General features: G+C 38.2%; 2 protein-coding genes across 2 annotated transcripts; one reads left to right on the forward strand and one right to left on the reverse strand.

Moving 5' to 3' along the window:
* The first annotated feature begins 50,833 nt into the window (after positions 1 to 50,833).
* On the forward strand, positions 50,834 to 187,383 carry LOC131691623 (putative sodium-coupled neutral amino acid transporter 11). The gene is made up of 9 exons (XM_058978158.1): positions 50,834 to 51,562; positions 132,728 to 132,784; positions 150,349 to 150,531; positions 155,313 to 155,427; positions 173,380 to 173,635; positions 183,689 to 183,759; positions 183,865 to 184,026; positions 184,101 to 184,402; positions 184,479 to 187,383. Exons 1-9 carry the CDS (start codon positions 51,503 to 51,505, stop codon positions 184,761 to 184,763), a joined length of 1,491 nt encoding a protein of 496 aa, XP_058834141.1. The 5' UTR covers positions 50,834 to 51,502; the 3' UTR covers positions 184,764 to 187,383.
* Positions 187,384 to 200,519: 13,136 nt separating this feature from the next.
* Positions 200,520 to 218,732, reverse strand: LOC131689835 (rhythmically expressed gene 5 protein). Its single transcript, XM_058975156.1, has 3 exons — positions 218,233 to 218,732; positions 208,424 to 208,604; positions 200,520 to 202,708 (listed from the first exon to the last, which is right to left on the reverse strand). The coding sequence occupies exons 1-3, from the start codon at positions 218,344 to 218,346 to the stop codon at positions 202,107 to 202,109; spliced, it is 897 nt and encodes a 298-aa protein (XP_058831139.1). The 5' UTR covers positions 218,347 to 218,732; the 3' UTR covers positions 200,520 to 202,106.
* Positions 218,733 to 288,358: the final 69,626 nt, after the last annotated feature.

Raw genomic sequence — 288,358 nt, forward strand, 5'->3', positions numbered from 1 at the left:
TACCGAGGATAGAGACTTCCGGACTATCCCGATTCATGATGGCGCGAGCGCGGGAGTTTGTAGGTTGACGCTTGAGATCGTGTTGGTAAGTTTATGAGTGCTGAGATTTTCCCCAGCCAACATTTTGATTCACTTTAATAAGTTGCAATTTGATTAACTGTACTCTTCAACGATATGAATTGATTGTATAAAATGCACAGATCTCTTCTATGTGAACAAAAGTGGAGGCCATATACGTACAACAAATCGGTATAGTAGAACTATGTGATTTACGACGAATTTTGATCTCATCAGAAGCATTATACAATCATCTAGCTTATCATTTTGAGTTTATATATGATCAACTTTACAATCACACATGAAGGTTTATGCAGCTTAAGGTCGCCAATGTGGTAACAAGAAGAATTTTTTTTTTTAAAATAATATTATGAAAATAAAAAATCATGATGAAATTTCCATAATTCTGTTATAAGACACAGTTGCACCCACAGTGGTAGATATATTTTTCATGAGTGAGGTTGGAGTTACTGGAACATCAATTATTAAAATTACCTGCTACGATTTACTTCCAGTTTCGAACCTGAGATCTTCGTATTCCCAGCATACCCGCTATGTACTCATCTATTTATACACTGTCAAGCAACGATTATATTTGATCATTTTTATCGCTTTGTGATTATGATCTAAAAATACCATAATCCAACCTAAATATGGCACTCCAATGATACCTTCTATACCTGTCAAATCACAACCTATATTCTGTACTCAAGCCATTTTTTATTGCTCGAATATTGAACTAGTCTGGCAGAGAAAGTGCGAAGTGCTATAAGGAGATGACTATTTTTTCGAACGATTTTGCAGTTTAATCCAATTGCAAATTAATTTATATACAATGTTTCAAAATTGTCTTTATTATTCTGCATGTACAATTTTGTTTTAAGTTGTAGTGGACTAATAAATAACTTCAAATCAACATTGTATTTCGACCACAGATTTGCATTTTATGTGAACTTTTTACAACAAAGCATAACTTTTGCTTGCACTATTTGTAATTTTGATTTAGTCTGTCATTATTTGTAATTTATTGTAAACTTTTATATACGATTGCTGGTTTGTTGGGTCACCTTATCACCGGGGTGTAATCATGTTTGCGAGTTCGTAGGTTGCTTGGAAAATCGCGAGGGGTTCTAACGTTTGTGCGCTGACGTGATTTTGTAACGTGTGTTCTTGAATGGTCTCGCGAACCGTGAGTCTGATATTAAATTTTCAGTGCGCGGTTAGAATTCTGGCAGAGAGTGGGATCGTTTATATCGATAGGGTTCCCGGTCATGTCGCCATGAGACGTGTTGTCTAATAGGTATGGGCGTATTTTCTTAATTGGTCCAGCTGAAGGCATGGACCTAGGCTTCTAGGATCAAGGATAGACTTTCGGACGTGACCGAGTCGTAATCGCGTGCACGATGGCATTTTTGTAGGTTCCCGCTGAGACCGCGTTTGAGAATGTGTGAGTGTTAAGACGTTCACTATCACCATCTTTGTTGACCCAGCTGAAGACGGGTGTAGAATGGCAGTATAGGACTCGAAAAGAAGAAATAAAAGACAATATATGAGAGACGCAATAGATTAGATAAGTACAAGATACAGCTGAAGTTATGATCATCACATGAGACATACATTAGTACTTCAAACACTACTAATACTTGAATAGCCAATCACCACACATAGCACATCCTTTCTCAATTATCTATTTGTTACTGGTTGATTGTTGGTTATGAGCTGGTAAATAGAGGAAAGGTATAGAACAGATAAAAGGCTCATATCAGCCCTCCCGGCCTCCTCGACACACCACTATCGAGGCGTATTGTAATCAACATCTTGAAGCGGGCTTCTTATATAAATCAAATCCTCAGTAGTCATAATGTTTGGTGGATTATTAACATGAGAACTAATTAACCTCTAGGAGTAGAACTTGGTGCAAATAAAAACTAAAAAGAGCGAAGGTCTATTGTGGCTTGATGATGTTTACAATACCGTCAATCCCATCAACCTGCGAGAGGGAATTTCTGGTCACGGAAAAAAAATTGTTCCCAAAATCGTGAATAATTTGATTTTCTGTACGTGAAGTACACAACTTTAGAAACATTATTCATAAAACCAAAGCTTAACTTATGATGTTATTCATAGATTTAGGAACATTAGTTCACAAAATCAAGGCAGTCTGGATACTTTCTCGTGAACTATTTCACGAAACTCAGAATTTTGTTCATGAATCCATACAACCCTCGTGAACTAATCCATAATTGGGGCGGGCATAGCGTAGTTGGTAAATCGATTGCCTTGTACGCAGCTAACCTGGGTTCGAATCCCAACCCCGCATATAGGGTTCGAGATTTTTCTAACCAGAAGCGGTGAATACCTTAAGGTTTAAACCTCTATTATCGAAATAAAAAAAATCATGATTCTTAACCCTTGTGAAGGCAAGCTAAAATCCTAACGTTAAAGGGCAAGCCGGGCCTCTCAGGCCCGTCTAAATTCAAGTTCCTTTTTGCCGTTCTCATATAGAAAGGTTATGCAATCGGTCGAAATTTCGACTTTTTAACCGAGACCCGCAGGGCCAAATCTCTTATACCATTCGACTCAGTTCGTCGAGATCGTAAAATGTCTGTATGTGTGTGTATGTATGTATGTATGGATGTATGTATGTGGCAAACAATTTCACCGATTTTTCTCTGAGGTGGCTGGACCGATTTGTACAAATTTAGTCTCAAATGAAAGGTGCAGCCTTCCCATCGGTCGCTATTGATTTTTTTATTGATCCGTTTTTCGGTTCTGGAGTTACGTGTTGAAGAGTACAATCACACAGCAAATTTCCATAGAAGCTGATACCACCATGATGTCCAAATGATGCAATATATATATTAAAATATGTGCAACATTACTTGGCTTTGCATGTCTAGATCATTATTGTCCCACCGAAGGCACTTCGCCCACATTGGCCAGCTATGGAGGTTCTTGATGCCCCGGGGGAACTTACCAAGTTCCTAAGATAATGTCATACCTATTTCTCAGCGAATTCTTTACCGATTTTTACAAACTTGGTTTCAAATGAAAGGTACAGCATTTTCATTGGCTGCTGTTGAATTTCTAAATGATCCGACTGCCGGTTCCGGAATTACAAGATGATGAGTACGAACACGCAGCAAATCCCGATTTCAGCGTATAAGGCGATGGCTGTAAAAAGGTCAATTTTTTTTCCAAAAGGTGAGTACTCGGAAGATCACGTCGACTGTCGATTGGTTCTGAGCTCCATTTCGTTTGAACACGACCAATAAATGTTTCTGGGTTGCTATTAATTTCTTCTGATGCATAACCGGAGTACATATTCATATTTTTCTGCATCAGATTCATCGTCGGAAGCAATATCATTCACATCTTCTTCCTCGCTTTGCAAATCAGTTTCGAAATCGTCTGCTGTTGAATTTGCTCGAATTTCTTCCATTACTTCAGATTCTTTGAGACGATTGAAAACATGGGCATATCGTCTTATAGCCATTGAAATTTTTTGTTGCTTTTAGATCCTACAATTTGAATAATTACGACAACTATAACACAAAGAATAGACAACAAAAATAGACAATAACGACAGAGTTAGGTTATGTTGTATCCAAATAATTGTCAAGTAGACCACATTGGTGAAATAAAAGTATTAACCCAAAAAATATGCCACACGTCATTATCGTATGCTATTTTTACATTTCTTATAAAAGAAATGCATAGAATTCGCTCAAACTTTCAAGATTTTTTTCATATAAGAAAAGGTAAAAAGATAAAATCAATCAAAACATGAAAAAAAAATCCTGCTAATATGAAGAAAAATGTTTTTTTTTAGATAAATATTAATGTATAAAACCAGTGGTATTCCTAGTAAATATTGCATGCACACCGGGCCTGCCAGGCCCGGCTTGCCTTTTTGTGCATGTAAAAAATTCAAACATAGCTGCGCATCACTCCATAGATGAAAATTTCACAATTCTTTATTTTTGTTATAGATTTCAAAGCTACTTATCAAAATTTCCATGCCCGAGCTTATACTGCATACACATTTTTTTGTAACTAAAAAATTGTAACGTGCCGGGCCTCTGAGACCCGGTTGCCTTTTTGAGGGTTAATATATTAGTCACGATCCAATATCCCTGCTCGAGAAACCGTTCACAAAATAATCAAATATTATTCATGTATTCGTGAACTCGTTCGTGATTCCTAGTATAATAATCCCGAGTTACCAATCGTGGTCGTGAAGTAGTTCACGAAATCATGAAATATGATTCATGTATATGTGAACTGGTTCATGATCCCTAGTATACTACTCACGATATTTCACGAGACATACAATACAAGAACTGAAAGTCACGACTTACCACTCGTGCTCGTGAAATAGTGCGTGAAATCATCAATTATTATTCATGTATTCGTGAACCGATTCATGATTCCTAGGACTTGATCTAGGATATATCTTGCATGCTTGTGATATTTGGATGATATCCCTAATCATTTTCAATTTCATGCAACATGATCATGAAATTTTCAAGGGAACTATTTCACAAAATTATTATTCGTGGAACCATTTTTGTTCCATGCACTATTCCATGCAATGTCACGTACGTCCAGCTGCTAGCGACCAGCAAGAGGTACGAACAGTAGATATTAGAGATGGTCGGGTTCGGGTTGTTGGACCCGAAACCCGGACCCGACCCGAACCCGACGGGTTTCGGGTCGGGTTCGGGTCGGGTTCCGGGTTTTCAAATTTGAAATTCTCGGGTCCGGGTTTATGAAATTTTGGACTTTCGGGCTCGGGTCGGGTTCGGGTTTTTCAAATTAGAAATTATCGGGGTCGGGTCGGGTTCGGGTTTTCAACAAAACAACCCATCCATTTCATGACACTGTTTGCGTCTATACACAAAACGCAGTCTTTTTGCCTTTCTCAATAGAAAGGTATTGCAATTGCTCTGAAAACCGACTTTTTAACGGAGGCCCGGAGGGCCGAGTGACATATACCATTCGATTCAGTTCGTCGAGTTCGGCAAATGTCTGTGTGTGTATGTATGTGTGTGTGTATGTATGTGTGTGTATGTGCGTCTGTGTGTGTGTACGCGAACACAATCTCACTCACTTTTCTCAGAGATGGATGAACCGATTTTTAAAAACTTAGTCCCAAATGAAAGGTGCAACGTTCCCATAGGCTGCTATTGAATTTCTAATGGATCCGACTTCCGGTTCCGGAATTACAGGGTGATGAGCACGAACACGCAGAAAATGTCGATTTTAAGAAATTCTGCAATGAATGTATAAAGGTGAAAATTTTTCCAAAATATGACCACAACTGCTTCGATTTGTAGTACTAGGTCACTAACATCCATTCAAAGTCTATTTGGCCACATTGGCCACCATCATCGGTTCCGGAAGCCCCGGCGGAAGTATCTAAATTCAAAATAACAGTCACATCGGTTTCTCGGAGATGGCTAGACCGATTCGACTAAACTTGGTCTCAAATGAAAGGTATTGCGTCCCCGTAAATGGCTATTTAATTTCATCCCGATCCGACTTCCGGTTCCGGAGTTACAGGCTGTGGCGTGCGATCACATAGCAAATTGTGATTCAAACCGATACTCCGATGAAAGCAAAAAAGGTAAAAATTTCGCTAAAATGTCTCTCAAACAACTTAAATTTGCTGTTCTAGGTCACCAACAGCCAAACAAACTTTCGTTGACTACATTGACCACCATAGACGGTTCCGGAAGTGCCCGGGAAAAGCGGCCATCTTTCAAAATTTACGAACTCACATCAGTTTCCCGGAAATGGTTTGGCCGATTTTCACAAACTTAGTCCCAAATGATAGCTATAATATCCCCACAGATGTGTATAAAATTTCATACGGATCGCTTATATGGGAAATATAGACTAAATCGTCACGTCACATATGAAATTCCCATATAAGCCGGAACTCAATTTTTTTTTTCAAAGGGGGACCCCATGAAATTTCAGAAATCGAATTCGTATTTTTGATGACAAACGTCTTTAAAATGCATGAAACGTCGAGATTTTATGTTATTTCGAATTTTTTTTTTTTAAATCGACTTTTTGAGACTGCCGATTTCGCACCTTTTTTCAGTTCAATATTACCGTGGCTGTTTTTTCTTTTTCAAAATTTTAGATCTCGAATAATGATTTATTTTCCTGTATATAGTTGTCATGTGATGTATAATAATAAAATGTAATATATGCATTTAAAAGTTTTTAATGAATATAAACAACGCACACATTCTCGTGATTCATGATTGAGAAAGGCACAATTGCACCGCTAGGTGGATTAAAATAGGTTTTTGTAGTAGTGAATTATACTTCGTAATACGAAAGGATGACACATATAACCGTACCAAATGTTAGCACCTCTGAATCGCTAGAATTCGTTGTATTTTCTGGTGCTCAAATATTGTATTTTGCATTCTTGCATAAAATTCCGTCTCTTCAGATTCGCAAACTGCCTGAATTATTTAATTTTTTTTAAACGAACATTCATGAAAGATCATTCAACAATACGTGTTTCACATCTAAAATCTCTTTGCGTATTATTTTTTATGATAATTAGTAATAAACCAAGTCAACAGGAATTTATCGGAAAATATCGGTTCAACTTTCTATAATGGAATATAAATTTCGACAAGTACTTTAAAACCGTTACTTAGGCCACGGCGACTTTTTCTCTACGTAAACGGTTTTGTGGGGTACATTCGTACCCCAGAACTAAAATCGCTCTAGTATGTCTAATTTTTATTAAATTTATAATTAAATTGGATAGTTTTATTCTAAAATCATTCGTAAAGTAACCTGTTTAAAAATATTCGTGTTTTGGCTATTTAATTAGGTAATATTTCATTTTGTATAGAACAAGTCTTTAAAATACGTCAATTCTCTTTTTTTCTTCATATTGCTATAACTCTGGTAGTTTCAAATCGATTTTGACCATTTATACGACGTTGTAAAGCTAATTAAATTTCCTTTTGAACAATTTTTTTCAAAAACCGGTCAAAAAGTATATTTATTCCGATGCTTTTAAAAACCAAACGCCAATACAAACGTTAAAAATACAGCAATATGCAGTGACAGAGATGAAACAGGAAGGCGTCGAAGGAATAGGTAGAGCCGGTGCATTGTACGTGTATATAAAGTATGTTCCTCTTTCATCCGCAAAAGCAAAAATTACGATACCGATCCAAACGCATTTTCTAGTTGCTTTGCTATAGTGCTTTGTTATATCAAATAACAGATACTATTATTCATCAGAGTTGAAACTTATACAATTTTACACAAGTTTCTCGCTTACTATGTATCGATATTTTGCTTTTCAAAAAATATATAATTTTTTTTTTAATTATGTACACATGACAAAACACTAACGCTAACGGTTTTGTGGGGTACATTTGTACCCCAAACAAACTTTAAGCAAGCACTGTTAAATTGGTCAAATGAAACAAATAGGTTGTACCTGCCTTCACGGAAGTTTAATAATCAAAATGGTTTATGATAAAGATTTCTTGCAATTCTTGCAATAAACTGTAACGGAAAAATAAGGATTTGGACTCATAAATTTGGTGGTACTTTGGTGTCATTATGGCGGCTCAAATTTAAAAAGGACACATCATTTTTTTAAAAACAGATAGTTTAGGCAAAATTTATTTTCTAGAAACTGTCTTTGTTCCATCAGACCTAAACCTAGCTTCACTTCCGCCAGGTTTCGTTGTTCATGACACTCATAGGGTGATGGGATAATAGCACCACTATCAAATCAGTGGTACATATATGATACAAGCACTTTCTGTACTTGTTCCCGGGCTGAGCTGTTGCATGATCCGGATTCCTTCATGAAAATACATGAATTTCCACGAACTTAACGAAATGATCGCAAAAATTTTGAGTGTTCTGTTGAAGCCATTAACGGATTTTTAAGTTTGGAGTCGTTCCGAGAGCTCCATTGGAGATGTCGAAGCATCTCTATTGGCGCGCATACCGTATAATCTGAAGCATAAAATAACGTCAGAAAATGATTGATACTCTTCGATACAGGTTTGACCGTTCCAACCAGTAACGTGGGTGACGTCATGTAAACTGTCGAATACGAATTGCCATAGCTTAATTTAATACATGTAATAAATTATACGAAACTGCCTTGCAGGAATGGTTTCTGATAAAAAATCAGAAATTTTGGTTAATTACGACGGGCAAGGTTGTTGGAAACTGTGACCATTAAGCTTTCTGTTTCCCCATGAGTTGGCCGCCGATTTAACTAAATTTCCGGTTAAGATATCAATGATTTATCAAGTTTCTCAGAACGTTACAAATTTGACGTTCAATAATAGTAAATATAAATGCGGATTCTACTCGGTAGTGATTTGTTTTTCCATATGCAGATATAACTCAATGCGTATGGTGCTACTTCAGATTCGAGTGATTCTACTATTTTTAGATGAGTCAAGGGTCCATCTCGGGTGCCTAGAATTAAAAATCTTCGAGATCATTGGTTGATTCTCCGTATTAGCAAGTTGGATTCGGATCGGGCTTCTCAAATTTTAAATTTTCGGGTTCGGGTCGGATTCGGGTTTTCAAATTTTAAAATTTTCGGGTCGGGTCGGGTTCGGGTTTCACAAAATTTTCATTCTCGGGTACGGGTCGGGTTTTTAAGTTTTAAAATGTTCGGGCTCGGGTCGGGTTCGGGTTTTTCAAATTTTATAACTGCGCTGAGCACCAAAAATACATTATAGAGCCATAAATCGTGGTCATGATATAGTTCATGGAACAAGATCCCGCTTATTAGACACACATTTATGTTCCTGTTGATATTGTCGCGATACCCCGAGTACAAAAATCAATAATAACCAAAAAATAACATCTGATAACGCGAAGAGAAATTACGAATATCATAATAAAACTGCTGATGTCACGAGCATCAGTCACTCTACGTGTCAAATTCGAAAGTAAGCTCTAATTTCGTGATAACGTGACCAAGATCCTGACTTATTTTGTGTTTAGACGATAGCCGATTTGAAACAGCGATCAGAACACCCCCACCCCTTGTTTTCCCGGAAGTAATTTGATCACAATCGGTGCGATATATCGTGTACCTAGGACCGAATTACTGTAGCGAGTTTATATCGTCGCTCAGTCATGTTTTTGTCAGCACAATAATATCCTGATCCGCATCAGATGTGGCCCCAAACAGCTCGTCGATCTTCGTGCGCAGTTCTCTCACATTTTGGTAGTATATTCCTAGCTGTTGAGATGAGTCACCGTCGGACGGTCGGGCAACCGAAACAGTCATGATGTCATCAGGGTTTGAGCCGTTGATCGCTAGACGAGTGGCGGTAGCAGAATTTGTATCGTTCATCGGTTAACTCGAGCAGTATCGACTGTAGCTTCGAGGTTACATATACCCTCCTTGGCATCACCTGGAGAAGTAATCGTCGTATCATCAAGGTCTGGGATGCTGATTGCTAGAAGAGTGACGGCAGCGGAACTAGGGTTGTGTTGTCCATCGATTGGCTGGAAGCGTAAATTTCTTTGAGGGGGAGCAGTATCGAGTGTAACTTCGGGAGGACATATACCCTCTTTGGCATTACCTGAAGAAGTGGTGTCATCAGGATTTGGGTTGTTCAACGCTAGATGAGTGACGGCAGGGGAATTGGAGCTGTGTTGTCCATCGATTGACTGGAAGCGGAAGTCTTTTTGAGGGGGAGCAGTATCGAGTGTAGCTGCGGGGGGACATGTCATTACCTGGAGAAGTAATCGTGGTGTCATCAGGATTTGGGTTACTCAAGATTCTGAAATCATGAATATAAATCACATTACTCACACAAAAATCGTGACTAGTATCCTGAAATCATGAACATGAATCATCTACTCATGACTAAAATACCACGAAATAGAAATTACGATAATCACGACTAAGATCCTGCAATCATGAACATAAATCACGCTACTCCGACAGAAAAATCCGATAGTAAACTCATGAATAACATATCACAGTAACTTGACGAGAAATCACAAAAATCGCGAATAAGCTCCTGCAATCATGAACATCGTTTAGCTGGCGGCTGTGTATTTCCAAATTGTGAACAAGGATCACAACAAAAACTAAACATGCCCAGGGAAAAACCACAGTAACCCTACCAAACATTCGAATGTAACGCCATGTATATATTCGACGCGAACTAGTTTTTTGGGAATATAAATAGTTTCATGAACACGAGGATTATTATTCATAATTTCAGGAACTTGGTCAAGTTTTTCGTAAATCCTTCAGTCCACGAAATCGTGATCTTGTTTTCATGAATCTACGAACGGATTTTTTTTCCGTGTAAATGTCCTGGTTTTACACAAACCCGATTACGAACTGTTGTACCTGAATTTATAAACCATGACATAAAAGTTTCAAACTGACAAACCAGATCTGTCATTCAACAATAGAAAAGTGTTCAAGTGCTAGCAGAATGTAGTCCAAATCTAAACTGTGTAGGGTAATTAATGCAATATTGGCTCTACTATTAGAGAACAGCTAAAGTGAAGCCCTATTTCTATTAGGTTTTGTAAGTGGACAAAGTGATCAAAGAGAATTGAATTGAGCGTCAATGAGCTGGGATCACAAATCCCGACAATTTAGAAAATATACTATCATTTTCTGCTTTATTTAAAGAGCAAGCTGACACCAATTTTAAGGGAATTTGATGTGTGACAGCACTCTTCACTCGTAACTCCGAAACTAGAACTCCGCTCCAAATTTAAATTCAATATCATCCTTACCGAGCGGATTTCCATGGGCTCAGACACCATACAGCCCCTTAAAAGACCGTAAACATAGTTCGTGCCAAGTTTCACAACCATAAAGACACTATGTAATGGTCTCAATAATCCATGAATACACCAAAATATGGTTTTCATTTTATGGGATCAATCGGATCATGGAGATGGTTGTTTTCATCGGTTGATCCCATCCAAAACACTACAGCATGCAGTGGGGGATAAAATGGACCATGACCATCAGGAATCAGTAGCGTCTGGCTCAAATGGTACGTTCCCCATGTTTATCGGAGATTTTTTTTGTCATGAATCGTCTTTTCATCATTTTCCTGGTGGGAAATGATTACCACACTGGGTTTGAAACAATAGCATATCCTTGAGTTTTAGCTTTCTATACGTAATTGCATTACTACAGGGCAGACGCATATCAAATGATATGATGTTCCTTAATCGGATTCACAAAGATCACATGAATAATACTTAGCGCGCTGAATAGTAGCCATGTGATAATTGAGTTTTGCCTTGACTAGAATACTGCAATTGTGCTTGAAAAAATGCAACAAATTCTTTGACATTTTCGGACTCACATCCGACAGAAAAATGTTTGTTTGAACGCAAGTTTATAAGCTACGCCAATGGTTGGCATGTTCGGATGCAGCCCAAAAGCGGATCTTGTGCTTTAGTCAACTTATCGACAGTGGTAGAACTGGTTCTGGACCAACGAAGGCAGTCGCAGCGTCAGCTCTAGCCAATTCGTCCGCCCATTCATTTCCAGTAATACCGGATTAACCGGGTACCCAATTTGAGTTCGACATACGATTACTAATTTCGATCTCGTATATGCCAAACCAAATGCTTTCTAAGTCTGACTGTCAGAGCAAAAATAGATTCTTTTACCGCAAATTCCCTGTTGATGTGCCGATTGTACGCCGCACAGAATTGCAAAGATTTCTGCTTGGAATACGGTACATCTCATTTCACGACAATAGACACCAGGACCGGCTCGGCCCTCCAACAAAGAACCGTCAGAATATCAAAATACGTATCTTCAAGTTATCGCTCCATCCAGCTAGGCAGCCATTCCTTGCGAGGAGAAGTTCTCACATTGAAAAATTTGAAAGGAAAACTACGTGTGAGTGTAAGGTCACTGGGAGCAGGTGTATACTCATCCTAAGTAACCAGTTGAGGCCACAGTCTGGCTAGTTGCACGATCTATTGGGTTACTGTTCCAGAGCCCAGTAACCTTAATATGATATGCACAAGAAAGTGCTGCTTGTTTCAAAAACACATATAGTGGTTTTATGTTCAAGAGTACCTCTACAGCAACAGTAGGTGTTGTCGAGAACGCACCAGTCAATGCCATCAGGGGCCGTTCATAAACCACGTAGACTCATAAGGGGGACGGGGGGGTCTGGCAAAAGTCTACGTTTGTCTACGAGGGGGGAGGAGGGGTCTTTGAAAAAGTCTACGTAGACTTTTATTTTTTGTTATTCTCGTATTACTAATTATAAATGGGATTTAAAGAGAGTTGTATTCAAAATATTGGTCTATTCAGTATTTATGCAGACACTTCAAAGCTAGTACACTATTGAGGTAACTACTCGTTAAGCGACCACTCAACCCAGAACCCACGATTTTTTTGGACAACCTCACAGTGTTGTTTCTTGCATATATTTCGATATAGTTTTGATCTAGGAATAATACAAAATGACAGTTCCAAAGACGACCGCCCAAAATTCCTCTCGACGGAAGATTTTGACTGTGAAATCATCTGAGACACCACTAGTTAGCAGACATGCATGGACCATTAAATGCATAATGGTCAAAGTTAAGCATTGTAACAGCAAAACACCCGATTTTTAACAATAAGTGGATTAATTTTATTTTTTTATTTATTGATTTCGGTGGTTAAAGCAGTAGTGTAGTTAAACTTCTACAACAAAGTGTTTACTCGTGTTAATCAGTTTCTCTTGCAATCATTTACACTGATTTCAAAATCTTTAAACACCCGTTAAATTTTACGTCTATATATTGAAATTTGTTCACGAATAGTGAAATTTGTGTGCATGTTTCGTTTATTATTTTAGTCTAGATGATAGTACACATCGACAGTATTATTTAGTAAATGTTTCTTATAATTTGACAATTTTGAATGCACCAGTAAGGCTCAAAAAGTGTTTAGCAATTCTGCATTGTTCGCACACTTCGGCCAAAATTTAAGCTAGTTATAGCAATATATCTTTTTACATATATTTGAGTGACTAACCTTGAAAAGAAGTATTCCGAACGTTGAACGAAAGAAGTACACAAACGTTGGAAAGCACCTTGAATTGGTACTAATTGATTTGATCAATCATAGACAAAAAACCAATGTGAAACACCTTTCTTTAATATTTAAAAAGCTTGAAATAAATCTGAACGCTAATTTTTAATTGAACATTATAATGTGCTTCTTGCTAATTACACATTTCCCGCGAATAAAAAAAAATTAAAAGTCTACGTAGACTTTTGGTGGAGGGGGGGGGGGTTGGTAAAAGTCTACTAAGGTCTACTAAGGGGGAGGGGGGGTTAAAAATTCTCAAATTTCGGTCTACGTGGTTTATGAACGGTCCCTCAAGACCATCCTCTGAAGATGGTTTAACTTTGATTGAATTGTCACGACTTCTCCCTTCTGCCACCAAACAAGAGACCCGTAAGCCATTATTTGTCTAACAATTGTTGTGTAAATTTACTGAATGTACTTGGGTTTGAGTCCCCAAGATTTGCCGAAAGTCCGTCTACATTGGCCGAAGGCCATGCATTAAATCATGGCCAATTAAGTTTTGAGTCAAGAATTACCCCAACGTACTTAACTTAATCTGCTACAATAATTTAAGAGTCAAAGACCTGCAATAGACGAGCTCCAGTTGTAATCCTTCGTTGCGTGAAAAACACCATTTTTTCACTCTTCTCCAGTGATGACACCCCAATACATTTTGATTGGGTGGAATTGCGGACAACTTAGAGGGGGGAAACTTTCATACCTTTCTCAATGACGTCCACGTGTAAAAGTTTCAGAGCTAGCAGGGGCAACTTATATTGATTTTATGCATGAAAAAAGAGTAATCAATAGACAAGGGTATTTCCCGAAACTACTAGAATGACTTTCCATTTTGGTGAAGAATTTTAATCGAAAACCTGGACCTAACCAAATATGCTGCATCACGCCTTGGTCAGCGTCAGCATCCGTTTTGAGTAGTTCAATACGGTACGTCAGGGTCCGTGCGTCATTCATCGGTGGCATCAACTGTCAAATTTGGCGCTGATGTCAATTTAGTATTATTGAAAACTTTTCACATTTCATCAACTGAAACACAGGTCGGTTAAATGATTTTACAACCCCATGGATAATCTTCACCAATCATCCGTCCCAAGGTTGTTATTTACAGAATAATTAGCCGTACAGCAATCGCAATATTTGTCTAATGATTGAAATTACGTACAAACTGGCACGGTGGGGAGAAATGTAAGCACTGTCTGCTAGCGTCATACTGGTCCCACACTTGCTACATCCTTATCCATAAAAGTTTTTTGAACATGTACACAGAACAATTGGACAGCTGAAAAAGTGGAGAATCATCGATATCACGGACGTACGTCACAATTCCCCAAAGCAAACAACGCAACGTCCACAGACCGGCTATAGCCAGATTTGTGTACAAGTGGGAATTCAATTATTTGAGCAACCGAAGCTCACTCAGAATTCAGTCGAAAGTGTTCGAATGGGTCAAATAGCTTTACTTTTGCGCACTCTCATTAACTGGTTTCTACTTGTAAGTTTAACCTTCCTTTCCGCTGTTCGCCAGAGGCCGTATTTCAAGTTCAAGAATGAATACTCTCTGTCTCTTCCAACCGTGCAATTGAGTTATAATTGAAGTTCACTTTTGCTACTGACTGGCTTCTTCGGTACAAGAGGCAGATCATGCGAACAGATTACTTGCGCGAAGATACCAGAATGGCATTGGCGTCTGTAACTACTCATAACCGATTGCGCTGCTAGAGAACCCCCCCCCCCCCCCCCCCAGAGCTGCGCACGAAAACATTGAACTGAAGTTTGAGCCGAAACAAAAAGTGTTTGATAATTCGTTGTGGCTGGTGAACGACAGACTTGTGTGTGTTAGTTTTTTTTGTTCGAAAATCCATTTTCATGAGATGCAAATTTACCCAGTGTTTCCTGAAGCTTCAGCAGCTTCGATGCTTCAATTAATATTGACTGAGACTGAGTTGTGCGTGTCATGTGCAAATGAAGTTACCCCTTTACGCGAGCACGCTGCCCGTTTAGGCTAAGCTCTAGGCGAGTTTTGATGAGGTTGTTACAGTAGGAAAACTCAATCATACAAATTGACACTTTGTTCATAACTTTGAGTTTACCGTTGTCCACGTATTGAATTTCACTCGATTAGTTAGCGAAAGCTAAATGGCCGCAATGGAAGGATTTCCGCAAATCGAGCCTACCCCAACCTAAAGATCAAGTACCGATCTCACAAACAACAGTGGCACTAAGCCACCACCTACTGGCTAATATATTGCGATTGTAATTAGCTCAACTCAAACGCATCAAGGTGTGTGGTCAGTGCGTGTTGACCGTGCGCCAGTAGGAAGGCAGTTCGTCTATCAGGAAACAACGGGTGCCGTTAGGTAGTCCTTGCAAACCCCGGTTCGCTTTTGTGCATGATTATAGATACCGGTCGGTCATTGTGGATTAATTACATACAGGATATTCTCAACCAAGAATAATTGTCGACCAAATTGCACTGGTTTCTGCAACAGAGTTTGGCGGAGGAGTTAGAGGACATGTTCAGAGTGTTCATTGCCCTAATCCTTCATTGAGTCCAAAGTTTCTTTGGCATAATGGCTAGGTGCCAGATTAGGCGGTCACTGCCATTTTGTTTACATGGTATCTCCTAGCGGGTCGAAATCAGCGTTCAGTGTCGAAAAATATGCGTGCCTAGAGAAATGACGTCTAGCACACCGTAAAATAAAACAACCTCCAGAATGAGTTCTTTTAACTTACTTTTGAGTTGCGTTTCGCTTTCGCACTTATTAGTGTTGTCAAAAACAAAACGAGAGATTCGACTCAGTGGAAGTCTTCCGTGGAGGAAGGTACTTTTGAGTTGTTTGGGGTGTACTCAAAATTAGGTAAATTCAACTTAAATTTGAGTATAAAAAACCTATCAATGAGTTGAAATTTTTGCCGTGGTTAAATGGAAACTACCTTCAACACGGTTTACCTAATTTTACCTTCCTCCACGATACCCCGAGATTGAGTCAAAAGAACTCAATTTTAGGTAGTTTTTCGTTTGCGTGTATGGTGCCTTCCGCAGGGTTGGATTTTTGTTTTAAAACTGGAAGGGTTGTCCATAGAGCGAGTAAAGGCGCTATAACCTAGGCTTAATGAGCCAGGGCAAGGTGTAAATACCTCTGTCCCATCCCGAAGGACCAAAGGAGTGACATTAACCTTCTTAGCAAAGTCACTCCCAACGTTTTATCCTAACCCCCTCTAAACTGAAACGGTCGGTACGGTTGTCCTCGTTTCTTCCTCATTCAAGTTTCAAAACGATTCGTTTGTTGAATTGTTCATTAAATGAATAACTCAATTGCCGTATAATATTGAAACATCTTCAAACCCAACTCTGCACAGTAGGCCTGGCCGTTTTAATATTTGCGACATATTGTAATATGCTTCAAATATTAATGTTGACAAAAAACACTAAAGAGTATCTGCAGTGTTTTCCAGGATGGTTTTCAATACTGGCTGTGTAAGGGTTAGAATAGAATAGAATAGAATAAAACTGGAAGGGTTGTCCATATTTCATTCCGCATACGTTCAATTCGAAAAATTCAAAACACTTTCGCGAACTCATTAAATTTGGGATACCACAGAAAATCGGAGCATGTGGTAAGGTAAGGTAAGGTAGGGTTACCAAATGGACTGAGAGCAAAATAAGGACATCCCTGCAAAATGTTATGCCAGTTGTCACTTGAGCCAGAATTCTGAAAAAAAACAGTCGGAATTCTGACTAATTTTCCAGAGGTTGAACTGGGATGATGAATCTCAATCGAGACAAATTAGAATGATGTAATGCCAATCAGGGTTACCAAAAATACAGAATAATCTGTATTTATACAGATTTTGTTAGCCAGTTTCATAACAAGAATCTGTATGTGCAAATATACAGATTTTTGCGTGTATGTACAGATATACAGATTTTTGAGAAGTGATGTTACAAAACCTATTTTAGAAATATTTTTTTAGTTTCAGTAATACTTCCTCTGTGTCTCTCTCAGCTTAGCCCTCTATATGGCTGTGCACGCCAATGAAATCGACTTAAAAATGACTTACTGTGAGCCGTGTTTACAAACATTGCTTCACAGTTTAATAGCAGTATTGGTAAACACGGCTCACAGTAAAAGTCATTATTTATGTCGACTTCGTCTGCGTGCACAGCCTTAATTAAAAATAAATCAATATATTTTCACTTTTTCGAGTGGTCGCTCATACTGAAAGGTAAATGTTTGTAATGCACTCAGGTTAGCACCCAGCAAAGGCATGGCTGAAGTCTACTTCCAGAAACGTTAATTGTAATGCTCTGTGACTTTGCGAATTCTCAATTTTTTGTCCGAAAATTGGACAGCTACATTGGTCGACTTAGGCTGTGAACCATTTGGTGAAATTTTTAACTTTTAGTTAAAATCTGGCACTTCAAAAGTTATTTGCAAAATAACCCTACTCTGGAGCATGGTTAAAATTGACAAAGCGATAGTTAAATTTGACAGCTCGATGGTTAAAACTTTTCCCATGATGCAGAATGAAAAGGTGGAAACATTTTCTGTACCTAATTGGGGTTGTCAATATTTTTCAGTACAAAATTAAGGGATAAAGATGGAAGGGATAAAGATGGAAACGATAACGTGTTGTGTAAAGATTTGTTTGGGTTATTTCATGATGTGAATGTTTACTTTTCGAGGCTACCCGAATAGAAATGTACAGTAACAAAACCTTGATTTTCACTGTGACAGTACAGTATTTTTACAATAATTTACAGTAAGTTTTAGTGTTATGCTACAATACAAAAACAATAAACTTTAGCGTTTTTATAGTAAATTTCAATGTAAAATAGACTTTTACAGTGAAAAAGGGGGGTGGTTATGTATCTTAACATTAAAAAAACCAGTTTTTCTCCATACATTTTTTTCTCGAAAACAGTAAAATTTAATGTAAATGCACTGTATCAGTTTTTTACTCAACAGTGAAATTTATTGTTACATGAAATTTTATTGTAAATCTACTGTGAGAACTTGGCATCGAACAATTTTGAAACAGTAATAACTATAATATTTATTATTTTATGATTGTTTGTAGGGTAAATGCTATTGTAAAATTCTATCCGGGTATGACTGTCATACTTAATGTAATAAGAAAAATAGTTTTTTTTTCTTATTACATTAAGTATGACAGTCATACCCGGATATCGGATTTTAAAATATCGACAAATGTTCACACCTCTACCAACTTGTGGTCATCGCAGCTGTCAATTCTAAATAACTATCCATATGTCAGCTTTTGAAATGGTTCGCTCTCTCAACGACTCAACTGCTTCGATACAGATATCGACACAGATTTTTCAAAGAGTAAATACAGATGTAAAGATTTTTTAGGACAAAAATACAGATTTAATTTTGGCAACCCTGGTGCCAATACCAAACGAAAATACCACTTTGACCCACAGTTTATAAAGAACAGTTGCGCAAAGACTGAAGCAAATCTACCTATCGAACACTCAAAATGTCTACCTATCGAACACGAAGAATAACAATGTTCGATTGCGTGGGGAGTATCGTTATTATGTGATTATAATTATGAGAAAAAATTCAATGCTGTAATATTAACATTATTTCAAACCAAAAAAAAAATCGCTTAAAGATATAATTATTAAAAAATATATGTGCACTGATATTTAAATTTGGCTCTGGGTAGTGTTAATAATCTTCCACCGACAATGGAAATATGAAGGTATTTCTCATAGTTAAAGTGCAGCTAAAATTTTGACAAATTTGTGTATGCATTCCACTTATATATGTACTTATTCAAATTTATCTTACGCTGCAAATTCGACTGTTTTTGTCACTCCCCAATCAGACGGCAAGCGGTAAAAAATCAATACATTTCGTTTTTAGTTGCGGATCAGTTGGGAGTCGGAAAAAGCTTAAATTCTGTAAACGATGTTATTTATCGTACTGATTTTTACAAAATAAAACTAAACACTTAATTTTAAATTTTTAAGGGTACAAAAATAACTTCTAACTGAAGCGTTTTGAAATTTAACTAAAAATAAAAGGTTGCCAAAACTTAAAAAAGACCAATGATTGATCCAATGTTGCCAATCCTCTTTACGCACCTCTACCATTAAAAACTCTGCTTTGACCAAACGTCATATTGAGCTACACACAAAAAAATAATGAAATTTAAACGACATGTAAATCAATACGAATGTAAACATCCAAAATTGAATCAAAACTTTGATTGAAAATTACGTTAAAATCAATGCACTCAATTGGAGCATCAAAAAGCACACAATTTTACACTTTCATTCGTGTAATACCTGTCGTAATACATGTCGTTCATTTTACAGCAATAAACATTTAAAAAATACATTGAAGTGCATTGGTTTTCCGTTTGAAAAAACTGTAATTTTCAATCCACGTGTAGAATTATAATAAAATTCGTTGAAGAAAGCACGACAAGTCGTGTGGATTTTTAGTGGAACTTAATTTTACATTTATATTCATGCTCCAAATATGTGCATGAAAATAAACTTAAAATTACAAAATATTTTTTTCTGTGTATCCAACAAATTTTGGTTACTTCTGAGTAAAACAAATTTTGGTTGCCATGAGTCGCAGAGAGTATGCATTAGCAAAAATATCAACAAAAAATCACTGGAAGGAATTGAAATTGATTCTCTTGGAAAAAAGTTGATCTAAATAATTTAATACAGGGTGATTCGTCAAGACGATTTTCTTTCAATGTGGTAAATAAATTGAAAAATGGAGTAAATCGCGAATTGTTTATTTGTCAATCGAAAGAACATTTTTTGCCATTTATTGTTTGAAAACAATTTCTTAAATGTTGACAATGTTGGCACATCAGGTAGTCCATTCGACTGGTCCAATTTTTGATGACGGATTCGAGTATTTCAAGTGGTATCTGGCTAATTACTCGAGTAATGTTGGTTTTCAATGCTTGGGGATGTCACCGCCGCTATGTTTTCTTCGCTACGTGCTGGATGTGGTCGATTTGTACGCTAATCATCCAATAACAAGAACTACAAGGCTTACTTTTTGGTTGTATGGCGAATAGTTGAGTCAATTGGCCGATGATGTCAACCATATTATGGTTGGAGTTCACTAAACACATTTCCCACAGATCGCTGATTTTTGAAATATAGTTAAATAATTTGAAGATGGTGAGCCAGTGTAAGTCGTTCTATTATGAAATGGCAAACAATACTAAACTACAATAGCATGACAGTTTGCAGTTAGTACCCGTTAACTACTAAAAAATGCCCTGTTATAAAACTTCATGTTGAACCACCCTGTATATGCCAAGGTTAGAGACAAAAATTAAGGACATTTGAAGTAAAATAAGGACGCTTTCCAAAAAACCTCGAAAATAAGGACATGTCCTTTTAAATAAGGACGGTTGGTAACCCTAGGTAAGGTAAGCGTTAATGATGAAATCGGCTCTAAGAGATTTCCAATAGAAAGTTTTCACTAGCCCTTCTAGCCAGTTCGAAACTCTGAATTACATAATAATGGTTACCAACGTAAATGCAACAACCCGTTTCGAAACGGTTCAATCTGAATCAGTTGTTGCATTGGGATTAATTAGGTGAAATGCTTGACTATTTTTCGATGTTGTGTACTGTATGAAACATCGAGCTTGAAGTATCTATACCACGTATATGGCACCCCTATCCCGTTTGCATTGAACTGACATAAGTCAACATCTCAGCGGGCACACAAATTATGGGCCCCACTGACAGTTCAGATTGTTCTACTCATTTTGCTTGAAGCTCGTTCTGCACTAATCATACACCGTACGGTATAACTCGATCTTTAGATGTTTGTCGAAAAGTGAAAAAAATGGACCAAAAAGTGAAGAAAAATGTTGTTTTGAACATGTCAGTGAATAACAAAAACTTTTCGCCATGATACCAACAAATTAAACGAACTGGACCATCACAAAGTTGTGTCGAATTAAATCGATTATGTTTATTGTGGATCAACCTTAACGCGACGTTTTAGATCTTGGCTTTGAAATCATGGCGGCGTAGCAGATACCTGATCTATACCAAATAAGCAAGTGTCGGAAACAGAAGTATCGATTTCATACACGCTCATTCTGTATTCGCTTCGGTGTGTGCGAAGTCTGGAGATTTAATCCGAGAGCCTTTTTGCACATCTACATCATGCCGATCGGCATCTCGTTAAAATGCAGGAACTACTAAAACATGAAAAGAAGTATAATTTGAACAGAAGCAAACTCAATGAAACTACACACAGAAAAAAAATGTTGGTAAAAATAAGAGTTTTTCACTCTTAGCAAAAAACAACCAACGCATACTCTTTGTTTAAAAATAAAACTTTTGTTTTGAGTACTATTCTTCATTTGCTTAAAAGAAAAACTTTTACTTTGATTATTATTCTTGATTAATTTAAAAGTTTTACTTTCAACCTAATAGCACAAACTAACAGACATAACACTCGAAAACAATACTTCGCCCGCTTTAACGGTCAATTTAAATATATTTGTAGTTGGGACTGTGGCCACATTTGCAATTATGGCGCCACTGACATATGAGCAAGTGTATGGGGATAGTCAACTAGTGAAAAATTGCTCTTAAAACTGAGGGGTAACCCACCAGCAAGTGAGTGTTTGGGACTGTGAATAAAAGGTGGAGCTAGTGTTTTGAGAAAATTGCCGGATCGATGTTTTTTGAAGGAATTCCCTCATAGTGTTATGTCTGTTAGTCTGTGCTAATAGTTGGCGTTGGTTGTTTTTTGCTAAGAGCGGAACACTCTTACTTTTACCAATTTTTTTTTCTGTGTGTAGCCATTTAGTCTACTTAAAGTTTCGTATCAACTGTTCAATTGCTAGATATATTTTTTTTTAATTTTTGCCGACATCCGACTCCACGTACTTTTCTTGAGAATAAGTATTTTTTCACTCAAAACTTTGGAAACGTAATGGTCACTCACGAGTTGAGTTGATTCTACTCAATTTAGAACTTATTTTTTGACATAATGCTTCTAGTTTTGAAATTGAGCGCTTTGAACTCAAATTTTAAGTAGTTTTGAATGAGCGTGTACTACAATCTGAGAAGCCCCAAAAATGTTTCAAAATCATTCAACACGGATCCAACGATGGACATGTTCAATTGGCTCTGCTCAATTTTTCCGCCTAGCTATGAATATAGTACCTATAGAATGTAGTGGTTAGATTGATCAATCTGAAGCTTCTAGTATGTAGTGCGGCTACCTTTGGGAATAAATTTTGCAATTATTTCCCCAACTGGGTGTCTAGCTAGACGATGTATCTAAACTAGTACCCAAATTAGCACTAGTTAGACACAAAAAATCGAAACAATTCATACAACACATGGGAACGCCTAAAGCAACTGACTTGTCCCGGGAAGCAAATACATACAGAGACACCCAGTTGGTGCTAGTTACTGACGAGATGAATTAGAAACACAAAAATCAAACTTAATTTAAGCTAGGTCTTGTGTCCTTATTGCGCAAACTGATTTAATCCAATCTTCAGTTTTGGGAAATATCGCATAATTATTTCCCGCCACGCTAGTAGAAGGAATGTCGTTTAAGTTGAACTGTAGCGATTGAATTTTTCCCAAGTACTTACCAGTGGCAAAATATTCCTAGAAATTAGAACTGTCTGAAAAAAAAGCTTACCGGTAATGGCTCCCAGTCATCGGTAATGGCTCCGTAGAGCCTGGATAGTAGGTGTCAAAAACAGTTGACTACTTGAGAGGCTGAGAGTAAGAGTGGGTTAAAATTTTGTTCAGAGCAAAAGTGGGTTAAAATATTCTGTTAGATCAGAAATGGTATAGTCAACACACCTCAGGCAAAAGTGGATCAAATATTAATTCGCGCAAAAATGGTTCGACAAAATTTTCAGGGCAAGACTGGTATAGAATATTAACCCATTTTTGCGCTAAGAAAAGAATCAGAATTTTCTTATTCGGATTTGTGGGAAATGAAATGTTATTAAATTTTTCGATGCCTTAGAAATCGTGTAATATAGGATCCGTATAGGTCAATAGGCATCGGAAATTGACGATTGCCGCCATTTTGAAATCCAAGATGGCGACTTCCGGTTCCCACAAAGTAGTGAGAACCACCATCAATATGGGTGTCATTTGAAAGGGGATGGTGAGCAGACATCGAAAATTGACCTCCACCGCCATTTTGAAATCCAAGATGGCGACTTCCGGTTACCATAAAATAGTGAGAACCACCATCAATATGGGTGTCATTTGAAAGAGGATGATCAACAGACACCGAAAATTGACCATTTCCGCCATTTTGAAATCCAAGATGGCGACTTCCGGTTACCACAAAATAGTGAGAACCACCATCAATATGGGTGTCATTTGAAAGGGGATGGTGAGCAGACACCGAAAATTGACCACCACCGCCATTTTGAAATCCAAGATGGCGACTTCCGGTTACCACAAAATAGTGAGAACCACCATCAATATGGGTGTCATTTGAAAGAGGATGATCAGCAGACACCGAAAATTGACCATTACCGCCATTTTGAATTCCAAGATGGCGACTTCCGGTTACCACAAAATAGTGAGAACACCATCAATATGGGTGTCATTTGAAAGGAAATGGTGAGCAGACATCGAAAATTGACTTTCACCGCCATTTTGAAATCCAAGATGGCGACTTCCGGTTACCACAAAATAGTGAGAACCACCATCAATATGGGTGTCATTTGAAAGGGAATGGTGAGCAGACACCGAAAATTGACTTTCACCGCCATTTTAAAATCCAAGATGGCGACTTCCGGTTACCACAAAATAGTGAGAACCACCATCAATATGGGTGTCATTTGAAAGGGAATGGTGAGCAGACATCGAAAATTGACCTTCACCGCCATTTTGAAATCCAAGATGGCGACTTCCGGTTACCATAAAATAGTGAGAACCACCATCAATATGGGTGTCATTTGAAAGAGGATGATCAACAGACACCGAAAATTGACCATTTCCGCCATTTTGAAATCCAAGATGGCGACTTCCGGTTACCACAAAATAGTGAGAACCACCATCAATATGGGTGTCATTTGAAAGGGGATGGTGAGCAGACACCGAAAATTGACCACCACCGCCATTTTGAAATCCAAGATGGCAACTTCCGGTTACCACAAAATAGTGAGAACCACCATCAATATGGGTGTCATTTGAAAGAGGATGATCAGCAGACACCGAAAATTGATCATTACCGCCATTTTGAATTCCAAGATGGCGACTTCCGGTTACCACAAAATAGTGAGAACACCATCAATATGGGTGTCATTTGAAAGGGAATGGTGAGCAGACATCGAAAATTGACTTTCACCGCCATTTTGAAATCCAAGATGGCGACTTCCGGTTACCACAAAATAGTGAGAACCACCATCAATATGGGTGTCATTTGAAAGGGAATGGTGAGCAGACACCGAAAATTGACTTTCACCGCCATTTTGAAATCCAAGATGGCGACTTCCGGTTACCACAAAATAGTGAGAACCACCATCAATATGGGTGTCATTTGAAAGGGAATGGTGAGCAGACATCGAAAATTGACTTTCACCGCCATTTTGAAATCCAAGATAGCGACTTCCGGTTACCACAAAATAGTGAGAACCACCATCAATATGGGTGTCATTTGAAAGGGACAGACATCGAAAATTGACTTTCACCGCCATTTTGAAATCCAAGATGGCGACTTCCGGTTACCACAAAATAGTGAGAACCACCATCAATATGGGTGTCATTTGAAAGGGAATGGTGAGCAGACATCGAAAATTGACTTTCACCGCCATTTTGAAATCCAACATAGCGACTTCCGGTTACCACAAAATAGTGAGAACCACCATCAATATGGGTGTCATTTCATACACCTTACAACCAAATACAACCAAAAGCAATTTTATTGAAAATTAGCATTTTTTCGCTTTTTTCCTCATATAACCTATTTTAAAACCACTAAAATTAATATGGAATTGCATATATAATATTTTTATTGATGCGAGAAACAAATCACAAAATTTTAATTTCGCGCGGGTCGATCATTCTTATCCAGGGGGTGGCATCCGTATGTTGATGTACAGACGTTGACAGTATCCAACATATAGTGGGCCCGGTCGCTTCTAGGCTCATACCTCCCATGCTCTTGCGCTTCTAGGCTCATACCTCTTGCATTGGGTTGTTTTATCTTTATTGTCTTCATGCCTCATCCACGAAGTATGAAGTGTGTGGTGCTGCATCCATGATGACTCCACCACCTTTGACGTGAGAGTGTCTTGGAGTGCTCGAGTCGAATAAATGGTAGTTAAACTGAATCGGATAGCGTTTCCGAGTGAACGTAACGATTGAGCATTTACTCGGATGTAAAACCATTCTGTTTAGGTCATACCACGTACTAAAGCTCTCCAGTTCACTCTGAGGAAACTCGGAATCGGTTTTATCCCGTATTTGTCGAAAGATTTTCATATCATGGGCGAAAGAAAGGCGGGGTCCTTGTAATTTAATATTGATGTCATTAAAGTAGAGGAGGAAAATTAATGGACAGAAATGGCTACCTATTGAGATGCCGGATTTGGAATTGCCTTCCATCGAGGAACCAACGCAGAAGTTGTCCATGAATACCGAGTTTGTGCAGCTTCGCTATTGCGACATCATGGTTGATTTTGTCGAAGGCCGAACCGATCCATGTGAATAGCATCAGTTCGAAATCCGTCAGTAAATCCATCGAGTACACATGTTGTAAACGAGAGCAGGTTGGTCGTTGTCGATCATTTAGGCATAAAACCGTGTGGTTGCAATGTAATGTTTGCAGTGAAAGAAAATCGGATCTAAAACGGCTACTACTGAACACCCCCTTTCAAACGTTACTCATGTTTATGATGGTTCTCACTATTTTCTGGTAACCGGAAGTGACCATATTGGATTTCAAAATAGCCTAATTGTCGATTTCCGATGACTACTGACCACCGCTTTCAAATGACACCCATATTGATGGTGGTTCTCACTATTTTGTGGCAACCGGAAATCGCCATCTTGGATTTCAAAATGACGTAATAATCAATTTCCGATATTTACTGACACCCGCTTTCAAATTATACCCATATTGATGATGGTTCTCTCTACTTTGTGGTTACCGGAAGTCGCAATCTTGAATTTCAAAATGGCGTAACAATCGATTTCCGATGTCTACTGACCCTTTTTAAATGACATCCATATTAATGGTGGTTCTCACTATTTTGTGGTAACTGAAAGTCGCCATCTTGGATTTCAAAATTACGTAATAATCAATTTCCGATATCTACTGACACCCCTTTTCAAATGACACCCATATTGATGGTGGTTCTCACTATATTGTGGTAACCGGAAGTCGCCATCTTGGATTTCAAAATGGCTGTAATAATCAATATTCGGTGTCTGCTAACCACCTCCTTTCAAATGACACCCATATTGATGGTGGTTCTCACTATTTTGTGATAACCGGAAGTCGCCATCTTGGATTTTAAAATGGCGGTGATGGTGAATTTTTGGTGTTTGCTGACCATCCCCTATAAAATGACACCCATATTGATGGTGGTTCTCACTATATTGTGTTAAACGGGAGTCGCCATCTTGGATTTCAAAATGGCGATAATGATCAATTTTCGGTGTCTGCTGATCATCCTCTTTCAAATGACACCCATATTGATCGTGGTTCTCACTATTTTGTGGTAACCGGAAGTCGCTATCTTGGATTTCAAAATGGCGGTGGTGGTCAATTTTCGGTGTCTGCTCACCATCCCCTTTCAAATGACACCTATATTGATGGTGATTCTCACTATTTTGTGGTAACCGGAAGTCGCCATCTTGGAATTCAGAATGGCGGTAATGGTCAATTTTCGATGTCTGCTCACCATTCCCTTTCAAATGACACCCATATTGGTGGTGGTTCTCACTATTTTGTGGTAACCGGAAGTCGCCATCTTGGATTTCAAAATGGCGGTAATGGTCAATTTTCGGTGTCTGCTCACCATCTCCTTTCAAATGACACCAATATTGATGGTGGTTCTCACTATTTGTGGTAACCGGAAGTCGCCATCTTGGATTTCAAAATGGCGGTGGTGGTCAATTTTCGGTGTCTGCTCACCATCCCCTTTCAAATGACACTCATATTGATGGTGGTTCTCACTATTTTGTGGTAACCGGAAGTCGCCATGTTGGATTTCAAAATGGCGGTGGTGGTCAATTTTCGATGTCTGCTCACCATCCCCTTTCAAATGACACCCATATTGATGGTGGTTCTCACTATTTTGTGGTAACCGGAAGTCGCCATGTTGGATTTCAAAATGGCGGTGGTGGTCAATTTTCGATGTCTGCTCACCATCTCCTTTCAAATGACACCCATATTGATGGTGGTTCTCACTATTTTGTGGTAACCGGAAGTCGCCATCTTGGAATTCAAAATGGCGTAATTATCGATTTCCCATATCTACTAACCACCTCCTTTCAAATGATACCCATATTGATGGTGGTTCTCACTATTTTGTGGTAACCGGAAGTCGCCATCTTGGATTTCAAAATGGCGGTAATGGTCAATTTTCGATGTCTGCTCACCATCCCCTTTCAAATGACACCCATATTGATGGTGGTTCTCACTATTTTGTGGTAACCGGAAGTCGCCATCTTGGATTTCAAAATGGCGGTAATGGTCAATTTTCGATGTCTGCTCACCATCCCCTTTCAAATGACACCCATATTGATGTTGGTTCTCACTATTTTGTGGTAACCGGAAGTCGCCATCTTGGAATTCAAAATGGCGTAATTATCGATTTCCCATATCTACTAACCACCTCCTTTCAAATGATACCCATATTGATGGTGGCTCTCACTATTTTGTGGTAACCGGAAGTCGCCATCTTGGAATTCAAAATGGCGTAATTATCGATTTCCCATATCTACTAACCACCTCCTTTCAAATGATACCCATATTGATGGTGGTTCTCACTATTTTGTGGTAACCGGAAGTCGCCATCTTGGATTTCAAAATGGCGGTAATGGTCAATTTTCGATGTCTGCTCACCATCCCCTTTCAAATGACACCCATATTGATGGTGGTTCTCACTATTTTGTGGTAACCGGAAGTCGCCGTCTTGGAATTCAAAATGGCGTAATTATCGATTTCCCATATCTACTAACCACCTCCTTTCAAATGATACCCATATTGATGATGGTTTTCCCTGATTGGTGATAAATCATTTTTGAAAACATTCTTAGAATAAAAATGGAATATATATCCTCTCAGGGCAAAAGTGGTATATCTTTTTAACCCACTTTTGCGCTAAGGTTTTTTTATCCCATTTCTGCTCTGACTGGTACTTAAACCGGTTTTGCTCTAAATAAAACGTATACCGCTTTTGCTCGCAGCGAATTTTTAACCCACTCTTGCTCTCAGCCTCTCACTTCATCTTCATCACACGAGTATTTACGATTAGCGGTCGAAATTGAACTGACATAGTAGCCGCGTTCTGAAATCCACCAACAACTCATCGGTATTTTGATGACTTTTTGTTGCGGGAGAGTAAAGCGACGCGCTGTGACACCAGTGTGCAACATAAACAAAGCTTGATTATGTTGTGCGAGAGAGAGATCATCACATCAGACAGCTCAACAATCCATCGTACGGTGAGGGCCGATGATTTGGTCAACAAACGGCGTCGAGAGGAAAGAGACTTTTAAAGTACACATACCAATACACCAGTTATTTGGCATGCGCTAGTATTGAATTGCTGGTGAATAAGTTTCACTTCGGCGTGTCAGTCGAGTGAGCAGTTTAGAAAATGATTGGACTTGCGCCTGTCGTTTTTTCCTATTTTCGGCCTGGGTAACTTATGCGCATCTTATGTACATTTTAGTTAATAAATTGCTTATCCTAAACACTAGTTGCGCACTCTGAAAATAAGACAATAAACAAAGAACAAGTTCACTATCTTGCTTTTCAATTGCAATCAGAATACTCTTCCTTTATGGACTATACTTTAAATGCATTTTTTAGCTTCCTACAGCTAATTATATAGCTATTTGAGTTTTTTTCGTGTTGGGTCTACTAAAAAGGTCTATATGTACTCGTCTCAATGCTTCAGGCATTAATTGAGATGAAACCAAAACTGTTATTAGCATTTATAATTTAAGTTTGATTCGGTGGTAAGTAGTTTCTTCAAAATTGTTCGCGCTTTTGAAGATTCAAAATTTGAATATCTCATCTTCAGTTCGGTGTTTTCCGAACAGCTGAACGGTCAATTAATTTTTTCAATTGATAGTTCAGCAACGTGGCTTCAATTTACTGATTTTCAGTAATATATTTTCCGAGTTTCAGCAAAACAAACGTCACTTGTACTGAGATCTTGGTTAGCTCGGCTGCATAAAACTTGGTAAAAGGTACGGAAAAAGTGGGAGTCGGTAGAACAAAATTAATGGTGTAGCTTCCAATCTGCTTATTTCGTTGACGTTGGAAAATGCCTGTATATTTTTATGAAAATATAAGGTAATGAGCAGATTTTCTCCTTGTTTCTATTATCACCCTACCTGTTAGATCAGAAAAGCACCTAAGCCTAAACAAACAGCATATTTACTGTTGGAAAATAATTCAAACAATAATACGTTCAATGTTGCTGATGTATACCAATCACTTAAGGGACCATAGATGTTTTTCTACGTTTTCTGACCAGTCTTAAAAAATCATCGAACACGAGAATGTGAAATATATTGAGGTCTCATGCGTAGTTAAAAACACACTTTAGTGTTTAAATACAATATTTAGCGACATGCAAAAACTGCTTTACTGCCTCTCTTCGGTGCCTTGAAGTTGTATAGGCAAAACAGATAAAAAGCGCAATAGTTGCAATGCTATTTTGAAAATACTTTCGAGAGTCCACAGAGTTCCAGAACAAAGAATAAGCCAGCGGTCACTACTTGATGAATGTAAAATTCACAAATTTTACATTAAATGCGGTGTTGTTTTTGTCGAAAGGAATTTTTTAACTTTAATTGGAACTAATTGGAATTTGAATTCGAGTTTGTGTAAAATTGGTCAATTCATATTCTAGAACTTATATGGACTTTAATCCAGTCACCAGTATATATTAATATCAGTAAATCTACTAAAAATGCTTCCGAAAAAAACTCTAAGTTTTAGTACTGGATTCATGAAGTTTCAATATTATTTTAGTTGTGATTTTCTACATGCTTTAAAAATTATTATAAAGGTTTTGAATCAGTTTTAGCGATTGACCACATTATCTTTGTACAGTATTATTGAGGCCACACATGATCCACTTCGGCACCGATTCGTGTTGGCCAACCGCATCAAAGACATTATTTACCAAACTCTGAATTTCTAACAAACAATTTGGTTTCAAAAACATTTAAATATGGCTTAAAATAATTTTGAATTAATTGTTACAAAAATGTTACACCTAACGAAGGCTAACATTTTTCTCGTTGTTTCACTTCATATAGTTTCGTAGTAAGTAGGGGAAACTGGTCGGTTGCCGTCACTGGTCGGTTGTCGACAATTGATTCGTAGGTTCTGTACTACAACCAAAATATTTGTTGAACAAGTGAAAACCTGCTTAAAAGTTTTTTGATCATTTGCTGAGTGTTATAGAAAGAAGCAGATCGATCGAAAAAGTATGCCCATAGAATATTTACGAAGTGAATTAATTTTATATTGTGGTTCAAAAATTGAATGCCACTGAAACGTTCGCCACAATTGTTTTTATTTATTTTAACCCATCTTTGTGGCAAATGCTTAATTCTCTCTAATCTAATCAATATGGGTATTTTCGGAACAGGCTTTACGAGTAAATACCAGAGATCGATTTTGGATGCAATTCTGAAAACCAAGATGGCAACTTCTGGTGAACCGTTTTTGATAATTTACATGGGAAAAGCCCATGGGTCGTGTTTTCACCGCTGGGTAGCACTGTATACACCAAATTGTCACGACCAGAAAGACAAGGGGCCATTCATAAACCACGTAGACCAAAATTTGAGAATTTGATCACAGGAGCACGTCTTACCTATGACATTCAGCTGAATACAATGCGATCGTCCCGATCTGCCATGCTTTGTAGCGGTAATATTTTATGCTGGCGGCCATTTTGTTTTAGTCTTACGATTGATTATATGCAATTATGGGATGTTATTATGTTAGAACAAAAGGAAAAATATTTGTTTTGTGATTTGAATATAATGTGGTTCATTGCAACAAGGTATTTTTGCTGATATTTATGCGCGAGCTTTTTTATTCAATTGCGATGTGGCGTACTGTAAGAGGCCGTTCATTTACCACGTGGACAAAAAAACCCTTTTTTCTGACCCCCTCGTGGACAAGTGTGGACGATTCATAAACCCCTATCCCTCCCTACGGTGTCCATGTGGACTTTCAAAAAATGGGTAGTTTCATAAAAATGGGATTTAAACAAATTTCCTGGGAAATGTAAAACACTCGCGTTTGAGCGAAGCGAAAAGTCGAGCACAACGTACCCTTATTCATCCTACCATTTGAGCTAATGCGTTGAATAGAGAAAGCAGATACTGCTCAAACTAATGTGTTCAAATGGGTGAGATGAATAGAGGTGCAAAGATGAATTAGGGAGCAGTTACCCTAGATAAAAAATTCTGATTCTTTTTCGTGCGAGTTCTTATGATTTTTTCGATGATAGTCTTCATAGATGTTTTCAATTTTCACACGTGATGCACACGCATATACTATGCTGTTATAAGCACTTGGACTATTTAAAAATCTTGAAAAAATTTGAATATAACCGCTCACACCAATGACAATACAAATTTGTTTCATTTTTATATAAAAGACAAAAATATGACGACGTGGACATTACCCATACCCCCACCCCCATCCCAATGGACAAGCATGGACTTTCTCGTGACCTCTACCCTTTCCTAAATTGTCCACGTGGTATATGGATGGCCCTTAAGGCGATTTTTGCGAAATATAATATATGCATGCGGCTGCTGAGTTTTTTCTTTGCAGGGTACAAAGCAGCCATTTTTCATGACAGGCGACCAAGCAGCAATTTTGCTAGTATGAAAAGGCACGTGGTTTACACGCTTTCACAATTCTTTTTTCTTTCGAGTCGCCATATTGTTTTTTGGGAAGCCTTTCAGTTTACACGCTTTCACTCTTTCCTTACTTGATTGAACCGCGTGGGGGATTCTAACTGGATTCTTTTTACAATAACCGGCAGGATCGCCAATGTAAGAATTTGATTTTGCCAATGCTCAATCTACTATTAAATATATTCTATATCATTTTCACATCAATTTGAAAACACGCTTGTTTGGAATTATTATTTTTTTTATTTATGATCATTTATCATTATTCCCGAAAATGTGGTGGGGGAGCGGAGTTACCCTTTAGACTCCCCCTCCTTCCCTCTGGCTACGTGCCAGCGTGGACTTCAGTCTGATTTGTCCTAATCTTTAGTTAAAATATAGGTTGCCTGAAACTCACTCAATTGCAATGAAGGCGATCCGCCAGTGCAATAGTAGTACGTAATACTCGCACCAGTTTTTCACGTAGGTACATATATTGTGCATCTAATGAAGAATGATGTTCAAAATGCCTTTGATGGTAGTTGAAATGAATAAATTTCCTTTTTTAATGCAAAAGACTTAGATGTTCTTCTGAAAAAAAAATTCTAAGTCCTTTGAAATGCAAAGAACTTTGAAGAATTTTGGCAGTTTTTTTTTGCGTGGATTTCGAAATTAACTCGGTTATTTTCAAAAAAATATTCTAAGTCCTTTTGAATGCAAAAGACAAAAGATTTTCAGAAAGCTGGAAGACGCGGGTCTGGAAGATTCCTTATTGCCCGCAATTCAACAATATGGATATTTTTGGAATGGTCTTGAAGTAGGTACCAGAAATTGATTTTGACGCCATTTTTAAATCTAAGATAGCGACTTCCGGTTTAGCGAAATTCGCTATAACCCAATGAGTATGGGATGTACAAATAGCTTTAATAAAGCAGTTGAATTTTAGCAATGTGTTTAATTTGAATCAAATAAAACCCCAACTCACATTACATACATCTCTTTCTTCTCTCATTTCCATTCTCACCGCACTCTTCAGGATACACACATAAAAATATTTTACATTTCGCTGGTTTATGATTAGATTTTATATTCGAGGATGTTTTGGATGATCGCCCAGATTTTCCATTCAGGAATTTCGGTTAACCGGAAGTCGCCATCTAGAATTTCAAAATGACGTCAAACATCGACATTTGTCTCCTGCTCGTTAAAAACCATTCTGAAAATATTCATATTGGTTAAGTTGTAGAGAATCTCGCTAAGCCGGAAATCACCATCTTGGATTTCAAAATGGCTTCCAAAATCAATTTTTCATGGACAACCTTGGGCTGAAGATGCTGATTTATTTATTTATTTATTCCTGGCACCTGCTCGTTAACACCATTCCGAAAATACCTATATTGATTGGGTTACAGCGAATTTCTCTAAACCGGAAGTTGCCATCTTGGATTTCAAAATAGCGTCAAATATCAATTTCTGGCACCTACTCGTCAAGACCATTCAGAAAATACCCATATTGTTGAGGTGCGGGATATAAGGAGTCCAGACCCGTCTCTTCCATCTTTCCGAAAATCTTCTAAGTCTGTTGCATTCAAAAGGACTAGGCATATTTTGTTTGCAAAAAACGAGATAATTGCGAAATCCGCGCAAACTGCCAAAATTCTTCTAAGTTCTTTGGATTTAAAAGAACTCAGCATTTTTGTAGGAAAAAGTCTAAGTCTTTTGCATTCAAAAGGACTTATTTTTGCAAAAACCGTATTAATTGCGAAATCCGTGCAAAAAAAAACTTTTAAAAATATTCTAAGTCTTGTGTTGAGAGTTTTTTTAGGCGAACTTTCGAATTAACGCGGTTTTTTTACGAGGATTTTCGAATTAACGCGGCTTTTTACGCGGATTTTCCAATTAACGCGGTACGTATCCCCCGCGTAAAAAAAACCTGAGTGTAATACATTTTCATTATACATGACATGACAACTATATACAAGAAATCAATATTCGAGTTCTAAAATTTTGTAAAAGAAAAGACCAAATCGATAACTTGAACCAGTAATCAGCGGTTTGAGCTGGGTCGTCTTGATCAGCTGGTAGGAGAAACAGGATAATGTTCGCATAATGTATAGGAAGGATGCCCATATGATCTAAACACCAAAAATGGTTTGGTTAAAATCTCGATGTTTCATGCATTTTAAAGATATTTGTCATCCCAAATTCAAATTCTATTTCTTTGAATTTTTTAGTTCCATCTTCTATGGGAATTTCATGTGACCGGACGATTTTTTTCATAAAAGATTTTTCTAACCCGAGGAGGCGAATGACCTTAGGCTTAAAACCTCTATAATCGAAATAAAAAAAAAATACATAAAATGCAAGATCCAAATAGAGACAAAATTATTAGATCATTTAAATACAATAAATTTTTACCCTTAAATACAATTTAAAAGTGCATCACTTCTCCCGATTTCTGTTGGAAATCGTGGAATTATGAATCGTTTTTATGAATTTCACTGTATTGGAATATATGCGCTACTATATAGAAGTACTGGTATTTTGACTTTACCAAGCAACTTCATTTCTTATTACATTTTTATTCCACATTTTTCAATTAACCGAAGGGTTGCTAAAATAAGTTTTCCTATTACTGCAGTAGAACGTTTTTGAATGTATAATGTTTGCCTTAAAATGTACGAAATTTTATTAATAGAAAATGCAAAAGTTGATTTTTTCATGAGCATTACATTCTGAGGAGTCTCTTAAAGTTAAATTTCGTGTGAATAGGAATAACATTTTATTATATATGGTTACACAAATGTACGATTTTTCAACACTAATTTTAAAAATACAAAAGTTTTACCGCATTACTGCGCGGTGGATAAAGTGCGGTTGCGGTAAGCGGTGCGGTTTTATTATTTTTTTTTGCGGTTGCGGTGCGGACAATCCATTTACCGCCCACATCCGCACCGCGACGAACCCTATCCGGAACCATACAACGGATCCGTACGAATTTTTGTAGCAGGAAAACATACCTTTAATTTGAGGCATTTGTGATAATCGGCCAAACCATCACCGAGAAACTGATAATAGCAAAAATAACCCGAGAATAGTGAAAAACTGTATTTGAGCGCAATGAAAACTTGAATGCCCTATTTATCATACAACTGCGCGCATCAATTAGCAACCATCCTACCAGATGCGAGCCCAAGAGCACACTGACGCAGCGTTGCCATTATTTATATTGGGAAATCCGCAAATTTGATATCACTGGCTGACGTAAAAATCCGCAAAAATCCGCAAGCAATAAAAGCCCTATTTTTTATTATTTCTACCATTAAGGGCTTTTCAAGCTTTTTTACAATCTATTATCATTATGTATGAATAACTTATTTTTCAATTTTCAAATGTTTGACTGAAAACTTTTTTCACACTCGTCGCTGAATGTGGGAGAAAATCCACTTTCTCAATGAACTAAAGGAGCTGTGGAAATCCGATCAGACGTTTATTTAGTTCTGCGCGCCAGATATTTTCAAAAAGGAACATTTAAAAAAATCATGAATTGGAAATATAAAAATTTAATTAAATGATGGAAAAATCACAATTAAAACCTAATAAATTCCACAAATAAAATAAAAACAATTAAGATTAAAAAATAAAAGCATCGAAAAATTAAAAAAAAAACCTGAACTGAAAAAATGACCAAAAAGCACAAAAATTTAAGGATGCGTCAATCAAATTCAAAGAGGCGGGCATAGCGTAGATAATAAATCATTTGCCTCGTTCGCAGCTCACTTGGATTCAATTATCAATCTCGCACATAGAATTAGAGAGTTTTCTAAAGTGATTTTTCTATCCTGAAAAAGGAGGCAAATGACCCTAAGGCTAAAACGTCTATAAGGGATGATCCATAAATGACGTAGCATTTTTTGAGTGATTTTGAACACCCCCCTCCCCCATCGTAGCATTTCGTCACAAACTTTAATATACCCCACAGGTAATTACGTAGCTTGACCGTAACCCTCACCCCCCTCGTTGTCCCCGTGAAAAATTTAAAAAAATCAGAAACGATGTTAGTTAGAGGCAACGGGTACGATTCTCGTGACATCAGGTCAACCCCTATTCCCCTTTAAAAAGCTACGTAGCATGACATGACCCCCTACCTCCCTGTCGTCACACATCATCACAAAATACAAAACTCCCCCCTCCCCCATATAATGCTACTTCATTTATGGACGGTCCCTAATCGAAATAAAAACAATCTATCTCAGGAACTCACGAATTTAAAAATCAAAATGCTTCAAAATTTCAAGTTAAATGATTTAAAATTTTAGAAATTAAATACTTTAAAAATCTAAAAACTATGAAAAGTTATTTAAAATTTAAAAAAAAATATTAAAATCTGAGGATTTAAAAATTTAACAAGTTCAAAATATAGAAACCAAAAATTTAACAAGTTGGAGATTTAAAAACCTAATAAACAATTAAGATATTAATTTTTTTTGTAGGTTCAATTGGAAATTTAAAAATTTACAGGCCTAAACATTTAATTTGAAATTTTTGATGTTTTTATTTTAAAAATTTAAATGCATAAAAATTTAAAAATATAATTGCTAAAAAATTTTAAAATTCAAAATATATTTGAGAATTCGAGAAGTTAAACAATTTTTAAAATTTAAAATATATTTGATAATTAGAGAAGTTAAACATTTAAAAATTCATAGATTTTAAAATTTGAAGATATGTCAATTGAAAATTTTGTGATTTAAAAATTATATCAAAATTTGAGAATTAAAAAGTTTAAAACATAAGATTTAAAGGATTAAACATTCAAAACTTTAAAATTCAAATATTTTAAAGTTCCATTTCTTCTCAAAATTTAAAAATCGGAAATACTAAAATTTTAGAATCCAAGAATTTTGAAATTTAATTAATTTAAAATCAATAAGAAAAATTTTCATGAATTCAAAATAAAAAATTAAATCTTCATAAATTTGATTTTAAAGCATTATATTTTCAAAATTATAGACTTTTAAATCTGTAAAGTTTTAAAACTTTAGCGTTTTTAAATTTTAATGCTTAAAAATTTAATGTAATACTTAGCGAATAGTTGAAACAACGAGAAAAGCGGGATCGAAGAAACAATCTCAGTTTATAATATTTTTTGTCGAACTTCAACACTTGTATTGTATTGTCGTCGATTAAAAAAAAAAGTTACATCGCACACTAACTTAAACCTATTTTTAATTTGAACGATTCTTTACTAATATTAAAATCAAACAAATGATAGACACTGTTGAAGAGTTGACAGCAAACATCCAACGGATTATTCTGGCCGTGCTGCGTGCAATGTGTTGAGCGTAGGAAAAAAAATCAATTATTCGGACAGATCTTCCAGGAACGTTGAGGTTTTGCTAGAAGCGCAGGAGAGTCTACGTTGTCTGTCAGAAGGTAGAAAATGAAAAGTCGTTGCAAAAAGATCCGTCTGTTTCGCAACGTTGATGAAGGTACAGCGATCTTCATATGGAGGAAGCTGGAAACGATTTTGCCAGGGTAACCGACGAAGTGCAAACCTGATAAAGTTCTTCTGTACCCGATCGATACGATTAATGTGTATGGTGTGATACGGAGCCCAAATAGTAACGCCATATTCTAGAATACTGCGTACCAGTGTAATGCATAGTGTTGCGTTTGATGAGTCCAACTCGTGTAGAAGTGATTGTGCTGCATTTTTGAATATTCACACTCATTCCGTTTCTGTCACTTCAGTCAATGATCCTATCGACGTCCTTTTGCAATGCACAACATTCTACCATAGTTGTTATGACACAGTAAATTTTCAGATCATCAGCATACATGACGTTAGAAGACGATAATTCACTGCAGAGGTTGTTCACCTAGAGCACAAATAGAAGAGGTCCGAGATGACTCCCTTGAGGAACACCAGATGAAATGTGGAAAGGATCCGAGAGTGTAGTTCCAAGTTGCACCGAGGCGCTACGGTTCGCAAGGTACGAGAAGATCCAATTAGTCAGCTAGTCCGGCGGTCCAGTCCGCCTTAGCTTTTCCACAGCAAGCTGATGAGGAACACGGTCGAAAATAATCAACACTTAATGTATTTTTATTGAGTTCTCAATGGTTGCTGAAGCTATATCGCTGAAATTCAGCAACCAAAATTTACTTTGCCGTTTCGAAATCAATTGTTTACTCGTTCCGGAAATTTCCTAGCTGAGTTAAGTGAGTAGGGGAACATGGGAGACTTGACCAAGCGCAGAATTCTATTATTGGCTATGACGAATTCTATTAGGTTCCATAAAATTTTTTATTCTTTGTTATTTTAAAAATTTGAAATGAAAGGTAATTTTAAAAGTTTGGAATGAAAAATACCTTTCCTTATAGAAAACATTCCGTAATTAACCCTTGTGAAGGCAAGCTAAAATCCTAACATTAAAGGGCAAGCCGGGCCTCTAAGGCCCGTCTAAATTCAAGCTCCTTTTTTGCCGTTCTCATATAGAAAGGTTATGCAATCGGTCGAAATTTCGACTTTTTAACCGAGACCCGCAGGGCCAAATCTCTTATACCATTCGACTCAGTTCATCGAGATCGTAAAATGTCTGTATGTGTGTGTATGTATGTATGTATGTATGGATGTATGTATGTGGCAAACAATCTCACCGATTTTTCTCTGAGGTAGCTGGACCGATTTGTACAAATTTAGTCTCAAATGAAAGGTGCAGCCTTCCCATCGGTCGCTATTGATTTTTTTTATTGATCCGACTTTCGGTTCTGGAGTTAGGTGTTGAAGAGTACAATCACACAGCAAATTTCCATAGAAACTGATACCACCATGATGTCCAAATGATGCAATATATATTAAAATATGTGCAACATTACTTGGCTTTGCATGTCTAGATCATTAATGACCCACCGAGGGTACTTCGACCACATTGGCCAGCTATGGCGGTTCTTGATGCCCCGGGGGAACTTACCAAGTTCCTAAGATAATGTCATACCTATCTCTCAGCGAATTCTTTTCCGATTTTTACAAACTTGGTTTCAAATGAAAGGTACAGCATTCCCATTGGCTGCTGTTGAATTTCTAATTGATCCGACTTCCGGTTCCGGAATTACAGGATGATGAGTACGAACACGCAGTAAATCCCGATTTGAGCGTATAAGGCGATGAATGTAAAAAGCTCAATTTTTTTTCCAAAAGGTGAGTACTCGGAAGATCACGTCGACTGTCGATTGGTTCTAAGCTCCATTTCGTTTGAACACGACCAATAAATGTTTCTGGGTTGCTATCAATTTCTTCTGATGCATAACCGGAGTACATATTCATATTTTTCTACATCAGATTCATCATCGGAAGCAATATCATTCACATCTTCTTCCTCGCTTTGCAAATCAGTTTCGGAATCGTCTGCTGTTGAATTTGCTCGAATTTCTTCCATTACTTCAGATTCTTTGAGACGATTGAAAACATAGGCATATCGTCTTATAGCCATTTCAATTTTTTGTTGTTTTTAGATCCTACAATTTGAATTATTACGAAAACTATAACCGAAAGAATAGACAACAAATAGACAATAACGACAGAGTTAGGTTATGTTGTATCCAAATAATTGTCAAGTAGACCACAGTGAGTGAAATAAAAGTATTTACCCAAAAAAATATGACACACGTCATTATCGTATGCTATTTTTACATTTCTTATAAAAGAAATGTATAGAATTCGCTCAAACTTTCAAGATTTTTTTCTTAAAAGAAAAGGTAAAAAGATAAAATCAATCAAAACATGAAAAAATTCCTGCTAATATGACGATGAACTCATCCAAATGTTTTTTTCAGATAAATATTAATGTATAAAACCCGTGGTATTCCTAGTAGTAGTAGTAGCCTAGTATTGCATGCACACCGGGCCTGCCAGGCCCGGCTTGCCTTTTTGTGCATGTAAAAAATTCAAACATAGCTGCGCATCACTCCATAGATGAAAATTTCACAATTCTTTATTTTTGTTATAGATTTCAAAGCTACTTATCAAAATTTCCATGCCCAAGCTTATACTGCATACACATTTTTTTGTAACTAAAAAATTGTAACGTGCCGGGCCTCTTAGACCCGGTTGCCTTTTTGAGGGTTAATAAATTTAAGTTAAATTGTTTTACATTTCTTATAAAAGAAATGTATAGAATTCGCTCAAACTTTCAAGATTTTTTCCGAGGCCCGGAGGGCCGAGTCTTATATACCAATCAACTCAGCTCGACGATTTGGGACAATGTCTGTGTGTGTGTGTCTGTGTGTGTGTGTGTGTGTGTGTGTGTATGTAACGGACAAATTCTCATTCGTGTTTCTCAGCAATGGCTGAACCGATCTTATCCAAACCAATTTTAAATGAAAGAACTAAAAAACAGTATGAACGCTATTAATTTGTTTTTGATTCTGATGTTTAGTTTCCAAGATATGAATGTTTGAATGCGCAAAAATGGCGTTTTTTGCAGTTTTTTTAAATTATCTGCCGAAATTGACAATATAGATTAACAATTTATATGTTTTTAGACAGCTTTAACAAATACCTTTCGAATAAGCTATAGATCGTTAAAATCGGACTATTATCCAAAGAGATATTTAACATTAAGTGCGGACGAAAGATTTTTATCCTTTCCCATTGCCAGAAATATGACCAAAAACATGTAATCTATTATTAACGCCAAAACGGCTTATTTTAGGTCAATAGTATCTTCGGAGAATTTAATGGAGGCAATATGCCCTTTCTTTTGGTATTATGGTTTTGCTGATTAATCCCCCTATGAGTGAGATATTTTTACAAATTTTCTTGGAAGTGATTATATCGAAATGATGTCTTCAGCAAATTTGTAGCTCTTACTTTTGCGAATAACTTTACTGAAGACTTCAAATATCTATTTTGAATACTTTAAAAGTGATGGCTTGTTGTTTGTGGATTACTCTTTGTCACTTAATAATTGTTCAATATAGTAATAATCCATTGAAATAAGCCAAACATTATTTCGATAAAACGAATTTTGTATTTCATTTTACTATCTACAACCGCTAGAAATAATCAACGAACACTTCCAAGTTGTCTGGAAGGAACTTGATAACTTATCAGTAAAAAAATGTTCATTTGTGCGAACCTTCTGACTGCAATTTTTCTAACTTATAACCATCAGATCGATCTGAAACATATCGGAAAATGAAAATCGAAATAAATAACTCCAAGCAACGGCGTAGCCAAGAGAAGGTTTTGGGGTTTAACATCATACAAACGCCCCCCCCCCCCACCACACCCAAAAAAAAATGGATTGAAGTTGAAAATTTATTGATGCAGATTGATTTAATTCAATATTACAATAACAATTATCTGATCCGTAGATTGATAACCTGTTGTTGTAAACATCATGATGACTTTTGATAAATTGTCGGAATGGGGTTCTGATATGTAACTGATCTCTTGGTCTTGATTTCACAGTTGTCTAATAGCATCACTATCAAATTCCTGCCTGAAAACATTCCAATAGAAAATCCCAAAGTTCTGTAATCAATCATAGTCCTCAGATTTATTTTCAAATTGATCTCGTTTTTGTAGAGATGTACTGTAACAAGGATCTTTATTTAATAGGAAGCGAAGTTAAAATTGATTTAATGTCTATGAAACATAGAACTGCTCACCAAAAAATGCATAAATTTCAACATTTGCTAAAAATGTTTTTGCCTTTCTCATTCACTCTAATCCCTTCGTCGATCTAATCCCGACCGGGAGAGCCGAGTGTCATATGCTAATCGACTCAGTTCGTCGAGATCGGAAAATGTCTGTATGTGTATGTATGTCTGTATGTATGTATGTGTGTATGTGGAAAAAAATGTGACCTCTGTTAATCAGAGATGGCTGGATCGATTTGCACAAAGTTAAGCTCAAATGAAAGGTACAATTTTCCAATCGGCTGCTATTGAATTTTTTATTGATTGGACTTCCGGTTCCGGAGTTACGAGTTGAAGAGTGCAATCACACATCAAATTCCCATATAAACTGAAAAGAAAAACTTTCAAAATCAAATTTGTATTTTTGATGCCAAATGACATTATAATGCATGAAACATTGAGATTTGATGTAAACTCGAAAAAATAACGTTTGACAAAAATTGATTTTTTTGGACTTTGGTACTTTTTTGCTCTGTTACTATTTTCTGAAAAATTAATTCTGCACAATTTTAAAACTTCAAAAATTACTGTTTCGGAATTATGCCGTTTAGACATTAAGATCGATTTTCACCAAACCCCCACCAATTGTAAAATTGGTATAGTAAAAAAACGTAAGGGCGATACTTCAATGCTGATAGGTGGGACCGAAAAAGTAAACAATCGCCAAAGGGACTATATACTATATATACAATCATTTTGTCAATTTCAATAGCAAACACAAATTTTAATTTAATAATTTCAAATACTTCATGAAGTTTTGGGTTTCGATCACTGAATCATGCAATCTAGGATGTAAAAAACACAATAGTTCTTAAATAGGAAATAAAACCAAGTCTGGAAATATGCACTGTTGATTTTCTTTGAATGGTGGGTTTTTTCAAGAAAAAGCGTTGATTTCTTAATTCTCAGTCGCGTAGGAAATTTGAATAAAGTATAAACTTCAAATCGATTCAAAAAAAATTCGATTTTTTTTTTGACTCAGTACGATATACATAACCCCTTTAGAAAAATCAGTTTTCCCACCACAATGCATCGATTGAGGAATTTAGATATTTTATTAACAGAGCATTAGCAATAATTCGTTTGTATGTCTATTTTATGGGCCATTTTTCCGCCTTCCCATTGATTTGGTTTGAGATTTCTAGCACTGATGTTGTCCTATGCTGATTTGAGTGATTCTCTGAGTCCTGCCACTATCCCATGTAGTATGTGTTATCAAAAACATCGCGAAGCATCAAGTTCTAAATGTTCTCAAACGATATAATATCCGAAAAGAGTGATAAGAGTTATAAGAAATGTCTCATCACACTGTTAGGTGGATTAAAAGCGTTTTTTTTTTTAAACTTTGTATGGATATATCTACTTGACTAAAAATTACATTCAAAGTACTTATACCACATCTTATTTCTTATAGTGGAACGATTTTACATTAATCGGGACATTGGAATTATTATTACTAAAATTTGCACAACATTGAACCAATGTTGGGGAGACTAGACCAAGTGACAATAATCTGAAGAAAGATACCAAATTTCTGATATTTACTACTCTGTGGTATCTACTGTTAATGTTAATCACGTCACACAAAAATCCCACCTAAAATATATTTTAGTATTAGTCAAAGTTAGCAGTAATATGGATAATTTCGTAACGTGTGAACTTGCAACAGCAGTACAGATAATCCTTAAAAATACATTTAAAAATCGAAATTTTTGAAACGCAACCCTTCTATATTTTTTACTGTTACCTAAGGATTTGGACAATATGGAAAAAGGATTACAGTATGTTTTATGTCTTTATTTTTTGTCCCGATTTTTCAATTTTTTCTTGGACAAGTTTCCCCAGGCCTTGGTTAAGTTTCCCCGTAGTTGACCAGAGAAAACGTCCACAGAAAAACTTTTATATCTTTTGCAAAAATAATTTAAAAATTCTGCAAAAAAATCATGAACACGAACATTACCTTTCTACATCATATCTCAATAAGTTTTGAACGATTGAAAACTTTTTAGAGAGTTATGCAGGTTTAGCTGAAAACCTGGTCAAGTCTCCCCATGTTCCCCTATAAGTCAAAGTCGTTTACATTCTTGTAGCCAATTATTGCATAATTTAATTTATTTAAATAATATAATGCACGTATTGTGATGAAGCATACAATTTAAAATTCAAAAATTAAGGCCATTTGATTCATTCATGAAAAATCCGCAAAAAAATCCGCAAATTCAGAAAATCCGCTGAAAAATCCGCCACTCTATTTCAAATTGCGGAAAATCCGCAGGATTGCGGAAAAATCCGCAACTATGGCAACGCTGCACTGACGCCAAAACTTCGTTGACGGTGGTACACGCATTCTTGAAAGAAGCTTATACAACAGGTAAAAGAAGCGAAAGAGATAGCATGCCTGGGTGCCGACCACATGTTGTGAGAATGGGAATTTATTTCAGCCGACTGCATGCCCCCACCATCATTTCAAGATCGAATGAGAAGCGCGATTGACAGATCTGTATGCGTACCGCGCAGTGCTACCAAAAGTACAGATGTTTCTATTATTGCAGATTATTTGAATTGTATAGGTACAGATTAAAATGATGTCTAAGGAAACTACAGCATGGTACATATTTTTGGAGATAAAATGGTAAAACAATAGTTTTATTTGACATTTCTAATACCTAGTAATATTGAGAGTGTATATAGGATATATAAATTTACGGAAACTGTTTTTCTTTGGTGTGTAATACAAATATATTTTGTAATTTGACTACTCCAAACAAATGGTTTGCTGGCGAATGAACTTATTATTGAAACCTTAACAATAGAACAAATGATTTTTGCACTAAGAACTCAGTGTTTTTTATTTATTATTGACGGAAAAATAAAGTGAGATTGGAAAGTTTGATGTATAAAACACCCAAATTAACCAAATATTATTCAACTAGCAAAACGTTTACATTAACTTATTGCTGTAAATTTCGGTACAAATTTTCTGAAAAAGTAGTGCGATTTTTTTTATTCCCGCTAAAATTAATAATATAAAATGTGGCATCACTGGTAACAGCTTATTTTAGTTTCTCTTTGCCGCTCAGCAGCGAGAGGGGAATGGGTGTCGCAGCTCTCCAACGTGCAATGTTGCATCCGAAGTTTTGTATCACAACAGAGCAAAACTTTCTCTTTTGCTCACCGAAAAAAATCGCGGCGGCCATGTTTAACTCAACAATTTGTCATCGATGACCAATTGTTGAGCAATGTTGAATTTCGAAACACGCCTAGTGACATGCACATGGCAAGGCAACGATGCCACTGAAACGGTTTGAAACGATATACCAAAGCTTTCCTTTCAAGATGTATCGAAAAAGCTCGACGAATGAAAGCTCATCAAATGTATAATAACGCATAACGATAATGCTTACGTTACTACATTCGGTTTATTCATAAATAGCGGGCGCTTATTTGATTTTAAATTTTGTACTATTCAATGTGCGAAGCATATCATTATTTCATAAATTTGTAGAAAATTAGTTTACGTTTGAACAAAGTAAATATCATTTTTTATGTTTTTAGTGAGGGCAAAAACTAGCTCATTCAATTGAGTTTCAACGTCGTAAAAAGCTTAATGTGGAAGTTTACCGTGACTTAACTTTTTGTCGGTTCCGACAGCATGAAGTGACAAGTTATTTTACGCTCGTCCGGACATGCCGTAGACTCAGGTTATTCGCATTTCTAATGCGAAAAATAACACCATTTATTTTGCCATAATATTCAATCGTCCATCAATGTAGGGCAGCTGCTGCCTCATTCGTCTCATTTTACACTTTTCAACAAGCGTGCGACAATCACACTAGTTTACAGCATTTCTGAACTCAATAACCTGGTAGTCATTTTCAATGTAAAATCGTGTGCTGAATTCGAAAATGAAGTTCAAAAAAATTAGGGTAACTGCTCCGTAATTCATCTTAGCTCCTCTATTCATCTCACCCATTTGAACACATTAGTTAGAACAGTATCTGCTATCTCTATTCAACGCATTAGCTTAAATGGTAGGATGAATAAGGGTACGTTGTACTCGACTTTTCACTTCGCTCAAACACGAGCATTTCACATTTTCCAGGCAAAAATTTTAACTGTTCTGCTTCTTAGGAACGTAGCAAAGATGATGACACCTATTTAACCGCAATCCAGTCACTCTAAGTCGAGTTATCAACGAAATAGTGTGACATACTGACTAATGAGATGAATAAGGGCTCGTCTACCCTACAGTAGAACAGTTTTCGAGTTACAGCAAAAAAAAGAATTTCACCTTTAAAATAAAAAGTACGTTCAGTAAAATCCAAATATCTTCAGTTTTAGTGCATCGATATGAAATATTATTATGTTAAATTGGAGGTAACATAATAATATTTCACTTTTGGTCATTTGAACATTGTGTTTTAGTGCTACTACTGGTTATTTACGAGTTTATTGAACTTTTTTCTTAATTTTTCCTCATTTTTTAAAGAAAAGTTAGCGTTTGGTCAAGATTTTAGGCAGGATAAATAACCGATGAAAATAAGCTATTATAAGTTTAAAGCTATTCAATTTTTTGTAGAATGGGAATTTTTGAGTTTCTCTGTGTCAACTTATTCAGCCGGCTCGATTCCAATTTGTTCTACGGCTTGTTTCACAATACATAAGGGATGCTCTGTCAGAATTCTGTTAAACAAGTAAATTGAAGAATTTTGAGAAAATTTACGCGTTTATCTACAAGATACAAGACTTCTTATAACAATAATTTCAGGCTCAGTGGAGTAATATCATCAAAAATTTGGCATTAAAAATAAGCATAATATTTACATGTGTCATACAGAATCGTATATGTACAAAATATGTTGTTCACTGCACGTTCCACAACGCCTTGATACACCCATCGGAAGCTTATCACGGTGCAAAATGTTAAATTCGGGCACTATCCACCTATTTCGTCACGTTTTGTTCTACTAAAAATTTATTTTACGTTATTAAAACGTCTAGAAGTTTATTTTTTTAATATATTGGATTCACATTGGCCTCTACGATGTGCCGATTTTGATGTACTGGTTCACAAAACTTTAATATACTACAATATATTTCGAAAAATATCTAAGTGCCATTACAAAATATTCTACGTTCTTCAAATCAATCTGAAGTTCAGATTTTGAGATTTTAAACCTAAAATAAGTCTAGTTCAATGCCCTACATAATTTCAAAACACGAACTGCTAGATGTTCTAGGGAGGAAAACAAATTAAAATTTTTACAAATTATTATGTTTATAATACTTAACATATTTTTACGGATTCGTAAAATTTGTATTGACATTGTACAAAATCCAGTTGAGCAGCTAGCATTTCAAAATACAAATATTATGACGAGTAAGGGTTTAGTTTACAACGAATTTTGTATCATAAGAGTGTTATTTTATGAAATACACTTGTAAATATTATGTATACTAATCATTCGATGACTTATAACTTCATTAAGCCTGAAATTATTGTTATCAGGATTCTTGAATCATTTGGATTAACGAGTTCGAATATTACCCCACATTAAATTCATTCGAAATTCTTTTATTTACTTGATTAACAGAATTCTGACAGAGGGACCCTCATATATTATGAAACAAGCCCTAGAAAAAATTGGAATCGTGACGGTTCAATAAGTTGACCCAGATAAACATTAAAATTGCCATTTTACATAATATTTAATTACTTTTGCAATTTTCATCGGATTCAAACTAACAAGTGCTTATTTTCATTGGTTATAAGCAGGTTTTAAGTTTCCATAAAAATATGATTTTTAGGATTGCTTTATCTAGCCGAAAATCCAAACGCCCATTTTTCTTTAAAAAATAAGTAAAAAATTAAGAAAAAGTTCAATAATCTCGTAAATAATGTTAGAACCAGTAGTCGCACTAAAACAAAATGTTCTAGCGACCGCAAATACATTCTATCACCTTTGGAAGGTATTTAGATTTTACTAAAGGCACTTTTGATTTAAAGGTAAAATTGTTTTTTACTATAACTCGAAAACGGTTCTGCTGAAAATTTGTTGGACCTCATTTTTGGATTTAGCACGCAATTTTACATCGGAAAAGGTGTTCGAATATTGAAGTTCAGATTTTTATTTTTATTTTGTAAACTAGTGTTTTCAATATGGAACTCTTATGCTTTTATGGCAGTATACCTTCCATATTGCATAGTATTTTCTACTGATAGTAATATTTTCACCTACTTCTTCCTTTCGTTTCTTTATGTATTTTTAACCTTAACTTCTCTAACTATTTCCGTATGAACTTCCTGGGTTCTGAACTCGTCGATGGGATAAGCGAAAGTGACTTTACTATTCGCTGTAGTAACCCAATAATCTTTCTCTCTCTCTCTCTCTCTTTCATTTTCCCAACCCTTTCACATTCAGTGCTCTTTTCCCGCGTCTTTCATATCCGTTTCCTGTCTTCATGATATTTAGACGAACTTGTGTTTTGTGTAGATGCTGCTACAATATATATTTAATTTATTCTATAAAGCCATAAAGATTTTTTTTATTTTGATTATAGACGTTTTAACTTTAGGGTCATTCGCTTCTTTGTCGGGTTAGAGAAATCTCTTTAGAAAAATTTCTAACCATATGTGCGGGGTTGGGAATTGAACCCAGGTGAGCTGCGTACATACCATACAACTACGCTATCTCCACCCTCTAGATTAAATTTAAGTGCCTTCTGGTTTCATATTTATTTAAATACGAATGATATTTTCGATATATTGTAACATTTATTCATAGTAAACCAAATGGACGGGATTTTAGACAATATATACTACATTTAGCTAGTCAAGATTTTCTTAGTAGCTGTGATATAGAGAATAAATTAGCTCTCGCCTTCTCCACTCTTATTTCTCGTGATTGCCATATGGGGCAAAAGTACCAGAACGGAAACAAGAGACAGACTTCCAGGCCGCTGTTGACATTGGATTTTCTCACAATCTCATATTAGCGTTCTGGGAATGGCAGAAAAAAGGAAAAACAAGCTTTAGTAAATTAGTTATGGAATTTGCGTCTCGGCTTTGTCTCATCAGAATCCGACACTAACTTAGTTAATGGACTAAGTTAGCGCCGAATTGACGTCAAGCGTGATGTCCCGCAAGTTAGTGTCGGATTCTGATGAGACGAAGTCAAAAGGTTTTTACCGAAATTGTTCTTCACTAAGGAGAAATAAAGCTTTAGTAGATAACTAAATTTGAATATTTATCGTTTTTCAAAATAGCGAAGAGCACGGATAGCCAGCACAATCCAGGTCCGAAGAGGAACGTTTAGATGAGATCTGGTACCTAAATACTCATCGCAATACGACGCAAATCCATGGCCTCATTCGAAGGATGCAATCTCTCTAAGGATGGCCCATTTAGCAGGGAACTGCTTCTAAAGTTTTCACACTGTAGGAAGAACAGTTATTAAACGATTTTTCAGACGCTCAGAAATGTTGGAAGTTGTTAACATTCAGTCTGCAATGACATTTGTCCAGCATTAGGTTAAGTCACCACAGCTCTCTTCAATATTTCTACAAATGAGCATTTAGAGAGTTTCTTATGAGAACGCTCCAGTTTTTCCTTGCGCAATTGGTATATGAGATATGTTGAAATATCATAATGGTCTCCGAACAGTAGCATGTTGTGACATCCTTCGCGATTTCTTATCCTTCGCAATTTCTTCTGAATTCAGAATTCCCACTGGCTGAAACAATGGGTTCTTTAAAGACCATACTCCAGCACATCTTAACGAGAATGTTTCATTTCGATGACTACACCATAAATCTTTACTTTCCGGGCGGGTACGTAGACACGATACTTCCTCGACACAAGTAATCTTATTTGCCTGTTCAAGGTGGCTCGCATATAGCTTATGTTCAACTAGCCGCATCTTGATGATATTAGTCTTGTGGCCAAACACTTAAAATATTTACATCTCGCAAGATGCACATAAAAGGAGCGTCACAATTCATTTGAGTTTACATTCAAGCACATGTAAAAATGTGCTTCGTTCGCAATTATTCATCTTCTTCAACCGAGTTTTACATCAAAAGAGACACAATATTTTATTTTACATGTTAAAACATGTAAAATTTTATTATTAGACAGCAAAATACGTCGCAATGTTGTTTACATCCAATGTAATTTTCATTTTTTCTAAGTGTGCAAGTAAAATTTAGACAAATCACGGCTGATGGCTTCGCATATGCCGAGATCACTGTGCGGGCCACCTGTCCGATTTTTAGGCTTGAAATTTATGTCCGATATTTACAATCTAATACATTTAAAGCTGCTTTCAAGAAGCAAGTTTTGTTCTTGTAACTTTTATTATCGGTCGCTGATAAGTACCAAAAACAGTATGTATCCTTGATCCCATTTAGACCAATTGAAAGGATTCGAACACCCCTATCCAGTTTCTACCGTGCGCTCAGATGTTCGCCTTCTCGCTCACGAAAATATGTGAAGCGATGCAGATTTGAATGTCAAGATCAATCATCTCGCAATTAGAGCTTGCCTCTGCTCGCCTCCAACTCAGAAGCCGATTCCTTTCTCAGATCCTTTTCTCACTCTCTGTTTGGTCATTGTTTATGTTGACAATTTCCGCGACGCCTGCCTGTCCGAGCGCGGCGGAAGCGCAACAGTCGTTTGGCCAGCAGGTGTGAAATCACATATGTATAAATGGCAAGGAGAGACAATTCTGCTATATCTCGGTCGAGCCGAGCGAAAGTGAGAACAAGGTACAGCGAGAGGATTCACCTGGCTAGCAGCGAGCGAGGACCTTCAGTTCAGTGAATCCAAAAGCATCCTCGTCATACTGCAGTGGAACTTTATCGAGTGCGGACGCGTTTCTTCGGTTCTTTTTCCGGGCACACCACACACACAACTGTCCCACAATTCCAACAAAAACTAAAATCAGCATTGAAAAAGACCCGATTCCTTGCACGAATCTGCACATCCATTAATACATCTGCTCGCTGAACCTGTCTTCTCGATACCCAATCTACTTAAAAGTGACCAGTGCATATTAATCGTTAGACAAAATCGCAAATCAATCGGTCTCGCTATTCAGACGTGTGTGTATTTTTTGAATCTATCAACTAAAACGGGTACCGTAAGTGAACCTGTTTTTTCCCAGCCTCTGTATACCACCGAAAAATAATGAAAACATAATCGAAAAGCCAAATTCCTGTTGCTGATGGATTAAACGTTATTTCTTCATCTTGGAAGCTTGTGATAAAACATCCGAAAAAAAAGGATAATTATGTGCTGGTAGTGTAACAGAGGAACGAGAGAAGAATTATCCCACCAGAACGACGACACGACTGAACAGCGCTTACCGTTTTGGAACCATCATCGCCTGTGGTGCTTATTTATCTTGCGTTGAAACGAAGAAAGTTGTCCACCACGCGAACGGACCCGTGGGAAATTATTCTCAGCAGGACAACGAGCACCCCTCCGACGTCGACGCAGCATGGATGGTGGAAACAAGAAGAACACTGTTTCGGAGTTTAGCTACATGCTGCAGAGACAAGTAAATATCAAAGATCCTTCCTTTCTTTTTTATGTATTACACTGTATTATGGCCAGTGACCTGAAATTGCGCACCTTTGTGCGGTGCTTTTGAACAAAATCTTTTGTTTTCACAGAAATTGGATTAAAAGGGTTTAAAGTTCAGTGTGAGATTATATACATTGTTAATGGAGGAGCATGGTACAAGGTAAACCGGAGATTTTATACGCCTCCACAGTTTGTATCATGGTGGAATTTAATTGCAACTTGCTCGGATTCCACGCAGGATAGAGTTTTAATTTTCGAATTCACCCAAGCATACTTGCCTCTCCAGTGGGAGCCGTTAATGGATGAAACAATAAACAAGCTAGCATTAAATAACAAACTGATTGTAATTATCTGTGTAATGATTCTGTTCTCTGGTGGGCGAGCGGTGGGACAATGATATGATATTGTTTGCAACTACATCAGCTTCTGGCTGAGTTTGCGTGTGTGTTTGCGTTTGCATGTGCCATTGGGGGGTGAAGAGATCCCGAATTAACGAGGCGAAACAGAACATTTGAATACAAAATTAGCTCATGCAAATTTGTCAAGCGCTAAGTGGGTCATCGTGAGCAGTCTCCCGTTTCGAATGGCAACGTGAGATTTTATTTTAAAGTTATTAAATATTATTAATGCAACGTTTTCTGACAGAAGCGGAGCGATGTGAAAAATAGCAGACACACCTTCAAATTTCACGAATTCGTTGTTGTTGTTGTTTTCGAACTTTTTTTTGGAAATGGTAAGAGGAATTCATACCAATCCGACCCATATTCAAAACTTATTAAAATGCGTTCAAAATTACTTGGATTTACCAGTCTAGATCAATAAAGACTAACCAAAGTCGCTTTGACCACATTGGCCACCTACGACGGTTTTTGATTCCTTATAAGCAAGAACTGAAAAATGGAATAAAGGAAAATTTCGAAATCGAATTTAAAATGCATGAAACGTCAAGATTTTTAAATTTTTTATTCAATTCGTTTATTTGATAAGGCACGATTGCGTTAGCTTAAAGGTGCCATTTTTTCATTGTTTTACATTTTGAATTTCTTAAAACTAGGGGGTTACACATTTCAATATTATTTTGTTTTTATATAATGAAACAAAAAAAAACTTCACAGCTAACTTATACATATTAGACCTCTCCACATTTTGAAAAAGTTTTGAAATATACATGGGTCAGCTCAGATTTTTGTTTTATGTGTGAATTTAAGAACTTTCGCCAAAAATGACTTGATTTCGACATGATTTAGAGGTGTCTCCAATCAAAAATCGTGTTTTTGCTACGTTTCCATAGGAAGAACACTTACACTCTGATTTTATAGGCCCTACATGCCCACATATCATCAAAGGTTGTTCCTTATACGTATCTTTACATGTTTTAACAGGTGAACATAGCTCTAATCACAATAGACAATTTGTTTAGCTGGATTTTTATATTGAAAAGAATATCAAAACCAAGGAAAATAAGTAGTATTTTTTCTTGGTTTTGATATTCTCTTCTAATGAGCCTAGACATCACGCAAATGAAATCCTGACCCATATCCATCCTCCTGAACCAAGGTTTCGTCGATACCTTAGGGATTATCGAATGTAGCCACCTTCCCAGTTCACCATTGCTCCATGAAGTTTACCAACTTTCGAGGGTTCCATGATGAGTAATACAGAAAAATTCGCTGAAGCTAATTGGTCTTTCATATATGTCACCTTGTAAAGCGCCCGCCTTAGCTAAAGAGTCCGCTTCTTTATTACCTGGAATTAGGGTTGTGGTACCAGTAATACCGGTACCGAAAATCCCGGGAATACCGACCCATTTTTGGGTATCGTAATACCGGTACTGAACAAAAACCATACATTTTTTTATGAAAAATATGTGGACTCTCTAGGGGGACCTGTCTCAAAATATCGGTCTGCAAGATGACTTTTAATTGTATTAACTACCTTCTCTAAATTAAACATTACTGGCTTCCGTTGTACTGAACGGTATGTTTAAATTTCTGCTTTATTTTGTCGAAATTAAATTTTAACGATCTTGCGCTAAATTTCAAAATATTCACATCTAGCGTAAGAGACGTAAAAATTTGCTATGATTTTTTTATTAGCGACAATCTGATTGGTTTCCATTATTCACTGGGTGGCGCGAAATAAAACTATGGTCTTAGCCATGTCTTTGGTTTGCTCTTAAACCTTTATTTATAGAAGAACGGACAGCGATTTAGTAGCTAACAATTTTAGACTTGGTGACCTACTCCAAATGGGGCGATTTGTGATTATTGGTGATCGGAAAATTCAGCAAAACTGCATAGTTTACAGGAAAGCAAGGAGCCTTGGTATGCAGGTCGAAACCAATTTACAGAAAATCAAGAGAGGAAATGCGAGCAACCTTCTCGGATTTACTGCCATTCTCGCTTTGATTTACTGTTGTTAATAGTGTTTCTTACATTTACCATCTGTTGAAGTCGACCAAAGTCGCACTGCTTAGCAGTTATTGATTTCAAAGTGGCCTAGATTTCTAAATGAAAGAAGGTGCCGTATACGAAAAATATGTTGTGCTGAAATGAGTCGTGCCATTCCGAATCAATTAAAAACAATAAACATGTTTTTTGATCAGCACAAATCAATCATCTGAGAATGAGGTCATCAGTTTGAGCATTCAATTTCACTTTGAAGCTTTTTTCGATTTAAAAAAAAATATTCCGGTACCGGTACTTTACCGGTACTACCGGTACTGAGGGCTTCAGTACCGTAGTACCGGTTCTCGCCAAAAAGGGCCGGTACTGCGAACCCTACCTGGAATGGATAATGCCAGGGGAACCCAAACTAAGGTAATCTTGTACGATCTTACAGACAAAGCACGCAGGCGCTCCCAGATTTTCCCCAGAAAATATTTGTTTATTAGTTTATTTGTTGTACCGTCACCAACAGACCCCTTGGCCCCAATGGTGGTTACTTAAACTAATTACATTTCAGAATACGAATTATTTTAGTTTTTATCGAATTCTTTGTCAGGTTGAAGTCAAACGCCGTCGCCACACTGTTAAACACACGCTGGAGTCCGGTAACAGCGCTCTGGCGCCCGTAGTTAGTTCTCCTGAACGGGACTCGCAGAAGAGAGTTATTGCGCAGAGCTCGAGCTCGAGCTTGAAGATCGAGGCGTCCGAGGATTGTAGGGCAATCCACCCTGGCAGACAGTAAGTTCGAGACGAACAGGGCTCGAGAGCAGTCCCTCCGGATGCTTAGAGTATCGAGCTGTATTAATTGACAACGGTTTTCGTAGCTCGGCAGCTGAAATCTGTTTTGCCAAGGAAGATGTCGGAGTGCAAAGCGTATGAACCGGCGTTAGACGGCCTCGATTCTGTCGACACCATTCTGGTAGTAAGGGTTCCAAACAGCAGAACAATATTCCAGTGTTGAGCGAACCAGCGCACAATAGAGAGATTTTAAACAGTATACGTCCTTAAAGTTTTTCGCTATTCGGAAGATGAACCCAATCTGTTTTGAAGCCTTATCCACAATGGATGATGTATGTGGTTTGAACGTTAGTGCCGAATCCATGATGACTCCGAGATCCTTGACGTTAGAGTGTCTTGGAATACTCGAGTCGAAGAGATGGTAGTTAAACTGAATCGGATGGCGTTTCCGCGTGAACGTAACGATTGAGCATTTTCTCGGGTTTAAAACCATTCTGTTTAGATCACACCACGTACTAAAGCTGTCCAGTTCCCTCTGAAGAAGCTCGGCATCGGTTTTATCCCGTATTTGTTGAAAAATTTTCATGTCGACGGCAAAAGAAAGGCGGGATCCTTGTAATTTGATGTTGACGTCATTAAAGTAGAGGAGGAATATCACTGGACCGAGATGCCTTCCTTGTGGAATGCCGGATGTAGCGAAGAATGGTGTAGATAGACAGTCCTTAATGCTGATTTGGAGTTGCCTTCCATCGAGGTAGGAACGAAACCAGCGCAGTAGTTGTCCATGAATACCGAGTTTGTCCAGCTTCACTATTGCGATATCATGATTGATTTTGTCGAAGGCCGCAGATAAATCCATGTAAATAGCATCGGTTTGCAATCCGTCAGCGAATCCACCGAAAACATATGTAGTGAACGAAAGCAGGTTAGTCGTTGTCGATCGTTTAGGCATAAAGCCGTGTTGATCGTCTGCAATGTAGTGTTTGCAGTGAAAGAAAAGAGGGTCTAAGACAACCAGCTCCAATAGTTTTGATACTGCACTTAAACACGAGATTCCCCGATAATTGTCAATGTTCGATTTGTTTCCTTTTTTGTGAACTGGAAACATGTGCGCCGCTTTCCAGCAGGAAGGGAATGTTCCAGTATTGAGTGATAGCACAAAGACTCGCCGAAGTGGTTCAAGAAGCCCGCTGATGCACTTTTTGACAAAAATCGAGGGAACGCTATCTGGGCCCGGGGAATAGATGCTTTCAGCTTGGAATTTGCTGCAAGAATGGCAGCATTATCGACACAAATTCGGTTGATGGTTCGTCCTAGAGAAGGAGTTTGATTTGAAGCGGCAGCGACTTGTTGTGGGGAAAGGTTCTCGTCGGAAAAAAACGCTTGAAAATTTGTCGGAAAACAATTGGCAAATTTCCTTAGTGTCGGTGCCTAAAACTCCATTTAATGACATACAAGATGGTAACCCGGATTCTTGTCGCTGCTCGTTCACATATTTCCAAAACGACTTGGGCTTGGATTTCAGTTGACGTTCGACGTTTCGCTGGTATCTAAAAAAGGCACGTCTGCTTTGCTGTTTGTATTCGTGGTTGATTTGAAAGTAGTGGTTTCGTAATGCAAGTGTCTTATGTTTCGAGAACTTTTTAAATGCGGCTCGTTTGGCAGTTTTTAATCGTCTAAGCACTGTTGATTGCCAGGGAGGGTGTTGATTTGTGCGGACTGTTCGTTTTGGCACATGACGGTCGATTAGGTAGTTAATAATATTAGAAAACGTCATCGCTGCTTCGTTCGCGTCATCATTGTTAAGATTTTCATCCCAGTTTATATCCAACAGCGTGCTAACGATGCTGTCGTAGTCAGCGTTTTTAAAATCGTAGACGATAGAGCTTGAAACGTCTTCAAAATTCACTCCTAGGTTACCAGCGAGTACTAGGGTTCGTCGCGGTTGCGGTATTTACCGCAACCGCGCGGTATTTACCGCACCCGCACCGCAAAAACTGCGGTGCGGTAAGACACACTTTCTTGCGGATGCGGTGCGGGAAATGAGCATTTACCGCGCGGTATTACCGCAACCGCACTTAAAAAAATAATTGATAAGTCTGCAGTCTGCATTAAAAAGTGAATTAAAACTTTTACCATTTAAGAACGACGAAACTTATTACCTTACAAGAGGGAAACATAATAAACATTTGATTGCTCTAATTTCCATGGACTTGACAATGATTGGAAAATAAATCCGAATATAATCTGTATTCGACCTATCGCTACTTGATTTTTTACATTTTGTTTATTCTAATATGATAAAACAATCTGTTACTAAGAAATAAAATTTATAAGCTGTGTCCAATATAAATTGGCATCAGTATTTTTACGACATATTTTGAACACTTTTTAAAATTTACAAGCGAACCTTTTCCAATATATAAAATGCACAATACAATCATTGAAAAACAATTGAATTGCACTGTCAAATCCAATTTAAAAATGCATCATTTCTCCCGATTCCTCTTGACAATCGTGGAATTATGAATCGTTTACGATGACATTTTCTCAACTGTGAATTTTGATTAGATTGGAGAACTTTTGATTAATTTGGAGAACTTAAAAGTTTTCCTATTGATTACTGCGGAAGAACGTTTTTGTATGTATAATGATGAAGTACATGTAGGGTTCGCAGTACCGACCCTTTTTGTCGAGAACCGGTACTACGGTACTGAAGCCCTTTTTTAAATTCGAAAAGAGCTTCAAAATGAAATTGAATGCTGAAACTGATGACCTTATTCTCAGATGATTGATTTGTGCTGATCAAAAAACATGTTTATTGTTTTTAATTGATTCGGAATGGCATGACTCATTTCAGCAGAAAATATTTTTGGTATGCGGCACCTTCTTTTATTTCGAAATCTAGGCTACTATGAAATCAATAACTGCTAAGCGGTGCGACTTGGTAAAAGTAAGAAACACTATTAATAACAGTAAATCAAAGCGAGAATGGCAGTAAATCCGAGCAGGTTTCTCGCTTTTCTTCTCTTGATTTGCTGTAAATTGGTTTCGACCTGCATACCAAGGCTCTTTGCTTTCCTGTAAACTATGGAGTTTTGCTCAATTTTCCTATCACTAATAATCACAAATCGCCCCATTTGGAGTAGCTCACCAAGTTTAAAATTGTTAGCTGCTAAATCGCTGTTTTTTATTTTATAAATAAAGGTTTAAGATCAAACCAAAGACATGATTTAGACCATAGTCTTATTACGTGCCACCCAGTAAAAAATGGAAACCAATCAGAATGTCGCTAATAAAAAAAATTATAGCAAATTTTTACGTCTCTTACGCTAGATGTGAATATTTTGAAATTTAGTACAAGATCCTTAAAATTTAATAATAACAGTCTTTAAAATACTGTGGACAGATTTTTACCTTCTCTCCGAAAACCCTTATACATAAAAATCAGACAGTCGTATACACAACCAATTTAATAATAACAGTATAAAGAATTTAAACATTCCGTTCAGTACAACGGGAGCTAGTAATATTTAACTTATAGAAGGTAATTAATATAATTAAAAGTCATCTTGCAGACCGATATTTTGAAACATGTCCCCTAGAGAATCCACATATTTTTCATAAAAAAATTGTATGGTACCGGTACCGGTATTACGGTACCAAAAATGGGTCGGTATTCCCGGAATTTTCGGTACTGGTATTACCGGTACCACAACCCTAAGTACAGCTACATTTCATATGACTTCAGTGCTATGCTAAGATTTACCTTGTTTCGAAAGTATTTATCTCAAAATGTACGGAATTTTATTAATAAAGCAAAGTGTCAACTTTTTTAATTTTTTAATAAATGTTACATTCTGAGGAGTCCGTCAAAGTTAATGTACGTGTAAATACGAGTAATATTTTATTATATTTGGTTATTCAAAAAAATTGATAATTTTTCAACACACTTTTCAAAAATACAGAATTTTACCGCATTTACCGCATTACCGCGCGGTGCGGTGCGGTAAATGCAGTGCGGTTGCGGAAAGCGGTGCGGTTTTATTATTTTTTTGCGGTTGCGGTGCGGACTATCCATTTACCGCCCACATCCGCACCGCGACGAACCCTAGCGAGTACAAGATGTAGTGGGGGATGATGGCGCACATGCTGGACTAAAGGTGTCGGAGCGGCGCAGCGTAGTCCCGGCCACTTACAAAGCAGAGGTCCAATGTACGTCCGTTCTCGTTGATGATATTATTAATTTGCCGAAGAGTTGCGCTACTGTAGTTGTCCAAGATACAACTGGCATAATTGATAAGCACAGACTTTTCGATATCCAATCGTAGAAATCCATTACTTGCTGGGCACCAGGTCAAGCCAGGTAAGTTGAAGTCGCCCAGTATAATAATATCATCAGACGGGGCAGCGATCGAGGTGATGAAAGAAACGGAGGAAAGATGTACATCGATCAGGCTGTAATCACGAATTCGGTCAGGTGGAAAATACACGACACACAGGAAGAGATTGCGATCGGCAAGTTTCACTGATATCCACACTTGCTCGGAGCTCTCCCACCGCTCATCGTTGATCACCGGGCTTTTATACCATGGCGAACGGCGATGAGTACACCACCACCTGATGTCTTGTGGCTGTTTAGGGCATTCCGATCACAGCGGAAGACATCAAATGTTGAACCAAACACCTGGCGAGACATAGTACGGTTGTCGAGCCACGTCTCGGTTAAGGCAATGACGTCATAACAGCAGCCCGTGGTCGCGATCAAATAGCTGTCCGTTGATGAATTTAAGCCACCAACATTCTGGTAGTAAATCTCGATGTTATTGGATGACGGATCAGATTCTGCAGAGAGCGAATCAACTGCATCGCGCCCCAGAATGTAGCGATCATCATCGGCGAGAGAAATGGTTGACATCTGGTCACAAGATGTTAGAGCAAAAGGCAAATTACTGGAAGCGAAGAATACATCAGCGCTTGAAGTGTTCGGATCAGATATATACTTGCCATTTGTGGCGGGTTGGAAGACCCTTTCACCCATCCCACACACAGGACCGGGACGACTGATGATCGCTGGCTGCAATTGCTCGACTGTGGCGGGGGGATCGAGGGCTTCCATTGTACCAACTGCGTTGCGTCCCAGTATGCGATCAGCGTCGACACTCCTTCACAATGGCGGTGTAGCTTGGTATAGTGGCATTGCCAATCGTTGCGGAGTCCTCTGTAGGGTTGATGGGCCGGGTTGAATTAGCGGAATACATGCGGCTTCCGAGGGCGTAGGGAAATCAGTCGGTGGGCACCAAATGTTCTGGGTACGGCTATCCTCAAATTCCCTGAACAATATGCCTTGCGGCCATGTGTCAGGGTTAAGAGCTGCTTCACGGTACTTTGGGTGAACTCCAACTTTGAAAGATATGAAGTTCAGAGTACTGACGTCTATGCCTTTTTTGACAAGCGGAATAACCTTTATTTCCTCGTTGCAGTTTAGCCCTTCTTTGGACATTTTTCGACTGTCTCCTTGCTAACGCTGGGATGAAAGCGGGAAAGATACATCCAGAGCAACGGAGTGGGAGGTGGAACCGTGAGAATGTTGCTATTATCGACTAGCTTTCGACCGCCGACAAGAATACTGCTCGGATCAGGGCCATCCTCGCGACGACGTTTCTGAGGTGGTCGAGATGTACCGGAATTTGACCGGACTGGAGTGGCTGTTGAAACCTTTCTGGCGAGGTGCGAAATTTGCTGGTTATTTTTTGATAACTTTATTTTTTGATAAATCTGCCTTTAGTTCAGCACAGACGTCATCCGTTTTCCCAGCGATAGCAGCGATAACACATCCAAGCGAGGAAACGGTGTCGCGAAAGCGAGCAAACTTCATCAACTTGACACATTCGTTGCACATCCAAAATAAATTTGGGTTTTCGCAAGTTTTTTCAAGAACGGCTTGTTGAGTTGTTTACCGCACTGCATATGCACCACATTTCTGCAAAATCCCATGCATTCGATAAAGTCATCGTCCGATTTGACGGTTTTCGCGCAGTGATCGTAAGAACTTGTCATAATGCCGATTTTCTACCCGCCCTAGATCCGACTTTTCGTTTTCGTCTCACTGTGCGCCAAGTTATGGTGGGAAATACTTTCCTCTACTCGCGTGCAGGTGGCGAAGTGAGCGCGTGAATTTTTTGTGGATAATTACACACAGGTCCGGTGATGTAAACAATCTCGATTTTCACTGGATTTTTCACGACACAAAAACCAATTGTGTAGAAAACACTTTAAAACTTCACAATATCAAGGGCGCAAACAAAATTTAGAATCGACTGATACGATAAACGATGATTAAACGGCACAAATCACGTCAAATATTAAAAAAAATAACTGGAGCGATCAACACAAACAACTAATCGGTGAAAATACACTGAACCAAAAAAATGGAAAATAATATGGAATGTTCTTTCTAGGTTTCATTGAACGGAGAGCCTCGATTGAACTGAGGCTATCCGAGACAATAAAGTAATGATCGGTGGGCAAAGTATCAATGATCCCAAGGGTATACTGGGACAATCTGACAGAAAGTGCATGAATTTCAATTTCTTAAGGAATTGATCACAAAAATATTGTGTTCTTTGTTCAAGCCATTAGCGGATTTGTAGAAGTTTAAAGTAAAAAGCGTGTTTTGTAACGTATGTTATGAACACCGTCAGTGCATCTAGCGCTGGTACCACAATCCTTCAGATTTATCTCGGTGGAGATCTAACGTGTCTTTCATTTGCTCTCAGCCTACCTGGTAATCCTCGCTAAATATACGACGGCTAGAAACTTGGCGCAAAGGTTTCAATCAGAGACTCGGTACCTGGGGAGATGTTGGGTCAAATCCAAAGTTTTTTATAATTTATAACCTCGATTTATTTTATTTTAAGAGTTTTTTTTTATTAAAAGTGGAACCTAGCATGTTTTCTGTTTAAGTTTAATGGAACGAAGACAAACTCTAAAAACACATTTTGAGATAGATCTGTTTGAATTAACTGCTTCTTAAAAAATAAATAAAACGATGTACCTGTTACTCAATTTGAGCCGCCATGATGCCACCAAAGTACACAAAATTTGTGAGTTCAATATATGGGAATAATCAAATTGTCCTCGGGCTGCAACTACCTTTGTAGTCAATGGTTTAAAAGCATCTCGTGTAATCAATGGTGTAAAAGCATCGTGCTGGATTTAAATTCAATTATCATTTTAATTCATCTTTCTGTTAACATAGTTAAATATTAATGTACAACTTTAATTCAATCTGTAGTATTAAAAATACTGCTATTCGAAGGGCACTTTTGAAAACTTTTCGAATGTTTGCGACTGTCATCTATTCGTATCACGAAGTTAGGTTAATCACTACAAAAAGAGACTGGGTGTTCTGTATAGACGTAAACAGCGTCAAGAAATGTTTGGGTTTGATTTGTTCAAAATCTGACCCGAACCCAATAATTCCAAATTCGAAAACCCCTATCCCGACCCGAAAGTTTAAAATTGCAAAAACCCAGACCCGACCCGAACCCGAGAATTTCAAATTTGAAAACACGGAACCCGACCTGAACCTGAGAAGTTTAAATCTACAGAACCCGAACCCGACCATCTCTATTCTGAACTAGCTCTATTCTGCCACACTATTTCGCCTTTTCCGACACTAAGTGTGCTTTAATGATCTCTACAGACGTGTGAAGCCGTAAAAAATATGTTTTGTATGCGAATATATAACATATCTAAAACCATTAAATAATGCTTCGTGGCCTCTTGGGTATATTCCTTACCCCTAACCTTACCACTTCCCCAATCCTAAACATCAGGGAAATCATGAAAAGACGATTCACGGCAAGGCACAAATCTCCGATCAACATGGGGATCGTACAATTCCTGAGTACCCGCAAATTGAAAAACTCGTAGCTATGGCAATTTCACCTGATTTGGATACCACGGAATAAGAAGCTGCCGAAATTCACCTGTCTGGCATGCTATCTGTGGATGTGACAATATGAGTCAACCGGAGACTAATAGAAACCACATACTCATGAGTTTCCCATGACTAAAGAATTACTCACTCATACTTAACTAGAGGGCCCGGCAGTAATACCGCAGCCGACGCGGCTCTCGACGGCCCTGCTTCTGGCCTTTACGACGAAGCTTGGGAGAGGAAATGTTCCTCCTTTCTCTATTGCTTCTAGGCACAGCAGAAGATGTTCCCTCCTGGGGTTCATCACAGTCGCCTTCGTCAGTAGACAAGTTGGTATAGATGTTGGTAGAGACAGGTGGCGTAGCTGTCTTAAGTATTTCTGCAAAAGATCACTTAGAGCGTTCAGGTAACGCTTAAGATTCTCCTCGCGCTGTTTGTACGCGGGACATGTGGGTTTCCCCCACAGTAGAGACACTTTTCGACATCTCTCCCACAGGAATCATCCGCATGATTCCCACTGCATTTCCCACAACGGGCTTTATTGCTACAATGGGAGGCTGTGTGTCCCAATTGTTTGCCCGCGACACAAAGAGGCGAACAAGTAGACGAACCTTGTCAAAGAGGAGGTAGTTGGGTAGAGCAGAACCGGCGAAGGTCACCCGATAAGAGTCTGAGTTGACATATATTTTCTTGCCGTCAGCTGCGACTGATGCTGAATGCAAACGTTTGCACTCCAGGATCCTCACTGGCTTAAGCATGGGGTCTTTGAAACAGTCAGTCCCATATTTTAGCAGGTCCTCGCAATTCAGACTCGAATCGGAAACGACCCCACTGACTTCAACCCTGCTAGCTGGAATATAAACCCGGTACTCCTTCGTAAAGGGCTCGTAGCCAGCAATATCGTTTGCCTGAGTAGAACTGTTAACCACCACCCGAAGCTTATCAGGGCGAATTTTCGATATTTCTGTCACGGCCGAATACCGATCCGTCAGAACTCGAGTAATCTGCAACAGATTCAAACACTTTTTTTCTTTGGTCCGGAAGAAGATCACAAATGGCCCGGTGGCCGAGCTCGGATATACCTTGAGCCGGGGAGCCGATTTTATTTCGACGTCCATCTCACCTTGAGATGAACCGCCGTCAGGGGAAGTCATTTTTGCACGGGCCTATTGCCCAGTGCACGTTATTAAGACAACCAAGAAGGGGAAACGTAAACTAATACTTAACTTGTGTAGGTAACGGTATCCAGGCGGCTTACTAGAAGAACACTGCTTCACTTGTCACTGACCGGCTAACGGTACTCAGAAACAGAAACACAAAAGAAGGGAAAAAATACTGAAACCACGACTAGGCGTAGAGTGTGCGAAATAACCTTGAACGCGGATTAGCACTATTTGTCGCTATAGAGTGTACGGACCGACAACAAAAGACTTCTATCTCGACTGAGTGCTCGATAACGAATGAAACGTCGAGATTTGATGCAACATCGAAATTTTTTTTGACTTTGACTTTTTTGGCCTTTGGCACATTTTTGCCTTTCTCATATGGAAAGGTTATGCAATTACACTGCAACCTCCATTTTTTACGTAATATTCGGTTTACGTAACTTTTTTGCCTTTCTCAATAGAAAGGTATTGCAATTGCTCTGAAAACCGACTTTTTAACGGAGGCCCGGAGGGCCGAGTGACATATACCATTCGATTCAGTTCGTCGAGTTCGGCAAATGTCTGTGTGTGTATGTATGTGTGTGTGTATGTATGTGTGTGTGTATGTGCGTCTGTGTGTGTGTACGCGAACACAATCTCACTCACTTTTCTCAGAGATGGATGAACCGATTTTTACAAACTTAGTCCCAAATGAAAGGTGCAACGTTCCCATAGGCTGCTATTGAATTTCTAATGGATCCGACTTCCGGTTCCGGAATTACAGGGTGATGAGTACGATCACGCAGAAAACGTCGATTTTAAGAAATTCTGCAATGAATGTATAATGGTGAAAAATTTTCCAAAATGTGACCACAACTGCTTCGATTTGTAGTACTAGGTCATTAACAGCCATTCAAAGTCTCTTTGGTCACATTGGCCACCATCATCGGTTCCGGAAGCCCCGGCGGAAGTATCCAAATTCAGACTAACAGTCACATCGGTTTCTCGGAGGTGGCTAGACCGAATCAACCAAACTTAGTCTCAAATGAAAGATGTTGCGTCCCCGTAAATGGCTATTAAATTTTATCCCCAACCGACTTCCGGTTCCGGAGTTACGGGTTGTGGCGTGCGATCACATAGCAAATTGTGATTCAAACCGATACCCCGATGGAAGCAAAAAAGGTAAAAATTTCGCTAAATTGTCTCTCAAATAACTTAACTTTGCAGTTCTAAGTCACCGACGGCCAAACAAACTTTCGTTGACTACATTGACCACCATAGACGGTTCCGGAAGTGCCCGGGAAAAGCGGCCATCTTTCATAACTAGCAAACTCATATCAGTTTCTCGGAAATGGTTGGGCCGATTTTCACAAACTTAGTCCCAAATGATAGCTCTATTATCCCCACAGATGTCTGTAAAATTTCGCACGGATCGCTTGTATGGTTCCGGAAATATAGACTGAACGGTCCGGTCACACATGAAATTCCCATATAAGCCGGAACTCAAAATTTTTTTCAAAGGGGGGACCCTATGAAATTTCAAAAATCGAATTCGTATTTTTGATGCCAAACATCTTTAAAATGCATGAAACGTCGAGATTTTATGTTATCACGAAATTTTTTTTTTTTTTTTGGAGATCGACTTTTTGGGACTTTGCCGATTTTGCACCTTTTTGCCTTTCTCAATAGAAAGGTATTGCAATTGCTCTGAAAACCGTCTTTGTAACGGAGGCCCGGAGGGCCGAGTGACATATACCATTCGATTCAGTTCGTCGAGTTCGGCAAATGTCTGTGTGTGTGTATGTATGTGTGTGTGTATGTATGTGTGTGTGTATGTGCGTCTGTGTGTGTACGCGAACACAATCTCACTCACTTTTCTCAGAGATGGATGAACCGATTTCCACAAACTTAGTCCCAAATGAAAGGTGCAACGTTCCCATAGGCTGCTATTGAATTTCTAATGGATCCGACTTCCGGTTCCGGAATTACAGGGTGATGAGTACGAACACGCAGAAAATGTCGATTTTAAGAAATTCTGCAATGAATGTATAAAGGTGAAAATTTTTCCAAAATATGACCACAACTGCTTCGATTTGTAGTATTAGGTCACTAACATCCATTCAAAGTCTATTTGGCCACATTGGCCACCATCATCGGTTCCGGAAGCCCCGGCGGAAGTATCTAAATTCAGAATAACAGTCACATCGGTTTCTCGGAGATGGCTAGACCGATTCGACTAAACTTGGTCTCAAATGAAAGGTATTGCGTCCCCGTAAATGGCTATTTAATTTCATCCCGATCCGACTTCCGGTTCCGGAGTTACAGGCTGTGGCGTGCGATCACATAGCAAATTGTGATTCAAACCGATACTCCGATGAAAGCAAAAAAGGTAAAAATTTCGCTAAAATGTCTCTCAAACAACTTAAATTTGCTGTTCTAGGTCACCAACAGCCAAACAAACTTTCGTTGACTACATTAACCACCATAGACGGTTCCGGAAGTGCCCGGGAAAAGCGGCCATCTTTAAAAATTTACGAATACACATCAGTTTCCCGGAAATGGTTTGGCCGATTTTCACAAACTTAGTCCCAAATGATAGCTATAATATCCCCACAGATGTGTATAAAATTTCATACGGATCGCTTATATGGGTCCGGAAATATAGACTAAATCGTCACGTCACATATGAAATTCCCATATAAGCTGGAACTCATATTTTTTTTTCAAAGGAGGGACCCCATGAAATTTCAGAAATCGAATTCGTATTTTTGATGACAAACATCTTTAAAATGCATGAAACGTCGAGATTTTATGTTATTTCGAAAATTTTTTTTTTCTAAAAATCGACTTTTTGGGACTTTGCCGATTTCGCACCTTTTTTCAGTTCAATATTACCGTGGCTGTTTCTTCTTTTTCAAAATTTTAGATCTCGAATAATGATTTATTTTCCTGTATATAGTTGTCATGTGATGTATAATAATAAAATGTAATATATGCATTTAAAAGTTTTTAATGAATATAAACAACGCACACATTCTCGTGATTCATGATTGAGAAAGGCACAATTGCACCGCTAGGTGGATTAAAATAGGTTTTTACGAACTAAATTCAAAATAACGCAGTCTTTTTTTAAGAACCAAATTCGTAAAAATAGATTGAGTATGAAGTTGTATACAACTTTACATATACCTAGCTAACTATTACTAATAAAAGTTGGGTATTTTCGGAATGGAGTTAACGAGTGGATGGCGGGAATCGATATATTGAGCCATTTTGTAATCTAAGATGGCGACTTTTCTTAAACCTCAACAATATCATGACGAAAATGTCTGAAGCTATTTTGAAGCCCGATTTTCCGATTAAATTTCCATATTCTTAGGGTTATCGTGAATATTGCTCAACCGGAAGTCGCCATTTTTATTTCAAAAAGGTTCCAGTATCATATTGTGTATCCCATAATCTGTAAATTTCTAGCTTAAGGTGTAAGGATCCACTTTGCCGAAGACTGCAAATTGATACGATTTTTCACTAAAAATATATTCTCATATAAAATTATGTTGCCTCTCTTCCTCGCTCAGGCTTAGAATAGGCAATCTAAAAAAAATCGGTTGGTCTTCACAGTTAAATAACTTTATCGGGAAACCTCCAATCAATATGCAACCTTCAACAAAGCTATTCGTAATAAAATAAACTATGTGGCTAAAATTTTTGAGGTATGCAGAGTTACTGTGGAATTTTTTATTTAATTTTAAGTTTTTATTTCCGAATTTCCATATAAATTACTATAGAAACTTCAAACCGCTTGTGGGTGAACTAGAGCTATCGGAAAAAGCTCATATTTTGCATATGCTTTGTGCATCCAATTACCATTTGAATTAGCTGTGTTCCGAAAAATGTCAAAATTGTTGCCGGTTGCCATGGAATCGTAGTTTTGACGAATGAGAAAGGCACAATAACACCACTGGATGGATTAAAACAGGTTTTTACTTTATAACGACACTCAATTAGCTAGTGAAGGGGGCTAGAGAACACATCAAAATTATTGACGAAACAGTTTGGCATCCTTTTTAATAGAATCAACACAGGCAAATCGCCTATTATTTACTATCTCCCAGTTCACCGTCACTAACGATTTTGACGATTCCCATATCCTTCGTACGGCAGTACTCGAATGGCGCCTACGGAAATAAATAACTACTATGAGTACATCATTGCTGTGAAATAAACGAGAGCCATCGAAAGGAAGCAGTGGGGAACCCATCAGAATCCAATGAAACACACCATAAATTTCGAGTGTTGGGTTGGTTGCTGCAATGCTTGCGTGTGTTTTGTGAATGAAACTCCCACGCGGCTATGTCTGCGCGTGTGTTCGTGTTTATGTTGAAAGTACTTTTCTGATCGTGAAAAATGAAAAGTGTGTGGGCGCCAGCGATTCGTTGTACCGGCAAATAAGATTGGAAAACGTCCCGAGATAACGGCTATCAAATTTATTGCAGAATAAGTAACGATTTCAGCTGGTCGGAGGTACGGTTAAGAGTGGTGAGCCTAGTTTGGCTATGTTACTGATTGGAGGTATTAGAGCAAATTTCTGTTATTACTGTTTAACATATCGAATCGGCTCGAATGGTAAATTATGAGGCTTTATTAAAATTTTTGCTTCTCCTAAAACACAAATATTACGGATTACTCTGGGCAACCTTGCTATTGCCCTATTCATTATGCACGAAGTAAAGATGCACGTATTATTTAAAGTTGGGTTATGAACGAAATATTTCGGCATCCTGCTCCACACATGATGCTGAAACAGGTAAATCACCCGAAATATATACTTCTGGTTTAATAAATCTTTTTTGGACGGTGGCAGTGGAATGGAATCTACTGCTGCTAAGTAGTCTTGAAGCAGCGTTTATTTCTAGCCTTAGTTCCGGTATAGCTGATTTCTGTCTGTAGAATAGAAGGGAGTAATCTACCCGCGCAGAAAATAAGTAAATTCAGGTATTCCATACCAATGTGAATGAGCCCTACATAAGAGGTAAAAAACCAAAAATATTAACACAGACATGTTCTACTAATAACTATTTGATAAAGAAACGCGTTATTATAATACCTGAATAATAATAAAACATTTTTCAACCTTCCAATAACAAAATTCACTGTATGGAGATATTGTTGTCCTAAAATCGTTGTTTCACAAATGACGACACCTATTTAACCACGAATACAAAACGATGGCTATTATTATACGCATAAACTCCGTCGGTCACAAGGCAAGGTAGGTTCCTGGTAAAAAATTTCATTTTTTGGTTAAAAATTGCAAATTTCACGAAGAAAATTGTTCCTAGAATCGTAAATAAACTTATTTATAATTTCTCGTATAATAACCACAGCTGGCCATGCGTACCCGTTAAATTGTTCACAAAATCATGAAATATTATTCATGATTTCACGAAATGATTCATGCTTCCAATCACATGATTCACGATCTACCTTGAGTGTTTTTGCTATTTAGAAGACATCACATTTCACAAAATATGGGTTTTTCTTTAATAAATATCTTATAGTTATGCCAAGCTTCTAGCGACTAGTAATGGATGCAAGCAGCAGATATAAGAAAACTATTAAGACCTCGAATATCTTTGTTCATTTGACTGGGTTCAATGTGATGCCCAGACAGAAAACGAAAACTGCGCTTATTTTTGTCAGGGTGTACTAAATTGATTTTAGTTGGATACTCCGAAAGTTCATAGGTTGAACAATATTCCCTCAAAATTTGGTCAAGCTCGGGGGTGGCGCGTAGCCTTTGAAAAGCGGGGTTTTTCCCATGCTGCAGCCGAGTAACTAGATCGGATTCCTAGCCAATATGTAAAATATTTTCTTATCGAATTTTTATTTAGATGCATTTTTCACTGAATGAAATTAAAAAAACCCGTTTTAATCCACCTAGTGGTGCAATTGTGCCTTTCTCATTTATCCAAACTACGATTCCATGGCTAACCATGTCCCATGGCTGGCGAATCCAGGAGGAAGGTTTGGGGATTTGGACCCCGCCAAAAATTTTCAACTTATTAAGAAATTTTAAATTAGTTTCTCAACTCAAAATCATTTCAAACCAAATTTTGCCCTGGTTTTTCAGACCCACTAGGAAAATTTATTCCAGAGAAATTAGAAGATTTTATTCGCGTAGAGGGGTACTTGATGAGGGAAGGACGGTTTAGGGAAGAGTGGTGAGTGATGTGGGGGGGGGGGGGGCTCACCGTATCCCCTAACTTTCATTTGAGACTAAGTTTGATGACATCGGTTCAGCCATCTCCGAGTAACCGATGTGCATATTTTTGGTCACATACATACATACACACACATACGCACACACACACAGTCATTTGCCGAATTCGATGAACTGAGTCGAATGGTATATGACAGACGGCCCTCCGGGCCGGGATTAGATTGACAATGGTCATAGTGATTGCATAACCTTTCTATATGAGAAAAGCAAAAATGTGAATTTGTTGTGTGTCCATACTAACCGTAACTCCGGAACCGGAACTTGGACTGTAATGAAATTCAATAGCAGCCTATGGGAACGTTGTGCATTTCATTTGAGACTAAATTTGATGAAATGGGTTCAGCCATCTCCGAGTAACCGATGTGCATATTTTTGGTCACATACACACATACATACACACACATACATACGCACACACACAGACATTTGCCGAATTCGACGAACTGAGTCGAATGGTATATCACAGATGGCCGGGATTAAGTTGACAATGTTCAGAGTGATTGCATAACCTTTCTATAGGAGAAAGGCAAAACCCGTTTTAATCCAACTAGTGCACAGTGTTTTAAAACGTCGTTTTCGTGCTCAAAATTAATAGCGTTCAAAACGTTGACTTTAGAGGTATAGTTTGTTCGGAGAAGTTGTTGTTCTTATGATTTCGCATCCACAGGAGTACACCGTTCAGTGATTAATTCACCTATAAGTGATATACGAAATTTATTTTCCTAACTAATTTAGCTAGAGACTTTATGTCTTTGACAAAGTTGTAGAAAATGTTACTACAAAATAAATTGCTGAAGACACTATATATCTAGCTTCAATAGTTTACGAGTTATAGAACATATTATATGGAAGACCCCTTAAAATTAGTTTTTTCATGATAACTTTTTTAGACATTCTTGTATCTTCTTGGGATCTTCCACAAAGTTGTTTGCGGTATCGAAACACATATTTTTGCTTAACATAGTTACTTCCTACCTGTTGAATTCAAAAAGATATTCCAAATTTTACGACATTTTTGGGGTAACTTCCACCTTAAATAATTCGTTAAGGAGCAAAAAGGAGCAAACAACATCATAACATACTGAAAGTACTAGCTTTTTGCTTTCACATAATGGGCCGATTGTTAGTCGACGCGATTCTCCCCGAGTGTTATGTTAATTACAATATGTCATCGCAGTGGTATAAAATGAAATATTCAAGCGTACTGCGACAAACAGCTTCATGTTTTTATGGTAAATTGCATAGAACACGGTCGCCTATAACATGCAATGCATATGGTTTTCCTTTCAAAAATCAAATTTCAGTTTTGGATGTGTTTAATAATGTCGATATTTGCATTATAAATTAGATAAATTTATTTTTAATAATCGTTTTCTACGTCATCTTCAAAGTTTCTTCTTCCGCTAGAAGAGCTTTGGCGTCTTCTAAAAATCGTTTTATACTTTTTTTTAGCCATCTCCGAGCCTCAGTCAGCTCCATTATAATTGTCACGAAAAACATTAATAAACCTTCTGGTGGGATTTTCATAATTTTTCCAAGCTTACCAGTATCCACTGATTTCTTAAATTTCACGTGACACACTTCTCGAACGCACGACATGCTACGTTTCGTACTTTGATCTTGATTGGGGTCAAAGTTCTCTTTTCCTTTTTTTGGACATCGATGAATATGTTTCATACAATTTACCATGAAAAGATGAAGCTGCTTATTGCAGTGCGCTTGAATATTTCGTTTTAAACCACTGTGTTGGGATATTGTATTGAACATAACACTCGGGGAGAATCGCGTCGACTAGCGATCGGACCATTTTATGAAAATAAAAAGCTAGTACTTTCAGTATGTTATGATATTGTTTTCCTCCTTAACGAATTATTTAAGGTGGAAGTTTCCCCAAAAATATCGTAAAATTTGGAATATCGTTTTAAATTCAACAGATAGGAAGTAACTATGTTCAGCAAAAATATGTATTTCGATGCCGCAAACAGCTTTGTGGAAGATTCCAAGAAGATACAAGAATGTCTAAAAAAGTTATCATGAAAAAACTAATTTTAAGGGGTCTTCCATATAATATGTTCCATAACTCGTAAACTATTGAAGCTAGATATATAGTGTCTTCGGCAATTTCTTTTTTAATAATATTTGCTGCAACTTTGTCAAAGACACAAAGTCTCTAGCTCAATTAATTATGAAAATAAATTTCATATATCACTTATAGGTGAATTAATCACTGAACGGTATACTCCTGTAGATGCGCAATCATAAGAACAACAGCTTCTCCAAACAAACTATACCTCTAAGGTTAACGGTTTAGACGCTATTAATTTTGAGCACGAAAACGACGTTTTAAAACACTGTGTGGTGGTGCAATTGTGCCTTTCTCATTTATCCAAACTACGATTCCATGGCTGGTTATGTTTAATATAATGGTGGAAATGTCTATTACATATTCAGTGCGATTTACACATACATACAATGAATCGACAGCTACGAACTTGAGTTGGTATGTGTCGACGCTGAAACACTTGAAACCAGCGGCGGTTCTAGAAGGAGGGTTCGGGAGTTTGGACACAGCCAAAAATTTTCAACTTGTTAATTAAATTTTAAATGAGTTTCTCAACTCAAAATCATTTCAAACCAAATTTTTCACTGGTTTTTCAGACATATTAGGAAAATTCATTCTGAAGGAACTAGAAAATTTAATTCGGGTATGAAGGCGACATGATGAGGGAAGGGTGGTTTAGGAAAGGGTGGTGAGTGATGTGGGAGGGGGTGCCCCTCACCGTATCCCCCTAACTACGCTCCTGTTAAAATACAGAAAACCTATGTAAGTTAAAAAAATTAAGTTGACGATATTCAGAGTGATTGCATAACCTTTCAATAGGAGAAAGGCAAAAATGTGAATTTGCTGTGTGTCCGCAATCTTCAACCCGTAACTACGGAACCGGAACTCGGAATTTAATGAAATTCAATAGCAGCCTATGGGAACGTTGTACCATTCATTTGAGACTAAGTTTGATGAAATCGTTTCAGCCATCTCCGAGTAAGCGATGTGCATATTTTCGGTCACATACATACATACATACATACATACATACATACACACACATTCATACGCACATACACAGACATTTGCCGAATTCGACGAACTGAGTCGAATGGTATATGACAGACCGGGATTAAGTTATCGATATTCAGAGTGATTGCATAACCTTTCTATAGGAGAAAAAATAAATAAAAATGAAAAAATGGAAAAATGGAAAAAGGTTATCAAATTCATAAAATGAGTAGAAAATATTAATTAGTATCAAAATAATGTATAAATACATTAAATTAGAGTAACTCATTAAATCAAAAATAACAAAGTTTATAAAGCAAAATTCATGAAATAGATTAAATTAAGTCAAATTAACAAATTGGTTGAAACGAATAAAACAAAGGACAGTACAGAGTTAAAACATTAATTGAATAAAGAAACAGAATGAAAAGTTTGAGCTGGACAAATAATGAAAAGAAGAAAATGAATGAAAGGAATACACCAAACAAAATGCATTATATTAACTAAATCAATTAAATGAAGTAAATGCAAAAAATGAACAATACAAATTGCATCAATTTAATTCACTAAATGAATAATGAACTAATAAATTCAATTATTTAAATGAATTAAATTAATCGAATTAATCATGAGTTAAATTCATAAAATTGAGATAATACATAAAATTTATGTTAATAAAACTAATAAATTTATTAAAATAATATATTTATTAAAACTATTAAACTAAATAAAACGAATGTAATGAATTAAATGAATGAATTAAACTAAACAAATAAAACAAATAATAAACGAAATGAAAAAAATGAATAGAATAAATAAAATGAATAAAGCAAATAAATAATATGGATAAAAAAAACTTCAATAAAATAAGTGGAATGAATAAAATACAAAATGAATAGAATTGATTAAATTTATAAAAAGAAGAAAAAATTAACAGAGCAAAATGAATTAAATTATTAAAATAAAAAACCAAACAGTATTAAAAAAGTTGTAAACTTTGTAGAATAAATTATTAGCGTCAAATCAATAATTTGAAATAAATTATTAAAATGAATGAATTAAAAATGTTAGTAAAAATATTAAAATGAAGAAACTAAAAAAATGTATGGACTGGAAAATACGAATGAAATACACTGAAACCTCCATTTACGAACTCTTTTTTTTACGTAATATTCGATTTACGTAACTTTTTTGACGAACTAAATTCGAAATAACGAACTCTTTTCGGAAAGTTTGGAAAGTACATTACAGCATGAAGTTATATACTTATGTATTCTTAGCTAATTGTTACTAATATAAGTTGGGTATTTTCGGAATGGGGTTGACGAGTGCATGACGGAAATTGATGTCTTGAGCCGTTTTGGAATCCAAGATGGCGACTTCCAGTTTATGTAAATTCTCTATAACCACAACAATATGGGTATTTTCGGAATGGGGTTGACAAGTGCATGTGCATATTATCGATGTCTTGAACTATTTTGGAATCCAATTCTCTATAACCTCAACAATATGGGTATTTTCGGGATAGGGTTGACGAGTACATGATGGAAATAGAAACCATATTGTTCGTTATCAAGATTATTGCTCAATCGGCAATCGTCATATTGCAATTAAAAAAGGTTCCAATTGTCCATTTTCAGAATCTACTTGTCAAGCCCGATCCGAAAATACTCATATTGTCAGGGTTATCGAGAATATTGCTCAACCGGAAGTCGCCATCTTGGATTTCTAAAAGGTTACAATTGTTTTCAGCTTTGGTCACCGTTCGATTCTGCTTACTGGTTTCGGTTGATGTTGTTGACACTTCTGCTCGTATGTTGTCGGCTTCTGGTTTGTTTTTATAGCTGTCTCCACATCCGACACGAGACGTACGTATGGAATGTACTTTTTGTTTTGTATGTTGAAGTCTGGGCCCAAGCAAAGAGTTCGCTCTAGATAGTCCGGGATTTCGTAGGTTGTCGTATTCTCTATCCACTCGGATTGTTGGCTTACTTCCTCTATTTTTTTCCTCTTCAGGTTGCCCAGCTTTTGAATTTACATCACCGAAACTAGTAAGCAAAGGTTACAATTGTCCATTTTCAGCATCTACTTGTCAAGCCCGTTCCAAATATACCCATATTGTTAGGGTTATCAAGAATATTGCTCAACCGGAAGTCGCCATCTTGGATTTCAAAACGGTTCTAATTGTCCATTATCAGCATCTACTTGTCAAGCCCGTTCTAAAAATACCCATATTGCTAGGGTTATCAAGAATATTGTTCAACTGGAAGTCGCCATCTTGGATTTCAAAACGGTTCCAATTGTCCATTTCAGCATCTACTTGTCAAGCCCGTTCCAAAAATTCCCTTATTGTTAGGGTTATCAAGAATATTGCTCAACCAACGAATATTAATAAGAATGAGGAGCAAACTTTTTTTACGAACTAAATCCCAAATAACGAACACTTTTTTACGAACTAATTCAATTTACGAACCCCCGCTTTGGTTCGTAAATGGAGGTTTCAGTATACATAAAACGAAAACTGAATAAAATAAGCTGAATCCCTGAAATGAATAAACTGATCAGAATGAATCCAAAGAATAAAACGAATAAAATAGATCAAATGAATAAAACTAATTCAAATGAACAAAATGAATAAAAAGAATATTAAATGAAACAAATGAAGTGATCATATATTTAAAATTTGTTCAATATGCAAACCAATATAAACTGGAAAATAAGTGTATGGAATGAAATTGAAGAACAAAATGATTTAAATGAAATAAATAACGACATTCAATTAGCAAGGGACTGGAAAATGAAATATATTTTTCAACATTATTTTCTTTGCTGTGGCGTTTGCAATGGTGTGCGCAGCCGCAAGCCGCTGAACAGTGGTTGATGGAATAGGGGGCCCAAATAGCCCCGTTCGCTCATTTCGCTTCTCGAAAATATTTGTGTATTCACCCAAACAAAAATCATTCCATAAAAAAGTAGTCTCAAGCTTTCCAAAACACTCACCTTATATTTTTTTTCACTTTTATTTGTTGCTTTAATCAACGGTTATTCCATTATAATGATTTTTTGTTTTGAGAATGGCAAAAAAAATTAAACACTTTGTATCTCCTTTCTACAAAGAACAAAGAATCAAATTCAGCTTTCTAAACTAATGTTTCAGAATAGCGGTTCCACGAATAAGTACGATAGTCAGAAAGTCTTGCTATTTTCTGAGAAACCTAGGAGATCTGAATTACCCCCACTGTCTTAATAGCCCCGGGTTCCCCTATCAAAAGATGCGCTGTTGGGAAACTTCTTCGAAGTTGTTAAACTTTCAAAATAGATGATTTCGAAATTATGTAATCTCGACTGCTGAGAAAGTTTTCGAAAATTTGACCCACTTAAGAGGTTTACATTCTTTGACTTCATTGACATATTGTACAAGAAAATAATCTGTAGAGGTTTGAACACTGTTCCATATTGGTGCTCCTTGTTTGTTGACTAGAATGGCATCTGTTAGACTACTTATGTTTCTGAATTTTCAATAATTGATGAAACTCTTATTAACTTTTAACATTTTCAAAAAATCAACAATTTTCGTCAAGGTTAAGTCATTTAATTTTAGCAAAAACTACAAGGAGCAGCCCTATGGGGTTGCACGAACTGTAGACGTAGGACTATACTACTTAATGTAAAATATTTATTTTCTTAGTACTTAGTGTGTGGGAAAAAACTCACGGACCGGTGAAGAACAATCAAATTTTAGACAATATAATCACATCTCATGTATAGACCAAGCTTTCTAGTTGCTCTCAAACAGATCCTAAAAGTTCAAACACCCATGGATAACCCCAAGTTTGTAGATGTGTTTCGATGCCACAGGATTGAAAAATGGTTAATATTACGTCATGAAAATTCAATTCTTCCGTGACAATTTTTTTTGCCTGCAAAATGCCCTGTGTGTATGCAAAACTCATGATTAGTTGGGATATTTGCATTGATCGGAAAATGCTTTCCAACGCTGCGCATTGCATACATACAGGACATTTTGCAGGTCACCAGAAGCTGTTCATTTTATCACCGCCACATGTTTATTTTACCCACTCGTCTTATTTTTGGACATGTTTGGAAATCAAGAATCATGTTTGAAAAAATGTGTTTATGACGAATTATTTTTACCAGATATGTACAAAACATGTCTAACAAGAAACATATAAGGTGATTGTAATATCTCATTCACTTATTAGTTAGAAAATAATGACTTTGCTTAACGTGTTCATTTTACCGCCAGTTCCCCTACCTACCAACACATTCGCCCCAAACATTGAACCCAAGCGCACAATGCAAAATGAGTCAACGCTGATGATGATGATGGGTAGAGCGCAAGAGATAACTAGTACCACCACGACACTATTAGCGCATTTCACCAAAATTCCACGCGGCCTTTCCCGATTGAAAGGAACGGCCGCGCTTAGCCCATCTGTCATAATATCGTGATTTTGCATAGCGAAGGGCTGAATGATAACACATTTTGTTCTAAAAAACAGCCCTGCGTTATGAAACACTTGTGCAGGTTGATTATACCAGTTGCAAGAGGGGGCCAAATTCACCAAGTTCCGTAAAATTCCTCTTAAATTACAGAATTGATAAAATTGCTTAGATGAGCTAAACTAATTAATCAAATCCTGTTTTAAAAACTGTCCTTGCGTTTAAATTAAAATGGGAAGCTTATTACTACCACTACATTACTTAGGGTAAGGTGGGGCAAATCCGACCGTTGGGTAAACCCGACCCCCCTCTGTTACCGAAAATCAGAAGCACTACGTGAACTAATATCAATGTTGTCGTGTAGAGCATCGAAAATAATCATAATGGTGGTATTACAACATTTTATTAGTCTACATTGAGATGCTCATACGACAAAAAGTGTGTTTTTACAACTTTTGATTTGACTTTTGTGCATCATTGACTACAGGATATTACTGATTGTTAAAGTGATTGCATAATAAATGTAAGTTGATTTAAATTCTTTGATTTAAGTCCTACAAAGTGCATAGATGAATTTAGTTCAACCTTTTTCATATTTTTTTAAATTGCATCGTAATGAAAAATGACGCGATGGGGCAAATCCGACCTGTAAATATTGGGGTAAATCCGACCGCTTTTTTACTGAGAAAATTTTTATTTATCGAATTGAAATATAATTTTATTGATATTATTTATTATTTTTATGCAAAATGGTTCATAATTACAAACGAAAGACACAAAAACGTGATGATTATAGTATTCGTCGAGCAATTGCTCCGATGCAAATGGGAATATCATTACGTGCTACTGCTCGTGATTTTAGCATTCCAAGATTGACATTGAACTCCATTTTCTTCATGTTACAATTCAATAACACAACATTTATTGATTTATCATTGAAAAACCTGTTTTAATCCACCTAGAGGTGCAATTGTGCCTTTCTCATTTCTCCAAACTATGATTTAATAGCTGGTTCGTACAATATAACTTTATGGAAATGTCTTTCATTCTTATTACACTTGGTAAGTATATATAAGAGCACCTTTTTGCATTCATCGCGGTATCGGTTTGAATCGGAGTTTTCTATGTGATCGACCACCACAACCCGTAACTCCGGTGCTGGAAGTCGGATGGAGATGGAATTTAATATCAGTTTCTGGGGACGCAACACCTTTCATTTGAGACTAAGTTGAGCAAATCTAGCCATTTTCGAGAAACCAATATAACCGTTATTCTGACTTTGGATGCTTCCGGATCCGTCGATGGTGGCCAGTGTGGCCAAAGAGACTTTGAATGACTGTTGGGGACCTAGAACTACAAATTCAACAGTTGTGTTTACATTTTGGAAAAAAAATCACCTTTTTACATTCATCGCAGAATTCGCTAGAATCGGGATTTGCTGCGTGATCGTACGTATCACCCTGTAATTCAGGAACCAGAACTCGGATCCACACAAAATTCAACAGCAGCTGATGGACCTTTCATTTAAAATTAAGTTTGTCAAAATCGGTTCAGAAAATTCCGAGAAACTGATAATTCGGAACAAGATGTCGGTTGAAAATGAAATTCAATAGCAACCTATGGGAATATTATACCTTTCATTTGAATCTTAGTTTGTAAAAATCGGTTCAGCCATCTTCGAGTAACCGATGTGGACATTTTGTTAACAAATCCGCACATACACACACATACATACACACATACACATACACACATACACATACACACATACATACACACAGATATTTTGCGATCTCGGCGAACTGAGTCGAATGTTATATGAGACTCGGCCCTCCGGGCCTCGGTTAGGAAGTCGGTTTTTGGAGCAATTGCATAACGTTTCTATATAAGAAAGGCAAAAGAATAATATTTAATTAGCTTAATAAGCATGAGTTCAATGTTATCTTCATGTGATTATAATTTGCAAAGGTTGGTGGAATGCGTTTGAACGTGTAGGGAATGGGGGTTTAGTAGAGTGGGTGTTGAGGATGCGTCAGAAATCCTTCATCTTATTTCGGTATACGGGGTGGATGAAGGAAATCTGGGCGTGAGGGTGATCCAAGAAGAGAGGAGTGATGAAGGAGGGAGGTGTAAGGGCAAGGTGGGGAGGGGGGGGGGGGAAGGGGCGGCTACGCAATGCTCAACTGCATATTTTGCCTTCCATTTGAGACTTGGTTTGAGAAAATCGGTTCAGTCATCACCGATGAACCGATGTGACTTTAATTGTGGAATATGCCCGGAATTCCGGAATCGTCGATAGTGGACAATATATTCAAAGAATGTTTGATTGGCAATCAGTGATCTAGATCTACGATTAGAAGTAATTTGGTGACCATTTCAATAGTTTTTAGCCTCTGAGGTATTACGATTGTACCGATTTATATGGGAAATTCCAGTGTATCCTTACTAACACCCCTGTAACTCCGGAAGCAAGAGTCAGAACCGAATGAAATTCAGCAGCAGTCAATGGCATTACTGTATCTTTCATTTGAAATTAAGTTCGTAAAAATCGGTAGAGAATTCGTTGTGGAATGGGTGTGATATTAGCTTAGGAACTTGGCGGGTTCCCCGAGGGCGTCATGAACCGTCATAGGTGGCCAATGTGGTCAAAGCTGCTTTGATTGATCATTAGTGATCCAGACCCGCAAACTAGAGTAATGTTACATCAATTTTAATATGTTTTACATCATTTGAACATTATGGTGGTACCAGTTTATATGGGAATTTGCTGTGTGACCGCACTCTTCAACCCGTAACTCCGGAACCGGAAGTCGGATCAACTAAAAATTCAATAGCAGCTTATGGGAGCGTTATACCTTTCAGATGAAACTAAGTTTGCGAAAATCGGTTCAGCCATCTCTGAGAAAATTGTGTGAGTTTAAATGACACACACACACATACACACACACACACATACATACACACACAGACATTTGCCGATCTCGACGAACTGAATCGAATGGTGTATGATACTCGGCCCTCCGGGCCTCGGTTAAAAAGTCGATTTTTACAGTGATTGCATAGCCTTTCTTTATATGAGAAAGGCAAAAACATAAAATTTGGGTAATATCTGCACTAAATCAACCAAAAACATATGGGGTCGGGTTTACCCCACCATTTTTGAAAACAGCAAAAATGAACATTTTTGTAAAACGCTTGTATCTCAAAATATTCCCAATATCCAAATAAAATGCTATATACAGAAAGTTGCCCAGGAGTCTAACCATCAATTTGGTATATAAAACGACTTGATCTGATGTAAAATGAGCATTTTACAGCCAAAACCATTTACTAGGTCGGATTTGCCCCACCTTACCCTAATTTCAAGCGCAAATACATGTGCTAATTAAACCAAAAATTTACTGGCAACATTACAGCGGCATTTAGGAAGCAGTTGGAGCGGTCGCCTGTTGGACGCCACAGGGTAGCGTCCCTCCACAGCCAGTGTAACGTACTTCTAACTCAGCTACACTGGCTGTAAAAAACACAGCGCAGTGATCTACTTCGCCAGCCGTTCAACAGGGAACAAAGCGTATCTGGCCAAGTCCGTTCTTTAAATAGTCGATGATGACGTCATTCATAGAAGCGTAGCGCGCTAGGTACACCCAGGGTTGCCACTATTTTTCAAAGAATATCTGGCAGATCAACTAAAAATGTCTGGCAAAATCTGTCACTTCACAGCGACCTCAAAGTCATCGAATTCTTATCAATCGATTTTTGTTAAATTTTGGAAAATATGCCCTAAATTTCCAAAATGTGTGTGCAACTTCTATAATTTAAAAATCTGGCAGAATGAGAGGTTTGTCTTTTTGTCTGGAAGCTGTGAAAAACTCTGGCTGTGCCAGATAAATCTGGCATAATGGCATCCCAGGGTACACCAATCTGTCGTACAGGGCTTGGGAAGCGCTATCCTCTGTGTGTTAATGCGTGATATTTTGACAAGATTGTATATTATTTAATTTTTTAATGCTATGACATCAAAAATCTTTGGGTTAATCTATTGGAATCTATTCTTATAAGTATTTCGGGGCGATTTGTGCAAAAAATTTGAATTATATGCGTTTAAAATTGGACCACTTTTCGTTACATACCATTTTTGTAGAATTTGCAGAGTGCACCCTCATATCGAAAACAAAGACGTAGTCCTACGTCAAAAATTAAAATTCCGAAGTTACATTCTGCACCACTATGCAATGATGGCAGTTGCTGCTCTACCCAACAGCTTGGACAGTTAAGGTAAAATAAATTCGAGTCAAGTAACGACCAAAGGATATGTTCGGGAGTGTTTCAGTTAGATTCATAATTTTTACAGTTCCATAATATAAAACTGAAAATTTTAAAACTATGACTCGCTGTCCTCAGCAGCAATTTGCATTCTAATAAGTTTAAAAGTCATGTGTCATCATGTCTTCATCGTTACTGGAAATGTGTTTTCTTCAGTCTATTTAGTCTAGTCTGTGCTGAATACTTTCTATGGATTTAACACATAGTTCTAAATGTGTTTTAAAAAAGCAACAGATAGTCCAAATAGTACGGCGGCGTATAACAGTTTTAAATTTTAACGCAAAGCTGTTCGAAATTATGAACCAAAACTCTCTGCTGAGGATGTGATTGCTTCAGATCCAGCTCTACTTTGAAACTCCTGTACAAAATGAAACGCTACTGAACATGCTCTAATGATAGACTGTAAATATGTAACATAAACGAGAAGAAAACACATTGCTTCCTTGCGAAGCGTTCATTCGTATATCTACCAAGACCAACTAAAGAGACAGCCGGCTTGTGATCTTGCTCCCAAAAGTCCGCAGTGAAGTTTTGCGATATTCTTTAACTTTCACTTTCTATAAATTCCACTCGATTTAACTTCACTTTCGCACTAACACAACCACACGCGGCTAATCCAAGGTGCTTAGAGTTCTAAGGTGATTCGTCTTCGGCAGTAACTAGGTGAGGAGTGAGGCAAGCATGCAGCAGACTACGGGGAAGAAAAATGACAGCAAACTACTTTGTTTACCCACTGAAATCAAAGCAAACATATGGACAGAACTAGTAAATAATGTTGTTAGCTGTCGTTTCTAAAACCAACATGGCTGATCGGCGTTTTTGAGGATCGTATCACCTGAGAATAAAAACTCCTTGGGCTAATCCATCACCTACCACTGCACCATAATTATTGAATAGGTATCTCACTAGCCATGGCCTACTTTTTTCCGGCAGACATTCCTCTGGGTAAACGATGTACAATATCTGACTAAAACATGGAGGCCAATATGTAAAACAAATATAGAAAATTGAGGTTTAGCGCTAGATTTAATTACAGAGATAAAATGCACGCAATTAAATACAGCCACCGCCACGATGGAACCCGGATGATTTACTTACCGGCATGACCACCCTTACACCAGCGGATTTTCCTATAATCCGGAAGTCGAGCGGTGGTACCGCGGTAAACTATGGAGGGAAGTGAAACACTGATACACAAATATTTTGGCGCTAGGTTCTTAGAAAATTTACTATATTTTCCCCGCTAGATATACTAGATTTTAAAATATTGTGGAAAGAACTATTTTCGAAAAAATGCTTGAAGATGCCACAAAATTTCTTTTAATTTGATTATGTAATTTAACATAAATTGTATAGATTATGATAACAAATTTTCGAATTTGTGTCACAAATAAGTTTTTTCAAGATTCTTTCCGAATTTCCAGAACTACAAAATCTTCAAAAAATTGCATAATTTAGAAAATTTTGTGCATTTTTTTCTAACTTCAAATTACCGTAAAGTCCCATTCAAGGAACTATATACAAATGTTTGTTTATATTATGCCGAGAGAAGCTTGTGGAATGCCAAAGATAGTTTTAATTTTTTTTTTAAATCCTGAATTTCCCGAAAATTGAATCGAAAATAGTATTTCACACCTTTTTCGCACATCAGTGTAACGTATTTCACCACCTAATGAATAGCATGCCGGTACACCAATGCTTTCGTGTCTGGCATGACCGGTGCTAATTGCTCGCCAGAAACCATTGTTATTTCTAATTAGATGATTTAGTGTCTAACTAGACACGAAAAGTTAGTTACTCCAGCACTGTTTTCCGTCATCAAATAGAGTAAACTTCACTCTCAGTAGGTGCAGGGGATAATTCTAAATGACAAGCTAATTACTTTACTGCTGAAAAATCAACGAACATCCTTTTCCTCGACATGCTACCAGCTTTCACGGTAATAACCCACTACCACACTGCACTGAGTGCTGCTCATCGTGGAAGTTTCTGTCGCATTACAAGTGTCAGCTGTTGGTAATGATGTTCGCGTGGCCTTAAGTGACCGTTTGTATGGGGCTCCGTGACAACGAGGAAAAATCCCCTTTCGTTGGTTCCACGCAAAATATGCTCATGGAAAAATAAGCCCTTCCGATAACAAAGCATTCATTACCGACGCACCACCCTAACAAGCCTCCCTATACTTGAGCCTCATCACAGCATCCGGAAGAGCAACTTTTCCCTCACCAGCATTAGCATCGAGCATCCACTCCTATTGTTCCAGCGTGTTCTTTTCTGTTTCGCATTTTCACCGTCCAACCGGTGGCCCATCGTTGTCGCCCGCAGCGACGTGTTCGTGTTGCCGTTGATATGACTGTCTGGGGCCGGGTACCTTCCCTGCTGGCGTATGACGTAAACCCCCGAGCTATGTGGGAAATTCCCATCTCGGAGTGGAAATCAACCGTGCAAATGGCTTTGCCCCACATCCAAACGGTGCCCCCACGAACGGTGCGGGACGCTGAATGTGCTGGAATTGCGGAATGTAGGCTCGGGCAATATCGAAGTTGGTTTCAAAAAGTAGGACACATGATAACACGTTTTTGGCGTGGGCGGACCGAAGAGTTCAAATCTGCGACTAGCCATGTGTGTGTTTGAATGAACGTCGTCGGATTATTCGGTACTGGAACGATAGCATGGAACACGATGCAAGCTGACATTCCTTGCATAAATGAAGTTAACGAGCGCCGCAAGTACCACCACTCAGCCGTTCATCGCTCTACGGAGCATGTTCTTTCGATTCTCTTCCGGAATAGATTTGGCAAAATATGACCTTTTCCAGAGTGACTATTCATATTCATAACAAGCTTTCTCGGAGGGATGTTTTGCATACAAATGCTCACGAAGTCGATGAATCGACAGTTCCATGATAAGACGTTAATAAAACTCTTGCCACAATCGGCAAATATCTGGCGTTGGCATGGAAAAATGTTGGAACGTATGGTTTCGATTCAGCTTCTTGAGTGAGGAAAACTTTCATGTGATTGCTTATTTTTGTTCCCGTTCTTTCCGAGCATTGAATTGGGGAAGGGTATGTGTGTAAAAGGGCATGCCGCAGGTGCATGGTTCGTTGTGTTCTATCGCCTAAAGTACATGGACCGTGTCGGAATGGCAAGTTTAGTTGGAAATATTCGCTTGATTAAGTTTCGTCTACAACGTCAACGAGCTGGTGTAAAATTTTATGTGAATTGATACAAACGTGCTCAGTTCATTGTGCCTCTGTGAACTATTAGGTCACACACATAAAACTTGAATCAATAAATGGCAGTGTAGAAGATGATCTAATAATTTATTTCAGAGGAATATTCTATCCAATGCTTTCTAAAATGGTAGCTCTTCGTAATTTTTTTGACGCTAAACACTATCTGGGGCTACGCGCCATACTAAAATCTAGCATAAATCTATGTCACGTTTCTGCGTCACTATTTCGATCGCTCATAACTCTTTTGTGTATGGATGGATTTCAGTCTTTTTAGTGCCAAACAATTCGGAAACCTTTGAAATTAAGTGTTATTCGGATATTTACTTTTATATTTTAATAGCACTCTATTTTAAAACACGTTCCATACATGTGTCAGCTTATTCCGGGCAGAACCGTCAATAGGGACTACCTAGGTCACAAAATCAAATACTGAGAGGTTATATACCGTCGTGCAGGGTATCTTTGCGCACTTTTTATCAATTTTTCAATTTTGACGAACTATAACTCCTTAAATAATCGATGGATTTGTATCATATCAGCACAGATTTATCGTCGTCGTGTATGTAATATTATGCCAAATATGAGCAGAATTGGTACATACATCAAAAAATTGTCCATATAGAGTTTAAATATCGTATGTGGACTAGCTGGAGGCTACTTTGCACACTTCTTAAATTCGAAATAAAATAAAAATTTACCAGTTTTATTTACTTTTATTGAAATATCATTAATTTATACTGATATCAGAGGCTTTTTCAACAATAAAACATCCCCACTTATCGCATTTTCTAAAACGAGGGATTTATTTTAACCCATTCATGCCCATGTTGTTTGTGGACAACAACGTTTTTAAACAGCTATAACTTTTGATTGAGGCGAGATTTTCTCACAAAAATAAGTAAGGCTCATTAATGGGATTATTGTCTTTAATTTGAGTATTAACTTTTACAAGGATCAGCTCTAGAACTAAAGTTATTGCAATTAGTCTGATTGAATTCCGATGGAGCAGTGCTGCCAGGGACAGTTTACGTTGACGACGGAAAATGATGTTTTCATATATCGTCGTTATGGTGCAATATTATTCAAAACTGATAAAATTTATCAATTTAGTCGTTGGCTACGTTTTCCACATAATTTGACTATTGTAATTATTCTAGGAGAACTGTATGGAGCATTAGAAGGTAAAAATTGACCAGCTTCTAGCACTGCCATGGAAGCACCTATCTTTATGAAAATAGGCTTTTAGTGTTCTTGACCCCACCGTTTTCAAGGAAAAATACTTTTGAAACCCTGCATGCACTAGCAAAAAGTTGAGCATGAAAGGGTTAATTTTTTATATGATAAACGTTACTTGTCAAAAAAAACTTGAGCGAGTTGAGACTATTGTTTTTCGTAGAGAGAATAAAGGAGAATGATAAGAAATGGCGATATCAGTTTATCTCTAGTATGTCAGAATAGGTTTTTAAGAGCATTTAAAATTTATTGTATTATTACGCCACGGTGGGATTGGAAATTTCGGAAAATAAAAAGTGAAATAAGGGGCTATTTATGATGTACATTTGAGTGCTAAATTGATGACGTAATTAGTGGACAAGGCCACGTTCTCAAGTTATGCAGTTTTTATGTCAAGAATTCTGAAATATAGGTTCGAAACCAGTTTTTTCACGACCAAGATACTTTGGAGGTTCAATGTGTTCAAAGAATATAATACAGAGCATCTCTCGAAAAAAACTATTTTGGTAAATAATTCTCTTGGAAATAAACACGGAGAATAAACTCAAAACATTATATAGAGGCTTGGTATCTTCCGTACAGTTGTTGATAATGATATTAAAAACAACTTTTTCAAAGACACAAAAACCTTTAAATGCTCATAAAAACCGATCCTGACGTACTAGAAATAAACAGAAAACGCCATTTTTCATAATTTTTTTTCTTCATTCCGAAAATTAGTATGTGGTCTCAGTACACTTAAGATCGTCTATTTTGTCAAGCAGTCTCATTTTACAAACCTTCAATCACTTTTATCGACCCTTGAAGAGTTTTGTTTGTTTTGGTAAACAGTGTCAAGAAAAATGACTAAAGACATGTGCAACATGGTTAAAAGACATGGCTCTACAAATGTCAAATGTATAATAAAACCAATAAAACCGCGTCTGTTAGTATATATTGAAAAACTAAAGTGTGCAAAGTAGCCCCGCACGACGGTACATCATATCGTCTTGAGTGAGCTTTATTTAACAAGCTTGCTTATACTAAAACGCACGAAAGTTGGATTTTTTATATTCTAAAGTGAGCAATCAGCAATATACTTTAATTTAAGTCGATTGGAAATACTACAGAAAATATCATGAATTGAGTATGATTACGATTTTTTGATATTGAATCGAACTACAAATAATCGCGATTGAGACTACTAGTTTCTGCTATTCACTGCTAGAGGGGCTATTTTTGGTAGCATTTCATTACGCAGATAATCTATATTCTGGTTCCAATCAGAGTAAAATTTAAAATCTAATCCATAAATTACCGGCTGTGGTCCACTACTGTTATCAACCTCCAGCCTACCCAACAAACATTAGGAGCTGTACTATAAGACTACGTGTTGATTTAAAGCAGATTAAAGGTTATGAAAGCTGAATAAAACTTTCGCTGAACTATTGAAACATTAACAGTTTATTCAGCCTATTTAAAATGCAGTATTCGCCAGTTCCAACTAGGCTGAACTATACTACTAATAAATGTAGCAGCGACAATATTAAAGCTTTTATTCAACCATCTTAATTAGACTGAATTGCGAGTTGAATAAACGATGCTGTTACAACTAGTATTACCTTTTTTTCTACCCATCGACTTGCAAACAAAGATACAATGAAATGATTATTCACGCTGGCGAACTTAATTGATATAAATAAATAAACTATTGAATTCCAACAGCGCCTTCCGCTTACCAAAAAAATCACAATGGAAAGAAATTCATTAGGCAGGGAGTGGCAATAAATTGAGGAGATTGCCACCTTAGAATTATAAATGGCTTTAATCTATCATTCAGTTACCACCACTTTCATATAACACCCATTTTTACTTATCTAAATGTTTTGTGACAACCATAAGTCCTCACATTGGATACAAAAATGTCTACAATCACCAGTTTTTGAAATTAGTAAATTGTCTAATTTAAAATTCCCGAATGTTCTAAAAATTATTCAATAAAAAAAATTTAAATAAAAAAATTATCGTAGGTTGGGATTCGAACCCAAGCCAACTAGGTTCACTCAATAATACAAAAGGCTACTGTAGCCTTTGTACAGACTCTATTCAGCAGCCTAGACTTGTCGGTATATCTGTGAAATCTTCAGCATTCGATGTATGCAAGATTGGTACAGACAGTAAGGTAAGTGCTTAGTATTCAACAGGTTGCTGGTTCGGATCCAGGTACGTGATATGATATCCAAAAAGGTAATATAATTTTTCTCTTACTGTAACGTAACACTAATAAAAGAATGTAGATTCCAAAGAGATTGATGGCGGGTGTAACTTTTTTGTATTCATTTCGTTTATTTGATAGGCACAAATGCGTTAGCTTGGCGGTGCCAAATTCTTTTGTTTTTACATTTTGGATATTTTAAAACTTTTTCATAAAAGAGAAAAATTTTACAACTATCTTGAGACTAGAAATAAGATTCTATATACAAGAGAGGAGGCAACAGATTTTTTTTATGAAAAATTTTAAAACAAGGAATTCAATAGTAATAGTTTTTTATGAATTATTTACAATTATCTTAAAACTAACAAGATAGTTTGGTACACAAAAGGGGGAACAAATATTTATGAAAAATTTCACAGGTGTTTTAAAACTAGGGATACAATTCTATTTACAAGATGGGGGACAATAGTTTTAACAAAGAGGTAAAATTACAACTATCTTAAAACTAGGAATACGGAATACAAATTTAAACTTTTTTACCGGAGACTTATGCTTGGTCAAGATATTCAGAGGGGGGCTTATTTCCAAAATCAGTGCAGAAGCAGTTGTATCAAGAACAGGGGAGAAAAGGCGTAGATGGTGACCGGGAGAGAAGAGCAAAACTTGCAACTTTCGGGCAAACGGGAGATCAGCGAAACAAATTTGCGCCTCAGTCTAGTAGGTCGGATTGGCGGATGGTATTCTTCGGACCCGCGGGGAATCCTTCAAAAGTCATCGGACTTCGAGTCGCTCTCGCTTCAGTTTCCGTAGTGGTAAGGGCGACGGCGGTTACATAGTGCAGTCTGGAGCTGATCGGTTCCACAAGGCAGGAGGAAACTTCTAAAAACGAGAAATAAAAGGAGAGGGGCTAAATTGGGATATTTATCGTTTTTATAAAAGTATAAATAAGGGACATATAGGGGAAATCACGATTTTCCAGTATATCTCGGACTGGGACATTCGGTGGTCTACCTCGGGCCCGAATGGAATCCTTTAACTGAGACCTGGCGTCCAAATACCCGGCGCATACCCAGACAACGTACACGATGTCGTGATAGCCCTCGTCACAAGCGCACAGACTACTCTCCGCAAGCCCAATACGCCGCAAATGCGCATCTAAGGTGTAGTGGTTGGACATAAGTCGGGACATTACACGAATAAAATCCCAACCCACATCCATCCCCCTGAACCAAGGCTTCGACGATACCTTTGGGATAATCGAATGTAGCCATCGTCCAAGTTCACCATTGCTCCACGAGGTTTGCCAACTGTTGAGTGTCCTCTGACGACAAATACTAAAAAATTCGTTGAAGCAGATTGATCTTTCGTATATGTCACCATTTAATGCGCCCACCTTTGCTAATGAGTCGGCCTTTTCATTGCCCGGGATAGAGCAATGAGAGGGGATCCAAACAAAGGTAATCTGATAAGATTTTTCAGATAACGTACACAAGGACTCCCGTATCTTCCCCAGGAAATATAGGAATTGATTTTGGGCTTCATCGCACGAAGAGCCTCGATAGAGCTGAGGCTGTCCGAAATGATGAAGTAGTGATCTGTGGGCAGAGTGTCGATGATCCCAAGGGTGTACTGAATTGCAGCTAACTCTGCGACGTAAACTGAAGCAGGATCATTGAGCTTGAATGAAGCGGTGATAGTATTGTTGATGATACCGAAGCCAGTGGACCCATCGAGATTTGATCCGTCAGTGTAGAACATTTTGTCACAGTCGACTTCTCGGAATTTATTATAAAATATATTGGGGATCACTTGAGGGCGTATATGATCCGGGATTCCACGAATCTCTTCCTTCATGGATGTGTCGAAGAATACAGTAGAATCAGAAGTATCTAGGAAACGAACACGGTTGGGAGTATATGAAGAAGGATTAATGCTCTGTGCCATGTAGTCGAAGTACAAGACCATGAATCGGGTTTGAGAATTAAGCTCGACGAGCCTCTCGAAGTTTTCAATCACCAACGGGTTCAGAATGTCGCATCGGATGAGCAATCGATATGAGAGTTTCCAAAATCGATTTTTTAGCGGAAGAACGCCCGCCAGCACTTCGAGGCTCATCGTATGGGTCGAGTGCATGCAACCCAAGGCAATGCGCAAGCAACGATACTGGATTCTCTCCAGTTTGATGAAGTGTATGTTCGCAGCGGAGCGGAAACAGAAACACCCGTACTCCATCACCGACAATATCGTTGTTTGGTATAACCTGATCAGGTCTCCTAGGTGGGCACCCCACCATGTTCCAGTTATTGTTCGGAGAAAATTGATCCTTTGTTGGCATTTCTGTTTCAGATACCTAATGTGACATCCCCAGGTACCTTTAGAGTCGAACCAGACCCCGAGATATTTAAATGTGAAAACCTGATTGATCGTTGCATCCATTAATAGAAGCTGGAGTTGCGCCGGCTCACGCTTCCTAGAAAAAATAACCAACTCAGTTTTCTCCGTGGAGAACTCGATACCCAGCTGAAGAGCCCAAGCAGACAAATTGTCCAAGGTATTTTGTAATGGTCCTTGCAAGTCGGCTGCTTTGGGCCCTGTAACAGAGACCACCCCGTCGTCTGCAAGTTGCCTTAGCGTGCATGAATTGGCAAGACAATAGTCAATGTCATTCACGTAGAAATTGTAGAGCAGGGGACTTAGACATGAGCCCTGGGGAAGACCCATGTAGCTAAATCGCGATGTTGTTGAATCGCCATGCGAAAAGTGCATGTGCTTTTCAGACAACAGGTTTAGCAAAAAGTTATTTAAAATTGGCGAAAGACCATGCTGGTGCAGCTTCTCTGACAGAATGTTGATAGAAACTGAGTCAAAAGCACCCTTAATATCCAAGAAAACTGATGCCATCTGCTCTTTGTTAGCATAGGCCATTTGGATTTCTGTAGAAAGCAACGCAAGGCAATCGTTCGTCCCTTTGCCTTTACGGAAGCCAAATTGTGTATCTGACAGTAAGCCATTTGCTTCAACCCAATTGTCGAGGCGAAACAAGATCATTTTCTCGAACAACTTCCGAATACAGGACAGCATTGCAATCGGTCGATACGAGTTGTGTTCGGAGGCTGGTTTTCTTGGTTTTTGAATGGCGATGACCTTCACTTGCCTCCAGTCATGAGGGACAATGTTACCCGCAAGAAACTTGTTAAATAAGTTCAACAAGCGCCTTTTTGCAGTGTCAGGCAGATTCTTCAGCAAGTTGAATTTGATTCTGTCTAACCCTGGGGCGTTATTGTTGCATGACAAGAGAGCAAGTGAGAACTCCACCATCGAAAACGGTGTTTCGTTCGCGGTATCGTGAGGAGACGCGGCGTGGTACGTTGTCTGTACCGGGACAGAGTCCGGACAGATCTTCTTGGCGAAAGCAAATATCCAACGGTTTGAATATTCCACGTTCTCGTTGGTACTGTTTCGGTTACGCATACGTCGAATCGTACCCCAAAGAGTGCTCATCGCTGTTTCTCTCGTTAACCCGTCGACGAACCGGCGCCAATAACTGCGTTTTTTGGCTTTCATTAGACTCTTCATTCGCCTTTCTAACGATGCGTATTGTTGATAGCTAGCGGGTAACTTCCCGGAAGCCTTTATATGCAGTAGACTTCTCCGCGTACAGCTCTGAGCACTCTTTGTCCCACCATGGGGTGGGAGACCGTCCATGGGTATTCGCGCTGGGTACTGGTTTGGTCTGAGATTGATTCGCACTGTCGAGAATCAAGTCAGCCAAAAACCTGTACTCTTCCTCCGGAGGAAGTTCTTGAGTGGATTCGATTTTAACGGATATCGCGGTCGCGTAACTCTTCCAATCAATGTTCCGTGTGAGGTCATACGAGACATTGATTGTTTCTGATTGTCTTGAACCGTTAGCAATTGAAATCACGATAGGCAAATGATCGCTACCACCTTCCACATGCAATCTAACTGTAGCGATGTCGAGCAAAGCGATAAATCCAACGCGCTTGCGCATGCTGTGTTGTGTTTAAGATGGTCATGTTGAAATTGTCGCAATGATCTTGGATTAATGTTGATCTATTATCATCGTGAAGACAACCCCATACCGTAACGTGCGAGTTAAAGTCTCCCAGAACTAGCCGCGGTGCCGGTAAGGATTCCGTGATATTACAAAGCGTTCGGTGCCCTACCGAGGCTCTAGGAGAAATGTAGATGGAAGCAAGGCAAAGGTCCCTTTGATTAAAACTTGACAAGCGACAATTTCAATGCCTGGTGTCGAAGGGAGGTTAATTCGGTTGAAAGAATAGCACTTTTTGATCTCCAAAAATACTCCTCCATAGGAGTTTTCTCGATCCAGACGAATTATATTAAAATCGTGGAAGTTGAGATTTATATCGGAAGTTAACCAAGTTTCACATAATGCGAAAGCATCACATTTTAAACTGTTTAGTAAAAATTTGAAGGAATCGATTTTCGGGAAGATACTTCTGCTGTTCCACTGTAGAACAGTGATCGAATCGGTGACCTCGTTCGATGACTTAGCCATCGAAGGATACGATCGCTGCAAGGAGGGGCCATTTAGTAGTCAACTGCTGCAAAAATGTTTGCATTATAGGGAGAAAACGTATCAGAAGGCTTTTAAGAGGATCAGTAACATTGAAAGCTGTGAAAATTAAGTCCACTATGTCAGAAAATTTCATTAGTCCGCTACTGGACTGAGTATCTGTTTGAAAAAAGGGGACACTTGGGGTTTTTGGTGTCCCTGGAAGTGGTGGGTACTCCTCGTTAGAATTAATATTTCCAAGTCCTGGAGCACATTGCTTCGGCTTTTGTACATCACTTCCGTTGGATTTATTGATTGTAGTTGGCGCACTCTGAGTGGACGACACCTTGGCACCCTTACGAGGCAATCTAGGGGAGGCGAGATTTCTCCTCTTCCTGGATTCCCCTGGGTTAACCAAAGATGTTCCCTCTTGTGGGTCGTCAGATTCTTGCTCAACGCCAGCCAAAAGAGCAAAGGAATTTTCGGAAGGGACAGATGGCGAAGCATTTTTAAGAATTTCTGCATAAGAGCGCTTCGAGCGTTCCTTAAGGGAGCGCTTAATTTTATCCCCGCGCTGTTTGTACGCGGGGCATGATTTAAGATCATGCGGAAGGCCCCCGCAGTAGATACACTTTCAGTTTCTCTACCGCAAGCGTCATCCTCATGCTCTCCCTCGCATTTGCCGCACCTTTTCTTATTGCCACAATAGGTGGCTGTGTGGCCCAGCTGCTTGCAATTGCTGCAGTTCATTACCCGCGGTACAAACAGGCGAACAGGTAGGCGAACCTAATCCAGGAGGACATAGTTAGGGAGGGAAGACCCGGAGAAAGTCACCCGAAACGAGTCTGACAATGAATAAGTTGTCTTATTATTCTCAGTTTTTGCTGAATACAATTGCTTGCATTCCAGAATCTTCACATGTTGATGTGAGGGGTCCTTAAAGCAACCAACTCCGTACTTCAACACGTCTTCGCACTTCAAACCCGGTTCGGCAACGACCCCGTCGATCTCCACTGCCAAACAAGGTACATACGCCTTAAATTGCTTTGTAAAACGCTTGCTGCGAACAATCTGATTTGCCTGGTCGAGGTCATTCACTAATATGCGTATCTTATTAGCTCTAACACGTGTTATCTGAGCTACGGCCGGGTAGTTACTTGCTTGGACTTGAAATTGACTCAATCCAGTGCTAGAATCCTAGGTTTCCAATGTATTCTCTCGATTTCACAATACTCAGATCAATCATCCCCTAGTAGTATTTACTAAAACGTTAATTTCATTTGTTATCACATTGGCACTCAAAGTTGGTGACTTCATCGCTTTTATCTGTCTTTTTCCTATTTCGGTCCTCACGTTTGACAGCCGCACCACTCTTTTGAACAAAAAAAAACTCCCATCCTTTGTTCATTTCACCATGATTTCGCACCATAGAGAATCGTCGAAACATCATGAAAGCAGCATTTCGAAGCTGTGCTCAAATGATGAAAAATGAACTGTAGTCGGAGAAAACATGGAAAAAGACTGCCGAACAAGGTGGCATGGGTGCTGTTCAAAAGCGAGAAGTATGGGCGTTTGGAGTGGGGAAAGAACATGGATATAATAAACATTTCAAAACATAACCAAGTGGCAGTCGTTTTCTTTTCAGTGAATGTTACGGTAGATTTCTGAAAAAGGAAAAAAATACTGAAGATATTTTATGCATCCAAAAATTATGTTGCTGTTTTTTGTAAATGTGTTGGTAGAAAGTAAAAATAATATAAAGCAGAATACGCTTCCGATATGCAAATAACGCACACACAAAATCATTGCTAGATCTTGCAGTCATTTTCTGTAGAACCAATTTTAGAGATATTCAAAAACATCAGTTTCCGTTATTATTATGCATAATTACAATGTTTGCAGCATCACTTTAACCTTCCGGAACTCACGTTAATGGCTTTCGAAATAAGCAGCCACTGACTGATGCGTACAGAAGATTTCGCTGAATTTCTTAAAGAGTTATACATATTCAGTATAATGAAGAGTGTTGGAAGGTTATGGCATAGGAACAAACTATAACGTCAATGTCACAACTCACGAGTTTCGGTGGGTCTGGGAGTAAGAAATGTCTGTGCGTGGAGATTACCCGCTGTAGCCAATGATTTTTGAGAAGGTGCATTGTCATGATGAAAGGACACTTTTTATGATTCCGTTCATTCACTTTACGTATCATACTCAAATTGGTACAAGAACGACGTAAAATATTCACTATTGTTTGACGAAGCAAACTTTTTTTTCCACCGCCAAGAAATTTCTTTCCTATTCAAATATTTGACGTCTCGACACAATAATTCATTTCGGTTAAAGACGAACAACTGTTTGCAGGTAACAGTTGGACCCCCGAGTGGGATGAATACCGTAACCCATATGCGACCTACAGGTAAAATCCGCTTGGCAAATTTCACTAGTGGGGATTTATGTAATGATTTATTGCTGCGTGCCAACAGCGTGCGAAAGCGAAATAGCTGTGCTCTTTTCAATTTGTTTCTGGATGAGCAGAACACCGTTGGGGTTATTTTTTCCCCGAAAAAATCACAATTGATGTATTGGAGTATGTTCGGTTACCGATGAATTCATGTGTTGTTTTATGTATAATGATGTAATTTGTATGCAAAGTGAGACAAAATAATCGGAGAAAAGGGACCGGATCAACCTCTGCATTGAACAGCATATTTTCAATTGGAACTCTCTAGCTTGTTTGCCCTAGTATATTAAAAATGAGTTTTCCTAGCAATAAGTTTTTCAATCAATCATCTATTAGGATTATTTCCAACTAAGACGTAAAACGCAAGTGATAATTTAATTCGGCGAGCCACAAGAAAGCTTATAACTCCGAAGAAGTCTGGAGAATATTTAGTGAACCACAAATTCCATCGCACGCTTCAAAAAATTCTTCTCTCACCACCAACCATCATAATCGATTTATTTTGACGACGTGGTATGTACGTGCACTGTACGTAGTAAATACCATCGTCATCACATCACATCGGGAAAATTCCTTTGTCCACAAGTCATCATCCGGCTGCTTCGGGGGCGATAACCTACCACCCACCGTCACTTCAACTTGCTCGGATTGGATAACGTCAGTTTAGTGGGGTGTTGATTTTTAGCAGGATCTTTTTTGCGGTGGCTAAAGCTAACACCCGCCCACCCAGCATAGCAGAAACATTCCATGATCATTCCGTTTGATATTTGATTATCGTAAGCTGAGGGGCTGGCGAGGGGCATTGTACCTGCAAAAATACTTCACAAGAACGTTTTTGTGAATCTGGGAATGGTATAGCAGCTGAGCCCGAATGAGGGTGGGCGTTGATGAGGGAACAGTATGCTGAGTTAACCCATTTAAGTTAAAGCAACTTGAAACTTGATGAGAGGTTCTAAAGCACAGAAGAAAATCTAATCAGCCTGTTTAGTTGAAGTTTGTTTTATTACTCATGACCTCAGAAGCAGCTATTTTCTCACTTTTATGGGAGCTTTTTAAACAGCAATGTCATAATATAGACCAGTATAATTTAAAGTTTGAGTTTCTCGTTAGTCAATGCGACACTGATTCTGTGTTACTAAACCTACCGACACAAGCACTTGTAAATTCGAGCAATTGTCTTGGGCATGAGAAAGACCGCATTACGAAAACCCAACGCTATTGTACGCAATTGTACACAGAAGGCAATCTTTCCGAGCATACGGTTCTTGGCAATAGTTGTATTTTTTGTTATCTTTCGATGTAAATAAGTTTCAGTTTTCATTTTTTTTTGCCTCGTGTTGTCGGTAATTGTCAGCGGGACGAAATTCGTGGAACCGTAAAACGGGGAAACATTGATAAGTTATAAATTTTTCGAATAATTTTCTTGAAATCGAGTAGATGCATATGTTTGTATGCTCAAAACAAATGCTGGTATATACAAATTAAAAACGTTTTAACTGTTTGGTGATTTATTTCGATTTATTATAAAAATAATTTAATTTTGAATTTCCAATACATTTATTTGCCCTCCCAAAGGTTGAGGGGTTTGACGGTATTGCAAACATCATCAGGCATATTGCGTACATTAGCGCTAAAGAACAACTGCTTTAAGATGGTTATTGCATTACGCCTCGATAGTGGTGCATCGAGGAGAACGAGGGGGCTTATGCGCCCTTTTTATGTTTAATGTTTCTTTATATTCTGCACCTGCGCATACAAACGCCCAACCACTGGTCTGTGCGTAATGATGTGGCCAATTGGCGAGTCGTCGTGCATTGACTTTTGCTGTGTGCCGTGTTTGCAAATATTGTTCCACAATTTGATGGCGGTATTCGTGGACGGCGCTCACAGCGGGAGTCATTGTGTGTCCATTTATCGGTCGAATTCGTCGTCGTGCATATACTAAATGAATTAATTTAATAAATACATAAGTAGAAACCTATTAGTTGTCGCTTTGTAATAATCGTAGTTTTTCGTACTAGTATACAATTGTTACGTGCTAGTCGTATGTCTATCTATATATGTGTTTGTCTGAGTATTTGTGACAGTTGGGTCAGGGAATGGATGCAGTACTGGCGTATATGATAGAATAGTGGCTAATACTTCTGGTGATCAATTTGTGCATTTGGTTCCATTCATTCGGGAAAGTCGGATTGGATAAATTGGAATACAATGAATTTACCTATGCACGTGAGTCATTCATTCCCGGCCAGCATAGCACGATAAAAGTCTAACAGCATGCAATTGTCGTTAATGGTAAATATACAACATTTGCTGCATTTAGACGAGTTTGATTGCATGTTACATGTGTTTTTCTATTCTACTTCATTAGCCTGTACTTTTGCACATCTATTAGTTTGCTTTTCCATTACTGATGTATAAGAAAATAGTATCGGTCAATTTAAACACTTCTAATCAAGCTCTTTACATCTTTTTTTCTTTTTTCTTTATTCGGCCTGTTATGATTCCTTTTATTGGTATATCTCTACTGTACGCTATCTATACTCTTATAGGTACAAACGCTCGTGGCCTTCGCGATAACACAAACCTGACCACAAACGCAGCCATTCAATTGCAATAATCTACACATACTTACGCCCGCGGTTTAGCCTACATGAAAAAAACCCGGTAGATAAGTAAACGTAGCATCTTTAAGCTTCCGAACGCGGTCTCAAACATTAACCCACCACTCGCGCGATCATGAAACGGTCACGTACGGAAATCTTACCTCGGTCCTAGCAGTCTGGACTAATGTCTTCAGCTGAACTAATCAAAAATGTTACGCTCATATTCACTAAACAACACATGGTGACATGACCTGGAAATCTAGTGATATGGGAAACGGTCTCTCTTCTAGCATCTGTACCATACACTAAAAATTAAGCATCAGATTCACGGTTCGCGCGCGATCAAAGGTCGTCCAAAAAAATCGAATTTTTTTTATTCCTCTATCGTAAAGCTCAGGTTCTTAAGAATGTTACCTCAAATTTTTATAGAGATCGGAGCAGTGGACGCAAAGTTATAGCGTTTTTCATCTTGCTCCCTTATGGAGGTGTTGCTTATACTTGAAACTTTAAACACGATTATCTCGATTATAGCTTCGACAATTAATAATATTTTTTTATTTTCTCAAGTGGATTTTTCAAATTGGACATTGTACTACGCTAAACGTATAACAAGTATTTCATAAAAATATGGCTACATACCTTTATAAAAATTCAAACTTTTCCCTTTTTTCCCGCATCTCAACATATATAACCCCTTAACAACGTACACCTACGTTCGCGATCGAGCAAACTTAATAACAGTTCGGTAATAAGGAGAACGTTTTAGCACTTATGAAGTTGCAAACGCTGTCTCAAACGCGAACCTACAAACGTCCGTTTTCGTGCGCTCATGAATCGGTCGCGTCCGGAAACCATTATTCTCTGTCCAAATAACTTAGGTCCATACATTCAGTAGGACCAATCAAAAAATAAAACTCATATCCACTAGACAACACGTTTCATGGCGGCATCACCGGGAGCTCTAGTGATATGGAAGATCTCACTTTCGTTTAGCATCTGAGCCGTACATCAAAAATAAAGTATTAGATTAACGGTCCGCGCGCGATTATCCAAGAACACACGCGAATATGCGAAAGGCACACGGTTAACGTACAAATGCTCGAGCTCTTCGCGATGATACACGCGATCGCGAGTCCCTACGCCCGCACATACCTGAACCGCACAATGAATATCACATTCAGAATCACGGCCTGCTACAAGTGACCTAAAAAAAAGTTCGAAAAGTTGTGTAAATTGCATGAAACGTTATGCCCAATTCTGTCTCGTCCTATAAGAAAACAAAATTGATTGGAGGAGTATAGAGTACTTTTCCCGAGCATATTCAGGAAAATAGTAAAAAATATCACTGATTTTTCGTGGATTATTTGACAAATTACTGAAGTTTCTAAAAAACTGAATCTTCATGAATATACAAAGGATTGTTTAAAGACTGCACTAGTGTAATTTTCGTTTCATATGTGTTCACGAAAGATTATTAAACGACTACATATTCGTTACTAATAGATGCTGGAAAATTTTAGAAGCAACTTGGATTTTTGCTTCTTTAATATTGTTAGATGGAATTTCGTACAATTGCAGTCTCACATAATTAATGTTACCTCGGTGATTAAAAATACCCCATTTTACGGAAACAACTTTTTTTAGTAAGCCGCGTATCGCGTCGAAAGTCGTAACACTGATTATGTGCGTGTAAACATCTGGTCTCAATTGACATCCCGGAAGTACCGAGCTTCTGATTTGTTGCAGCAACATAATTAAATAGAAACATCTTTTAGCAAATGAACCAAGGTGTTGTTTTTGAATGTACCGCCTATTTGGCATCAAGGCACCTGCGAAACACTGATTAGACTAAGTCGAAACGGAATATTTATGACTTACGTAGATATTCACGCGCAAAAATATGTTTTATCCAATTTTCTCTCTAAGAAGTAAAGTAACTAGAAATTTGTCGAGGAATCAGTGCTCTGTGCAATCATGAAGTTAACTTATCGATGCAGCTAAGTAGGGTTAAATCTCCGAATTTATGCCAAAAGGTGTACAGTTCTGATTTTTCACTGATGAAAAAAAATTCGAAACTTTTGTTGTTATCACGCCAATGCGGCAATTTGATGATTCTTCCTAAGGAGTTAAGTTGCAAGGTGTTTCGGATTCTCCTCGTCAGTGGCTGACATCTGGCTGGGCCATGACCGTGTGGTTAGTTACGTGAAGCAATATGTGGGTCACGCTAAGACAAGACACGAAAGGGAACCGTGCATTATCAGAAAGGGCTTAGGCGGCGATTATATCAGCGAACATTTCAAGGCATTTTACACACTTGATTTTTTCTGCATCTTTTGCAGAAATCTCAACATCTGAGATCTCAGTAAACAATTTTTTTGCTGAGATCTCAGTAAAAGTGACGTTTCATAGTTGAGACTCGGAAAATATTTCACCAAAAATTAGCAAACAAATCTCACTTTACTGAGATATCAGTTCCAAAATTTCCTGAATACATGACCGTTGAAAAATTATCGAACCAATTTGTGTGTGTACCAGAAAGAGACAATTGATGCTCAATACATCGCTGCACATTTTCCTGTTTATCAGTACAAAGCCCCAGATGACAGGAAGGTTAAGATGTATGATATTGGATGCAACTCTACATAAATAGTTTAGGGGTGAAACAATTATGACCGCGGCTTATATTAAGATTCGGCTCCTTTCGCGCATTGTTGACGGAACTCCAGTTGAAAAATAATTTGTAGTTTCTCAAACGAGTCACTCAAATTAGGTGAAACCACAAGCCCTTATGCTATCCCTGGATTTTCTAGGGATGGCATAAGGGTTTGTGCATTCTGCCGGAGTATCGAAGGTTGCAGGTTCGAATCCTGCCCTGGAGGGAGATTTTTTCACATAATTGCTTTCGCTTGCTTCACTCACCATTTCTGTCTGTTTTCCCCGTTGGATACTACCAAAATGTCTTAAATAAGATATTGACACTTACGTCAAAAATCAAATAAATAAATTATTTGTAACATGGTGGTTTACACCACAATTTACACATATCGGGTTGGTGTCTTCAGGTTAGCCACATGCTGCAGAAAGATGATCCTTCGCACAATTGTCGCAGAGTGGTTTCATATGACGTGCAACGATTTCACCAACATCTTCCATTCTTCTCTGATAGAACAGCGTACTGATTGTTCTGCAGAAGTTTATTCCTCGCATCGCGTGTAGATGCGTTCGGCTGCTTCCGGCGCTTCTTATTTATGACACCATCTTCTTTCCTTTAACGATCGCGTCCCATCTTCTTTTCCTTCGCGAGCTCAAGTTGACCCACTAATGCATTCGAAACTAACGGTTCTTTCACGGCGCAAAGTGGGGCAGTGTGCGATTTTCGACGCTCAAAACCTCTAGCGCCCTGGATGTGTATCTTGGAGGATTAGTGTCTTCAGCAAAACATCATGGATGGAAATGAGCATTATTTTGACAACTTTTGTTTTGATCTAGATCCTTGGGCTTCGATGATGAGCCTAAGGACGCGTACTCTTGGGTAGTGGATTAGAGTGGGAGATCCGAGCGAGTGCTGGTTCTTTGATCTCTAAATCTCATGACAAATAATCATTAGATGGCACAGTTAGTCTGCAATTGTAGTGTAATTCTGACAGGGAGCTCTTCCGAGAACCTAGCTCTACAACTCCAGTAGGACAACTCTCGAAAAATATTTTTGTTTTGATCTAGTTAAAGAGAAACTGATCTAAAGCAGTTTTATCTTTTGTCAGAGGCCTACTATCAAAAAACTTTCTTCAGCAAAGTTGTTTATTTTCATATTTTTAGCATATGTACCAAAGACACTTATACTATATAACCTATGTAGATGGTGCTACATAACATTTTAAAAAATACTCGAGCAAATAAAAATAATAACATTTTTTATGAAAATATCCCAGGAAGAAAATTTTTTACTCCTAAATTGTTGAAAATATACAATAATAAAAAAAAGTTTTATAATGACATTTAAAGGATGTTTTCATTATAAATATTAAAAAGATATGTTCCACAAAATTTAAATTAACCCGCGAAGCGGCAGATGGCGCTGAAATGTTTGTTACTAGTAGAGACCATTAACTTTATAATCACGAAGCAAAAAAAGTGGGACAAGGTGGACCTTTAGGTTAGGTGAAAATTGTGTATTTTCACAATAAATAGCCAGTTTTCGAATTCCGTAATAATTACTCAATGGGCGGCGACAGCTAAAATTTTGTGTATGGCTAGTTGAAACCTAATCTTGGTAGTTTAAGGCTATGTGAAATAAACTATAGGATAAATAACAATAATAAGAACAAGTTCGTATATTCTAATCCAAGTTGCTGATTTATTAGCTTTAGAAGGAACGTGTGAATTTGTGTAAGCAAAACTCACTTTAAAAGACTTTCTAACGGGCGTACACGAAACTAGTTCTTTCAGTTTGTCATGATTTGTCCGTTGTCCTGATCTGATTTCAGCTGTCGCTTCGTGGGTAGAACATATTTTGTTTAATCTTTATGATGAAAACACCCTTTAAATGTCATGATAGCATTTATTACTTTGGGGACGGGCATAGCGTAGTTGGCAAATCTGTTGCCTTGTACGCAACTTACCCACACATAGGATTAGTGATTTGCCCGAAGGAGATTTCTCTAACCCGAAAAGAAGTGAATGACCTTAAGGTTAAAACTTCTACAATCAAAATAAAAAAAATATTATCACTTTTTGAAGCATTTTATTATTGTATGTTTTCAGATTCAGGAATAAAAATTTCCTTCCAGATGTTAAAATTCATTTTTTCGAGTATTTTTTTCAAATGTCATGTAGCGCCATCTACATAGGATATAGAGTATAAGTGTCTTTAGTAGATATGCTAAAAATATCAAAACAAACAACTTTGCCGAAGAAAGCTTTTTGATAGCAGGCTTCTGGTTAAAGATAAAACTAGATCAGGTTCTACTTGCCTAGATCAAAACAAAATCAAAGTTGTAAAAATAATACTCATTTTCATCCAAGATACTTTGCTGAAGACTCTGATTCTCCAGGATACATACCCAGGTCGCTAGAGGATTTGAGCGTCAAAAAGAGCATTCTGCCCCACTGTGTGGCGTGCGTATAGAAACCAACGGGTTAAGAAAATAAGGAAAACGACAGTTAAAAAGTAACATTTTTAAGTTAAGTTAGGCACTTCCGAAAATCTATGGTAAATACTATGGCTTTTCGGCAGTAGCGGCAATAACTCGCTCACAGTTGAACCGTGTGACTTGGAAATTTCGGTTTGCCGAGTCACTTCTGAACATCAGCTTTTGCGTTGTTCATAGAAGTACTACTTCGAAATATAATACAACGTTAGTGTAGATTTTTCCAACTGAATAGTGCGATAAATGTATAATTCAGTTCTGTAAAATGAAGGTTACTAACGTTCAAAAATTGTATTTTCTGTTTCTTTCGAAACTTTGAATAAGCGTAAGCTGTAGTCACGAAAAAAATTACTCGAATCTATTAATATGAGCAGAACCATTCTTTTCAAATCCACTCATGTAAGATAGACGGAATACGAAACAGTTCGATTGAATGTCGCCGTCGCTTATAATTTGCCCTTGCGTTTGTCCGTAAACAGAAACTATGAATTTGAAATGGGTTAGGTGAATTTAGGAACGTTTGCCTTAAAGAAAATTCAAAATTTTAGTACAAAAACAGCATTTTTGGTTCGGCGCCAGTCTAAAAGTGTTCGGGCATAGTGGAAGATGCTACACCGTGCATAAAAATCGTAAGACTTAGTCCATTTGGAGGGATTTGTTCCAGTGAATTTGTTCGTTGATGATCCCAATTAATAATTTTCTTCTACTTCCTTCACCGTGAGTTTTAGCCACCGTGTACGGTTTGTCGCTATGGTTCAATGCCTGTTACTTCAAGTAACGTGTGGCCCACTGTTTCTCGTAGCAGATCGCAAATACTGTTGTAGTGTGATGATCAGCTGTAGCTGAAATTTTATTTATTTTGGTATAGATGTACAAGTACAACAGTAAGCTCTACTTACAAATTATAGTGATATGGCTTTAGATAAGATGAGAATTGATCTCATACGTCCCTCTTAGTAGAGCTCAACCTAACCTCAACTGGTACCTACTGTAATGCATACAAATTGTAATGATTTCTCGGCTATTCGATGGCAATTTACCTCTCCAAATGGATCTTTAGTGACAAATCCTTTCTGCTCACTCTAAGCGCTTATCCGTTTAGTTTAGCTTAGTTTAGTTTAGCCTAAGTTATAAATTCACGCATGTTTAGTATATATAGGATCAAATTAATCTTGTTGCTACTTACTATTTTAGGATAATATTAATTTAGAATATTTATAAACTTAGACAATGTTATCCTAAACTTTACTTTTAGCGAAATAGGGTATATTTTAATTTAATGTCTTAGAAATCTGGCGATATATAATTTTGGGAAAAACTGCTTCGTCATCTGACACCTTCACTGCGTTATCTCCCTTGACGTAACAATGCCTTTTGAACTTTTTATATGTGTAACCCAAAAGGTTTAATTGTGATGCGCATACATTTACAGCTACCGAAATTCGTCAGTCCACCATTTATTTTAATACTTCAATACAAAATTGTAAGCTCTATTACTTAAAAAATAGAATGAAATCTTACCCAAACGTAATAGAAACTTTCCCGTCGGATTCTAGGTGTATGAATAGATTCACCCTTAGTGTGGGACCCATGAAATCGCGGGCCGCCTGGCACTAGCCAACTATTTCCGTATGTATGCGGAAAGGCGGCTCTGAATATTGTTATCCTTAAGATTAAAAAAAATCTATTAACTGTTCCCCTTTATTTGTTCAACTATGTTACTAGTTTTAGATAGACTTCGGCTTATTTCCCTTCGCCTCCTATTAACAAAATCCAACTAGTCTTGAAATGTCTTCAAATCTAATCCCAAAGTTTCAGAAATTATACGACATTTGTAAAATAAAAATTGGCACCTACATTCAAATGACCACAACAAGGCACGTTCAATTAACGAAACAAATTGATGAAATCCCAATTATTTACCTCCCAAAGCATCAAATTTCCAACACATCATGATTTTCGTATTTTCTTTACGGGCTTCGCCACCAATAAAATAATCCCACCAGGACACATGATCCGACAGAGCTTTCCGTTAACAGCTATCAGAACAAGCATGAAATAGACCCCATCAGCACTCGAACGTGAAAGACTTTCGCCCAGGATCACGCCCTGGTCAAGTGATATTAATTTAGCTTGACTTTATAAGCATCATCATTATCACCATCGTTATCGTATCCATCTGCAAATCCGAATCACTACCACCATCTCGAAAGGGAGCAAAACAACTTCGCCTAATCAAATGCAGCTGTGAGGCGAACAGAATGTAAACACCTCTTTCTCGATAATCTATGGTAGAAGAACCCTTACTCATACTAGACCCATTTTTAATCTGTCCATTGGTAAGAGTAGTGTGATTTTCTGCTCTCTCTCTGTTCAACGCATCAATACCTCAAAGGGTAGATCAAACTATGTGGTGCTTATTTGGCATTTTCGATTCTTTAAAACGCCAATATTTCAAATTTTTGCCTCAGTTTCTCGAATCAAACATTTTAAAAAAGTGTTTAACTCAACCCGAGCAATAAATAATAGAGATTATTTACTTGTACATGGTACTACACTAGTGTAGTTTAAAAAAGAAACAGACTTATTATACCCAAGTATGAATGAGTGTGGTGTATTGAAATATCAAAATCAAAAATAAGACACACACTTAATTTTTTTTGCCAAATCTATATATTTTATATCTTTTACCGAGATCCTAACAGCTGATTTTTTGCTGAGATTGTTAGCTGTTACTCAACAAATATTTTACTGAAAATAAGTAAAGAAAAGTCACGTTGCTGAGATATTAATTCTTAAATTTGCTGACAACACGGCTCTGTGGCAGATTTCGAGTGTGTAAGTCAATGTAGAAACCCTACTAAAGCGATGTATAAGGGATCATCCACCCTACCCGTGTCAACAAGTCCCCAAAGCATCAAGTGAGGTATACGCCCAGCAGGTTGTAAAGCAATTTGTAAACATAAACATCGGAGAATCAACAGTACCTATATATATTGGCAAGCTAGAGGACCGACTGGGACAGTCCGTGCGTGGAAGGTAGGGAAAGGTTTATTCAATGTGGTTGCTCCAAGAGGGACTCCGAAACCGATGGGTGCCAGGTGTAGGTGTTGTTTTTCCCTATCACGCACAACCATTTTACAAATCAGTTCCATTCCAACCCAGCAAGAGTCGAGAGAACGAAAGTCAAACACTTGCGGTGAGAAAATCACTCCCAAACCGGACAAACCACGAATGACTGGCATGTGCTGCATTCTAATAGTGAGGTTAGGTTAGAGAGGGGCTCGGTAGCCATGTGCTGTTTTCGCATTTCAAGCGAGTGATGGTGAGTTCGATAATTGAGTTTTACAAGTTATACAAGTTGAAGACACAATTGAACTCTCGATGAATGTAGTTCACGTTTGACAATTCTCGCGTGTTATCAATTTCGTGAGTTTGAATGCAGCGGATGTTCATCATACAACTTCCGTATAAACAAACCACCGAGAATTAGGCTCTTTGCTGACACAGTTGATTACATCTTTCTTGAATGTTCACTAGTACTGTTTATATGGATTTTCTTGAATCTTTTGGATGACTAGATTCGTTCGAAGCAAATAGCAACAAATTTTTCTAAGTCGATGTAAACAGTACAAGCGAACTGTCAAAAATGAACAGTTGAGTTCATTTGTGACGTCACCGTAAAGTATTTAATTAGGTTTGCGCTTTGCTTCGAGCGAACCTAGTCGTCCACATTTTTTTTCTAAGTTCATGCAAGCAGTACTAGTGAACTGTCAAGTAAAGTGTCAGTAAAGAACCTAATTGTCAAACAAAGTTCATTCGGTTTATTTAGTGAGGTTATGTTAGGTTAATGTAAAACCTAATTGAATACTTTACGGTGACGTCACAAATGAACTGAGTGTTCATTTTTGACAGTTCGCTTGTGCTGTTTACATGGACTTAGAAAAATTCTTTAGGATTTGATTCAAGCGAATCTAGTCGTCCACAAATTTTTCTAAATCCATGTAAACAGTACAAGCGAACTGTTAAGAAAAGTGAGGTTAACTGTGTCAGTAAAGAACCTAATAGTCGAAACTTCTGAATTCAAGAATATTGTTACTTCAGAGTACAAATCACCGTTCAAGTTCCACCAGAGGACGGAGTACCACGTCAGAAGCAGCGTGCGAATAGTGTAATGGTGAATAAATAATTAATGACTCCAATCTCCAGGCTCGATTTAGAACAGCAGCGCGTCCTTTTGACTGGGTGTGAAGTCAAGTCCGTGACCGAAAGGGATAAAAAGTTGGTATAGCACGCAATCATAATGCGATTATCAGTCTGCCTGAAGGCTTCAGCCCTTTTACGCCTGGTACGTTGTAACATGCATGAAAAACAGCTGCTACTGACGTCGTTTCCGGAAAAGAATGTTATTTATAGGTAATTGGGCACGAAATTTGACTAACTTTGATTGTAATACGTCGGCTTGGGTAGCGCTATTCGCCAATTTGCTGGGTCGGTGATTAATGGCTTGTTGTGACGTCCATCAACAGGTTTTCCGCTTTTGTGTGGCGTAAGGTTACATGTGAAGTATCTAAGACATGTGGTAGATTGCGTTCGAAAAATTTCATGAATGAAAGTATGTGAAACTACGAGGAAATCGATGGGTAAATTAAACGATAAAAGACGCACGTTGTAGTGGACTACAGTGTAGTGTTATCGGGGAACTTGTACAAATAAGTGCAAAATACTATTATCCACACAAACAAGGTCACCGCAATGCATCTGCGGCTTTCATTCGATTTTCTGCAATTTACGGCTTACTTTATTGACAAAAACGCTCACACCCCATGTGCCTAATTCATGGGCTTTCGTTAATATAAAATAGGATTACATAATAGTACATTTTTGTATTGATAGTTACCTAATATTCCCATCCCAAAACCCATCCATTAGGACCAACCGTCCGAGCTATGCATACCGATGATCCACCGAGAAAGAAAAAAAAACTTCAATTTAGTTCATTCTTCACAAATTCCACCTTGATTTAATGTGATTTCTCCGTTGGCATCCGGAAGAATTACATCATTCACTGATGGTATTCCGGAGTTCCCTACGCTCTGCATTGAACCAGCCTATATATGTACCTCCTACTGCACTGCTATAGAATGATCCAATGCACGGTACAGCACGACAGGCAATGGATCACACCACAGTGCTAGGGCAAAGTAGTAATGCTTTCCAGAAAAAGAAAAATCAGTTGTACGTGATTCTGAAATCGGACTCCGGGGTGCCACTTAGTGGGTGGCCGATAGGGAGGTTCAATTTTTATAATTCCTTCACTTTCCCGCTTACCACTAATTGGATTAGATGTGTATTTGAGCATGCAAGAATTAGCTGCTGTTTTAGTTTAATCTGTGTAGTTGCAGTTTTACAGCGCACAGTGTTTTAAATTGTTGTTTTCGTGGTCCTGATTATTTACGTCCAAATTGTTAGTTATTGATGCATTACTTAGAATCGCGTTTCTTTCGAAGTATATGTAGTTAAGTGATTCATTCACCTACAAGAGGATCACAAAATTTATTTTTTAACAGACCATGATAAACATGATAAGGCAAGTCCATTCTACTTTGTTTTCAGGTTTCTTGAATATTTTGACACTTTCATTTTTTCCACGAAAATAATCACATTCTTTGGTAAACGTAATGAATGTCATCTTGCTAATTTTAAATTGTACTTCTTTTGGCGTAAACGAGTGCAACAAAAATGCTTTTATTATCTCTTGTTGATAAAGGGTACTACACATTCTTTTGTCCTTTTTCTAAATATTACCACATTACTGGCGACAAATATTTAATCAAGAACTATCGCGTCCACATACCCAACACAAAGTTGAGATCGACGGTGTATTCACCGATTCATCTTTTTCATTCGTGAAACTACTGAAGCCTGGGGTTGGATGTTTGAAAAACTCTTTGCTGCAGTCAGCTAAGAATTGAAATGGCTCTTGTTCGATAAGGTTCGTCTGCTGTTATTATTATGCTCCCTTGCTCAGAAAGAGTTTGACTTTAGTGATTTTCTTATGAGGACATCTGTTAATACTCCTAAAAACTAGAGGCAGATGAGATTCTTCGTAAAGGCTAAATTATTTCTCTTGAGAGACCGCCAAATATAACGAGGAAGCACTTATATAAAGTCGAATCAAATAGTCTCTTTTTCTAGCAATTTGTGATTGTTCCCACGTTGTTTGTGGACAACAACGTTTTTAAACAGCTATAACTTTTGATTGATGCAAGATTTGTTCACAAAAACAAGTAAGATTAATAAATGTGACTATTGCCTTTCATTTGAGTATTAACAGTGACAAGGATCAGCTTCATAACTGAAGTTATTGCAATTAATCTGATTGAATTCCGATAGAGCAGTGCTGCCAGGGACAGTTGATTTTTTCATATATCTCCGTTATGTTACAATATTATTGAAAACTGATAACACTTATCAATTTAGACTGTCTTTGGCTACGTTTTCGACGCAATTGAACTATTGTAAAAATTCTAGGAGAATTGTATTGACCGTTTGAAGGTATAAATTGAGCAGCTTCTAGCACTGCGAGGGAAGCACAAATCTTAATGAAAAAAGGCTTTTCGTGCTTCTTAACCCCACCATTTTGAAGGAAAAATAGTTTTGAAACCCTGCATGCACTAGAAAAAAGTTGAGCATGAAAAGGTTAACGAGGTGATTTCAGCGCTTCCAGGAACGCCAAAACCACAGTTCAGAATTTCAACCAGAGATTCTACTTCGACTCTCGACTCTCGACTCTCGACTCTTGACTCTTGACTCTTGACGCTTGACTCTTGACGCTTGACTCTTGACGCTTGACTCTTGACGCTTGACTCTTGACGCTTGACTCTTGACGCTTGACTCTTGACGCTTGACTCTTGACGCTTGACTCTTGACGCTTGACTCTTGACGCTTGACTCTTGACGCTTGACTCTTGATGCTTGACTCTTGACGCTTGACTCTTGATGCTTGACTCTAGACGCTTGACTCTTGACGCTTGACTCTTGACGCTTGACTCTTGACGCTTGACTCTTGACGCTTGACTCTTGACTCTTGACGCTTGACTCTTGACTCTTGACTCTTGACGCTTGACTCTTGACTCTTAACTCTTAGCTCTTAACTCTTAACTCTTAACTCTTGACTCTTGACTCTTGACTCTTGACTCTTGACGCTTGACTCTTGACTCTTGACTTTTGACTCTTAACTCTTAACTCTTAACTCTTAACTCTTAACTCTTAACTCTTAACTCTTAACTCTTCACTCTTGACTCTTGACTCGTGACTCTTGAATCTTGACTCTTGACGCTGGACTCTTGACTCTGGACTCTTGACTCTTAACATTTGACTCTTGACTCTTGACTCTTGACTCTTGACGCTTGACTCTTGACTCTTGACTCTTAACTCTTAGCTCTTAGCTCTTAGCTCTTAGCTCTTAGCTCTTAACTCTTAACTCTTAACTCTTAACTCTTAACTCTTAACTCTTAACTCTTAACTCTTAACTCTTAACTCTTAACTCTTAACTCTTAACTCTTAACTCTTAACTCTTAACTCTTAACTCTTAACTCTTAACTCTTAACTCTTAACTCTTAACTCTTAACTCTTAACTCTTAACTCTTAACTCTTAACTCTTAACTCTTAACTCTTAACTCTTAACTCTTAACTCTTAACTCTTAACTCTTAACTCTTAACTCTTAACTCTTAACTCTTAACTCTTAACTCTTAACTCTTAACTCTTAACTCTTAACTCTTAACTCTTAACTCTTAACTCTTAACTCTTAACTCTTAACTCTTAACTCTTAACTCTTAACTCTTAACTCTTAACTCTTAACTCTTAACTCTTAACTCTTAACTCTTAACTCTTAACTCTTAACTCTTAACTCTTAACTCTTAACTCTTAACTCTTAACTCTTAACTCTTAACTCTTAACTCTTAACTCTTAACTCTTAACTCTTAACTCTTAACTCTTAACTCTTAACTCTTAACTCTTAACTCTTAACTCTTAACTCTTAACTCTTAACTCTTAACTCTTAACTCTTAACTCTTAACTCTTAACTCTTAACTCTTAACTCTTAACTCTTAACTCTTAACTCTTAACTCTTAACTCTTAACTCTTAACTCTTAACTCTTAACTCTTAACTCTTAACTCTTAACTCTTAACTCTTGACTCTTGACTCTTGACTCTTGACTCGTGACTCTTGACTCTTGACTCTTGACTCTTGACTCTTGACTCTTGACTCTTGACTCTTGACTCTTGACTCTTGACTCTTGACTCTTGACTCTTGACTCTTGACTCTTGACTCTTGACTCTTGACTCTTGACGCTTGACTCTTGACTCTTGACTCTTGACTCTTAACTCTTAACTCTTAACTCTTAACTCTTAACTCTTAACTCTTAACTCTTAACTCTTAACTCTTAACTCTTAACTCTTAACTCTTGACTCTTGACTCTTGACTCTTGACTCTTGACTCTTGACTCTTGACGCTTGACTCTTGACTCTTGACTCTTGACTCTTAACTCTTAACTCTTAACTCTTAACTCTTAACTCTTAACTCTTAACTCTTAACTCTTAACTCTTAACTCTTAACTCTTAACTCTTAACTCTTGACTCTTGACTCTTGACTCGTGACTCTTGACTCTTGACTCTTGACTCGTGACTCTTGACTCTTGACTCTTGACTCTTGACTCTTGACTCTTGACTCTTGACTCTTGACTCGTGACTCTTGACTCTTGACTCTTAACTCTTGACTCTTGACTCGTGACTCTTGACTCTTGACTCTTGACTCTTGACTCTTGACTCTTGACTCTTGACTCTTGACTCTTGACTCTTGACTCTTGACTCTTGACTCTTGACTCTTGACTCTTGACTCTTGACTCTTGACTCTTGACTCTTGACTCTTGACTCTTGACTCTTGACTCTTGACTATTGACTCTTGACTCTTGACTCTTGACTCTTGACTCTTGACTCTTGACTCTTGACTCTTGACTCTTGACTCTTGACTCTTGACTCTTGACTCTTGACTCTTGACTCTTGACTCTTGACTCTTGACTCTTGACTCTTGACTCTTGACTCTTGACTCTTGACTCTTGACTCTTGACTCTTGACTCTTGACTCTTGACTCTTGACTCTTGACTCTTGACTCTTGACTCTTGACTCTTGACTCTTGACTCTTGACTCTTGACTCTTGACTCTTGACTCTTGACTCTTGACTCTTGACTCTTGACTCTTGACTCTTGACTCTTGACTCTTGACTCTTGACTCTTGACTCTTGACTCTTGACTCTTGACTCTTGACTCTTGACTCTTGACTCTTGACTCTTGACTCTTGACTCTTGACTCTTGACTCTTGACTCTTGACTCTTGACTCTTGACTCTTGACTCTTGACTCTTGACTCTTGACTCTTGACTCTTGACTCTTGACTCTTGACTCTTGACTCTTGACTCTTGACTCTTGACTCTTGACTCTTGACTCTTGACTCTTGACTCTTGACTCTTGACTCTTGACTCTTGACTCTTGACTCTTGACTCTTGACTCTTGACTCTTGACTCTTGACTCTTGACTCTTGACTCTTGACTCTTGACTCTTGACTCTTGACTCTTGACTCTTGACTCTTGACTCTTGACTCTTGACTCTTGACTCTTGACTCTTGACTCTTGACTCTTGACTCTTGACTCTTGACTCTTGACTCTTGACTCTTGACTCTTGACTCTTGACTCTTGACTCTTGACTCTTGACTCTTGACTCTTGACTCTTGACTCTTGACTCTTGACTCTTGACTCTTGACTCTTGACTCTTGACTCTTGACTCTTGACTCTTGACTCTTGACTCTTGACTCTTGACTCTTGACTCTTGACTCTTGACTCTTGACTCTTGACTCTTGACTCTTGACTCTTGACTCTTGACTCTTGACTCTTGACTCTTGACTCTTGACTCTTGACTCTTGACGCTTGACTCTTGACTCTTGACTCTTGACTCTTGACTCTTGACCTTTGACCTTTGACTCTTGACTCTTGACGCTTGACTCTTGACTCTTGACTCTTGACTCTTAACTCTTAACTCTTAACTCTTGACTCTGGACTCTTGACTAGTGACTCTTGACTCGTGACTCTTGACTCTTGACTCTTGACTCTTGGCTCTTGGTTCTTGGCTCTTCACTCTTCACTCTTGACATTTGACTCTGGACTGGGGACAGCAAGAACAATGTGCTGGGGTTGGGGTAGCGTCGGGCTCTACGAAACCTCCGGCGAAGCAAGTCTGTGCCGCTTCTACTAAGATCCTTAGATTTTAAAAATCAAAGATTTTAGCAATAAAAGCAACCTAGTCCAACAGGAATACCAAGCGGCACATGAGGATCGACACCAGTAACATCCTGATTATAGCATACTTGTCATGGCAAACGTCCAACAGACAGAACATGGACCACGAGTTGGACGGCGACTTAGGGCTGAGAGGCGTGCTGCTCTACTCCCTGAGTAAGAAAGGATAACACCGTCTTGAAAAGGCGACAGAGCCAAAGGTAAAACCTTGACAGCCCCCCAGGTACGTATGAATCTCGTCACCAGACCAGCTGGTAGCGATTAACGCGATCCCGCTCTGGACTCGATCCCCATGAAGGATCGTGTTCTACCCTCGATTGACCTCACTGCTTGCATAGATAACCAATGGATCACAATAGACGACTACTTACAATGAGTTGAGATGGTGACCTGGAGGGGACCCATCAGCATGAAGATATCGTAATAAAAAAACAAATGTAATTGGAGAGACAAGCAGAGCAAAGGAGGACTCGATTGCGTTTGCAAGAAGAGGTAAGCTACAGACATCACCTGTTATGCCACCGGTAGCCACAGCAAGTACCAGCAGCAGCTTAGTACAGAATGAGCCACGAGGAAACCAAAGGGAGACGGGGTTACTGAAACGAGTATTCACCGCGAGATCAGGTAGCGACACCACCTAGAATGACTCACATCTTGTGAAGTCGTACTTGACGGAGGTGAGGAAAAAGGTCGACGAGTTCTATGAGTTCGTGAAGGACAGTGTGCACACCAATGGCAAGCAACTAGAGACGAGTGTAAAATCGGCCATAACAGCTACTGGACGCAAGCAGAAGGCGCTCTAGATGAGAGCTGAAGCAGCCGAAAAAGCTCTGATGGAAGCCACTGAACACGTGACGGCGGAATTTGAGCTGACACCGAAGAATCACCACAATACACGCTCGATGAAAAGAGTGAAGGCCATGCCAAGGGAGAAAAAGACCCGAAAAAGCAGAAGAGCTAGCTGGAGAGCACCAGCGACGAGAGGATAGGTACAAGGGCGATACACCGATCATCGAAGCGAACGATAAGACGTCTTACGCCGCTCTTCTCAAGAAAGTGAGAGAGGACCTAGAGTTGAAGGAGTTGAGAGAGAACGTTGTTAAAACGAGGTGCACTCAGAAAGGCGAGATGATCTTCGAGCTGAAGGTTCCTTCCGTCTATAGCTTGGACTTCCGCTAGTTCGTTACTAAAGCCCTGTCGCAGGAAGCCGTAGTGGAATGCAAGAGTCTAGGCGAAATAACGACCGTAGAAGAAGTGTGGGGTGCACTGATCGAGCAGTGCAAACTAGATGTACCGAAGCACTATTGGAAGCACTGGCAAAGCTGGACGTAAGGCTGTGCAATGAAGGTTCCGCTAGAACATTCCGTAAATACGGTTGGGAATCCATCCTCGACATAACATTCTGCAATCCTTCGCTGATGGATAACATGAATTGGCGAGTTAGCGAGCAGTACACATGTAGCGACCACCAAGCGATCCACTACAGCATTGGTCGGCGGAATTGTACGGTAACACGGAGAGTGAGTACTGGCAGAAGTGGAAAATAAAGGATTTTGACGAGGATCTTGCTGTGGAAGCACTTCGTGCTGACAGCCTCACTCCAATTTTGAATGCCGATGAGCTGCCGAAAATAGTAGCAAGGACATGTGATGTAACAATGCCTAGAAAAATGAAACCGAGGAACCGCCGGCATCCGGCGTATTTCCGTGCTGCCTTACTAAAATCTAGAAGACACATTCAGAGAGATCTGAGGCAGTCAGAGAAGAGGGTAAGGTAACATTGCAAGCGGCCAGGACCGCTTTTAAACGCAAAATAGTGCTAAGCGAATTCACCTGCTTTAAGAAGTTGTGTGGAGGAGTAGACGCTAACCTCTGGGGCAATGCTTACCGTGTCGTGTTGGCCAGAATCAAGGATCCAAGGCGATGATCGTGTAGGGTGATTTCCCTCAGCATGACCCAACCGCATGCCCACATACACCGTACGTCGATGCAAACGGTAGAAATACTTGAGACAAACAAATCTCCAACGACGAGCTCTTTATAGTGGCAGAAGTGCCTAAAGCGAAGAAAGCTCCCGAATCGGACGGTATCCCCAACATGGCACTGAAGACTGCGATCCTGGCGTTTCCGGACATATTCAGGCTAGTCCCACAGGCATGCCTGGACGATGACTATTTCCCAGTTAGATGGATGATCCAGAAGCTGGTATTGCTGCCAAAACCAGAGAAGCCATCAAGAAATCCAGCATCGTATAGGCCTATATGCCTGCTGGATACTCTTGGTATACTTTTGGAAAGGGTCATCCTCAGCAGGCTGACGACCTACGCTGAAAGTGAGAACGGACTATCGTCGGAGTCGGTTCGGGTTCCGGAATGGTATCTCGACGGTGGACGCCATCTGCACAATCATCGCGAGCACGGAGAAATCATTGAAGCAAACGAGAAGGAGCAATCGCTACGGTACCATGGTGGCGATCGACGTGAACAGCGCCAGCTGAACGGCTGTCGCCATAGCGCTGCGCGGGATGCGGGTCTCGGACTATTTGTGCAAGGTTCTGACAAGTTACCTCCAAAACAGAGTATTGGTCTCCAGATGAACATGGGGCAGAGGTCGATTAGGGTCATGGCGAGAGTATCTCAGAGCTCCATACTCGGCCGAACGCTTTGGAATGCTACTAGCGGAGGAATACACGTAATGCAAGGAGACTGCTCAAAGCGGACTCGTTGGCTAAGTGGCAACAAGAGTGGGATAATGTGAAGAAAGGAAGGTGGACTCCCCGACGCATCCCCAATGTGTCGGTGTGGGTGCGTAGGAAGCATGGAGAGGTGAACTTCCATTTGACGCAGTTTTTGTCCGGACACGGATGCTTCTGGAAGTACCTGCATCGGTTTGGACATGCTGTTGTCAGGAGTGCGTGAACCTGCAAGAGACACCGGTACTCGTGGTCTTCGAATGCCCTAAGTTCAAAGAAGTCCGATGGGGTATGCCTGGTGTGTCAGTGTGTCACAATAGGCGTGTTTCGAAATTCAACATTGCTCAACAATTGGTCATCGATGACCAAATTGTTGAGTTAAACATGGCCGCCGAGTTATTTTTTTGAGCGTAAGAAAATACTTTCGCTCTGTTGTGATACAAAAAATCAGATGCAACATTTCATGTTGGAGAGCAGCGACACTCATATCCTCTCACCTTTGAGCGGCAAAGAGAATTGAAATTTCCCCCTACCCGGGCTGCCACCTGCACGGGTTCTTTTCTGGTTTCACAGATGTTTTCAATCATTTTTTGATACAGCAAACATAATCGTAATAACCAATGTCGCACCGATGTACAATAAAATAGTGGCGAACGTCAATTTAGATAACTTCTCTAATATTATATATCGTATGATATTCCGCACAAACAACGTACCCAAAAATAAATTCAGATCTTTTCTACTTCCACTGCGAACTGTTTCGCAAACAGACCTGGCAGCTCGGGCTGTCATACATCTGCAGATCTGCGTTTTCGTCGTGGCGTTAATTCCTCCTAAAGCTACGGGTAAGCAAATAAAATCGTGATTAAATCTTCTCAATCCAAGCTATCTTTATTTTTCACAGGCTTTCCCGATATGGTAACAATTACCAGCACTATGAAAAATACACTTCATCAAACAGAATCAAGAAACAAACGGTCGGTTGTTTCTGCACTGTTCCACCAGTTCGGCTCCTAGTACTGGCTATAAATACCAATACTTCAAATTCAGCTAGAAGGTACACGTCACCTGTATATTGCTTCCGATAAATTATACATCCTAAACCAGACCGGCTGAATGTACTGTGTCAGGATAAAAGTAAGTCAGCCAAGATACCGGATGACAGAAAGCCAACGGTATCTGGCACATCCAACAACGGATCGTTACGGATATCCTGTCGGTTTAAGCATGGTAAAAGTTGCAAGGAACAATATAATCAAACGAAACGTGAGCTTAGCGAGTACTGCAACGGTGTCGAAGGTAAGTAATATTATGACTCGTAGTCGTAGCCAAACTTCCCAAATTATTTCAAAATTGCAGACCATTGTGTGATTGGCTTGGTAGACACTGGTTACTGTTCATTGATCCTGTGGTAAGACATTCGTTTCATTCCGGAACAATTCTGCACGCCAGACGAATTTGCAGTATATTGCAAGCTAAAGCACCAGCCAAACAACTCTAACGGATGAGGCAAGTTCGGACTTTATCGGTCGACCAACAGTTATTCCGTCTCCTAGATACCGAAAGAAGTATGCATGATAGATGGCGTTGCAACTAATGTATGACTTTTAGTGAGCTCTACATCGGAAAAGTTGAAAACGGAAGATCGATTGGTGGTTTTGCGAGTTATGTCACCAGAAGAATTTTATGTCAGTCGAATGCTGTGTTTTAATAAACCTAAAATTTATTTGCATTAGTTTTTTTTTCTGTACCGTAATCGCAGTGATTATATTGCACATCCTTGATTTATTTGGAGCCCTCATATTATGTCCAAATAAGTGTGGGAAAAACAAAATAATAGTGGTCACAGTTTGAAATGTTTTGTTGCGAGAAAAACTAACGTCTGAAATATCATACGCTGGGTCGATAGAGTATCAACAAATCATTACAGAAAAAATAAGATCGTTATATTTAGCATTAGTTCGAATAGGGGTCCATCCATAAATGACGTAGCATTTTATGGGGGAGGGGGAGTTCTGTATTTTGCGATGATGCGGGACGACAGGGGGTAGCGGCTCATGTCATGCATTACTTGCATTTAAAGAGAGCAGCCAATTTTTAATTCATGCGTAAGCGTTTCCTTATATGAATATGATTCCAAAATCAAATTGTGTGCAAATTATTTGGTCCCTGTACTGAATAATATTTAGTCTTGCAAGAATATATCCGCTTTTTTAATGTTTTAAACATTGCCATTCTCCCTTGTGGCGCTTTGTCTCATGATAAGTTTATTGCATCAAACCATATTTCCCTCTAAACTTCATAATTATAAAGACAAAGGACATTCGTGTACGAGAATTTTCATAAAAACATATTTCGGTTAGAATCAGGCCATCGTTGCAACGGCCTTGCCTTGGAGGCAATTATACGACGTTAAAATCAGTGAGAAAGTTGCAAAACCCCTACGAGTTCAGTTTGCCATTTGTCCAAACTAGGGTGATGTACCCATTTTTCACTAAGGAGGGTGCCTCACTAATTCATTAATTAATCGACCAATCAATGGAATGCGTATTAATTGGCATCAATAGCTTTGATTCGTTGTTAAGAACCAAGATAATAACACAAATTCTCTGAAAGCAGTGGAATTCTCGTGTTTTAGCGCAACTTAGAGGTCCTGACTACACCGAAATTTTTTAACTTGATAAGTAATTTTAAATTAGTTTCAATTTTAAAGTAGTTTAAAATTCAAACTCATTTCAAACTAAAACAGTGAAAAGACTAGTTTTTATTAAATACGGTTATTGCATATTAGGGTTGATGTAGGGGAACTGGGGGTAAGCCCGACACCCCACGACTTTTCCCAGTTGTCAAATTTTAAACCATACAATAATGACAGGATATTATTAGTACGATTATTTTAGGCACATTGAAGCCATATGGGTTCATTAAACGTCAACAAAATAAATAAAACAAGCGAAAGCAAAGTTGATGCGCTTTTGAATATTATTTTTAGTTGATACATTTTTAGGTTTTAATAACACAAAAGCTTTAAAAATGACCAGTTTTTTTGTCGCACATTCTATTCTACTCTCCATATCGTTATTTATGTATATTGAAGATAAGTTTGAGTATTTCAATACTGTAAATCGAGTATTTAACAAAAATGTGCGCTGTTGGGGTAAGACCGACACGGTGTTTAGATGATTGGGTTCGTTTTTGATTTGATACAAACGACTGGGTATATTTGTTGTGTTCAATTATATTATAATTACGTCATACTAATAATTAAAATACACGGAAACTATGTTTTTTGCATTTATTTATCAGTATTGTCTCAAGCCGACCAAAAAAATTAAGAATTAAATTGAACGTGATTCATAGTTATATTACAAAACGAAACAAAAAGTATAATCCAATATGAGATAATATATTAGAAATTTAAGCATCCCATGATTCAGAATTTAGCTAATTTGTATATTTTAGAGAAATCAGGCCTAGACAAAATTTGGCTTCCGTAGGTTTAAGCAGATATCTAGTAATTCCCTATTTGGGATTTTAGAAAAGAACTTCAGAATTCCACGAGCCTAGAAATTTTAGATATATTACTCATTTGAAGCATAAATAAGCCTTAAAAAACGGAAGCGCAATATTTACAGAGTTCTACCGACTTACAAAACTGAGAATATACCGCAGCCACCAACCTAAAACTACGGATCCAATAATCTTATTGGGATAGTCAAAATAAGGCCGACTAAATGGGTAAAATCATTCTAGCGAAACCCCATCTGGAACCTGCCACATCTAATTAAAACAGAAGAATATTCTCCCTCTATTCCATTCGAACAGTTATAATATATAAAAATATTAGTTATTGATACTTCCTTTGGTCGGACAGATGTCTTGTCTTTCAATGGCGACCACTCTCTGTAAGATTTTGCTATATTGAATATTTTGCTAATATTGAAAGTTTTGCAATTTTTCGCTGAGCAGTCTATGTTTCATAGACATTAAATCAATTTCAATTTCGCTTCCTATTTAAAAAGACCCTAATCCATATTACAATACATCTCTTCAAAACTGAACTCAATATGATAGGAAATCTGAGGATTATGATTGATTTCAGAACTCTGGAATGAGTTTCTATTGGAATGTTTTAGGCAGGTATTTGATATATTAGACAACTGTAAGATCAAGACCAATAGATCAATTACAGATCAGGATCGCATTCCCACAGCTTTTCTAAGGTCCTCATGATGTTTAAAACAGCAGGTTATCAATGTACTGATCGGGTAATTATCATTGTAATATTGAATTAAACCAGTCTGCATAAATGAATTTTTAACTTCGATCCAATTAATTTTTTTGGGTAAGGGGGGGGGGGGGGGGTGGTTGAACCGCAAAGCCTCCTTGGCTATACCGCTACTTGGAGTTATTTATTTCGCTTTTCATTTTTCTCCTGTAACTATCCAAACATAAAAGATAGATACTTTATTGCTTCGGCAAAAATGTGCAATTCTAAATGTTCTAAAAATCTCTAGAACAAAGTATTTACGAGAAATAAACACATAAAAATTTATTATTAAAAAACCAATTTTCAAGAGCCACCCTACCTTAAATATTGCAAAGATTATAACGCATGAACCATTACAGATAGCCATACAGTTTCTTCAGAAAAGTTGCTTCAATTTGTTTAATTTATAACTTTGTAGAACATTATGTAGCTGAATTTAACACATCTAAAAAGTTGATACTTGGAACACCCAAACCACAAGGACCACCCTAATTTAACTAATATAAAAAAATCGGCAACAAAGTTCTAAGAAAGTTCTCCGAAGATACTATATATCTAAAATCAACGGTTTGGGCGCAAACAGCTTTGTCTTCCTAAATACAGCTTTGGGACCATAGTGCACTGTTCTTTCATGCCTTCTCTTAGCTCTTCTTCCGAGGATACTTCATCCAGGTCCTTTCGTTGGATAGTTGTCTCCAGGCACAAGGTTCTCACTTCCACTGCGTCGCCCATGGCTTTCTCGGTGAGTATTAAAACCAGAACTAAAATTCCGATCTAAACAAAATTCAACAGCAGCCTATATTACACTTTTCCTTTGAGCGTAAATTTGTTAAAATCGGCCCAGCTATCTCTGAGAAAAGTGAGTGAAATTATATAACACATACATACATACACACATACACAAATACATCCACACAGACATCCCGATCTCGACGAAATGAGTCGAATAGTATATGGGATTCAGTACTGACGGCCTCGGTTAGGAAGTCGATTTCCAGAGTGATTGCATAGCCTTTCTTTATATCAGAAAATCAAAATACAGCTAATCGAACTACCTGAAGGTTTAAATCGAATTTTAATTTCAACTTTTTGTACACTTAGAATAAATATAAATACTTGGAAACACGGTATTGAGCTCGGTCCATCAGTGTAGTGCAACTTACTTAACAGCGTTAACATAAACTGAATAAACAAGCCCTCTGTTAGGCCATTTTTTTAAACAACCATCTGTCTTTGTAAATAACAAAACAACCCATTGTAACAGCATAGCGGCATATGCCTCAGCGGGCCTGGTTAAAGTACATAATTTCGGAGACTATCTGTATAACCTTTCATATAAGAAAAACTTTTGCTACAGCTAAACCTACGATAAGTATATGCCAATTATTCATTAGCTTACTTCAAATACTACTTCTATTACTACAAATACGAACCAACACTACTACAATTAAATGATTATTTGTATGATAAAAACTTATCTGTAATTATGTTTGATGATGTATGTAGCACTGATTATCCCCTCAACCTTGACTCTCGGATCAAATCTGACAACTAAAATATCCTACTTACACATTTTAGGGGCCGTACACTAATTACGTAAGGCTTTTTTAGAGCTTTTCAACCTCCCCCTCCCCCCCGATAAGAGTTCGTAAGATTTTGGTGAACTCCCCCTCCCCCTACATAAGATCTTATCATGATTATCGTAATTAAAAAATCGAATTGTTAATTCATCAAATAATAAGATAGTGAAAACGATATGTATAGAATTATTACAAGAAAACTCATGACAAAATTTAACTGTAATCATCTGCAGTATTTTAATTGCATGCCAATCTCGCCCAGTAGAAAGAATAACTGTTGTCAGATATTCAGTAACTCCAATTTGGTCCACATGATCTGCTTTGCTATATTCCACTTCCTTTGAGTCTATTTTCTTGTGATGTAGAATTTAAAGGAGTTTATAACCTCTTCTGGCATGAATCGGTCTAACAACACGAAGGGTATCAACACTTCTTAACTTGTAAGGCATATTGTGACTCCAGTTCTCGAACAGAAAATGTACAACCAAGAGCCAAAAAATTACTCATATTGATTGATATACAAGGATTATATGGTACAAATGAAAATAGTTCCCTTTCCTTTTAAAAAGAATATTTTCCTCATGGATTTATTTTTTTAAACTTGCTTTATGATATTACGTAAGAAAGGATAAACCCTCCCTCCCCCTCAGATAAGAATTTGTAAGATATTTTGAAACTCCCCCTTCCCCCATATGCCCTTACGTAATTAGTGTATGGCCCCCTATCTACTCGTTTCAATGTGTTTTAGACTTGCTAATTAAAATTGCTGGTATTTGAGAACTAATCCATTTTATTCGTCGGTCTGGTTCTCGTGGGTGAAGGTTCTTCTAAGTAACTAGGAAGGTTTTATATTTATGAATTGTTTACTGTGATGTATTTACAACCATGGGATACTGCATCAAACTGGGTCTAGTTGAATATTGACAGAGAAAATAGTTCAACTGGCTATACAGACCCTTCGCTGTCATCCACCACCACAGGAATGAAATGCCGTTAGGCTAACAAAATGCGGGGACCATTGGAATCTGGGAGCTTTACACTCTAAGCATTAGAATTTTAGACTAAAACCCATGTAAAACTATTATTTTGTTATTGCGCTAAAATTGTCAATTATTTTGTAATTTTATTGCATACAAAAATCGTTTACACTGTACATCAGGTCAAGAAAAAGTTGATGTAGGACAAATAAGAGAAATGTCGCTTTATAAATTATTTATTATGAATCACCTCATATTTTCTCTTTTGTTTTAATGGTAGTATCACATCGTTCATAATGGACCCTACTCAGGATCCTTGACCTGCCGCCCAATATTTTCGCATCCACTCCAGGCAGAAAGCATTCGTCAGCTAAATATTCTGGCCTATATATCGTGCACCGTAGGCATCCAGTGGCCGTCACAAGATTCAAATAGATGAAGGCTGTGATATCGACTGAACGAACTATTACACCTAGGAACCTAATCAGGGCCTGCTTCTTTCTGCTGTGCAGGTAACATGGCATGTTGAGACGAGGACCGCCAGCAAGATGAATCGAAAATGCTTGTACATGCGTGAGCTCTGAAAAATTAAAAAAAAATAATTAAGTCATGAATTTCCTGAAACTCCACATACCTTTGCGTTTGTGTAGGTTTGTGATTTTTCCAACTTATGATGCGCCGGATACTTCCTGGAACAGCGGGTAAATACTAAATTGCGGACCGACAATCTTTGTTTTTCTTCAGTCACATATCTTATGAACGAATACGAACATCATAGGAACGAGCGAGAAGTGCTCTCGTTCGGATTGACAGCTGTATGTAGAGGGCAAGGATGCCACTTTGAAATCTATTTTCCAGATGAAAAAAGAGTGAAGTTTCAAATAACAAAAAATCTGCAGTGTCTCCATGCAATCCGTTGAAATATCAGGGCTTTTAGAATAATCTATTGAAATCTTGCGAAAATGTTAAAAATTCTGTCATTAGTGGAAAAGAATCTGTGTCCAAAAGGGATTGAATAAAACTGTGATATTTTAGGAAAATCTGTGAATGTGGCAACCCGGGTAGGAGGAAATATAAATTCTCTTTGCCGCTCGAAGAGAGAGCATGATTTGTTTGTTGACCAAAGCATCAAGCCGAACCGTACGGTTAGTTGATGAGCTCTCGATGTCTCTCGCGCAACATAAACAAGCTCTGTTTATGTTGCGCACTGGTGTCACAGCGCGTCGCTTTACTCTCCCGCAACAAAAAGTCATCAAAATACCGATGAGTTGCTGGTGGATTTAAGGACGCGGCTAATATCGTCGAAGAGAGAGAGAGCATAAGAGAGAGAGCATAAGAGAGAGAGCATATCTGGAATGCTATCAATAGAATGGTTACTAGAATAACATCCGATCTGCAAAGAAAGTGGCGAAGGGACCAACAACGTAGCGCCTTTGGCTAGAAAGTTACCGTGAAACCACAAATCGAGTTTCGGGAGAAATTTTGCCGTCGGAGAACTCTTCATCGCTGTAGACTAGGGCCATCGCCGGTGACCAGTTGAGTAGTACACGACGTAGCACCGTGTTCGCGTCGTGTACGTCAGGCTTCACCGGAATCGCCGGACAGACCTCTACACCCTACCGGGCAGCTCGTAAGTAGGCTAAATCCACCGCCGGGGATTAGAGCGAGTAGACCGCGTCGAATAGCTAGCAATCGGCCGTTGGGGCACCAGTGAACCGGAAGCTACCCTCAATCCGGAATTGCTGGACAGACCTGGATGGCCCGTTGAGTAGGCTAGGTCTACCGCCGGAGACTAAATCGAGTAGATCCGGATGAAGTGGGAAGCTGAATGGCCCACGGAAACGAACATCAGTATCAGGAGAAATCTACCGCCGGGGAATTCACAGTAGGGTAGATTAACCGCCAATTATATCGCGACAAAAATGGGAGCTAATTGGCTCATGAAACAGGCAGAGAAATTTCGCTTCCAGGGAACTCTCAACCGGAGTACGATAGTTCACCGCCGGATAACATCCGAGTAGATCGCGATAAAGCTGGGAGCTAATTGGCTTAAGAAAGCGGGCATCGGTGTTGAGAGTAGTTCCTCCACAGGGGAACTCTCAGACGGAGTAGGGTGAGTTCACCGCCGGGGACTATTCGAGTAGATCGTGATAAGGCTGGGAACCTAATGACTCTCTGAAACAGGACGTAAATGGCTCATTGAAGTAGCATCTAAACGGCTCACTGGGACGAGATCTGAATAGAGACAAGAAGCTAGAGAAGAGTCGATAATTGTAATCATTTAAGGCATGAAATTACAACATGAATTTCATTGCTTAACCCGAAAAATATCTATTAATTACCGTGGTAAAATATTGAAGTAGCGAGATATTTTTCACAAAATTAACAAAATATGATTTGCGTCTTTATGGGTTAGCAACACATAATACGTTAATGTCAGAGATCATGACGACGCCGGTGGTTGAGTGGTAAGCGTGACCCAGTTGGTCTGGGTTCAATCCCAGCCGAGGTTGTTAAGATTTGTCTGAGGTGAAAAAATCTGTGGTCCTCCCGTGATACTTGCGCAGTAGTTCATATTGCCTCTAGCAAATGCAAGTATCGGACTAACATATCTTCCCTTTCCTTCCGCGATGTACGTTCGGACCCGGTCGGCGCCGGAATTGATCAAAAAACACTTTAGGATTACCAGGAGTTACACATTGCAAGATGTTTCGCAACGGATTCCCTGTGCATCTACTGATTCCCTGTACAACTTCAGCTAGTTCAGAACGATAACGGAGTAGCAGTCAGGGGTGGTCGCAAAAGCTTAAGCTCATAATACATTAATGCCAGAGATCATGTTATGGGAATCATCAGCCAATCCATATATCAGAAATTCAAGTTCGTTAAGTTTTCTCCACAAAACAATCGATGACAAGATTTCATTGAAGTGGTGACAGCACACCGCCTTGAGGGTATCCCCAGCCACTTAGTTTCTTAACTTTGTTTTATCCTAGTGCAGCGGCCCTAATTTTTCCAGTTCCAATCCCGGGAAAATATCAATCATTTTTCCAACATCATGGATGCTCGGTTCCATGAGTTGGTTACAACACAAAGACTTACCCTTAAGCTTAGCAAGTTTCATTGACGCTGCGCTTTGTACACGCGAAGGTAATGTTAAATGATAACAAAATTGTTTGTTTACACCGCGACCCTACCGTAGCAGGGGCTTTGCGAAACGGTCAATTGTTTTTAATTGAATCGTCTATCGACCGACCGTCCTAGTGAGAGCATTGGAAATGTTTTCTAAAACTTCGTGCTTTTCTCTCAGAGATGCGCGAAAGTGATCTAAACCCTCGTTGTTAAAACGTCTTTTGGGTCTAGTTTAGGGGGTCAGAAGTTAGTTAGTGTTCGCACGTACGCAACCGGTGCGACGTGCGAAAGTTTAATCAGTAAATAAGGCCATTACAAATCTTTTTTAAAAATTATGTCCAAGTACAATTTTTTTCTGAAGAGGGTGGCAAACAAAAAATAAATATTTATTTTTATTAAAACAAAAAAAGCATTTTTTTTTCATTTTACATTTTCCTGCGATCGTTCTCGTGGACGTTTCCGCAGGGTGATTTCGGATAGCGGGGTTGTTTTACTAAAGCAATTCAAAGCAAACTTATTGAATTAATCAAAAGTTCATATAAGAAAGGGATGGTTAAGTTTTTCGCTTTAAATAATTTTCCGAACAGTACAATTTCTAATAGCGGTTTAATCCGTTTCTAAATTTCCAATAAAAGCTTGAATGATCACTAAGAACTTAATATGAACATTAAGGAATACTTTTGGGTATTATCCGAACTTTTGTTTGCTTGGACTTTACACAAAAAGCATGAAAATTGGTCAAAGATGACCCTGCTTGATAACAATGTACAGAAACAGGATTGTAGCATTTTACATATGGACTGGCAAACGTACATTCTGTGCATACTATAATTGTTCGAGCTCTAGTGGAAACGGCAGGTTTGGTTTATTGCTTGTGTTTGAAAACTTGTAGATTTGTTTGTTTGGTACACTATAGTCATTTGGTACTGTTCTTCAAAATACTTGCATTTTCCCCCATCTTTTTGTGCAGTCGTATGGATTTATGAAACGTATAGGAATTATCAGTTCATATTTGCCCTTTTCATATAAGGAATGCAATCACTCTGAAACTCGACTTGTCAAGCTAGACCCGGAGTGTAGAGTGTCATATACCACTAGATTCAGTTCGTCGAGATGTGAAAATGTCTATATGTGTGTTTATTATAGTAAAGTTGAAAAGTTACAAAAGTGCATTGACACTGGCTGTGACTCACTTTCGTGCATAACCACTTAAAAGAGTCCTTACTTTTCTTCCTTCCTTCTGCCCCACGTGACTGCATCAAAGCGTTATATCGTGGGGAGACTGATTCGGTCTTGAGATACAGTGAACTCAAAAAATAGCATGATCACTGGCACTACCTAGTGGTAGAGTTGAAAACTATTTGGTCTTTCACAGCTCTTGATCTTCCGAACAGGTTTTCCGAAGATAGATACCCTGTACAAAATCGAGATCACGAGATATTTCTTTTGTTGAAATTTCCATTTGCTTGTTCCATTTACATGATTTCAACAATCTATTTCAGCTTTATTGGTGGTACTTAAGGTATATCTTTGTATAAAAATTATTATATATTGTCCAGGACAAGTTATGACCAAATGATACTAAAGAGCTTAGCTCCGAACACCTATTCGGTTAATCGCAGTGGGGAACTTCCGTGAGCCATTTGGCTCCCGTTTCTGTGAGCCGTTTACGCGAGTCATCTCAGTGAGTCATTTATTCCTCGGCGGCGGAATTTCTCCCGATACCGATGCCCGTTGCGTGAGTCATTTAGCTCCCAGTTTTGTCGCAATCTACTCGGATAGTCCATAAACCCTACTCAAATGGCCAACCAGTACTTGGCGATGTTGGTTCGGCGATACCGGATGGAGCGTAGCTTCTGGTTCGCTGCTTCCGGTTCGCTGAAAACTCGACGACCAACCGCTGGCGCTTCACTCGATCTAGTTCCTGACGGTGTAACTAGTCTGCTCACGGGCTTCGGTCCGGCGATTCCAGATGGTTTGTGGTGCCCGGTACACTGACGCCTCAACAAAAGCTGTGGTTACTCTCATAGTCTTCCCCTTAGCATAATAGTCGTTACTTTAAAAGTTCGAGTCGATGATATGTTCTCCGACCGCGATTTTCGCCTATTGCTCTTTCGGCTGCTAGTCAACACCTGGTGGGTTACTTAAGAGCTCTAATTATACAGCGCATTCCATACCGGACATCTACGGAATCACACTGTGCACTTGCACTCATCGTAAGTGACAACATATGCAGTTAATCCAAGCAACCTTTGACTCTGCCTCTTTCAGGTTTCAACTGTCCTACAGGTAATACGCGATTCCTTTCTAGACAACAGTTCAGACATTCATAAACACAAACTCTGTTTTATGATGAGCAATCGTCTTCGTGACGAGTGCCTCCAGCTCTTCTAGTGATTCTCCGATTAATTGGAACACCACATTATCCGCGAAACCGAAAATCGTTACATCTCTGAGAAGGTTCAGCTTCAATACTCCATCGTACACTGCGCTCCACAGCGTCGGGCCGAGGAACGTCAGTCGTAGTTGTCATTCTCCCTTGTCTGTTTCATAGATCAGTGTTCAGTACTGAAAGTAGCTCTGTAATATCCTACAGAGTTATTCATGCTGTACAACGAATGGGCGATTGCTTCCTAGTTTATTTTATTGAAGCATTCTTCACATCTAAGGTAACCACCACGCAATAGCGACATCCTTTTCTCTGTTGTCATCACAGCTCCCACAACCGTTCGGGTGGAATCCACTGTAGACCTGCCTATAATGAAGTCGAATTGCATGACATACCGTTCTCACGGTCCGTGTACTTAGTTAGATTGTTCAGGATTACTCTATCTAACAGTACCAAGAGACATATTGACCTATACGCTGGAGGATCTCCAAGTTTTCCTGGTATCGGAAGCAGCATCAGCTTCTGTCGCTTCCAGTTATCGGATCATTCTGAACATATCCGGGTTCTGGTACTGGGTCCTTCCACTCATGGATTTCGCCATCTCGATCAGCTGCTTGTCGGTAATTCGAGCTTCTTCTTCGTGATCATCCTCCTCCTTGTACGGCAAAGATTGGTTCAAGTTGCCGGGAAAACCTTTCGATGGTGACCTCTAGCTTCTCCGTACACCTTTCAGGTGGTGCAGCTGGGCCTTGTAAGTAGGGGTTTGCCCACTACTCGGGTTCTTGTTTGCCCGGAGTACCCTTCTTTTCAGGGCGGCCTAGGTGCTCCTACCGGAATTTCAGATTTTCGTAAGATAACAAAAAAAGGTAAACAAACAAATAAATTACTAAATTTGCCGATTTTATTCCCTTACTCTCCCTTGTGGCTGTTCGTGGTCACAACTGATCCGATACTGCTGATGCTGGCAGGAAGGCGACGGTTCCATCCGACCGGCCGGGACTACAACGACCGAGTTCTCCCGTTTTCCGTTGGCTGCTCCGGCAGCGGTCCTTAGCGTTTAGCTAGGGAGGTGAGCTTGGCTCCTTTGTTGGAACCTCCCTAGCGACGTTGGCGATAAATCGCCGGACCGTTTACTCGCCGTAAACGATCCCGGAAGTCACCGCAGTGTACTTCCCAGGGGCAACCATTGTCCGCCCTGCTTCGTTCTCCTTGGCTATTAGCTATAGAGGAGAGCTAGGCTCGTTCGACTTATCCTCTATAGCGAGAACGGTCGATGTCAAGGTTCCTTATTGTTTAGCCGGGGAAGCGAATACACTCCTTAACTATTAGCTTACCCCTGTTGGCGAACCGACACCGTAGTTTTCAACGTGCCCGAACCACAGGCCGGCAATCTCGACGGGCGATTTTACCGTCGCACTCGCGCACTTCGCTACACTTGCTATCGTGGCGGAAAACTGTCCCGAAAACAAAAAAAACGTAATCTGGCAGACGTCTGTATATCGCCGTGTGTCGTCACTTTCTTAACTTTTTACGATGGCCGCCTTCTGCACGACCAAAACAAACACCAACTGCCTCGCCGCATAGCTGTCACCGCCGATCCGTAGCATTATCAGCACACATTTTTCAGCAAAAAGAGAGCGGTGGCCTATCTAATCCCTATGCTACTTATTCACAAACATAAAAAAAATTATGTAACCTAGCTGCACGAACAAAACCGTTCACATACGCGAAAATGAACAAAATTTACAAGAAAAGTGAACGGTACCGAACAGCGGTGAGCATAATTTTACATGTAAACAAATACACTCTACGGAGTGTATACCCAATAAATGGTATATTTCCACCCAGTGCTAAATTGTTACCCTGACGGATTACAGCCTTTTATCTTTGCCATGCCAACTTTGTAGGCGTCTCCTCGTGAATTCGCGTTGGCTTTGTGGCAAAGCTCATCAATTCAAGCTTTCTTGTTCAGCTCGACTGCTTTGTTAAAAGGGGCTCGTGCAGCTTCTCCAAGGTCGGAATAACCTATACGTAAATCGGTAATCGTCGTATTATAGCCGACAACCATTTCTAGGTCTCCCATTTCTCGGTATGGTCGCATTACACGCCCTTGTTAGTATTACCATTAACTCGTTCGCATTTAGGTTGAAGAGGATACCCCCAAATTTAAATTCTTCAACGGACACGTCCTTGTGAAAGATCGCTGTTTTCCACTTTCACTCGTTATTCAAACCATGTCCGGTTACCAATGCTGTACCAGATCGCTCGATGGTCGCTGTGGGTATATCCTCGCACACTTTTCATCTTTCCTGTCACTTCAAGGCTACAAACATTAACATGGATAATGGAATCACGGCTCTCCCTGCGGTAAGTACTGAAGGTACCTTTGTTTGTAAGATCTACATTTAGCTTTGCTAGAGCCTTTTTAATCGCTGATGGTCAGACAAAGTCCTTTTGATTCCAGCGTCCTTCTCGACAATTTTTCAAGTTCCTAGTTCTTGGAAAATTTCAGAATTAAAGTCGGCTAATTCGATTTTTACAAGCTTAGTCTTAAATGGAAGGTTTAGTAGCAGACTTTGATCTGGTGAAGTTCATACGCATCGCACATATGGGTGCGGAAATACGGTATGAACACTGCGATCCCATATTAAATCTTTAAATTTCAAAAGCCTTTCGGTAATTCTCATGCATATTGAATATTAAACCACAAATAAATCGCATGGAGTCTTATGTGAATTCAGATTGTTTCCTTATAGAAATTATTTCAGAATGCAACTACCGATCTCTATCGACTGTTGCGTTTAAAATGGGATCGATTCAGAAGTCGGTCTGCTAGCCTTGTCATGAGATGTTTGTTTGAGAATTCACGAGCGGCTCCTTCCTTCCGCGAACAGTAAACGTTTTTTTATCTATTGACTATTCTTGGTCAAAATAAAAAAAATCATGGAATGGCAATTTCCAAAACTATTAGAATAGTTTTTAATGACGAAAAGCAAAACTCTATGAAAGCTATCGTTTTTTTTTATAAAAAGTGACAATTTTTTTAATTGAGGTTATTAAAAAAAATTATTTGCCCCCTGATTTTTTCCAGCAATTTTGAAGGGGGGGATGACATAATTTTTAAAAAAGATTTGTAATGGCCTAATTGGCCTTTCGACCCGGCGGCGGTGGTGCGAAAGTTAGACTCAGTTCTAGCTAGTTAGAAAGTTAGGCTCAGTTCTAGTTAGTTATCTAGACTGGTACGAAAACCTGAAAAGTGTTATAACTTGGTCATAAGCAATAAACCTAAAAGAGTTTATGTTAATAATTGTGTTTGTGTGTTAACTCGAACGAAGGATAATCTATCACCCGCAAGTTTGTTAGCATAAATCGTGAGTGATAGCATCTTCACTAGGAACCAAACATGAATTACGCCAACGCAAAAAATGAGCAAAAATTACTATTCAAACGGGTTAAATACTTGAAATGGAGATAATTTAGTCAATAAAATATTTCCCGGCGAATCCATCTGAATTTGATTTTGAAATGACATATAATGTCGAAAAAGTCTTTTATTGAAATTTAAATATCAGCTAATTTGGGTGGCCCGTTTGAGAAATTTCGATTCAACAATGTATTTAGTTGCGCATAGTTACAATGGCAATAGCTGTGGTCATCCTTAATAAGAGATTTATTTGAGTAAGTTCGATAGTGTCTTGTCGTTAATTTTAATTTGTGACCGAAAGTCAATAACTGCACGCATTCCACTCACTTTCAACTCGTTATCTACTCTTTTCAATTTTCCCAGCGTGCCAACTTTTGATTCTTGACTGTGAACTTTTCCACTTAATATCAAATATATAATCATTGGCAAAGGAATAAGCAATAATAAACACGTTCACTTGACCTGCTATTCAAAGTCATTTCCTTTCTCTACTCTTCCGTTTCAGGGCAGCGATGACTCAACCGGGGCAGCCGCTTTCGACGATATCGACTCCTTGATGAAGGTAAACCAAACACGTTCCACACCGATATCTGTGTTTCTTCACCCCTTCACACTGAAACGAAAATAGTACCGTCGGAAAATCAATTTGTTTGATTCCAATGTCATTTCATCTGCCAACTCAAATTTCCACCCTATCTCAAGCGATAAACAGGCTCTCCATCAATCATTATTTATCTTTTCCAAAAAAAATATCATTCTACTCAAACGACCGTCACCTCGAACGTGCGTCATCAGAAGCGCCTAGACCGAGAATGGATCACATGGCGACAACGCCAAAATAGCAACAACGACAAAAAAAGGATACAGCTCCACAGAAGCGGCCAAGTTTTAAATTGAAAATTCAAATTACTCTTGATTGAAGCACAATTCAGGCTTCATTGCAGAGCCTCTCACTCAGCAACCTTTCAAACCGACAACAGGTGAGAAACACCCTTGCATCCCAGGCAGCCATGGACCCCGTCGTCTCTATATATATGCGGGAGGAAAAACTGATGCTGAGTAAGATAGACCCCCCAACCCCTAATGCGCCAGTGATGGGATCGCTTTTAGCATACCAAGTAGACTGGGATGCGACGGAGTGTTTTCAATTTATCTCGTAGCATTTTTTGTGCGATCCCGTTCTAACAATGCACGATGCACGAGATGATGGCGCTCCTGCTTCTAAAATTTTACGAAGCAATTCATTTCTCTGCAGAACATTTTCCCAGAAGAGAACAGGTGGCCGAAATGTTAAATAGAAGCTTCCCGCGCTGCTGATGCCATCAGGGACAGTATAGGAAAAAAGTAATTTTAATTTCAATGACCCACTGACCCTGAATATGAATATACGGTAATGAAATTGCTGCATTTTTTCGACATAAATCAACGGCACTTAAATTTAGCTTTTACTGGCAGGGACCCGAGAATAGAATATCAAATATTGTGGAAAGTCATTTCTCTTCTGAAATTTATGACTTCAAACGTAGATTTCTTTGGAAGATTATTAACACGTAGCAGGTTTAGTAGAATAAAAGAAACCCATTAATATCAGATAATATTAATTAGTCATTTGGTAGAAGTATCCTCACCGGTATCATAACCTAACGAAATCGCAGAATGGAAGTGAATACAACAACCGTTCCATCATCGCACGCAGTTTCAGAGAGCTCCTCAATCATAGCGGACCAATTATCGCAACTGACATGCTACCGGCAGCTTGGTGGTATGTATTTCATTTTTCTCTAACGAGCTTTTTCCGGAAGCCAAGCAAACCGAAGTGCTGAGCCGCTTGTCAATATGCATGGTGCCATAAACAAATCTCTCCAGCCTGAATGATCAAGAGCAAAGCATATTTACCATTCACACTCCCAAGAGTAGCTTCCTATCGCAGCTGCCTACAACAACACACCACAAATGCTGCGGTGCTATCGATAGGAATATGGTATGGCAGGTACGTAGGATGTCCACAACCGCGGGATCCTGCCTGCTTTCAAGAGCAAGAACAAACGCGAACCGTGGAAATGACAACTACTTCACTATATTGCTATTCGATTGAAACTGGTCTGGCAAACAGTTTCGGGTTCGAAAATCAATAAGCGTTCGATAAAAGCGTGAGAGAGAATGTTCATTGATTGGTTTCTGATTGAACGGTGAATCAAATTGAGCTAGGTGACAGCACACGAGAGGGCAATTGGGTTTTACGATTAGTGCTACGTTTCAGGGAGATTTTTTTTGGGTTTTCGTCATTTACATAATAATGACACGTGTAAAAATGTTTATATCCAAGATTTTTTTGTAATTTATAGCAATACCGTTTGCCGATTGAAAACAGTCGTTCTTTGGAGACATGAACCGATCCGGAGATACCGTACAACTTGACGTTACACTGTGTACTACATATTCGGAAAAAAACTTCACTAGTGGCACCACGTGCACATGGGGGTATCCTACTATAGAGGGATTCCATGAGAAACCGGCCGATCGCAAAATATGACCATCGTCGATTCGAACGAAACTTTATATTTGTGTTCGGTTTATGAATCTCCATGATTTTTTCTGGCAATTTCAATATTCTGATACAAGAGCAATTTTTCAAAAGGGCGTAGACGTTTCTACGTGCAATAATTTTAAAATTTTGTTGTTCGATTACGCTATTTTATACAGTAAAACTATCTGAGAACGAAATGCAGGTAATGAATACTTCTGCACGAAAAAATATGCGCTGAAAAAAATGTTCTTTTATGTCTTTAAAACGATAAACATTAGACTTTTGACAATTTATGATGGGGTAACGCGAATAACTTTTAAAATGGACATAATTACATGAATTGTTTTTGTTGGAGCAAAATTCCAAATATCTCGAAAACTGTCGCATTTTGGAAGATATTTGTTAAATGCATTTTGATTTAAAATGATACTTAGAATTATATTCTGTAATAAAATTACAGTTTTGTATGTCAATTAGTATGAAATTTAAAAACATGTATAAAGTTATTCTTAGAAAAACTTTTTTACTGATAATTTCTTCATCATGAAATTACATTCAAAATGTTTCTTTTCTCTTTAGATTTTTGTTGAGAAAATACAAAAAATTTGAAAAATGGGTTTTTTGTAATTTAAATTTTTATCATAAATTTTTGTTTTTGTGAAAAATAACATTTTTTTCAGTGTATATTTTTTTCTTGCAGAAGTATTCATTACTTGTAACTCGTTCTCAGATAGTTTTACTGTATAAAAAAGTGTAATAGAACGAAAAAAAATTTGAGACTTTTGCACGTAGAAACGTTTACGACCTTTTAAAAAATTGCGCTTGAGTCAAAATAATCTTATTAACTGTGGAAAATGTTTAGTCTTCCATGCCGGTTGAACCTGTAAAGTTTTATCGGAATCTAAGATGGTCGGTCACGATTTTAGAGATTTTCGGACGGACCTTCGTGGAATTCCTATACAAGATCGAAATGGTTGATATTTTTAATGCTTTAATCGATTGATAAACTATCTAAGAATATTTCACGACAATTCCAGAACCTAATTTAAAATATACCGCTATAGCTAGGGAACCGATCTTAAACGAAAATGTACGTGTCATTCCACATCTTTTCTGCGCATTTAATGAAAGAATTTTAAAAGAATAAATGCTCTTCAAAAATAGACCATTTTTTACAGATATGAAAAAATATTAATTGAGATACGCCTTTTTAAAAGGTGCTTCATTCGAACGATCGTGAGATCATCAAATCACCAACAAATTTGCTTATGACTTTGTAGTATAATTGCAGTGTATATCGAACGCCTTTGTGTATAGACGTGTTTTTACGGTCCGCAGTTAATTGTTATTTATTTATCTTTCTACCGTCGCGCGTGTGTTCAATCCTATTAAACAACGGTTATCATAATGAGCTGCAGTGTGACATCTTGTAATATCAGCGACGATCGTTTCTTGTGGCAGTGTGAATTCTGCAGAAAATGTTATCACGCAGCTTGTGTAGGAGTCCAGCGAAATCAAGAAGAATTTATCTCGCACTTCATGATTCCCCTGTGTGCAGATTGCCAGCATAATCTAAAGGTAGGCATAGACACACGAAAAGTGCTGTACCAACAGGAAAAATTATTTGAATCTATAACTACGCAAACGGACTGCAACTTACAAATAGCAGCCGACATAAAAAAGTTCAATTCAATTGTTGACTTATTCGAAAATGTTGAGCTGCAGCTTAAAGAATCAGTGGCGAATGTGAACATAAACACATCGTCGCAAGTGGCAAATGCTGTATCGGCACTATCGCAGGCCATTGACAGTAATTCTTTTAATAAGGCCGATGAGCTGGTCACGCTGAAAAACCATATCACATCACTATTCAACATATCTATGGGATCCACAAAAAAACACATTGAAGAGTATGTAAATGATCTCACTGCCGATTTGACCAGAGAATTGAAAAAAATCTGCAGCGAAGTTCAGAACTTGAGCACCCTTACCATAGATATGGCAGCTCATTGTAATGAACACTACCTGAGTGAATCGCGTCCTACACGTGAAGTTTTAGACGAAGTGAAAATTATAACAAATTCAGTTGGCAGTGACATTCTCAAAGAAGTACAATCTCTTGCCGGCTCAATTAACACTTTGGATAGCAGTATACGCGATGCTTGTTTGCCACCAGCGGGCCCCAGCTTGATGGACGAATTAAATGCCCAATCAACAAAATCGGGTGACTCAGGTCACCGTTCCACTGCCGAAGCCACTGAAGGGTGGCGCTTTTTGGGTTCGAAGAAAGTGTGGCGCTCTGACTGGACGGAGTACGACACACGTAATCAGCATAGAATTCAACAGCAAAAGATGAAAGATAGGGCGATGGCACGAAGAAAAGCTAATAAAAAGCAGTTGCATCGGGTAATAAATGATCGCAATAAAAACAGACACCAACGTAGCCGTAATACTAATGAGACAAATAAACATCAGATATCCAGAAGCAGTTATTATAACTATAACCTCAATGACAACAATAATAGCAACAACAATAGCAATAATAATCGTAACAACAATCGAAACAACAATAGCAGCAATAATCGCAACAACAACAACAATACGCAATGCGGTCGTCCAACAGCTGGCAACTCTCTTCCCCGGGATAAGGATCTACTTGCGGCGGCAAGGGTGCAATTCTCTAGGCCTCCGTTTGAAAATCAGCGTGGTATCAGGTTTCAACGTGGTGAAACACTGAATCCATACCCGGTTGTACATCAATTTAACTCAACTTTCGCACCAGATAGGTTTGTAACCCCTGTCCTGACGAATTCCTTTTCTCAGCGCTGTTCAGCTTGTTCCTGTGAGCATTCGTGTTTTCGTCCAACCTAACGCACTCTTCAGAGGCAGACCATGACGAACCGGTTACGGATGAAAACGGATCAATAGTTTTGCATGATATTTCTAAGTATGACAAATTGCCATTAACTTTATCAGAAACGCTTTCAGAAATTTTGATATATTGTCAAAATTCTAATCGTATGCAGAGCGCATCTAAAATGAGCAAAATCTATAGTAATGTATTGAGCTCCTCTTATTCTGTTATTTTAGGCACTGAAACAAGTTGGAACGATAGCATAAAAAGTGAGGAAATTTTTGGTAGTGGCTTTAACGTATTCAGAGACGACCGAAATCTTTTAGTATCTCAAAAGAAGTCTGGTGGAGGAGTTCTTATAGGCGTTTCGGCTCAATTTAATTCTGAAATTCTTCCCACAGTGAAGTTTAAAGAATTTGAACATGTGTGGGTTAAAGCGAACATTTCAGGTGAAATACATGTTTTTGCCTCTGTATATTTCCCACCAGAGCATGCTAATATATCATCGTATGAAGCCTTTTTCAAAATTGCTGAACAAATTTTATTTGAACTTCCGGTCGAGGTCAAAGTTCACATTTACGGAGACTTTAACCAGCGCAATGCCGATTTTATTCCGGATTCTGAAAATGAAAATATTCTAATCCCAGTCGTAGGAGAAAACGAAACATTGAATTTCATCTTTGACAAAACTGCTAGCATAGGATTAAATCAAATTAATCATGTAAAAAATCAACAGAATTGCTATCTTGACCTTTTATTTACAAACACTCAGGATGATTTCTGTGTATCTGAATCTTTGGCTCCTTTGTGGAAAAATGAAGCTTTTCATACTGCTATTGAATTTTCTTTGTTCATCCATAAAAATCAAGAACCCAACGTCTATGACTTTGAGGAAGTCTTTGAATACCGTAAAGCTAATTATGACAATATCAGACGGAAGGTAGGTAATGTCGACTGGCAAAATACTCTTAGGAATGAAGCGAATATTGAAACCGCCCTGGACGTATTTTACAAAATAATTTTCGAAATTATTCATGAAGAGGTGCCCATTAAGAAGAAAAGACGACACGGTAGCTCGAAGCATCCTATTTGGTACAATAGGCAAATTAAAAATCTGAAAAATAGGAAACAAAAAGCCCACAAGCTATACAAGAAAAATCAAAATAACGAGCACTTGGAACAATATCTCGACATTTGCGATAAACTAAATATTGCCATAGATTCTGCACTTGCGGATTACAACTCCAAAACTGAACAGCAGATTAAATCCAGTCCAAAGAATTTTTTTAACTACGTCAAAACTAAATTAAAATCAGATAATTTCCCATCAACAATGCACTTGGATGACAACGTACATAATAGCCCGAAAGAAATCTGCAACCTATTTGCAACATTCTTCCAAGAAATATATACAACTTTTTCTGAACAAGACCGCGATCGCGATTATTTTGCTTTTCTTCCAGATTTTCCTATGGATATTGGCGTCAGTCATGTCATAGTGGAGGACATTTTCAATGCTCTAAACCATTTGGATTCATCAAAAGGTGCTGGCCCTGATGGAATTCCACCATTATTTATGAAAAACCTAGCAACCGAGCTTACAACTCCATTGTTCTGGCTCTTTAATATGTCTTTACAATCTGGAGAGTTTCCCAAAACATGGAAGAGTTCTTTCTTAGTACCTATATATAAATCTGGGAAAAAATCTGACGTTCGCAATTATCGTGGAATAGCCATAATCTCCAGCATTCCGAAACTTTTTGAATCAATCATTAACGAAAAAATATTTCTTCAAATAAAAAACAGAATTACTAACCTCCAACATGGCTTCTTCAAAGGTCGTTCGACCTCAACAAATTTACTAGAATTTATTAACTATTCACTGATTGCAATGGACAATGGAAACTACGTGGAAGCACTTTACACAGACTTTAGTAAAGCATTTGATCGAATCGACATCCCAATGTTACTTTATAAATTAAAAAAGATGGGAATTGAGCCTGAGCTGCGTACGTGGTTAGAATCATATCTATCCAACCGCCAGCAAATAATCAAATTCAAAGGAAAGCAATCTAATCCAATTGAAGTCACCTCAGGAGTTCCACAAGGCTCTCATTTAGGACCTCTATTGTTTATTTTATATGTGAACGATATTTCCTTCCTTCTCAAAAAACTGAAAGTACTAATCTATGCCGATGACATGAAACTTTACTTGGAGATAAGAAATGCCGAGGATATTGATACATTCCAAAACGAAATTCTAGTTTTCCACACGTGGTGTCAAAAAAGCCTCCTACAGCTAAACGTGAAAAAATGCAATTCAATCACTTTTAGTCGAAAACGACAAACATCGAATGTTGTGATTACCTTAGGAAGACAGACTGTAGCAAAATGTGAAAGAATTAGGGATTTAGGCGTTATATTAGATTCCAAGTTAAATTTTATTGATCATTATAACACAATTATTCACAAAGCTAACAACATGCTCAGTTTTATAAAACGCTTTAGTTATCATTTTGTAGATCCGTATACAATCAAAACATTATATATTGCTTATGTTAGGTCGATATTGGAATATTGCAGCATCGTTTGGTGCCCTTTTTCAAGCACACATGAAGAAAGAATAGAATCTGTACAAAAACAATTCATATTATTTGCCCTTCGTAAACTAGGTTGGATAGCATTTCCTTTGCCATCTTATGAAGCACGCTGCATGCTTATCAATATACAAACATTGAAGGAACGTCGTGAATTTGCAATGGTTTCGTTCATTAATAATATCGTCTCGCATCGTATTGATTCAGCCGAAATTTTATCCAAATTGAACTTTTATGCACCTTCTCGACAGCTACGAAACCGAAGCATATTCTCAATAACTCCATATCGCACAAATTATGCAAAATATGGCCCTATAAATCGAATGATGGCTGTTTATAACCGCTATTGCGAATCAATTGATTTTACAATGTCCAAACTAAAACTCACACAATATTTTATACATAAAAGAAATTCTAACGCATAAGAAAATGATTCTGTAAAAGCTGAAATTGTTTTATTTATAATAAAATTACGTATATATATATTTTAGTAAATAAGAAAAATGTAAACATTACTGTAACTATACCAGTCTACATCGATTGACGAAATAAATAAATAAATAAATAAATAAATAAATAAATTCCGTTCAGTGTATTTTGTATTGTGTATATTGTTAGCTTACGTAATATTGTTTTAGAGTGTATTCTTTTCCGTTCCGTTTTAAGGACGATTCAGACGATACATCAACTTCCGTCAACGGAGCGTCACCGTTCCGTCAGGATAAGTTACAAGCATTGTATCGATTTTGTTGGCTATTTTCGGCAAATTTGAGACTAAGAGAAACGAAAGCAATGAAATCGAAAGACGGATAGGTATTCTAGAGCGAACCAGTTATAAACTTAGAACGGAAAACTAGGACTAGGCAGGCTCATATGGACATGATCGAAAGGAAATGTGAAGAATTCTTTGCCTTCTGCTGAGTAGGAGTTGGGCGTTGCACCCAAGTCTACCGCATGGTCTATGGTAGAACATAACTCATCATCATGTTTTACCGCCGACGCCGGCAAAAAATTCTTCACAAATCCTCGCCTAGAACGACCATGCGATCATTCTTCTCCCTTTCTGCTAGCATCAAGCCGTGACGTATGCATTCAATCGACACCAAGCTATCGGTGTCGCACCGATCCTATTGTGATTGAACTACTTAACGGCGGTAAAACATGATGATGAGTTATGTTCTACCATAGACCATGCGGTAGACTTGGGTGCAACGCCCAACTCCTACTCAGCAGAAGGCAAAGAATTCTTCACATTTCCTTTCGATCATGTCCATATGAGCCTGCCTAGTCCTAGTTTTCCGTTCTAAGTTTATAACTGATTCGCTCTAGAATACCTATCCGTCTTTCAATTTCATTGCTTTCGTTTCTCTTAGTCTCAAATTTGCCGAAAATAGCCAACAATATCGATACAGTAGAACCTTGCGGCAATTAAAGCATAGTAACGTAACTTACAAGCAGTTAAATGGAGGTATTCACACACATCAACGGCACGGCACGTTTTGACGTACGGCACGTGTGAAAGGACACAAGAGAAAAGCATTAAACTTATCCTGACGTAACGGTGACGTTCCGTTGACGTTGACGGAAGCTGATGTATCGTCTGAAACGTCCTTTATCCGTTCCGGTTGTTCTGTATTAAGCGTGCATCGAAAACCGCCACACCATACCTATAAGGACTTTACAACTTCCTGATTATTCTTCCTGTTGTCATCTGGAAAGACAGCACGTAATAAAAGTTTTATCAAAACCGCACGATCCCTTACAATTTCAATATATGAAAGCTGTCAAGTTTTCCCAGGATTGAAAAAGATACATTTTATTTTGAAGTTCAGACTAAAGCGATTTCCTAAAATGACCATTGAAGGATTGCCTTCGCGAAGACGAGTTGTAGAATCTGCTGCGATACGTTTTGGGTCGATTAACCCACATATATTTTCTCTTGGTTCTGACCGTTATACTACCGATTATTATGTAAGCTACAGGATAAGGAAGAAGATACATACAATTGTACATTCACCGCAATATGAAATATTTGAAAATATCCAGCCGGTTATTGCAGCAGTCGTATGTAACGGTGTTAACCTTTCGGTACACGCGCTAGTACACGATATATATTGAACAATAAATAAGAGACAAACGGTAATCCACAAACAACAAGCCATAACTTCCAAAGTATTCAAAATAGATATTGGTCTTCAGTAAAGTTATTCGCAAAAGTAAGAGCTACAAATTAGCTGAAAGCATCATTTCAATACAATCATTTCCAAGAAAATTTATGAATTTTCGACCCCTCCCTCCCCCCTCGTAGCATTTTGTCACAAAATTCTAACCTCCCCCTTGTAAATAACCTAGCATTTCTCTAACCCCCTCCCCTATGACCAACATAGCCGGGGGTCGAAATGTTTTTCAATTCTTTTAAATACATGTCCTTACAAAATGTTTGACGATATTTATCAACATTTTCGGTTGTACAACTTTCCCCCGAAAACCATTCCCCAGAAACTAAAACAGCGAAAGAACCATTCTCCAGAAAACCATTCCGTCGAAAGTACCAATCACCAGAAAACCTTTTCCCAGAAAGTATTTTTGCGTTGCGTTGCGTTGTGACGATGATTTTGGCGGATTGCACACTGACTTCATCATGTTTGACTGCTAATTATATAATAAGAGTTGCTTAGGAAATGGTAAGTAGGAATTCATACCAATCCGACCCATATTAAAACCTCAACAGCATGATAGCCATCATTGCCGGCCGCCCCCATCTCCATCGCTCATGGGGAAGGATAAAGGATAAGGTAGACAGGAAGTGTTGATGCTCCACCTTCTTAACGGAAGGACGACGATTCATCAGACTCTTCCATAGGTGTCGCGGAGTTGGTAGTTTGGAAGGGTATCAGGTCTAGGATTCGCTCCAAGCAAGCGATGCGACCTGTAAAGCATATTTTATTAGGTAGTTAGTTAGTCTTCGAGAGCACGATCACTCGAAAAAGAGAAGATCTTGTTTAGTTCTTGTTTTTTTAAACTCTGGGCAGCCGGCTACCGAGAGTATACTATTTTCCCTAAACAAAAGCAATTTGAACTCCACACAGCCGACCGTGGGAGTATTGCCTAGAAACGCTAATCTTATCTGCGTAATGGGCCGGATCACTATTCATTGCAACAGTATTTGGACAGAATTCGCTACTTCTTCTCAACGATATATTTATTGGCTTGAAAACTACCGTGTGATAACACATTATACAGGCAAAAATAGCGCGAGATGTTGTAAATCAAGGAAAGTATTTCTTATTTTCCATATCGGATTGTTTGTGGAATACAAGTATACGAGCGATACTTTTCCCAGAAAGTATTTTTGCCAAAAAACCGTTACCCAGAATGAACAAATACCCAGAAGTTAATACCCCAGAAAAAACCATTTCCCAGAAATTGAGGTATTTTAACTGAAGAAGACTTATTTATTAGTATTAATATTCAGGTTTGGTTTTGTAATATAAGAGCTATTGATAAAATGGTAGCTTTTAATGTTGTACCATCTTCCTGGTCGGCAATTAGAACTTCTTTTAATTTTTTTGTCTCTCCTGCCTGTTTTTTACAGCGACGCCGGTTTATCATATCTCCTTGTAGATATCGCATATATTCCGCCGACGTGGACTGCTCTTCCTCTTTGAATGATTTCACAACCGCATAAAGTTTAAGGTCGCTGGTACCTTTTAAGAGTGCATTTAATAGGTTGTGATACCCTTCTATTGCATTTGAGGTTCTGGGTATGTCATTGAGGGTGTTGTATCGCATGGTCCATAATTCAGGGGAAAATCTGGCCTGTGCCTGTGCCTGTGCGCAGTGTTTTCCAACCCTTCGCTTCCCCAAAACGTATTTTTTATGTAATCGAAGTACGGGGACATTTATTCCGGAGCTGAAGCACGGACAATACCCAAGCCTTCAGGCACAGCTTGAGGCTTCAAAAAGTCCAAGGCCTGGGTTTGTCTGAAAGAGATCTGCATTTGCACGCTTTTCAAATAAATTCCAGATAATCCCAATTTTTGGATCCGTTCCACCAATTTTTCGTTAGGTGGAAAAAGCAACCATATCGCACAGAATAGGGAACAATCCTTGCTATAGCGTTTTTCTCAGCGGTTTCAAAATCTGTCAATACAATCGTCGGATTAATTATAATATTGTTATTGGCTGCTATGGTTTTTATGAGTTCTAGAGCTTTTTTGTAGGTAAATTTTGATTTATCTGGAAGGAGCATGTGTACTAAGGGCAGGAACGTTCGTTCAATGCTTAATGTTCCGATTGACCTGTGGATGGCAATTTATGTATCAGATTAATCAATAAGGGCATGACCTGTGATCAACTCGTATGCTCGGTTTATTCGAACATAGGAGTTGACTCCTTCTTTTAAACATGAGCAACTCTTTGAATATGTATGCCAAATCGCTCTCGGATGAAACTTGTTAACCACTCGTCTGACCGGTTTTCTCAAACATAGGGGTTGATTCATTCTTTCCAGCACACTATGGAATGGCTGGAGCAAAAAGTTGGCTACAATAGGAAAAACATATTCGAACTATCATATTAAAGATTTTTGCCTTTCTCAATAGAAAGGTATTGCAATTGCTCTGAAAACCGACTTTTTAACGGAGGCCCGGAGGGCCGTGTGACATATACCATTCGATTCAGTTCGTCGAGTTCGGCAAATGTCTGTGTGTGTATGTATGTGTGTGTGTATGTATGTATGTGTGTATGTGCGTCTGTGTGTGTGTACGCGAACACAATCTCACTCACTTTTCTCAGAGATGGATGAACCGATTTTTACAAACTTAGTCCCAAATGAAAGGTGCAACGTTCCCATAGGCTGCTATTGAATTTCTAATGGATCCGACTTCCGGTTCCGGAATTACAGGGTGATGAGTACGATCACGCAGAAAATGTCGATTTTAAGAAATTCTGCAATGAATGTATAATGGTGAAAATTTTTCCAAAATGTGACCACAACTGCTTCGATTTGTAGTACTAGGTCATTAACAGCCATTCAAAGTCTCTTTGGTCACATTGGCCACCATCATCGGTTCCGGAAGCCCCGGCGGAAGTATCCAAATTCAGACTAACATTCACATCGGTTGCTCGGAGGTGGCTAGACCGAATCAACCAAACTTAGTCTCAAATAAAAGATGTTGCGTCCCCGTAAATGGCTATTAAATTTTATCCCCAACCGACTTCCGGTTCCGGAGTTACGGGTTGTGGCGTGCGATCACATAGCAAATTGTGATTCAAACCGATACCCCGATGGAAGCAAAAAAGGTAAAAATTTCGCTAAAATGTCTCTCAAATAACTTAACTTTGCAGTTCTAGGTCACCGACGGCCAAACAAACTTTCGTTGACTACATTGACCACCATAGACGGTTCCGGAAGTGCCCGGGAAAAGCGGCCATCTTTCATAACTAGCAAACTCATATCAGTTTCTCGGAAATGGTTGGGCCGATTTTCACAAACTTAGTCCCAAATGATAGCTATATTATCCCCACAGATGTCTGTAAAATTTCGCACGGATCGCTTGTATGGTTCCGGAAATATAGACTGAACGGTCCGGTCACACATGAAATTCCCATATAAGCCGGAACTCAAAATTTTTTTTCAAAGGGGGGACCCCATGAAATTTCAAAAATCGAATTCGTATTTTTGATGCCAAACATCTTTAAAATGCATGAAAAGTCGAGATTTTATGTTATCTCGAAAAAATTTTTTTTTTATAAAAATCGACTTTTTCGGACTGCCGATTTCGCACCTTTTTGCCTTTCTCAATAGAAAGGTATTGCAATTGCTCTGAAAACCGACTTTTTAACGGAGGCCCGGAGGGCCGTGTGACATATACCATTCGATTCAGTTCGTCGAGTTCGGCAAATGTCTGTGTGTGTGTGTGTATGTATGTGTGTGTATATGTATGTGTGTGTATGTGCGTCTGTGTGTGTGTACGCGAACACAATCTCACTCACTTTTCTCAGAGATGGATGAACCGATTTTTACAAACTTAGTCCCAAATGAAAGGTGCAACGTTCCCATAGGCTGCTATTGAATTTCTAATGGATCCGACTTCCGGTTCCGGAATTACAGGGTGATGAGTACGATCACGCAGAAAACGTCGATTTTAAGAAATTCTGCAATGAATGTATAATGGTGAAAATTTTTCCAAAATGTGACCACAACTGCTTCGATTTGTAGTACTAGGTCATTAACAGCCATTCAAAGTCTCTTTGGTCACATTGGCCACCATCATCATTGGTTCCGGAAGCCCCGGCGGAAGTATCCAAATTCAGAGTTACAGTCACATCGGTTTCTCGGAGATGGCTAGACCGATTCGACTAAACTTGACCTCAAATGAAAGGTATTGCGTCCCCGTAAGTGGCTATTAAATTTTATCCCCAACCGACTTCCGGTTCCGGAGTTACGGGTTGTGGCGTGCGATCACATAGCAAATTGTGATTCAAACCGATACCCCGATGGAAGCAAAAAAGGTAAAAATTTCGCTAAAATGTCTCTCAAATAACTTAACTTTGCAGTTCTAGGTCACCGACGGCCAAACAAACTTTCGTTGACTACATTGACCACCATAGACGGTTCCAGAAGTGCCCGGGAAAAGCGGCCATCTTTCATAACTAGCAAACTCATATCAGTTTCTCGGAAATGGTTGGGCCGATTTTCACAAACTTAGTCCCAAATGATAGCTATATTATCCCCACAGATGTCTGTCAAATTTCGCACGGATTGCTTGTATGGTTCCGGAAATATAGACTGAACGGTCCGATCACACATAAAATTCCCATATAAGCCGGAACTCAAAATTTTTTTTCAAAGGGGGGACCCCATGAAATTTCAGAAATCGAATTCGTATTTTTGATGCCAAATATCTTTAAAATGCATGAAACGTCGAGATTTAATGTTATCTCGAAAAATTTTTTTTATAAAAATCGACTTTTTGGGACTTTGCCGATTTCGCACCTTTTTTCAGTTCAATATTACCGTGGCTGTTTTTTCTTTTTCAAAATTTTAGAACTCGAATAATGATTTATTTTCCTGTATATAGTTGTCATGTGATGTATGATAATAAAATGTAATATATGCATTTAAAAGTTTTTAATGAGTATAAACAACGCACACATTCTCGTGATTCATGATTGAGAAAGGCACAATTGCACCGCTAGGTGGATTAAAATAGGTTTTTATAACATTCTTTGATGTTTGTTGCATCTTGTACCATCGAAATTTCAAGGGGTTCCTCTACCCTCGAGGCCTAAAATTGAAGTGTTTTTTGGGAATAATTTGCGAAAGATCTACTGAATGGACCTTGATTTTTTTTTATTTTGAAGATACATGTTTCGGCTTTTCAATTTAACTTTAAACGACGAAAAAACATCTCTGCGACCTTGAAACGTGACATTTGTGACATTGATGTTTAAATTACATGGGTCCCGCTTAAGTAAAGTTTCGGTTAATGGGGTTTTCGTCTTCAAAAGTGAAATTCGAAAGCCATTACCAAAAAAAATGTTTCATTTCTTCTAAAAACTGTCCGTATGCAACAGTTTTTAGTAAATCGAAACTATGCAATCAATGAAGTATTATTAAGCTAGAAAACATTGTTATTGATCTATGCTAAGTACTCTGTTGTTGAAAATATCGAGTTATTAAGGGGTTACCAGAATTTCCAAAAAATCGAAAAAAATTTCAATGGCCGAAAATGTGCTTGCTCATCAAAATACAAGTTTGTGGCTGTTTCATCATTTAAAGGTTACTTAAATCCATTAACTGAAAAATATGAGAGCTCTTTTCAGTAGGAGTTTATTGATTTGCAGATCTACAACAGTTGTGCTTTGATATTACATATGTGTAGAACCATTTTTCCCCAAATATGATCCTCCATCACCCCGCGAGATATTCTTAACCATGAACCAAACACCCTGTATATCGCCCGAATACATATATAGCTAAATAAAATATCCAGCTAAGTTACTTGAAATTAACCATTAGACAAGGCTGAACAAGAAAAATATTTTTCATTGTTTTATAAGAAAAAGTAGTCTGAAAATAGGAGTACCCCCTTAAAGATAAATAAGGTGCCGGTTAAACTTGATATATAATCAAGCATCAACTAACTTTGCTGAAGTGAGTTTATTACGAAAACATCATCGAAAGATAAAAAATAATTTTAACCATCTTTTTTTGGTGTTTGAAACCACCGTGTGCAGCTTATTGTATTCTATTCTATTCTAACCCTTACACGGCCAGTATTGAAAAGCATTCTAGAAAACACTGCAGTTAGTCTGTAGTGTTTTCTTGTCAATATTAATATTTGAAGCATATTTCATATGTCGCAAATATTAAAAAGGCCAGGCCTACTGTGCAGAGTTGGGTTTGAAGTTGTTTCAAAATTATACGGCAATTAAATTATTAATTTAATGAATAATTTAATTGACGAATTGTTTTGAATCTTTAAGGAGGAAGAAACGAAAACAACCGTACCGACCGTTTAAAACCACCATGTGCAGCTTATATTTCAAAATTGACTTCAAAACTAATTAGTAATTTCATGAAAGTTATGTAATTCGTTGGCATCTGAAACTTTCTAAATTCATCATATGAAGAAAACAACAAAAACTTGATTTTTTTTAAGGTGCTCAGAAAAATCACTTCAAATCAACTGTTCTACAAAGTTGAGAATGACAAAGTATTTTCATTGATGAATAAAAAAAAGATTTCCTAAAATGGCATTAACCCTTAAAAATTTTAGTTTTATTTTAGTACATAAATAAATAGGCAAAAAAGTCCCACATTCGTTTCTAAGTCCTATCGATAAAATATTCTTAGCTTTGTAAAAAAAGTTATTCTCACTACTAAATACTGAATCCTTAGTTATGTTGTGCCGCCCTCTCCCCAAAAAATTACAGTGAACGTCAGGAATGGGATAAAACTTCGCCTTGAACCATTATAGACAAATGGTATCTGTAGTAAAACTGTGCCATTGTACTGGTGTTTTGGTATTTGTCTTAATCATTACAGGCCCCTCAAACCAAAGTGGTTAAAATGGAATTCGAAACGGGGTTCAATGGAAAACACATCATATCTCAGAAATTCATAAATAAAAAATATTTTTATTTGAACAAAGTTTTGTGGTTTTTACGCGGATTTTCAAATTAACACGTTTTTACGCGGATTTTTGAATTAAAAAATGAATTAAAAAATCCACGAGAAGAAGAAGAACAACAACAAGAACAAACCTTAGTTATATTAATTCACTGTTGGGAGAAACAACCAAAACTGCTTTTAAGGAACCCCTAACAACACATAGATATATATATATATATATATATATATATATATATATATATATATATATATATATATATATATATATATATATATATATATATATATATATATATATATATATATATATATATATATATATATATATATATATATATATATATATATATATATATATATATATATATATATATATATATATATATATATATATATATATATATATATATATATATATATATATATATCGCTCGTACAAGCATATAAATAAATAGTACTCTTCATTAAGTTACTCCAATTAAACCGCTACCCAAGGTTGCAAAAGAAAAATATTTTTGAAATGTTGAATAAAAAATGTATATATAAATGGTAAAATGAAGGTCCTAGCCGATTTGTAGGAGTAATCAAACTTCATTAAACTCAGCTGAAGACCCCTAATCAAAAAAACATCAACGATAGCTAAAAATACTTGTTTCCCCATTTTTCAGTTTGTGACCATGGTGCGGCGTCTCACCCGCAATGACCTTTTTTTAAAAAATATTCATGGAAATTTGATATTTTTTTCAACACGAAAACCATTTCATGGTATTTTAAAAACTTCGCAATTAATAAAAATGATTTCATCAAATATTGAATGGTTTACTTTGATGTAGGATCGATTTTAAGAATTGTGCGGCATCTCTCCCCAAATATCCCTATATAGACAACCTCTTGTACACCTTTTCCCTAGATTAATCTGCATTATCGCATTATCATTCTAATAGCCATCGCCACTCTCATTCCCACCACTTAATTCAATTTACTTATTTTTCTTCCTCCCCCGCAGAACGAACAATCGAAGACAGATTCGCTTTCGTCGCTGCCGCAGGCATCATTCAACTACATCAACTCGATAGTCGGCAGCGGAGTTATTGGCATTCCGTACGCACTCCACCGGGCCGGTTTCGGTCTGGGGCTGTTCCTGTTGGTATTAGTGGCTGTGATAACGGATTACTCGCTGATACTAATGGTAAGTCAATAAAATGTTACAAATCCATCCAGAACCCACGCTTTCCGCCTGGAGGTCCATTGACATTTTGACCAAGCATTTTCATCAGGTCGTTAGCGTTATACATATTATAAATAGATATAACCTTAATAAATTTGTTAAGTTGATTCGAAGAAACCATCCCTATTATCAGCCTACTCATTTGAAGCAAATTGGGCACTCATTTCGTGTTATTTTGCTTTGGAAATACGAATCTTTTATCATTTCAGATTATTTTTATTATTTTTGTTATTATACTGGCACTTGGGAACGAAATATTTGATACCAATTTATAAGCATTCTCTCTATTCAAAGTCGAGTAATCAATAAAATAGTATTGCAAATTGGTTAACCTCGTTGCAACCAAAACAAATACTATCACATACGTTCGTAAAGTATTTTCAACTCGTGGAACACAAACCTCGAACAAGATTGTAAACAATGGAATTAATTCGGTTGAATTGATTCGCTGTACACAATACCGACTACGAAAGCACAAATCCTGTCACGCGATTTGGATGCTTGTTGTACAATGGGTTTTATCTTCCTGGAAAAAAATTTGCTGAAACAATCTTTACTAGAACGTTAGCTCTGAGCTCCGCTGATGTGCTTTTATCTTCAATTTTTTTTTTGGCGTGCATGCACAATTTACTATTTCCCATGACTGAAAAACCCCTCCGCATGTCTACCAAACGTACCAGGTTGGACCTAGTTCTGGAAAATGTATTCACGTGATTTTCATTTTTTCTGCTTTTCAGATTCGCTGAACAATAGTTAGGTACCTGCTGCCCAAGGATATGGAGTTTTACAATGGAAAAATTGTTATTTTTTGCACAATTTTTGCTGAAGCACGTGTGCGATGATGATACGACATTGGTTTCATAAGCCTGTCATCGAAGATTCGAACCTCAGTAACGAAGAATTTTTACTAATACCAGAATCGTTGCACTTGCGTAGCATTTATCCAGTGAACAGGGAATCGTCTACTAAGTCTGTTGCAATAGAGGGTCAACTTCCGCATCGAAAGGTAGTACCAAAGCCCATAGCGTCTGTAAATTACATGATCAGATTTTCTCGAGCCACAAAAAAGGCAAAGCTGTTATTCAGACACTGTTTCGTTTCATGTCTGCTGGCGTTTCAAGTGGTTTGTTTTGAGGGATATGGGGGAAGTCACAATGTAAAATTGGATGTTTTTGGCTTGTATTTTATTAGTCTTAGCTGCAGTTCAGTTTACGTGTATACAGGTACGCTGGGCTTGAGGCTACCCAACTCCTGTTTTTGTTACTATGAAGGTTATCAGAGTTGTAAGTGATTCAACACTTGTTCCTCCCATTTCACATTGGGCCACAGGTGCAAGCTAACGATATAAAACTAAATAAAGCTTACATTCCGGAGATTTAGTTTCGTTAGCTAATTGTTCCGGTAATAATTCTAAACAAAGATTTTTTTCACCACCATAATATTTTAGACATCGTTAGATCTGAAATATGCATGTTACCATAAACTATATGGTTCTTTAATGGTATGTTGTCAAAATGTATTTGGAAAAAAGCATATTCTAGTTTTTAACAACACGTTGTTTGTACGGTCAAGTATGGAAAAGCGACAATGCCTATGTTCCATAAGGCAATGGTTATTCTATCATTGAACGAACCATATTGGAAATGGTTTTTAAACATTTGATTGAATGGTTGGCATGTGTAAGTCCATTTGGGAACAACATTGAATAATAACCAGCAGAGCAAGCATAAAAAAAGTTTACAGTTGGAATTTCTTTGAGTATTGTTTCAGGATCGGTGTTTAGCGCTAAAATCACCGATTATAAAAAATTTCGACCGATTTCTTTGTAAGTTTCTGTAAGTCTACTTTCAAGAAATTAGTTTACCAGAGCATACGCTGCAGCAATAAAAATGATACCAAGATCGGTTTCAACTTCGATACCCAATCTCTTGACCACCTTGGTGTTAAGAGACGGTAAGACGCAATGTTTGATTCTGCAATTAATCGCCAATGCGATTCCTCCACCAAATCCAACAATTCGATCATATCGATGAATAACCAAATTATAGTTACTTTAAATTCAATACAATTTTGATAGATAATTCCCAATTAGCATTGCAGTCATCAATCGATACATTGATTGTTGTAAGAAATTCAATTTTTCTTCCGTAATGCTACCTAGATCGGTTGGAGCAAAGGAAGCATTGTATGAAAACGAGATTGGAGGCTTGGTAGTCCTCGTTCTTTTAGCCGTGTTACCTGTCAACGAAGCATAAGACGACGCACCATTATAGGGTGGAGTGACGGAGATAGAAGATCCTTGTATAGGTAGAGAAGTTGTACTTCTATTTAAATTGATTTATTTGATTAATACATTTAAACTTACTTTCTTGAAGTGTACCTAAAGAAGTAGGTGAATTTTTTATTTGTTGCTTTTGTTACTTTTAAGGAGAATTTATTAGAATTATTATATTATTGGTTTTCGCTGCAGTTAGCGCATTTGAAGTTTTCTGTGGCTTCTCTCACAGGACAAGCGTCCCTTGTGTGCGAATTATCACAACAGATCATATATTTGGAATCCAAATGTCATTTTTTGTGCCGTGACCAAAGCTGGGGCATCTATGACACTGGGTCAGATTTTGAATTCTTCCCCCAAGTCGTCTATAATGTTTTAGTCTTTGAGACCATATCAATCGAAGGTTCAACCCGAAATGAACATTTTAGACTGGATGTTACTAGTTATAGGAAAAAATTTCAAAGCATGTACAATGAGCAGAAAGTAACGAATAACAAGAATTTTTGGAAACTTTTAATAAATATTAAGATGAGTTCCCCTTAGCCACGTCTGTATTACTATTGTATTTTTATCTATAGAAGAACGAACACCGATTTAGAACCTATAATCTTTGGATTTGAAAGAGGCGTGAATCGTTTCGTCTGGCGTGATTTATGATTTGCTGGAAGGAGCCATGGTGATCAAAAGTGAAGAGTGAATTGCGCTGAATTGTGATCGATAGTACAAGAAAGAATTTTTGTTCCCAGCATCTATCAACTATCGAATCTGAAAAAAAATCTCGCTTCTGAAAAGCAATTGATTTCACACAAAATCTTGGCATCAAGAAATTGCCCCATTTGCAAAAATCTATTGCTAAAATGTGAAACATTGTTGCTTTGTTGATGCTTCGTCGCTGTTGTGCTATCTTATGACAAGCGCCATTTAGTACATTTCGAGAAAAACGATTTTTAAAGTTTGAGATTGAATATCTTCAAGATGTTATGAATGGTATAAACAATCCAAACAAGACAATTGATGCTTCTATCTATTCTGCATTAATCCCTCAAATATTACGAAGATCGGTTGACTATGTTGCGAGTTTTTACTATGAATGTAACTCACACGTGTCATATGCGTGAATTGATGACAAAATTTGTATGACGTGTCATAATCGTACATGGAAAATTTTCCATAGAAAAAAATCATCAATTTTTAACTTTTGTTCATATCTTTACGTTCATATGGTCTATAAACAATCAGTGAAATGCATTTTGAAGGAAATGAGTCAGGGAATCTAGAAAAAATTGTTATTTTTGGTTACAGTGTTGCCAAATATCCTTTATTTCCAGTTTAAAACTAAAACTGTGTTTTTCTCACAACTCGTGTAATTTTCTTTTGAAAATGTTTATGTTATTGTGTTCGTCAGACATTTTCAGACATAAAAACATCTAAAACTTCAATATAACTTGAGCAAATCCCTAGATACAGCGGTTTGAAGCAAAAAACTCACAATTTCTCATCATGTTTCTCGCTATATCTAAGTAACCAATAAAATACTCAACAATTTGAACATTTTAAATCTTTGGGTACCTGTACTTGTTTCAAAAATGCAAACAGTTATATTCACTTGAATTGATGATAGTTATTCGAAAAACTTTTCACGCTAAATGTGAGAAGAACGGAATAAGATCATTTCAAGCAGAAACTCCAAGTGCAGTTGGGAGATATTTTTGCACAAATTAAGTGCTATTGTTATTATTTTGCCAAAAACTTGATTACTACCGGTAGTAGAATTCTATCTTCCTTGAGTAGCAGTTTGACAACAAACTGGCAAGGTTAATGTATTGAAAAAAGTATTTTCACTTTTGTTCGTGCCTGCTGCATGGTTACGCAGGAGAAGGAGGGTGGAAGTGAGGTAGATTATAGCTTCCTTGTATAGTATAATGTCATTAATTACCTGCATAAATTGCATAAACTAGAAGTAAAATAACTATTTCAAAATCGGCTTGATGTACTATGCTGTCGAATTACAATCCGTTTCTGTGTGCAAAAATTTGCCTTGCGTTTATTTTAACCTTCAATGAACGATTGGCATAAATAACATGATGTTGCATAAGAAAAAAATCGAAAATAAATAACTCTTTGAACCACGTTTGGAAACACTTCACGTCTTGCTAGGATAGGTAGCGGTTCGATTTGCTTCGAATTTTCTGGATCCAAACACTGCAAAATAGAATAACTGAGAGTCAATTTTCACATCCAATATCGGTACGTGCCATACTGAAATTCCTTTTTACTTCCACTGCTCTCTTGCTCAGAGTTTTACTGCCTGAGATTACCAGCAAAATGCTTCACATCACATATTCATAGTTCTAACCGACTAATTCAGCTTATCTTCCCCCTAAAGAACAATCAATTTCAAAACCACTCCTTGTTTTGTTTATTTATTTATTTTTTTGTTTTACTCTCTTCCCCCTCAACAATAAAGGTGCGATGCGGTCATCTGTGTGGAAGATTCAGCTATCCCGGTGTGATGGAGGCCGCCTACGGAAAAGGAGGCTACTACCTTCTGTCGCTGCTGCAGTTCATGTATCCATTTCTTGGTAAGTTTGAGGTTTGTTTCACAACCCCTACCGGGTGGGGGTGGAGATGGTCAAAGTTTTCCTGCTGAAAGGCATGATTCCGCACAACCGTGAAGAGATTAAATATGTAGGGCATAGCGGAACGTGGAGCAGAGCGGTCATATACATGCATATGGGGCAAGTTGAGTACCCATACCGGATAATCATGAAACATTTTCAATCCTTTTTACTCGCATATAATGCTGCAGCTCATAATCAAATTATGTAATATTTCATGCATGATGAATTAAAAATCACAATACAAAGATGTGACAAGGTAATCGCAATACTAAAATTTTTTATGTTGTGCAGTAAGTTCCAAAAAATTAGTCCCTCTTATTTAACGCAAAGAAACGAAAAAAAAGGTATTTGTATACTTTTTTGATAACAAAGACAACTTACATATGTTGAGGTACGAAATCGTTTGGGTCCTTTAACCCGTATTCATTCGCTACTGGATGTCAAGCTAAAGATAATAGATTAAGGGGTTACAAGCTTTTTATTTTTCAAAAAATTGAATTTCTTTTTATTACTTTATCTGAAAGAATAACTCCTTGAGAATATTTTCCAAACTTTTCATAGCGATCCGATCGGCAGAATGAAAGTTACAGTAACTTGAAATTTCAAACTCGATTGTCTCTAAAAGTCGTTTTTCCGAAAATGGCTTTTCCGTGACCACGAGCACGAGCTACTCAACCGATTTTCTTCTTTTTTTTAATTGTTCGTAATTAGTTTTTCTTGTAGCTTAATGTTACCATTTTTACGCATAAATGTTCGTTTCACAGATAAGAATTTTTTAATACAATTTTTAGAGCTTAAAACATCGATTTTTTAGGGAAAATGTTCCCGAATGCAGGAAAAAACTATTATTTATTCAACTAATCATTGAGATACGAGGAATACACCTATACTAATGGAACTTTTAGAGTTTTGAGATTTTTAGTTGATCTATTGGTCTTCAATCGTGACCACCACTATTTTTAGAACCTACTGCATATTTTTTGCCTTTCTCAATAGAAAGGTATTGCAATTGCTCTGAAACCCGACTTTTTAACGGAGGCCCTGAGGGCCGAGTGACATATATTCAGTTCGTCGAGTTCGGCAAATGTCTGTGCGTGTGTATGTATGTATGTGTGTATGTGCGTCTGTGTGTGTATGTGACCAAAAATGCCACTCATTTTTCTCAGAGATGACTGAACCGATTCTGACAAACTTAGTCTCAAATGAAAGATACAACGTTTCCATAGGCTGCTATTGAATTTCTGATGAATCCGACTTCCAGTTCCGGAATTACAGGGTGATGAGCACGATCACGCAGAAAATGTCGATTATAACAAATTCTGCAATGAATGTATAAAGGTGAAATTTTTCCAAAATATGACCACAACTGCTTCGATTTGTAGTATTAGGTCACTAACATCCATTCAAAGTCTCTTTGACCACATTGGCCACCATCATCGGTTCCGGAAGCCCCGGCGGAAGTATCTAAATTCAGAATAACATTCCCATCGGTTTCTCGGAGATGGCTAGACCGATTCAACCAAACTTAGTCGCAAATGAAAGGTATTGCGCCCCCGTAAATGGCTATTAAATTTCATCCCGATCCGACTTCCGGTTCTGGAGTTAAAGGTTGCGATCACATAGCAAATTGCGATTCAAACCGATACTCCGATGAAAGCAAAAAAGGTAAAAATTTCGCTAAAATGTCTCTCTAACATCAAAAATTTGCATTTCTAGGTCACCGACGGCCAACCAAACTTTCGTTGACTAACATTGACCACCATAGACGATTCCAGAAGTGCCCGGGAAAAACCGCCATCTTGCAAAATTAAGGAACTCACATCAGTTTCCCGGAAATGGTTGAGCCGATTTTCACAAACTTAGTCCCAAATGATAGCAATAATAACCCCGCAGATGTCTATACAATTTTTACGGATCGCTTATATGGTTCCGGAAATATCGACTAAACCGTCGGGTCACATTCAGAAATCGAATTCGTATTTTTGATGCCAAACATCTTTAAAATGCACGAAATGTCGAGATGTTATGTTATCTCGATTTTTTTTATAAAAGTCGACTTTTTGGGACTTTGCCGATTTCGCACCTTTTTTGCCTTTCTCAATAGAAAGGTATTGCAATTGCTCTGAAAACCGACTTTTTAACGGAGGCCCGGAGGGCCGAGTGACATATACCATTCGATTCAGTTCGTCGAGTTCGGCAAATGTCTGTGTTTGTATATATGTGTATGTATGTATGTGTGTGTGTATGTGCGTCTGTGTGTGTACGCAAACACGATCTCACTCACTTTTCTCAGAAATGGCTGAACTGATTTTCACAAACTTAGTCCCAAATGAAAGGTGCAACGTTCCCATAGGCTGCTATTGAATTTCTAATGGATCCGACTTCCGGTTCCGGAATTACAGGGTGATGAGTACGATCACGTAGAAAATGTCGATTTTAATAAATTCTGCAATGAATGTATAATGGTGAAAATTTTTCCAAAATGTGACCACAACTGCTTCGATTTGTAGCACTAGGTCACTAACAGCCATTCAAAGTCTCTTTGGTCACATTGGCCACCATCATCGGTTCCGGAAGCCCCGGCGGAAGTATCCAAATTCAGAATAACGGTCGCATCGGTTTCTCGGAGACGGCTAGACCGAATCAACCAAACTTAGTCTCAAATGAAAGATGTTGCATCCCCGTAAATGGCTATTTAATTTTATCCCGAACCGACTTTCGGTTCTGGAGTTACGGGTTGTGGCGTGCGATCACATAGCAAATTGTGATTCATACCGATACTCCGATGAAAGCAAAAAAGGTAAAAATTTCGCTAAAATGTCTCTCAAACAACTTAAATTTGCCAAACAAACTTCCGTTGACTACATTGACCACCATAGACGGTTCCGGAAGTGCCCGGGAAAAGCGGCCATCTTTCAAAACTAGCAAACTCATATCAGTTTCTCGGAAACGGTTGGGCCGATTTTCACAAACTTAGTCCCAAATGATAGCTATATTATCTCCACAGATGTCTATAAAATTTCGCACGGATTGCTTACATGGTTCCGGAAATATAGACTGAACCGAGTTCCGGCTTATATGAAATTCCCATATAAGCCGGAACTCAAAATTTTTTTCAATGGGGGGACCCCATGAAATTTCAGAAATCGAATTCCTATTTTTGATGCCAAACATCTTTAAAATGCATGAAACGTCGAGATTTTATGTTATCACGAAAAATCGACGTTTTGGAACTTTGCCGATTTTGCACCTTTTCTCAGTTCAATATTACCGTGGCTGTTTTTTTCTTTCACAAAATTTTAGAACTCGAATAATGATTTCTTTTCTTGTATATTTGTCATATCATGTATAATAAAATTGTAATGTATACATTTGAAAGCTTTTAATAAATAAAAGCAACTAAAAAATTCTCGTGTTCATGATTGAGAAAGGCACAATCCACCGCTAGGTGGATTAAATCAGGTTTTTCATTGAAATATGTACTACCAAAATACTATAGCTTTGTTGCATTAGAATCATTGCTTTATGCCTTTACGTAAAGTGAAACTTTAAGGAAATTTTTCTCGCAAAAATATATGTAACCCCTTGAATAAATAAGTTACTTTCGAAATCGCAAAACTTTCATGTCAGTTCGACTAGAACTGCTAATGGTGATCACATGTCTGACGAAGATGTAATACTCAACTGTCGTTTTGGCATACACACTTTCCAGGCTGTCACCACTGACGACTGCCCCTGAGTTAGTTCCGATTCTTAGGCATTTGCTAGTAGAATTGCGACTACCGAATCGATCCAATGGGCCATTGAAAGTTTGGTTCCGTATAAGTCTCCAGGAAAAGATGAAATCATTCCTGTTCTACTTCAAAAAGGAGCATAATTGGGAAAAAAGTTCTTACTTGTAATCTTGCAACAGTATACATTCCATTAGCGTGACGGTAAATGATGGTGAAATGAATTTCCCAAAGGTTACGTATAAGGAGGCAAAAAGCTTTAGGCTAATCAGTCTGACCTCCTTCCTTTTCAAGTCAGTGAACCGTTTATTCAACAGTAGCGACATTCGGGATGTTAGCTTGGGTGGGAAATTGGTGCTTTTGACAACGTGTCTGTTGAATCCATTTTGGAAGCAGCACGAGGTCATGGAGTATCTTCACATATCACATACTGGATACACGCAATTCTTAGTAACCGACATCTGTGCTCATCGTTAAGACAAGTAGAGATACGGAAACTGAGTGTCTGCTCATGTACTCAAGGTGGTATGCTGTCACCACTTGTTTATTTCTTTGTTTGTTGTATTGTCGCCAACAGACTCCTTGGCCCAATGGTGGTTGCGTAAACTAATTACATTCGAGAAAAGAAAATACACGCTCTGGCGACCATAGGTGGCTCTTCTGAACGGTAATCGCAGAGTTATTACGTCGAGTTCGAACGCAGGTTTGTAAATCCAGGCTTCCGAGGATTGTGGGACAATTCACCCTAGCAGACAGTGAGTTCAAGACGAACAAGGCTCGACAGCAGCCCCTCCGGATGCCTAGAGTTTCGAGTTATATTAACGGTTTTTGTAGATCGGCAGCTGTAATCTGTTTTGCCAAGGAAGATGTCGGAGTGCAACACGTTTTTCGCTATTCAGAAGATGAGCCCAAACTGTCCTGGTTCCTTATCCATAATGTATGAAGTATGTGGTTTGAACGTTAGTACCGAGGACAAGATGACTCCAAGATCCTTGAAGTGAGAGTGTCTTGAAATGTTCGAGTCTAACAAACAGTAATTGAACTGGATCGAATGATGTTTCCGTGCAAACGGGACGATTGAGCATTTGCTCGGGTTTAGAACAATTCTGTTCAAATCACACGACGTACTGAAGCTGTCTAGTTCACTCTGAGGAAAATCGGCATCGGTTTTACCCCTTATTTGTCGAAAAAATTTCGTGTCGTCAGTGAAAGAAAGACGGGATTCTCATAATTTGATATTGATGTCATTAAAGTAGAGGAGCAATATTATTGGACCAAACTGGCTTCCTTGTGGGATGCCAGATATAACGAGGAATGGTGCAACAAGGCAGTCCTTAATGCTGATTTGGAATTGCCCTCCAGCAAGGTGGGAACGAAACCACTTCTAACCTTGTCACCGATGGTCTGTTTTTTATTTGATGTAGCAAGCCTTAAGTGTTGTTGAGCAATGGTATCTTCATGGACTATCTCTTATTCTAAAGAAAACATCAATAGTGTTTTTACTTTTCACACAACATTTGTTAGACCAATACCGACATACGGGTGCCTCGTGTCCTGGCAGCAATAGGGTGAATGTTATAACGTTTCTTTGAAAAATGTGTGAAGCCAATATAAGCTGACTTCTTGACACGGCTAGTTGCCAAAAATGACAGCGAATGCGCTTTAAGCAACGTTCACATTGCTACGAGCCAATGTTGTTAACTCGTCTTGAAACTTGTCCAATGCACACAGACTTTATTTTGATGTGTTTAACCGGTTCTTCTGTGTGTATCAATCCGTATATTGTCCTAAAAGTGATATATGGAGTGCAAGTGTCACTTCATCTGCAAATCGCTTGCCAGATAAGAAATTTCTCGATAAATTTAATAATTTTCTCAGTCTAACCTCTGACCACGCACAGACCAGAAACTTACCAGAATTTTACCAACGTCGCTTCGCTACTTGTATACGCCAGCCACAGAAAAAAAAGCCTTGTTGGTGCACAGTGAGCAAAATGATTGAACAAAAAAACGAAGTGCGGCCACTAAGGAAAAATACTGTCGTCATCGACTTTACCTAAACTCGAAGAAGACCTACAGTGCATGAGGTGAAAATGGAACTTGATCTTACGTTAGTTACACGCATTCAACTGCTTCACACAAAATGTGGTACTAATAATGTTCAATATGCTATCTGATGCAGAATTCTTTAGTGTGATAAGTAACAAGCAACATGACATCAAATTCGACAACACTAAAATCAAGTTCCCCGTTCATATTGACCACTGAAATTAGTGTCCATGATTTGTCACCATGCACCAGCCCCGAGTACATTAACCGTTATGTGTCCGACGCGGTACACGGGTACCTTTTTAGGTTTCAATTAATGAAATTTCCATATAATATCCATAGCTGGAAATTGAAACTTTGTGACATCTTCGAATTTCACTAAGTCAAGCTTTTGGGTTATTAATATTGTTGATGTAGTAAGTGGGAGGAGGGGGGTGGGGGTGCGGAGAGGCTCCAGATTTGTTTTATTACGTAACAGGCCGACGTGGGTACCCACAAAACTGAAATGCCAATAACTAAGGTAATTTACAACCGATTTTGATACTTTTGGGTGTTTAGGATTCAGGACCTCACCCACTTTTAGACTTGGTAAAAATGAACCGGGTTACTTCATTCGGTTCCCGGGAATCCGGATTTACGGAAACATGTTCCAGTGCTGGGATACTATATGTGAATTTCAATGAAATACTAGCAATATGGGTATCAAAATTCTTGGAATTGCATCAGTAGGCTGTATCTCGTTGGTTTGGAACCATTTGGTGATTTGACCCCGGAACGGACATTCCGAAGCAGGTTCCCGTGGGGCCGTGAGTGGCCATTCCACTCCAATTTCATTTTTCAAATTGCCATAGGGTCCCGTAACAATAAATAGCAGACTTCCAAGACAATTTGAAGTTTTGATACTCATATTGCTAGGGTATTATTGCAAATTACAAATCAAATTCTAGTACTGGAACATTACTTTGGAAAATCCGGATTACCAAGTACCAGTTATATTCATCCGGTTCAATTTTACAGAATCAAACAGTGGACAAGTTCCTGAATCCAAAACATCTAAAAATGTCCAAATCGGTTAAAGGAAGCCATATTTATGAGAATTTCAATTTATGGGTACCCGGGTGCCCCCACTGGCCTGTTTAAGGTTTTTTTTTGTTGGACGTATAAAGGTTAATAAATACCAGGAAAACGTGAAAACTTCCATACATGATTCAGTCTACTTCGGTCAGAGCCGTCAATAGGGAGCATTTGGCGACTCAATCAAATACCCCGAGATTCTAAATAGAGTTGCCGCGTGTCTATTTGAATCAGTCGATGCGTGCATTTCAAACGAGCAACATCATGACTGCATCGTCCGGACAGTACAATAAGCAGTAAATGCTAAGGCATTTCCGTAACCCACACACAGTTAAACAGTGTACAACTTGCATCCGTTTCCTTGCTGTGTGCAAAAGTGTTTAAACTTGAAACTTTACATACACGAAAATGCAAATATGATATGCTCGAGTCGTGTACACACAATGATTAGCAATGTGAGTGGGAAGGGTAGGTTGGTAGGGCGAGTTGTGTTTGAGTTCAATATTGCAAGTTGCGACGAGTGTGTTCCGCTTGTGAGTTTGCGAATTGGGATAGATTAATTTATTTACATGTTTGTGTGCTCATGGTGCCGATGGTGTTTTCGGCGATTTAAAGGTACGTATGGCAATGAGCCGGTATTGATCAATAAACATTTTAGGATTTCCAGGAGTTACACATTGAAAGATGTTTTGCTATTCCCAAACATAATTATCTACTGATTCTCTGTGCAACTTCAGCTAGTCTAGATCGATAACGGAGTATCAGCCAGAAGTGGTCGAACAAGCTCAAGGTCATTTGAATCCAGGACCCTGCTGGGTGACCATTTTTTCCTAGTCAACATCTGCTTCTGCAAAAATCAAAACAATCGAATGTAAAAGCATGAGCTAGACTCACCCTACGTTGGCTACTTAAAAGACCGTACATTGAACTAGCCTTACCAGGGGGCTACTTCAAACACGTTTATGTTTTGAATATAAAAAGAGTATTGAACACATACACTCGGGTACGAACGATTGTGGCAAATTATTTCGAGTCAAGTAACGACAAATTAAACGTTCGGGGGAGGTTCATTTTTAGATTCATAAATTTAACAGTTCTATACCAAAAAAACCGAAAATTTTAAAACTGGAAGTTACCTTCCCCGGCAACAAACTCCAGCCTTGAGATGAGTCGGTAGTGTTAATAGATTAAAATTTGTTCGTAAATTATAATGCACGCTCCTGAAAAATGCCATATTTTTAATGTCACCGTGGTTGTGTCATGCACACAACTCTTTAATTTATATCAATATGATCCCAGAGTTAATATATGGAGTGCAATGGACACCATTCCCGCAAATCGCTTGCCAGATAAGAAATTTCTCGTTAAATTTCATAACTTTCTTACATGCTCAGGAACGGCAAACTTGAACTTGACTTCGGACACTATATACACAGAATAGCGAAGTGTCAAAAATGCAGCCCATACAAAACTTATGAGATCCTTCGCGATGCCAGTAAATATTCATGGTTACTAGTTTTACTTTTTGTCTCCACAAGTCTGTGTATAAAGCGTCTGTAGACCTGACGATGAAATGTTTCGAAGTCGACTTTGACGTAGGGTTCGTCATCTATCACGAAGCAACGAGATTTGGTGAAAAACTGCATGTGAAGTTTTCGGATATGAGTTTAAGGTTGGACAGAATGGGCAAAGATCGAAAACTAAAAATACAGTTTTTTCCATGCCGTGTGATAGATCTTCATAAAAATAAATCTTATGTAGAATGTTACAGTACTGCTGATTGATTTTTATGAAGATCTAACAGACGGAATGAAAAAAAACTGCTTTTTTTCGTTTCCGATTTTTGCCCATTCTCTGTTCAACCTTAAACGAGGTCTTCTCATTACACACTTAATTTTTTCTACCAAATCTCAGCATTGTATGCATGTTTTATCGAGATCTCAACAGCTGAAATTTCGGCAAATATTTTTTTTGCTGAGATCTTAGTAAAAATGATGTTTCATAACTTAAACTCGGTCAAAATTTTACTGAACTTCAAGCAAACATATGCTACTTTGCTGAGTTATCAATTTCTAAATTTGCTGACTACATGGCTGCTCCGAAATTGTCTGGATCAAGTTACCTCGGTTAAGTGAGTTCTATGACTTGTAAATATATCAAATGATCCATCGCTTCTGTGATGATTAACTGTTGTAATGATACAACTGAAAGTGCTGCATGCACTGATATGAAACTAAACAGATGTAAACAATACACTTTAAACAAAATTAAATACGCAAGGTTAAAAACAGTCAGAGTGATGCGACTGTGCTACGAATATTTTATGTGCCAAATTACATGCTAAACATTTGGATGACATCTAACATACTAAAAATATTTTGATTAATGATTACACTGACCGTCAACCGCAGGGTCAGTACTTCTCCATATTGCCCCACGATCCCCTATGTTAGCAAAATTCAACTACAAGCAGCACACCGCGATATGCATGTTTCGATTGCCTCGCCAGCACCAGTTCCAGTTCCAGCGTCGAAAACTGTTTTCTCGCTGCAAACTTAGTCTCGTTAAAAAGGTCATCCGGATGCTCTCGGTGGCATTTAAATCTTTTATTCATTCAGTTAGGATTTTTATTTGCAATCTTCACTTCATACTTCCATGAGCGAGGAGGGCTGCTGCTAGTAGCACAATAGACGAAGATTGGCAAGTTTCCGTTTTCGAGATGATAATGAGGTACTGGCAAATAGAAGCTTTTGATTCGGTGAAGGAGAATACACTTTGTTAAATATTTAAATACGAGTTGGCGAATGCTTTGGACGCACAATGAACAGGGCCGAATTTACCGTACTTGAGAAAGGTCTTTTTGGACGTTGTTCAGAAAGAACAAAACAAATCATTAAAAGTAAAAGGTAAATCGAATCCCCATGATGCACTTTATAAATGTAATAGGGTTTCCCAAAGCTCATCAACCGCAGGGTTAGAAAAATTTAAGAAATAAAACGAAAATAAAATTGGCTTATTAGGTTGGCTAGGATTTTTATTTTCTGGCTGGTGAAAATGTCGAATGGAAGAACTTAATGAAAAAGAATAGAAAAACAATAAAAATGTGAGAAAGGAAAAAATCTTTAAGGTTTCTGTCACAGTCTTCTAATAGATGAGATAGCAGATTTCAACAAGCCTTCGATTCACATTCGTTATCGAGCACTCAGTCGAGATAGAAGTCTTTTGTCATCGGTCCGTACACTCTATAGCGACAAATAGTGTTAATCCGCGTTCAAGGTTATTGGCACACTCTACGCCTAGTTGAGGTTTCATTATTTTTCCCTTCTTTTGTGTTTCTGTTTCTGAGTACCGTTAGCCGGTCAGTGAAGTGAAGCAGTGTTCTTTTAGTAAGCCGTCTGGATACCGTTACATACACAAGCTAAGTATTAGTTTTCGTTTCCCCTTCTTGGTTGTCTTAATAACGTGCACTGGGCAATAGGCCCGTGCAAAAATGACTTCCCCTGACGGCGGTTCATCTCAAGGTGAGATGGACGTCGAAATAAAATCGGCTCCCCGGCTCAAGGTATATCCGAGCTCGGCCACCGGGCCATTTGTGATCTTCTTCCGGACCAAAGAAAAAAAGTGTTTGAATCTGTTGCAGATTACTCGAGTTCTGACGGATCGGTATTCGGCCGTGACAGAAATATCGAAAATTCGCCCTGATAAGCTTCGGGTGGTGGTTAACAGTTCTACTCAGGCAAACGATATTGCTGGCTACGAGCCCTTTACGAAGGAGTACCGGGTTTATATTCCAGCTAGCAGGGTTGAAGTCAGTGGGGTCGTTTCCGATTCGAGTCTGAATTGCGAGGACCTGCTAAAATATGGGACTGGCTGTTTCAAAGACCCCATGCTTAAGCCAGTGAAGATACTGGAATGCAAACGTTTGCATTCAGCATCAGTCGCAGCTGATGGCAAGAAAATATACGTCAACTCAGACTCTTATCGGGTGACCTTCGCCGGCTCTGCCCTGCCCAATTACCTCCTCTTTGACAAGGTTCGTCTACCTGTTCGCCTCTTTGTGCCGCGGGTCATGAACTGTACTAATTGCAAACAATTGGGACACACAGCCTCCCATTGTAGCAATAAAGCCCGCTGTGGGAAATGCGGTGGGGATCATGCGGATGATTCCTGTGGTAGAGATGTCGAAAAGTGTCTCTACTGTGGGGGAAACCCACATGATCTCCCTTCATGTCCCGCGTACAAACAGCGCGAGGAAAATCTTAAGCTTTCCCTTCAGGGACGCTCTAAGCGATCTTTTGCAGAAATGCTTAAGATAGCTACGCCACCTGTCTCTACGAACATCTTTACCAACTTGTCTACTGACGAAGGCGACTGTGATGAACCCCAGGAGGGAACATCTTCTGCTGTGTCTAGAAGTAGTAGAAAAAGGAAGAACATTTCTTCTTCCAAGCTTCGTCGTAAAGGCCAGTAGGTGTCTCTTCATGGTCCCCCTAAAATAACTACTCAAGGAAGTACTGGTGCAAAACCGAAGCAAGTCGCTCCCGGTCTCAGTAACCTGAGCTCAGAAAAGGAGTTCCCAGCACTTCCAGGAACATCAAAAACCCCAAGTGTTCCCATATCTCAGCCAGAGAAAGAAAACAGTGCTGGCTTAATAAATTTCTCTGACATTGTGGACCGTATTCTTACAGCGTTAAACATTTCTGACCCCCTTAAAAGTATCTTGATAAGCTTTCTCCCCGCAGTAAAAACATTTTTGATGCAGTTCACTGCGAAATGGCCCCTTCTTTCAGCGATTGTATCCTTCGATGGCTAATTCATCGAACGAGGTCAAGGATTTAATCACTGTTCTACAGTGGAATTGCAGAAGCATTATCCCGAAAATCGATTCGTTTAAAATCTTACTAAATAATTTGAAATGCGATGCATTTGCCCTATGCGAGACATGGCTCACTTCAGAAATAACCCTACACTTCCACGATTTTAATATTATTCGCTTGGATCGAGAAGACTCTTACGGAGGAGTACTTTTGGGGATCAAAAAGTGCTATTCTTTCAATCGGATCGACCTCCCCTCGACACCAGGCATTGAAGTTGTCGCTTGCCAAACCAGAATTAAAGGCAAAGACCTTTGCATTGCTTCCACCTACATCCCCCCTAGAGCCTCAGTTAGCCACCGACGGCTTTGCGATATTGCGGAACTCCTCCCCGCACCGAGGCTAGTTTTAGGTGACTTCAACTCCCACGGCACGGCATGGGGTTGCCTTCATGACGATAATCGATCTACCCTACTCCATGAGCTTTGCGACAACTTCAATATGACTATTTTGAATACGGGTGAAATGACACGGATTCCTGCCCCTCCAGCGCGCCCGAGCGCCTTAGACCTGTCCCTCTGCTCGACATCGCTGCGGTTAGATTGCATGTGGAAGGTAGTCTCTGATCCCTACGGCAGCGACCATCTGCCAATCGTAATTAATATTGCTAACGGTTCAGGGCCACCGAATACAATCAATGTTTCGTATGACCTCACACGAAATATTGATTGGAAGAGCTACGCGTCCGCGATATCCGAAAAAGTAGAATCGACACAAGAGCTTCCTCCGGAGGAAGAGTACGGGTTCCTGGCTGGCTTGATTCTCGATACCGCGATTCAAGCTCAGACTAAACGCGTACCAGACGCGAATTCACGCGGGCGTCCTCCCAATCCATGGTGGGACAAAGAGTGCTCAGACGTGTACGCGGAGAAGGCCGCTGCGTATAAGACCTTCCGGGACGACGGGCTGCCAGCTAGCTACCGACAGTACGCGATGGCGGAAACGCGCATGAAGAGTTTGATAAAAGCCAAAAAACGTAGCTACTGGCGCCGGTTCGTCGACGGACTAACGAGAGAAACATCGATGAGCACTCTTTGGAGTACGGCCCGACGCTTACGAAACCGAAACAGTACTAATGAGAGCGTGGAATATTCAAACCGTTGGATATTCGATTTTGCCAAGAAGGTTTGTCCGGATTCCGCCCCGGCACAGAAGATCTACCGCGCCGCGTCCCCTCACAATAACGCGAACGAAACACCGTTTTCGATGGTGGAGTTCTCACTTGCTCTCTTATCATGTAACAATAAAGCCCCAGGGCCAGACAGAATCAAATTTAACTTGTTAAAGAATCTGCCAGACTCTGCCAAGAGACGCTTGTTGAATTTATTTAATAAGTTTCTTGAGGGTAATATTGTCCCTCATGACTGGAGGCAAGTGAAGGTCATCGCCATTCAAAAACCAGGAAAACCAGCCTCCGACCACAACTCGTATCGACCGATTGCGATGCTGTCCTGTATCCGAAAGTTGTTCGAGAAAATGATCTTGTTTCGCCTCGATAATTGGGTTGAAGCAAATGGCTTACTGTCAGATACACAATTTGGTTTCCGCAAAGGCAAAGGGACGAACGATTGTCTTGCGTTGCTCTCAACAGAAATTCAAATGGCTTATGCTAGCAAAGAGCAGATGGCATCAGTTTTCCTAGATATAAAGGGGGCTTTTGATTCAGTTTCTATCAAAATTCTTTCTGAGAAGCTGCACCAGCATGGTCTTTCACCGACTCTAAACAACTTTTTGCCAAACCTGTTGTCTGAAAAACATATGCATTTTTCGCATGGTGATTTATCGACATCACGAATTAGCTACATGGGTCTTCCCCAGGGCTCATGTCTAAGCCCCCTTCTCTATAACTTTTACGTGAATGACATTGACGAATGTCTTGTCAATTCCAGCACGCTAAGGCAGCTTGCAGATGACGGTGTGGTCTCTATTACAGGTCCCAAAGCCGTCGATCTGCAAGGACCATTGCAAGATACCTTGGACAATTTGTCTGCTTGGGCCCTCCAGCTAGGTATCGAGTTCTCCACGGAGAAAACTGAGCTAGTCGTATTTTCAAGGAAGCGTGAACCAGCGCAACTACAGCTTCAATTAATGGGTCAAACTATTGCTCAGGTTTCAACTTTCAAATATCTCGGGGTCTGGTTCGACTCTAAAGGAACCTGGGGATGTCACATTAGGTATCTGAAACAGAAGTGCCAGCAAAGGATCAACTTTCTCCGTACAATAACCGGAACATGGTGGGGTGCCCACCCAGGAGACCTGATCAGGCTGTACCAAACAACAATATTGTCGGTGATGGAGTACGGGAGTTTCTGTTTCCGCTCCGCTGCGAACATACATTTCATCAAACTAGAGCGAATCCAATATTGTTGTTTGCGTATTGCTTTGGGTTGTATGCACTCGACCCATACGATGAGTCTCGAAGTGCTGGCGGGCGTCCTTCCGCTGAAAAATCGATTTTGGGAACTCTCATATCGATTGCTCATCCGATGCGATATCTTGAACCCGTTAGTAATTGCAAATTTCGAAAGGCTTGTCGAGCTCAATTCTCAAACCCGATTTATGTCCTTGTACTTCGATTACATGGCACAACATATCAATCCTTCTTCATACTATCCCAACCGTGTCAATCTCCCCCATGCTTCTGATTCAACTGTGTTCTTCGACACATCCATGAAAGACGAGATTCGTGGAATCCCGGATCACACACGTCCGCAAGCGATCCCAAGCATCTTTCATAGTAAATTTCGAGAAGTCGACTGCAACAAGATGTTTTACACCGACGGGTCAAGCCTCGACGGCTCCACTGGCTTCGGTATATTCAATCAAAACCTCACCGCCTCATTCAAACTCAATGATCCTGCTTCAGTTTACGTCGCAGAACTTGCTGCTATTCAGTATACCCTTGGGATCATTGATACTTTGCCCACCGATCATTACTTTATTGTCTCGGATAGCCTCAGCTCAATCGAGGCTCTCCGTTCAATGAAACCTAGAAAGCACATTCCATATTTTCTGGGGAAAATCTGGGAGCGCCTGCGTGCTTTGTCTGTAAGATCGTACAAGATTACCTTAGTTTGGGTTCCCTCGCATTGCTCCATTCCAGGTAATGAAGAAGCGGACTCTTTAGCTAAGGCGGGCGCTTTACAAGGTGACATATATGAAAGACCAATTAGCTTCAGCGAATTTTTCAGTATCACTCATCAGAGAACCCTCGAAAGTTGGCAAACTTCATGGAGCAATGGTGAACTGGGAAGGTGGCTACATTCGATAATCCCTAAGGTATCGACGAAACCTTGGTTCAGAGGGATGGATGTGGGTCGGGATTTCATTCGCGTGATGTCTCGGCTCATGTCCAATCACTACACGCTGGACGCACATCTCCGGCGTATTGGGCTCGTGGATAGCGGTATCTGCGCTTGTGGCAACGGTTATCACGAAATCGAACATGTTGTCTGGGCATGCGCCGAGTACTGTTCTGCCAGATCTCAACTATTCGATTCCCTTCGGGCCCGAGGAAGATCACCCAATGTCCCGGTTCGAGATGTACTAGCAAGCCGCGATATTCTCTACATGTCCCTTATATACACGTTCCTCAAAACCATCAATATCCAAATTTAAATGCCCCTATCTTTTCTCTTATTATTCCCAGAAGTGCCCTCTTCCGCCTACCGTACCCCAACGATGGTTTGATACGACTCCAAGACGAGACAAAACATCTGTCGAATGAACCAACAACACGAGATCTACAGTACAACATCACACACGCAGCGCGGTGTGTTCCCGATCCGTATCTGAGCCGTACTACGAAATCGTCTGGAGGAAACCCTGCCGGCTCGAGGAAAACCGCCCGGCGTCCCAATACTTGATACATCCGTTCGAATCTGTAATCCTGGTCGTTGATTCCTGATGCCGGAAACTGAAAGTTTATATCCCCCCCCCCTGTTCAGCCTTGTCCACCCTCTCTCCCATGTCTCTGATACACAGATGTATGACTTCACCCCTTCTCCCCTTGAATATCTTCCCAAAACTTATGTGCCCCCCTATCTTCTAGTGTTAGTTGATCAATCCGTTCGAATCTGTAATCCTGGCCGTTAATTCCTGATGCCGGAAACTGAAAGTTTATATCTCACCCCCCACCCCCCCCCCCCCCTTCAGCCTTGTCCGCTCTCCCTCCCATGTCTCTGATACACAGATGTATGACTTCATCCCCTTCTCCCCTTGAATATATTCCCAAAACTTAAGTGCTTAGTTTTAGTTGATCAATATTTAATCTCGTTAAGAAATGCCCAACAGTACCACTACTTTAAAATAGCCCTAATTAATTCCCCTTAATCTTGAACCACTCTTTCTAGTTATTTCTAGTTAATAAGCTTGTAAAATGTTCCGCTTAGTTAATAATTAATTTCTCCTACAAACTCCCTTCTAAAAATCATAAAGTAAATTACTATACAAAGAACACACAAAATGACCCGTCCCCCAAATCTTACGAATATTATATTATACCCTCTTTTATATGTATAAGTTAGCTGTAAAGTTTTTTTTTTAGTTTCATTATATAAAACAAAATAATATTGAAATGTGTAACCCCCTAGTTTTAAGAAATTCAAAATGTAAAACAATGAAAAAATGGCACCTTTAAGCTAACGCATACGTGCCTTATCAAATAAACAAATTGAAAAAAAAAACAAGCCTTCGATTACTTTAAATCTATAATAATTATCTATTCAATCAACATGTTTGTAGAACCAACATATTCAATCATTTTAACAGTAATTAGCTGAAATGTACTTGGTCACCCTATCGACCAACAACGTTTCCCTGTCAAAAAAATGCGGATTAAAAAGTTTGAGTCAACTCGCCTGTACTAATTGCCCCTAGGAACAAATGCAATTTGCGAATGCGATTTAAAGGCAATTTCAATACTTAGACAAATTTTCTGGCGGCTGAAATGGACTTGGTTGTTTTTTGCGTTTTTCAAACATGGCGGTTCATGTTTGGCTTAAGCTTAAAAGTGTTTTTTGAACAATTGGTACTTACTATACTGGTAAGTATATGTGAGTAGATAATGAATCCGAAAATAAATATTATTTTTAATTTTGATATTAGGCTATTAAGGGCGATTAAATGGCGCGTTCCCTGGGCGATTTAAGGGCGGGTTGGGCTGCAAAAAAATGACGGCGGCTAATCGCCCAAATGATGCATTTGAAATAGCCCCCTAATTGCCAGCAATTTGCTGGCAAATTGAAGGGCAATTAGAGCATCCGAGTTGGCAAATAGCCCCCCGTTAGCCAGCAACTTGCCCTTTTTGACTGCTGTTAAATGTTATTTGTTGGCGAAACTATTACGTGACATTATTGTCCCAATTGTGTTAGTGTTGTTTACATCACTGTGTGAATAGTCACACGAAATTATTAACAGTAAATTCTACTCATCACTTACAGCGCCATCTGAATCTCATTCACTGGAACATTCGAAGGGTCAATTCGTCGGCTACAATTTTCGGGGTCGTCGATACAGCCGTTCTGCATCGGGGATGTAATACCAAGCTTTTACTTCATCGTATTGCAGTAGATAAACTTCGTATGATTTTTTTTCGAAACGATCAATATTTTATTCAAGACCGAAAATTTTACTTTTGCCATCTGCGTCACCTTTTCGACTATCACATTCGAATGCGATTCCCTTTCAATTATCGCTTCGTTTATTTATGATTACGGAACCTGAAATCACCTTCCAATCAATTCTGAATAATACATGCATGAATAAGCAGCTACACTCAAAGCACACTTTATAACTTATTTAACTATCGCTTCGAAGTCAACACCCGATCCACTTGACTTCAATCGGCGAACATAAATCATCACAAAGCCACTTAATGAAATGAAAACTTTTCAAAGCACAGTAATTAAATTTTATTTCTGTTCTACGGTTCTCGCCCGGTGTTGGCAAATGTTCTCAAAGAGCTTCGGATTTCTAGCTCCCGCCCTAATGCAATTAAGCACCGGTGGTACATCGAACTCCGGAATAATGAAGTTGAGCGACACATCTGTAAGGCTTGTGTTTATCAAACAGGTGCCAGACCAGGCCAGGCCGGGCAATTCCGAGCTGCTGACATCTTTAACCCTGTAGCAAATGCTAGAAGACTAATGATTTCTCGTTTACTTTTGCAACCCCCCACCCATCTAGCGATGATATCCTACAACGTGGTCGTCGGTGACACGCTTTCCAAGGTGCTGGTACGGCTCGTACCCTCCTGGGGCAACGCGATGGGAGCGGTGCGCTTCGGAGTGGTCCTGGTCGTCACCGTGTTCGTGATAATTCCGCTCTGCCTGTACAAGAACGTCTCCCGGCTGGCGAAGGCGAGCTTTCTCAGCTTGGCCTGCGTGGTCATCATCCTGATCGCGGTCGTGTACAAACTGCTATCCGGGGATTACCAAGTCGTGTGAGTATATCTTTCGTAACTTTTCAACAGCACGGCGAACTTTTGTTTCATGTTTCCAATCACGTTTAAAAAAAATGAGCAAAACACGCACGAGGATTGAATACACTAATAGGTTAAATATGTGGATAATGTAAAGCGGGAATTGAATATTATATGCTAAACTGATCGTTTTAATAGTGCCCTTTTTCAACTATCCATTTGAATTTATTAAACAGTAAAATGTAAGATTTGTCGGTTTTCATGAAGCTAACTACAAGTTTAAGCTTTACAAACCTCTGGTGCAAATAAAACAACAATGACAATTTGCTCCAGAGGACTGCATGTCAAACCAAAATATTTTATTATCAAACCAGTCGACCTGAACAAATAGCTTTACAAACCTTATTGAATTGGCTGTGTCCGACAATTTTATCGAGGAATTCCATGAGAAACCGTCCGACCGCCAAATACCATCGTCGATTCGAATGAAACGTTGCAGTTGTGTTTGGTTTACGAATTTTCTCTGGCAATTACAACATTTTGATACAAGCGGAATTTTTCAAAAGGGCGTAGACATTTCTACGTGCATTACAGGGAATGAATACTTCAACAAGAAAAAAATTACACTGAAAAAAATGTGTCATTTTTCACAAAAATTTACATTAAAAATTCCAATTGCGAAAAAACCATTATTTTAAATTTTTCATATTTTGTTAACAAAAACCTAAACGGAAAAGAAACATCTTTAATGTAATTGCGTGATAGAGAACTTATCGATAAAGAAGTTTTTCTAACAATAACTTTATAGACGAATTTCGTGCCAACTGGAACAAATGTGAGCAGACCCTCTCAGATTTTTATAAAACTTTCTGTACATGAGAACTTTCTCACAAAATTCAGGAATCCCAAAGATATCAACAAACCTTGGTCCAAGAGAATGGATGATGGTCATGACTTCATTCGGGTGATATCTCGGGTCATGTACAATCATTATACGTAGAATGCCCATCACCGGCGTATTAGGATCGTGGAGAGCGATCTCTGCGCTTGTGGTGGCGGTTATCGCGATATTAAACATGTTGTCTGGTCGTGCGCTAAGTGTTCTAGTACCAGATCTCCGTTAAATTAATCCCTTCGGCCCCGTTCCAGTTCAGTCCGAGATGCTATACCAAATTTGTTACTGATACTTCTTGCATGTATCAGTATTGGATTCTGAGATGATTATGACTTTCATTGGTTTAGTTTTCGATAACAAAACACTGAAAAAAATTCAGTTTGGACAAGGAAAAGTTTTTTTCCAATAACTTTTTTTTCCTTGAAAGTGTTCAACTTGAATTTTTGACGGTAGGTACCCGAGCAAAGTCGAGCATCAAAATTACAACAAGTAGAAATCATATTTTGATAATAGCATCAAATTGAAATCTTATTTTGCTATCAGTTTCAGATTTTTTTTAAATATGACATAAAATTTTGATCTCATTTTGCTACCCTTGTTTCTTAGAAGAATTTTCTATGTTTATATTTCTTTGGTGAAACATCAAAGTTAATACATATTTCGTTATCAAAAAAAATCACCATCTCAATGAGCTTTCAATTTACTCTCACTGATAGCAGAATTAGTTTTTTGTTTGATGTCACAGGACAATTTTGCTGCTATTCATTTTAATCTTTTAACCGTTTTAACCGACCAAAACAACAGCAACCTGAGAAATCATTTGCCGAACATCACAACATCAAGTTTAGTTTTCAATTTGTTGTCAGACTTTGCTCGGGTAGGGAACATAATTACCTATCTTGGAACAAAATTTCATCCAAATCATAGATGGGGTTTTATGTAAATCGATCTTAAAATTTTTTAAATCGCTTTTTTTCAGTGTAGGAGTCGATGAAATTTTTTTTCAATATTTTTATTCAAAAATTTAACTAATTTTGTGAAAATCACTCCCACAACATGTTTTTGTAGGATTTGCCTGTGAAAAAAATAGTATAAAAAAGTTTGACCCTTCTCAAAAGACAGTTTAGATCATTTTTTGGAAAAACAAAGTATGATAAGTGGCTTTTTGTGAAAAAGCCTTCATGTACAGAAAGTTTCATTAAAATCTGAGAGGGTGCTGCCAACTCTGAACATGATTTAGCGCGAAATTCGTCTATACCGTCAAGTCACCAGTCACCGTGCGTCTAAGCAGATTTGTCGTGACTTCCAGCTCTATTTTCTTATCAAAATTATAGTCACCGTGAAAATATTTTCATAATACGTCACAATTTAGAAATATTATAAAACGATTAGCCACAAAACGAGAATTAGGAGTTGAGGACATTTGTTTGGAACATGTCATAGTCACCAGTCACCGTTCTATGCACCATTAACTGTACATGAAGGGATCCATCAACCGTGTATTTAAAATTTATATTCAACTTCATTTAGAATGTTTCAATAAAACGATAAAATGATACGATTTGTGATTTTTAGGGAACTAGTTCCATAAATTTCGTGGTTTTGAAACTGCACGGTGAATGGAGCACGCACGGCGACTGGCGACTTGACGGTACATGTTTTCAAATACTAATCGACAACAAAAACTGTAATTTGATTGCCGAATATAATTCTAAGTATTATTTTAAATCAAAATGCATTTAGCAAAAATCTTCCAAAATGTGAGTTTTCGAGATATTTGGAATTTTGCTCCAACAAAACCAATAAATTCGTGTATTTATGCCCTTTTTAAAGTTATTCGCGTTACCCCATCATAAAATGTCAACATTCTAATATTTATCGTTTTAAGCCTTTATAAGGTCCACAGTTTGGGGCTATTAATAATTGTTATATTAATAGCACCATGGTTCTTTCACTTAGTTTAGAATATATTTACATTTATTTCGTAGTAAAAAGAGTTTTTGGACAGTTTACTGCCTCCCGATTATCAAAAGTGTGAATAACGGTGCAATTTAACGATTATACAAAGTGGCTTATAAAGGCATTTTTCGGCATATTTTCGACTGACGCGAGTGGTAACAGTTTGTGAAAATCGAATTCCGACAAATGAAAAAAAATCTTTTCCTCGCATTACGGGCCGTCGATTTCCGCTGCAAGGATAATAAACGTGCACAGAAAACATCTAGAAACACAGTGTATATTCTAAAAGTAGTGAAAAATGGTTTTTCAGAGAAAAAATTCGATGCGAAAAGTGAAAAAATACGGCTATAAGAAAAATTGGCATATTCAAACAATTGGCGTTTCACCGGCGACTAGCGACTACCAGGTGTCGCCCCAAAATTCTTCGCCCGAAAAGTAGGTGGCAAACCAGCCGGTCGATGCTCAGCTATTTTCGTCCGCGTTCCTTGTCGCCTATTTTTTATTGGGTGCTTCATCGGCGGTGCTATCTTTGACAATGAGCCGCTTTGGATATTCAACTGTTTTATTTTACTTTCTTTTTTTTGTTGCAAATGAGTAGAGGTTTTGCTTCTTTCATATTCGGGATTGCAGATATTTTGTCGCATGTAAATTTTGGAAATACTTTCGTTGATTTATAACATCTCGGCTATCATAACTCTTTGTCTGTATAACGCGTTATCACTCGGTAGTTTGCAACCCAAAAATATATCGCAGAGAAGGAATAGCGAAATTAGTCTAAATAATGCCACAATAAATAGTGATCCGGCAATACTCCCATGGTCGGCTGTGTGGAGTTGAAATTGCGTTTGTTTAGAAAACATAGGATACTCACGGTAGCTGGCCAGAGTTTAAAGAGAACCAAAAACTAAACAAGATCTTCTTTTTCGAGCGATCGTGTTCTCGAAAACTAACTAAACTATTACCTAATAAACTATGCTTTACAGGTCACATCGCTTGCTTGGATCGAATCCTAGACTCTATTCCCTTCCAAACCACCAACTCCGCGACACCTATGGACGAGTCTAATGAATCGAAAAAAAACGTCGCGTGATTGAATATTATTAAAAAATATAAGCAGTGCTCCTTATAGCTGGCTATCCGCAGTTCAAGTTGCTTATTTTGCTAATCGTATTAATACAACAAATGATAAATTTCCCAAATTCTTGGCAACCGGCTGCCCAGAGCAATTATTACATGATAACGCTATTGGCACACTTACTAACAACTCTCCCCTTCCCGTGATACATGTGGAGATGCAGAGGATTCCTCGGTCTCTAGTAGCAACATGTATCGGATTAACATTCCTTCCTTTCCCAGAAGATCTGCGTTCGGACGTGGCCGGCGTCGGTATTGATCAGCATGCAGGGATCAATATAGATTGTACAATGTGGCTCATCATGGTATTCCCAAACATGTTGTTCCAATGAACATTTTGCAACCTAATTTCGTTCTGGTCAATAACATGTCATGATATTTACATTCATTTCGTAGTAAAAACTGCTTTGAAAATATACTTGCTACCGCCCGTTAGAAAACGTCAGTCTTCGTAATGTTTGATGTATTACCAACGAGATTGGTGCAAATATAGCGACAAATCGAGCTAAATCAGAAATTCAGAAAGAAATTAAGATGGGTTACTGATTATTACCTGATTAAAAGTAAATAACTCCTAGATCCTGAGAATGAGTTGAAAAATGAGACCACAGAATGCACATGTTCATTTATTCATTTTATTTTTGCCTTTCTCATATAGAATGATTATGTAATCACTCTAAAAATCGTCAACCTAATTTTTTTGACCTATGCAGGCTTAGGTACGAGTATGCAATGAGGGGTTGCTACATGAAAATTAAAATTAGTTTGAAATTTCTTAACAAGTTGAAAATTTTCGGCAGGGTTCGGACCCCCCGGATCTTCCTCCTTGATCCGCCGCTGGTTTCAAGCGATGTTTCAGTGTTTTTCTCGAGATCTTGGCTATCGATCCATTGTATGTATGTGCAAATCGTACTGAATATGTAATATACATTTCCATCATTGTATTGAAAATAACCAGTCATGGAATCGTAGTTTGGACAAATGAGAAAAGCACAATTGCACCACTAGGTGGATTAAAACAGGTTTTTGTTTTGCCATTTTTACCCCTCACAAACCATATTTTCGGATTAAAAATAGTTGCTTTACAAATTTACATCACCAACTTATAGGCTCTAGAGTATTTTTTTTTTTTCAAAATCGAGCTAATTTTATTATCCAAAAGGAAACCGCTTTTCAAAAAACTCTTCACCAATCTAACACTTTTCACTGTATCTCAATAAAAAGCAATAAGAAGGGTTGCCAGACTCAACAAATAGATTTTATAAGATTGGAACACTTCTCACTTCTCACTTCATATTTATGCTTTATGAACGAAATAAAAAGGTGGCTATATAGTTGCCACCAGGCTTGTTATTTGCTTACACAATGTAATCAAAGAGCGAAATACACCGATGAAAAAAGAGCAGCCCAACAACACTGCGATGTGCAGAACGATCGCACAAAGAGAAACTTGAAAACGAAAAAAAGGAAGATCTGTGCACCGAGAGCTGCGCCATTTCACGCAAAGAGTCACCTTGAAGAGCCACTTTTTTGTGCCTCCCCTCACTGGAATCAAACTACAAGGAAGGCAGATCAAACTACAATTCAGATAAAGTTTGGTCGGAAGAACGTTTTGAAAATGTTTTATGGTTGCTCCCTCTGCTTCAGTGCGCGTGGGACCACGATACACCCTAAAGAGTCTCTTTATTTCTACTCTTTGAGGTGTGCAGCCATGGAGTAGACTGCACATATGAGACCAACACACATCGGAGTGAAGAGGTTCATTGTGAAAGAGAAGAGCGGAGGATCGCATGAAAAGTGCAAAGAGCGTTTTTTATTCTTCTCTTTATTTGCTCTGATGTGCATTACATCCCTAGTTGCCACTGCCTTATAAAGGGTTAAAGACGTAAAAGAAACTTTTTCGGTGTATTTGGATTATGGAGAAGCTTTCAATAAAAAAAATTTCCCAACAACTTTTGACATATTTTTATAAATCATTTTAAATCAAAATGCTCATAACAATAATTTTCTGAAATGCAGTAGTTCTAGAGATATTTTAAACTTTGTTTTAACAACACAATTATTTTGTTTTATTACGACCTTTTTATAAGTTATTCGCGTTTCTCCATCAACAACGAAATCTTATTAACTGTGGAAAATATTTAGTTTTGCATGCCGGTGAAACCTGTAAAGTTTCATCGGAATCTAAGATGATCGATCACGATTTTAAAGATTTTCGGACGGATCTTCGTGGAATTCCTCTACAATATCTTCTATTTTAAAACTATAACCTATGAAATACATGTTGTCAAGGGCACAAGTTTCTGAAGTTTGCAAATAAAAAGTTATTTTGAAGAAAACTGGATTTAGGAAAATTTCGAGAAAACTCGTTTTGTAGCCCGATATGCTCCGCAAAACATCCACCTCAAGCATCTATACATATTTTCTGCATAAAGATGCCAATTATTCCCTCCCCAAGGTTGAGGGGTTTAACGGTATTGCAAACATCATCAGGCGTATTGCATGCATCAGCGCTAAAGAACAACTGCTTTAAGATGGTTATTGCATTACGCCTCGATAGTGGTGCATCGAGGAGACTGAGAGGGCTTATGCGCCTCTTTTATGTTCTGTGTTTCTTCATACTCTGTACCAGCGCATACAAACGCTCAACCACTGGTCTGTGCGCGGTGATGTGGCCGACTGGCGGGTCGTCGTGCTTTTGCTGTGTGCCGTGTTTGCAAATATTGTTTCACAATTTGATGGCGGTATTCATGGACGGGGCTCACAGTGGGAGTCATTGTGTGTTCATTTATCGGTCGAATTCGTCATCGTGCATATACTAATTAAATTAATTTAATAATTGAATTAATTTAATAAATACATAAGTAGAAACCTATTAGTTGTCGCTTTGTAATAATCGTAGTTTTTCGTACTAGTGTACAATTGTTATGTGCTAGTCGTATGTCTATCTATGTATGTGGTCGTCTGAGAATTTGTGACAGTTGGGTCAGGGAATGGATATGATAGAATAGTGGCTAATACTTCTGGTGATCAATTTGTGCATTTGGTTCTATTCATTCGGGAATGTCGGATTGGATAAATTAGGGTACAATGAATTTACCGACTCACGTGAGTCACCCATTCCCGGCCAGCATAGCATGATGAAAGTCTAACATCATGCAATTGTCGGTGATGGTAAAAATACAACATTTGCTGCATTTAGACGAGTTTACTTGCATGTTACATGTGTTTTTCTATTCTACTTCGCTAGTCTGTTTCTTTTGTACATTGTGCCGACAACACCCCTTGATGCGGCGACGCCGCTGTTTGTACACCGAAGCTGACATACGTGCACAGTCTGTCAAACGAGAAGATCTGACATTGAGTCTATGCGGGAACTGTCAATCGTCATACCACGTTGCAGCTTTACGACGAACGTTATAGATAAATTTGTTACTGATAACACCTGATAAATTTATTGCCTATAAATTACTACTTAAAACTATTAAATAGAACATTTAAAACTGAAATTGGAAAACTAAATATTGTAAGTGTTTAGATGAAATTATTGAACTTAAAATCTAACATGCAAATCATGCTTACAGCAATCTTTATTTTACGTAATATCCTATGATTCTACGATACGATTCTTCCAATACTCTTGGAATAGGTTCACTAAAATTGTTAGTAGAACTAATTATGTAATCCACCGCTATATTTAAAAATACATTATTTGTAGCTTGAAGCTTACAACAAAGGAAAACCGCGTGTTTGCTATCAAGACTTGGTGCAACATAACCCCACCAACAGTACATCTATTAATTTGCTTTTCTATTACTGATGTATACCAAAATAGTATCGGTCAATTTATACCTACACTTCTAATCAAGCTCTTTGCATCTTTTTCTTTATTCGGCATGTTATACTCATATAGGCACAAACACACGGGGCCTTCGCGATAACACAAACCTGGTCACAAACGCGATCATGCAATTGATATAATCCACACATACTTACGCCCGCAATTTCGCCTACATGAAAAAACCCCGGTAGTTAAGTAAACGTAGCATCTTTAAACTTCCAAACGCGGTCTCAAACATTAACCTACCACTCGCGCGATCATGAAACGGTCACGTCCGGAAGTTTATACCATACACTAAAAATTAAGCATCAGACTCACGGTTCGCGTGCGATCAAACAAGAACACACACTACATCATTATAAAATCCAAATTATACACGCGAAGTCACATACACGTGACAAACACGTTAATATACAAATGCTTGGGCCCTCGCGACCATCCACGGCACCTACACCCCCGATCTCGTAAACATGATAACATCCCGGTGATAAAGTGAATGTCTCAGCTCATTTTCAAACGCGGTCTCAAGCGTGAACCTAAAAACTCCCGCGGTCGCACGAACATGAATCGGTCACTTCCGGATATATCAAGTACCTTGATATCAGCAGACTAGGTCCATGCCTTCAATTGGATCAATTAAAAAAAGAAAGCTCTCATATCCACTGGACACCACGTTACATGGCGACATGACCGAGGACTCCAGTGATATGGGGTAACTTACTCCCTGTCAGAATGTGAATTGTACACCGAAAAATAACTATCAGAATAAAGGTCCGCGTGACCATCCAAGAACGCACGCGTATATAGGAATATGCCACACGGTTACAAAATCCAGTCTTGTACACGCAAAGTCACATGAACGCGAGCACACGTGACAAACACGTTAACATACGAACGCTTAAGCCCTTCGCGATTAACAACGCACGCCTACGTTCGCGATCGCGGAAACTTAATAACACCCCGGTAATAAGGAGAACGTTTTAGCAGTTTCAAACGCTGTCTCAAACGCGAACCTACAAACGTCCGTTTTCGCGAGCTCATGAATCGGTCACGTCCGGAAACCGTTACTCTCTGTCCTAATAACAGGTCCATACATTCAGTAGGACCAATCGAAAAATAAAGCTCATATCCACTAGACAACACGACATAGCGACATCACCGGAAACTCTAGTGATATGGAAGATCTCACTCTCTACACCAAAAATAAAGTATTAGATCCACGGTCCGCGCGATTATCGAAGAACACGCGAATATGCGAAAGGCACACGGTTTTAAAATATAATTTATACACGCTAAGTTACATACACGTTAGCACACGCGACATACAAACGCATATGCGATCGGACACGTCAACGCACAAATACTCGAGCTCTTCGCGATGATACACGCAATCGCGAGTCCTTACGCCCGCGCATACCTGAACCGTACAATGAATATCACATTCAGAATCACGGCCCGCTACAATTGGCCTAAAGCAGTGTTTTAGCGGGCGACATTGCCTGTCTCATCTGCAAATTGTAGTATGTGATTCTGACGGGGAGCCCTTCCGAGAACCTAGCTCTACAGCTCCAGTAGGACAACTCTCGAAAAAAAAGACGCCAATTATTCTTCATTTAAAATTTAATTATAAAGCGTTTTACCATAGGCAAGCTTGTTCAACAAACCTCACTTAAGACGACATAATGTATAAGAAAAAGAAGTAATTTTGTTTCGGAAAATTTGGCGTTGTAGAAATATTTCTAGCTATATGTAACAATGGGAGATTGATGATAATATGTTAATTTTTGCAGTATATGATGTTTTTGGTGCATTACTTCATTTTAATTTGTCGTGTCGCATATTTTTCAAATAATCCCAATCTTGATGAGTTTTTCTATGGTCCCACTTAATATGATTTTGCCTATATGCAATGTGTAATTTTAATATAGGGCAGTTTTACAAGAATAACAAACACTACGACAATGATGGGTAAATGTAATGATCTCATGCTGTTTGCCCGTTCAATTCAAAATTTTAATTTCAATATTTTACACCAATCAGAAAAACAACAGTCGCAATAACGAACGACGAGTTAATGCTAGAAAATATGAAACAACACGGAAGTTAAATCTTTTAATGCCAATATAATTGCTCTTTGAAACAACCACTTCAAACGCTTTATTAACAATAACCAAGCAATAAAAGTACCATTGAACTTTTCCTTTCACCCCGCTGCGCATACAAACGATTGCACCTCCGAAACCAGCCCGGATACTCCCGAATCGTGGCGGTTTGCCCACGGCGATGTCATCCCAGCGGTTGGAATAATGGCTTTTGGTAATGCTCGTGTGATCCCACCACCACCACTGCCGGAGTTAAAAGTTTAACCGGAAAACTTTCTAATCTAACCCTACCCCCTTGTATCTCATTACTACTTTTCAGCTTTCATGTGTCATCACAACACATTCCTGGTGTATCATTCGATGCGGGACGCCACCCTGGAACGGTGGGAAAAGATGACCCATTTCTCGGTTGGCTGCGCCTGGATGGTGGCCGTCTTCTTCGGCATTGCCGGTTACTGCACGTTTCGGGCACTTTCGCAGGGTAATGAAAACTTTCGACAACGAAGAAGTGTTCCCCACTTTACAGAACTTTGTTTTTTCCCCAATCACGAACAGGTGACCTGCTGGAAAACTACTGCTGGGACGACGACCTGATGAACTTCTCCCGGGTGCTGTTCTCCGTGTCGATTCTGTTGACCTTCCCCATCGAGTGTTTCGTATCGCGGGAAATCGTCCGCACACAAATCAAACGATTCTATTCCCGAGAAGTGGTAGAGTATGACGCCGACAAGGACCCAACCCACGAAACCGGCAACGACGACGACCAGAAATCCGTGGTCACAACACTGGTTATCGTGTTCGCAGCGTTCATAATTTCTCCGTACACGGAATGCCTCGGTCCTGTGCTGGAACTGAATGTAAGTAGTTTGTTGCCCGCTTCGACTTACTGCCCCCATACAATTAATTGCCCATTTGTGGGCCCATTCATCACAGGGTCTGCTGGCAGCAATACCACTAGCCTACGTTCTACCAGGGCTAGCCTACATCCAGCTGAGCCCACATTCGCTGTTCAGCCAGGAGAAAATACCGGCCGCCGGGCTGGTGCTGTTCGGCACGATTGTCACCGTTTCCGGCGCTGCACTGCTGATGCCGAATCTGATTGGCGACTGCAGGACAGGCATCATTATGGGCTACTGCCGGGAGGACGAATTGGCCATCAACGGTACGGCGGGCATGGGCCCGACAACACCGGTGGCCTGCACTACCGAGAGGGCTTAAGGTGCTGTAACGAGAAAGGCGGTTAGGGAGAGCGGGGTTCGATGCATGAGGGTAATAACAAATGCGAGGGTGTTTCGAATGTGGAAAGTACGGTGTGAGCAAAGCTTTTAGATATTAGGTGCTAAACACGGAGGACAGGCACAATTTCTCTTGTATGTACATATCGTGCTCTGTGCAAATGTGCATCTCGTAAATTTAATATGCGAAAACAGCAACTGACTTCCCATTGTTTTAACATTTCCATCACTGATCCCGGTGGAACATACTTTGACAACAAGCGACAATTGTTGCCGAATGCATTATGCATACTTTCAAATGCTTGCAAATGTCGTGTTATCACGTATAGATACCAAAATAAGTTTGCAAGTCTGTCCGATTAGATTTTGATTCACAGTATACAAGAGAGTTTGTAACTGAAATCACAAGCGTAAGGAAGCTACACAATAAAGCAGCGTGTATGGGACATGTAGCAGCCAACTATTATTCAAGCGGTGCGTGGGAGCCTAATTTAAAATTTTTTTTATGAAAACCCGTATTTCATTACTATAGTATACCATTCCGTTGCGGAACTTGACCCCTTTCGACAGATCACAGCCGATTCTTGCCCAACTGGATAATTGAAGAGCTGTATATCAATAAACCGCACTTCATGCACATATTAAATACCCATCCAAACTGAGTTGGCTGTATTAATCAAAATCAAACCAAACCGTTCCGTCAATCAGTTTAGCCGTTCCGTCTATCAGTTTAGCGAAACTTGGTAAGTGATTGCAGATAGTTTTGGAGAAAATCATTGCTTCGTAAAATATTGAAAATCTATATAAAGAGATCGACAGAGAGAACTAATCAAAGAATATATACTAATTTAGTATACTAAAGAGCAAAAGCAAACTAACTACTTTGACGTTTGCGATAAACGATGCAAAAGACTAAATACACACGTGATTGCAATTAGTTTTATTCAGTGGAATATTAAATCGACATTTATTTAATTAATTTGGGACCAATGAGTACATCGTTCGAGTCTAAGATCACACATCATCCAAAATATTCATTTATAAGAATGAGTTCGCTACTACACGATGCAAAGTCAGATGTATATGTATCTAGATTCAGTTGAACATTTAAAATTTATTGAAACAATCAAAGCTTTAAGTACCTGCTAATCTACGAACTACTGTGAAATTTCTAACACAGTTTAAATATTCTGTATAACGACGTATATTTTTGTTCCGAATAACTACAATCAAATGATAAACTTGTTTAGGGAAAAAAAACTAACTATTTTCAACACTTGTGAGAATTGTTTTTTGTATGTCACCAGAAAAATAATGTCAAAAATTGTCTTTCAAACTAATAAATATAAAATAATATTGAAAGGTTCAGCCACAGATAACAGACGTTTAGGCTAGAACAAAATTTCTTCAAAAACCTGTGTAAACTTTCAAATTGATATACGTTGAAAATTCGTGTTTCACTATTGCCATCTGCGCAACTGTTTTCTACACGTGTTTGACAGCTGCACTCTAACTACATTGTAGTGATCACTGCGCCATCTGCAAACGTTTGCCAAACATGTTTCAGACGTCTGATTTATTCGGAATTTCAGTAGCGGGTATTTACACACGATTCAAATCGAGCCTAAACGTCTGTTATCTGTGGTTCAGCTTTTGAACTTGATTGTAATAACTGTAGACTATCTTAGCTATGCGACAGCTGCTTGTCACACATGCAAGTATTTCACTGTCGCACAGAAGAAATATTAAGGGAACAGCAAAAACCAATACCATATCGATGCAAGGTAAGGAAAGATATCGACTAAGTCTTTTCGCGGATAGAAGAATCAAAACGAATACTAATACCAAACACGAGAGATTATAGAACAGTTACATGCTACAAAAAATTCTATTGTGAAACAAAAGCTATATCTAATGAAAATAATGAGTAAACTATATATATGAGAAAACAAAGCACTGATTTCGTACTGCACCAAAGCCTAGATGTAGTTGTAACTGGTAACAGCCGGAGAAGCGCCTGAATACAGGCGCCATACAAGTTTATTATATAGTAAACAACTCGTACGCTATCGGCGCATAGCAATTCAACGAAAATCATTGGGTTCACAATGTTAGCCTATAATTTTTGATAGAAGTAATACTTCTAGAAAATATACACAAACACACGGATTTTTTTTTTCGAAAACCGTTCAAAGCAACATGATGCATTATTCATTTACGACTTTGTACCTTTTTTCCGGAGATGCATCCATTTAATCCATCAGTAAATGTTGGGGATGATTGAATTGTTACAGCCAATGAGAGATATAAGGAATTGAACAGGTCATGTATTTTTCAGCAAATTGTTACGACAGTACACACGAAGCAAAATAAGAACTAGTATAGTAAATATTAGGAAAATATAGCAATGATGATATTTTAATAAAACTCTTGATATTTGTCGAAAACTGAGAAAGTATTGTATTTCAGTATAGCTATATATATTTTAGGCGGAGAGACAAGATTATGAAAATATTTATTAAAAATATCAACTGCATGAATCGGTAGCAATGATAAATGGCAACTAATAATAGAGTAAAACAGAAATAAATATGTGAACTCTCCGCATTGTTTGTTTTATAATCCGACACTGTCCGAGAAACTCATCAAGTTTTTGTATTCGGTGATACTTCAAACTGGATTACAGCCTGCTTTAGAAGATCGAAATAAAATGTAGCTTACTTATTCCTTACCACGATAGATAAACTATGTAAAAATTCATTAAGGGGGTCCCCTACTCTCGAGGCCCGAAATTGAGCTGTTTTTGTTTTCAGGAAATGAGTTGTATCTACTGAATGAAATCTGATTTTTTTTTTAATTGGAAGCTACATGTTTTGACATTTGAATTTTAGTTTTGAAGATCAGAAAAAAAGCATTGACGACCTTGAAACGTCATCGATTACATTGACTTATTATGAAAAGTCTTGGTCGGCAGAAGTTTCAATATCAATGTAGTCGATGACGCTTCAAGATCGCTAATGCTTTTTTCTTATCTTCAAACCTAAAATTTAAAAGTCAAAACATGTATCTTCCAATTTAAAAAAAATCAGATTTCATTCAGTAGATACAATTCATTTCCTGAAAACAAAAACAGCTCAATTTCGGGCCTCGGGTGTAGAGGACCCCCTTGATATATTTTTACATAGTTTATCTATTGTGGTAAGAAATAAGTAAGCTACATTTTTTCGATCTTGTAAAGCCGGCTTCAGTCCAGTTTGTTTTAAAACAACATTGCGAAAACCATCTCAAACTTATCATACTAACGTATTAAAACTGTGAGACAATTTTCAGAAAATTTGAAAAAATTAATTTGCGGCTTTCAGGGATTACCAAAACGAATTAGGTTTTACCAAGCAACATAAGCCTACAAAATGAGCCGGATGAACTTTATTTGACAATTCTCCATGGTTTGTTTACATTGGAGCTACGTGAGTTCGAATGCAACAAAATTGAACATCCGCTGCACTCGGACTCACGCAACTGACGAAGTAAACAAACCACCGAGAATTGTCAAACATGAACTTTTTACATTTCTTATAAAAGAAATGTATAGAATTCGCTCAAACTTTCAAGATTTTTTCCGAGGCCCGGAGGGCCGAGTCTTATATACCAATCGACTCAGCTCGACGATTTGGGACAATGTCTGTGTGTGTGTGTGTGTATGTAACGGACAAATTCTCATTCGTGTTTCTCAGCAATGGCTGAACCGATCTTATCCAAACCAATTTTAAATGAAAGAACTAAAAAACAGTATGAACGCTATTAATTTGTTTTTGATTCTGATGTTTAGTTTCCAAGATATGAATGTTTGAATGCGTAAAAATGGCGTTTTTTGCAGTTTTTTTCAATTATCTGCAGAAACTGACATGACAGAATTACAATTTATATGTTTTTAGACAGCTTTAACAAATACCTTTCGAACAAGCTATAGATTGTTGAAATCGGACTATTATCAAAAGAGATATTAAACATTAAATACGGACGAAAGATTTTTATCATTTCCCATTGCCAGAAATATGACCAAAAACATATAATCTATTATTAACGCCAAAACGGCTTATTTTAGGTCAATTGTATCTTCGGATAATTTAATGGAGGTAATATGCCCTTTCTTTTGGTATTGTGCTGTTGCTGATTAATCCCCCTATGAGTGAGATATTTTCACAAATTTTCTTGGAAGTGATTATATCTAAATGATGCCTTCAGCAAATTTGTAGCTCTTACTTTTGCGAATAACTTTACTGAAGACTTCAAATATCTATTTTGAATACTTTAAAAGTTATGGGTTGTTGTTTGTTGCTTACTCTTTGTTGGCTATTTATTGTTCAATATAGTAATAATCCATTGAAATAAGCCAAACATTATTTCGATAAAACGAATTTTTTATTTCATTTTTCTATCTACAACCGCTAGAAATAATCACCGAACACTTCCAAGTTGTCTGGAAGGAACTTGATAACTTATCAGTGTAAAAATGTTCATTTGTGCGAACCTTCTGACTGCAATTTTTCTAACTTATAACCATCGGATCGATCTGAAACATATCGAAAAAAGAAAAGCGAAATAAATAACCCCAAGTAACGGCATAGCCAAGAGAAGGTTTTGGAGTTTAACACCATACAACCCCCCTCCCCCACCACACCCAAAAAAAAAAAATTGGATTGAAGTTGAAAATTTATTGATGCAGACTGATTTAATTCAATAATACAATAACAATTATCTGATCCGTACATTGATAACCTGTTGTTGTAAACATCATGAGGACTTTTGATAAATTGTCGGAATGGGGTCCTGATATGTAACTGATAACTGATTTATTGGTCTTGATTTCACAGTTGTCTAATAGCATCAATATCAAATTCCTGCCTGAAAACATTCCAATAGAAAATTCCAGAGTTCTGTAATCAATAATAATCCTCAGATTTCTTTTCAAATTGAGCTCGCTTTTGTAGAGATGTACTGTAATAAGGGTCTTTATTTAATAGAAAGTGAAGTTAAAATTGATTTAATGTCTATGAAACATAGAACTGCTCACCAAAACATTGCATAACTTTCAACATTTGCTAAAAATGTTCTTGCCTTTCTCATTCACTCTAAAATTCGTCAATCTAATCCCGACCCGGAGGGCCGAGTATCATATGCCAATCGACTCAGTTCGTCGAGATCGGAAAATGTCTGTGTGTATGTATATGTCTGTATGCGTGTATGTGTATATGTGGAAAAAAAATTGACCTCTGTTTCTCAGAGATGGCTAGACCGATTTGCACAAAGTTAGTCTCAAATGAAAGGTACAACCTTCCCATCGGCTGCTATTAAATTTTCTATTGATTGGACTTCCGGTTCCGGAGTTACGAGTTGAAGAGTGCAATCACACAGCAAATTCCCATATAAACTGAAATGAAAATTTTTCAAAATCAAATTTGTATTTTGGATGCCAAATGACTTTAAAATGCATGAAACATTAAAATGCATGACAAAAATTGACTTTTTTGGACTTTGGTACATTTTTGCCTTTCTCATATAGAATGGTTATGCAATCACTCTAAAAATCGTCAATGATACCGGCCCGGAGAGAATATGCAGTGAGGGGTTGCTACTTAAAATTAAAACTAGTTTAAAATTTGTTAACAAGTTGAAAATTTTCGGCAGGACCCGGATCTTCCGGATCTTTCTCCATAATCCGCCGCTGGTTTCAAGCGATGTTTCAGTATCACATAGTATCTCAAGATCGTAGCTGTCGATCCGTTGTATGTATGTGCAAATCGCACTGAACATGTAATATTCATTTCCACCATTGTATTGAACATAACCAGCCATGGAATCGTAGTCTGGACAAATTAGACAAGCACAATTGCACCACTAGGTGGATTAAAACAGGTTTTTATTTTGGGAATGCGTCGAGTTGAGACGAAAACGTAATATGATTAATAACGAGGATAACACTTTCCGAATGTAGAGAGAAATTTATGAAAAATGACGATTTCCATTCGATTCTAGCAGGTCCTGATCGATTTTGATGGGCATTTGATTTTTGTTGTATGACCAATTATATGTATAGGTCAAATGTTCAAAAACAGTAATTTAAGGTCAAGATAGCATCATTTTGAAACCGCCAATTTCGGAAGTTTAGTATCTTCAATGAGTTTTACAAACGTTAAACAGCGCATCATTTGATAAAATAATTTTGACGATATATCGTCCAAGAAGTATTTATGGTGAATTTTCTCGGGTTAATATTCATGACAAGTCTCAACAAATTCGCTAAAGACACGAACTCTGTTACTATTTTCTGAAAAATTAATTCTGCATAATTTTATAACTTCAAAAATTACGGTTTCGGAATTATGCCGTTTGGACAGTAAGATCGATTTTCACCAAACCCCCACCAAACCGAATTTCTGGCTACACCGCTGACTTCCAGTAAGTAAAAACAAAGTCGTTCTACACTCGTTCACAAGAAACGTCTTCGAATGCTGAATATCTATTATAATACATTAAAACCCCGATTTTATCAGCCAAATATGAACATCTGTTTGATGGGCTCTAGCAGACGAACAAGACAGAATTCGAGTAAATCCTTTCTTGAGCACGTTTTCCTTATCATGGAGATGGAAATATGTAAAGTAAAAAGTTCATCATAATCAGAAATAGTTATCAGACTACATCAAGGGACGGGAAGAATATTTTAACAGCTTCAGTTTATTATAAAGAAAAAAATTTCCCGATTTAGTCAATGTACCCATTTTATCAGCCTAAAATACACCATGAGACTGATAAAAATGGGTCTTTATTGCATGTATTATTCACTGTGTTTCACATTAATAGGTATATTTCACTTTTGGGGATTTTTTTATTGCATCGAACTACAACAATTTTTAGGTAGTTTTCAAGGGGTTCTTCCAAAATTTTGCGAACCTATTCCAATTCGTATACCAATTAATCGGTATACTTAAGGGTTTATATGTTGCAGATAGAGAAAATACTGAATTTTTTTTTCCTACACAATATTACGAAAGCAATTTTTCTTAATAAGTTTGTGAAAATTATAAACTATTTGAAATTTTTAAATAGTTTTATTTTTTATTTAACCGTGATTTTTTTAATAAATAGTGACCATCGCTTCACAACGTAGTCTATTTCTCATGGCTTGCGGTGAGCACGATCTCTCGAATTGCTGAACTGAAAATTATGGAATAGAAATTAATTTTTAGTATTCTTTACAGATTTAACTAGCCGCGCAGATAGCTCTGAATTAGACCCGCTGGTGCCCTAAGACGATTTCGCTAGATTTTCAGAGCACTGTGCACCCAGTGTATTAACGCAAGTGACGGAAGGTTATCGAAAAGTTTCGCGAAAATGAAAATTTCAGTAATGATGATGATTTTCCCAAACGGTTCGTTTTCGAGAGGTTTTTATTTGTTCTTTGGCATTAGGATTAGCGATAATAATTCAAATCAAGGATACTATTGGGAAGTTACCTTTAGAAAAAGTCGATGTCGAAGTAAAATTTGGAACTATGCACGCATGCACTTCAGAGATAGCGTGATATCAGGAGCTGCGATTTCATTAAATTTTCTTAGTTCTCAGTCGCGTTGGAAATTTGAGTAAAGTATAAACTTCAAATCGATTAAAAAAAATCGATTTTTTTGGCTCAGTACAATATATAAATTTAGTTTTCCCACCACAATTTAGATATTTAGATATTTTATGGGCCATTTTTTCGCTTTCCCATTGATTTGGTTTGAGATTTCTAGCACTGATGTTGTCCTATGCTGATTTGAGCGAATCTTTGAGTCCTGCCACTATCCCATGTAATATGTGTTATCAAAAACATCGCGAAGCATCATGTTCTAAATGTTCTCAAACGATATAATTTTTCCGAAGAGAGTGATAAGAGTTATAAGAAATGTCTCATCACACTGTTAGGTGGATTAAAAGCGTTTTTCGTTATGACTTCATTTTTTATATATTATTTTCTATTTGATTATATTGTTTTGTTTACATTACATTTCAAATTTAGTATATGGGATGTTGACTTTTCATCCCTCATTATGAGTTAATTCGTGTCGTCATCTTGTAGCACTCAATATGCGTCTTTCCCCCACCCCCCATCCATCCAGTGGGCAGTGTTGCCACAACTGCATTTACAGCTTTTCATCAATAACACTAGTTTACAAAATAAAATTAAAAATCAGAACTTCAATAAGTAATCTCCATTTTCGATGTAAAATTCTGTGCTAAACCCGAAAATGATGCCCAAAAAATTAACAGTAGAACAGTTTTCAAGTTAGAATGAAAAGGCGGATTTCACCTTCAAAGAGAAAAGTCCGTTTAGTAAAATCCATATAACTTCGGTTATTGCGCATCAATATGAAATATAATTATGTTAAATTAAAGGTAAATGCATGTACTTTTGGTAGTCCGAACATTTTGTTTTGATGCGACTAATGGTTCTGACGTTATTTACGAGTTTGTAGAATTTTTTCTTAATTTTTCCACTTTTTTAACAAAATTGAGTGTTTGGTCAAGTTTTTGTGCAAAATAAAGTAAATTTAAAAATTGTATCTTTAGTGAGACTTATAGCCTGCTAATAACCGATGAAAACAGTGTTTCAAAAATCATTCCAATCAGCATGCGTTGAAAAAACGATAGTTTGACAAATGATTAAAATCCATGATTTCCATGAAAGAGTCACATGAGCAAGCTTAGAGTTTACCGGCGACTTAACCCTTTGTCGACTACCGCAGGAGTCAGGATCTTCTGGCATTAAAAATGCGAATCATCTGAGACTGCGGCATGTCCGTAAAGAGCGTAAAGTAACTTTGTACTTCATGCTGTCGGTTCCGGTTAACTGATCCTGAAATTATTATTATCAGAAGACTTGAATCATTTAGATAAACGAGGTCGAATATTACCCCAGATTAAATGCTCTCAAAGGGACCCTCCATAAATGACGTAGCATTATATGGGGGAGGGGAGAGTTTTGTATTTTGTGATGATGTGTGACGACAAGGGAATAGGAGGTCGTGTCATGCTAGGTAGCTATTTTAAACGGGAATAGGGGAGGAATTCCACGAAGATCCGTCCGAAAATCATTAAAATCGTGACCGACCATCTTAGATTCCGATGCAACTTTGCACGTTTCACCGTCATGGAAGACTAAATATTTTCCACAGGTAATAAGATTATTTTGACTCAAGAGCAACTTTTCAAAAGGGCGTAAACGTTTCTACATGTGTGAATTTCAAAAAAATTTTGTTCGATTACTATATTTTATACATCAAAACTATCTAAAAACGAGTTACAGGGAATGAATACTTCTGTCTGAAAAAATATACACTGAAAAAAATGTTGTCATTTTTCAAAAAAAAACAAAAATTTATGATAAAAATTTAAATTGCGAAAAAAACCATTTTTTTTAAATTTTTATATTTTGTTACCAAAAACCTAAAGAGAAAAGAAATATTTTGAATGTGATTGCATGATGGAGAAAAAATCGGTAAAATTTTTTTTCTAACAATAACTTCGTACATGTTTTTAAATTTCATACTAATTGACATATAAAATTGTAATTTAATTACAGAATATAATTCTAAGCACCATATAAAATCAAAATGCATTTAGTAAAAATCTTCCAAAATGCGATAGATTTCGAGATATTTGAAATTTTGCTCCTTCAAAAACAATTAATTCGTGTAATTATGCTCTTTTTAAAAGTTATTCGCGTTACCCCATCATAAAATGTCAAAAAATTAATGTTTCTCGTTTTAAAGACGTAAAAGCAACTTTTTTAGTGTATTTGGATCATGGAGAAACTTTCAATAAAAAAGTTTTCCTAACAACAACTTTTGATATATTTTTATAATTCTTACTATTTGCAGTCAAAAATACAATTTTCTTTTTGAATATGATTCTAAACGCCATTTTAAATCGAAATGCTCTTAACAAAAATTTTCTAAAATGTAGTAGTTCTCGAGATATTTTAACTTTTGTTTTAACAACACAATTATTTTGTTTTATTACGACCTTTTCATAAATTAGTCGCGTTTCTCCATCAACAATAATAGATTTTTCAAAAGGTCCGTAAACTTTCCTGCAACTTTCTCTTTGGCATCTAGGTGATATTGTGAAACATTTGAAAGTTACATGAAAACAACCAAAATATTATTCAACTATATAGTTTAATCATCAGACCCTATGGTTGAAATATATTTTGGTTGCTTTCATGTAACTTACAAATGGTTTACAATATCGCCTTCATGTCAAAAAGAAAGTTGCAGGAAAGTTTACGGGCCTTTTGAAAAACCTATTATTTTTGATGGAGAAATGCGACTAACTCATGAAAAGGTCGTAATAAAACAAAATAATTGTGTTGTTAAAACAAAAGTTAAAATATCTCGAGAACTACTACATTTTAGAAAATTTTTGTTAAGAGCATTTCGATTTAGAATGGCGTTTAGAATCATATTCAATAAGAAAATTGTATTTTTGACTGCAAATAGTAAGAATTATAAAAATATGTCAAAAGTTGTTGTTAGGAAAACTTTTTTATTGAAAGCTTCTCCATGATCCAAATACACTAAAAAAAGTTGCTTTTACGTCTTTAAAACGATTAACATTAAATTTTTCACATTTTATGATAGGGTAACGCGAATAACTTTTAAAAAGAGCATAATTACACGAATTAATTGTTTTGAAGGAGCAAAATTTCAAATATCTCGAAATCTATCGCATTTTGGAAGATTTTTGTTAAATGCATTTTGATTTTAAATGGTGCTTAGAATTATATTCTGTAATAAAATTACAATTTTGTATGTCAATTAGTATGAAATTTAAAAACATGTACGAAGTTATTGTTAGAAAAACTTTTTTACCGATTTTTCTCCATCATGCAATCACATTCAAAATGTTTCTTTTCTCTTTAGGTTTTTGGTAACAAAATATAAAAAATTTAAAAAATGGGTTTTTTCGCCATTTAAATTTTTATCATAAGTTTTTGTTTTTTTGAAAAATAACACAACATTTTTTTCAGTGTATATTTTTGACAGACAGAAGTATTCATTCCCTGTAACTTGTTCTCAGAGAGTTTTGCTGTATAAAATACAGTAATCGAACAAAAAAAAATTGAAATTCATACACGTAGAAACGTTTACGCCCTTTTGAAAAATTGCTCTTGCATCAAAATATTCCAATTGCCAGAGAATATCATGGAGATTCATACAGTGAACACACTTGCAAAGTTTCGTTCGAATCGACTATGGTCATATTTTGCGGTCGGCCGGTTTCTCATGGAATCCCTCGGGTTAACTTGATGTCACGACAATCTTACTCGTTTCACCTAACTAACATTGCTTTTTTATTTTTATTTTTTTAATTTTTGCGGGTTCTAGGGGGGGGGGGGTACTGTCAAGCTACGTAATTACCAGAGGGAATTTAGAGGTTTGTGACGAAATGCTACCAGGGGGGACGGGGTGTTAAAAATCGCTCAAAAAATGCTACGACATTTATGGATGGTCCCAAAACTCTTCATTTTATTTATTTTACAGAGTTGTTACAGAGAATCCCTAATTTATTTTTAAACAAACCCTAGATGGAGACTTCTCGGAACTCAAAAATTTCTATTTCACAAAAAATTTAATAATTTTCGCAATTTTCATCGGATTTAAACTGATAAGAGCTTATTTTCATTGGTTTTTAGCAGGCTTTAAGTTCCATCGGAAATATGATTTTTTGAATGGCTTTATCTTACCCAAAATCTTTATATTTCTTTAAAAATGAGGAAAAATTAAGGAAAAAGATCAACAAACTCATAATTATAACGTCTGAACCATTAGTCACACCAAAACAAAATGTTTAGACGACCAAACGTACATTCATTCACCTTTAATTTAACATGATTATATTTCATATCGATGCTCTTTAACCGAGGATATAAAAATTTCACTGAACGCACTTTTTATTTTAAAGTTGATTTTTTTAGTCCAGCTCGAAAACTGTTCTACTGTATATTTTTTGGACTTCATTTTCGGATTCAATACCCCACAAAACCCTAACTACATAAAAAAATGAACACCAGCTTACTGCTGAAAACTAGCGTAACATACTTTTAATTTAATTATCCTTCAGTTAATTGAAAAAATGGAATAATGAAGTTGAATATTTTTTTCTTTCAATTTTCATATTTGCAATGATTTTGACACATGAAAATGAAATGAACGTTTTTCGCATTTAAGTAGTAAAAATCACCTTTAATTCTAAAAGGAAATTCACCAACAAAATTAAAGGAAAAACACCATTACTAATCAGGAATCCATCCCATCTCAACCGGTACAGAGATTTTAGGAACAAAATACCCCAAAACCCTAACTTCGTATTTTTCAAGAAACGGATGTATTCCTATTCAAATACTAAGATTGCTCGCTTAAAAAATGTATGAGCTGTAATTTTCTAATGGCTAGTTCGAAAGTTCTAGCATTTTATGTATTTTTCCAAACTATGCTAAATTTAGCATCTGGGCTAACTTTGACACTTCGTTGCTGTTGTGCTATCTTATGACAAGCGCCATTTAGCACATTTCGAGAAAAACGATTTTTAAAGTTTGAGATTGAATATCTTGAAACTTATAAATGGTAAAAACAATTCAAAGAAGACAATTAATGCTTCTATCTATTCTGTATTAAACTCTCAAATATTACGAAGTTTGGTTGACTATGTCGCGAGTTTTCACTATAAATGTAAACAAAAGTCGCACTCACACGTGTCGTAGGCGTGTATTGATGACAAAATTTGTATGGCGTGTCATAATTGTGCATGGAAAATTTTCCATAGAAAAAAAGCATCAACTATTAACTTTTATTAATATCTTCGGCTTTATTCGGCCTAGAAACAATCGGTGAGATGCATTTTGAAGGAAACTGAGCAAGCAATCTAGAAAAAATAGTATTTTTTAATTACAGTGTTGCCAAACATGAAATATTGCCAATTTAAAAGCAAAACTGCATATTCCTCGCAATACATGTATTTTTATTTTGAAAATTATTATGCCATTGTGTTTCTCAGACATTTTTACATATAAAAACACCTAAAACTTCTACATTCCTTAATCGAATCCCAAGATACAGTGATTTAAAGCAAAAAACTGACAATTTCCCATCACTTTTTTCGATATATTTCAGTAACCAAGCAAAATTTCAAAATTCTGAAAACGCCATTTTGTAGAGAATTTTCAAATTAATAATGTGGCATATCTAACACAGTTTACCCCAAAATGGCGTTTGTCATAAGATAGCACAACAGCGACGACTTGTCACAATATGAAATGAGGCTTTGAGAAACACACAAAAAATCGCAATACTCTTCACTAACTTCGAAAGCTTTACTTTCAAAAAGTTACAAAATACGCCTAACTGAAAAATATTAGTTGTTAATTTGGTAGAAAATATTCCCTGTTGGACAAACAATGGACGTTCGCTAAAAAAAATTATGAGAAGGAGTCTTATAAAACAGACTGGAGAAAAATTCATTACGAATTTCCACAGAAATCAAAAGAGATACGATTTTGAAGAACGAATGATAAGGTAATCAGCCTAATTTGGACCCTTCCTTATTTTGGACGCTTTTCATACATTTGTCTACTTTACTGCCAATTCCTCCAAATTCTTTGGTGTGATGATGACAATTACATTCTTTGGGTTGTGTTTAAGTCTCAGTATTATTAGTTCATCTTTAAGTTCTCCAAATTAATCGAAATTCATAGTTGAGAAAATATCATCGAAAACGATTCATAATTCCACGACGAATCAGTACAATTAATTGTTTTTCAATAATTGGATTGTGCGTTTTATGTATTTGAAAAGGTTCGTTTGTAAATTTTTACTTTGAAATTTCAAATAAATAGTGTTCAAAATATGTCTTAAAATAATGGTACCAAATTATATTAGACGCTGCTTATGGATTTTATTTCTTAGTAACAGTACGTTTTATCATATTAGAATAATAGAAATTAGAGCAATTAAATGTTTATTATGTTTCTCTATTGTAGGGTAATAAGCAAAACTCGAACGTTCTGACAGAGAGATTTTCCTAATAATGACATTGCTAAGCATTCGTTAAGAAAATAAATCTAGTTGTGTCCTTCTCAGGCCAAGGAGCGGAAAAAGACCATGGAGCGGTATAGCATGAACAACATCCAGGTACAGTAACCCTCCCAAGACGCCAGAGCTCCACCCAATAAAAACATATTGGGCAATCTTCAAGCGGATCTTCAAGAAGACGCGAAAGACAGTTGTCAGCGAGATACAGTTTAAGGTTAACTGGCGTTCTGCGGCGAAGAAAGCGACCAAGGAGGCTGTGAAAACTTGAAGGACGGTGTCGAACGCTTGTTGCTGACTTGGCAGAAGTAGAAAGTAGACTAAATGTTTTTTTTTTGTTTTTCAGTCAATGCACACAGATAAGTTTTTCGTTCGTTTGGTGCATGCAGAGTACCGTTACCAATGTCTTTGATGGCTAGGAATGGACAGGTCCAGGAAAACCTATAACATATGTAATATTTCAAACACTTTTAGAACTTTGTATGGCGCATATTTTTGCTGAAGTAACAATGCTATTATCTCGTTTATTTGAAAAGTTATGAACGATTTTTGTTGAAAAATACACCATCATTAAAAATTAATTATTTTTTTACAGAAATAACGCTCCCGCAGTTTTTTCATCAAAAAATAGAAATGTTCCGATATTTCAAATGAAATTAAAAGATTTAAAATTCATTTGCAATCTTGAAAGAAATATAGCTTTGAAAAAAACCATTTTTTTTGAAAATCCCCTGTAACTATGCAAACAAAAGAGATAGAAGCTTTATTGCTTCGGCAAAAATGTGTATTTACAAAAGTTCAAAAAACCTCTAAAAGTGAGTGTTAGCGAGAAATCAACATATAAAAAGATATTAATAGAAAACCAATTTTCCAAGAGCCACCCTACCTTAAATATTGCAAAAATCATAACACATGACCCATTAGAGATAGCCATAAAGTTTCTTTGGAAAAGTTGCTTCAAATTGATTGATTTACAATTTTATAGAATATTATGTAGCTGAATTTTACATATCTAAAAAGTTGATACTTTTAACACCCTAACCACAAGGACCACCCTAATTCAACTAATAAAAAAATCGGCAAGAAAGTTCTAAGAAAGTTCCCCGAAGATATTATATATAAAAAACTAATGGTTTAGGCGCACGCAAACAGTTTTGTTTTCCTACATACAGCTTTGGGACCATAGTGCATTGTGTGCGATGTGCATCTGGGAAGACTGGTGAAGAGGGTTGAAAAAAGAAAATTATAAATTCATTTATTTATTCTTCATGAAAATGAATCAATGTATTCGAGGCATTGGTAGAGTACTAATGATTGATTTTCATGAAGATTTTTCTAACGGTGTGGGAAAAAACTGCTTTTTTCGTTTTCCAAGAGGGCCGCTTTTCCACGCTTTCTCAGTTGAACCTTAAGCGGAACGAAAACACGAATCGAGTACCCCTATTGTTACGCTATCATTTGATTCATTGCGTAGAACAAAGATGGCCGACGCTGCTCTAAACAACGGTTTCAAACGGGTAAGTGATAATAGAAACGTGGCGAAAATAGGCTCATCATCTTATATTGAATAAGTGTTTGTGTGATATTTGAAAATAAATAAAATATTGCAATTATTTTATAAATACAATTTATTGATTTCATATCATATGTGATATTTTTACAAACATTTTCAATTTCATACAAAAAGGCATTGAAAAAAAATCCGCGCAACCGGAACCATGGATGCGCCCATTTGCTTACATGTCTAAAAGTATATCAATTAAATCACATTCGCTTGGTTCTTACTTTGTGTTTGTTACTGATCATGCTTTTCCTACAAACTATTAACGAAATTGACATCGTAGACGTACAGTTTTTTGTTGTTTCCCAATTGCATCATAATTGTGGCCCTTGTAGCACATACAGCCGAAACCAAATCAGGGGCCCTGTTCTCACAGTCACGTCCCCTAGTGTCAAGAAAGATATTTCCAGGCAAGTCACTAAGTGACGTGACTGTGAGAATTGTTCAACCTTACAAAAGCATCCATTTATCTTCTAATCCTTAACAAATAAGTAAATTCTTTAACTCTCCAAACAATTTGGAATACTAATTAATTTCGTACCAAATTTCTTCTCACTGACTGCCAACAGTCGGAAGAAAGTATTCCGGTGTTCGTTAGTTACTGTCTAATTCTACGCACGACTAATCACGCTTCACTTCCTTCCGTTTGCTTCCAAAATTTGATACAAAAGCAACAACAAAACATTGACCATGGTAGTATTAGCATTACATACTGTATGATTAAAATTACTCATAAATAGCTGTGCTCTTGAAGCATCTAATAATTTAAGAAACGTATTTCCATCGTATTCTAGTGTTTTCCAATTCATCACAACCTTTTTGCTTGATTCCGTTTTCTACTACATACTGATTAGTATATTTTGGGAAGCGTGGTACCCCGCACTGCAGCACTGCGTTTTTGTCCCCATCTGGGGGGACAAGCAGTCTGACAAAATGGGGGCCCACCGAATAGCTCCGCACACTCGTGCTGCCTAGCCTAGTGCCGCCGGAAGAATTGTATATGCAACTACTTTCCATTGCGGTTGCCTGTTTGACTCCTGGTTTCGCAGACTCGCACGCTGCGCGATAGAAAACAAAACTAATATAATGAAAATGAATGACAATGATTTGTAATAAATATATTAGCGTTAAATGAATGTCTGTCGGTGTTGCATTTCCCCGCCTCCTAACGAGAGAGATCGCATGTCCCAAGGCGCACGGTTTTCGAGTGGCTTCTTTTGAAGTGTTTCAGGAAGTACATCAATCACGATTTGTTGAGTCGAGCAAACAATCCATGCTTGGATGATCTCTCGTTCGATAGATTTCCAACTCGTCCAACCTTTGCCACTTGGGACTACCCGGGGAACGAATGTCTCTATAGAATTAAAATTTTGGCAAATTATGCGGTATTTCCTTGCGGATACGTTTTACACTTAACAACTAATAATATTGCGGTTCTCGTCGTCACGGCTTGATTCGACAGCTTTTGGTAAGCCTTTTGCCTTTGTACCGTAGTGTTTTCGTTGTTTTTTTTTGTTGGGTCATGTTTGTCGGAGTGACCGTGAGTCCTGTAGTTTTTTTTTTTTGTTAAAATTAGCACACTTAATTAAAATCACAATCAAAGGGATTTAATGGAAATCGCCACCCTACACGTAGATTAATTTGGCAGCCTGTACTCCGTCCGGTAGGTTTTGAAGAATCCTGTGGCAGACAACGGAGTCGCTGTCTCGGTCGTCGAAGGTAACCCGTGATGATCGTGGGCATCCTCGTTGTGCTTCAGATTAGCATAAATCTGGTGGAAGGTCGGCATCCTTTCCTGACCGATGGTCATCTCCTTGATATCGTCGTCTTTGGGCAGCGTCGAGTGATGAGTTTCATCTACTGGGGTTCCATCGGGACGCAGACGAACCACCATCGGGCCGGACAGGAAGTTTGTGTTCTGCTCAACCGGGGCAAGGTTGTCAAAGTTCATCGAAGCAGCTCCCTGATATCGGTCGAAAACTGAGCTTCCTACCGAGGGCCGATTGTTTTGCGGTGCGGCAAATTGCAGATCCTGAGCCGAGGCAGCATTACTGTACTCGTCGTAGATTCCGTACGAATCACCGTTGCTGTCCTGTTTTCGGTTCTGCTGGCCATTCGGTTCATCAAACAGTGGATTATGATCGTACTGGCCGCGAACGATCAGCGCTGGAGCTTGCGTCGTTGGGTGGTTCTTCTTTTTACCCTTCATGGTGTGGCCGTCCATCATGGCGTCCCAGACTGGAATGAGAGAAGCAAAAAAAAATGGGTATTTATTAGTAAAATCATCAAACTGGACAAGCCAATGAATGTATATATTTTTATTAAGAGCCGATTAATCATGCGCGCTGTTCGGTACCGCGAAGAATGGGTAAAATGGCAGAAGAAAAGTTCGAGGTCACTTCCTCGAACTTTTCTTCGATCGATCGATCGAATGATCGTGCTGCTGACTTCCTGGTTTGTTCGCAGTCCGCTGCAGCGAGATTTACGCGACTTGCAACAGGCAGACGATCGGACGTCATCTTCGATGACGAAGGTTAAGCTATGTTGGCCCCACGGCTAAGCTCTCGATCACCGCATTGGAAGCGGTAGGAAAATGGCGATGAGCTAGACACCTAGTGGAATTTTTTTTAGATCGAGTAGAATGATAAAAACTTCATCATTTAATTTAGAAACGACAGGTTTACATATATTTCTTGAACAGATTTAAAAGAATTTTTTGGACCAATTGGAATTTGCAAGAAATTTAAACGATCACAACACTTTCTTCAACGCGCAAAGCAAGGGTAAATTGTAAACATGACAAGGGTGTTCATAATTATAATCATCATTTTAATTCGCCCGCATTATGATCTCTTGGGACGAAACTGCAGTGGCAGCGATGGTACGTAGGGGGCAGTGGGGTCAGTTTCTTTTGTCCTAGATTGTTTAAGGGAGAAACAAACGAGTTAAAACAGGTCGCTATCGGTTATTGTCTATCTCGAGATAATCTAGCACTTCGTCGAGTTATTGCTATATGGGAAAGACGAGAGTACGATCGAAATAAAAACAAACACGTAAACGTTTTCTCACTCGCACTGATGCAAATTAGATGGGCGCGAAATTCAATGCACAGTCCGGTAGCGCATGGCTGAAAAGTCGCGATGTGGACAAGATTCGCAATATATTCTAAATAGTTCGGAGAAGAAATTGTCTTTTATGCGGAGCATTCATTGTCGTTAATACACCCAAAACAAAAATCTCTTACATTAATCGCAAAAGACACTCACTTTTTTGTATTTCGTTTCCTTGACACGGCTCAATGCGTTAGCTGAACTGAGCCGGGGATATTTTAATATTTACAATGTGTAAATGAAAATAAATAAATCCCATTTATTTATATGCCGGGTCTTGTGGACGCGTTTTGTAACCTCGGGTAAAGATTTTCTTTCTGAATGGAGATCGATTAGCTGTGTCACCTGTGTGGTAGCTTGGGAATCACTTTGTCCGCTTACTCTCAATTTACCGTTATCGTTCATGCTATCCTCGCTGTTGATGTTGGCTAGATCTTTCACGATTAACTGGTTTGGTTCTATTAAACACTTTTTTCTAATGTCTTTTAATTCTACTAACATAGTGGAAACACTGAGAACTAACATACAAGTAAAGTTTTCAATGTGTGTAAGAAATAAAAATTCGGTTTTGAAATGTCACCGGCAAGTAGCAACTTATCACTAGCTGGCGCTACGATCGGCCAACAAACGCTATACGGGCGTTGCGTGCAAACTTGGATACACTGGTGATTCATGTATGCGATGTTGATTTTCAAAGTATTTTCATTTAAATGTTTACACACGTTTTTCAGGACAGTTTGTTCTAGCTTATACGTCTGTTCTCTGTGGTGGAAATAAAACAGAAGGTATCAGAAAGAAGTGTTTAATATAGCATTCCAAGAAGTCGTGCAAAAACAGAGTTTTTTTAATTGGTTTGGTTTATTGGTGGAACCTACGGGTCACGATCATATATTTTGATATGAATTTTATCGTTGGTACTAGCTGTTGATTTGGAGGTAGTAGGTGCATCACAACAGTCGGCAACGCTGTGCATAAATTCGGTTGTTCCGACGTTCATTGATGTCCGAGCAGCAATTACTGTTTGTGATTTAGTTGATGAGAGCTCTGTGCTATGGGTTTATTTGCATTAGATGTTGTTTTGTTAAAGGATTTTGTGCATAGTTTTCCGTAATGTGTCTTCTTCTTACAGAACTGACACATAAGGGTCTGTCCTTCATATGTGCACAGTGTGATTTGAGTTTAGTAACGCCTTCTATTTCGTATTGAAAGTTCAGGTAAGAAGGAATCATTTCGTCACTCGCATTCTCACTACATGAATGGCGTTACAAATACGTCTTGTTGGACTAGAATTGTTTGCCTGTTCCGCTATTTGTACCACGCGTCATGCAAAATACAAGTAAATGGGCCGTTGTAGCAAAAAGGCCCGGTGTGACAAGTGCGCAGAGGATAATTGAGATGACTCTTGCATTGGGAATGCTGAAAAGTGTATCTATTGTGGGGAAAGTTCACATAGTCTATTACCATGCCCGGAGAATCTGAAGCGTTCTCTTAAAAAACGCACTAAGCACTATTTTGCAAAAATACTAAAGCGATTTACGCCACTCACCACGACAATTCGTTATGCTCTCTTGGCTCAGGAAGAGTGCGACTCTGATGATCCCCATGTGGAGATATCTATTATTGCTCCTAGGCCGAAGCACAGCCTCTGGTGATAAAAAATTGAGATGAAACAAGGAATTTGTAGCACTTTCTGGAACCAGGTCACTGATACACAGGAACAAATCTTAATCTGATTCTTATATTACATGTAAGAAAGTTTCTTGCGAGCCGCCGCGACGCTGAATTTTGTTGTAAATTTTAATAGGATATATTGCTTAGTGCTGTATTTTGTTTCTTTATCTGTTTTATTATTATTTGTAATTAAGTAGAGCTAGACTAGTTGTAAGAAACAGTCTGTATGGCACAAACTGTCAAAAACGAAGGAATAAATACACATTGTAAGAATTCTTGCAGGTTAAGCTTACGAATCTGGCATTAATGTGATTCTTACCGGGTACATTTTGGTTGTCTTTTTTCTTCATTTCATTATTATTTTTTTATTTGAGGGAGGATCTTCAAAAAAGACCACTTCCCACTTGGCCGTGGTATTGTCGGATTCCTACTGCAACTCTGTCTCCAGCAAGCCTACCGACGAAGTAACCACCAACAAAACTTCTAGTAGTCTCATGATGAAACTGGTTGTGGGTTTTGTTCCTATAGAAGACTCCCAAAGAATATACTGAGAATCATAAGAAAACCGTGACACTTAACAGCAATACGACGATAAACTGTATTTGAAAAAGAGTCTACTAATGTATCTAATAAATCCTGAAACCCTTTCAAACCAACATTTGTTGAAGGTCTAAATATGAAGAATGGGTAGATAATAAGTGCGGCTTCGAACCTGCGTAACCGTTTTTTTATAGTGAATTGTTTACATTAGAAAAACCCTAGAAAGAAAACTGCGGAGACAAAAAAAAGCATTTTTGGCAACGTATGCCCCGTCTTTGTATGGCAACACGTCCAATGTCCAAGGATAGGAAATGTTCGATTGGATTCGTTTTTTGATTCAAAATGGAGTCTCCGCAGTTCTCTTTCTAGAGTTTTTCTAGTTTATATCCATCCACCAGTTCTCAAAGTTCTCAAAAAGATGCCGTTCCGGTCGAGATCAGAGCTGCCATTTATACAGACCAGGTACAGAATACAGATTTAATACAGATTTTCAATACACAATACAAATTTATACAGGTTTCTGAAAATTTCAATTGACAACGTTAGTGGCGGACACTTCCTGCAGCCGTCTTTGTTAAGAATAGCCATTTCTTCAAAAAAAAATTTCAACTGAACCATAACAGTTTTTTTATTAAAAAATTAAAAACTCTCGAGCCGGAAAATATATAGATTACTGCAAAGTACTCATTTTAAACGCCTTTTTAATGTTTGAATTTATAGTAGACAATACTTAAAACTTTTAAATGCGCATCAATTATCCAAATTCTTTGTCTTCGATGAATACAAATACATACAGATTTTTTATGGCGAGGATACAGATTTTGAACAAAATCATCTGACAGCTCTGCTCAAAATAGAAAAAAAAAAGTTCAGGGGTTGCATTCCGCACCTCCAAATAAAAGGTTTGTTGTATACAAGCTTGTATGAAAAAGTCTTTTTGACTTGATTGCATAATGCTAACCGTTTTGAAGATTTTGTTCACCTACATCTGCCTACATGCAAAATTCATCTTGCATTGGGAAAACTGAATACACACCATTCAACCGTCTTAAAAGGTCCTTCGAAGGTTCCAGAAGCAGATGACATTGAACCACAAGCCAGAAGTTGGGCGAATACCGGGAGCAACTAACAAAAATACCACGAGAGCACTGATTTCTCATTTCAATTGGAATCTGAATTATCCTTCGCGGACTGTGACCAAAAACTTTTTTTCGAAAAATGTTATTCGGACGGCTTAAATAGAAATGATCTGAATTGAAAACGTACAAGTTGCCGAACTTCCCAAATCGGCACGAATACCAGCAAAATGTTGCCAAAACACGCGCTTTGAAACTACACGACTCAGCTAACGAAATACCAGTGCTGGGTCATTGGGAAACATCAAAGTGGACTTTAAGCAGTAGCCAGGACATTAATATTCCACGAGTACGAAAAAGTTCGTGCGTGTTTGACCGTTTCAAATAGAAAAAGCTGTCATAATTCGCTTCGAAGTACTTGAATTGGCAGGCCATATGCGCTTGTGGCAGACGGAGTGAACCATTTGGGGCCAAAGGCACCATAAACGGTGAGGTTGGCAAAACTGAGTGCTTCCAAAAACAAAATTTGCCGTTTTTGAGACAGCACGACCGAAAACCGAAGTTTTGACTCGATTTGGTTTACTGGATTTGTCATGTGTCAAATATAAATTATCTTCTAGATCAATTGTTCAGCTCACATTTTTGTGTGGGTATGAGGTGGGATTATCCTCATATTCAACAAAACCGTATAGAAGTGCTATGTGACTAATTCTGAAAGGAAAAAAATGGTGTTTGAGGAATGATGATTTTTCTATAATGCTTGGGTTGATAGTTCTACATTATCTCATGACTGATTCTCAGTCCGTTACTAAAATCATGATTGAAATTGAAGGGAAAAATTAAAACCAACTCAAATACGCAATATTTCATTAGTTTATTAGATTTTCATGCCACACAGAAAACTTGAACAACTTGACCGCACTTTCTGAAAGACGGAATATTGCATGACAAATAAACTAAACGTAAAACGATAAACAAGTCCGCTCGAAAGGTCACAGCTTAAAAGTAGAGAATCCGTGGATACGTCGCCGTGTAGAAAAGTGGTTATTCCATCCGCAATCAAACAAATGTGTCACTTTGCAAACCGAACTCACTGTAGCTTAGAAACGAACGCGCCGCCATTGAATGAAGCCATCATCATCATCACCTATTCAATGCCCAACCGCGTCATAGGTCAATGCAAGGAAAAACAACACACTTGCCAATCAATCACCGGTCTCGAATAGAACTCGCATACCTTCCAATACTCGCAACCATCTAATCCTCATCATTTCACAGACACTACCTTCTCGAAACTTCCTCAATCGAACTGACATTGAGCCCCGGGCAGACAAAAGTAGCCGCTTTTGTTTTTTTTTCCTATCTCTACTTTAGCTTTCGACAACGCGCCACTTTTGAAGCCGCCACAACACGCCAGGAAGTATTGATTGGTATGCTCTACTCAAGCAGTGTTTAAGCTCGAGCCCCACAAAACGGGTACCGGTCAGAACAGCACAGAGAAAAAAAAACACCGAAGCTAGCCTCAAATTAAGTCATATTTACATCTCAAGACTCACTTATATCATGGGCACCTCGCTGGTACGGGTCCATCGAGTCCAAGTGGGACTCGTTCATATCCTGCAGCTTGTTGATGCCGTACATCAGCAGGTTCCGTTTGCACATATTCGTCGGCATGTCCTGCGAGTTTTTGCAATGGCCCGACACCTGTTTGGCAAACATCGAGTACAGGTGTGACATCTGAAAGTGAAAAAGAGCAAACAATCCGAGCGTCAGTTGTTTTGTTGTACCATACAACAATAAGCATACTAGGCTACATACTAGGTAAGGTGCGGGGAGGGGCGGAGAAACGCGAAAGTGAGTGTGACGATCAGTCGACGCGTGCCTACGCGTGACTTGAATGCTACGGGCGACGAACCACGTTCGCGAAAACAAAGACGTCTGGGCTGTGGACGGCTGGCTGTCCTGCTGTAAACACACAAATGTCAAGCTTCAACCCTGGCCCCGTTGAGGGGGCTCTGTCGCTGTCGAGACCCATAGTCTAGGCGAATGAAAGGGAAAATAGTCGAAAAATTTGAAATGCTAATTTGCTATTTGAAACGGGTACGATGGTGAAGAACAACTGATTGACTTCAAACTGTACTGATCTCTTGAATTTGTAAGAAAATGTAAACTAAATGTTTTTAACATCCCGGAAGTCGTGCAATGCACTTAGTGCACAACATTGGAAAATTCAGGCGAAATCGTCCTACAGCCGCATGCGGTCGCCTAATTGTAGATAATAGCCATCACCGAAGGGTTAACGACTTGGTCGGTCTTTAGATACTAGTGTGTCCAAGAGTAAAACTAATGCTATTATTTTTAATAAGTTGACAAAAACTTTAAAAACTATAGTTCACAGTACACAGTTGCACTCTCCATTTACAGTTTTCAGTAAAGTTTTGTGCGAAGATGGATCATGGTTTTAACCGAAAGCAACATATCAAGAAGACTGGTAACTCTGCCCTGAATCTGGAGCAGTAACTACAACACTTTTTCCGGGTAAAGGTGATACTTTCTATAGTGATACACATACACATTTTTACTTTTACATTAAACTCCCTTCCGTCATACAAAAAAGGCGCTGTAACCTCTGTCGCTACTCATTTGTGTAGTCGAAAGAAAGAGATGCCAATCTTCTTTATGTGCAGTCTTCGTTGTAACCCTAACTAAGGTCAATAATTGCGATAATATTCCTATTTTAGTTGTTTGACATTACAAGGATCGCCAAGACAACCAATAGTAGCTGTTTTATCTTTCTTGAATAAATTATTACTGGTATATATTCTGCTATAATAAAACGAAACAGTAGTAAAATAGCAATTATCTCCTTAGTATTCAAATATAGGTTATAAACATCACCATTTATAAACAGTCGTAACTCTTTGTTTATGTTTGTTTTTCTCTCAGCTAGCAATCAATAATGCTAGTTATTAGAACTATTCCATTTTAGTACTACGACGAAGGTGTCATAAAACTTTTGTTACTTTTCTTGTGACTTAGCTATGATGTAATATTCTTCGGAATCAAAATCAAAAGAACTAAATGAATCTGGTTCTGCCCACCTGTTCTAGAACTGCATTGGTAGCTCTGAGACAGAAGCGAGTGATTTATATTTTTTATTCTGTGTTATTCGGACATTGGGTCATACGCGGCTTTTTATTCTTTCCTAAAACAGGCTGACGTTTACGATACGTAAATTTTGTGGGAAATGCACAAAATGGAAAGGTATCTACATTTTTCTATTTGTACTTTCGCTGTCATTTTTTTTTCGAACGAACCAGAAGTTGAGGAAAAGAAAAAAATCATGTGGCGCATTTACCACGTGCTTACAACTTTCGTTTCAACTGTTTTTTGTTTATATTACATTCCGCAAACATGGCCACACCATAATGAATTTTGAAATCAAGAAACCAACACACTAGCAAATGTTACTAAATGTTCCCACCTATTCGATTCTACTTCTGGAGTGTTCTGAACCTCCGTTTCTAAGTTGATTCACCAGCCATACATTTAATATTTTTAATAATAATTTTCGAAAAGTGCGACAGCGCATATATTTTTTTCTGCATTTAACTGACGTGTCAACCTAGTGGACACATTGAACAAGTTGAAGTTTGTTTATGTCTCTGTTTACTGATGCGGTGGTATGCATTCCATATCCGCTGTAATTTTCCCTTTCAACCGAATCGCATGAGTAATTTTTCGCTTCCTCGGCAGTATCAGTTTGTGGCCAGAAAACAATGAGCGAGTAATTGATTTACTTTAGCGTGTATGTCTGCGCCCATCTGTAAAGGTGCAATGAACTGCACTCCGGATGGAAAGTATAGTTGAGAGTGAATTTGTAATTACTCTTAGCAATTCAAACTGGCTTGTATAAATCCTGTTGATACAGTCGTGATTTTATGGTTGAACCACCTCTTCGTTTCAACTAACGAATCTGGTTCGCTAATTGGAACGACTAACAGAAGTAATAAACTGCCCAAAATATTGTCAGTGAGTGTCAAAGTGAATTTGACATGAGATTTAGTCAACTGAGCTCACGATACTTTATAAAATTCATCTTGTCTTAACTTTTATTAAAGATTCTTATATATAGCTTCGTTAATCTAAAATCAATATTAACTCTTCAAAAGGGCTAAAGAGATTTTTGTAAACAAACTTATTTCGCTTACTATTCCGCTGCCGAGTTGATTTTCATGAGAAATACACATGAATCAACATCTTTACCCTTGGTAGAACATATTTAAATTTTTTTCTAGGTTAAAATTATAAAGAGAAATCAGCAAAACAAAAGTTAGTTTACAAATCTTATTAGCCCTATTCATAAATTGATATGGAAATAATAGAAATAAATAACGGTTATTTACCACTAAACTCCCCTAATAAACGCTGCGTGTTGTACTTGTATTTGTTTTGAAATGCAAAGGAGTCGCTGAAAAATGATTTCTCGAGTACTTTTTCAAATTGGCATATCTAACAATGAGAGACTCTTTTTGTTTACTTTCTCTTCTTTATTACGATGCCACTATAAAGCTTCTTACTCATTTTACATATAAAAACTCATAGTAATTAGGTAATCCATGAGACGCTTCTGATCAGCTGATTATTTCTTGTTTGACATTACTCCGAGGAGTGCAACGTCCGACAATATCGTTGATTCGATCCAACATGAAACGAATCGGACTAACGAAAGGTGTTTGTCGGACGAGTTTTTCTATTCGCAGGAGTAGACTTGTTGACAGAACCCACCGCTGGATTGTCAAACAAATGTCTAATTGATTGCCTAATACACTTGCGGATGTAAATACCGCAAAACTGGCAACTAGAAAAACAAGTATGTTAAACTAGCATCACCCAAAAATGTGCAAGCTCCAGGAGCGGACTCAGAAAAAAATTCGGAGGGGGTCCAAAATTTCGATTTTAAAATGTTCATTGTAAAATTCGTAATATGTAATATCCTCATTCAATTAAAATCGGTTCTGGTTATCAAATCTGGTTTGGAATGATTTTGAACTTAGAATGAAAAAATAAATAGAAATTATTTCAAAATTTCTCAAGAAGTTAAAAATTTTCGGGGGGGGCCCTCCCCCTGGATTCGCCACTGGCAAGCTCGAACGTGCTCGACTGTATTCGATCATTTGTTTTTGTCAAAATAATTGTTCAAGTCAATATACGAATCAAAAGAGAAGTTATACGTTTGATACTGAGCAACAAGAAATTAAGAAAAGCAAAACAAAATATCCAATTGCTTAAAAAACACAAAGAGCATAATTGCTTAAAAAACACCAAGAGCATAAGTAAAATGCTTTTTATGCAGTTATGTAGAACACAATAAATATCTTTCTACATAACATTGTAAAATATTAATACGAATATGAAAAGTGAAGACTTCTGTGAAAAACAAAACACATTTTTTTAAATAAAATTGCAATACTTGTTCATGCTCATTTGGCTCCGAATTGTAATAGTTTCTTTGGCTCGATAAAAGTTCCTTCGCTGGTCTATTACTATGAGTGCCAACAATTTTACAGTACAGATCAAAAGACGGTGATTTCGTCTTGCATATTATGCAAAGAGTTAAGGGGTAAATATAAAAGCGGCCGAGTTATTGACAGAAGAGAAAGTAAACAATGAGAGACTCTCATTGTTAGATACGTCTATTTGAAAAAGTACTCGAGAATTTATGGTTCGTTTAATAGAAGCAAAGTCAACATATCAACAAGACTGGCAATTTGGCTAAAAATCAGTCCGAATTTTTTTTATCAAAGTGAATTTCGACAGTTAGTTTATACGCCCTAATCATATGTTTGTTGAGAAAGTTTCAAGAAAAAGTAAATTCGATGTTTTAAAACATAGAGACACGCAGAGAGAATAACAACATGGTTTACGACGCTAATGTATCTGTTAGTTTTGGCATCCAAAATTTTTTGTAAACTTCGAATGACTTTTAAAATGAATGAATGAATCTGCCAAATGACAGTTTCCTTGAATTTTGAGTAGATTGAATATTTTTGTTGATTAACTAAATTTTATGTGAAAATGCCATTGAAATGCAATCGATTAAAATGGTCAGTTTCTCCTGATTTCCTAAAACTGCCAGATAAGTGGGTTAAATTTTCTCGACTTGCTTCCAAATAAAGTGTGACGGAAAACTTTCCATTATGTTAAGACGTCGCATTTATCAACCATGCAAAACCGGGGCTAAAAAACTCGGCATTTAAAAATTGCTAAGAATATAGTACATGCATTTCAATAGATTTCACTCACTTTTTATTTGGATCGCAAATGTTAGAAGTATGTATGTATGTCTGTATGTGAGTGCAGTTTTGCTCTTCGTCTAGTCTCTAAACATTATAAAATGTATTTGTTTTAATTTAAATCCCAACACTCCTTACTTCCTAGAACCACCATATTTGATAGGGGAACGCTGTTGAACCGTTTGATGTTGGACACCGCTCGTCTGTGTTAATTGCCCCCTCCCACACTATTTTTACAGCAAACGACAGTTACGGAGGCAGCCTATAACAATAAGTTTAAATAGCCTACCGCTCACCAGCATCTATGTATTATCGTTACAGTTGAAACCTGGAAAATCCAACCAGCAACAATCGTTTTTTCTCTTGTTTTGTGCTAATCCATGACGTCGGAAGTAGTGCGCTTTATAACGCATAATTATACGAATAAAGCGCACTACTTCCGACGTGATTCGATTGTTTCGCAACCAGAAAATTTTAACCAAAGACGAAAAAATAAATTTAAATAGAAAGACACGCGGAGAGAGGAGCAGTAAATTTGGCTGCACGGTTTTCTAAGTTATTTTGTCTGCTAGTTTTGGCAACCAGGAATTATGTGTGAACAGCGAGCGACTTGAAATTTTAATAAATACTTGACGAATTCCTTTTTTTAAATACATCGCAAAATACGCCATTTGCGTTTCTGGGCATGTGTACATGCTTTTTGTAGCACTAAAGAACATATATTATAAATAATGCAGTTGATGAGTAACAAGCAACATTGCCGCACAGTTGGCTACTTTACTGATGGCATTGATATTTATGACGAATGTTATGCAAGCATAATTACATGCTTTGCTTTTTATTTCAATCTCGTTACTTTCCTAATCCGCCATATTTGTTTACATTGCTCGTATTGAACCGTTGTTTTGGGTTCGATTGGAACTTTTGGCTTCAATATTCGCGCATCTCTATATAAGTCACATCTCTGATTTTAACCAGCCTAGTCGCCTTTCCGTTAACTGGGTGAGAACAAATGCGATTTGCGGATGCAATGAAAGGGCGAGCTGAAATTGACTTATTATTTTTTGCGCTTCGCAAACCTGACGATAAGCAATCCGTGTATTCTCGCTTGTTCTTTGTTTGTTTAGTGTACGTTATTTGGGCAGCAAAGTAAGGAAAAAATGGGAATGTGGAAATATACTTTTAGTGATTCACCACTGATTCTTCCACGAGTTTGTAGTTTATTTGGGTACATACTGAATCCAAAAAAAATTATTATTATTGCAAGATAGTTTTGGATGATTAAATGACGCGGTATGGGCGTTTTAGGGATGGGTAGAGCGGCAAAAAATGACGGTTGCGGATCGCCAAAATGTTGCATTTGAAATAACTCCCTCTTTACCCACAATATTACCAGCAAGTTGTAGGCAATAAACGCATTCGAGTTGGCATATAGTCCCCCGATAGTATTTCGCAATTACCCGGTCAAACCCTGTTAAACTCATTCCGGAACCGGTTCGGATTTCTGAATGGAGTCATTATGGATTCCAAATCAAATGCAACAACCGATTCCGACTCAGACTCGGTTGTTGCATTTGATTTGGAATCCATACTGACTTCATTCAGGATTCCGAATCAAATTCCGAATGGTTTGACCGGAAACCATTAAATTAAACCCGTAAAGCAAACTGAATCAAAGTGGTACCGGTGCTTTTCTCTTTCTGGAGGACCTGCCGAAATAACCTTGCTCTCATTCACAGCTAATCACCAACGAGATCGAAGCTAAGATAGGGGTTCTACCACTGGCAGCTCACCGGGCTGTCCCCTGGACAATTCACAGAGTTTGAGTGGATCCGGAAATTATTCGACCTCTCCCCAGGAAGGTTCCAATAAAAGAGCAAAATACCCTTTTACACCTAACTGCAGAAAGAGAACACAGCTGACACAACCGTAATTTTACAGCCGATTGACAGTAGCTGAAAGCATCTGCCAAATTACAACAGCAGGCAGCATCGAAGTATGCCGCGAAGAAAATTGTCAGAGAACGCTAGAGTTAAAGCTTATTTACTCTTGAATACGCTTATAAATTTTTTCCGCCCTGTCACAAAGGGTAGGGTGACAAAATAAAAAACTGTAATAGTTCACACAGCTTAATTGACTGTAATTAAAACAATTATATTCTCAGCAGAACACTTTATTTGAAATTTCGATCAATTTGATCATAAAATTTAAAACTACTATTCGCTGCCGTTCTTATACGTTCTAATACGAATAGAATATTCAGCATAGACACTCAGGCTCAATGAACTGGGGGAAATAGTTTTGTGAGGTAAAGCTGAAAAGAAAACATGCCATAAATTTTAAATAAAATTGTGGAGAGTAAGGTTCAGTTTTAGAATTTTCTGTTTCAATTTGCATAACTGTTATAAATTACGAATCTAGAACTAAACCTCTACTGAGCATGCCCTTACCATAGATTGGTGTATGATGAAAACCTGAAACAGGGATGTTTCTTCATATATTTAGATGATTTTACCCATAGAAACTTAAACCGACTTTATAAACAGGGAAAGACTCTCAGAACGAGCAACAAGTTACTCTGTGATACACAGAGTTCTAAAAAAATCCAAAACCCGAAAGGACCGCATCACATAAACCGTATGTATAAATTACCTGACGCTGGAATTAATACCTGTTGCTACTATTTATAGATTCGTGTAATTTTGATGGACAATTATGTTTTTTCCACAATCTCTTAAATAATTTAGGAATGAATCATACAAAGTAAAAGTTGCCTCAGAGGAACCGTTTTATAAACATCAAGATTTGCTTTATTTCTGCTGAAAGGCTTCCGATCTCTATGAAAAACTGTGCAATCTACCAAATGCCGATCACTCATTCGTTAAGCTCGTTTAATTTACTAACTAATGGCCCAATCCCGTTTTTGTTCGTGCAACCACGCTCAAACACCACATGAGTTCAAACGTCAAACAATACCGCCATGCCGTCAATCCTAACAAATGAAAAATACCCCCTCCTCAAAGACAAGAAAAAAAAAATTGCCTACTCGCCAAAAAAGCCAAAAGGTTCAATCACTCTACGATCAGATCCTGCTTCGTCGAATACATTAGAGTACCCCCATTAGTGAAACTTGTTTTTTTTTCGCACACCTTAACCGCTACATTTCACACCACACTACCTCACCTTCCGAACCCGGAAGATTCACTTCAGGGTCATCCCTAATACTTAAACTCTCCTTCAACGGTTCAACCGCCGGTGCGGTGGCGCAGCGGAGAAGATGGCACACGGACCCGAATAATCCAAAGCTACCACCAGCCACCCGAAAGCCCTCTTGCCATGGCACGCGGATCTGACCATCATCGGATTAGCTTACTTCAATAAAATAGTTAATTTTATTCAGCGCCAGCATGTCGTCCCGGAACGAAGAAAAGAATGTACGCGAGGAATTCGCGAAAGAGTGTTCTTTCCTCTACGCTTTCATCAATACACCATTAATGCGAATCCAGTTCACGGCGAGGGGATAAGTTGTGCGTCTTAACCTCTTTTTATGGCAACGTCATAATAAAGGCGGATCTTCGGGACGTTGGCTGGGTCTGCTGATCGCAAACACAAGCGAATGATAAGTGGGGAAGACGCCTGTCAAGGTCACCCAAGGTTATCGAAGTTTATGAATCTCTCTCTCCGTTTTGTTGTGTTTTCCAGCGATGCATAAACATGAGTTTCGCCGCTGAAGTTCACCATAAATTATAGATCCAACCGTTCAGATCGATCGCTTTATGTAAATGCACGAACTGTGGCAATCTTCCGAGATACCAGAGTAGTTCTGCTGCCTTACCCCTGTTCCGTACAGCAAGCGGAACTCTCCCCGATCGACCTTTTTTATTGGTCGATCATTCTGAATAGTTCGCGATCGGTTTAGCTAACCGAGATGGGCGAAGTTGTTGATTTGAATCTCTACCGGTTTTTTTACTCTCTGTCTCTCTATGCGGGCTGTAGACAACCGGCTGTCGTGTACTTCCTCATGTGGAATCCCAAGGCACTAGGCTGTTTTGCTATTGGTAGAACATTGATCGTGACGGCGATGCTTGGCGACAGCAAAAACTAAAATAGAATTGAATGCCCATTGAATCAACAAATGGCACTAATTAGCAGGAGGGATTTTTTGCTCCCACTCTGCCATTACGTCATTCAACTGTGGTATCAACTTGAAATTCCACGTTCTGCCTGCCTGTAGATGTAATCAGCGAAGCTGACTTCTTCCCTGACGACGTTCGATGTGACGAGGGCCGTGACTCTTAGAACTTCCTCCGTTTGTTGTTGTTGGATTTGTACAAAAGGGTCCGATTGACGGATGGAATAAAACGAATCACTTAATAAACCCACACGGTGTTCTTCCTTTCCTGTTTGTTCGAGATCCGAAAGGTCTACGCGTTGGTTCAAACGGGTTTTGATTGAATCCAAGATCAAGTCTCAGCAACAGGGGTGAATCATTGGCGTGATGACATAGAGCAGCGCATATTGCATGGAGTCTTATAAAGTTTTTGAGGTCAGACAGGGTCATTGGCGGCAGTTTGTTTACGTTTCCTCGCTACATGATGATCGAATCTTGTAGATGATGATCACTCGTATCTTTTAAAATCAATCGGGGATTCATCCCATGGAAAAAAATACTTCTTTACTTGTCGAAGTGAATCATGATAATTATTGAGCTAAAATGTTAACCTAGGTCGTAATTAATCTACAACGATGCAGCCGCAGTAACACTATCACCACAGTGAACCTCTCCAAACAATGCTACAACATAAAACCGTTCCACTGATAGATCGCCACCGCTAGCGTGAAGTTTTTTTCTACAAGACACAATTTGCACACGAAAAAGATTTACATGTAAAGATAACACTCATTTCAAGCAGCCGACTAACTAACGTCAGTGCTCACCGTATCTCCTAGACAATTGGCAATGCAGCCGTATTACGTCCGCGAGGCCCATTTTCTCGGAATCCCACATTAACGCTGGGAGCCGGTCTCGATCTGTCTCACACAAAGTGGACGTAAAAGTTTCAACCTACCTTTTCACCCCGACTCAGATATTCCCACATGGGAATCGCGGAACCGGAACAAAACGACAACAGGGTCGCCACCACAAGCACCACACCGAGGGCAGCACGTTTACTAAACGCCATTTTTCAGCTCGAACCTCACTTCTGGTTCTGAATGTGCAGTGTCCACTTGTTTGTTTCAACACAAATTTTAAAAAAAACTCCCACTGCAATCTATTTACCACTGCTGCCACAACTGTTTTCCCACCAACAATTTTTCTTTGTATGTTTGTGTCTTCCAGTGGGCTAATCTTTTTCCAATCACTTTCTTCACCTTTCTCACGGCGAATGAAACAATCTTTTTTTTCCTAGTCCCCCCCGATCAAATTTTTCTACCACTCAAAACAAAACTTCACTTGTTTTTATGTATATCTCAATTTGCAAAGATCACTCTCTCTTGAACCTTCGCACCGAAATCGCACTTAGAAATGCTGTTACTATTGCTTCCAACGTTAACACGCTCAGATATCGTTCACGAATAAACAGTGCCGCCCGATTGGGTTCCACTTTATATACGACCGGTGGCTTCGTAAACCATGACGTCATATGCCGACTGGCAGACGCCGCATCAGCATCGGTCGTCGTCGGTTTCGCCGTCGCCGACGTCGCCACTATCGCACTCAATCGCACCTCTTTCTTCGGACGGTCTATGCGTCGCCGGCGCCGGTCGGAGAACCGCTGCTGGCCTTTTATTATTGGTATTATTGTTGCTGTTGTGGTTGGTAGTTTATTTACGCGAAATTCTTTCGCTTGCGGCGATCGCGATCTATCGCGGACTTGATTTTAGTTGTTGTTGTTTCTTTTTCTTTCTTCGTGGGTTCGAAAACAACAACATTAGTTTGGCGTTGGGGGCACGGAGCTTATGTTTTCGATTCTGTTGGCGCTTCTGTGCATCGCGGAAAAAGTGTGCTCGTCATGTTCAATTAGGCGTCAACGACGCGCCATTTTTTTACCAGAAGGATCCCAATGCGCATAAGCATGATAAGTGGGTGTACGGTAATAGGATTGATCTAAATTACAATTCAAAGCAAGGACGGGTTGTCTATCGATTTCGATTCGGCTTGGATTGTTTATTGACATATATTTGTACGCAGAATTAGCATACCGGAGACAATTGTAAATATCGGAGAATATTACGTGACGTGTTTGTATGCACGACGTTGTGAACCGGTAATACCGACCCATTATTGGTTCTACTGAATTACCGGTACTGAAGAGAAGTTAATACACTGAAGACCCGTTTTTATCAGCTCCATGATGAATTTTAAGCTGTTAAAAAGGGGACATAGACAAAATCGGGACATTTTTTTTCGTTCTTTTTTAATAAACCGAAGCTTTTTAAATATTCTTCTATAGCCTCGTAAACCTTTCTGATTATTTAGTTTAAATTTCACTTAAGGGGGTCTGACGGTGCATAATTTAAAAAAAAATATCTTCGCAAATTTCGGATCTCTAAGATAAGAAAAATATGCTCAAGAAAGGATTTTCTCGAAATCATCTTATTGCGTCTGCTAGAGCCCATAAAACTAACAACTATCAATTTTAATATGAGGCTGGAAAAATCGTGTCTTTGCTGTATCGGTATTTTTTGTGCTATGCAAAGCTTATGAAGATGAATACCTCGAAACATGAAATGTACAGACCCGCTACATAATATCGACATGCAAAGTAGTCTCAGAAATTTAATGTGAATAACTACCATTTTTCTTGGCGAAATATTTTAGTTGTTGCATTCATTAATCAAAAATATTTACAACGGCTTGTATAAGTTCGAAACTTTTATATCTGACTCCCTGATAGTTTGCCGATTTACATTGAGTGGCGCAATAATTAGTGGGGTAGAATACTACTTTAGACGCTCAAAGCCTCTAATGCCCTGGATATGTATCATAAATATTGAAAAAATATGTCCCAAATAATGTTTGATAACCCACGAAGCGGCAGATGGCGGCATCAGGAATTTTCTTTGTGACTAGTCACGGTGTGTTGTAGAACAATTTTATTCGAAAAAATCGGCGTCGCTAAAACTATGATAGAATGGGCTTTTCCCTTTCATTTGAAAGTAAAATTAAAATATTCTGTTGGGGGCTCCAGAACAACTTTATATTTTAAAGTTTTTTTGTTTGAAAACTTAGGTTTTTCAATGAAGCTGGTTCTATCTATTGCCCCTAGGTAGTACTTTAGACATTCAAATATTACCAAAAGTGAGAATCTGATGGACAATTTCATTGCGTACAACTTTGTAGAAAACGAAATCGCGATCTAAAATCGCCAGAGAAAGCTATTATTTTTTTTTTCAAAGTTTCAAGATTCACACGGGGCCTATTGGTTAAGAAGCTTTATTCCAAAAACATTTGTAAAAAAATGGGTTGCCTTATTTTAACAGTGTGCTCAGAAGAACCTGAATGCTAGCAAAGTCCCACTTTTAAGCGGAAAAAACATAATTCCAGATTCCACCGTTTTATGCGCACCAATGATATTTTAGGAGCAAGGAGATATAGAGAAGAGTAGATAAAATTTGAACAAAATTAGTACTCTTTTGAAAGATGCTGGGTAACACAGCAAAATGAAACAGTTTTTTTTCTGTAACAGATATATTTGTTTCTTCTTTTTTATTTCTTCACTCATTCTGGAGTATGCTTGATGTAATCTTGAATCAACTATTTTGCTCGTTAGCATCTTGTGGGATATATTTGGCCTAAATTTTAACTTTATAATTAATCAAACTCGATTAGATATTCAGTCATTTGATTTGATTTCGATTGAGAATCCTGATTGACAGTTTCATGAAGGATAGAAAAATAATTCGATGACATTTATGTTCAAGTTTGTAAGTTTTGGGAATCGATGTACATTGAACAGAAATCGCAATAGTAAATGAGAGATAAAGGTTTTGTCTATTGTACGAAGATAGCGATCTCAGTATAAAAGTAGATATAGAAAGTATCACCTTTACCCGAAAGACGTGTTGCTGTTAATGTTTTCAGATTTTGAACTGAACTGGTAACTCTGTCTTCTTGATATGTTGTCTTTGCTCTCATCTCATATTATGAGGGAAATCTGCAATAAAAAGCCTTGTATTACTTTAAGAATTTATTGAATGCATGGTCCAGCCTGATATTTTCTTGTTCGTTTTATGTTGTGATCCGTGTACAACGAGTAACGACTTCGGAATTTCATCTTAAAGGAAATTATGAAACATGGTTTTGTTCTTTTTTCTAAGATAATGGGAAGTGTGTTCGATTTGGAAATAAAATTTGAGGACAAGCAAAAATCTGTATCTATAAATTCTGATGAAATGAATCTACCCCAAAAGATAACAAACATGGATCCAAAACTCGAAGAGCTTTTTTTCTTTTACAATCATCTTTCTTTTAATGTTGATAAAGACAAACAGGATTCTCAACCCAAAATTGCAATAAAGTCCGTCGTTTATTACAAATACAATAACTCGAACTGTCTACTTTAGTCCATTCAAATATAAAACTTTGAATTTAAGCCAATTGTATTTTACTAGGCAGGATAGGATCAGGAAGAAAGGTCATTCTAGTTTACATTAGCTATCCCCTAGAGCGAAAAAAGAAATGAAAAATGCAGGATAAAATCCGTTACCACATTAATCAACATCTTGAAAAGGCATAAGATTATCGAATAAATTTGGTCAACACCTTTTCAAATCTCCTTGTTCATAAAGTGTCATTTTCGCCCAAGACCCGGAGAAATCTGAAAATATATTTTTTCTTCTGAGAATGGGACTTTGTATACATTGAAATTTATCTGAATTTACAGTTTCTTTAAACCCAACATTTTTTTGTAAATCCTTGTTAATCGACTTTTTAATCCATAAGCCCCGCGCACAACTAAAAACTGATAATAATAACTTTCTCGGGTGATTTTATATCGATTTATAGAATTCTACGAAGTTATAGACAATGGGATTGTTCATCAGATTTCCACTTTTAGTATTTTTTGAATGTCTATAGTACCATTTAGTAGCAAAAATGTGAATTAATTTCAATAAAAACTTAAGTTTTCAATCAAAAAACTTTAAAATAAAAAGTTATTTTAGACCTCCCGACAGAATATTTTAATTTTACTTTCAAATGAAAGGGAAAAGCCCATTCTTTCATATCCCGAAGTTTTACAGATGCCGATTTTTTTTAATAAAGTTGTTCGACAAAGGCACCGTGATTCCGGATCTTTACGATAAGTGAAATAGGCTCAAGAAAGGATTAACTCGAAATCAACATGGTTCGTCTGCTAGAGCCCATCAAACTATCAATTTTCATGAGGCTGACAAAATCGCGGGCTAATAAAATTGGGTCTTCGCCGTATCGGTATTTGATGTACTATGCAAATCTTATGAAGATGAATGATTCGAAACTTGAAATGTACAGACCCGCTACATAATATCGACATGCAAAGTAGTGTCAGAAATTTAATGTAAATAACTACCATTTTTCTTGGCGAAATATTTTAGTTGTTGCATCATTTAGTCAAAAATATTTACAACGGCTTGTATAAGTTCGAAACATTTATATCTGACTCCCTGATAGTTGGCCGATTTACATTGGGTGGTGCAATAATTAGTGGGGTAAAATACTACTTTCGACGCTCAAAGCCTCTAATGCCCTGGATAAGTATCCTGGAGTATCTTGAATGAAAATGAGCATAATTTTGACAAATTTTATTTTTTTATGGATAAGTAGAGACTGATCTAGATCAGTTCTATCTTTTTACAGGGGCGTCCTATCAAAAAACTTTCTTCGGTAAAGCTGTTTGTTTTGATATTTTTTACATATGCATCAAATACGCTTAGGGGTGACCGGGGCTGGTTGGCCGAGTGCCTTTTATGAAAAGGCTATTATGCGCAGTACCGACATCTATAGTGATTTTGGTTGGGTATCAGGTCACCAATATACCGATGTAATTTCAGGTGTTTTGGTGGTGTCGTTTGTACAGGAGCACGTTTGTTCTTTGTTCGGCACTGGTGAGTAAATTTCTGTTTCCGAAAAATAATATGCGTGACGCGAATCAATTTACATCCGATTGTCAATAACTTTGTGCTGCTGGAAAAGGTATTCAAACCCCACAAAATAGTATAAAGGTTACCAGCGTAACCTTATATTTGTTTGTGTTAATCGTGATTGTTCTCGAAAATATACATTGGGGTAGGTTGGCCGAGCTCTGTGCGGGGCTGGTTGGCCGAGTTGTAAATTTAGTATGGAGAAATGTGCACTTTGATATTTGTGAAATGCCAACCTTTTTCAAAGCAAAATTTGATATTATGCTAATATTGATGATTATAAGGAAAAATATACACGAAAAAAAAATTAATTAAACTTATTTAAAATTGTAATAATTAATAGGAATAAGAGATTAGAATCATTAAAAGTTGGAAATTGTTTATAAAAAATTTGATTCTGATATTTTATGAATTCAATGCCAAGCAGGTTTCAGAGTATCTAGCGTGTGCCGCTTCAATCCTGAAATTCCTCCTGAGGAGTTTTTGGAAGGATTTGTCACAGATCGATCCAACCCCGAACAAAACTCGTCCATTAGCATAGAATCTGCTGCAGATGTAAGCCTCTCTGAAGACGTCAGACCTCTTCCCAAGGCGAGTGTCTCAAACTTTGACCGATTCCCCAATAAAAGCAATATTGGAGGAGCAGATAAATATAATCAAACGTAAAGGCAAAAGGTAAGTCCAAAAAGGTTAAAAAGATTAAAAAGTGTTTTTTATTTTCCTTACCTATATACGAAAAATACGATATTTTTTTTTGAAATTAAAATTTTCCACTGATACATTTGACGTGTTTAACTTATTTTACCAAACTCGGCCAACCTTCCCCAGCCCTGGGATTGGTTGGCCGATTTTTCTTTCCGCATTTGTTTGCTAATAACTTTTCCCCTGATTTTTTTTTTCATGAATGAAAAAAAATTGCATATGTGCTCAAGGGTTGTATCTTCATGACAGCGCGAACCAGTTTTCAAAAAGTCTAACCAGAATGAGTACAGAAATTCCGAAAGCAAAACTCGACCAACCAGCCCCGGTCTCCCCTATTATCTATAACCTATACAGATGGCGCTACACGACTTTTGAAAAAAAATAATGAATTAAAAAATTTAAAAAAAGAATGAATTTTAACAATTTTTTTTTAAATAGGAACAAAAATGATTGTTTCAAAATCTTTGAAAATATTCAATAATGAAAAAGTGGCAATGAGTAATAAATGAAATCATGACATTTAAAGGGTGTTTTCATAAAAATATTGAAAAAATATGTCCCACAAAATGTTTGATAACGCACGAAGTGGCAGATGGTGGAATCTGGAATTTTCTTTGTGACTAGTATATACTTTGAACTCTATAGCCACGAAGAGAAAAAAGTGGAGCAAGGTGGGTTTTTTTTTATCTACAGCCCTTTAGGTTAGGTGCTTGTTGCTTGTTCTTACTATTGTTCTTATAGCTCTTAGTGCCTACAAAGATTAGGGTTTCAAGCAGCCACACACAAAATTTCAACTGCCACCGCACATTGAGTAATGATTGCAAAATTTGAAGAATGACTATTCATCGTAGAAATACGTCATTTTCACCTAACCTAAAGGTCTGTGAATTAAATACCCCACCTTGCCCCACTTTTTTCGCTTCGTGGTTATAAAGTTCAAGGTCTCCACTACTCACAAACCAAATTTCAGCTACCGCCATCAGCCGCTTCGTGGGTTTACAAAATTTTGTTTTTCTTCAATATTTATTATGAAAACACCCTTTAAAATATAAATTCACTCATTGTAACATTTTTTTCATTATTGCTTATTTTCGAAGATTTAGAAATAAACATTTTTTAGAGATTTTTTCATAAAAAGTGTTAAATCTCAATCTCTCGGGTTTTTTTTTCAAATATCATGTAGCGCCATTTACCGTAGTTATAGAGTATAAGCGCCTTTGTTATATGTTAAAAATATCAAAACAAACAGCTTTACTGAAGAAATCAAAAGCGCATCAAAAATTCACAAGAAGTGCCTCGTGCAAATATACTTGTGAATAGCTCGCATGTCTTATTCCCGACCCCACAACTTGCGATATTTGTGCTGTCACGGTCAATACGAACGTTGATAAAATAAACAAGAAATACGTCTATTCTTCGGAATATTTGCCATATTATGAACCACATCCTTCTGATGATTTCAAAAGGGTTGTATCATACCATGGCAGAAATGGACTTCCTCTTATAATTGGCGGTGTTGCAAATGCCCACCACATAATTTGGGGCAGCTTAGATATCAATTTGAGATGCACCGCATGAATGGAATACTTAAACAATACAAATCTGTACATACATAATGTAGGAAAACATTTGCACGATCTGGTAGAGAAGAGATGATAGATGTAACTCTCTGCTCTGCCGGAATTACGAATGCGTTGGCAAACTAGCTCGCACTCGTACGATTGCCTCTCAAAGTGATTTGGATGAGGTCATGTATAAAACAAACCAGTGGCGTAGTACCGGGGGGGGGGGGGTTGGGGACGAAACCCCTCCCCCCCGAAATATTTTGGAGAATTTTGCAAAAATTCAATATGTTAAACAAAAATATGCCTAAAATTTTAAATAAAATTCTCAAAGTTTCATTTGCTAAAGTTATCTTGTGAAAAAATTTCCTTGTAGTGAAAATTGGCTGCAGACTCGACACCTACCTGACGGCACGGTGTGGAGGCTAGCTCAACCGCCGAGGACTATAACAAGTAGATCGCGGCGAAGCGAGGAGCTGGGAGCTTATTGGTTCACGAAACGGATATCGGTACCGAGAGAAATTTCGCCACATTCTGTAGTCCTTGACTGACGGTGAACATGGACTGGAGAGTGTGAGAGAAGTATCCCCATAGAGACCACCAGGCGATTCGCTACCGCATCAGCCAATGTAACCCTGCTGCAGCATGAAGAAGGACGGGCCGCAAGCTAAAGAAGAAGACGAAAGACTTTAACGAAAACCTAGTTACTTCGGCGAACAACGTAATCAAGTACGTTGATGCGGCTGATCTAACAAGAAGGATTGTGACGGCTTGTGACGATACAATGCCACGAAAACTAGGGCCATGCAGTAGACGGCGTACACGCTTCTTGTCTTAGATCCAGAAGGCAGGCTCAGATCGCAAGAACGGAGAGTGAGAGAATAGCGCAAGCGACGTTTCGAGAAGGTAGGGACTCTTTAAAACGGGAGATCAAGCTTAGCAAGCCAATTGCCATAAGTAGCTGTGCTGAGAAATAAACGCCAATCCCTGGGGGACGCGTACTGAGTCGTCATGACGAAGACGAGGGTCCGTCGACACCAGCTGAAATATACCCGGGTAAGCTAAAGATAATCGTTGAGGGTCTCTTCCCGAATCACGATTCAACTACCTGGTCACCGACACCGTACGGCGAAGAAGAAGGAGGTAACACAGCCGAGTGGTAAGTGACTAACGACGAGCTCAAAGAAGCGTCGATGTGACTAAAATCAGAGAAAACCCCCTGTCCGGATGAAATACCAACCGTGGCGCTGAAAGCTGCGATCCTGGCATATCCGGACATATTCAGGATGCTACTGCTGAAGTCTTTAGATGATGGTAATCCCCGAAATGAGGAAGGTGCAGAAACTGATGTTGCTGCTAAAGTCAGGGAAGTCACCGGGCCATCCAGCCTCGAATAGACCAATGCTGCAGCGTGACATAAAAGAATGAGCCAGATCCTGAAGAGCTACTACCAGAGTAGAGCACTGCTGTACCAGACGAACAAACGGGCAATATGCAATGCGAGTCACAGCGATGATAGCATACAAAATTGATGTTTAACTATGGGGGTCCGCAGCAACCCAGTATGATATCTAAGGAGTCATTGGTACGAAAAAGGTTGAGAACCGCTGATGTAGATAATGACCGTCTTACAACGGAATGGACATCGAACCTCCGAGGACTAGTCGAGTAGACTGCAACAGAGCAGCAAGTATGAGTCGTCGAAACGCCAGCGAACCGGACGTCACGCTCCATGCGGATTCGTCAGACCGACCACGGCACCCCACCGGTTGTTCCGATAGAAAATAGCGAAAACCAAAGAAGAATCGATATTGGGAGACCTTTTTTCGCCAGGGAACTCTCCGGTAGCGTAAGCTTGATTCACCGCTGGGGACTAGACTGAGTAGACAGCGACGAGGCACCACTAGTCACGGGTCATCGGCGCACGAGTGCACCGGACACCCTGCTTCACCAGAATCACCGAACTGACCTTGGCACCTAGCTGGTTAGCTCGATCTCGGGAGAACTTCTCGTGCCGAGGAATTCTCTGTCGGAGTAGGTCAGGTCCATCGTCGGGGAATAGACCGAGTTGTTCGCGAACAAGTTGAGGAGCTGAATGAATCATCAAGGAAGTAGTGCTAAATGGCCCAAGAAGAGAACTAAAGGGCTTAAAGGAGTTGGGGTGCTAAATGGCACCGGCCACGGAGCCAAAGGGCTCAAGAAGTTGTAGTACTGAAACCAAATAAGAATCGGTATCGGGAGAACTTCTTTCGTCTGGGACCTCTCCGTCAGCGTAGTCAGATTCACCGCCGGGAACGAGACCGCGTAGATCGCGACGATACACCACCAGCCGCGCCGGGGCTCCAGCAAACCGGATGCCCTACTCTACCGGAATCGCCGAACTGCTCGCAGCACCTGGCTCGTTGGCTTGCTTTCGAACTTCTCTCGCCGGGGAACTTTTCGTCGGAGTAGGCTAGATCTATCGTCGGGGACTAGACCGAGTAGTTCGCGAACCAGTCGGAAGCTCAACGAGGAAGTGGTACTGAATGGCACAAGGGAACTAAAGGGCTCAGTAAATAAGACAGTCTGAAGTTTGCCGCCCAGATTGTCCTCGTAGGGGAAGAGCATTAATTCTATACCAACAGCTTTACTACCTTGACTACCCAAATCCGTTCCCTGAGTTGTTGGTTTTGAACATTTTTTTCCTGCTCAGAATGTTTTTGAACATTTTTTCATATATATACAAAAAAATTTCATGTCCCCCCCCCCCCCCCGGAAAAATTTTCTTACTACGCCACTGAAACAAACTCATTCGTAGTAGCAGCACATCAACAGGCTTGGCCGCTTCGAGTTATGCGTGCTTCTAGAGAAACAGCTTGGTGGAATAACGAACATGTTCGACTCAAACTATTATGTAGAAAAGCTTGAAATCGCTGACGCAGAGACGGCTCGAGGGCCTTTAAGTTCACTCGCAAATCATACAGAAATGCCCTTCGATCCTCTGAGCGAAGTGGTTGGAAAAACCTCTACACAAATGTTTCAATTCTTAACGAGACTAGTAGCTTAGATAAATTACTTTCGGAATCGAAAGACTTTCATGTCAGTTCGTCTGTCTTTTTGACACACTTTTCAGGCAGTACAGCAAATTGTGACAACCGAATCGATCAAATGGGCGGTTGAAAGTTATACTCCGTATAAGTCTCCGGGAATAGATGAAATCAATCCAGTTGTACTTTAAAGAGGATATGCATATTTTGAAAAAAGCAACTTGCAACAGGTTTCATTCCATTAGCGTGGCGGAAAATAACACAAAAATTCATTCCCAGAGGTGGCCTCGTCACTTATGAGAGGGCAAAGAACTTTAGACCGATCAGTCTGACCTCCTTCCTTCTCAAATCAGTGGAACGTTTATTCGACCACAACATTCAGTATAAGGTTGTTCGGCGTGCAGTCTTTGAAATAATATAGACAGATTTGCACTTTTTCTCCTACTTTTCGACAATTTATTTTTGTTTTCCTCGGGGATTGAATCCAGAATACCTGAGGAAGACACTTAAATGTGGAAATTCCTCCTCGTGACGAATGGCTGTCTGGCTAGATAGAGCGACAACTTAAAGAATATGTAGTTTTTTGTACTGACGGTTCTTTGTTGGAGGGTCGAGCCGGTGCTGGAGTCTATTGTCGTGAAATGAGATTAAACCAGTCTCATCCGCTTGGTAGATATTGTACCTTATTCCAAGCAGAAATCTTTGCGATTCTGTGTGGCGTACAATCAGCACTTCGACAGGGAATTTGCGATAAAAGAATCTGTTTTTGCTCTTACGGTCGGGCTGCCCTGAATGCACTTAATTCGGCAGATTCGAAATCGAAATTAGTAATCGCATGTCGAACTCAAATCGAAGAACTTAGCATTTCAAATGGTATCTACCTTCTATGGGGACCCGGTCATTTCGGTATTGCTAGAAATGAATGGGCGGACGAATTGGCTGCAGCTGGCGCTGCGACTGACTTCGTTGGTCCAGAACCAGGGGTGGCATTCCGCATCTCGATTAGAGCGACTCGATTCGAAACGTTTTGAAGTCGTTTCGACTAATTTGCGGCATTACGTATAACATTCGACCAAGCGTTCGAGCTTGTTAGATTGCGGTACTAGATTTCGACTGCCTGTTCGAGCGCAAACTGTCAAATAAGAGTATACACTGAGAAAAAATATTTTTAATTCTGCTACGAATAAGTTCCATAAAACCAACTTTGGTAAAATAGAGGAATTGTTTTAATTTTAGTTTTTGGTTGCTTGTTATCGAAATATATTTGGATAATTTTCGCAAATATAATATTTTTTTCTAGTACACAATAGGGGTGAGCTCTTTGAAATAAAATAGATGTTGTCAAACATAGATCCAAAAAGATCCGATGTAATACGGAAATACGATTTTTTTTCCATTTATATACAAAAAATAAATTTACCCTTTCCAAAAATATTTATACTATATAAAACAATTGATAAAAGAACGAATCATTTCGTTTCATTGACGGAAAATGTTTTAGACATCGATGATAACTTTTATGCACCGTACGGGCCAATCAACGTCAGATTTACAATTAAAATTTTAGTTCATTCCAAATTTCTTTCTTGCATCCTTCAGCTAAAAATATTTGACAGGTATTTTTGTTATGGCTGAATATAATATTTACTTCAAGGTATGAGCTTTCAACTTTTGAAATTAGAATTTTTTTTATTATTATAAATTTTTCGTACAACTAAGAGTTTCCGAGTTATCAGTGGTTGAAAAATGGTCCAATTCATAAAATTCAAAAACTCATAACTTGAAAAAAATCTATCGTATTCAGCCAAAACAAAAAATAGATGTCAATTATTTTGTGCTAAGAATGCAAGAAAATTTTTTCGTAGGAATTAAAATTGTGGTTGTAAATTTGACATGGAATAACCCGTACATTAAATATGTAAAACTACTCAACTTTTCGTTCATCAAGATGCCATTAGACGAAACGAACTGTTTACAGTGCACGAAAATGCTTCGTTGCAGAAAACGTGTAATGATTTTGTTCATATCGTATGATAATTTTAATTCCACCTAAGAATTTTTTTCAGTGTAAACAAAATTGCAGTTTGTTTTGTTTTTTTCCGATAAGCGTCAAATTCACAGAATATAAACAGTGATAGTGGTAAATAAATTGACCCAAGCATGCTCATAATTTGTTCACGTCATTCTCCCTCACCACCTTTTTCAATGCTTGGGCATTATTTTAGTTTGATATAACTGTATTCTTGAACTTCTTACCACAAAATTTTAATATATTTCGCTGTTTAAGTTGATGCACCGAAACATGAAAATGCCTATCTGGTAGTGTGTCTTATTCGGACCTCAGTCGCATGATGGAATGTATTATCTGCAGAATGAGTTATTCACAATTATTCTTAGATTAAAGACCATATTTAATATCTAAATAATTGTTTAAAACAACACAACTTCGAAACCGTTTTTTCTCAAATTTTTTGGAAAATAATCATAGCGAGCATTGCATTGAAATTTTGGTTTTCTGGTTTTTTTTCAGGAAACTGATAGCTTCCAAAAGTAACAATTTTTTTCAGCAATTGATGACGCAAAAATTTAAAAGCTAGTTCGTTAAAATAGCCATTTTTAGTTGAAATAGTCAAGACAAAAATGCGTTTTCGTGTTTGCGGGGTTGTTCGTGTACTTGTTAGTTAATTATTCTGTTATAGCACACAGTTAGAGATAGGGAGAACACAATCAAAATGAAGTTTTTCCAGAAATTGCAGATGGCATAATTTTCAATCGGTTGATGCATTCAAATTTGTTAGTAATTCAATTTGATTCAAATTTCTTTGCTATATAAGATAATATTCTGTATTTTCATGCATTTAATACAAATGATAATATAACCACTAATTCTGTTGGTGTATAAAACGTACATTATGGCATTGAATTCAAGGCTATATTGTGATATTGAAAACAATTGAGGTATAGTCGGGAACAAACGCATCAATTAGTTTTTCACATTTTAACGACATTCAATTAGCTAGAGATTACTGGGTAGGGAAAGTTATGAAACTTAGAGCCATAGTACTCAAGTAAGAGCAAGGATGTGAAGTAAACAGATCGGAAAACTAGAAGTGGCTGGGTCATTACAACAGACTTAATATCGTACTGGCTTAATCTTTGTCTTCTGGTAATGAGGGTCGAGCATAGGCAGAATCAATTAAAATATAAAATTGTTATAATCACCACTTTGAAATCAAGAATGATTGGGATTCTCTACATCTATTAAATAGCGATTAGACAAGTCAAGGTGTCTTCACTTTGTTCCAACACTTTTTATTATTACTTGATGTAAGATAATTTTTTATCAATATTTAGTATTACTTTTTCCAAAAAAGTATGTTCTTGATAGTGAAAATAGATATAACATAAAGAAACTCAAAGTACGTGGGAGCTTTTTACACCTTTTGGTAATTTTATATCCTCTAAGTATTCAGAAATAAAACACAAATCATATTTTCGAACGACAGTCGACAGCAATAAAACTATCGAGCATATGCGAGTCGCTTTCGAGTTCGATTGTTATGGTTCCATAATGCCAACACTTCTCGATAATCTAGTACTTCTTCGAGCTAACTCGAACGAAAATTTACTTTCGAGCTCTGTTCGAAATACATAATGTGAAACAAGGTCGAGTCGATAGAATTTTGATCGAATCGAGATGCGTAATGCCACCCCAGTTCTACCACTGTCGATAAGTTGCATAAAGCTCAAAATTCGCTCTTGGGCTGCATCCGAACATGCCAACCATTGGCGTAGCTTGCAAACTTGCGTTCAAACAAAGACTTTTCTGCTGGATGTGAACCAGAAAATGTAAAACAATTTGTTGCATTTTTCCAAGCACAACTGCAGTATTCTAGTCAGGGCACTGACTAGACATTGCAAGCTCAATTATCACATGGCTACTATTCAGCGCGCTGAATATTATTCATGTGATGTTTGTGAATTCGATTACAGAACATCATATCATTTGATATGCAACTGCCCTGTAGTAATGCACTTACATATCCGGTTTTTGGTTCTCCATACATAGATGAACCTATGTACATAGAGTTGAAACTGAAGGATATGATATTGTTCCTAACCCAGTGTGGCAAAGAGCTACAGTTTTAGCCGTATTTGAATAACACTATCTTTCGGGGGTATTGTCGTTCTGTTATCTCAATATCCTCTCGGGGGTGTTGATATATACACTCACTGCTTAAATAAAAATTCTAAATCCCTCCAAGGGTTGGAAGTTTAATTCTTGCTATTGTAGCACCTGCAGATCATTCAGCATCCCTCCGGGGGTGCAGAATGCTTTGTTTTATTTGTTCTGTGTCTTTATTTTCATTACCCCTAACCTTTCCACTTCCTCAAACTTTCCCATCAGGAAATGATGAAAAGACGATTCTTGGTAAGGCACAAATCTCCGATCAACATGGGGAACGTGCCATTTGACCCAGACGCTACTGATTCCTGATTCCTGATTCTGTCAAAAAAATCTTTTCACCATCTGTGTTGACTAAAACAGAAAAAAATCTGTAATAAATTTCCAAAAAAATCTGTGAAAAATCACGCAATTTCCAACAATCTGTGGAAATCTGTGAAATTTTCATCAAAATTTGTCAATCTGTGAAAAAGAATCTGTGATCAAAAATTGTGCAACAAATCTGTGACATTACAGAAGAATCTGTGAATATGATAACACTGCCCCTGGTCCGTCTTACCCTAAGTCTTACCCCACCGGGCTTTCTTACCCCGTCCGACCCCTACTTGGCACAAAATGAAAGGTGAGAAATTTAATTTATGTACTTTTTGCATTACCATAAATACTGAACTTTTACACATACCCCGCCGTACCTTTCTTCTTCTTATAATGATCTCCGATGGTTCAACGCGCAGCACCGTCACGACATTTCACCAAAAATGGTGTGCCCGGCGGCCCGGCGACGCGATCTATTTTTAGAATTCACCCATCCCGAAAGACCTCAACGCTGATACACGCCGAAACCCGAAAATAGCAAACCGGTTCCGGCTGGTCGTATCCGGATCGGACGGAATGTGCTGTGATGAATACATAACGACAACGAGGTCGTCGACGGTGAAAAGTGGGCAGTAACGCATCGTCCAAAAAATGCGCGCCTCTTCTTCATTTCGTGCCCGGGTAGGGCAAACATCTCTCCGCGATAACAGCCCTCCCGAAAAAGGTACGACGAAACGTGCTGTTTTCTTCTTTTTTTTAATGTCTCCAGTCGGTTTCAAGGTGGTTTAGAGGCTATTTTTAGCCTCGATTCCGATGGTTTCGTTGTTGGTGTACTAATGTGTTCCACCGAAAATTTCGGGATTTGGTAATTATTGACAGTTTCTGGGTCGAAAAATAAAAACGGTTTAGTTTACCCTGATAATATGGAATAACAGTACTGTGAATTACATTGTGAAACAATTCAATTTTGAATTCCCATCTACTAACCTACATTATGGAACACTATTTGAAGAATTCATATGAATAAACTGAGGCAACAAAATGAGTAAATAATTGACATAGGCAAATTGTGGAAAAGTTGAAAATTGAGGAAATATGTATTGGTCCCATGCAAACTTCTTGAGAATAATAATTCCCATCCACACATGAGACTGGCCTTTAAATTTGAGAGGGGCAGTATCAGTTAATTGCCAACATATACGGAATAGTTTTGATTAATTTATTCAATTATATATTTAGTGAATTATGACTTTCAGTTATGATGTTTATCTACATGTTACAAAAAAATTTAAAATGTGATTGGAACAAAATAGCGCACCAACGGCGATTATGTGTCGAGACTGGTTCTCGCAGTTGCATAGTGTTTCGACTCCTTGCAAAGGTGGTCAAACCACAAAAGTTGTTGAAGCTGATTTGTTATTTTATCTATGGACAATAGAATACATTTTTCTGCCAACATGTATTTTGTGTGTGTCATTAGAAATGGTTAGATAACTTTAGGTGGTGCCAATTAATCAAAATGTGTTGAATTGAAAATAATGTTATTACTGTATCGATTTTGTTGGCTATTATCGGCAAATTTGAGACTAAGAGAAACGAAAGCAATGAAATTGAAAGACGGATAGATATTCTAGAGCGAATCAGTTATAAACTTAAAATGGAAAACTAGGATTAGGCAGGCTCATATAGAAATGTGAAGAGTCTTTTGCCTTCTGCTAAGTAGGAGTTGGGTGTTGCAGCCAGGTCTACCGCCGGCGTCGCGGGTAAAACATTATGATGAGTTATGTTCTATCAATGACCATGCGGTAGACTTGGGTGCAACGCCCAACTCCTACTTAGAAGAAGGCATAAGACTCCTTAAGACATTTCTTTTCGATCATGTTCATAGGAGCCTAACTAGTCCTAGTTTTCCGTTCTAAGTTTATAACTGATTCGCTCTACAATACCTATCCGTCTTTCAATTTCATTGCTTTCGTTTCTCTTAGTCTCAAATTTGCCGAAAATAGCCAACAAAATCGATACAGTAGAACCTTGCGGCAATTAAACCATAGTAATAATAATGTTATTACGTTTAACACACAAATCTACTGATAAGAAAGTACACTAACTTCATTGATTTATGAATGTATGTACTCTGAATGTGTTTTTATTAAATTTTCTCATTTTCTTCCGATTTATTGCTTTAATCGCTGCCGCACTCGTCGTTCTTCAATAGTATTTTCCCTTCGTACATCATGATTATTAAACATAAGCATTGTTCTCAAAATTTCAAGACGCTATAATTCATTTGTAGTTTGTCGGGAAAATATTATTTTGATGCAAGATATACTTTCAGCTTCCTGGTTTTGGCCGCCTTTGAACCATAGTGAGCCAATTGTCAAAAAAACTGCGTCGAGTTTTTATCAGATATTTCGGATCCTATAACAGTCCAGAAAGTCCAGAGCCTTGCAAAAAGGATCGACAGACAGTGTTGATTGGCCCATTGAAGTCCGAAGTTTTCGTTCCACAATAGACACTGGATTTAATCAGTTCTACTGAGTTCTGTATTTTTAATGATTCGAGAGCTAAAAATTGACTAATAAAACGTTATTTTCAGCAAGATTTTTCGTAGTATGGTATTGGTGATAAAACACAACGAAAATACGAATAATTTTGGGAGCAGCTCAGCTAGATTCGATCTCCCACCATGCACAAAGCGTTAAAGATTTTTCTAACCCAATAAAGAGGCGAATGATCTCTATAGTCGAAACAAAAAAAGAACAAAATTTCTTCCGTGACTTCAAAGATTTGTTCCATTGGATCGTGGGATGTTAACGGGCTAACCGGGATGACAAGTTTCCCATCAACAAAACAACCGGATCTGAACATGGCTAAAAATAAACCCCGAAGCTGGACGTTCTTGCCCTTGTGTACATGACGATAATGAAGGAATTCGGCAGAAAACTGCCATATAAATTACTCCGCGATACATGACCGTTGGTCGGATCCTGTCCGCTTTGCGTGGTTTTTCGTAAACAAACATGAGATATGGAGAAAATTGTCCTAACGAATGGGACGCTTTGTAGAGCTAAAAATAAATTGAATTATTTGATTCTGTTCGGAAGGTGATTAAGTGCATTGCTGTTTTTAGTCATCCGTATTGCAGAAGATTTTGGATTTCCTTTATCGATGTTATTTTGGGTATAAGCCATGTGAGACGCTGTCAGGCATATGCAAATTGCTACGAAAAATACCTTTCATTTTTTACCTTTCTAGTGAAAGAAAGGTATAAAAACTGTACAAACTTTTTTTACGATTCTTATGTACCAAAATATTTACCTCGTCCAAAGAAAGTATTACACCGTTTGCTAATATCTGTAAATACGACCGGCTATCAGTAAACGCACCAAGCCCTTTAATCTTAAATACTTCAAAAGTTATAGCTAACGGATTATTGATTACCCTTTAATCATTACAACGAGTTTTCATTCGTAGCCAGGTATTCCAACGAATGTGACTCATAATTCATCAGCAACAGTCTAGTTTGGAACGCTAGATACTCGTGATATCAGTTCAGTTCGTAGCACAATAGTCCGTGTTTGATCAATAGTCGCTTTGGAAGCGTTTCGGCGGTGATTCTGCGTTAACTCGTTGAAGCAGCTGGACCGCAATAAAAGATAAGTATCCCTCTGTTTAGTCAAAGTTATTATTCCTCGATATACTGAAAAATTGGTCCTCCTTCCATTAAAAGTAGTACCGTGCTGATTCGACTTGGATGATCCTGGGTGGTGTGCTTCCTGCACAAAGCAAACAAATTTGTGAGTTTAATCCGTATTCCTCGTGACCGGACGACATACTATACGGTCCCGATTGATACTTGCAAGGAATGGCATAGCCGCCTGCGCGTTGTTGTTGCTAGCTTGAAGCAAGAAAACACGAGTGTTTAGGACAAATTATCGTGTTTATGTGCCAGCTTGTGACGTGGAGATGGATAGCGTTGCCATTGATAAGTATTTTTTGAGGGATTTTTGAGAATTAATTACTTCATATTTCAGCGAGTTAAGGTGCTGGATTGCAAGCAATAACATGAAATAATTAATGACAAGAGAGGACGTACACTCGGGTCCATTTTTCGGAGCATTCACTGAATCAGCTCTACCTGGGCCATGTGTTGATGGGAAGGCTTCGTCTACCCGGCCGCCAGCTACAATTGCGCGGTAAAACTTATCTTACTTACCAACCCGTCTAAGGTCGTGATGTCGTTTGGTGTGTTAAGAAACCGTCTCTGCATCTCTGCATATCTGTACGGCCGTTATGAACTTGAGGTGCATCAAATTAGACCCATTGTTCGGGAAGTGAAGATTCATGTTCTTCACCAAAATTCTTTATTACGAGTTTGTCAAACGAAAAAGAACAACTTTACATCTCTTCAGGATAAAAAGTTATTTTTTTTAATCAACCAGGGTATGCTGCATTTTATCTTCTAACAAATTGTGAGGAACATTTTGACAATATTTATTTCTTATGTCTCTAGTAAATTAAGTTCACGATCGGAACGACAACGCCGCAGGCATTAGCAGACTATCCTGATACACCACAAACCGAAAGGTAGAGGCAGTATTTCGATGAACATCTGAATGCAGAGCAGAAAAATGACCACGACAGAGAAGCAGGTGACGCCGTCGATGCGGCAATTATCAGAATTGTGCCACTCCCCAACGATAGGTGAAGTTGAGGGTGCCATCAAGTAGGTAAGATTGGTAAGGTTTTGAGATATCGAACAGCTACAGGATAAGAGGCAGAATAGTTATCTGCCCAATCTAGAAAAAAACGAGAAGCTGGACTGTAAAAAGCATCGAGCGATAGCGTTAATACTACCTTTGTCACTAGCAAAAAGATCCGAGGGACGATCAACAACGGATCAAATCTTCACTTTGCAGCAGGTCCTTCATCATCTACACGGAAATTCATGAACAAATGGTCACGATTTCGTCAACTGAACGATTTATGAAAACTGTGACCAAGTTCCTGAAATTATGAATAATAAACCTCGTATCCATGAAATTATTTGTGTTTTCTAAAAACCAGTTCGCCCCGAATATATACATGGCGTTACATTAGAAGGTCTGATTGGGTTACTGTTGTTGTTCCTTGGGCATGTTTAGTATATGTTGTGATTTTTGTTCATGATTTGGGAATACATAGTCGACAGCCACACGTTGTTCGATTTCAAGAGCTTATTCGCGATTCTTGTGATTTCTCATTACGTTAGTGGGATTAAAGTTCATGATTTCAAGATATTAGTCGCGATGTTCGTAATTTCCATTCACGTTATCGTGATATTTTAGTCATGAGTAGAGCGCTTCATATTCATGGTTTCAGGATCTTTGTCACGATTTTAAATATTTTTGTCACGAGTTGTGTGATTTGTGTTCATGATTTCAGGATCGTAGTTACGATTTTCGTAATTTTTGTTCATGTTATCGTGATATTTTATTTTAGAGCTTACTTTCAAAGAGTAATGTAACTAATGTTCATAATATCAGCAGTTTTATCATGGTATTCGTAAATTCTCTTCGCCTTATCGTGTTATATTACTTTTTGGTTACTAATGGTTTTTTTACTCGGAATAACGTGATGATATGAACTGGATCATTAAAATAAGACTCATTCGCGATATCTGGTTCTGTGAACTATATCACACACACTATTTTGAGTTCTCAGTGAAGTTTTCGTTTTCTGTCCGGACATCACAATGATTCTTATCAACTAAATAACGATGTTTGAGGTTCTATTAGTTTTTTTTATATCTACTGCTCGTACCTATTACTGGTCGCTAGCAGCTGGGTATTTCATAAAAAAGTGGATAATACTCCAACTTTTGTGATAGAGTTCACGTAAAAATTTCATTACCATGCTGCAAGAAATTGTAAATGGTTAGGGATATCTTATAAATATCACAAGCACACAAATAGATACTAGATAGATCGTAAATCATGTACTAGGTATCATGAACCAGTTCACGAATACATGAATAATATTTTATGATTTCGTGTACTTTTTCACGAAAACAAATGATAAGTTGTGACTATTCAACTTGGTATCATGAACCAGTTCACGAATACATAATATTTCATGATTTCGTGAACTATTTCACGAGTACGGATAATGGATCGTTACTAGAATGTTAGGAATCATGAACCAGTTCACGAATACAAGAATAATATTTTATGATTTTGTGAACTATTTCACGAAAACGAATGGTAAGGTGTGGCTATTATACTAGGTATCATGAACCGTGAACTATTTTACGAGGATGGATATTGGATCGTAACTAATATATTAGGAATCATGAACCAGTTCACGAATGCATGAATATTATTTGATGATTTTGTGAACCATTTCACGACCTCGGATATTGGATAGTGACTAATATATTAGATATCATGAATTAGTTCACGAGGATTGAATGGAATCATGAATAAAATTCCGAATTTCGTCAAATAGTTCACAAAAAAAATATCCAGAATATTTTGATTTTGTGAACTATTGTTCCAATAACTATGAAAAAATCATGAGTCAACCTTTGGTTTAATGAATACTGTTCATAAAGTTGTGAACTATTTCTTGGCGGAAACCGTGACTGAAGTTCACAAAACAAAATCAAATATTTCCACTAAAGAAAGTGTTATGCGGGAGTTACTGAAGGGAAATTGAACATAATTATGAAAGCCATGATTTTTGTTCACGGTCCTGTTTTTGTAGCGTAAAAACGTGATTGGTCCAGAATTCATGGCACTTAATTCACGATTTTGGGAACAATTTTTTTCCGTGTACTCATCGATTTCAAAACCGCATATGATACAGTTAAACGAAAAGAGCTATGAAAATACATTGACGATCACGGCTTTCCGAGAAAGCTGATCCGAATAATAAAGGCTACGATGGATAAAAAGCAGTGATGTGTGGAGGATATCAGGTGGAATATGGAGTTCATTCGAATGGCTATTGTTGTTGTATTGCTCTTCGAGGTGTTATGAAACGAGCGACGTTCAACATGAGGGGGTATAACTAAAGTGCGAAGTAGCGAAGATTAGGTTAAAGATGAAAACGTTCAAAACGAAGTGCATGGTGCATTGCGGAACCGTGAACGATGGAGCCCAACTAGGTTGTAGTGTAGTCGACGAATTTTCGGCTATATTTCGGCTCACTGGTTATTACGAACAATGCTAACAACCGTGAGATCCGGACGCGTTTTACCAGTGAAAGTAGTGCGTACTACTGGCACCGCAAGCAACTCTGGCCGAACAGACTTAGCTCCCGTACAAACGAATTGTGTCCTGTTGAAGACACTAATAAGAACAGTTTCTCTCTACGGACAAGAGACGTGGATAATGGTTTAGAATTTTCGAGCGACGTGTTTGAGGATCCATCTTTGGCGGAATGCAGGAGGACTAAGCCTGGAGGTAAAGAGAGCACAAGTTAACCACAGTAATCTTTTTCATCCCCTGTAATTTCTGTCTTTTTCATCTTTTTCTTTAAGTTTTCACTTTGCGCCAAACTCTAAGCCAGTTCATAAATAAACTCTCCTGATAAGACCCCGCTGATGGTAAAATGGATGCCGAACGAGATGCATCATTCAAAGACGACTTCTCATTTAAAACCAAACGCATTGAACTCGGTCGGACCATATCTGATCTTCTTTCGGATCAATGATAATCCGCTAAGTATTCTAAAGATTTCGAAAAAAAAACTGAAACAGAAATATTCAGTCGTGACGGATATCTCGAAAGTCCGCCCGCCGCGCGCTTAGAATTCTGATATTTTGTCTAAAGCAAGCCAATGACAATATTGGTGACGGGCTTTTACGAAGGACTACTGCGTATACACATCCGCACATAAAGTTGAAATCGATGGTATGTTTATCTATTCGAGTTCGCTGTTTGAAGGATCCTTTGCTCCAGTGAGCGAAGATTTTAAATGGCAATCGCGCAGGATGGTAAAAATTTTGCTTATTCTCGTATTTTTTTTTGCTATAGATATTTTAACCTTAGGATCATTCACAACGTTTCTCGGGTGAGAAAAATCTCCATTAGAAAGATTTCTAACCCTATGTGCGGAAATCGAATTACCAACTACGTTATGCCCGCCCCCGGGGCAGAATTGTATATCCTTTCAAACTTGTGACCTTTGGTGCGACTACTATACCTAATTACGTCTTGATTGACAAGAGTCGTTTGCTTGTTCCGCTATTTGACAAGCGGCTGACATTGCACTAAATACAAGCAAATGAGCCATTGTAGCGATAAGGCCCGGTATGGCAAGTGCGCAGAGAATGATTAGAATGACTCTTGCATTGGAAATGCTGAAAAGTATGTCTATTATGGGGGAAGTCCAAGTGATCAATTAACATGACCCGTGTTCATCGCCCAGAGAATCTGAAGCGTTAAAAGACGCACTAACCACTCTTTTGCAAAAATAATAAAGAGAGTTACGCTACTCACCATAGTTATGCTATGGAAGAGTGCGACTCTGATGATCATCATGTTGGGACATCTGTTACTGTTCCAAGGCAGACGAGATTCCTTGTAAAGCTAATTTTGTTTTTGTCTCTTGAGAGGTCGTCAAATATAACATTTCAAGATAGACCTGACACAAAGCCGAAGCAAACAACCTCTGGTGCTAGAAGTTTGCGATGAAACAAGGAGTTTACAGCACTTCCAGGATCGCAGAAATATTGAATAGCTCAACTTTTCAATCAGGTGATGCTTCTTGATGAAAAGCGTCCGAGTCTGTGATCGACGCCATTGGTCCCCCGCTACCTGAAACTGAAAGTTGACATGTTTCTCCCTCCTGTTATCATTGTCCACTAAATGCAATAACCTCGTTAAGAAAAGCCCAACTGTACCACTACTTATAAAAACAGTTCCAAATGACTCCCCTGGAGTAGAATGGGGTCAAATAGGTACGCGGGTACAATAAGTGTAGTGCATTATCTTTGCTATGTTATTGCAGAGGTCGCTCATGTTGCCTGAATTAGACACATGGTAGAGAACATCGTTGACGACTGTCATTTTTGTTGTTACCGCCCGGATAGAATTTTACAAAGCATTTACCCTAAAAACAATCAGTTTTATAATAGATATTATAGCTATAACTGTTTCAACATTGATCGACGCAGAATTCTTACAGTAGATTTGCAATAAAATTTCATGTAACGATCAATTTTACTATTTAGCAAAAAACTAATACAGTAAATTCGCATTAAATTTTACTATTTTGAGAAAAAAAAGTATGGAAAAACAAAAAAATTTTAATGTTAAGATACATAATCACCCCCTTTTTTACTGTGAAAGTCGATTTGAAATTTACTGTAAAAACGTCAAAGTTTATTGTTTTTGTATTGTAGCATAACACTAGTATTTACTGCAAATTACTGTAAAATTACTGTACCGTCACAGTGAAAATCATGGTTTTATCACTGTACATTTCTATTCAGGCGTTATTTTGTTCGCGTATTGTTCTTTTCTCCTCAGTACAGTACATTCATTCAATGTAAAAAATTGTCAAGTGAGTTTATGTTATTACGTGTTTTGTGCTGATTTTCCGATATCTTTTGTTTTGACAAAAACTGACATCAAAACATACGCTTGGGGCACGATAGGTCACTACTGTAATGTAAATTTGAATTATTTTGACAGAAAAGTGATGCGTAATTTTGTACGAAAAAACACCAAAACGAAGTGAGCAAGACATAATGAACGCAATAGCAGCTGTTGAAGATGGCGCCAGTATTTGATCAGCCTCTAAACAATTCAAGGTTCGTTCGAAACATTACAAACTCGAGTGAAAGGAATGGGCTCGCTCACCATCAATGAAAGCGCGTCAGATATTTCGCGTGAAAGAAAATTTCCCTTTCTTTAAATACAAAAATTGAAGGTGTTGTTAAAGTAGATAACCGAAAAAAGACGGGGAATCCAAAAAATGCTCCGAGGCGCAAACGTGGTCGTTCCACAGCTAAGCCACCACATGAGCCGGAATGCACAACTTCCATTCCACACTCTGGCGACGACGAGGATACCGAAAAAAGTCATTCACAAGTACAAAACCAGACGCAGCTGCTGAAAAAACGCGTGTTTCTACATTTCCTTACGCGGTTTCATGATTTTTCACGTCATTTGTCACTTCCTCATTTTTTTACCTTGATGGCGTCAATGGACTCTATTTATTGTTTGTGTTATTAATCTTCAAATAATCTGCAGTATTGATGCTCTTCATATAAAAGTTGGGCCGCTGATTTTGTAGGCGTGTAAATTGTTTTATTTAACCTCGAATATAGTGGACCTATCGTACCCCCTATTTTAAAAGCATTGAAAAAATTGAACTTTACCTCATGGGATTTTGCTTGAACAATATTAAGCTAGGCACAAAATCGTTATTGCTAAAACGTTATCATATGAATAAACTTTTCAACGAGCGCTTATTTATCAAAATCGCATGGGCTCACCAAAAAACTGACATACTCGACCCCACTCTACTCTATATTGAACTAGTTTTAAGAAGCTTCTAAAATTGTTCCCCTTAGTTTAATATAATTAATTGCACCAATATTCTTCCTAGCTGGTGGTCGCACAAGCACAAGCTCAAGCTCACTGCGTGGCAAGTACACGAACTATAAAACAAGGGCCGATTTTTTCTGGGATTTTATTTATTCAGACTTTTTCTAAAAAATAGGAATGAATATACAGAGAAATATGATTTTGACAACTGAAATAATAAGGTGCCTTCTGGTATTGATGTATCTATATTTTGGGTAGATGGAAGCGTCGATTTTCTGACGTCGGTGATGGTACACAATGCGGACAGACAATAATAAAACACAAAGTAATATTTTTATTCTCGCTTGATAAAATGTTTTTTATGCGTTATCTTGAATCCGGTGATAAGTAAACTCTAGTTGCCATTTCCGGACCACTTCATAATACTAGTTTTTGCTATGCCAATTAATTTTCAAACGTGCTCAATCGCCTCAATCTAGACTTTCTTAATTTGTCCATTGAATCGTGTGAAATGCAATTATCACTTTAATCGTCTTCATCATCACAACAGTCGGCTAACGGGTGATTCAAAACACACATAGGCGTAATTCATCAATTTCCTAATCCGATCATATCTCATAATAATAGCAGAGCTGTATTTCTCATACGCCATCAAATCGACCCACTGCAGATTATTTCATCTGCAGTGGATCTAGAAAATAAACGAAACAGCTATTGGCCATCTTGAGTGTTTCAACCGTTTGCTATTCTTTGCCACACAGTTGGACGCGAGCTCCTGGCCACCATTTGACTGCTGAACCGCCTTTAGTTAGTAGATGTTCTGATTGATAGATGATTTAAAAAGCACCCATCCGCCAAATCCCGAATGAAATAAAAAAATAAAACCAGAAGCATCTCCACGAACGCGCAGAATTTTCACATGGCCCCGAGGAGTTTGCAACGCTGAGCAAATTAGCTGCAAGTAACCGAGCAGAGCAACAACAAATATACAATGGAAATAGTACTAGCACCGCGCACGTGGGAGATTGCACGGCACCACTAAACGAAGAAATCCGGTCGAGCTGCTTCGCATCAGAGGCTATTTCACAGCGAACCGAGATGTTCACCATCTCTTTCGGGCTCGGGTTTTTAATTTCAATTTTACCTTTGTTTCTCGCCGGAGCCTCGGTCTTATTGCAATGGCTGTAGATTTTTTTTAATTGCACAAATCCATCCATAAATTATATCTCCGATTCACTTTCGTTTGTTTGCTTTTGAAATTTCATTCATGCAGGTACGGGGCTAGAGATTGAGTAGAATTTCATTGTTTGGTTCGCAGGGGCATCATCTTGAAATCGAATCAGAATTTACTTGCTGAGATAAAACTCAGTAAAAACGATGCTTGATAGCCGAGAATCAAAAAATATTTCGCTGAAAATCAGTAAAAGAATATCACTATGCTGAGATATTTGTTTCTTAATTTACGAACTACTTACAAACAACTGTTCGGAAATTGCCGAGGGGAATTGAGTGTGTAGAGGTTGAAAGATATTAAGCAATTCATTTTAGATGATAGAATTTTAAACTAGTTTATGTAAATTTATATCAGTCCCGTATCATATTACCTGTTTAACATTTCAAAATATTAACAACAGAGTTTGATTGAGAACACGCGTGCTAAAATTCCTATTTCACTGTCTATGGAAAATTTCCTTTACATTTTATCAATGACAATATTTAATTAAGACAATAGCAATCAAGACGATTCTGCAAAAATCTGGAGCCAGCAATAACAATACCTCGTGCAAGCAAAGATGGCACTTATTGTGTCACACAAAAATACTTTTACTTAGATAACTTTAGTAGGCCGAGGTACTGCAAGTTAAGTTGCTTCAGATTTGTATGGAGAATGAAAAACGGATGACAGTCTACTTGATATGGAGTCTCCTCGATGTTTCGAAACCCGGACACACCAAATTAGCAGGACAAACTATCAAATTAGCGTGTTATTACTAATCGCAATGCTGTGTAATGTACAAAAAAAAAAACGGAAAGCACTTAACATTCAAACAATTGGTGATAAGCAAAATTGACCTTAAAGAGTATTTTAAAAGCGGAGCGTCAATAAACACTGCAATAATTAGTACTTATAAATCCCGAAGGCAACGCATTCGAAAATATCTGGGATTCTCAATAGATCTCTTAGGTACGGGTTCTGAGAGAAACATCAGAGGTTTTAAGCTAGAGATGGATTCAGATTTTCGAACCCGGACCCAACCCGGCAACGTCACAAATAAAATTCTCGGATTCGAATTCTTCAAAATTAAGTTTCTTAAAGTTGACTTTCAATCTGAGTTTATGTGAATTGTGAACGTACCTCCGCTACTTATTGGCCAACAACAAAACATGCCGTCACTCGAGCTCTTGTCGGCCGGTCTCACGAACACTAATGCAGTTTTTTGGTTGAAAACATTCCCATTTCCTTTTGCCATCTTGGTTCATTTTTTGCACCATGTTTTGATATAGGGCTTGTTTCATATGACGTTGCAAGTGTGTGTCCTGAACGCTGAAGAGCCTTAATCTTGAGTGTAGGCAACTGTTCCGGGTCTATTTTAGGAGCTATCGTATTTACCTGATAATAAAAGCTCATACGAAAAAACAGTAATTTTAATACAATTATAGTAAGGCCATTACAAATCTTTTTTAAAAATTATGTCCAGGTACAAATTTTTTTCTGAAGGGGGGGGCAAACAAAAAATAAATATTTATTTTAATAAATTTTTTTTTCTTTTCACATTTTCTTTCGATTGAACAATCGTGGACGTTTCCACAGGGTGATTTCGTATAGCGGGGTTGAGCTATTTGTTTTACTAGAAAAATTCAAGCAAACATTACTGAATCAATCAAAAGTTCACATAGGAAAGGGATGCTAAAGTTTTCGTTTTAAATAATTTTCCGAACAGTACAATTTCTAAATTCCCAAAAAAGCTTGAAAGTTCTCTAGAACTTAATGTAAACATATAAGAGTACATTAAGGTATTAACTTTTGGTTGCTTGAATAGTTTTCATTCCGTTGTGGCGGCACATGGACCGACTGTACACACAAGGCATGAAAATCGGTCAAAGGTGAACCTGCTTGATAACAATGTACAGAAACAGGATTGCAACATTTCACTTATGGACTTTTGGAAAACATTCTGGATATCTGAAAATGTCTGTATGTTTTATAGTATGGTTAAAAAAGCTTCAAAACTGCATTGGCCCTAGGTGGGACTCACGTTTGTGCCTAACCACTACTAACAGTCCTCACTTTTCTTCTTTCAAAAAAGTGAGGTTCTCGTGGAACAAAAGCACGAGACTGCATCGAAGCGTTATATCGCGGGGAGGCTGATTCAGTCTCAAGACAAAATGATACATTAGAGTGGTTTAGCTCCGAACACATATCCGGCTAATCGCAGTGATGAACTTCCGTTAGCCATTTGGCTCCCGTTTCTGTGAACCATTTAGTTCCTGTTTTCGCGAGCCATCTCAATTCCTCGTCGGAAGTTCTCCCGATACCGATGCCTGTTGCGCGAGTCATTTAGCTCCCAGTTTTGTCACAATCTACTCGCATAGTCAATAAATCCTACTCAAAGGGCTAACCAGTACTTGGCGAGGACGGTTCGGCGATACCGGATAGAGCGTAGCTTCTGGTTCGCTGCTTCCGGTTCGTTGAAAACTCAAAGACCCACCGCTGGTGCTTCACTCGACCTACTCGATCTTGTCCCTGACGGTGAAACTAGTCTGCTCACATGCTTCGGTCCAGCGATTTCCGCTGGTTCGTGGTGCTCAGTACACTGGCGCCTCAAGCAAAGCTGTGGTTGCTCTCACAGCCTTCCCCTTAACATAATCGTCGTGACTTTAAAAGTTCAAGTCGATGATATATTTTCCGACCGCGCTGTCTTTCGGCTGCTAGTCATCACCAACTCTGTTTTATGATGGGCAATCGTCTCCGTGTCGAGTGTCTCCTCTTCTAGAGATTGTCCGATTACTTGGAACACCACATCATCCGTGAAGCCGAAAATCGTTATATCTCTGGGAAGGTTCAGCTTCAATACTCCATCGTACACTGCGTTCCACAGCGTCGAGTCTAGGAACGTCAGTTGTATCTCTGATGTCTCCACAGCTCCCACAACCGTTTGGATGGATTTCACTGTAGACCTGCCTATAAGGAAGCCGAATTACATGAGATGCCGTTCTCACGGTCCGCGTACTTCGTTAGCTTGTTCAGGATTACTCCTTCTCTCTAACATTACCAAGGGATATATTGACTACGCTGAAAGATTTCCATGTTGTCCCGGTATCGGAAGCAACATCAGCTTTTGTCGCTTCCAATTATCGGATCGTTTTGAACATATCCGGGCTCTCATGTATCGCTTCACTTTTATGGCTTTCGCCATCTCGATAACCTGTTTGTTGGTAAACCGATCTTCATCTTTGTGATCATACGTAATAATAGATTCATGTTGTGGGGAAAACCTTTCGATGGTGACCTCCATCTATTCCGGGCACCTTTCAGGTGGTGCAGCTGAGCCTTTTATCTTTGTTATGCCAACTTTGTAGGTCTCTCCTAAGGAAATTCGCGTTGGCTTTGTGGTAAGGCTTTCTTGTACAGCTTGACTGCTTTGTTGAGAGCGGTTCTTGCAGCTCGCTTACCTCGAGCCTTCTGACTTCTTTTTAATTTTAAATATATTTGACACGGCTCAATGCGTTAGCACAACTGAGCCGTGGAGCGCACCTTGGGGGTCGTTTGGTCCGTCTTCTCGCGTTTTCGTTTACGTCCATGTCATCATCGGTACTGCATTCATCTTGCTCATCGTCGGATGTTCTTATTTGTTGTTTGTGCTTACGGGTCGCTATTGTAAATACTTCTTCATCGGTATTAGATTCCTTATTGGTGGTGTTGGTTGTTGGTTTGGAAACATTTGCTGTAATCGTTGTTACTTCGATGTTGGTAATGGCAGTTGGTTTAGTGGTACTGGCCGATCGTTGTTGAGCTGGTGCTTGTGAATGCCCGGTCTGCAGTCGTTGGTTTACCAACTGGTTGTGGTTTAACATACGATGATTGTATACCGGCTTTGGTCGTATCAGGTGGAATTTCTTTAGCATTCTCTGCGCAAGGTTTCCCGTGGTGTAGCGGATGATCACAATATTGACAGGTAGGAATCTGTCCTGGGTGCGTGACTAGTGTTCGTTGAGAATATTCAACACCATGAGGTGATTTGCAAGTCAAGTAAGAGGGAATAGGTTTTGTCGGACGCATTCTCACCACACGAACTCCGTTGCGGAGTCTTGGGAAGAAGTTCCTCCAACTATCTTCCTTAACACTGTTCACCTCTCCGTATTTTGACAGGATTTGTTTGATAGCGAAGGAACTAGTACGTGGTGCCAGGTCATGTCAACATTTAACATTTTGTTCTGGGAAGTGAATGATTCTGCTTGACTAATATTTTTTAACATATTCAGTACCGCATGACGTAAATGGTGGAATTGCACCGCATAAAGTACCGCAAGCTACGTTGAACTTCAAGTTCACCTTCAACATTTGCTCCCCTTCATGAATTGATGGTATTACCGGATATTTCGTGTAGTCAACAGCAACACAGTTTGCCTGCATCGTGATATACTTTTGCTTTGCATTGTCACTCATTGTTTGTTCACGTTTCACACACTAGGCAGAAGGAATCAATTTTTGCCAAGCGTCGCGCGGGTAAATTTGATTACTTGCCCTGCTATTGCAGCGGAGCGATTTCTAGCTTCTAAACTGAGCGATATGAGAAACCGAAGTGATCTCCAACTTCTTCTCCAAACTCGGAGGCAACTTATACGTAGATCGATAATCGTCGTATTGCACCCAGCGACCGTTTCTCAGTTTCCCATCCCTTAGTATGGTCGCATTACACGCCTTTGTTAGTAGTGCCGTGAACTCGTTCGCATTTAGGTTGAAGAGGATACCCTCAAATTCAAGTTCTTCGACGGACACGTTCCTGTGAAAAATCGCTGTTTTCCATCTTCACTCGTTTATTTATCTCCTACATATTCATATTCATGTGTAGTTCATAGTCCTGTTATCAATGCTGTACCAAATCGCTTGGTGGTCGCTGTGGATATATCCTCGCACACTTTTCGGTCCATTTTTCCGGTTACTCCAAGGCTACAAAAATTGACATCGATAATGGATTCCCGGTTCTTCCTGCGGTAAGTGCCGATGATACCATTATTTGTAAGATCTATATTAAGCTTTGCTAGAGCATTCTTGATCGCTGATGGCCAGACAAAGTTTTTTTGATTCCAGCGTCTATCTCGAAAATTTCGCATGTTTCTGGTTCTTGGAATATTTCAGAATTAATGTCTCTTCAGCTTTTTGGAAAACGGCTTATTCAATTTTCACAAGCTTAGCCTTAAATGGAAGGTTTGGTAGCAGATTCATAAGAATCGCACATATGGCTGCGGAAATACGGTATGAATACTAAGTCCCATACGAAATCTTTAAATGTCAAAAACCTTTCGGTAAAACTCATGTATATTGAATATTGAATCACATATAAATCTCCAGGAGTCTGATTTGAATTCAGATTGTTTCCTTATCGAAATTATTTTCGAATGCAACGATCGATTATGTCTCTATCGACTGTTGCGTTTAAAATGGAATCGATTCAGAAGTCGGTCTGTATTAGCCTTTCCATGAGATCCCGAGCAAAGTCCAACATCAAAATTACAGCAAATAGACAACATATTTTGATATCAAGCATCAAAGTGAAATCTTATTTTGATATCAGTTTAAACTTTTTCAGATATAACATCATATTTTGATCTCATTTTGATGCTTACATTTTTAGAAAAAAATGTTTGTTTCTATTTCATCAAATTGATTACTTATTTTGTTATCAATGAAATATTTCACCATCTCAATGAGTTTTCAATTTGGTTTCACTGATAGCATGAATAGTTTTCTGTTTGATGTCATAGTGCAATTTTTCTGCTTTCGATTTTGATCTTTTAACCGTTAAAACGACCAAAATGATAACAACCTGAGCAATCATTCCCAGCTACATCACAACACCAAGTTTAGTTCTCAATTTGTTATCAGACTCTGCTCGGGATGTTTGTTTGATAATACACAGATGGGTCCTTCCTTCCGCGACCAGCAAACGTTTCATTTGGTGTTGGACTGGATCGATGATCTCTTTTAAACTTTACCCGAGAATGGTCAAAATAAAAATTATCATGGGATGGTAATTTCTAAAACTACCGTAAAAGTTTTCAGTTACGAAAAGCAAAACTCTATGGAAGCTATTGTTGTTCTATAAAACGTGACAATTTTTTGAATTCTGGTTAATTTAAAAAAATTATTTGCCCCCTGATTTTTTTCAGCAATTTTGAAGGGGGGGGGGGGGGGGTGACATAATTTTTAAAAAATATTTGTAATGGCCTAATTTACCTCATTGAAAAAAATAGTAATCGAAAGAAATTAAAAAATCCTTAAATTTAAATTAGTGTTGTGAATACCTTTAACTTTATGTTCATCGCAGAGACTTCTTCAAAGAAATTTGTTATTTTCGGAAAAGCACAGACAGCTCCTTTCACATTTGAAGTAAAATTCATTGCGTAAGTACCATCAGACGGCACATTACAGAAAACCATGATCAGCCACCGTTAAGAAAATCTCGTAAAGGGCGTAATGACTGCAAAAGTCGCATCCAGCACCTCAAAGTCAACAGCACGCATCGTAAACGAAGGGTCATTTGTGAAACCCAACGGGTTCACACTCGTAACCTGTAAGTGTAAGATAAAATTAACCCCAGCTGATCGCAAGCGTCAAGATAACAATGACGATAACAATATGGGCGGCGTAAGAAGGTCTCCAATAGCAACGGAAAGTAGCGCAGTTTGAAGACCAGCCATTAATGAAGGGTGAGACGTTAATTATTGCAACATTTTAGATTGATTGGTAAATCGGCTATAGTTATCGAAATGAAACGAATGTTTTACAGTAGCTCAGCATATATTTCTTTCAGCTTATATACTTCGGTTGGTCCTTCGCCATCCCTTTGGTCTTTCAAAGTTCGCATGATCATGGCCAATACGTTTCAATCGGATGGAGTTCAGGGCAGTTTGGTGGGTTCATGGCACAAAAACCACCGAATTATTAGCATAAAGGGAACGGTTTGGAATAGTGGCATGACCAAAACAGGCTAAAACCATTGTTTTTGATCATGCAGCCTTTATAACGGCAAAAAGCGTTTTTGGAGACACTCAGTTTTGTAAAATTTCATATTTCATAGAGCTTTTGGTTACGAATGGTTCACTACGTTTTCCACAAGTGTATATGGCCTGCCAAATCAGGTACTCCGAAACGAATTTCGATAGCTTCTTCCATTTGAAACGGTCATTCACAACATTCCTTACACGTAATATACTCGTGTCTTGGTAACTGCTTGATATAAGTCTCATAATCGATGTTTGTAATTTAGGACAAGTATAATGTTAGGATTTTCAACCAATTTTGATGATAAATAGATCAGTAATGTAATTAACACAGCTTTTAGTCCTGCACGAATAAAACCTTGAATTAACTGAATAAATTATAGAAAGTCAATAAAATGAATAAAATTTAAAAATAATAATAATAATAATAATGCAAAAAATGGAAAAAAATTATCAACTACACAACATATAAAGTAAATTAATCACACAAATTAATAAAGTAAATAAATCAAATTAGCTCAGCTCAAAAATAAAAAATACTTTAGAAAAGTTACAAAATTAATAGAACAGATTTAATTGAATTAAATTAACAAATTAGATTAAGTGCCGATTTCTTCACCCTCGCTTAACGCTTAAGTCAGGAAATCGACCCTAAATGAATAAGCAAATCACTAAACAGAATTAATAATATGATTAATATACAGCTAGAATAAAATGTATGAACTGAAAAATGATACAATGAATAAAATGAGTAAAATGAATGAAATAAATAAAATGCATTAGATTAATTTAATTAAATGAAAGAATTTGATATATGCAATGAAATAAATTTAAGTTAAGTTTAATTTGAGTTAAATTAAATAAATTAAGAAAATTAAAAACTAATTATAAAATTATGAATCACGTTAATTTCATGAATTATATTAATTAAATGAATCAAACTAATGAAATTTGAAAAAAAAATAACGAAGGTCAATAAATTTATGAAATTAATAAATTTAATAACATTATTTAAATTAATAAAAATAATAAACAATATGAATGGCATGAATATAGCTAATATAATGAATGAAACGATCGAAATAAATTAAATGAACTGAATAGAATAAATAAACCTGAAAAACGATATGAATGAAATGAAAAACTGAATAAAACGAATACAGCGAATAAAACAATTTTTTTTATTTTGATTATAGATGTTTTAACTTTGTGGTCATTCGCCTCTTCTTTAGGATGGAGAAATCTCTTCGGAAAAGTCTATAACCCTATGTGCGGGGCTCGGAATCGAACCCGGGTGAGCAGTTTAAAAGGCTATCGATTTACCAACTACACTATGCCCGCCCCCACGAGTTAAATGAATATGATGAATAATATAAATAATACGAATAAAAAGAATTAGATAAATTAAGTGAATGAAATGGATAAAATTATTAAGTTAAACAAAATTAAATTTCAAATTTCCAATTTGCCTGGGTTCAGTTCCAGCCGAGGTCGTTGAGATTTTTCTGAGGTGAAAAAATCTGTGGTCACGTCTTCCTTCGGAAGGGAAGTAAAGCCGTTGGTCCCCGGTCTATGAGTTTGGTGGATCGATATCTAGTCCAGATAGTGAAGTCACCTCTATGGCGTCGGTAAAGAAGAAGTGATCCAACTTCTATACTCTTACTAACAAAAATATCCTCCTCCTGTGATACTTGTGGAGTGCGCAGTAGTATATACAGCCTCTAGCAAAAGCAAGTATCGGACTAACTATTCCTTCCCTTTCCTTCCGCGATCTACGTTCGGGCCTGGCCGGCGCCGGTATTGATCAATACTTTAGGATTACCAGGAGTTGCACATTGAAAGATGTTTCGCTACTTCCAAGCATAATTATCTACTTATTCTCTGTGCAACTTCAGCTAGTCCAGATCGATAACGGAGTAGCAGCCAGGGGTAGTCACACAAGCTCAAGCTCAAGCTCAATAAATAAAAATATGGATGAAATTAATAGTATCAATAAAATGAATATAATGAAGAAAATAAAATGTAAATAAAATTGATAGAGAGATTAAAGAGTAGAAAAACAAACAGCATTAAATTATAAATTATACAACGCATGAAATGAATAATGTGATCAGAATGCATCTAAAGAATGAAACGAATAAGAAGAATGCTGAATGAAATAAATGATCAAAATGAAATGGTCATATAATTAAAATAATTTCAATATTCAAAACGCTCAACATAAACAAAACGAATAAAATCTAGGAAATTGATAAACTGATCAAATGAGTATATGGAATGATATTAAAAATAAAAACCTGTTTTAATCCACCTAGAGGTGCAATTGTGCCTTTCTCATTTCTCCAAACTATGATTTAATAGCTGGTTCGTATAATATAACATTATGGAAATGTCTTTCATTCTTATTACACTTGGTAAGTATATATAAGAGCACCTTTTTGCATTCATCGCGGTATCGGTTTGAATCGGAGTTTTCTATGTGATCGCACTGCACAACCCGTAACTCCGGAACCGGAAGTCGGATGGAGATGGAATTTAATATCAGTTTCCGGGGACGCAACACCTTTCATTTGAGACTAAGTTGATCAAATCGGTCTAGCCATTTTCGAGAAACCAATACAACCGTTATTCTGAACTTGGATGCTTCCGGATCCGTCGATGGTGGCCAGTGTGGCCAAAGAGACTTTGAATGACTGTTGGTGGCCTAGATCTACAAATTCAACAGTTGTGTTTACATTTTGGAAAAAATTTCACCGTTTTACATTCATCGCAGAATTCGTTAGAATCGGGATTTGCTGCGTGATCGTTCGTATCACCCTGTAATTCAGGAACCAGAACTCGGCTCCACACAAAATTCAACAGCAGCTGATGGACCTTTCATTTAAAATCAAGTTTGTCAAAATCGGTTCAGAAAATTCCGAGAAACCGATGTGGACAAATCAACAAATTTTGTTTTGTAACCATACTCTTCAACTCGTAATCCGGATCAAGATGTCGGTTGAAAATGAAATTCACTAGCAACCTATGGGAATATTATGCCTTTCATTTGAATCTTAGTTTGTAAAAATCGGTTCAGCCATCTCCAAGAAACCGATGTGGACATTTTGTTAACAAATCCGCACATACACACATACATACATACATACATACATACATACATACATACATACATACATACATACATACATACATACATACATACATACATACATACATACATACATACATACATACATACATACATACATACATACATACATACATACATACATACATACATACATACATACATACATACATACATACATACATACATACATACATACATACATACATACATACATACATACATACACACATACATACACACATACATACACACAGATATTTTGCGATCTCGGCGAACTGAGTCGAATGCTATATGAGACTCGGCCCTCCGGGCCTCGGTTAGAAAATCGGTTTTTGAAGCAATTGCATAACCTTTCTATATGAAAAAGGCAAAAGAATAATATTTAATTAGCTTAATAAGCATGAGTTCAATGTTATCTTCATGTGATTATAATTTGGAAAGGTTGGTGGAATGGGTTTGAACGTGTAGGGAATGGGGGGTTAGTAGAGGATGCGTCAGAAATCCTTCATCTTATTTCGGTATACGGGATGGATGAAGGAAATGCGGGCGTGAGGGTGGTCCAAGGGGAGGGGAGTGATGAAGGAGGGAGGTGTAAGGGCAAGACGGGGGGGGGGGGGGGCGGCGACGCAATACTCAACTGCATATTTTGCCTTCCATTTGAGACTTGGTTTGAGAAAATCGGTTCAGTCATCACCGAAGAACCGATTTGACTTTAATTGTGGAATATGCCCGGAATTCCGGACTTCCGGAATCGTCGATCGTGGACAATATATTCAAAGAATGTTTGATTGGCAATCAGTGATCTAGATCTGCGATTAGAAGTTATTTGGTGACCATTTCAATAGTTTTTAGCCTCTGAGGTATTACGATTGTACCGATTTATATGGGAAATTCCAATGTATCCTTACTAACACCCCTGTAACTCCGGAAGCAAGAGTCAGAACCGAATGAAATTCAGCAGCAGTCAATGGCATTACTGTATCTTTCATTTGAAATCAAGTTTGTAAAAATCGGTAGAGAATTCGTTGGGGAATGGGTGTGATATTAGCTTAGGAACTTGGCGAGTTCCCCGGGGGCGTCATGAACCGTCATAGGTGGCCAATGTAATCAAAGCTACTTTGATTGATCATTAGTGATCCAGACTCGCAAACTAGAGTAATGTTACATCAATTTTAATATGTTTTACATCATTTGAACATCATGGTGGTACCAGTTTATATGGGAATTTGCTGTGTGACCGCACTCCTCAACCCGTAACTCCGGAACAGGAAGTCGGATCAACTAAAAATTCAATAGCAGCTTATGGGAGCGTTATACCTTTCAGATGAAACTAAGTTTGCGAAAATCGGTTCAGCCATCTCTGAGAAAATTGTGTGAGTTTAAATGACACACACATACACACACACACATACATACACACACAGACATTTGCCGATCTCGACGAACTGAATCGAATGGTGTATGACACTCGGCCCTCCGGGCCTCGGTTAAAAAGTCAATTTTTACAGTGATTGCATAGCCTTTCTTTATATGAGAAAGGCAAAAATGATTTAAATAAAGTAGATGATAAAAACAAATTGGAGAACCATTGTTTCAGACAGTTGTGAAAAGTTCAAGAAGAATGAATAATTAATATACAATGCACCATCTAGTGTTCCCATTCTTCTCTGTTGTTTCAAGCCACAGGTACAGGTAACCTGCCAAATCAAATATTTCTTGGTGAAGTACGACAGTTTCATCAGCATAAAAAGGTCTACCACTTTTTTCTTCCAGTTTTCGTGTACGTTGAAATTCGATTTCGCTATCTCAGTGTACGAGTAGTTCGGACTTTCGCAATGCGTGAGCAAAATTTTTATGCTTTGCTCCTCTTGCTTGGATGTCTTTTCACGAACTAATGCACTTCGTCGACTACCCTGGAAAAATCGATTTCAGCTGACTTGATACGAAGATCGCTGAACCCTCATAAATTTCCCAACGCTACGAAACAGGTGAATCTTTCGGAAACGACTTTTGAAATTCAACCTACATGCGCTGCTAGCAAAACTGGAGCTCAACGGTCCGAAAAGATCTTTCAAAAGAATTGATTTTTTTCAGCAATCAACTCATGAAACGCAGTATGGCTAAAATGATCCATTGGATACTTGCTATCAACTCTTCAACAGGGTTTATCATTTGTTTGATTTCAATACTAGCCAAGAATCGTTTAAATTTAAAATATGTTTAAGTTAGTTTAAGTTAGTCTAAGTCTGTGCGACGTAATATTTTCATAGAAGCCAATTCACCCCGGTGCTATCAAAATCGAAATAGTGGCATCATTTTGCATGCATAAACATACAACATGAGAGGTATTTAGGTTTTTAAATGCACGATTGAAGAAAATGCGTTAAGTCGACAAAATTTTGACCGTAACATTTATGTAGGATGTTTCTAAAAATAATTATTACCGAAAGAGTTGCATACACTAAACGATAAGTGGCACTGTCAGTTAGAAACATAATACATCAACAAAATTCACTACTTGGGCTGATGCCCACTTCACCCTGTTTATTTCCTTTGTATAGCTAAGAGGAAGGTAATGCGCTAATTGAACATATAACAGATTCAATATTTGTATTTCAACGGTTTACAACCCTTCAGCCAGATTAAGATTTTCACAAAAAACAACTTCCGCGATGGGCAGCACATTTCGATCTAGGTCAACCACTGATTTAGAATGAAGGACAACGGCCATCGAAAAAAAATCTCGTTCTTGAACATTGTTGTTGTTGTTGTTGATCTAGAAAAAGGTACGCTCCACCTGTGAAGCCCGTCGACCTTACTGTATCTTTCCATTGCAATTAGCCGACGGGAAGACACTGCCTGATGCGTAGCAGCTTCCGATTTAACTCGTGATCGTCGTCAACCTTGTGATAATCGTTTCCGTATAAATTAGACAAGCCTATTAATGATGTGATGTGATGGTACATACCCCTTTCCAGTAAGAAGAAGCCGCTCCGGCCGCCCGGCTTTGTTGCTATAACGCAACCTACCTAATCGTAGGTCGTGCCAATCTAAACGATTGGGGGCGTTTTATAAATATACAATTAGCCCGTAGCGGTTTAGGACTGCGGTATGCGTGGGAAAATCTGATTCGATTAGACACAGAAGCCCTCGCAGCCCTGGAGCGGCGCAATGTGCATGAGGATGACCTAGCAGCTTCTTTTCGTAATGCCGGAGGTAGGCAACAAAATGGATGGGTATAAGTGGAACTATTTGTTGTTTTGTTCGATTTTGGAGATAAATTATTTTGGATTGCCTGTGGCGGTTTAGATCAGTTTTATGGGTTGAGTCGTTTCAGGAATAATTTAAAAACAAACATAAAACTTGTTGTTGACAGTAGAAATGTGAACTATGAATTATCATGCGAAGTAAACAACAGAGTGTAGTTGAATTTAGCAAGTTTAGATTATTCCATTAGAAATTAGAAAAAAAAATCACAAGCGGCTGCAAAGGGAATTGCTATTAACCCTAGTTTGTCTGGTTTCAAACTTAGGCGAAGGGAAACGAAGCCATTGGTTGTGTTTCATGCATTTTAAAGTCATTTGGCACCAAAAATTAAAATTCGATTTTTAAATGTTTCCCTTTGAACATTATTCAGTTCCTGCTTCTATGAACTCAGGAAAGTGACTTTGGTTTGTCATTGGTGATCTAGACAGCAAATCTACGTACATTTGCACCCATTTTAAAAAGTTTTGCTTTGCGCCGTTTCGGATCCTTGGCCTCGGATATGCGGCCAAGCCGCATCACACTAGCTCACAGTATTAGCCACTTGTTAAGGCACTGTCACTGTTAGGTATATTATTAAGCACAACTTACACACTTTTTCAGTTTACCAAATTTTGGTTAATAATTTTACATTTCCGCTCTCGGATCCGGTTTATTTAGCTTAAAATAGACCGTTTTGTCAAAAATCCGCATTAATATTGGACCTCTATCAGTAAAGTCTCTAAACTACACAATTACCTCAAAGGGGTACCAGTTTATATGATAAATTTCTGTTTGATCACACCCGTAACTCCGGAACCGGAATTCAGATCGACACAAAATTCAATAACAGCCGATGGGAATGTTGTACCTTTCATTTGAAACTAAGTTTGGGCAAATCGGTCCAGCCATATCCGAGCAAAATGGGTGACATTTTTGACACATACGCACATACATACACACAGACTTTTTCCGATCTCGACGAACTGAGTCGAATGAGATATGACACTCGGCCCTCCGGGCCGGGATTAGATTGACGATTTTCAGAGTGATTGCATAACCTTTCTATATGAGAATGGCAAAAACAAACAAACAGCAGCTTTCTATTTATCGGAATCGTCGTTTTGATTTTTTTGTCGGTTCATATACTTTGGGATTCTTGTAGTGAGAATAATCCAGTAGAACTAGAATGCATGAAAGGTGTATCTCATAAAATAGCGATAAATTTGCTAAGCTTTAACAGTTTCCGCTTTAAATGATTCAATAATCTGAAGTAATTCCAACAGGAACTGGCTTTGCTTCCAAATAATCCAGAGCAGGCCCGTGCGCAGAAAATTCACAAGGGGGGGGGGGGGGTTGATTATTTAACAGTTATGTTCAAAGAAACGTACAGAAACCCTCAAACTTTGAAGAGGCCTGGACCTAGTCTTGCGAACCAAACCACTCAGCTCAACAAATTGGGTAAATGTTTGTTATCTAGAAAGAGTCATCAGAAGACACCGCTGCATAGTGGTCGGAAATGTCAAAAATGTGAACTTAATTCACTAGAGATATGATAGCTATAATATCCCCACAGATAGCTATAAGATTTTGTACGGATCGCTTATATGGTACCGGAAATATAGACTGAACCGTTCGGTCACATATGAAATTCCCATATAAGCCGGAACTCAATTTTTTTTCAAAGGGGAAAAAATGAAATTTCAAAAATCGAATTTGTATTTTTGACGCCGAACATCTTTAAAATGCATGAAACGTCGATATTTTATGCTATATCGAAAATTTTTTTTTATAATGATTGACTTTTTGGGACTTAGCCGATTTCGCTCCTTTTTTTCAATTCTATATTACCGTGGCTGTTTTTTCTTTTGCAAAATTTTAGAACTCGAATAATGATTTCTTTTCTTGTACATAGTTGTCAAGTCATGTATAATAAAATTGTAATGTATATATTTGAAAACTTTAAATAAATATAAGCAACTAAAAAATTCTCGTGTTCATGATTGAGAAAGGCACAATTGCACCGCTAGGTGGATTAAAACAGATTTTTGGCATTTCCGACCACTGTGCGGTGCCTGCTGGCTCGTGGTGGATTCGGATTGGTTTGTAGTAGTTGTTAAGCCAACCGACTAAACCTAAAACTCTTGTATCTCGTAATCCTCATTCATCCAGGGCAACCGTTAAGTACTGATTTAGTAGGGATTGTGTTCTTGCTTATTTTGTTTTGTGTTAATCGTCATGTTTTTATCCATAGCTACTTTTCCTTACTTGCTGTTCAACGTTCGCGTTATATTTGACCTGCTTAAGTCTGCTGCAAATATCGTCACCTGTTGACCAATTGAGACATGAACCGATCCGGAGGTGTCGACCATAAGGATTTACATCTATTTACAACCACTTTCGCCGGGCTTCTTATCCTTCTTGGTGCTAGTCGTTCCTATTTCTCTGCTTGCTGGTGCTGAGAACTTCTCGGCAGCGGTATTTCACCCTATTGGAGTGACAACGAAAGATCGCGGAAATGGGAATAATTATGTGCGGTAAAATTTCTCTAGACAACGATATCCCGATTTTCTCCAACTTTGTGTTTTCCCTCCTTAGCTGCCGTTGTTAGCCCGCTGTCTACTCACTACTGCTGCTAATATCGAAACTTGTCGAAACGTGAACCGATCATTCAGAGAAGCCGTCCAACTTGACATACATCCCTTTCCAGCCACCTTCGCAAAGTTTCGTCATTGACTTGTTTCTAGAGTGACCGAACTCAAATGACATTTTATGTGTCAAAACGGTTTGCAGTATATTTTTTTCCTGAAGAGGGAGTTAGTAAATTTTTAAAACTAGTACAAAACCATCATGGGGGGGTTTGAACCCCCAAACCCCCCTCCCTTGCGCACGGGCCTGATCCAGAGTAATCGAGTAATTGATTATTAATCGGTAATCTGTATAACCATGAAGTAATCTAGGTAATTTTTTTCGGGAGTGACATGTAATCAATGCTGTTGGAAACCCCTTTGGGGTCCCCCTTTAAAATAAAAATTATAGTTCCGGCTTATAAGGTTATGTGACCGGACGATTCATTATAGGGGAGCCCGGGGCTAGTTAGCGGTTGGGTAAGTTGGCGGAATCCCTTTTTCTCTGTTTCTATTAGACATATAGCGCTGCCGCTTCTTATGTAGCTCAAGTTATGTGAAACCCATTATCCAATGTGTTTTTGTTGCAAAACGATTTGTTTGGTGGAAGTTGTGGAAGTGATATCGTGTTTTCGAGCATTCCAAATAAATTTTTCTAAATTTTAAAAAATTTGCGTTATTTAGGGTGATTTTCAATCTATTTCCCGTATGATTATATATTTCGATAGCGCGTGAAAAAAGCTTTCAGTATCTATATATATATATATATATATATATATATATATATATATATATATATATATATATATATATATATATATATATATATATATATATATATATATATATATATATATATATATATATATATATATATATATATATATATATATATATATATATATATATATATATATATATATATATATATATATATATATATATATATATATATATATATATATATATATATATATATATATATATATATATATATTACATGTATCAACAAACAAAAGATATTTTTTAAATAGTTTTAAATAAAATATGCGGTTGGGGTAAGTTGGCGGTGCTGCACGCGGGGCAAGTTGACGGTACTATTTACAGTGCAAACAAAAGTCATCAAAAAATTTATTTCTGGAATTCACTCCAAAGTAAGAAAATCTTTTTCCGGCCAATCGCATAAAGAATTTCGAAAATTTGCTTTTGAATAGGGAGTACGCGTCAAAGTCAAAATACCGGGGTATTGAAACTGAAATATAATAGCAAATGTCAGTTAATATACAGTTTTCTTGAAAAGACATTCAGCACGTTCCAAAAGGACCCTTGAAGTAATTGAATCTCCATTTAATTGCTTAGTTTTTGAAGTATCCACACATACCGCACACTTATGCCGGGGCCGGGGAAAGTTGGCGGGTTTTCCGCGTCACATCATTTTGTCTCTAAAAATGGAGACAATGCATCAAACACTTTAAAAAAAATCAGAGATGTTGCCTGTTGCCTTGCCTTTCAAGCCGCGTATTCTCTTTGGCAAGATCTACCTACATCAAAGCGGTAAAAATTGAAAACTGAAAACACCGCCTACTAGGCCCGGTCTCCCTTATATTTCCAGAACCATATAACCAATCCGAACGAAATTTCATAGTAGTGTATAGGAATAATGAACCTTTCATTTGAAACTAAGTTTATGAAAATCGGCCCACCATCCCCGAGAAACTGATGCGATTTTTTTTATTTTAAAAAAGGCCATATTTCCGGGCACTTCCAGAACTATGGTGGTCAATGTGGCCAACAATATTTCCATGTGTCATCAGTAACCTGGAACTGCAAATGCATGATGTTTGACGTCTATTTTAGCAAAAAAAAACCTGTTTGCATTCATCGTGGTATCCACAACCCGTAACTTCGCAACCAGAAGTCGAATCGAAATAAAATTCAACAGTTTTTGGGGACGTAAGACCGTTCATTTGAGACTAAGTTTGATCAAACCGGTCTAATCATCATTGAAGAATCGATGTAACTATTATTCTGAATTTGGATACTTCCACCGGGGCTTCCAGAACCGTCGATGGGGCCAATGTGGCCAAAGAGACTTCAAATGACTGATAGTGCCCTAGAACTACAAATCCAAGCAGCTGTGGTCACATCTTGGAAAAATCATCCTGTAATTCCGGCAACGGAAGTTGGATCCTTTCATTAGAGACCATCCCTGAGATTTATCCCTGGGGCCTCAAGAACCCTCATAGGTGGCCAATGTGGTCAAAGCGACTTCGATAGGACATTAATGATCTAAACACGCAAATCCATGTAATGTTGCACACATTTCAATATGTATTGCATCATTTGGATATCATGGTAGTACCAGTTTATATGGGAATTTGCTGTGTGATCGTATTATTTAACTGCGGAACCGGAATACGGCTCAATAAAAAAATTAAATAGCGACCGATGGGAAGCTTGTACCTTTGATTTGAAACTAAGTTTGTGAAAATTGGTCCAGCCAACTCTGAGAAAAATCGGTGAGATTATTTTACACATACATACATACATACATACATACATACATACATACACATTAGACTGCCCAGAAAAATAATGAATTTTTAAAAACTCAATCGGTGCACCCCTCAGTTGATCCCGGGTCCCACAAGGAGTACTTGGACCGAATTTGAAGCAAATCGGACAAGTCTAGCTACCGGACCAACGTGCCTGAAGCTTGTATGTAATTTTTCGACAATTTACATGGAGAACACCCATTAGCTCGCATTTTTGCCGCTAGGTGGCACCGTATGCCTTGTATTATCACTATAAGTGAAAATAAGAAAGATAATTTAATTGTCTACAACTTTGTGGAAGACCGCTGGTGAATCCGGCTTTGTTAAAAAAAGTTATTAAACTTTTAGCGAAGTGATGTCTGAGCCAGTTTTGCATGGGGCCTAGCAGTGCATGGTTGTGTATCAGTACTCGATTTCTACGAAGTATACATTTTTGTGAAATAATTGTTAGGTTTAGCTCAATAGTATGTTCAGAAGAATTATAGCACATAATATGAGTTATGTTTTGGTTAGAAAATTTTAGTTCCACCTGTGATCGTATAGAGGGCGCTAACACTAACTTTGCATAGAAGAGAGATAGAATATCGAAATGTTCGGAAGAATTATTGAAAAATGCCTGTTCTATAACTTTGTGGAACACACCTAATTTCTATCTCTTTCCGTTGAAAAGTTAGTGCTGGCGCCATCTATGTGGTCACAGGGGAAACTAAAAACTAAAAGTCCGGTAGCTAGACTTGTCCGATTTGCTTCAAATTTGGTCCAAGTACTCCTTGCGGAACCCAGAATCGACTCAGGGGTGAGCCGATAGGGATCATTTTTTTCCTGTCACTAATACACATACAGACTAGAGGTGTGCGCCGCCGCGCCACGCCGCCGCCGCCGATGATTTTGACACGCCGCCGATTTTAGGAAAAAATGGTCAGCGCGCCGATTGCCTTTTTTGTGCTGCGCCGCCGATCATATTTAAACTCGCGCCGAGTCCATTGTAAACGACCCAATGGGTCACGCGCCTCATCGAGACGACCAGATCTAAAAAACCCATCAACTTAACGATAATGACACGAGACCCACCGTGTACTCGATCGCGCTGGTATGAAACGACAACCAGTAGAAGAAAGCCAATCCGCGTGTGCTGAAGATTATATTCTAAAAAGCTTACTCGATTTATAAATTATAAAGATTTATTTGAAATTGTATTTAAAACACAGTTATACGCTGCAATTTGCAAGTCGCGTTAGATGTATTAACTCGTAAAGCAGCTGTGATCATTATCGGTGATAGAAATTCACATTTAACAATCTGTAACTAATTCGAGGTTAGTTTCCCACTAAACTGCTTTTGTATAACTCCATAAAATTAGCAAATTTTCATATTGTAGTTAACGGAACCTAATTCACGCACTTCACAGTCACGATTAGGTCACTAGTGACGCTGATGAAGGTAATATCATTGAAACTTAATACTAAAAATACTAGGATTAATGCAATATAATATTGCAGAATTGACACGAAGTCACAAATAAGTTGCGAACGCAAATATAGGAGGAATAGAAGAGGAATAAATACTAAACGTAAGTTATGCACTCTGAATTGTATTGTATATAGCATATTGTATATTGTATATAGCATAACATATCATTGTCATCCTAGGAAGTTTTTATTATTCATTGTGAATAAATAATTATTCGGAAATCATTTGATCCTCTCATTGCGAAGCAACAATTTGACCTGAATGTGTATTGAGTGAAAGAATTTTGGTTTACTTTACGATAATCTTATTGGTTGTAATAGTTTTGTGTGATTCTTACCATTACCAATCTTGAGGCAGCATATTGTAGTCCATATGGAAACAAAGCTGCTTTCGAACCGCACGGCAATTCAACAAGAAATTAAACTGTCACCGTATCTGTGAGCGGTTTGCTTATGAACTGTGAATTTATATAGTGTTCCGCTGTTTAAAGACTGGACAAGCGAATATCAGCCGAATAGGTCGGTAAAAGGTATTAAGATATTCAGAAGTTAAGCAATATACTTGTTCTAAGCGTTTCTTGTTTTACTAATCAATCAATCGATATGATAATAAAATAGCCTGGACAATACTTTTGCTGACTTCCTACTCGCATAGTCATCCGGATCGCAGCAATCAACAGTCAGTCTGTGGAAACCATAATACTCCCTACTGTTGAATTCTCAGTAGTTAAAGACACAAGTTACTTAGTGCAAGAACATATTTGGCTCATGCGGAATTAGATAGCATATCGACCGAATGATGTCACTTTTTCATGGTTAGAAACAGTTAAAACTTAATGAACCGACATATAAGCCAGTACAATTGTTTCTACAAAATCTGTGTAAATATTTAAATAAAAATACGTTGCAAATTACCATCGCACGCGTGAATCACCATTCTACTCAAATTTGCACGCAAGCAAAGCTCGTATAGCGATTGCTGAACATCTACTGGCGATGTTGAAAGCAGGCCTCGAAAGTTAACTCACGTCACGTCATGCCTTCGATATAGTAATTCAAGCCGTACGACTTTTAACTATTAACCTTGGTCTGGTAGTTCAGAGGGTAAGGCGTTGGTGTCGTATAAGCCACCCGTCGTATAAGCCAGCCCCCGCCAGGAAGGATTCTAGTAGTCAGTAGCCTCGTAACACTAGCCATGCAGTAGCACTGCACATTCCTAAAACCTGGCTGCAAAGTCTGCCGAAATGAAACTTGGAACGAAAAACTAGTGAAACATACTTCTGTCAGCATAATGGAAGGTTTTCTGTACGTTTACAACTGGTTCTCTCTAGAAAAATCCGCATTTCAATTTTCTTATCCTTTGTTTCTCTTTTCCTTTAATTTACCGAAAAAGTCTACAAAATCGATACAGTAGAACTTTGCCGCAATCGAAACTACCATACCATATTGGCCTATTGTTCGAAAGTGATTCGATGTTTAACCTGTATTGGAAGCCGCACCATTTTGTAATTTTATCATGCTAAGGATTTTTTCCAACGATATACGTGGACAAAATATTGAGTGCGGTGTATCGAACGATCAGAGTGGCCCAGAAAACGTCCCGTTAATTTCTATTTCAATATTTCAGCAAAAAACATTATTGGTTATCCGCAGAATCTCGTGCTCGTGACTTTCTATTGAGAGTGGAGACCTTCTTTAGCGGTGGGGATACAGTTGACTGCTTGTCTGCTGTATCTTTGGGATTATTTGCTTCTCTCATGTCTGACGTCCAGATCTTCATAGTTAAAGCTGTATTGGTGCCGACGGTCGGATGTTGCATCTTGCTTCTTGCACTTGCGCGTGAGCAACGTCGCCTTTTTATCCTCACCGATAGTGCTAACAGTTGATTTTGGGGTGCTGGATGCTGTTTAGCAGTTGTCATTATGTCCTGAACAACTGTCACAAATTTGGGAACCGTTTGTAGGTATTTGTATAGAGATCACTGTTCAAATAGGTATATCGTCGATGAGTCGGCAATTCGCTGAGATGCATTCTCGTTTGTATATGTATCTTTGTATTGCGCAAGGATTGTTCACGATGTGGCGTCTGATGTTAATACATGCGCGTAGGAATTTGCATGTTATGGGGACAAAGCGTGGTTTATTTAATAGTTCCGTGATTTTTAGTTGAATAATCGATCCACATTCTCAGCATAAAGAAATTTCTCCAAGTATCAGGTTAATAAATTCTATTTCACTTCACTCGGTTGTATAGGTCTGGCTCAGGCAGAAGTAGAAATTAGACTGAAGACCAGGTATTGTTATTTTATCTCAGAGGAATATTTATTAAAATGAATGGCATAAAACTTTGCTTTCTGAAACTGTGTTAGCATCGATATTCGTAACGGTTGGCATTGCAAGCATTAGGAGCGGTTGTTTAAATTTATCTTTAGTAATCGCAATTTTGGATATTTACTTTTATTTTTTTTCCATTTTCTCAAATAAAATTAATTTCCGGTTAAAAAACAGTGTTATGCTTAAAGCTGATGACACCGCTACGTCATCAATATTTGGTTTAATTTTGACACACGCAGACACAATAGTCAACATAGCAAGATGATTGAGGAAATTACTACTTTCCATCCATATCAAAAAATATCCCACGCCGCTTTGCGCCGCCGCCGCCGCCGATGATTTTAGCAAACGGCGTCACGCCGATACGCCGCCGCCGCCGGCCCAAATCACACCTACGCCGCCGACAACGACATTTTTCATCGGCGCACACCTCTAATACAGACCTCGACGAAGTGAGTCGAATGGTATCAGAGATTCGGCCATGCAGGCCTCGGTACAATTTTTGTACTATTCTTACCTTCATTTGTATAGTTGACGACAAAGCTCTACTTCAACCCAACACCGCGATTGTTGACTTTAAATTTTGCTCAATACCGCCGAGTTTTTATGAAGTGGAATATCTGAAGGTGAAAATGGAGGTTATGCTTACGAAAGTCGCCTATTTTTAATAGGGTGAGTGAGCCAGTTATGGCACTAGTTGCAACCCTAAACCAGCACATACTATAATTTCCCTAAACCTGTATATAATAACAAAATAATGGTTCAAACTCTATTGACATGGGCTTTAAAATACCAGGATTTACATCTCTACTTAATTGGTGGACAAAATAGGCCACTAGGTCACATTGACTGCTTCAGACTACGAACGATTTCATGTACAACAACACATTTTCCGATATAATGAGTTCATATCTTTTGCATGTTCTATTGTGTAATTAATTACATTGTTTTATCTTTGTTAATCTGTACTTTACTTTTTCCTTTGTATGTCTTCTCTCTTTTGTTTGCTTTCTTCTATTTTAATCTTTTTTCCCATTTTCAAATTTTGGCGTCGAGCGGCTCGCATTTTCCTAGCTACATAGTGCTGTTTTATTTTTTTTTTCTTTAAAGCGTATTTCATCCAGTTGCTCCTTAGGGACGTAAGGTTCGCAGTACCGACCCTTTTTGGCGAGAACCGATACTACGGTACTGAAAGTACCGGTATTCGAAAAAAGCTTCAATGTGAAATTGAGTGCTCAAACTGATGACCTTATTCTCAGATGCTTGATTTGTGCTGATCAAAAAACATGTTTATTGTTTTTAATTGCTTCGGAATGGCATGACTCATTACAGCAGAAGATATTTTTCGTATGCGGCTCCTTCTTTTATTTCGAAATCTAGGCCACTTTGAAAGCAATAACTGCTAAGCGGTGCGACTTTCGTCGACTTCAACAGATGGTAAATGTAAGAAACCCTATTAACAACAGTAAATCAAAGCGAGAACGGCAGTAAATCCGGGCAGATCGCTTGCATTTCCCCTTTGCTTTTCTGTAAATTGGCTTCGACCTTTATGTCGTTTGCCTACTATTCTCTAATGCATACCAAGTCTCCTTGCTTTGCTTTAAACTATGAAGTTTTGCTGAATTTTCCGATCACCAATAATTACAAATCGCCCCATTTGAAGCAGATCACCAAGTCTAAAACTAAGGACTACTAAATCGTTGTTCCTTCCTTTATAGATAAAGGTTTAAGAACAAACCAAATATGTACAGATATGCCATAGACCATAGTCTTATTAAGCGCCGCCCAGTGAATAATGGAAACCAATCAGAATGGCGGTAATAAAAAAATCATAGCAAATTTTTACGTCTCTTACGCTAGATGTGCATATTTAGAAATTTAGTACAGGATCGTTAAAATTTAATTTCGACAAAATAGTGGAGGAATTTAAACATACCGTCAGTACAACGGGAGCTAGTAATGTTTAACTTCTAGAATTATTATGATGAAGGCCCCACCTCATTCTCTGACAAAGGTGTTAGCTCAAGGATTTATCTAAAAGGTAATTAATATAATTAAAAGTCATCTTGCAGACCGATATTTTGAAACAGATCCCCTGGAGAGTCCATATATTTTTCATAAAAAAATTGCATGGTACCGAAAATACCAGTAGTGGTTTTGGTTCAGTAACGGTATTACGGTACCAAGAATAGGTCGATATTCCCGGGATTTTCGGTACCGGTATTACCGGTACCACAACCATAGGGACGATTCATAAATTACGTATCACTTTCAGGGGGAGGGGTACGACAAAATGTTACATGTTGTGAAATGTGGGGGAGCGAGAATAAACTAGAAAGTTACAAAAGACGATTTCACTGAAGAAGTATCTTTTAAGGTATTTGTTACGTACTATTTGAGGGGGGAGGGAGATGAAGAAAATTTTGAAATTGTGACATTTCATTACATGTGGGAGGGGGAGTAAATTTTGGACAATTTTTGTGTAACGTAATTTAGTTTTAGAACTGGGTGATTGAATTTTTTTTTCTTTTTTCTGCAACCTCTGAAAATCTGAAAAACTTTTGTACTTTAGAATTTTCTCGGAGGGCGTTCGGGCTATTATTCAGCGCATCTAGTGGCGAGATTTTTCCTAGTATATTTTCAGTTTGCTCGACAGCGTTGTGCTTTTCAGCAACGGTACATTTATCAGGCGATGTTGGTTCAGATGCAATGTTGACATGATTAGACCTGACCCGTTCAGTGGCAGCCATTTAAGCCAGAGTATGTAGGAAAAACCTCGGACATCGGACTGATGCGACAAATTTGTTGACTTTAAAGAGCAGGTCGTCCGGGAAACCGGAAAATCCCTATCCAGCGCGTCAGTCAACCACTTAGTTACTTTCTACTTGTCTTCAACCGTTAGCACAGATCTTGGCCCATTTTTATTCTGTCAGTGGCTACTCAGTCGATACCGGACCGTAGAAACGGGAATGCCGTAGGTCTTGCATGCGGTATACCTCATTATACCATTGCATATTCGTTTCATGCCCATTTGTAACGCAGCTTCCGGGTACCGCACTGCTTTTATCTTGAAACTCTTCCCCATTTTTCTGTAAAAGTAAAATAAGGATCCATCGATGAAATAATACATTGTGATTTACAATGGGATTTGATGCAAAACAGTTTCCACATCAAACAAATGTACTTCACAACTTAAGCACACAAATAAATGTTTACCAGTTTGATACCGCGCTATGGAGTGAAAATTTCAACGATCACTAGATCAAACGCCCAGAAACAACGAAAAAACAAAACGAGCAAACTAAGGCCAAATAAAGCAGACACTAAATTGATGCACCTGTTCTTCGCCTCATCAAATACCATATTAAAATATACGAAACATATAAAATAAAATATTTCATAGTAATATCTAAGCATTATACATCATATATACGTGTTTTCTGCATTGAGTGGTTGCATATTTCCGTTAAAATTAAGTGAAACAAAATGTATAGTTTTTAGCCCTACAGCTAAGAAAAGTGTTGAATTGTGAACGTTTGTATTTAAAATGAACTATGCATCGTTCAACATAAATGTTACAATGTGATCCTTTTGAAATCAATGTGAAACAAATTTATATACTAATGTTAATTTACGAAATACTCTGAATTGACTCCTATTTTGGTTAATGGCTAGTTGGATCTACTAGTGCGAACAACTGGTGCTAATGCCACAACTGGCTCACTCACCCTACCACCATTTTCGCAATGCGGTATTGACATCATCCTATACGTTTCGTTTTACCGAAATGTTTAAAGCAAATGGTTGAAATTGACAACGTTGGGATTAAGATTCCTATGTATATAGAAAAGAACTATATAGAGGTAAGGCTACATGACCTATCACTGCTTACCCCTCCTGAGCTAATTGCAAAATACATGTTCTATTGCGGAGAAGTAGAATCAAAATGCACTGGACACCCGAAAGTGTAAGAATCAGGGAAGGACATCTGATCGCGGGTGCCAAGCCAGCTTTAACAATAATAACCTAGACGGCAAGGCAAGAGAGAATTAAATGCCCTCCGAGACGCAGTAGGCGCGACAATATTTCTTCGCCGATAATCACTAGTATTTGTTTTTATTTATATATTTTACGTATTGTACATGTACATATCAGAAAACCACCCTAGTAACAATTGGGGTTTTATGATAGTTTTATAGTAACTCATAAAACTGAGATTGCACTTGTAGCATGCTATAAAACTTCAATTGTTACTTGGGCATGGCTCCGTTGTGTCAAATAAGCGAATAAAATCACAGCTTTTGTATAGTTTTAAGGGAGCCCAAATGGAACCAAAAATTGTGCTTTTATGTCATGTTACCAACCCTTAAGGGGAGGTAAAGGTTTCAGCGTGAAATAAAAACACTTTTTTGCATTTTTTGGGGATTTTGCGTAAAGCAAATTTATCAAAACTTTTGTACATTATAGTGTATCATTTCAACAACATTCTGTATTTTTTTGACTGTGACGAAGATTTTTGTAGAACGGGATTTGCGGTGTTCAAAAACTACTTAACCGATTTCTTTCAAACTGTGCATACACATTCTATGTTAAAAATACCAAACCTACCTGCGTTGAGTTTTAAGATGATGTTTTATTTAAGGGTTTGGGATTATAAAAAGGCGGCATTTTTCGTGAAAAATAGTAAGTTTTATTTAAAATGCGTACAAAAAAACCCCTTAATTGAAAATTTATCTCAAAAACTCATCGTAAGGGTTAGGAATTTTTACATAAAAATTTGCATGCAAAGTTTGAAAGAAATCGGTTAAGTAGTTTTGGAATAGCAGGTAACACCGCAAAAAAAGTTTTTCCAGAGACGTTCTACAAAAAGTTTCGTCACCGAGTCGTTTGTCGATATTTTTGCATAGAAAAATTACAGCATGTTATTGAAATGATATAACATAATGTACAAAAGTTTTGATCAATTCGCTTCACGCAAAGTTCTAAAAAATTCGCAAAAAAGTGTTTTTTTTTCACGCTGAATCCTTTTCCACCATCCCTCCCTTCTTAATATTTATAAGTCCGGGTATTTTGAAGGTTCCTTTTTACAAGCAGTTTTTGAACTATTTAAACAAGTTTGACGTTGCAAACAATGTATAAGTAAGCAGATTTGAACGCACATTCTTTCGATTGGTAAAACAATTATAATTAGCCATGTTCAAAGTGGACAACAAAGTCACGCCTAAAAAGTTTTCAATACTCGAGACACTTAATAAATTGCAAAAAAGGTTATCTGTAGGGAAAGTACCACTTTTGAAAATGTTCTTGACGCCATGGGTCATTCGTTAGAAAATGTGAATGGAAGGTTAGTGCTAAAAGCACTAATGTGCCATTAGAGAGTGATGTTCGACCAGAGCGGCATGTGTGTGTGTGAAGATTCAGAAACAATTTGATTTCAAGTTGCAGAGATTAAGAATTTAAATAACTTCTAGGACATAGGACATTATATGACAAACAGTACTTTTTTGAAGACATCTTTTTGAGCAGTCTTCTATACCCTGAAACCGTCAGAGAAATAAATACTGAAATAAATAATCATCCCTTCATACTGAAAAAAACACTATGTGACACACCAATCAGAAGCAACACTTTCCGAGTGGCTGCTGCCCTGACCGGTGAAGGGGGTGGACCATTTAGGTTCATTTGCACACAATAGTTTCGCAGTACCTAGTTCTGCAAGGTACGGGATTTGTTACTCCATGCATAATTTGATCCGCCACATTGCCTTGCTGGCCCGAACTGACGACCGACGACACGATGCGATGCGATGTTGATGCACCACTTGCAGCCGTTATTTTTTTTTTTTTGCCCGGTGGTAACGTGATCTTATTTGCCCGATCACGCTCCGTTTTGCAAAGCTGTTGATTTTTTGCTGTCTATTTACAATGTGTGTACGCAGCTATTATCGTTCAACTGCCAACTCCAAGGGTCGTTTGGTTGTGTTTCGGCAAGACTTCAATGTTTGCACTTTGTGGCCTCTTCAATCAACGCGGTAAGGCGGCGGTAATTTGAATGCCATGAATGCGCATTCCCTATATGCTTGCGCGCACTCGCGGCCTGTGGTTGTGTGTGGCCACTGAATCGAAGAAGATCAGCTGAGCTGAGAATGCGTGTAGCAACAACGATGGAAAAAAGTGTTCATTTCACGGTACAGATACGCGCAATAGCGCCGATGCTTCTAGCACTTTTGCTGGCGTTGACTGTAAGTGCATTTAAGAGTGTTGATAGTATAATAGGCAAATTCTTGTACACGACTAGATTTTTAATTAGATATATTGCATTGAAGTGGCCCGCGGTTGTCTGTGGCTGTATTAGTTGGTGAAGGTAAACCGATTGTTTTGTGTTTAGGGGAGGAATTAATACACTGTCTTGATCCGGAATGTAGATTTTACCACAAACCATCGATCAAATTACGATATAGTATAAATAATCTTGCACATGTTAAATCTTTCATAGTATGAAATTATATCCCAAAACACCTATTAAACAGTGTGCTACTTACCCAACTTTCCCCTATTCCCCTATTATTCATTTCAGATACTCTTTGTGGTGTTTGTTCCATTAGTTACTGGTTCGTGCCTTGTTTGAGCATTGATGTTTCGCCACTGCGATGCGTTTGAGCAGTAAAATGTTATCATAAATAAAAACGTTTAGGTATGCTATGCTAGTTTCATGCTGCGAACGCGTGCTGTCTAATATGGGTCATCGATTCGGTAGCTACCGCCGCCGGTTGATGGTAAAATTCATAACTTACATAGAGTACATTCATTTGCATTTGCACCGCGTATTATATATTCAGTTAGTTCAGTTTCATGGACTTTGTCCCCCAATGATCCGATTGAGATCTTTCAAATCCTCAAACATATTTGGCCACTGTTTGTTTGCTCTGGCTACACACATCGTGTCCCTAGCTATTCGTGATTTTGAATTGATCTATGCCAACGTTGGAAGTGCCAAATGAATTGTTAGCAAATCATTTTTCTTCGCTTGAAATTCTAAAAGTAAGTCAATATTAGACTGAACAAAGTCCAGATCCGCTGTTATTGAGCTTCTGCAGTATCATTTGGGCAACAAAAAAAAGAGAAATCATCATTGCAAAGCACAATTTTTTCCCAAAATATGAAACTGGTTCTGTTAATTATTCCCGTCGGTGAAACAGCAACGCGCTCGCATTTAAATTAGATCAGATTCGACATTTATAATTTTTGAAACAGAGCAAAATCGCTGGAAATAGTCTCTAATTGGATGACTCGGATGTCTGGCTATGGGACGTCCCCGTTAAAATGCACCTACCCGGTACCGGTGTCTACAGAGTCCAACATTTCCAGTTTTTGAACACAAGTGGGAGGCGTCTGCAAGATTTATGGTCAATCAGCATTTTATCGTCTTGCGAGAATTTTAATTAGAGCCCCTCACTGCAGACGACGGCCAGGGTAAGCGATGGCGGTGGTCATCTACTACCGGTTTTCATAGATGCGACGAACTTTGGTGCGGAATTTATCAAGGTCACACTTTCGATGGATGGTGTGTTGGTTCAAAATGTTGATTGATCATTACGCTATTATTTATGTTTGTTGAGATAGATTATCAAACAGTTCGCTGTATGGCATTACGGATCCTGAAGCGCAACTTGTACCCAAGTAGCACACTTTATTTGTATGCAGTATTAAGAACTGGATGTTGATGTTTCGAATACATAAGCCACTAGTTGCTGTACGATCCATTAAGCGTTCTTTCGAGGTACTAGGTAGAACTGGTTTCTTTTTCAATGAGTTCTTATGTGTACTTATCCGATTAATCACTCAGGATGTTTGGCAAGCAGTACGTAAGTCTTTCTTTCAGAAAGCCAAGGACCGAGAGGGACTGCATACGTGCAAAGTGAAGGAAGCTCCAAATCGTTACGAACGATAAAATATGGTGGGAAAGTCACAGGCCCGAAAACTGTACACCCAGATGCTGACGAAGCCTCATTAGGGATGATGAGACTTACGTCAAGGCGGACTTCCGGTAGCTTCCGAGGCGACTGTTCTTCACCGCCCAGCACAAGTTTGATATTCCGGAGGAAGTAAAGAAGCAGAAACTTTCAAAGTTTGCCAAAAAATACATGATTTGGCAAGCGATCTGCTCATGTGGTAAACGGAGTGCGCCGTTCGTGACTACCTAGACTATAAACGGGGAGATATACCTCGAGGAGCACCTACAGAAGCGTCTGCTTCTTCTGTTTAAGCAACATGAGGGCCCTTCTGGCCGGATCTAGCTTCGTGTCACTATTCAAATGTTGTCCTGGAGCCAACGGGGTCACTTTCGTATTCAAGCATATGAAGACCCCCCCCCCCACCAACGGAACTAAGGTCTATTGAAAAATGCTGGGTAATTATGAAACAGGCACTACGGAAGCATCCCAAGGAGGTCATATCTGAGGAAGACATGGGGAAAAAGTGGGTTTCCGTACAGAAGAAGCTGCAACCAAATGTCGTACAGAATCTAATGAGTGAGGTTAAGTGTAAGGTGCGAGCGTATGGTTATGGTATTAAAGTTGAATGAAATAATTATGCCAAAAGCTTACTAATGGATTATATTTTATTGTCTGAAAGTTTGAAAAGGACCGGTACACTAGATACTTTTCTACAGCGTTTTTTCTGTGATGCAATTTGATGTGGGACACCTTTTAAACAGGTTGAATAGATTTTTTATAAATATTATTGCAGAACTTCAAAGGAGAAGGTATTCATGTCACTGTTATGCAAATGAATAAATCATTCTAGCTAAGATTCCGATTATAGTCCTGATTTAATTTAAAAGCATTAAATGAAAACCATAATGTTCAAAGTGGATGCGCTTTTTTAAACAGTCCGGAAAGATCGCTTGTACTGCATGATACCTGAAAATTAGTCTACTTTCCGGAAATGAATGGCTTGTTTCACCCCTTTTGCCCCGAGGTGTGCGAAAAAGATAATTTTTAATGACTTGTCTGAAGGAGGAGCATTGTTGTTATTGTTTTGTTACCCAGGGTTCCCAATATAATTTATAGATGTCTCTCAGAGTCATCAACAACAGAATAAATATGTATTCTGTCAAAAATTCACCACACCAATTTTTTTTGTTTTAACTTTCTTTTGACACTGAGGTGGGGGGGGGGGGGGGGCTCAGTGTCAAAAGAAAGTTGAAATAAAAAATAAAAAATAAACGACAAATATGAATTCAGCATCCCAAAACTACCCTAAGGTGAAATTTTCATTAAATTCGAGCAACATTTAAGGTTTTGTCCGATTTTTGTACAGACAGTGATCACTGTGTACCGCGGTGAATATGAAGTTAAGTTTCTGTAATGCAATCGAAACAGAAAGTAATGTACATAACAATGTCCCAGAAGACACTTTTCAGAATGAACGAATGCGAATGTAACAGTAGTTGTTTAACATTCCACTGACAAAATTCTCGGGTTCAAGTCGGGTTTCGATTTTTCGAATTTGAAATTCTCGGGTTCGATTCGGATTCCAGTATTTGAAATTTTGAATCGCTTGGACTCGTAATATTTTGTGGAGACCAAATCTAGCGTTATTCATTTAGTGATAAAATTTCTTTTGCTCAGACTCGTAAACTGATTTAACACTTGCTCACGAGAGGATTCAGCAGGACGTAATTCACATCTAAACTGATCATTCGATTTTTTTTTCCAACACATCATACATTTTTGAACATTTATTTGCTTAGTCAAGAAAAATTATTCGTTCTGCTTTCTTTTATGGAACGTAAATTTCGATATACACTCAAGTTTTTTTTACGCGGTTTTTTTGGCGCGGTATTTTTTTACGCGGTTTTTTTACGCGGATTTTGAAATTTACGCGGTTTTCATTTACGCGGATTTTGAAATTTACGCGGTTTTCATTCACGCGGTTTTTGAAATTTACGCGGTTTTCATTTACGCGGATTTTGGAATTTACGCGGTATCCATCAATGAGGTTCCCTTTATCGCGGATTCTTAAATTTAAGTGGTCTTCATTTACGCGGATTTTGAAATTTACGCGGTTTTCATTTACGCGGATTTTGAAATTTACGCGGTTTTCATTTACGCGGATTTTGAAATTTACGCGGTTTTCATTTACGCGGATTTTGAAATTTACGCGGTTTTCATTTACGCGGATTTTGAAATTTACGCGGTTTTCATTTACGCGGTTTTCATTTACGCGGCTCGTATCCCCCGCGTAAAAAAAAACCTGAGTGTACTTTGAAGTCGTTGCATAGGTCGCCGTAGAAGTAATCGCACGAATCAAAGAAAGCAGAAATCTACGAAATGAAGGGAAATCGATTTTTTATGTGTATTGTATTAAGGTTGTACTTTAGGATTTAACTATGTGTATTCTTAGTTTAGCTGTGAACACCGAGGTACAGATTAAACCATTGTCCATAAAGAGCATGGCGCGATCCGGTTTCCTTCATAAAAACAACATACAACATTTTGACATACCCCCTCTCCACAAATAGCGTTACGAAATTTATGAATGGTCCCTATAATGATCATTCTAACGCAAAAAAAGTGCCACCAAGGCCTTATTAGACCAACCTCTGACCTCAGCTTAACCGCATCAAACTGTAACGCGAGTGGCGACGTGAAAACTGTCAAATGGGAGCTGGCCGTAGCCTGAAGCTCTAAATGTATATATTTCATGTTTAATAAATTAACAACTTTTCTAGCAGAAATTTACAAATTCGTGTAATAAAGTATGCATTCAAAAATGTTCTTGCAGATTACACGGTGGTACAGTGATTTTGTACTTTTCAAGAGATCTAGTATAGGTTCTAGATCTCATCAAATGCAACACAAAACAATGTATGAAAAATGTTTTATACCCTCAAAATCTTAATTGATAGCAAAAAACGATTTTTCGAAACTTTCGGCACTAAAAATTTTTTTTGCGTGATAGTTTTTCAACCGATTTTAAATTTTTTTGAGTGTTTTGGAACGAAGATGAAATGTTCTTTCCAACGGTATGCTATTTTATGTTCTATTGTTAAAAGTACTATGCGGTTTTGGGACAACAATATGAGAGTTACCATTATTTTACTATTTTTTTCATTAAAATTATTAAAATTGCTCAACATTTTTATTACAAAACGCCTTTGTTTTAATAAAAATTTAAGGATGCTTTAATCACGGTTTTTCCATTATAATCATTTTTATTTTGAGAATGGCAAAACAACGAAAAAAGTTGTATCTCCTTTCTACAAAGAACAAAGAATCAACTTCATCTCTCAATATTAATGTTTCAGAATAGCGGTTCCACGAATATGTACGATAGTCAGAAATTTTTGCTATTTTCTGAGAAATCGAGGGGGTCAAAATTACTCCCACTGTCTTAACAGCCCCGGGTTCCCCTACTTATATATTAAACATTATTTCTAAGGTTAAGTTGAAATTATTTTTTTATTTTCACAATTTTCATTATAATGACGCATCATTCTATTGAATATTTCTGTTCTGAAAGTGCCGTAGGCTTCGTCATACTGTACCTTGCAATGAAACTTCGTCAGCATCTTCATGTACAGCTTCCGCGATCGTTCTCTGGTCGACTTGTTCAGCTGATTTGGTAACATTCAATAATTTTGTCAACTTGGCGTGCAAGTAAATCGGATTTCATCGATACGCGTGCAAAACTCTATTCCGTGGCTCCTTTTGCTTTGATGTCATTTTCACAACTGAAGAGCAAATATAAAAATCAAACAGTGGACATTATGCTACACACATACATCTTTAAAATAAGTGGTGGACAGGTTTTTGTAATGCTCGATGAAAAAAATGCGTCAAGTTGAAGTTGACTAATTTTTTATCGTAACACCCTTTATCGTTAGATTTGAATTTATTGTCCAAGTTCCGTCACGACATTCCAAGTTATGTCTCGCCCATATGTTTGCACGAGTAAATGAAACAAAGATGGTTTTATGATCGATTGCCGATCGAGGTATTTACACATTCTTCGTGCCAGTTGCCAAACCACTGGTAGCATACAGTCCATGCATCGAGTAACGTAATTTTTGTCTCTTCCATTATATTCTTGAAGTTTTCATTTCGCGTCGGGATCTGCCCGTGTATAACTAAACTCTCCTTAAAAGATCCAGTTCATGATAAGATGGATGTCGAGCAATACCATAAACAGGCCCGATGAGAGGGGGAGGCAGCCAGGGCAATTGCCCTGGGGCCCGGGTCGCATTTGGGGGCCCGCGGTCATTTTAATAAACCGAAGCTCTTAAAATATTTGATTCTTAGATATAGCCTCGTAACCTTTTCTGATTATTTTCTTTAAGTTCCCCTTAACGGGCTCTGAAATATTGAGAAGCTAATTTAAAGTATTTTCGAAGAAAGCAATAGAGCGTCAAACAAAAATGCGAGCGTACGGACAAACGCATCCGTCCTCTTCTACGTTCGCTTCTTTGCTGGTGGTGCTGGTTGTTGGCTTAGAGACACTGGTCGCGATTGTTTTTGAGTGAATATTTGTTCGTGTCAGATCCATAGATATTGGTTTTGTAGCCGTTTGTAGTTTGACATAAGATGACGGTGTGCTGTTTTCGGTTATAATAGGTGGGCTGTTCTTAGCTGGTTTTGCACAAAGTTTTCCGTGGTGCAGTGTCTTTTTGTAGAATTCGCGCATAGGAATCTACCATGGTTGCATAACCAGTATTGTCTGATGAAACGTCCCATTTTCGGTTGATCCGCATGAAATGGTTACGTATGAAAAAGTTGGATTTTGCCGTGCATCTACAGCGGAACGATTTTTAGTTTCTACTCTGGGCGAGATGAGAAGGTAGACTGACCTTAATTAGCCGGTGATTAAAATGGATAATTGTTGTATTTTTATAGCACGTTCAAAGAATTTTTTTCTAAAAGTGTGAGAAAAAACGGTGATTTTGGGCCTCGCCCAAGTAACCACGAAAAATTATGTAATGGCTTTAGATATGTTCTAAATTTTCATACAAAAGATATGCTTTACAGCTTCATAGTTCTATAGAGATGATTAAAGCATACTTAGTGTGCCAGAATAGAGCTAGTTCAGAAGCACCTTAATGGCTGTCAATGTTAATATAGAGCCATTTAAAAATAACTTTTCCTTCTTTATCGATACAGCAAAAGAATATATAAACTTTCCATAACACACTCACCCTTCCGCTCTTCTTTCGTTTGATGTGCCGACTATTTAAATTGACGATTAAGTGCCTATAGAAATGGGGTTCAATCCCCAGTCGAAAAGCTCGTCTCAATGTTGTATACGTGTTTGATCACTGATCTGGGCGAAGATTTGCTTGTATATTCGGTTTATTCCAAGCTCTACCTAGACGTTTAGTTGAATTTTTTTCGAAGAATTGTGCAGCATTTGCATTTTGATTTTACGTTATTTACGTATTTTTTACAGACATAAAATGAGAGTGAACGGAGATTTTGATAAAATAGTGCAGTGACGCCAATCGTAGTCCAATTCTAAATGTCTTATTTAAACGTTAATTACAACGAGTGGGTCTAACAGCCCTACTGATAAATTATAGTGTGACAGCTAGATTGTTTAGCATGAACAAAACGACAACAGAACACACAAAAATTCTCGTTTTCTTGAAAAAGATCCAAATAAGGACCGAAACGTTGGAGAAAAAGAGCAACGAATGATCTTGATTTTTATTGACTGAAACGCCGATCTTCAAATCATAAATTCATACGTCTCCCAACCTTTGAACGGAACGGATCGTTATATTTCACAGTGGTGTTCGTTGTGTAAATTTCAGTGATTGAAGGTCATCCTTTGTTCGTTCGTTAGCTGCCATTCTGCTGGTGCCGGCAGTAAATCCAGTACATTGTTTTCGCTGGTGCGGAACAATCGACGTTGTTTGCAGATAAGTTTTGCTTTATTTTTTTTCCTCGTTTGCTTTCTTTCCTTTTCCCTACTTTTACTCTACCTTGTAATCAAATAATAAGACACATTCCCGTTTATATAACGCTCTGCCCTCGTGCTTAAATGGCCGAGGGCGAAATACCATCTGATGTAATCATGGAAGTCCCTGATCCCCCTAATACTCGCATTGCTCCCCGTATAAAGCAGTACCCAGAAGGTTCCTCTGGGCCATGGGTGGTATATTTTCGGACCGGAGAGAAACCGGTTAATATATTAAAACTTTCTCGAGATCTGACTGCTAATTACCCGGCCGTAACTCAGATAACACGTGTTCGGGCAAACAAGATACGTGTTCTAGTGAATGATCTCGGCCAGGCAAACGCGATTGCTTGCTGTGAGCGCTTTACGCGGGAATTTAAAGCATACGTGCCTTGTGTGGCCTGTGAAATCGATGGGGTAGTGTCCGAACCGGGCCTGAAATGCGAAGAACTGTTGGAGCACGGGGTTGGCTGCTTTAAGGACCCCTCTCTTGAACAGATTAAGATCTTAGAATGCAAACAATTGTATACCGCAAACACCGAGGGAGGTAAGACTACCTACTCTCTATCAGGCTCGCTTCGGGTGACATTCGCCGGGTCCTCTCTTCCCAACTACATCCTCCTTGACAGGGTTCCAGTTCGCCTGTTTGTACCGCGGGTCATGAGCTGCAGCAATTGCAAGCAGTTGGGCCACACAGCCACATATTGTGGAAATAAGAAACGATGCGGCAAATGCGAAGGAGAGCATGAGGATGACTCTTGCGACAAAGAAACTGAAAAGTGTATTTGCTGCGGGGGCCCTTCACATGCTCTTAAATCATGTCCTGCGTACAAGCAGCGCGGGGATAAAATTAAGCGCTCCCTTAAGGAACGCTCAAGGCGTTCTTATGCAGAAATGCTAAAGAATGCTTCGCCATCTGTCCTGTCCGAAAATCTCTATGCTGGTTTGGCTAACGTTGAGCAAGAATCTGACGACCCACGAGAGGGAACATCTTTGGTTAACCCAGGGGAATCCAGGAAGAGGAGAAATCCAGCCTCCCCTACATTGCCTCGTAAGGGTGCCAAGGTGTCGTCCACTCAGAGTGCGCCATCTACAACCAATAAATCCAACGGAAGTGATGCACAAAAGCCGAAGCAATTTGCTCCAGGACTTGGAAATATTAATTTTAACAAGGAGTACCCACCACTTCCAGGGACATCCAAAACCCCAAGTGTCCCCTTTTTTCAAACAGATACTCAGTCCAGTAGCGGACTAATGAAATTTTCTGACATAGTGGACTTAATTTTCACAGCTTTCAATGTTACTGATCCTCTTAAAAGCCTTCTGATACGTTTTCTCCCTATAGTGCAAACATTTTTGAAGCAGTTGACTACTAAATGGCCCCTCCTTGCAGCGATCGTATCCTTCGATGGCTAAGTCATCGAACGAGGTCACCGATTCGATCACTGTTCTACAGTGGAACAGCAGAAGTATCCTCCCGAAAATCGATTCCTTTAAATTTTTACTAAATAGTTTAAAATGTGATGCTTTCGCATTATGTGAAACTTGGTTAACTTCCGATATATATCTCAACTTCCACGACTTTAATATAATTCGTCTGGATCGAGAAAACCCCTATGGAGGAGTACTTTTGGGGATCAAAAAGTGCTATTCTTTCAACCGAATTAACCTCCCTTCGACACCAGGCATTGAAATTGTCGCTTGTCAAGTTTTAATCAAAGGTAAAGAGTGCCTTATCAAATAAACAAATTGAAAAAAAAAAAAAGGTAAAGACCTTTGCATTGCTTCCATCTACATTCCTCCTAGAGCCTCGGTAGGGCACCGAACGCTTTGTAATATCACGGAATCCTTACCGGCACCGCGGCTAGTTCTGGGAGACTTTAACTCGCACGGTACGGTATGGGGCTGTCTTCATGATGATAATAGATCAACATTAATCCAAGATCTTTGCGATAATTTCAACATGACCATCTTAAACACGGGAGAAATGACGCGGATTCCTACACCACCAGCACGCGCAAGCGCGTTGGATTTATCGCTATGCTCGACATCGCTACAGTTAGATTGCAGGTGGAAGGTGATCCCTGATCCCCACGGTAGCGATCATTTGCCTATCGTGATTTCAATTGCTAACGGTTCAAGACCATCGGAAACAATCAATGTCTCATATGACCTCACACGGAACATTGATTGGAAGAGTTACGCGACCGCGATATCCGTTAAAATCGAATCCACTCAAGAACTTCCTCCGGAGGAAGAGTACAGGTTTTTGGCTGGCTTGATTCTCGACAGTGCGAATCAAGCTCAGACTAAACCAGTACCCAGCGCGAATACCCATGGACGGTCTCCCACCCTGTGGTGGGATAAAGAGTGCTCAGAGCTGTACGCGGAAAAGTCCACTGCATATAAGGCCTTCCGGGAAGACGGGTTACCCGCTAGCTATCAACAGTACGCGTCGTTAGAAAGGCGAATGAAGAGTCTAATGAAAGCCAAAAAACGCAGTTATTGGCGCCGGTTCGTCGACGGGTTAACGAGAGAAACAGCACTCTTTGGGGTACGGCTCGACGTATGCGTAACCGTAATAGTACCAACGAGAACGTGGAATATTCAAACCGTTGGATATTCGCTTTCGCCAAGAAGATCTGTCCGGACTCTGTCCCGGTACAGAAAACGTGCCGCGCCGCGTCTCCTCACGATACCGCGAACGAAACACCGTTTTCAATGGTGGAGTTCTCACTTGCTCTCTTATCGTGCAACAATAACGCCCCAGGGTTAGACAGAATCAAATTCAACTTGCTGAAGAATCTGCCTGACACTGCAAAAAGGCGCTTGTTGAATTTATTTAACAAGTTTCTTGAGGGTAACATTGTCCCTTATGAATGGAGGCAAGTGAAGGTCATCGCCATCCAAAAACCAGGAAAACCAGCCTCCGACCACAACTCGTATCGGCCGATTGCAATGCTGTCCTGTATTCGGAAGTTATTCGAGAAAATGATCTTGTTTCGCCTCGACAATTGGGTTGAAGCAAATGGCTTACTGTCAGATACACAATTTGGCTTCCGCAAAGGCAAAGGGACGAACGATTGCCTTGCGTTGCTTTCTACAGAAATCCAAATGGCCTATGCTAACAAAGAGCAGATGGCATCAGTCTTCTTGGATATTAAGGGGGCTTTTGACTCAGTTTCTATCAACATTCTGTCAGAGAAGCTGCACCAGCATGGTCTTTCGCCAATTTTAAATAACTTTTTGCTAAACCTGTTGTCTGAAAAGCACATGCACTTTTCGCATGGCGATTTAACAACATCGCGATTTAGCTACATGGGTCTTCCCCAGGGCTCATGTCTAAGTCCCCTGCTCTACAATTTCTACGTGAATGACATTGACGATTGTCTTGCCAATTCATGCACGCTAAGGCAACTTGCAGACGACGGGGTGGTCTCTGTTACAGGGCCCAAAGCTGCCGACTTGCAAGGACCATTACAAAATACCTTGGACAATTTGACTGCTTGGGCTCTTCAGCTGGGTATTGAGTTCTCCACGGAGAAAACTGAGTTGGTTGTTTTTTCTAGGAAGCGTGAGCCGGCGCAACTCCAGCTTTTATTAATGGGTGCAACGATCAACCAGGTTTTCACATTTAAATATCTCGGGGTCTGGTTCGACTCTAAAGGTACCTGGGGATGTCACATTAGGTATCTGAAACAGAAATGCCAACAAAGGATCAATTTTCTCCGAACAATAACTGGAACATGGTGGGGTGCTCACCCAGGAGACCTGATCAGGTTGTACCAAACAACGATATTGTCGGTGATGGAGTACGGGTGTTTCTGTTTCCGCTCCGCTGCGAACATACACTTCATCAAACTGGAGAGAATCCAGTATCGTTGCTTGCGCATTGCCTTGGGTTGCATGCACTCGACCCATACGATGAGTCTCGAAGTGCTGGCGGGCGTTCTTCCGCTAAAAAATCGATTTTAGGAACTCTCATATCGATTGCTCATCCGATGCGACATTCTGAACCCATTGGTAATTCAAAATTTCGAGAGGCTCGTCGAGCTTAATTCTCAAACCCGTTTTATGTCCTTGTACTTCGACTACATGGCACAGAGCATCAATCCTTCTTCGTACAATCCCAACCGTGTCCGTTTCCTAGATACTTCTGATTCTACTGTATTCTTCGACACATCCATGAAGGAAGAGATTCGTGGAATCCCGGACCATATACGCCCGCAGGTGATCCCCAATATATTTTATAATAAATTCCGAGAAGTCGACTGCGACAAAATGTTTTACACTGACGGATCAAATCTCGATGGGTCCACTGGCTTCGGTATCTTCAACAATACTATCACCGCTTCATTCAAGCTCAATGATCCCGCTTCAGTTTACGTCGCAGAGTTAGCTGCAATTCAGTACACCCTTGGGATCATCGACACTCTGCCCACAGATCACTACTTCATCGTTTCGGACAGCCTCAGCTCTATCGAGGCTCTTCGTGCGGTGAAGCCTAAAAAGCAACTCCCGTATTTTCTGGGGATGATACAGGAGTCCTTGTGTACGTTATCTGAAAAATCTTATCAGATTACCTTTGTTTGGGTCCCCTCTCATTGTTCTATCCCGGGCAATGAAAAGGCCGACTCATTAGCAAAGGTGGGCGCATTAAATGGTGACATATACGAAAGACCAATCTGCTTCAATGAATTTTTTAGTATTTGTCATCAGAGGACGCTCAACAGTTGGCAAACCTCGTGGAGCAACGGGGAACTTGGACGATGGCTACATTCGATTATCCCAAAGGTATCAACGAAGCCTTGGTTCGGGGGGATGGATGTGGGTCGGGATTTTATTCGCGTAATGTCCCGACTTATGTCCAATCACTACACCATGGATGCGCATTTGCGGCGTATTGGGCTTGCGGAGAGTAGTCTGTGCGCTTGTGACGAGGGCTATCACGACATCGAACACGTTGTCTGGGTATGCGCCGGGTATTGTGACGCCAGGTCTCAGTTAAAGGAATCCCTTCGGGCCCGAGGTAGACCACCCAATGTCCCAGTCCGAGATATACTGGCAAATCGTGATTTCCCCTATATGTCCCTTATTTATACCTTCATAAAAACGATAAATATCCCAATTTAGCCCCTCTCTTTTATTTCTCGTTTTTAGAGTTTCCTCCTGCCTTGTGGAACCGATCAGCTCCAGAGTGCCACTATGTAACCACCGTCGCCCTTACCACTACGCCTGCATAGAAGGAAACTGAAGCGAGAGCGACTCGAGGTCCGATGACTTTTGAAGGATTCCCCGCGGGTCCGAAGAATACCATCCGCCAATCCGGTACTCGACGACTTACTAGACTGAGGCGCAAATTTGTTTCGCTGATCCCCCTTCCCCCCCCCCCCCCTTTGAGCGAAAGTTGCAAGTTTTGCTCTTCTTTCCCTGTCTCTCCCCTGTCCTTGATACAACTGCTGCTACACTGATGCGGAAATAAGCCACCCTCTGAATATCTTGACCAAGCATAAGTTTTAGTTAAAAAAATCAAATTAGTATTCTGTATTCCTAGTTTTAAGATAGCTATAATTTTTTCTCTTTATTGAAACTCTTGTCCTCCATCTTGTAAATAGAATTGAATCCCTAGTTTTAAGATTTCTGTGAAGTTTCTCATAAATATTTGTTCCCCCTTTTGTGTACTAAACTATATTGTTAGTTTTAAGATAACCGTAAAATATTTCGTAAAATACTATTACTCCCCCTCTTGTATATCAAAGTGAATCCCTTGTTTTAAATTTTTTCATGAAAAAATCTTTTGGCCCTCTCTTGTATATTGAATCTTATTTCTAGTCTTAAGATAGCTGTAAACTTTTTTTTTCCTTTGTAAAAAAAATATTTCAACATTGTAACCTCCTAGTTTTAAGATATCCAAAATGTAAAAACATAAGCATTTGGCACCGCCAAGCTAACGCATTTGTGCCTATCAAATAAACGAAATGAATAAAATAAAAAATCATAAATTGTCACAATAACAGTCGAAAGTACACTAATTTACGTTTATTGCATTATCATTTATTACAGGAATGCATATTACTTTAGGTGATTATTGGAATGCATAGGTATATTTGTTATTGTTCGGTGTCTCAAAGCACTATAAGAAAATTACATATTTGCACTTTCTATAAAAGTTTCATCGCATTTATCTTCAAAAGTTTTTTAGTGCGATGTGTATGTTCTGTATGTCGATATAGTGCTAGATTTAATGCTTTAAATTTTAGGAGCATTGAAGCATTAAAAATACTTGCATACGGCTAGTTAGCAATAGGAATGCTAACTTAGAGTCAATCTAGAGCTTTAAATTAGTGCTTATGGTTACTTGGGTGATCAAACGCGTTTACCAAATTGAGACGAGGTTTTCGACTACGAATCCCATCGCAGGCAATAAATCGTCAATTTAATCAGTCGGCATGTCAAATAAAAGAAAGAAAAGAAAAGAAGAAGGGTGGGTACGTTATCGGAAGGGATTTTTTTTTCTTTGCTGTGTCGATAAAGAAGCAAAATTATTTAAAAAAAACACAGCTCTATTTTAACATTGCTGATAGCCATTAAGGTGCTTCTGAATTAGCTCTATGCAGGCACATTCTATCGTCTTTTCCGACACTAAGTGTGCTTCAATGAGCTTTATAGAATTTTGTAGCCGCAAAGAATATGTTTTGTATGCGAATATAGAACATATCTAAAGCCATTAAATAATGCTTCGTGGTCTCTTGGGTATATTCCTTACCACTAACCTTACCGCTTCCCCAATCCTTCCCATCAGGAAAATCATGAAAAGATGATTCATGGCAAGGCACAAATCTCCGATCAACATGGGGAACGTGCTATTTGAGCTAGAGGCTACTGATTTCTGTTTCCTGAGTACCCGCAAATTGGAAAAACTCGTAGCTAATAGGGACAGGAAGCTGTCGAAATTCACCTGTCTGGCACGCTATCTGTGGATGTGGCAATATGAGTCAACCAAAGACTAATAGAAACTACGGACTCACGAGTTTCTTATGGCTGAAGAGGTACTAACTCATACTGAACTAGAGGGGTGAGGTTGTAAAGGGCCCGGCAGTAATACAAGCCTTGGGGCCCGACGCGGCTGTCGACGGCCCTGACCATAAACATTATACTCGGTCGGACCATATCTGATCTTTCGGATCTAAAATAATCCGCTAA

Source organism: Topomyia yanbarensis, chromosome 3 (assembly GCF_030247195.1).
Source record: "Topomyia yanbarensis strain Yona2022 chromosome 3, ASM3024719v1, whole genome shotgun sequence".
In the NCBI taxonomy this organism is placed as follows: Eukaryota; Metazoa; Arthropoda; class Insecta; order Diptera; family Culicidae; genus Topomyia; species Topomyia yanbarensis.

What these genes read in the sequence shown, in the direction of transcription:
- LOC131691623 (XM_058978158.1), top strand. Translation starts at nt 51,503, where the DNA reads ATGGATGGTGGAAACAAGAAGAACACTGTTTCGGAGTTTAGCTACATG. An exon ending in GCTACATGCTGCAGAGACAA is followed by an intron (nt 51,563 to 132,727) that starts GTAAATATCAAA and finishes CTTCCGTTTCAG; the next exon opens with GGCAGCGATGACTCAACCGG. An exon ending in TCCGGGGATTACCAAGTCGT is followed by an intron (nt 173,636 to 183,688) that starts GTGAGTATATCT and finishes CTCCGAAACCAG; the next exon opens with CCCGGATACTCCCGAATCGT.
- LOC131689835 (XM_058975156.1), bottom strand. Translation starts at nt 218,346, where the DNA reads ATGGCGTTTAGTAAACGTGCTGCCCTCGGTGTGGTGCTTGTGGTGGCG. An exon ending in ATCTGAGTCGGGGTGAAAAG is followed by an intron (nt 208,605 to 218,232) that starts GTAGGTTGAAAC and finishes TTTCACTTTCAG; the next exon opens with ATGTCACACCTGTACTCGAT. An exon ending in GCGAGGTGCCCATGATATAA is followed by an intron (nt 202,709 to 208,423) that starts GTGAGTCTTGAG and finishes CTCTCATTCCAG; the next exon opens with TCTGGGACGCCATGATGGAC.